General features: G+C 49.4%; 8 protein-coding genes across 21 annotated transcripts in view; 3 read left to right on the top strand and 5 right to left on the bottom strand.

Annotated features, from left to right (window-relative positions):
• Positions 1 to 6,497, bottom strand: part of EMC10 (ER membrane protein complex subunit 10) — a 7,971-nt gene extending 1,474 nt beyond the window's left edge. Inside the window, exons 1-7 of one of the 3 annotated variants that reach the window (XM_064294073.1) lie at positions 6,298 to 6,497; positions 5,137 to 5,209; positions 3,744 to 3,853; positions 2,094 to 2,198; positions 1,561 to 1,742; positions 1,340 to 1,433; positions 120 to 222 (exon numbers count right to left, since the gene is read on the bottom strand). In XM_064294073.1, coding sequence (XP_064150143.1) covers positions 136 to 222; positions 1,340 to 1,433; positions 1,561 to 1,742; positions 2,094 to 2,198; positions 3,744 to 3,853; positions 5,137 to 5,209; positions 6,298 to 6,411 — 765 coding nt within the window. In that variant the 5' untranslated portion in view covers positions 6,412 to 6,497 and the 3' untranslated portion in view covers positions 120 to 135. Of the gene's footprint in view, positions 1 to 119; positions 223 to 1,339; positions 1,434 to 1,560; positions 1,743 to 2,093; positions 2,199 to 3,743; positions 3,854 to 5,136; positions 6,269 to 6,297 lie in introns of those variants that run through there. The other 2 variants (XM_003406837.4, XM_064294072.1) reach the window with 2 other exon arrangements.
• Positions 6,498 to 6,615: 118 nt separating this feature from the next.
• GARIN5A (golgi associated RAB2 interactor 5A) lies at positions 6,616 to 13,592 on the top strand. The gene is made up of 5 exons (XM_064294074.1): positions 6,616 to 6,792; positions 6,978 to 7,074; positions 7,411 to 7,593; positions 12,309 to 12,612; positions 13,278 to 13,592. The coding sequence occupies exons 1-5, from the start codon at positions 6,726 to 6,728 to the stop codon at positions 13,332 to 13,334; spliced, it is 708 nt and encodes a 235-aa protein (XP_064150144.1). The 5' UTR covers positions 6,616 to 6,725; the 3' UTR covers positions 13,335 to 13,592.
• Positions 13,433 to 50,265, bottom strand: SPIB (Spi-B transcription factor). 3 transcript variants are annotated; one of them, XM_064294062.1, is made up of 32 exons: positions 50,233 to 50,265; positions 49,246 to 49,273; positions 47,130 to 47,202; positions 46,668 to 46,882; positions 45,160 to 45,316; positions 38,196 to 38,285; positions 37,574 to 37,660; positions 37,240 to 37,388; positions 36,666 to 36,783; positions 36,142 to 36,190; positions 35,900 to 35,956; positions 33,294 to 33,493; positions 32,907 to 33,039; positions 31,716 to 31,840; positions 31,518 to 31,623; positions 30,333 to 30,505; positions 27,947 to 28,112; positions 26,694 to 26,800; positions 26,306 to 26,335; positions 25,710 to 25,849; positions 24,515 to 24,674; positions 24,324 to 24,428; positions 23,730 to 23,918; positions 23,161 to 23,295; positions 21,219 to 21,386; positions 20,965 to 21,053; positions 20,651 to 20,846; positions 19,741 to 19,880; positions 18,132 to 18,291; positions 17,820 to 17,956; positions 15,019 to 15,205; positions 13,433 to 13,982 (listed from the first exon to the last, which is right to left on the bottom strand). In XM_064294062.1, exons 1-32 carry the CDS (start codon positions 50,253 to 50,255, stop codon positions 13,972 to 13,974), a joined length of 3,903 nt encoding a protein of 1,300 aa, XP_064150132.1. In that variant the 5' UTR covers positions 50,256 to 50,265; the 3' UTR covers positions 13,433 to 13,971. The 3 variants fall into 3 exon arrangements, with proteins under 3 accessions (XP_064150132.1, XP_064150133.1, XP_064150134.1); XM_064294063.1 differs by lacking the exons at positions 13,433 to 13,982; positions 15,019 to 15,205; positions 17,820 to 17,956; ... (22 more) ...; positions 37,574 to 37,660; positions 38,196 to 38,285 and adding an exon at positions 41,403 to 43,559; XM_064294064.1 differs by lacking the exons at positions 13,433 to 13,982; positions 15,019 to 15,205; positions 17,820 to 17,956; ... (23 more) ...; positions 38,196 to 38,285; positions 46,668 to 46,882 and adding an exon at positions 41,403 to 43,559 and having other exon boundaries at positions 49,246 to 49,344; positions 50,233 to 50,262.
• A 950-nt stretch (positions 50,266 to 51,215) lies between these two features.
• On the bottom strand, positions 51,216 to 78,206 carry POLD1 (DNA polymerase delta 1, catalytic subunit). The gene is made up of 27 exons (XM_064294065.1): positions 78,095 to 78,206; positions 66,403 to 66,602; positions 65,910 to 66,023; positions 64,705 to 64,857; positions 64,488 to 64,613; positions 64,244 to 64,412; positions 64,066 to 64,147; positions 63,851 to 63,980; positions 62,989 to 63,155; positions 62,598 to 62,702; positions 60,896 to 61,036; positions 60,636 to 60,746; positions 59,788 to 59,979; positions 59,586 to 59,674; positions 59,395 to 59,511; positions 59,036 to 59,149; positions 58,631 to 58,778; positions 57,547 to 57,642; positions 57,204 to 57,341; positions 55,008 to 55,183; positions 54,028 to 54,180; positions 53,786 to 53,888; positions 52,632 to 52,764; positions 52,429 to 52,542; positions 52,133 to 52,185; positions 51,944 to 52,041; positions 51,216 to 51,392 (listed from the first exon to the last, which is right to left on the bottom strand). The coding sequence occupies exons 2-27, from the start codon at positions 66,599 to 66,601 to the stop codon at positions 51,287 to 51,289; spliced, it is 3,327 nt and encodes a 1,108-aa protein (XP_064150135.1). The 5' UTR covers position 66,602; positions 78,095 to 78,206; the 3' UTR covers positions 51,216 to 51,286.
• A 372-nt stretch (positions 78,207 to 78,578) lies between these two features.
• NR1H2 (nuclear receptor subfamily 1 group H member 2) lies at positions 78,579 to 89,170 on the bottom strand. Of its 7 annotated transcripts, none has more exons than XM_064294066.1 (10): positions 89,037 to 89,170; positions 88,795 to 88,902; positions 87,617 to 87,678; positions 87,385 to 87,516; positions 86,782 to 87,123; positions 86,435 to 86,694; positions 86,077 to 86,256; positions 84,897 to 85,023; positions 80,768 to 80,976; positions 78,582 to 80,411 (listed from the first exon to the last, which is right to left on the bottom strand). In XM_064294066.1, exons 3-10 carry the CDS (start codon positions 87,657 to 87,659, stop codon positions 80,265 to 80,267), a joined length of 1,440 nt encoding a protein of 479 aa, XP_064150136.1. In that variant the 5' UTR covers positions 87,660 to 87,678; positions 88,795 to 88,902; positions 89,037 to 89,170; the 3' UTR covers positions 78,582 to 80,264. The 7 variants fall into 7 exon arrangements, with proteins under 7 accessions (XP_064150141.1, XP_064150140.1, XP_064150137.1 ...); XM_064294068.1 differs by having other exon boundaries at positions 78,586 to 80,411; positions 84,897 to 84,996; XM_064294069.1 differs by having other exon boundaries at positions 78,586 to 80,411; positions 86,782 to 87,072.
• Positions 89,171 to 120,382: 31,212 nt separating this feature from the next.
• On the top strand, positions 120,383 to 133,378 carry NAPSA (napsin A aspartic peptidase). The gene is made up of 9 exons (XM_064294061.1): positions 120,383 to 120,729; positions 127,315 to 127,456; positions 127,541 to 127,664; positions 127,834 to 127,952; positions 128,368 to 128,567; positions 129,774 to 129,896; positions 130,040 to 130,184; positions 132,764 to 132,862; positions 133,074 to 133,378. The coding sequence occupies exons 1-9, from the start codon at positions 120,647 to 120,649 to the stop codon at positions 133,299 to 133,301; spliced, it is 1,263 nt and encodes a 420-aa protein (XP_064150131.1). The 5' UTR covers positions 120,383 to 120,646; the 3' UTR covers positions 133,302 to 133,378.
• Positions 133,379 to 137,951: 4,573 nt separating this feature from the next.
• KCNC3 (potassium voltage-gated channel subfamily C member 3) lies at positions 137,952 to 151,383 on the top strand. Of its 4 annotated transcripts, XR_010323360.1 has the most exons (6): positions 137,952 to 138,815; positions 143,146 to 144,253; positions 146,135 to 146,326; positions 146,563 to 146,689; positions 150,067 to 150,126; positions 151,191 to 151,240. XR_010323360.1 is itself a non-coding variant. In XM_064294059.1 (5 exons), the coding sequence occupies exons 1-4, from the start codon at positions 137,952 to 137,954 to the stop codon at positions 150,081 to 150,083; spliced, it is 2,181 nt and encodes a 726-aa protein (XP_064150129.1). In that variant the 3' UTR covers positions 150,084 to 150,126; positions 151,191 to 151,299. The 4 variants fall into 4 exon arrangements, 3 of the variants coding, with proteins under 3 accessions (XP_064150129.1, XP_064150128.1, XP_064150130.1); XM_064294059.1 differs by lacking the exon at positions 146,563 to 146,689 and having other exon boundaries at positions 151,191 to 151,299; XM_064294058.1 differs by lacking the exon at positions 150,067 to 150,126 and having other exon boundaries at positions 151,191 to 151,269.
• A 3,547-nt stretch (positions 151,384 to 154,930) lies between these two features.
• On the bottom strand, positions 154,931 to 241,732 carry MYH14 (myosin heavy chain 14). The gene is given in 42 exon segments (XM_064294057.1): positions 154,931 to 156,599; positions 157,335 to 157,507; positions 159,204 to 159,312; positions 160,562 to 160,770; positions 162,287 to 162,410; positions 162,496 to 162,584; positions 163,374 to 163,502; positions 165,740 to 165,901; positions 167,641 to 167,853; positions 168,897 to 169,109; positions 171,124 to 171,372; positions 173,170 to 173,322; positions 173,418 to 173,522; positions 174,419 to 174,625; positions 175,438 to 175,582; positions 177,434 to 177,646; positions 180,535 to 180,706; positions 181,332 to 181,455; positions 183,387 to 183,524; positions 186,020 to 186,226; positions 186,501 to 186,632; positions 189,628 to 189,736; positions 190,829 to 190,983; positions 191,106 to 191,181; positions 193,810 to 193,931; positions 195,561 to 195,775; positions 197,786 to 197,857; positions 200,676 to 200,790; positions 202,625 to 202,798; positions 203,599 to 203,772; positions 204,410 to 204,562; positions 206,231 to 206,349; positions 210,396 to 210,491; positions 221,490 to 221,630; positions 222,808 to 222,906; positions 223,688 to 223,751; positions 224,089 to 224,181; positions 226,009 to 226,032; positions 227,428 to 227,530; positions 227,661 to 227,688; positions 233,277 to 233,433; positions 241,313 to 241,732. Coding segments are annotated over 42 exon segments (6,129 nt in total). The 3' UTR covers positions 154,931 to 156,445.
• Between the last annotated feature and the right edge of the window lie 42,340 nt (positions 241,733 to 284,072).

Below are 284,072 nucleotides of genomic sequence, written 5' to 3'. Positions count from 1 at the left end.
TTCTGCCCAGACCCCAGGCCCCGGGGTAAGAGGTAGGTGTGGGGACCGGCATGGGGGAGGCCACGTGAGGGGGGCCCAGGTCCCCTACATCACTACAGGCAGGGTAGGGTGTGGGAGGGTGGGGGGGGTCCTCACTCAGGCCTCCTGCGGTGGCGGTGCGGGCCCCGGGGCAGCAGGACGCAGGGCTGTGAGCAACACGGCCCCCCCCAGGATGAGGTGCCACTGAGAAGGGAGGGGGTGACACGTCAGGGCAGCCTCAGGGCCTGCGGCCATCGGGTGGGTGGGGGACCCTTGGATGGGGGACCCTCAGACAAGGCCGCAGCCTCCCCTGGGTCTCAGTTTCCCCACAGTGTGGTTATTCCTGTTGTCCTGACCTCAGGCTGGCAGTCAGCACCCAGCACGCACAGGACAGTGGGGCTCAGTGTCCTGGGCTCAGCAACCTGCCACCCACCCTTGCCCACTCTGCCTCCTAGCTGGTCCTTGCCCACAGCCTGGCCCTGGTCTCCATTCTCAGGTGACCAGCACCTCAGACAAGACCGGCCACTCCCAACTTGCCCACCCTCCATCCCCCCAGCCCTCTGCCCACTAGGCCTCCTGGGCCTTTGAGCTGCTTCTGGAAGCACAGTCCCTACCCCCCAGCTCAAGGTGGCCTCCTGGGCCCCAGCACTCCCAAGTGCCCCACACTCGGCCACAGTCTCCCAGGCTCCCCCAGTCCTGGCCCTTTTCTGCTCTCCAGCTGCCCAACTTTCCTGACCCCCTTTCCCAACCCCCCCTTCCTCCTGCCAAACCCCCCACCTGCCTTTCAAATCTCTCAGCCCATCCCATCCCTTACAGCCTCACGTGCCCCCAGCTCAGGCTTCCTTCGCCCCCACCAGGCCCTCATCCCAGCCTCCCCATGGTCTCCTGTCAGCGCCTAGAGCCTACCTATGCCTCCCCTCCTCACAGCCATCACACAGCCCTTCCTCCAAACAAGTCCCCACTTGAGAGACTGGGATGCTTGTGCCTCCCCTTACACTCCCCCCCAGTGTCCACACCTCCCCCCTCAAGCCTCTCTTGTTCCTAGCACCATCCAGCTCCCCAGCTGGCAGGCTGCTGAACTGGGACATTCCAGAGCTTTTTTTGTGGGGGGGGCGCTGACAGGGGCTGGGGACCACAGCCCTCCCCCCAGCTCCATGCGGGCCTAGATCAGGAAGGGGCCAGAAGGGACACGATGAGCCCTGCACTCAGGAGATCTGGAGGGTAAGAGACAGGACCCCAAGGGCCACGGGGGAGGAAAGGGCAAAGGGCCCAGCCACCTGGGCCTGCAGAAGGGGCAGAGGGGCGGGGGAACCACACTCACATATTTAGCAAAAAAAGACTTCTGCTCCTGAGGGTTCTTGGCCTTCTGGGCCTGCTCCATCTCCAGGCGCTCGATGAAGGCTGCTGTCTCAGGGCTGGACAGAAGGACAGAAGGGCTGGTGAGGGGCCAGCAGGGCAGGCGGAAGGAAGAGGTGCACGGGTGGTGAGATCCTGCGGTAGCAGGAGGAGTCATGGGAGGAAGCCAGTCCTCTGGGCGCTCACCCTGGAGCAGTGGTGGGCGGCTGCAGCTGCACTGTGGTGTTGAACAGCTCCAGGTCCACGTCTTCCACCTCGTAGCCGCGGCAGCCCCCGGGCAGTGTCACCACCGACACACCCACCACATTGCCAACCACGTCCACATGCAGGGTCAGCTGGTCTGAGAGGTGTGACTCCACCAGGGAGCACTGCGGGGGAGGGGTGCGGGACGTCAGGGAGGCTAAGGGGCTGCTGCCCAGGCCACATCCCCTCCCCCAGGGCCCCCAAAGCACCTTAAGCACCTCTCAAACCCTTCCATGGCTCCTGCCACCCTCAGGCACAAGCCCACGCTTGCTAGCCTTGCCTGGGCCCCCACTATGCCCATGCTGCCTCCACTGAGGCCCCAGGCACCCTGGTTGCCCGCCCCCCCGCCCCGCCGGGAGGTCCTCAGTGGTGGGGCCAGCTCCCTGTCCTCTGCCCAGTGGAGGCAGGAACAGTGGGACTGGATGGAGGCAGACAGGAGGAACGAGGAGGGGTCTTGGTCCTCGTCACTGACTCACCGCAGGGACAAAGGAGGAGACATAGCCGCCAGCTTCTGGGCCCTCAGGGGCCCCGGGTCGCCGTGGGACCCGGACCCGGTAGAGGCCATTCAGGGCTGCCACATCCTACAGGGAGCGCAGAGGGAGGGTGGTGAGAGGGACGGTGCCCAGCCCCCACAGGCCTTGGTGACCACTGGGCCCCCTGCAGGAAGACTGTCCCAGGCTCAACCAACTAGCATCCCTCACCCCTGGCCCAGCAACCTGAGTCTGCCCAGGACTCTTCCTGCTGGCGTGGCCCAGCCAGTGAGGGAGGTTGGAGCAGCAGAGGCCACCCCACCTGATGACAGCCATAAGAGGAGAACAAAGCCCAGCAATGGAGTGAGGCAAGGTCTAAGGACGCCATTCACGTACCTGGATCCAGCCGCACCTGACACTAACCCCATTCCTGAACTCTACAATTACATGGGCCAATAAATTTTCCTTGAAGCTTAAGCCAGTTTAAAAAACTCCCAGTACGAAGGCCAAAGCCAAAGGTACTTTCCCACACAAGGCAGGATCCTCTCGCCCTCTGCTGGGTGCCCACAGTCTCCAAGGCCCCTGAGACTCCACCCTCGTCAGGCACTGGGCCAGGGCTTATACATCCAACTTCCATAGCAAGCCAGGGGCCCTCCAATAAGCCATCCCCGGGCCTGGGTTGGCCAGGACCTCCTTGGACTCCAGTGCTCTGGGATGCCTGTCACAGGGCAGATCTGGCTGTGGTGTGTGTGTCTGGGGCTATCTGTCCCACCAGGCTGGGAGCTCTCGGGGCACAGCCCTGGGCTGACTCATCTCCACTCGCCATCCCCACCCAGGGCCAGGCACATGGGGTCCTGCCATCACCTGACAGTTCAACCAGAGCACTGGCCCGAGATGGGTCGACCCCCCCACACAGCTCCCAGGCTGGAGGACAGAGACACAGACGACCACGCAATGATGGCTGTGAGCTGTGCCAAAGAAAGAGTCAGTAGGTACCAGGTGGGACAGGTGGGTTGAGGCAGACCACCCCCAACATCCTCCACAGCGAAGGCACCACTGAACAGGGGCTACCAGGACGAAACCCATGTCTCCCAGCCTTCCTTCCGGCTGCCTCTGGCCCACGGCAAAGTGGATGGGAACGAAGCAGCTTTGGCACACTCACTAAAAGATGGCTGTTCCCCTCTGTTCCCCTTCGTCCCCTCCTCTAGCCTGCTGCCTTGAGAACTGGCTGGAGCCCCCACCTCCTTGCACCACCACTAGTGGGGCCAGGCAAGGCCTGGGAGGGGGTGGTGGAGCCTTTGCTTATCTAATCATGGCTGTTAGGGGAACCTCTTCCTCCTTACAACCAAACTTCATCCTAACTGACTACAGGCAGAGGAGAGAGAGGAAGCCATGGTGTGGGGACTGTCGGGGAGGAGAGCGCAGGCAGAAGGAGCAGCACACTCAGAGGCCCTGAGGCACGCAGGCCGCAGGCTGCCCGCACTCCGGGCAGAGCATGTGGCTGCCCGGGTACTACTTGGCCCTGGGAGGATGGCTGGGGCAGAGGGTGAGGGCGTAGGTGGCATAGACAGGGAGGGAGAGGTACAGGGAGGCCGGAGGGGGCTGCTGAGAGAAACGAACGGCTAGATGTCCCCCCCATCCCAGGCCCCACCTCACCCGGAGACGGCCCCGCTCCTCCTCACTGAGCTGCCGCTGGGACAGGGACAAGGTGCCATCCTGCTGGTTCCATAGCAGCGAGCCCCGCTTCCTGAAGTGCATGGCATCATCTGTGGGGAGCCCAGGTTCAGCAGCCACCCTCCCACAGCACCCGCTGACTCCCACAGGGGCCAGGAGGCCTGGACTCCACCTTCTGCCTCACCTCTGCTCAGCAGGGACCGAGTCCCTTCCCTATCTGGAGCCTTTATTTTCCCATTTGCGGTTCAGGGACATCCCACCCTGGCCTGCCCTCCTGCCCCACAGTGCAGCCTACAGCAGGTACCTGAACTCCAAAGCTCCTAAGCCCTGCCTCTGCCTTACCAGGTGACCCAGGGAATGGTCACATAACCTCTCTGAGCCTCAAGCTTCCCTAGCTGCAAAATACGGGGTTGTGGAGCTCAGAAACTCCAACTGTTTGGCTGTCAAAATTCACAGACTTGTTCTAGGTATATGCCAGGCTCTGAGTCAGTGGGTCTGGGGAGGGCAGAGCTTTGGTGTTTGTAACAAGCGCCCAGGGGTCTGGGGCCTGAGACTCTGTTATTAGCTCTGTCAGCACTGACGCTGGGGCTCTGGGAACCTGGACACCTGAATCTTGGCTGTTTAAGTTGGGCTTTGGAGTTGGTCCCACCTCCTATTCACTTGACAAGGGACCTTGTGTGGTGTGCTTCCCCATCTGAGTCTCAGCTTCCTTTTCTGGAAAATAGGGACAACACCAACACTTACTACCTCGAATAGCTGCTGTGAGGATGCTTGAGTTTATCCGTGACAAGCAGCTAACCAGTGCAGGGCACACGGCCATTGTTGCAAAAAGCCTGCTCTGAAATGATGACTGCTGCACCGACGAGTACTCTGAAAACTTTCTGACAGCGATGCTATAGGACAGGGAAGAACTAGCCCATAAAATTTCCAAGGCTGTGATCTTTTCGGGAGCAGACTACCACATCTTTCTCCTTTGGAGCAGCTGGTGGGTTTTAACTGCCAACCCTTTGTCAGCAACAGCGCAACCAGGGCTCCCCTAACAAGGCAAAAAACCAAAACCAAACCCGTTGCCACGTTAACCTTTGCACCACCCAGGGACTCTACAACCCGTTGCCATAGAGTCGCTTCCAACTCATAGGGACCCTATAGGACAGGGTAGAACTACCCCAGAGGGTTTCCAAGGAGTGCCTGGTGGACAAGACAAAAAAAAAATTTTTTTTTTTTTCTAAAGGAGCATTTAAATGCAATGTTTGTCTTCTCCCATGCCCTCCGCTCCAGAGGAAATCTGTTAGTAAATGGACAGGCACGGAATGGCACCTGGACCGGAGTCCTGACTCCGGAGCCGGAGCCTTTTGGCGTGTGGGCGGGGACTCACCAATCTCAAATGAGTGCTCCAGCAGCAGCCCCACCGTGCCGCAGCCCTCGTTTTCTCGGCCTTCTGCCCCGGCCTGCAGGAGAAACAGGCCCAGATAAGGACCACTGAGCCCTTGGTAGGGCAGAATCCACAGACCCCAGGAACGATGTGTTAAGAACCAAAAAAACCCAGAGCCCTCGCGTCGATTCTGACTCATAGCAACCCTATAGGACAGAGTAGAACTGCCCCATAGAGTTTCCAAGGAGCGCCTGGTGGATTCGAACTGCCGACCCTTTGGCTAGCAGCTGTAGCACTTAACCACTATGCCACCAGGTTTCCGATGTGTTAAGAGAGGCCTTATTTTCATATTAACACCAACAACTGACTCTGGCCCAGGATTCCACAGGAAACTACCGTCATAAATATTCATTATCTGGGTTCCCACCCCCTCTAAACCAGACCTTCAATTTGCAGGTCATGAGTTAAAGGGCACCTTCCAGGCGGCCTCGTTTTCACCTTAACAACCCCAACAGCCTGGACCCCATCCGCTCATATAAATTAAAGACCAACACCTTCCCTTTCTCCAACTTTCAAATTTCGCCTACTTCTGTATCCTCCACAGACCTACACCCTAGTACCTGTGCAGCTTTACTTCCACAGTATAAGAATCCCGAGAGCTCAAGACTCCGCCCCAGCCACGCCCCTCATGCATATTCACGAGGCACATCTCCAATCCCTCAAGAGCGCTCCGCCTTTCTTGCATTAACCGCCCCAAAGTCTGATTGGCCAAGATACCACTGGGGCCACACTTTCTCATGTATATTCAAAAGCTGCGAATTCCCAACGTTCTTTCCCCTCGCCCCCAACCTTTCGCTTAGGAGGAGCCTCGTTTTCACCCCACCAAACGCGCAGGCACCAGGGTCCATCCGAGCCCCGCCCCTCATGCATATTCATAAGTTAAAGCCTTCCTAACGTTCCTCTCGCTTTCTCTCCCAGCCGGTGCGGTCTCGTTCCTGGCCCGGGCACTTCATCGTATGCAGAACTGCAGCCTCGCTTTCCACCATTTTTTCACTTTTTCACTCTCGGGCCTGCGCAACTTTGTTTCCACCTTAGCCGATCTCAAGGCCCAAGACCTGGATTTCGGTCGGCCCCGCCTCCTATGCACAGCCAATAAGAACTCACCCCCCGTGTCGCGGCCCCGGCCCGACAGCTGCTGCCCCGAGCCCGGCTGGGCGCTGCTGCCGCCATCAGCAAGAGCAGGAGCAGCCGAGTTGCGCCAGCGCCGGCCGCCGCCATCTCGGTGCTCTCCCACCTGTCAAAAGGCCGGTGTGAGCAGAGCGCCGCGGAGCACTGCGGGATGAACGTGCCGCATCCCCCGCCCCCGTGCGCCTGCGCGGGCTCCTGACGCCTGCGCACTGACACCGCCAGGCGAGCGAGACGTGACGTCAGCGGCGCGGTAGCCTCTTCACCGTTGTCTCCGGGCACCGCCCCTCCAGTGACGTCACCAACCCTGTCCTCCGCCTTGTGACGTCACAGAGCCCGCGTCTCCGCCCTCCGGTTTCCTCCTGGGGCTTTTCCTTCCCGTCCCCGCAGGGGGCGGGGGCGTCGCGATGAAGCGGGGCAAATCTAAGTCGGACCTCTGTGGAGCAGGTGAGGCTAGACTAGGTGGGATGGCAGGTGAGGAGCTGAACTGGGCCGAAGGGAAGGGAGTGGAGCATGGGCAGGCTCCGGGGTGGAACCAGGCCGATGAAGCGGCGGCAGAGAGCCGGGATACCACCACCCTTATCGTGGGGCGTCCCCAAGCTCAGCCTATTGCTATAGACCCCGGAACTTTGCCCTTCCAGAAAGCTCCCTGGCTCCAGCCTGTCCCACGGGCCGGCCTGGCCGGCTCCAACGCCACCTTCTGAGCGGCGAATTCGACCAGCTGCGGGACTTCCCTATCTTTGAGAGCAACTTCGTGCAGGTGTGGAGCCCCGGGGACCCGTCACATACCTCAGAGCCTTGCCCTGACCCTTCACCTCATGACTTGGGAAACCCCTGCTCTCCGTGCTTCTGACCTCGCCCATAACCTCCATCTCATGGGATTCCCCATCTCCAGCTCTTGATAATATATGACCTTATGCCCTCCATACTTCCAAACCCTTTGTTTCTCTATGAATCCTGACACCTGGCTCCCTTGCTTCCCTTTATGACTCTTGACGTTTGATCCCAGGATATCTGATCCCTGCCCTGATTTTTAACTCGCCTGGTTCATGACCCTTAACCCTACCAACATTTCCAACCTTTCATCCATTCTCAATTCTGCTGCTCATCTATCCCACCTCTAACCTCTGACCCCCGGCCCCAGGTGACCCGGTTAGGAGAAGTCGCCAACAAGGTCACCATGGGAGTGGCAGCCTCCAGTCCAGCCCTGGAACTCCCAGACCTGTTGCTGCTAGCAGGCCCTGCCAAGGAGAATGGACACCTACAGCTCTTTGGGTGACTGCCCCCACCCCAGCCTCCTTCCTCAACTCTGGGCATCCTCCTCCCCTCCAACACCTCTCTTCACCCAGGCAACCCCCAGGGCCAGGAGCCTTGAATGGCTGCCAGCCTTCTCTGGGCTGCCATCCACTCCCAGGAGAACCAGCCTGAGCCATCCCCAGGGACCAAAAAACAGGGGCTAAATAGACATGAGAGGGCAGTGGTGGTTCAGTGGTGGGATTCTCGCCTTCCTTGGGGAGACCTGGTTCGATTCCTGGCCAATACCCCTCTTGCACAGCCATCACCCATCTGTCAGTGGAGGCTTGCCTGTTGTGATGCTGCACAGATTACAACGGATCCTCCAGACTAAGACTGGGAAGAAAGGCCTGGTGATTGACTTCTGAAAATCAGCCAGTGGAAACTCTATGAATCCCAATCCACAACAGATGATGGGGATGGTGCAGGACCAGGGAGTGTCTTGTTCTGCTGTGCAAGGGGTCACCATGAGTTGGGGGCTGACTGGATGGCAGTTAACAATAACAACAGATAGACACAAGGGAAACAGTCCTCAGCTATATGCTGGGAGGGGTTAGGAGAACCGGCATTTATGCTGCTCCTACTGCATCCCAAGTACCCCCTGGGCCCATGCACACAATCTCATCTCTGATCTCATACAAGGAGCCCCACACTCCAAAGAGAGAAATTGAGGCTTAGAGAGGGGAGCCACTTGCCCAGGGTCCCACAGGGGTTAGGGCTGGGCTGGGATTCAAACCTGAGGCTCCTTGTGATTGCTAATAATTGCCAACTTCCAATTTTTGAGTTCCTGTGCCACACAGACACTGCCCTTTCAGACTTTATTTTTTATCGAAAAAGTAATATACTGCAAACACTCAAAAGTACAAAACACACAGCATAAAATCATCCTTGGCACCTGCCCACCTCCATGCCCTCTCCAGCTGCAAATAATGAAACATTTAAATAATTGAAACGTTCTGCCTGCCAGTGGTTCTCACTATACTGACCACATTTCAAAGTTAATAAGAGAGAAAAAAGAACAACAAAAAAAGATAAATACAGAAAAACAAAGACAAAAATGAAGAAAAAAGATAAAAAAAGAAAAGGAAGGAAGGAAGAAATTTGCATTGTGACACACACAAGTCAACCACCCTTTGTCTGCAATTTTGAAATCCAAAAGATTTCTTAGTAACTCACTCGGAGGCAGAATCTGATTCTGACCAGAACTAATTCACTCAAGGCTATTTACAGCCCTGGTGGTGTAGTGTTTAAGTGTTTGGCTGCTAACCAAAAGGTCAGCAGTTCGAATCCACCAGTTGCTCCTTGGAAGCCCTATGGGGCTATAGGGTTGCTGTGAGTCGGAATCGACTCTATGGCAGTGGGTTGGGTTTGGCTTTTACAAGTTAAAAGGAGTCCCTGGTGGTGCAAATGTTTAAGTGCTCAGCTGCTAATCTAAAGGTTAGATGTTCGAGTCTACCCAGGGAAGTCTCCAGAGAAAGGCCTGGAGATGTACTTGTGAAAAATCAGCCACTGAGAACCATGTGGGGCACAGTTCTGTGCTGACACACAGGGTCGCCATGAGTTGGAGTCAGCTGACTACAACTGGTTTGTAAGTTTCACAAAGCAGTACTCTATTCTGTATTCTACTGTCTAGCATTCCTTTTGTTTGAAATACTAGTGCCCCATCAATTGACCTCCCCACTCACAAGAGTACAGCTGGAAGAACACTTATGGTGGTGCTGAGGAGTGGGTGGCTTTGACCCTCTCATGAGCTCCTTAAGCACCCTGCCCTACCCTGCAAATACCAAACTGATTGCCATCAAGGTGATTCCAACTCATAGCAACCCCGTAGGACACAGAACTGCCCTGTAGGGTTTCCAAGTCTTTACAGACGCAGACTACCACATCTTTCTCCCGCGGAGCGGCTGGTGGGTTCAAACTGCCAGCCTTCTGGTTAGCAGCCAAGTGCCTAACCACTGTACCACCAGGGCTTCTTCCCTTCAAGTAAACACCTCATCAAATAAAAATGGTGCCCTTGCTCTGCAAACGCAGCCTCAAGATGCTCCCCCCGGCCCCCCAAATCTAACCAGCTTGTGGCCCCCGAGCTATTCTGATGCAGTTAAACCAGTTCCTGTTGAGTCAACTCCAACTCATCGAGATCCCCGAGTGTGCATGTGTCCAAGAGTAGAGCTGTGCTTCCTAGGGTTTTTAATGGCTGGTTTTTGGAAAGTTGTCTGCCAGGCTTTTCTTCTGAGGTACCTCTGGGTAGACTTGAACCTCCAACCTTTTGGTTAGCAGCTATGTGTGTTAACCGTTTGCACCCGAGGACTCCTCTGGAGCAGTTACTGATGTTGTTAGGTGCCATTAAGTCAATTCCAACCCATAGTAATCCCATGTGACAGAGTAGAACTGCCCCCATAGGGTTTCCAAGGCTGTAATTTTGATGGAAGCAAGACTGTCAGATCTTTCTCCCTGGGAGCAACTGGAGGATTTGAACCGCCAACTTTTTGCTTAGCAGCCAAGTTCGTAATCACTGAGCGACCGGGGCTCCTGTAATTACTGATGGGCGTATATATATGTGTGTTAGACACCTACTGTATGCTACTTCCTACTCCTATTGCCTTCATAAGCACTATATGCGTACTCATATCAGCATGAGTACTGCCACCGGCACCTTTTTTCGGACATACAAGATTAATAAGCCACACCTCTTCAGGCACCATGTCCACTTTCTGCTGTTACAATGTGCCAGTGACTGGCTTGGAACAAATATTTACCTTCAAACAGCCTAGGTTCAAAACTTGGCTTCACTTCTTGTTCACTGACTTTGGCCAAGTTCCATACCTGTTTGTGCCTCGGGTTTTCTCATCTGGAAAATGGGCATAAGGGAAGAGCCCATCTCCTGAGTTAGTATTCGTAAGCACTTAGAACAGTGCCTGCCACAGAGTAAAGCACTCCGTAAATGCCACCTGTTATTCTTCCAGCAGTTGATTGAGTTGCTGGCTATCTGGTGTCACCTGGGATTATAGCCAATGGAACCCCTCCTCATTGTGGCCATCCATGTGCAGAAGTCTGCGCAGGTGTGAGAGAATCTTAAGGTCATTCCTAGAGGTGGTATTGCTGGCCCACAGGGTGTGTGTTTAAGACCATTAACTGGCCTGGGTTCACATCGCAGCTGGGTGACCTCAGGCAAGTCACCCACCCTCTCTTCAGTTACGTCATCTGCCTTGTTGGACCTTAAATCAAGCTCAGTGCCACACTGGGGGCCTGAGTGGTTCATTCATTCAGATATCCAACAAGTATTCATTAAGCAGAAGCCCCGGTGGCACAGTGGTTAAGCATTCAGCTGCTAACCAAAAGGTTGGCCGTTCAAACCCACCAGCTACCTGCGGGAGAAAGACGTGGCAGTCTGCTTCCGCAAAGATGACAGCCTTGGAAACCCTATGGGGCAGTTCTGCCCTGTCCTACAGGGTGGCTATGAATCAGAATCAACTCAAAGACAATGGGTTTATTTGTTGAGCACCTACTAATGTGTAGGGAACAAACTGGGCCCAGATCCCTGCCCTCAGCGAGCTTGCAGTCTACTGGGAAGGCAGACAAAATACTGAACCATTTGTTAGGCGCGGTAAGGTCCGTGGAGACATATAAGACAGGGAGGGCATGAAGGTGCCCCTTGAGGAAGACCTGAAAGAAAAGAAGGGGAAGAGCAATTCGGACAGAAGGAACAACTGGTACAAAGGTCCTGAGGCAGGTTGAGTCTGGTGTGTTTACCACTGCTTGGTGTTGTGGAGGAATGGCAAGTAATCGAGGGGAAGGCATGGGACGTGAGGTCAGAGGGGGAACCATACCTCTTGCAGGGCCATGTGGGCCACAGTGAGGACTTCGCATTTTTTCTGAGGAAGACGGAAGCCACAGAGGAGTATGAGCAGAGAAGGGGGTAGCTGACTCAGGTTTTCACAGGCGTCCTCTGGTGGCCGTGTGGGGAACAGACTGGGGGTAGGAGCAGAGTCAGGGAGCCCAGTGAGGGAGCGACTGGGCGGGGCGGTGGAGGGAGCGAGAAGTGGTTGTAGTGTGGGTACATCTTGAAGATGGAGCTACCAGGGTTTGCGGAGAATTGGATCGGGCAGGATGGAGCTGGAATGGGGACACAGGAGCCCATTGGGGGTAGGGGTCAGGCACTTGGATTTGGGACGTTATGTAGCCAATGTCGATCCAACACGCAAATGGAGATTGCACGTGTGCAGTTGTATATTCTGGAGTAGAGGAGAGAGGGCCAGCAGGAGCCACAAAGGGGAGAAATCTTTGTTGTTGTTGGGTGCCGTCGAGTAAGGGACCCCGTGTGACAGTAGAACTGCCCCCATTGAGTTTCCTAGGCTGTAGTCTTTATGGGAGCAGATCGCCAAGTCTTTCTCCTGAGTAGCCTCTGGGTGGGTTTCAGCTACCAACTTTCGGTGAGCAGCCAAGCGCTTAACCATTGCGTCACCAGGGCTCCTTAGAGAAATCTTTATATATATATATATATATATCTCCACTGCCTTCCAGTCGATTCCGACTCATAGAGAAATCTTATAGGTGAATTTAAATCCATGCCTTTGGAATAAAGCTGGAGATGGATTGAAATTCAGGAGACAACGGAATTTCTTCCAGACAGAGGAGGGGCGGGCGAGTTGGGGCGGGGGGAGGCTGGGACCCTAAGGCCACCCCTCCTGCCCGCCCAGGCTGTTCCCCTTAGAGTTTGTCCAGCTCTTCGTCCACAACGAGTGCCGCAGGCAGCTCAAGGTCAAGTTCCGCACTGGCCGTGCCTTCTACCTGCAGCTGCGGGCCCCACCTGAGACCCGCGACAGAGAGTTTGGCCAGTGGGTGCGGCTGCTCTACCGCCTTCGCTTCCACTCAGCACAGGGAGCCGTGCCCTTCACGCAGGAGGACTCGGGGCTCGAGGATGGGGAGGATGAAGAGGAAGAGGAGGACGAAGAGGAGGAGGAGGACCAGGAGGCAGCTGCAGCCCGAGAGGAGGGGAATGAGGTGAAGGGGCGGGACCATAGGAAGCTAGAAGGCTGGAAGATGGTGGGGGTGGGGTAGTGGGTGGTTCCAGGTCGGTGGAGGGGAGAGGAGAAGGGAGCTGGGGGCCTGGACTCCTGGGTCTGGGGGAGGAGAGGACCGTGGCCTAGGTTCCAGTGTCTGAGGATAGAGGGGGCTGGAGGCCTGGACTCCTGAGTCTGAGGGGGACCTGGACTCCTGAGTCTGAGGGAGGAGGGGCTGGGGGCCCGGATGCCTGGGTCCTTGAAGTTTATAAAGCCTGAGAGTAAAGACAGCAAGATCATAAAGCAGGGCAAGGCCTACAGGGCCTTGGTGCCTCTAGCCAAAGTGGCTTTATTTTCCTACTTGGGGACACTTGGTAGCCTCTCTCCCCCGAGCTACCACAGTGGAATATAGGCAGTGACTGCCTGGGCCCTGAAGGTGTGGAGTCCACCAGGCCAGATGTCCCAGTTCCCTGTAAGGCCTGGGGGAGGGAAGAGGTAGGGCAAGAGTCCATGAAGGTGGGGGGCACTGGAACCTGTGTAGCCTCTTCCTCTCGATATACCCCTCTCCCTGCCTTTCCAGTAAATACAGAGCTCACCTCCCCACCCCCAAACTGCAGAAATATCCGCAGATCCAGGCCTCTGAGATAAGCTCTCTCTCATACCCAGACTCCAGCTATGGAAACTAGACTTGACCCACAGATCTCGGAACTCTGGGGACTCTGACTCTTCCAACATCCTTTGAGAGTATGAAAGACTAAGAATGCCTTCCCTCGGGGCTGGACAGATAAATTATTAAAGTTAATAAAGATCAGCCAATTAAGAACCAACATCCAGGTCAGTGAGCAGTTTCATCATTGTCGTCGTCAGTTCAACATGGCTACCTCACTGAAGTAGCTTTTCCAGTGTGGCTGTCTCAACCTGGTCTTCACTTCACCGTGTCTTAATTCCTTGGGGCCGTCCCTATGAGGTAGTGCCCACCATTGCAGCATAGCTTCTTCACTAGAATACCTTTCCAGTCTAGCTGCCTCAGCATGGCCTTGGGTCATCTTTGACTTGTAGTTGCCAGTACCACATGGTTGCCTCACTAAAGTAGCTGTTCCGAGATGGGTGGATCAATTTGATCAGTTTCATCATGGCTGCCTTATTGTGGTTGCCATTCCAACATGACGGCCCTCATCACCAACCCAGACATGACCACCCTCAACTGCAAATTGAAGAACACACACGTGAGAGTCCGAGACAAGACTCATCAACTCATGTTCTTAATGCTAACTCCAGAAAGGGAAACACAGACCCGGGAGGTCAGGGATTGGGATGACGATTCAGCAGGCAGTCATCTTGATGCATAGAAGAGAAGGCTTCACTGTGGCACTGTGGGGGAAATGAGGAAGGGGTGAGTAAGAAGCCCTGGTGGCACAATGGTTAAAGGCTCACCTGCTAACTGCAAGGTCGACAGTTGGAACTCACTGAGTAGCTCTGTGGAAATAAGGACCTGGCAGTCTGCTCCCAGAAAGATTACAGCCTAGGAAACCCTATGGGGCAGTTCTCCTTGGACATACAGGGTTACCATGAGTCGGAGTGGACTCAACGGCACCCAGCAACAACAAGGTGGGTTCAGGGACAGGTCCTAAATTCATGTGCCCCCACCACACCCCCTTCGTGTGCTGTATTCATTGGCCAGCAAGGGGAGCAAGCTTACACTGTCCCACCCAGTTCCTTGGGTGGTGCTAACGGTTAACGCTCGACCACTAGCCAAAAGGTTGTTGGTTCAAACCCACCCAGAGGTGCCTTCAAGGACAGGCCTGGCGATCTGCTTCTGAAAGGTCACAGCCATTCAAAACCCTGTGGAGCAGTTCTACTCTGTACACATGGGGTCGCCCTAAGTCAGAATCGACTCGATGGCAACTAAAACTAAAAACCCAAACCTGTTGCTGTGGAGTTGATTCCGACTCATAGGGACCCTATAGGACACAGTAGAATTGCCTCATAGGGTTTCCAAGGAGCAGCTGATAGATTTGAACTGCCGACCATTTGGTTAGCAGCCAAGCTCTTAAATACTGCGCCACCAGGGCTCCCGACGGCAGTTAGCAACAAATTTCTCCTCTTTCACCTCACTTTTATTTGTTCTTCAACTCCTTTGGAAAACCTTCACTGACTCCCTCTCCTGCCCAGGCTGGGTCAGGTGCTGCCTCCACCCCAGCTCCCATAATGCCCTGGGGCTACCTTCTTTAATAGCACCAGTCACCCTGCATTGTTCCTGTATGTGTCTGAGTTCGGCTTCCTAATTAGCCCAGGGCTGAGTCCTCTCTGGATCCTAACATTGCTTTCCCTGGGGCCCCCTGTTCTGTTTGTAAAGGACAGGAGTAAGGGTCAGCCAGGCAATATGTAGGGGACCCCGCATCCTCACCTCGGACGTCCAGCCGGCACTCAGCCAGCGCCTCCCCCAGCTCATTGACGGCCCGACAGGAGTAAGTCCCAGCGTCAAAGGGGGAAGGGCGGCGGATGTTCAGTGTCAGGACTCCCTGGTGATTGGTCATCAGGAACTTGGGGTCTTCACCAATCTCCATCTTGTTCTTCATCCAGACCACCTTCGGCTGTTGAGGGGAACAGGAGAAGAAGCAAAATTAGAGAGGATCATATGGGTGATGGCCCAAGGGGGCTCTGGAAGTAGATTTGGATTCTAGTCTTGGCTGTGCCACCTCCTTGCTGAATGATCTAGAATTAGTCACTTATTCTCTCTGACCCTCAGTCTCCTCTTCTATAATAGTAGGCTGATATTGTCTACTTTGCAGGGTAGTGGTTAAAGGCACCCTATTGCTGTCAGAATAGGAGCCCTGGTGACACAATGGTTAAGTGCCCCACTGGTAACCAAAAGATTGGTGGTTTGAACCCACCCAGCAGCTCCACAGGAGAAAAGACCTGGCAATCTATTCCCATCAAGATTATAGCCAAGAAAACCCTATGGGGCAGTTCTACTCTGTCACATGGTGTTGCTATGAGTCGGAATCAACTCAATGGCATCCAACAACGTCAACATTGCTTTCAGAATAAAGAGCTTACTTGTGTGGCTCACAGGGCCCTACATAACTTGGCCCCCATTACTTCTCTGTGCTCACCTCTTGTCTTAGTTATCTAGTGCTGCTGTAACAGAAAAACCACAAGTGGATGGATTTAACAAACAGAAATTTATTCTGTTTAGGAGACTAGAAGTCCAAATTCAGGACGCCAGCTCCAGAGGAAGGCTTCCTGTCTCTGTTGGCTCTGGGGAAAAGCCCTTGTCATTAATCTTCCCCTGGTCTAGGAGCTTCTCAGTGCAAGGACCCCAGGCCCAAAGGATGTGCTCAGCTTCTGGCTCTTTTTACTTGGTGGGAATGAGGTCTCTCTCCTCTCTACTCCATTCTCTCTTTTATATCTCAAAGAGATTGGACTCAAAATACAACCTAATCCTGTAGATTGAGTCCTGTGTCATTAGCATAACTGCCTCTAATCCTGCCTCATTAACATCATAGAGGTTAGAATTTGTGTCACAGAGGATAATCACATCAGATCACAAAGTGGAGAAAACCACACAATACTGAGAATCATGGCCTAACCAAGTTACACACATTGTATGTGTGGGGGGGGGGAACACAATTCAATCCATAACATTACACCCTTTGACCCCCAGAAATTTATGTCCTTGCAACACGTAAAACACATTGACCTGTCACTCCTCTCCCTCCCTCCCTCTACTGCAACCACACCTCAAACAGACCAGTCTAGACTCCCATCTCAAGTCCTTGGCACTGACTGTTTCCTCTTTGGACACTGCCCTTCCCTCCTCATTTTACTTAATTCGCATCTTCCTATCCTTCAGGTCTCAGCCCACATGCCATTTCTTGGCCCCCAGACTGGGACTAGTAACCCGTTGCCATTGAGTCAATTCCAAATCATGCTGGCCCCATGTGTGTCAGAGTAGAACTCTGCTCCGTAGGGTTTTCAATGGCTTATTTTTCGGAAGTAGATTGCCAGGCCTTTCTTCTAAGTCATCTCTGTGTGAACTCAAACCTCCAGCCTTTCATTTAGCAGCCAAGCACATTAACTGTTTGCACCACCCCAGGGACTCCTCGGACTGGGATGGGAACACCTGTTTTATACTCTCATAACTGCCTGCACTTCTCTACCAAAGTTACCACCATTTATAAGCTTTACTTGTGTGACTTTTGATTAATGTCAGTCTCCCTCAACATACAGAAACTTCTTGTCTGGTTCTTCCAGCACATAGAAAGCCTCTGAAAATGTTTGTTGAAAGAATAAATGAAAACGAGTGAATGAATGAATGAGGTAAATGAGTAAATGGAGTGAATGATGAAGTGAACAAATGAATGGATTGGTAAGTGAACGAATGACTGGAGTTAGTAAATAACATGAGTAGTAGGAGAACTAATGAATCCATGGTGCGTCTAAGGGGGCTGAAGCTAAAAAAGCCTGAGGTCTAGATCACAGGTTGGCAAACTTTTTTTGTAAAGGCCCAGATAGTAAAATAGTTTTGGCTTTGTGGGCCTTATGGTCTCTGTTGTAACTACTGAGCTTTCCTGTTCGTAGTGCAAAAGCAGCGCAGACAGTATGTAAACAAATGGTCATAGCTGTGTTTCAGTGTAACTTAGAAAAACAAGTGGTGGGCTGGATCTGGCGCACTGTAGTTTGCCAACCACTAATCTAGCCAGGTCACTGGAGCTCGAGGTTGCAAGTGTTCACATTCACAAACATCAGTCTGGAAATTGAGGGAGCAGGAACACCCTAGAAAGCCATGGAATTTTAAACCTGCCAGTGATTTCTGTTTCAGAGCAGTTGACGTTTATCCTTGAGTAAAACAAAAGAGACTAAATGGCCATTTCCTCAGGCTGCCAAGACGAGCTGTACCTGGCAGTCATGGGGCAGAGAAAAAGGCAAGAAGCCAGAGTGATTTGTGAGACCCAGGCTCTGGCCAGGGGAGGAGAGAAACAGGAAGCTAGAAAGTTCAGTTTGAGCCAGAGAAAGGAGGCAGTGTGCTTTTGGTGTTGGAAGTGGGCTTTTGGTGTTGGAAATGGGTTTAAAATGAGGAGATCCCATGAATCTCAGGGATGAAGAGCAGGCATGGCAGGGAGTGAGGTTTTATCTTATTGAAGATTTCCTTCCAAGATTCTGTACACATATATACCCACAGATCTCAGAGCCCCATCCTGGCACCTTAGGGTGGCCTCTGACAGCGCAGTTGAGAGCAGCAGAATACCCAGCAATGACAACCCGGTCTATTAGAGGTGTCAGGAACTTGGGAGCTGTTCGGAAGTCATGCTCCTGGTACTCAAACGGTTTGAGGGTGAGTCCTGGATGAGAGGAGATATACCTGTAAGGTGACTGAGTTCCCAGAATGTCCCCCAATCCACGGAACAAACCCAACCCCTCTTTTTTGTCACCAGGTACCATCTACATTGAGTCCTGGGGAGAAGGAGAGGGTCAGAGGAGTCAAGGGTGGACCTCTGTGGAGGGCGGCAGAAATACCTTTCTTGAGGATACGGGCCGTGTTCTTGGAGACACCAGGTAAGTCACTGAGTCCACAGATGTTCTCACTGTATACACGGAAATAGTATTCGTTGCCCACGATGAGGTCAGACACAGTGCAGGAGGTATGGCGATTGTGCTCGTAAACGGTGAACCACTCCTAGTGCAGGGACAGGGAGGGTCAGGCCCACAGGGACACACACAAGTGGACGGAGACACAAGAAGGGACGGGGGTGAGAGAAGTACACCCAAGTGCACCCCACTTAAAAGAAACCCATCAATTTTGATCAAAGATTTATAGAAGAATTCTGATCAAAAGGGGGGAAATGTTGAACAAGATTTCAAATACTCATGGAACCCAGACTTTCTGGAGCCACTGAAGCTGAATGAACCACTGAAACTATTGCCCTGAGATAATTGTTACACCTTACACCAAAAATATCCCCTGAAGTCCTCTTAAAACCAAACAGTAGCTTCAATTTAACTAGTAAAAAGAATGTCTGCCTTACTCCTGTTTGGTGGCGAGCTGAGAAGAGGGGGACAGGAGCTGGTTGAATGGACATGGGGAGTACAGGGTGGAGAGGAGGAATGTTCTGTCTCATTAGGAGGATAGCAGCTAGGTGTGCATAACTTTTTGTATGAGAGACTGACTTGATTTGTAAACTTTCACCTAAAGCACAATAAATAAATAAATAAATAAATTAGAATGTGTGCCTTGAGCATTGTGCTCTTTTAAAATCTATAAGGGAACAAATGGACAACAGCAACTTGAAAGATTAGGTAGGAAATTTAGGGGGCAGTGAATTTATGTTAATGAAGGAGGAACAACTTGGAAAAGGAGGGTGAGAATGGTTGCACAACTTGAAGAATGTGATCAATGCCACTGAATTGTACAGGTCGAAGTTGTGGCATTAGTGTAGATTCTGCTGTGTATATTCTCAAGAAGAACAAAAATAAAATAAAACAAAAAACCATCATTCTTAGTAACACCATTCCCAATAGTCAAAGATGGAAACAACCAAAGTGTCCATCAACTGATGAACAGAGACATAAAATGAGGGACATTCATAGAGTGAAATGAAGTTCCTATACACGCTATGACATGGATGAACCTTGAAAAAATTATGCTGAACGAAAGAAGCCAAACACAAAAGGACAAACATCGTATGCTTCCATTTATGTGAAAAACTCACAATAGGCAAATCCGTAGAGACACAAAGGAGATTAGTGGTTGCCAGGGGCTTGAGGGAGGGGACTATGGAGACACTGCTTAATGGGTACTGAGTTCCTTTTGGGGGTGATGGAAATGCTTTGCAACTAGGCATTGGTGATGGCTGCACAACACCGTGCATGTGCTAAATGCCACTGAATGGTACACTCACTTTAAAATGGTTCATTGTTAATTTTGTATTGTGAATTTTACACATGACAACCTATCAGGCACCAAATCTCAGCCAAAAGGCTTCCCTCGCAGCCACACCCTGTCCTCCTAATCTCTCAGAGCCTCAGTGTCCCCAGCTGTGAAATGGGAACAGCAACACCTGCTCTGGCAACCTCACCAGCTCTACTCCCCTACTGCCCACCCCATCCCTTCCCTCTTATCTCTCACCATGGTTTTCTTGTCAGCTTTCTGGATGAGATAGCCTGTGACCTCGCTGTTCCCATCATCTCTGGGGGGCTGCCACTGCACCAGGGCGTTGGTGCCCCACACCTCCTTCACCATCACGTTCTCTGCTGGCCCTGCCTTTTCTGAAGAGGGAGGGTCACATGCCAGCCCCAGTCCCTCACCTGTCCAGCTCCTTACCTCCTGTCCCTCCTCACCTCCTCCCCCTACACCCACCCTCCTCACCTCCTGTCCCCACACCGACTCTCCTCACCTCTTCCCTCCACACCCACCCCTCCTCAACTCCTCCCCCCACTTACTCTCCTCACCTGTCCCCACACCCACTCTCCTCACCTCTTCCCTCCACACCCACTCCTCCTTACCTCCTCCCCATACCTACTCTCTTCACTCCTCTCACCACACCTGCTCTCGTCACCTCTTCCCTCTATACCCACCCTCCTCACCTCCTGTCCCCAAACCTGCCCCTCCTCACCTCCTCTCCCCAAGCCCACCTTCTTCACCTTGTCTCCCCATGACCACCCTCTTTACCTCCTCTTCTCATGCCAATCTTTTTTCATTTCCTCGTTTCCTCTTCCCATCTCCAGCTCTTCTCAGCAACTCTCCCCTTTCTAATATTTCTTATGCCTTTTCCCCACTCTCATACCCTCACCTTACCGTATTCCCACCTTACCTCCTCCCTCATTTCAGTCTCTTTCACTTCCTCACCTTTGTGCTATCCTCATCTTGTCTCACCTCCTTCCCTACCGCCATGTATTTTCACTTGTGCTCTCCATCCCATTCTCTCTTCCTCACCTGTTCTCCTTCCTCCCTCCTCTCATCAATTCCTGGTCCATTCCTCTCCCAGCCCACGGTTCCTCTCTCCCTGCCCACCCCCCACCCTGTCCCAGAGGCGCACCCACGACCCGGATGCTGATGGTGGCTGTGTCTGTCATGTTCTCAATCTTCACACTCAGCTCATACTCCCCGGAGTCAGAGCGGGCCACCTGGCGCACGAATAGCACTGTGTCCATGTCGCTAGTCCGCACGTGCACCCGGGACGAGTCCAGCGGCGCCCCACCCTTTGTCCACACCACCTGGGGCCGTGGCTTTCCCTGGGGGGGCACCCACAGACAGGGAGAGAGGTCAGACCAGGCTCTGCACACACAGAAGTGTCCCACCTGGAGGAGCTCACACTTCAACCCTGGTCCCAGCTCCCCCAGCTCCCTGTACCTGGAAGGGGATGACGAGGTTGAGCTGCTCCCCCACTTTACGGATATAAGTCTGGCGAAGATGGCGGGGGAGACGGATCTTGGGTTGCTCTGTGGGCATAAACAGGGAAGGGGCTCAGCGCTGGGTCGAGGGGATATTTCAAGGATGGCGAGACCAGTGGTGATGAGGTTGACTGGGGAGACCCTAATGATGACTACTGAAAAGGCAGGTTGAATGACACCAACTTGGTATTTAGGACATCAGGGGTCACTCACCTACAATCTCCCGGATGGTGACTGGCTGGGTCAGGGTAGCCGGCTGGCTTCGTCCTGCAATGTTGACCGCAACAACCCGGAAGGTAATTTTTGCTCCTGTTGGGAGATTCTTGACAGTGAAGCCACATCGCTCTGTGGGCTCCGTGTTAGCAGGGATCCATTCATTAGCTACGAAGACAGGAGCATGGCTGGTGGAACTCAAGACCTCCATCTGAGCCTTTCTGCACACCCTCAACTCAATGGCCTTCTGGTCACTTGGGCCCCACCAAAATAAAATTGCACCAACAGCAGCAGCAGCTTACATTTATTAGCACTTACTATGACCAGGATTCTAAGGGTGCCACATGTATTAGCTCATCAGTTCTCACCTCAGTACTATGTTATTCTCATTTTAGAGATCAGTAAATTGAGGCCCAGAGCGGTTAAGGAACTTGCCAAAGTCACATAGCTAGGATGTGTTGGATTACGAAGGAAACCCAGGCCTGTCTGATTCTAGGAAGCTCTTAGGCTCTGCTGTCCTGCCAAAATTGGGATAGAAGAACAGGGAGCATGGCTCTGTCTGAGGGCTCGAGAGGAGGGGGCCAGGGGAGCAAGCATACAAGTGTATCTGGGAGGGAAAACTGGGAGTAGTGGTTAGAGACAGCTCAACAAATTTCCTGCTTTTTTTGTGATATGCCGTTTAGCCTTGATCCCATGGGTTGGTGAACCAGTGTGGGTCAGACCAACAATCAACAGACTAAACTCTAGCAAGCTTGGTTCTGAAACATCAGAGTGGCTGTAGCACAGATGGGGCGTGGGGCAACATGGAAAGAACAAGGTAAAGTGTTCCGGGAAGAGAAAGAGGGAAGAAGCTGACAAGAGTTCAACCATCCATTCATGTACATGCATTACCGAATGCAGTCATCACTGTACCCTGGCAAGATAGGAATTGTCTTCGCCATTTTGAGATGAAGAAATTGAGGCTCAGAGACTTGCCCAAGGTCACACAATTAGAAAGTTCAGGGGCAGGATTGGAACCCACATCTGTCTGACTTTGAAGCCTGGGATACGGTGTCGAGATGATCTGTATTCGGGTCTGTCTTTCCAGAGAGATGACCATGTTGGAGATATCTCTGTAGCCGTGGCACTGGGTCTGGCATGGAGTTAGTGCTCAATAAATGTTTGTTCAGTGGATGATGGAGAGATGGATGGATGGATGGATGGATGGATGGATGGATGGATGGATGGATGGATGGATGGATGGATGGATGGATGAAGAGGTTGTTAATAGATGATTAGATAGTCATGGGTAGATAGATGGAAGAAAGGGAAGAGTGAGGGAAGGAAGGAAGGAATGAAAGAAGAAAGAAAATGTGGTAAGTAGGTACATGGGAGAAAAAAAATATTACTAGATAGATGGTTGGATGATCCAAAAGATTTTCAGATGGACAGAAGAATGAGTGGATGGATGGATGAATGACTGGATAGGCAAATGATTAGGAGGGAACAAGGAAGGAAGAAAATAAGGAAATGGATGGGTGGATGAATGGGTGGAGGGATTAATGGGTGGGAGGAAGAAGAGGAAATATGGCTGGATGGATGGACGGACGGATGGATGGATGGATGGACAAATGGATAAAAGAAAGGAAAGAGGAAAGGAGGAGGGAAGGGAGGGATATAGGCATTAGATAAACAGATGTACTGAAGGATAGATGGATGGAAGAAAAGGTATTGCTGGATGGAGAATGGATTGAGGGAAGGAAGGGAGAGGGGGCAAGCTGGTCATTGGGGGCCTGGCTTCACCCATCCATCGTAGAACTTCAGGCAATTACAAACAAAACAAGAGCAGCCCACTACACCGGTTATCTCTCCCTGCACTTCCCCAGTTTCAGTTCCCTGGACTGGATACGACAAGGCTCTGGGTGAGCCACTGCCCCCAACCAGGCCCAACAGGGTCACTCACATCCCTCCAGGCAGTACTCCACCAGGTACCCATCGATGCCACCTCCCCCAATCCTTTCTGGAGGCCTCCACTTGAGTGTAGCAGTAGTGTCTGTCACATCCTCCACCATCAGGTGCTGGGGTTCACTCGTGGGTGCTATAAAGATCCAGAGAAAGGGGTTGTTGGGGTAAATGAGAGATCAAAGGTCAGAGCTGGAGTCATTGGTCAGGAAAGGGATCAAATGGTGGAACAAAGGTCAATGAGCAACGAAGTATCAAGGATCATTAAAACAACAAAATATCAAGGGACAGTGAGGTCTCCAAGGTCATGAATAGGTGTTAATCTGATAGGTCAGAAGTCAGTGGGGAATGTCAGCACAGAGTCTGGGGTCACAATGGTAAGTGTGTTGGATCAGGCAGGGATCAAGAGGATGGGTAAGGTTGGGAGTCAGTATGTTGGGTTGTTGGATGAGAGGAAACAGAAATCAACAGACTGTTTGGTCTAAGATCAATGGGTCAGAGATCAATGGCAGGGCAGGATGTGGGTCAGAAGTTGATAGAGGGTCAGTGAGGGGGCTAGGAAGGCCTTACCAACGGGCATAAAAGGTTTGGTGTTCATGCTGGGCTGGGAGGCTCCAATGGCGTTGACAGCAAAGACTCGCATCTCATAGAAAATGCCCTCGATCATATTGGTGGACTCGTAGGTTGTGTCCGTAAAGACCTCAAAGTTCAGCTTCATCCAGCGCTGAGAGCCCTTCTTTTTCCGCTCCAGGAGGTACCCTGGAGGATCCCCAAGCAGAAAGAAGCAGGTGGTCAAGAGGAGGTTGTGGGGGTCACAAGTCAGTTGGGGCAGTGAGACTCACATCAGAGAGGTCACATGGCCCAGAGTTGATCTCAGAAGTCACAGAGCAGTTAGAGGCCACCAGTCATGGGGTTAGGAATCAAGAGGGGGTCATGGGTCACACAAAAAAAATTCCAGGCCATTGGCCAAAGTGAGGATTCTCAGGTCACTGGGGAGAAAAGACTCATGGGGGGAAGACCAAAGGAATTGTGGGGCATCAAAGATGAAAAACAATGACCTTCGCGGGAGGTCATTGAGGATCCTGAGGAATCTGGGAGGCAAAGGAGGAGTTATGGGGTAGGGGAGATAAGAGGCTATGGGGACACTGGCATATGGGCACTCACCGGTGACTGGCTGACCTCCGTCATACTTGGGTGGGTCCCAGACAAGGATGGCCCAATCCTCTCCAACTGAGGTGACACGCACAGCCTCTGGGGGGTCTGGGACATCTGCGGGGAGGCAGGGGAATTAGGGGCCTCCTCATAGTCTCTGGGAACCACCCCCTGGCCCAGTGCTCCCAGCTGTCTCTGCTCACCCACAATTCTCACGAAGATGGAGGTCGAGCATTCGCCAGTGGGGCTGGTGACCTTGACAGTGTAGCGACCTTCATCTGATCGCTCAGTACTCTCGAACACGAAGCTGCTGCAGTCGACCCACTGCTCAATGCGGGTCCTGCCCTCTGTGGCCGAGAATACCTAGACACAGCCAAGAGATGGCCTTGCTCTACATCTTCTTCCCAAACCCAGATCTGACTGTGCTTCCTCTACTGCTCAAAGTTCATCAGTAGTTTCTTATCACCACACAAGGTACAAGGCTCTGAACTTGGCCTTTGAGGCTTTTTTGGATCTAGACCCAGCCTTTTCATTCCTCCCAACTGTATTCCTCACCCTTCAAGCACCATCCTTAATTTCAAACAATAGACTGTTTTGTCCCCAGCCTTTGCAAGGTTGTCCTCTATACATGCAATGCCCTGTCCCACTTCTTTATCTGCAATACTCTTACTCATCCTTTAGGACCCATTTAGGAGTCACCTCTTCCAGGAAGCATCCTTGGATGCCTCCAGCTGAAAGTGGTGGCTCCATATCTTGGATTCTCATAGCTTCTGGTATCTCCCTTTCTCTCAGCCCTGACCTCCCTGGACTGTGACTATCTTTTCCCAAGCCTGAAGGCTCTTGGAAGGCAGGGGCTGGGTCTGATTCATGGTTGTATCCTGAATGTCTGGCATAGAGGAAAACTAAGGGGATGTATGCTGAGTGAATGAATGATTGAAGACTGAGGCAAGTCTATCCGTTTTATAGAAGAGGAAACTGAACTCCAGAGGAGAGAAGAAAAATTGAACTGCCCCAGGGTTTGAAACATGCAGGATTAAAATATTCGCCAGATGGATGGGTGGGTGGGGTGAATGAATGAACTGATGGATCAATGGATTGATGGATGGACAGATATATGAGTATATAGAGAGATGAATGAAGGAATTGATGGTTGGATGGATGGCTGTATTGATGCATGGATGGATAAGTGGATTGAATGTCCACCATGTGCTAGGCCCTATATTAGATGATAGACAAATGTAACCTCTAATTTTCAAAACAATTCTCTGAAGAAGGAATCATCATCCTCGTTTTACAGACAATGAAACTGAGGCTTAGGGATGGAAAGCAACTTGTCTAAGCTCATCCAGCAGAGCTGAGAGGGAAGAGAACCCAGGGCACCCAGAAGTCCCCCCATACCTCATCTTCCTTTAGCCAAGTGGTGATGGGACGGGGCTCCCCTGCGATAGCCACATTCAGCCTCAGCTTGTTTCCAGCCACAACCACAATTGAATTATCTGCGGCCTTGCCTGTGCAGTCCAGGTGGATTGTTGGTGGCTCTGGTGGCAGAGAAGAGATACTGGGGGCTTGGGGTTGGGCATCTGGGCCCTCCCAATCTCCCACCAGAGGATACCCCAGAAGCTGCGTTCCAACAACCATAAAGATCCAGGAGTCCGACGCCCTAACTCTCTCATCTCCTGAGACCCAGGAGTCTAGCCTCCAGCTTCCTCCTCCCCTCAGACTCAGGAGTCTGGGCCCCCAGCCCCTTCTTCCCCCAGACCCAGGAGTCCGAGCCCCCAGCCCCCTGCTCTCTCACACATAGGATTCCAGGCCCCCTGCCCCTCCTCCCTGAGACCCAGGAGTTGGAGCCCCCATCCCCCTCCTCCCTGAGACCCAGGAATCTGGGTCCCCAGCCTCCTCCTCTCTTAGTCCCAGGAATCTGGGCCCCCAGCCCACTTCTCCCTTAAACCCAGGAGTCCAGCCACCTAGCTTACCAGAGTAGCTGTTGTCCTTACCTTGCTTGGGTACATACTCCACCTTAATTTCTGGAGGACAAAGAAGACTGGAGGGTTAGGTCTAAATCCAGCAAGACCCTCACCCCACCTTCACCACCCAGAGGCTGAGATGAAGGCTTGGCAGTCACCCAGGGAACTGGGGTGTTGGGGTGAGGTTCAGGTCCACAAACTATTCCTAATCCTGCTTTTCCTCCCACATGGACACCCTTCAGTGTATACAATGCTCTCTCCCACCATTTCTGACCTAACTCCATCACAGGAGAAGGACAGACGCTTGCCCTCAGCCCCACTGTACGGGGAGAAAATCATGAAAGGAGGTGGCCAGGGGCCCCAGGGCCTGGGAGGGTGGATCCTGAGACCCTTAGGGAAAAAGAAGGGGTGTTTTCACCCAGGAAGTGGAGCTTGGCCGAGAGGGACAGGGCATAGCCATCAGGCACAAACGTGTAGTCTCCCTCATCCTCGGGATGGACGTCATCAATCACCAATTTGTGGACTCTAAATTAGAGTTTGGGGAACAGGGTAGGAGTTAAGCCAGGCCACCCTGGAGAACACCACACAGCCAGGCTTCCCCCATCTCTTTCCCTCAGTGCCACCTAGAAAAACACCCACCTCAATCCCATCTACATGCCTGCCATTTTCATTCTGGGCTCTGAAATGCTGTTACCTGGGTTTAAATCCCACTCTGCCACATACTAGTTGTGTGACGTTGGGCAAAGCTACTTAACGTCTCTGTGCCTCAAGTTTCCTTATCTGTAAGCTGGGGATGCTAGAAGCTATTCATAGTATGATGAGGAATAAATGTACGTAAAGCATTTGAACCAGTGTCTGGCATACAGTAGCAACAAATGTTAGCTTTTCTCATTACTAATATTATCTTCTGTGTCTCCCCAAAAGATATGTCAAAATCCTGACCCCTGCATCGATGACTGTGACCTTGTTTGGGGAAATGGAATTTATCTTTGCAGATGTTATCAGTTAACAAATCATGCCAGAGTAGAGTGAGTCCTAACCCTAATCCCCTCCGAGTAGCATCTTATAAAAGAGAGGAACAGACATGGAAACAGTCACAAGCACAGGGGGAAAAAGTCGCCATGTGATGACAGAGGCAGATGCATCTATAAGCAGCAAACAAAGGCCAAGGGTCGCCAGCAGCCACTAGAAGTTAGGAGGGAGGCATGGAACAGTTCCTCTCTCAAAGCCCTCAGAAGGAATCAACATGGTTGATACCCTGATTTGGACTTCTGGTCTCCAGGACTGAGACAATAAATTTCTGTTCTTTAAAGCCACCCACTGTGGAGCCCTGGTGGCACTAACAGTTAAGTGCTTGGCTGCTAACCAAAAGGTTGACAGTTCGAAGCCACCCAGCAACTCTGTAGGAGAAAGAACTGGCGATGCACTTCCATAAAGATTACAGCTTGGAAAACTCTATGGGCAGTTCTGTGCTGTCACATGGGGTCACTATGAGTCAAAATTGACTCAACGGCACCTAACAACAAAATATATGTCTATAGACACACACATACAGCCACCCACTTTGTGGTATTTTGTTATGGCCGCCCTAGGAAATTATGACATGCAGCTATAGCTAGGGATACACACACCCCACCCCTACCCCAGCCATTTCCGCGGCCTCCTCCTTACCTCCCTGTGTGGGAGATGGTGATCCTCTTGCTGGGCCGCACCTCAACCCTATTCCTGTACCACTTTCCCGTCACCTTCTCATCAGATACCTCGCAGGTGAACTCAGCCCGTTCTGCAGCCTTCACTGTCAGATCTGCGACATCCTGCAGGACTTCCAACTGCTTCGCTGAAAGGGGAGGGAAGGAGTGGGACCATCACAATCCCCAAATACTTGTGAGAACTCACTATGTGTCAGGCACTGCTCTAGGCACTGGGGATACAGCTGTGAACAAAATGGGAAAAGAAAAAACCTTCCTTCTTTCCTACCACCCTGCTTCCCTCCCTCCCTCCCTTCCTCCTTCTCTCCTTTCCTTCCTCCCTCATTCCCTCCCTCCCTTCCTTTCTTCCCTCTTTCCTTCCTTCCTCTCTTCCTCCCTATACAAATGGTAGCATATTTGCTCTTTTCGCCTAACACTGTATCTTAGAAATCCTTCCATATGAATAAATTTTTAAACGTTCCTTTTTTATGGCTGCATATAGATATACAGAAACCCTGGTAGTGCAGAGGTTAAGAGCTACGGCTGCTAACCAAGAGGTTGGCAGTTCAAATCCACCATGTGCTCCTTGAAAACTCTATAGGGCAGTTCTCTGTCCTATAGAGTCGCTATGAGTTGGAATTGACTCGATGGCAATGGGGTTTGGGTTTTTTTGGGTTTTTTATGGATATACAGTTGATTCTCATTATTTGCGGTAATTATGCTCTACAAAGTCACTGCGAACACTGAATTAGCGAATACTGAACCACTCTCCAGGGGAAATGCAGGATTAGGTTCCTGTGAGCCTCTGGTCACAACAGTTTCATCAACTGATCAATACGTGAGTTTATTTTACTTGTATTTCTGTTTAAAGATGCCTTACTTAATATATATTATTGATTCATGAATAATGAACTAATGGCCAATGGCACTGTAACTCATGCCTGAATGAAGCTTACCTCACACATGTTATTTTCTCCATAAGGCACATCACAGCCTTCTTGCACTTAGGAACACTAGACAGCACTTCAGCACTACTCTTGGGGGCCATTTGAAACAGTGAAATCACCAACATAAGGCACAAAAATGTGAAACACATGGCACTAAATAGATCGTGAAAAGGATGCTTGTTACAGTTCAAGAGCTGAAACAAGAGGGTAGAGTGTCACTGTGCTCCACCTTGGCTGGGAACGTGCACGTGGGGTAACTCAGATTTTTCACTGCTTCGTGCGAGTCTGTGAATGACCATGGAGGCACAACGCACACTGATTTTGGGGTTATGACTAAATGTTAGTGAGTGGGCAAATTTGCAAATACAGAATCCGCAGAGAAAGAGAATCAACTGTACCAGAATTTATTTGGCTATAAATGACTTGGCTTTTCTTAACTTTTTATTTTGAAATGAGTATAGGTTCATAGGAGTTTGCGGAAAAAAAAAAAAAAAAAAAGTTCATAGAGTCCCATGTACCTTTCGCCCAGCTTCCCTTAACGGGGTCATCTTATAAAACTGTAGTACTATATCCAAACTGCTTAAGCACTCGGTGGCTAACCTAAAGGTTGGTTGTTCGAAACCACCCAGCTGCTCCAAGGGGGAAAGGCCTGGCCATCTGCTTCCATAAAGATTATAACCAAGAAAACTCTGTTGAGCAGCTCTACTCTGTCACGTGGGGTCACTATGAGTCAAAAAATCGACTCAGCAGCACCCAAAAACAACATATTCAAACTAGAAGATTGACGATACAAGAATGTTGGAGTCCCTGGGTGGCACAAATGGTTAAGCATTTGGTTAAGGAAAAGATTAGTGGTTCAAACCCACCAGTAGGCACCTTGGAAGACAGACCTGATGATCTGCTTCCGAAAGGTCACAACCTTGAAAACCCTCTGAAGCACAGTTCTACTCTGCACACACAGGGCCGCCATGAGTCAGAATCGACTGAGTGGCAACTAGCAACAGCAACAAAAATACTGTTAACTAGATAGTAGACCTCATTTAGTTTTCACCATCTGGCTTATATTTTACAAAGATCATTCTGACTTGTGTGTGTGTGTGCGTGTGCGTGTGTGTGTGTGTGTGTGTGTGTGTGTGTGTGAGGGTGAAGGGTGGGGATCAGCTATAAGGGGGAGAGGGAGCAGTAGAAACAGGGTAACCAGTGACATGATGGGACCAGATGGGAGCAGCAGAGATGGGGAGAAGTGGTCAGATTCAAGTTATGCTTTGAAGGTGGAACCAATAGGACTTGCCGGTGGATTGATTGCAGGGAGTGAGGGAAAGGGAGGAGTCAGGGACAGAGCCGAGATTTGGGGTCTGAGCAACTTGGAGCTATGAGAGGCATGCACAGCCAAGGCCTCCTCCCCATTTGGAGTCCCCTTACCTGCCACAATGAGCTCAGCCTCACACTGGCCACCGTTGGTTTTGACCTGATAACGACCCTCGTCATCCTGGGTCACGTCTGAGTAGATAAGAATATGGCGCTTCCCGTCCTTCTTGAAGCGATATGGGGCCTGGTGGGAATCCCCCCGAGTCATTTCCACACCATCTTTCATCCTGAGAGGAGGGGACGAGAAAGGGAGAAGTGAGAGGCCAGCACAGCTTTGAGTCTGGATATCAGGGGAGCCCTGGTGGTGCAATGATTAAGTGCTCAGCTCCTAACCGAAAGGTTGGCAGTTCAAACCCACCAGCCACTCCACAGGAGAAAGATGTGGCAGTCTGCTTTCATAGACTTACAGCCTCAGAAACCCTATGGGGCAGTTCTACTCTGTCCTACAGGGTCGCTATGAATCGGAATCCACTTGCCCGTAGTGGGTTTGGTTTATTGTTGTTGTTTTGTTTTTTGTCAGGAGCCAGGGAGTCCCTGGGTGGTACAAACAGTTAATGTGCTTGGCTGCTAACCAAAAAGGTTGGAGGTTTGAGTCCACCCAGAGGCACCTTGGAAGAAGGGCCTGGTGATCTACTTCTGAAAAATTAGCCATTGAAAACCCTATGGAGCACAGTTCTACTCTGACATACATGGGCTGCCATGAGTCTGAATCAACTCGATGGCAACTGACTGGATGAATGGAGGGGTGGATGGTTAAGTGGATGGATGATTGACTGGCTGCCTGAATGGATGATGGATGGATGGATGGATGGATGGATGGATGGATGGATGGATGGATGGATGGATGGATGGATGAGTAGATGAATGACTGGACAGATTCATGAGCGGATACATGAGTAGATACGTGGCTGGATGAACCAAAGGATGGATGATTGATTAAATGAAAGAATAAGTATATGAACGGTAGATGAATAAATGATTTAATGAGTCTGTGAAACAGTAGAGATCAGAAAAAGGACCCCAAAGAGAAGTCATAGGTCATAATGCTGAGTAGATGCCAGAAATTCTAGAAAGAGTTCATGGGTGAAGGTCATGATATATAAAGGCTGAGGTCTCGTGGTAACTACCAAGTAAAGGTCAGAAATCCCTGAGACAGGTCATAGGGTGTCCCATAAAGATCAGAGCAGATTCAAAGAAGCTATGGGTACTTGCGAGGTTATCAGAGATCAAGTCACTTACCATGTGACCTCAGCACCTTCTTGTGACACCTCCACCATCATTTCCACACGGTCACCCACAAACACCTGCTGGTCCTCAAGGGGTTTGATGATCAGGACTGGAGGTACTATGAGGCAGGGGGGACAGGAGGTCAGTAGTTTCAGGACCCCTCCGGAGTTCCACACCCCAAGCAAGCTCAGGCCCAAATTCTGACCTCACCTCTGACGAAGAGCTCAGTGAAACACTTCTCATCATTGATGACTGCCTCATAAGCAGCATCGTCTGCCAATGTGCACTTGTTGATGGTGAGAATTCGCTTCTTACCAACATTCTCAAACATGTACCTGGTACAAAAGTCTCACCTCAACCCAGGGCATGGAGTACCACCCTAGCTCTGGGGTAGGTCCTCGCACCAGTTCTCAGGATGAGTCACCTCCCATCAGAGCCAAATTATGTGGAAGGGGCTATATTGTTCAATTCGTGTTTCTTCTCAGCTAAATCCGTGCTCTTTATCACCTTTACGTATTTTTTAGTAGGTATTTGCATTTTTCCTGTATGTTTGTGAGTGTCCTTTCTGTGTTGAGTGGCCAAGGAAAAAGACTAAACCCGTTGCCATCGCGTCAATTTCGACTCATAGTGACCCTATAGGACAGAGTAGAACTGTCCTATAGAGTTTCCAAGGAGCACCTGGTCGATTCAAACTGCTGACCTTTCGGTTAGCAGCCCTAGCACTTAACCACTACACCGCCAGGGTTTCCTAAGAGTGGCCAGCCTTCCTTAAAAAGTTAAACATAGGATTACAATTAAAAAAAAAAAAATGTTGCCAACGAGTCAATTCTGACTCATAGCAACCCCATTTGTTTCAGAGTGGAACTGATCTTTTGGAAGTAGGTAGCCAAGGTTTTCTTCTGAGGTGCCTCTGAGTGGATTCAAACCACCAACATTTTTGTTGGTAGCAGAGCACTTAACTGTTGGTGCCACCCAGGGGCTCCTGGAATTACTATATGACCCAGCAATTTCACTCCTAGGTATATACCCAAAATACTTGAAAGGAAGGACTCAATAGACGAATGGATAAACAAAATGTGGTAATCCATACAATGGAATATTACTCAGTCATAAAGAGAAAAGAAGTCCTGAGACATGCTACAACATGGGTTAACCCTGAAAACATTAGGCTGAGTGAAAGAAGTCAGACACAAAAGGACAAATATTATATGATCCCACTTATATGAAATAGCTAGAATAGGCAAAAGCATAGAGACAAAAATAGATTAATGGTTACCAGGGGATGGGGAGAGGAGGGAATGGACAGCTATTGATTTAAAAAGAAAAGGATAGTCAGTCCAATTTCTCGGCTCTGTCTCCAGGCCTAGGATCTCGCCCACCCAGGGACTGCTCCATACATACTTGCCACTTGGTTTGATCTCCTGGCCATTCTTGAACCACTTGAGGGGAAGGTCTGGGTCACTGATCTCCAACACCAACTTGATCTTGTTGCCCTGGTCCACATGGTAGGCTGGATCCAGTTTCTTTGTGAAGGCTGGAGATTGGGGGAATGCAGAGCAGATGGAGGCGAGAAGTTCTCACTGCCTTTACTGTACCCAGAAGTGCCAAATCTCCCTCCATAGACCATGAACTCTCCAAGGTCAAGGTCAGGAAGCCTTCTATAAATTTGGAAGTCCCTGAGAACAGGGCTCTGTTAACCCTCATACGGGGCCTTCAAAAGTCAGGTCCAGGATCCAAACATCAGATACCCATGATGCAGGGCCCATCTCCTCTAAGACCAAGACTGACCTGAACTCTTCTTGACTTCGACCTTGACCTTCTTGAGCCGCTTTAGCATGCCTCGGAGGTCAGTGATGCCATACTGGAAGGCGATCCTCTCATACTCACTCTTCTTTGCCCCTTTCAGGAGCTCCCAAACCTCAGGTGGGATTCCTAGGTCATCATCATCACTCTTCTTCTTCTTCTTCTCTTGCTCTTCAGCCACCTCCCTGGGGGGTGGGGAGAGCAGGCCAGGGCCACCAGGGGTGAGAAGGTATGGGTCCTCCTTTACCTTCTCCCCTTGCTTGCTGTATGACTTGACCAAGTCGCTTTCTCTCTCTAGACCTGTTATATCTTATTCTGTCCTTCCTGGACCATTGTCCCAGCCTCCTCCCTGCCTTCTGGCCTCTGGTCTTTTCTCCTCCAGTCTGTTCCCCAAGTGGCCCCAGAGGGATATTTCTGACACCCACATCAGATGCCATCCTTTCTCTCTTCAAAACTGTCCGTGGCTCACTATTGCCTTGAAGAAGCCCCATCTCCTCAGCCTGACATTCACAACCCCACCTACCTTCCAGACTCCTCTCCTATCACCACTCCCACAACCATCCAAACCAAGCTACCTTTTTTTTTTTTTTTTTCTGAACACACTAGGATCTTTCCTGCCTCCAAGTCTTTGCATAAAATGTTTCTCTTTCTGGATGACGCTTCCCCACCTTCCCTTCCCAATGACCTCCTCTTCATCCTACAAGATCCATTGCCAATGTTCCCGTCTCCCTCCCAGGAAGTAAGTTGCCCTCACTCTGGCTCTCACAGGTCCCTGTGGTTCCCTCTCTCTAATCACACAGGATAGTCTCAATCTGTGTATGTGTCTACTGGACCAGATCCATCTACCCACAGCAGCAATGTCAGAGACCCAGTCAAACTTCTCTCTGTCCCCTGATTTCAGCCCAGGGGTTGATTGACAGGAGCCTTCAGATGTCTGATGAGTGTTTGAGTGCATAATAAATGGATAGACCTTTGGAAGGAAGGGAAGGGAACAAAGAAAGGATGGATGAGTGGGTGAATATGGGGTCAATGAGTATTTGGATTGAAGTACAGAGTAATGAATGGATAGACTGATAAATAGATGGGGGGTGGAAGGGACAAGAGAGGAGATGGATGGATAGGTCAATGGATGGCTAGATGGATGACCAGGTGGCTTGCTGAGGGATGGGTGAGTAGACAGATGAATGAGTTGGTGGGAGATGAGTGGGTATGTGGATGGATGGATGAGTTGTGGGGGGGGTGGTTGGGTGAATGAGTGGATTGATAGATTGGGACATGGTTAAGTGGGCTGCTGGATGAATATATTGATGGGAAATGGTTGGATAGGTGGTTGCCTGAGTGGAGACAAATAGATGAATCTATTACACCCTCTCCCTACTTATCAATATAGTTAAATTCAAAGACCAAGTCATTATGTGAAATTGGTGTTAATGTGAAAATGGAGAATGACCACATCAGCTCATAAAATGGAGGGTGACTACATCATTACAAAACTTCCGAATTACATCATTACTTAACTGCCAAACCACTGATAATCATGGCCCAGCCAAGGTGACCCCTAACCTTAACCGTCAAAGCCAGTGTTACTCTTACCTCGCACCTCAGCATTCATTACTGCCAGACATACATCATTAATGTGCAAAATAGTCAGATAGTAGAATTTTTACCATTGTTGTAAATGAGAAATATTGGATAATGAGATAGTCGATAAGTGAGGAGAAGCTGCAGTAAGTGAGGTTGTCATGGATTTGGTTATGGAGATATATGGGAGAGTAGAAGAATTGATAAGTAGACCAGTAGATAATGAATATATGAGTGAGTGGGCAAATATTTCATTGAACCATATGAAATTGCCAATATTCAGCCATTTTTGACCTATAGAACAGCAATCTCATATAGCTCAATCTAACAGAGAGCTGTCTGGGTGGATGAATGTGTCAATGGAGGGGTGAACAGTTGATAGAGGAATGTATGGCTAGGTGGATGTGTGGAATGCTGGGTTCAATTGCAAGCAAATGGAGAGACAGATGGGAAGGTGGATGTATTGTAGACAGGTAGTGAAGAGGTGGGTAGGTGGGTGACTAGAGAGGTGGGAAAGTGTATGGGCAAATGAATGGACAGAATGGGTGGATGGAGGATGAATAGAAGGGTTAATAAATGGGTGACTGGATATATGGGCAAATGGGTGGATGGATAGGTGGGAAGATATGTGGGTAGGTGGATGGATGGATAAATGGATGGATTAGTGGGTGGGTTGATGGACAAGTGGATGGATGAATAAAGAAGAGTGAATGTGAGGAGAATAGGTTAAAGTGTGGGTAGGTAGGTGAATTGGTGGGCAGTTGATTGAATGGATGGGGGTGTGGATGAATGGGTAGATGGGTGAATAGACAGGGGGACGGATGGGTTGATAGGTTGAATATTGGGTGGGCCCAGGGGAGTGGATGGATGGAGGAGGGGTTGAATGGTGGGCAGCAAGTCTAGGGATAATAGATGGGAAGCAACAGAGGCCCTACCTCAACCTTACCCACCATCCTCCTCCTCCCTGTGCCCCCACTTCCCCCTCCCTATGCCGGGTGGAGTTGACTCACCTCTTCTTCAACAGGCTGCTGAAATCCAGCTCACCTGCGTCTGACTTCGCATCACCCCTATGGTCATTGAGATGAGTGTGAACCCCACTGTGGTCCTGTCCCCCAGACTCATCCCAGGGTTCCCATTCCTTGCCTTCCCCAGTCCTCTCTTCTCCCACATCTCCCAAACCCAAGGGAGACCCTCCCACGGTCCTTGGCATCAGGAGACAGGAATCCTCTCCCCAGGGTCCAGGGTTACTTACGTACGCTTGAAGCTTTCTAGACTCTGCCCAGAGGCATCCTGACGAGGTGCTGGGGGGAGGGGATGAGGGGGTGGGAGAATGATAAGCTGGAGGCAAAGTTTGCTCCAAGACCAGAGTGCCCCTCCAGGCCTGCACAGCCTTTCCAGGACCCCCCCTTACTCTCTAAAGGTGGACACCTTCGCTCCCCAAGCCCTTCCTGATACATTCTCAAGCCTGTACACCATGACCTTGGAGTCCGCATAACTCACCACCTAAACCTTCGTATGTGCATTCCAAAACCCTGGACGCTTTCACCCCCAAATCTATACCTTCTTGCTCCTAAGCCTGATGCACACCCTCACATTCTAAGCCTATAGACTGTCACTCCCAATTTTGAATTCCCTGACAAAAGTCCACCTATCCATATTTCTACCCAAAGCCTGTGTCCCCTCACTCCACTCCTGCACACTCTGGTTACACATGGCTGGTACAACTGTCTGCCACCCTAGACCCACAGCCCTTCACGTCCACCCCCGCCAGCGCACCCTCCACATCGATGCTGAAGCCACAGCTGTCGCAGGTGTCCTTGGATTTGACCTCGAGCCGGTAATCCCCACGGTCCCCCAGTACCACCTTTCCAATGTGCAGCTCCACGGTGTACACCTGGGGGCAGGACCAGGGGTGTGGGTGCACATGACCACCCCCCATCACCACCCCCATCATCCCCAGAACCTGCTTCATAACCCTCTCCCTGAGTCCTCCCACCCCCACCCCACACCGGGGCTGAGAGAGACAGAGAGTAGGGAAGCCTTGGCCAGCACCCAGTGGGGCTGGCTCAGTCTCTTGCTTATACCTGAACAATCTTGACCCCTGTGGGCCCCTAGTCCCTGACTCCCTGAAACCTTTCTGGGATCACACAGCCACAGCCAAGTGCACCCTGCCCTAACCCAACCATTCTCCCCTCCTGCCCAGCACAATCTAATGAACAGCCTGCGCAACCTCTGTTCTGAGAATCTCATTCTCCATCTACAAGGCTCCAGGCTTATAGTTTGGTCTCAGGCAACAGGCCTTCTGGGAAATGGGGCCTCCACAACCTCCAGCCCCAGCTGGCATGCTCACATTACTGGCAGAGTCGTGATGCTCTTTGAAGGAGAACCGGGTGCCACTCTTGATGCCCAGCTCCAGCCACTTCCCCTTGAACCACTTGATGATTGGCGTGCCGGAGAGCTCCTTCCCATTCAGCTTGGCCACGATCAGCGTGTCCTTTCCTGGGTGGGAGGTGAAGATGGGGATGGGGCAAGTCAGGAATCATAAGACCTTCCAGAATAGGCTAAGGAGTCCAGGCCCCAGCTCCTCCACCCTCAGACCTGGGAATCTGGGCCCCCAGCTCCCTCCTGCCTCAGACCCAGGAGTCCTGGCCTAAGCCACATCCTCCCCAGGCCCCCTCTCTCACCAGCCTCCACTGACACCGAGTTCGGCTTCTTCAGGAACACCCCAGTGGGCTCCTCGCTGAGGGGGGACTGATCCTCAGCTGGGGCTTCTGCTCAGGAGACAGGATTCTGGGGTCAGAGACAAGCTGGGCAGGGGGCTTAGAGCCAGTGACAACCCTCTGCTCAGAAGCCAAAGGTCAGAGGGGGAGAAGTGGCTTCCCCTGACCTGGGAAAGATCCACTGTCACCCAGGTGGCTGTGTGACCTTGGCAAGGCTCCCTGCTCCCTTTGGGCCTCAGTTACCCATCTGTGAACTGAAGGGTGGTGGTCTGGATGGTCTCAAATGGGCCTTTGGGGTAGGAGAACCTTAAAGATGGCCTGGAGGTGTTTGGAGCTGGGCAGGACTTGATCAGCCAGCATGTTGGTGAGACTGAGAGGCTGGGCTCTGTCCTGGGGTACTGGGGAGCAATGGGAAGGGTGGAAGCAGGGGAGGGGCATGGTCAGCTCTGGGGCCTTGTAGGGGCTGGACTGGGAAGGGGAGACTAGAGGCTGGGAGGAGGCTGGGCCAAGGGTACACAGGAGTGAGGGGAACAGGGGGAAAATGAGATGCCAAGTTTGGCTGAGCCCAAGGGAATCCCAGTCTCACCTTTGGGGGGCTCTGCAGGAGCACCCTTAGGGAGAGTTTCTTTGGGGGCTTGTTTAGGGGCATCTTTGCCTTTGGGGGCCTTTTTGTCCTCTGTGAAGTGGAAGAAAGAGATATTCACAGTTGACCACGTTCTTCCGCCTTCCTCTTCCAGGACCCAGGAGTGGAGGCCACCAGCCCCCTCCACCCTCAGACCCAGGAGTCCAGGCCCTCAGCCCCCTCCTCCCTTAGACCTAGGAGTCCAGACCCCCAGGCCCCTCCTCCCTCAGGCCCAGGAATCTGGTCCCTAGCTCTCTCCTCCTTCAGACCCAGGAGGCCAGGCCCCCAGCCTCCTCCTCCTCAGACCCAGGAGTCCAGGCCCCCATTCAAAGTGTAAATTTATCTCTAATCTTAAGTATCTGTGGAATCAGGTTTCCCTTTACCCCAAGCAGGCTCTGCCTCATCTACCCAGGCCACCAGGCCTTGACCTTTTGGGATCTTGGGGTATAATTAGCTCTTTCCTTGAGCTGGAAACTGGACACCCTGTGCTGACCACAGCACCCTCCACCTGCCCTGCTTCTGGCTCCAGGCCTGCCAGGGCCCCAGCTTCAGTGAGGGCTGGACCCTCGCCCCACAGCCTGGTTAGCCTAGGGCCAGTGAACTGGACACCCCAGGGAAGGTGACTTCTGGGGGCTGTGTCTGCTGTGTTCATCTCAATCTAGAGAGAAAGACCCTGTTCCTGTATAAAGCAATGCCTCCTAGTTGCATTCAAATAGGGTCTCCAAACTCCACTTAAAGAAAGGACCCCCAGCCCTTATATGGAGAAGGCCCCCTAATTCCTACACAGGGAAGCTCCCAATCCCCGTATAAAAAGGGTCTCTCATCCTTATACAGGAAGAGCATACCTCACCACGCAGAGAGGAACCCTTGTCTTCTTACACTTGAGGATCTCAACCCTCTACAGAGAAAGACCCCCCATCTTCACGCAGTGGCATGGCCCTAATTCCTACCTAAAGAATGCCAACCCCAGATGTAGAAGAACCCCCAAGTGCCATGCAAGAGAGACTCCCTTATCTGCACACACAGGTTCTCCTGCCCCAATAAGAAATGACTCCTTTCACAATCAGAGAATCCCCATTTATACCCAGAGATGGCTCCCTAAACCCCAACAGAGAAGGGATCCCTTCCCCATGCAGAGAAAAGACACTCCCCTAAACAGATAGGGGCTCCCCTACCCCCCCACACAAGGAAGAGAATCTCCTCCCCACACAGAGAAGGAACCCCATTCTCCCAACCCTACAAAGAGAGAAATCCTCAATTCCCATTCAAAAAAGAGGGTCCCCGTCCCCATATAGAGAAGGGGTCCTGGCAGCCACCTGGCTTTGCCTCAGGCATGTCGGCGGCGGCGGAACTCCTTCTGCTCCTCCGACTGCAACCGCTTCCCGCTGGGCCCTGGGGAGGATGCGTGGGCCCCCAGGGAGAGCCCTTTAAGGAGTCCAGAGACTCCCAAGAGGCCCCGGGAGGCATCGGGCTGCAGCCCTCCCCGCCCCCTGCCGCCCCACATTCCGCCCGCGTGCTCTAAAGAGCGACAAATAACAGCTGGACCTAGAGAGACGCCAAGTCCTCGGGGAGGAGGGGCTGGGGGCTCGGACACCTGGTCTGAAGGAGGGGGCTAGAGGATCCGACTCCCAGGTCTGAGGGAGTAAGAGCTCAGGGTCCAGAGTCCCAGACCAGAGGGAGGAGGAGGCTAGGACCCCGGACTTCAGAGTCTGAGGGAGGAGTGAAGGGGCAGGGGTCTCAAGTAGGTAAGGGCTGGGAGCCAGCTCTGGCCTAGGGGTGTGGGGCCGGCGAGGGGGGGAGGGGTGGGGGGAAGGGGTGCGGAGGAAGGCCAGGTCTAGAAAACCATTCTTAGTATCTGCAAGTCAGGAGTTTTCGGGAAACTGGAGCCGAGAGGGAGGGTCCTGTTTCCCAGCGGAGGCAGGACGGCCGGGGCGGGGGAGTCTCTGTGCCTGTGGGGACGGCGCTGGGGCACTGGGACTTCAGTCCCCTCCCCAGGCTTAAGCAGGTCCCTCCTGGGACCACCCCCGGCCACCTCCCCAGACTGTTCCAGGTGCTGGTGCGGCGGGCACCGGACGCGGGAGACGAGGCGGGTGTCCCCGGCGGGGGCAGGGGGCTGGGGGAGCCGGGAAGGCCCTGGAGGGCTGCCCGGACGCTGGCGCCCTTCCCGGCAGGGGGACCTGTGGCTTTCTGAATGGGGGTGGTGGCTGGACTCCAGGCGGGGGGGGGGGGAGGTTTCTGGGGCGGTAAGGGGCGGGGCTTGAGGAGACCAGGTGTTCTGGGGAGAAGAGCCAGGTGGGTGTGAAAGGGAGGGCAAGGATGTGAGAGGGAAAGGAAGAGTCTGGGGACTTGGCGTTAAGGATTTGGGGACGGGACGGGAAGTAACGCAGGGTGAGGGACACAAGTGTGACGGAAGACCAGCCTCTAGTCTCTTTCTGCCTGCCCATCTCCCTCCTCCCCCTTTTTCCAAAACCCCCTATGAGCCGGAAAGTTCCCCGCCTCCCGGGCGCGCCAAGCCAACCCGGCGGCGGCCGCTAGATGACGTCATGGGTTGCCAGGCAGACCGCCACGCCACTTCGGCCAGCCCAGAGAAGTCCCGACCCATATTAGGAGTGGCAGAGCTGCCACCAGGAGCCCTGCACCCCGCCTTGCCACCCCAAGGTCTCAATCTAGTGACAGGAGGACGGAGACCCAGAGAAAGAGGATCCCATAGATCCGGGAGGGTAGAGACCTAAAGAAAGGGCAGTGACCCAGAGAGAGAGGGAGATACAGACCCAGAGAAAGAGAGGGAGATGGAGACCCAAAAACAGGGGGTACAGAGACCCAGAGAGAGAGAGGGACAGAGACCCTGAAAGAGAGGTGAAGAGACCCTGAGGGGAGAGGAGACAGGGAAGGGGTGGGGAAGCACAGATTGGCAGGAAGAGAGGAAGACGCAAACATTAAATGCAACCCCTCAGGCCCACATCTCAAGCGCCTTGCCGGGACATTCAAGGCGCAGCCTGCCTGGCTCTCTTGCTTCTCTGCTCTTTCTCTTCTTCCCCTTGCCGTCTAGTGTCTCTGAGAGTCAGCAACTCCGGTGGTGGAAGGGGCAGGGTTGCAGTTCCAGGCACTGACAAAGGGTCCCACAGGCCTAACCTTGTTTTTTTTTTTTAAGTTTATTTCACATTTGGGTGATGGTGATTTTTTTTTTTTTTTTGCAACATGTACATCATTTGTAGGAGGAAGCCCTATGGAGGACATGTTGGGCCCCACATGCCCCTCCCAGCTGCCTCCTGCCCCTGGGGCAGTTCCTCTCTTGAGGGCAGGTCCCCGGCTGGGCTCTGCCACCAGCAGCTGTGTGCCCCCTAGTGGACCCCTCCTCGCCCCTCTGGGTCCTTGATGCTTCCTCCTCATCCTCTTCCTGGTTACCAGTTGAGGGTGGGGTGCACCACAAAGGCTTAACTGGGCTGCAAGAGATTTTGCTCCTCTTCCCCTTTCACAGACGGGGCAAACTGAGGCCCAGATGCAGCAAGTCATGTGTCTTCAGTCTCCCAGGCACCCAGGCTCAAGGATCTCTGGGCCACAGCCTCTGACCCCTTAGCAGTTCCAATCAGATCTCCCGTGGTTCATCTCAGCTTCAGTTCCAGCTTGGTGTGCACCAGGGGTTGAAATGCAAACAGTGTGGGCTGAACAGGCAACTGAGTGAAGTAGATGGTGTAAGACAGCCAGGAGTGGTGGGGACTCAGGCAAACTGCAGAGCAAATGCCCCATCAGGAGGGGGCCACTGGCTGGCTCCACACAGTGGAGCTGGCCCATTGCCATCACTGGATCACCCAGAGTTTTAAGTGAAGCCAGAAATCGGGATTTTGTAAACTTTCCCCATTTTTGGAACGTTGGATAATTCGGATTTTCCCCCACCCCCCCCCACCACCAAAATGCTGCAGTGAACCAAAGAAAACACCACCAGGGGCCTGGTTTGCCCTTGGGGTCTACCAGCATGAGACATCTGGTTAGAAATGAAATGGGAGAGGGGTGCCAAGGTCACCCAGAAATCAGGCAAGCAGCTAGAATGATCCCCAGTGTGGCCACAACAAGGGCACCCCAGAAGGGCACAGGCCCCACAAGAACTCAGGGTTGCTGGTAAGGTCCCCGAACAGACATATCTGATGGGGATCTCATGGGTGGGCCTCATATATTGATTGGAGGATTCCAGACATGACAAAGTTCACCAAGGTCCCCCTGACAGGCCTGACAAGGGTGATTTCAGACATGATCAGACCATCCCAGCGGGACCCTATATGTGATTGGAGAGTTCCAGACACGAAAAAATGATTGCATGGTGGTTCCAGGCCATCTCAAAGATGACAGGGGAATTTCGGGGGACACATATGACGACGGGGTCCCAGATGGGCTCCAAACGTGACACAGAGATCTGAGACGTAATAAGGGGTTCCCAGACATAACTGAAAGATCTCAGACCTGACAAGAGGGGCCCAGACACGACAAGGGGGTCCCGGAGGGGCCCTGTACAGGGCTTAGGGTTGCTGGAGTGGCCCCCTTTGGATGGAGGAGTTTGTGGGTTCCTCCTCAAATGTAACTGAGGGGCTGCAGACACACACACGATCTCAGAGAGGTCCCAGGTCTGTTTGAGGGACCTCAGACATCACAGAGGAATCCCAGAGAAGCTCTGGAGGGCCCAGGGATTCTGGAAGCACTGCCCCCCAGCATCCACCACCCCACAGTGGTCTATGGGTCCTGTGACCCAAGACATAGGATCCTAGACATGAAAAGGGATTCCCAAAGGGGCCCCAAACACGAGTGGGGGATCCCAGGGGGGCCCTGGGTAAGGTTTAGGGATTACAGGAACCCCCCTCCCCCCAGTGCGGGGTCCATGGGCCCCAGGACCCAGGGTGTGGGGACACCAACGTGATGCAGGAATCCCAGAGAGGTTCTGGCTGGGGCATGAGGTCCCCAGGTGGCTCCACAAGCGGCGTGGGACTCCTGGCGCTCCCCAGGCAGGGCGCGGAGCCCCCAAGAACCCCCAAGTAGGGGTTCAGGCCCGGCGGGCGGCGGGCAGCAACGCGCTGTCGAATTGGTAGGTGAGCTTGCGCTTGACCTTGCGGATCTCGCCGGTCTTGGCGTAGTTGCGCAGGGCGCGCGCCAGCTTCTGGTAGGTCATGCGCTTGCGGTTGCCCTTCTGCTGGCCCCAGCGGCGCGCCAGCAGCTCCTTGTGCTTGGAGGAGAACTGGAAGACCCCGGCGCCCGGCTCCACCCACCACACGCACTCGCGCATGTCGCCGCGGGTCAGCAGCCCCAGCAGGAACTGGTACAAGCGCAGCTTCTTGCGGGCTCCTTGGGGCGTGGTGGGGGCGGTGCGTCAGGGTGAGTATTCCTCAGACCCTACCCCCCACGCCCAACCCTCTTCCACCCAACTGGGGCCCTTGCCAAGCCTCAGCCTCCGCATCTAGAGAGTGAGGTGAAGCAGGTGGCTGTGTGGGGGTCTGCGCCCCTGCCGCCAGCAAGTGGCTCCACTATCTGAGCCCAATACCCCCAGAACCCCATCCCCCGCTTCCCATTCCCAGTGGGATCCTGCGGGAGACCAGAGGGTCTGATTCCTGCACTCCTAGGAGCGGCAAGGGCCCCACAGAGCTGGGTAGCTCACTGGATACAAGAACCTCACCTCTGCCATTTCCCAGCTGTGTGATCTTGGGGTGGTGACTTAACCTCTCTGAGTTTTTCATCTCCTCAGCTATAAAATGAGGCTAATGTGTGTGTGGAGTCCCTGGGTGATGCAAACGGTTAATGAGCTCGGCTGTTAACAGAAAGGTTGGTGGTTCGAGTCCACACAGAGATGCCTCGGAAGAAAGGTCTGGCGATCTGCTTCTGAAAAATCAGCCAATGAAAATCCCATGGAGCACAGTTCTACTCTGACACACATGAGGTCGTCACCATGAGTCAGAGTCGGCTCAGTAGCAACTGGATTAATGTGTGTGTGTGTTTTAATTTTACAGACATTTTACATTTTGCAAAGTTGTTGAGAATTTAGTGCCAGGCAGAGTGCCAGATGCTTTACTGTTATTTAGCTCATTTAATCTTCATCATGGGTGGCGCAAACAGTAAAGCACTCAGCTACTAGAAGAAAGGTTGGCAGTTTAAACCCACCCAGAGGCACCTCGGAAGAAAGGCCTGGTGATCTGCTTCTGAAAGGTGACAGCCATTGAAAACCCTATGGAGCACAGTTCTACTCTGTACACATGGGGTCGCCATGAGTCAGAACCTTCATCATAATCCCGAAAGGTGGAGATGATGATGATGGCATTCATTTTACAGGGGTGAAACTGAAGCCCAGATAGGTGAAGTAACTAATAACCGCAACTCCCCGGGGGTTCAGCCTAATGGATGCCAGGCACATGGCTGAAAGCAGGGGTTGACTAGATGGGGGTGGACATTGTTATTTGTTGCTATTTTGTTGCTAATGCTGATGAAGACAGCTGATTTTTTGTGCACTGGCTCTATCCCATTTCCTTGGAGTCCCTCGGTGGGGCAAACGGCTAACTTGCTGGTAACCCAAAAGCTGGCAGTTCACACCCACCCAGCAGCTCCATGGGAGCAAGACCCGGCGATCTGCTCTTGTGAAATTTACAGCTGAGAAAACCCTATGGGGAAGTTCTGCTTTTGCCGGCACCTAACAACAACGGCAGCATTCCATGTAATCCTCCCACTGACCTTATGAGGGTAGACACTGTGACTGTCATCCCCATTGTACAGATAGGAAACTGAGGCACAGAGAGGTAGAGGAACTTGCCCAAGGTCACACAGCCAGCAAGTGGCAGATCATTGCTCCCAGGGCTGACATATACAGTAGGTCCTTTTTGAGAAGCCATGGTCCCTTCCACTCCCTCCCCCAATCCCCAGCCGGAGCATCACCCCCACCTCACTGGCTCACACGTACCTGCATCAGATCCTCTCCCCTCAGTGGCACCAGTCAGGAGGGCCTCATCGGACTCGCTATCCGACACTTCCAGGGCAGGACTGTTTAGCACAAAGTCTTCCTCCTCGGATAATGCAGGGCTGGGGTATGGGGCGTATGCTGCTGGCGGGCTCAGGGTCTGCAGAAGGTCAGGGTCACCCGCACATTCAGGGGGGCCCTTCTCTCCCTCCCTCACCCCTCAGGTGTCCCTCCCCCTCCATCTTGGTTATGAGTATGGACTCTGGCCTCGGTTCCCATCCGCATGCTGTGGCCAGGGGACGCCCGAGCTACATCCAGGAACACAGGTCTAATACAAGTACTGCTATTCCATAGTCTCGTCTGGGCCTCAGTGGGCTCATTTGTGCAATGGGATAATGTTGCTATTGTTAGTTGCCTTCGAGTCAGATCTGACTCACGGCGACCCCATGTGTGCAGAGTAGAACTGTGCTCCACAGGGTTTTTTGGCTGTGATCGTTCAGAAGCAGATCGCCAGGCCTTTCTTTTGAGGCACCTAAGGGTGAGTTCAAACTGCCAACCTTTTAGCTAGTAGTTGAATGCTTAACCGTTTGCGATACCCAGGGACTCCAATGGGGTAACAGTGGTATGGAAGCTCAGAGGGTTGTTAAAAGGATGCCAGTCAATTGAAAAAACAAAAAAACAAACCCACTGCCATCAAGTCAATTCCAACTCACAGTGACCCTATAGGACAGAGTAGAACTGCCCCCATAGGGTTCCAAGGCTGTAAATCTTTACAGAAGCAGACCGCTGCATCTGTCTCCCTCGGAGTAGCCAATGGGTTTGAACAGCCCAGCACTTAACCACTGTGCCACCAGGGCTTCTGGCCAGGCAATAGTTTAGCTTCACTAGTGAAAAAGAAATGTCAGCCTTGAGCATTATGCTCTTTTAAAACCATTTATAGGGGATCAGATTGACAACAGCAAATTGAAAGGTTAGCTAGGAACCTTAGAAGGTGGTGAATTCATGTGAATGGGGGAAGAACAACTCAGAAAAGGAGGGTGAGAATGGTTGTCCAACTCAAAGAATGTCATCAGCGTCAATGAACTGTACATGTAGAAACTGTTGAATTGATGTACATTCTGTTGTGCATATTCTTAGCCACAACAAAATAAAATAAATTATTTAAACAAAAAACACAAGGATACCAGTTGTCGTCGAGTGGATTCTGACTCACGGCAACCCCACGTGTGTCAGAGTAGGACTGCTCCACAGGGTTTTCAATGGCTGTAAACTTTCAAAGTAGATCGCTAGGACTGTCTTTGAGGCATCTCTGAATGGGTTCGAGCCATCAACCTTTTAGTTAGTAGCCAAGCACTTAACCCTTCGACTCACCCCTGGACTCCATCAAAAAGGTGAAAGGGGTTAAATATGGATAGGTTTTAATGCAGTGCCTGGTATCTTTTTTTTTTTGGTATCTAGTAAACACACTCATTCAAATGATGGGGGGTTTTCAGGTTCTCCAAGCCCCTCACCTGGCTAGTAAAGTCCTCCGTGGGGTACATTGAGAGGCTGGGCCCCAGGGCCTCCAGGCTGGGCACTGGGTCAAGGCCCCCTGCAGGGCTGTAGGTCGAGGGTCCATAGCAGAGAGGGACACCCTGGGAGTGGCCGAAAGTGGCCGATGTGGGGTCGAAGGCCTCGTAGAGGGCAGGTGGGGCAGGCGGGGCCTCGGTCCAGCCCCATGGCGAGTCTAGGGGGAGGATGCTGAGTCAGACGCCAGGAGGCCTGGCCATGCCCTTCCCCCTACACCTACAGTCCCCAGCACAGAGGGGCCATTGTGGGCCGTGCAAATCTCTGAACCCAGGATTTGCATGGGGTGGGGGGAGGAAACTGATCTACCCTTATCTTGCCAAGTCAGGTGACAGCCTCCCCTGGGCCTCAGCTTCCCTGTCTGTGAAATGGGCCAGGGAGGGAGGAGATGGGCCAGGGTGACTCACCAGGAGCTCCCTCTGCATCAGGGTAGCTGGGGTGTTTGCAGCTGTCCAGGTCATAGAAGACACCATCCGAGTACTGAGGAGGGTAGAGGTGGGAGAGGGGTCATCCCAGGCTGCAGGGAACCCCTACCCCCACCCTGGACAAGTGGGGAGACTTCGACACAGACAGTGGAGCAGAGGGGAGAGACTAGGAGAGAGACAGAAAGTAAGAGATAGAAACGCGGAAACAGAGAGACGCCTGGTGAGAGAGGTACGGAGAGACACACAGAGACAGAGAGACAGCGGTATACAGAGATACGGGACAATGCAGGAGAAACACACACACACACAGAATGGAAAAGAGAGAGAGATACAGGGAAAGACATACAGATACAGAAACTCAGAGACTCAGAAAGAGACAGAGCAAGCCAGCTCCTGCTGAGACATGGACTCCCGAGGACCTTGACTGGGCAGTCCTGTCACCACTGGGTCCCCAGTACCGCGGTACACAGTCAGCGCTCCATAGAGCCCAGGGAAGGTGTGGAAGAATTCACCCCGGTCTTGCCTCCAGGGTGTGGGACAGATTGGGGGTGGTGAGAGGCTGAGGGGGAGGAGGTATTTTTGCAAAGCTGAGTCTCAGCGTTTCTTTGATGCCCCTACAAATTCCTTTGATTCGTCCCAGGAATCACGTGTGGCTTTAGTATTTAACATCTAGTAAAGATGAAGGAAAAAAAAAAATTTTTTTTTTTTTTTTTTTAAAAGATGAAAGCAAGGAGCCCTGGTGACCCAGTGGTTAAATGCTCGGCTGCTAACCAAAAGGATGGCAGTTTGAACTCACCGGCCACTCAGCAGAAGAAAGACCTGGCAATCTGCGGCCTAGAAAGGTTACAGCCTAGAAAACGCCATGGGGCAGCTCTGCTCTGTCCTGTAGGGTCCCTATGAGTCAGAATCGATGCAGCTGCACACAACAACAGCACCGTATTCATACCATGGAGTACTATACAGCAAGCAAAAAAATCAATTGCTGACACACATTCAATGCTGAGTGAACGAAGCCAGATACCAACGGGGACACACTGTAAGATTTACTTTATAGAAAATTCAGAAACAGGCAGAACAAACCCATGGAGGGAAATGTGAGAGGGGGTGGGTATCAGGGGAAGGAACACAAGGGAAACTTCTGGAGGGGTGGGGAGATGTTCTGTCTAGATCTCGATCTGGTGAGTGGTTACGCAGGTGCATTCATATGTAAAAACTCAGCGAGGTGTGCACAGGGGATTTGCCACTTTGCTGATTGTAAATTATACCTTAATTAAAAAAAAAAAAAAAAACCTCATCAAGTTGGAGGGGGACGGGATGTGATGGAGAGGGGCACACATACATCCAAAATCCACTGCCGTTGAGTTGATTCTGACTCACAGCAACCCTGTAGGACAGAGTAGAACTGCCCCACAGGGTTTCCAAGGCTATCATCTTTATGGAGGCAGACTGCTACATATTTCTCCCAAGGAGCGGCTGGTGGGTTTGAACCACCAACCTTTTGGTTAGCAGCCGAGTGCTTGACCACTATGGCACCAAGGCTACTTATTACACATACATCAGTAAGGTTTTATTTCTCAGACTGGGTGGTGGGTTACTGGGGGGTGGGTATGTATATCTGAAACATTACAGAATTAATTTTTTAAAAATACAAAGAAAAGGAAAGAGGGAATAAATAAATCTCTTGAATGTGGTATGAACAGAGACACAAACGCCAGAGAAACACAAACACACAGCACACACACAACACATATACACAGCTCACATTTCATACACACGTAACATTACAGCATACAGACATCACATACCCACAACACATATACACTGCACACACGCAAGACATACACAGCACACACTATGCACACACGTACACATCCAAGGAAGTGGACCCAACACCGGAGAGAGGGAGACATCAGAAACATGTTAATGATACAGACAGAAAAGGGGGACATACTTGAGGGAGAGACACCCAGGGAGAGATTCAGAAAGACAGACAGGAAGAAGAAACTGAGGCAGGGAGCCAGCGACCCCTCTGAGGGAGGTTGTGGTGGGCCACATGAGTCCCCCCACCCTTCCCTGGTCCTCAGGGGCCCCAACTCACCAGACAGCTGAAGTGTGGCCCATCAAGCCTAGCGAGGGAGAGACACAAGGGCATGTCAGGGCACCTCCAGCCACCTGAGCCTCCGAGTGATTGGGGAAGCTGGTGGGGGGCAGAGGTGGCAACAGCTGTGGCCACAGCTCATCTGCTGTGTGGGACCAGCCGCAGCACTTTCTCCCCACTCCGCAAGGGGACAGGAAGTGGGAGGTGGGGGCTAGGCAAATGCCCCCCCACCCAGATTTGCATAGACACAACTTGGGGGGGGCAGGAAAAGTAAGGGAGAGAAAGTCCCCAGAGAGGAGGTGTAGGCACCAAGGGCAGGTGGGGGTTGGAAGGGGCCCTCTGGGTCATCGGCTATCCAGTCTGCTAAATGGGGAGAGCGGAGTCCCTGGGACAGGAGAGAGATGGACGAGAGATACCTGGATAGAGAAGGAAAGACACAGAAGAGGCTCAGACAAGGGCGGAGGGGAGAGGTGGGAAGAGAACAGTGTGGGGAGAGTTAGATATGGGTACAGGAAATATTTACTGAGTCCCAGAGGAAGAAAGATGAAGTGGGGGAGAGAGAGGGAGGCAGGAGAGACCAGTAATTGGACAGAGAAGAGAGACACACAGAATTGGAAAGACAGAAGGACAGAGAGAGCAACAGGCAGTCAGAGGAACAAGGAAAGAAATGGCCAGATACAGAGTGACCCAGTGAGAGACAGAGAGAGGACTGAGTGGGGTGCTGGGAGGGACAGAGATGGAGAGAGACCAACAGAGATGAAGACCCACCTGGAAGAGGCCAGCGGCAGGAGGGGAGAGAAGCAAGTGTTCCAGGGCAATGAGATCTCTGGGGACTAAGAAAGACAAGGATGGGAAAGGAGGATGTAGAAGAGTCAGGGGTGGGAAAAGAAACAAAGATCCAGAAGGGGCAAGAGAGTATAGCCCCTCTCCCTGCCCACCTCCCCCTCTGTGAGGGTCCCAAGTACAAAATCAGGGGCTCCCACTTACTGTGCAGCCTCCAAGGCGAGCATGGTGGCACTGGGCTAGGCTGGTCGCCGGCTGCAGCCACCACCCCTATTTATACCATGGCCCAGCCCCCAGGGAAGGGGGGGGTGCTGGGGCTGTCAGCTCAGCCCTCCTCGAAAATCCCCTCGGGGAGGGGGCCAGGTTGCGCAACCCCTTGGTCACGTGGTAGGGAGAACGGGTCTGGATTTGGGGATCCCCAAGGTTGGGGGTGGGGATAGGGAGTTGACCCTGAGGGGTAGAGATGGGAGGAGCTGGGTTTGGGGGGGACCCTGGAAAAGTAAAGGAAGGGCTGGGCAAGAGGTGGGTCTCTGGGACCAGAGGGGGTGGAAACGGGTGTGGGGAACACTGGACCCAGGAGCCAAACTTCAACCCCAAAAGGGGAGTACTGGGGTGCTGGGGTCTGGGGGGGTGACAGGAGGACCTGTGTCCCTGGGGATGTATAAGCTCGAAGGTGACCAGCCCTAGGGGACAGATATAGGGACCACCAGGAAGTCTCAGAAGAGGACATGAGGAAGACCCAGGCCCAAAGGTGATCACCAGGACCCCAAGGTGGAAACATTTGTGGGTGTGATATGGGGGGGTCCCCTAGGTCAGGCCAGGGAGCGGAAACCCGCAGTCCTTGGGGCTGCCCCAGGGCCTGGTGGAAATGGGCCAGCACCTGGTGGGCGGGGCAACTGCGGGGCACCCCAGGGGCCATGTGGGGGAGATAGATGGCCCCCAGAGAGGGCAGGTGTTTGTGCTGGACACCAGGGTTCCCTGAGCAGAGCAGAGAGGAACTGGCAAAAATGTTCACTCAGGGGCGCACGGGGAGAGGGAACTGAGGTAGCCTCGGCAGCAGAGGCCACAGCCCCAGAGTTTGCACTGAAATCCAGGGGGGCCCCACTGGAGTCAAGGGGTCCTGATGAGTAGAGATAAGCCACGCCTTCCGGGCCAGGCAAGGGCTTAGGAGACTGAACTCGCCCCTCAGAGACCACAAAGACCGTAACAAAAGGACGAACTTTATTAATCCCCCTGCCCTGGTGGGAGGCCCGAGAGGTCACCAGGCCTCAGGGCCTGGGGGTCCAAAGCGCCGCAGCAGCTGCTCCTGGTCCTCCAAGTCCTTCCGCACCTTCTTGCGCATGTAGAAGATGGGGCAGTCCCGGCTGTGGGTGGGGGCAGGTCAGGGTCAGGGCCAGTGGGCCCAGGTGGCCCCAGGAGTCCCGATGAAGCCCAGCAATGGGGCAGGGGCCTTGAGCACAGGTCCCCAGGGACAGGAGCTGCTCCCAGGACTTTGGCCCCGCCTGCTGCCCCCCCACCTGACTCCTCCCGCCAACGGGCTGTTTGCTCAGCGGGCACAGGGAGACGATAACAGTGGGTACCTGCCGAGGCGCCGGCCACCAGCCGTATATCACCTGTCACCTGGCGTGGGAACCTGCCCCGCCCACGTGTTCCCTGGGGAAAGCAGCCCCGCCCCAGGGGGTGGGGGACCGTGGGGGTGGGGGTGTGTGTCCAGAAGGGCTGCCACCCCCCAGCAGATCCTGGGGGCCCAGCCCTGCCCCCAGGCACCCACACCCTCCCAGAAGACTGGACACGGGCCCACCCATCAGGCAAGAACACTGAGGCCCCACCAGGAGGGATATAGGAGAAGACCCTGGTGTCCAGGCAGCTGGGGACCACCAGCCACAGGCCCAGGAGCCTGGTGAGGGGGTGGCACCTGGTACAGATGACATCCTCGTGCAGGCTGCCCTGGCAGCGCTGGCACTGGGTCCACAGTCGTGAGAAGCGCTCCTCCAGGGCGTTTAGGTGGGACACCTGGGTGGGCAGCGGGGGTGCTGAGCAGGGTGGACCCCCACTCCCCTGCCCGGCCTCCCCGGCCCCCCTGCCAGGCCTCCCTGGCCCTCACCTCCTTCTGATAGAGCTCTGACTCCCGTGGCCGGCAGAACTTGCACACGGCTCCTGGGGGCAGGGGGGTCAGCACAGGGCTCGGCTGCCCATCCCTGCCCCTTTCCCGCCCGCCGCCCATCCGGCTCCTGAAAGTCCCCAGAGGCTCAAGAACAAGGGAGCAAGTGTGTGTGGGGAAAACTCCCCTGGGGAAGTCCCAGGGTGGGGGATGTGGACCCTCCTGGGTGGGCGCAGGCCAAGGAGAGCCCCCTACCCGCAACCCTGGAGGCAGCGCTGGCTGGTGGGGAGGGGGCTCACCCTGGTGGTTTAGCACAGTGCGGCAGCCGATGCAGCAGGTGCGGCGCTTGGCAAAGGCCAGGAGGCCGCCCACCTTGCCCGTAAGCACGGTCTTGCAGCGGGTATGCTCCCCCCCTACAGCGCAAGGGCAGGTGGTGGGCTGGGGTCCCCAACTCCTGGTGTCTCCCCACTCCCATGTCCCCCACCCACTGGCTTGCCCTTACGCAGCAGCACAGCCTCGGCGCGGCCCTCGCCCAGGATCGGCTCAAAGATACGCAGGAGGGGCTTGGCCAGCTGCTGCTCCAGGTAGTACTGCGTGTCAATGGGCAGACTGTGCTCCAGCACGAAGAGAGGGTCCTGCAAGCAGGGCTGCGGTCACCATGTGGGGGATGGGTGGTGGTCACCCACGGGGACAGGGGGCAGTGGTCATCCACGGTGGGGACAGAGGGGCCATGGTCATCCACGGTGGGGAGAGAGGGGCCATGGTCATCCACGGGATGACAACAGAGGGGCCACGGTCACATACTGGATGGCCTAGGAGAATGCAGGGGGGACTCAGTCACACAAAGTGTGGATAAGGGAATTGGGGACATAGTCACACAGAAGTGGGCAGGGCACTGAAGGGTACAGCCACACCCCAGGAGCGGGGAGGGGAAGCTGCAATCACACATTAGGCAGCTGAGTGAGGGGCACCTGGAGCCCAAGGGTCCTCCAGTCACAAACTGGTGGTGGTGGTGGGGGTGCTGCCCTTGGGTCTGGAGTGGGTCAGAGGTCATGGGGAGTCTCTGAGCCACAGACTCTGTGATTCATGCTGGGGGACACAGGTGGGGGCCCTCTCATCACCAAATAAGGGTCAGAGTTCTAGGTGGGGGGGGCAAGGGTGACGGTGGGCAGGAGCTGGAGCTGGAAGCCATGAAGTGAGGAGGCAGCACAAGAAAGGAGGTGGGTGGCTGAGGGAGGGTCATGAGGGTCAGAGATCACAGGAGCTGAGAAGCAGGTCACTGCTTGGAGGTCTGGGTAGGAGGCAGTGGAATGTGGATCTAAGGGGATCAAGGGCTGCAGCACAGGAACCAGAGAGAGACAGAAAGAGACAGAGATGGAGAGAGACAGACAGACGGGGTGGGTATGCAGGATGAGGACCTGGGGGCCCCTTTTTCTATGGGGGGAATCTGACACTGCAGAGGATGCTGGGAGCCTGGGAGCACAGTGTCACAGAGCATCCCCAGGCTGCCGGGGACCCCGGGTGTGTCTTGGGGGGCGGTTCCCAGGGTCCCGTGGGGCTGTGGAAGGAGCCGCCCTGCCCTCCCCCTGCCCCTGCAGGAAAGCAGAAGTGAGAGTGGGGGGGAACTGGGGAGGGGCCTGGCCAGGTGGGGCCGACCTCAGACTTCATGTAGGCAGCCACGCCTTTGGTGGCCCCGATGATCACGTAGGGGACACGGTCGCCCAGGCTGGGCGCACTCCCGGGGTCCCGCTTCCTCATCCTGTGGGGGGACAGGGTGGCAGGCGGGTGAGGGCAGGTGGGGTGGCCAGGCTCACAGGAAGTGGTGGCCCAGCTGGCACAAGGGAGGCTATTTCTGTCCCGCCTCCCCATGTCTCCTGGCCCGTGTCCCTCAGGCGGACCTCTCAGCCAGCTCCACGTGGGCCTGCTTGCCGGCGTAGTCGGCGGCTGCACGGGTCAGCTCCTTGGTGATGACCAGCTGCGAGATGTCAATGCGGTTGCACAGCAGGTCTGAGATGACGTCCTGTGCATGGGCCACTGCACCATCAGGGTCTCTGTAGAAGGTGGGGCCGGGGGTGTCACTGATGCCACCGAAGGCCAGGCTAGACCCCCACTGCCTGCATAAATCACCCCAGGGCCAAGGGGTGGGGCAGGTGCTGAGTGGAGGTTCAGAACAGGGTAAGGGCTGCAGGCCCCAGGGCAGCAGGATGGTGGAGGTGGGGCTGAGTCCACAGCTGCCCACTCAGACTCTTTCCACTGCTCCACCACAGGGGGAGAGTGAGCCTGACACCTGTGTCCCCAGGGAAGGGCTGAACCCTGGGTCTGAGGGAGGAGGGGCTGGGGGCCCAGACTCCTGGGTTTGAGGGAGGAGGGGCCAGGAGCCTGGGCTCCTGGGTCTGAGGCAGGAGGGAGCTAGGGGCCTGGGCTCCTGGGTCTGAAGGAGGAGGGGGCCGGGGGCCTAGACTCTTGGGTCTGAAGGAGGCGGCTGCGGCCTTGGCTCCTGGGTCTGAAGGAGGAGGGGGTGGGGACCTGGGTTCCTGGGTCTGAAGGAGGAGGGGGCTGGGGGCCTAGACTCTTGGGTCTGAAGGAGGATGGGGCTGGGGGCTTAGACTCTTGGGTCTGAGGGAGAAGGGGGCAGGGGGCCTGGGCTCCTGGGTTTGAAGGAAGAGGGGGCTGGGGGCCTGGATTCTTGGGTCTGAGGGAGGAGGGGGCTGGGGGCCTGGGCTCCCGGGTTTGAAGGAGGAAGGTGCCGGGAGCCTAGATTCTTGTGTCTGAGGGAAGAGGGGCTGGGGGCCTGGGCTCTTGGGTCTGAGGGAGAAGCGGGTGGTGGGCCTGGGCTCCTGGGTCTGATGGAGGAGGGCCTAGGTGCAGTGCCTCTCACCGGTCGATGAGCAGGCGACGCAGCGAGGCGGTGACGAGGTTGGCCACGAGGGGGCAGTTGTCCCTCCGCACGGCCTCCAGGCCCTTGCAGTCCATGCGGTCGTGGACATCAGGGCAGGAGGAGAAGAGCAGACCAGCGTAGCGCTTCTTGCTGATGAGCAGGTAGGGGAAGTAGACCTGGGGGAACCCGTTCCCAAACTTGGGATTCAGACACTTGGGGAGACGGGCCTAAACCTGAGGTAAGTACACCCTACGAGTGAGATGGGCCTAAGACCCTGGCATGTTGTCAGAACACAGCTCCTGAGCCCAGGAGCATGCTCACACCAGGGACCCAAATCTGAAACAGAGCCTGGGGTGAACCAGAGATAGCCCCAAATCTGCATGTGGGACAGACCTCTGAGGCAGACAGGGGGACAAAGTGAGGCCCCCTCAAAGAGAAAGGGACTGAAATCAGGGTGGGCCCTGACACAGGAGCTCCTCCACACCAAGGGGCCCCAAGCCCAAGAGTGGCTGTGCCCTGAGGCCTCACCCCACATTTGAATCTTGGGGGAAAGAATGTCAGTCTGAGATTGCCCAGGACCCAGGACTGATACCTGCTGGGGTCTGGGGGGCCTGGATGATGGTGCCCAAGCCAAGACATGCCCACATCACAGTCCCACTGCCCAGGGCAGCCCTCAAACTTGCAGCAGGAATTGGTAAACCCAAATGCGGGAGAGACTCCAAGCCTGTGACATGGTGTCACAAGGCAGACATCATCTTGTCTCGTAAAGCCCAAAATTCTAGACATTTCTAAAACTAAGGCCTGTGTCATGGGTTGAATCATGTCGCCTAAAAAGAAATGTTGTTTACCAATGTTCACTGCAGTACTTTTCATAATAGCAAAAAAGTACAAATAACTGAAATGTCCATCAACGAATGAATGGATAATGGAATATTACTCAGCCATAAAGAGGGATGAAGTCCCTCTGTGTGCCACAACATGGATGAAATGAGAACACTATGCTGAGAGAAATAAGTCAGACACACAAGGACAAATACTGCATGACATCACTTACAGGATATCAGCAATTATATAGAAGCCATAAGTAGTTAACGGTTACCAAAGGCAGGAGGGAGAGGAAAGTGGAGGTTTTTGCTTAGAATGGATTGAATGCATGTTAATGGAGGTGGGATCATTTGGAAAAAGATACCAAGAATGGTTGTACAACTTGAAGAATGTAATCAATGTCACTGAAGCATATATGTAGAAACTAACAAAATATTGTATGTCGGTTGTATGCATAGTGCTATAATAAAAAAGTATATATTAAACCCATAACCCATTGCTGTCAAGTCAATTCTGACTCATAGCGACCCTATATGCCAGAGTACAACTGCCCCATAGAGTTTCCAAGCCTGGTAGATTCAAACTGCTGACCTTTTGGTCTGCAGCCATAGCTCTTAACCACACACACCACCAGGGTGTGTATATATGTATATACACACATATATATACCTATACACATACATACACATACATCTACATGCATACATATATAAAGATATGTGGAAATCCTAACCCCTGTTCCTGTGAATGTAACTCTGCTTGGAAACAGGGGCTTTCTTTTGTTATATTAATGAGGGCATATGGAGTAGGGTGGGGCCTAAACCCAATCCCTTCTGAGCAGTGTAGAATATAGAGCAGAAGAGATACAGAGACACACAGACAGGAGGAAGACAGACACCATGTGAAGAAGGAGACAGATGCATCTACAACACCAAGGGAACGTCAAGGATTACCAGCAGTCACCAGAAACTAGGAGAGACATCCCCAGAAAGAATTGACACAGCTGAGACCCTGATTTGGACTTCAGCTTCCAGAACTGTGAGAAAATAAATTCCTATTCTTTGAAGCCATCGCTGTGGTTTTTGTTATAGCAGAACTAGGTAATAAGACAGCCCCAAACTAAGGAGATCTAGGTAGCAAAACACCTTGTAACTGGGGCTTATGAACCTGAAGAGTACCCCAGTTAAAGTACCCCAAAATGAAGAGACCCTGAGCAACATCAAGGTTCCCCCAGATCCTGACATGTAAGAGGGTCCCCAAACTAAAACATTCTTAAGCTTTGAAGGTGCCCTGAATATCAGAGACCCCTCAAAACTGGCAAGACCCACACATAGCCCACTCCAAGCCCTGGGTTGAGGGGTCCTCACTTACCTTCTCAAACTCAAGCCGAATGGGCGGGGGGAAGTGGCCTGACACCCAGTCGGCAGCCTCCCGCCCTAGGGCCATGGCTTCAGCCACCGAGGAGACGCCAAATCGGCACATGACGGAGTCAGTGTCACCATATACCACCTGGAAGATGGGGCACAGGGAAGGGTGAGTACCCCAGGGACGTGTACCCTTCTGCCACCACCAAGTGCTCAAGGGACCCCAAGGGCACAGTGGTAGAGCAGGTAGGTGTGACCAGGAAGCCTGGCCCCCAGCAGTCACCCACACCAGCCCAGGTGCATCTCCAGACCCATCGCAGGGTGGTGGAGCTGGTGGGGCAGCCCCTAACCTTGGCATCAGCGCTGTAACCATTCTCCACTGTGTACTTGGACTCCACCAGTTGCTTCGTTTTCTCAATCATCTGGCGCCCGAACCCAGTGACACTCTGCAGGGTGGGAAATCATGCTGAGTGAAATGCCAGTGCCTTCTGCAGTGGATGTGAGCTCAGGGCCCCATCTCAGTTTCCAAATGTGCAAAAGGGGTCTCTAGGCTGCTCTTCAAAGGTCTGTTGGGTTCCCCGGCCTAGAGCTCTGGGCACAGAGAAAGTGGCTGGGGCATGGACAAGGAATTGGTTGCATCAAAGTGTTGGAAGGATCTGAGCCAGAAAAAGCCATCAGTTCAGTGTTTCTCCAGAGGTGCTGTGACATCATGGGAGGGGGCAGCTCTCCTCACTGTAGGACCCCTGACATTCCTGCCTCCTCACTGAATGCCAGTAGCACCACACACGCCCATCCCTGGGCAACAGAAATGATCCCACACACTGTCAAATGTCCCCCAGGGGGTAATATCATGTCAACTGAAACACAATATTTCTTCCCAACTGAGAAAACTGAGTCTGGTGAGGGGGTGGGGACACCAAGGAGAGACAAATATAATTCTTTTGCTTTTTTTTGTTTGGATTTAGTCAGAAAATCTTTGTCTTTTAACTAGAACATTTAGTCCACTTATATTTAGTGTAGTAACAGACGTACTTAGGCTTAAATCTACCATCTTATTATTTGCTTTGTTATATGCCACCTGTTCTTTGTTGCTGTTGTTCTTGTTTTTTTTTTCAATCCTTTATTCTCTTCTTCTGGAATAACTCAGTACTTTAAAAAAATTATTCTATCCCCCTATCCCCGTAAGCTTCAGACATAAATACAAAAAGAGGCCAAGAGAAAGAGACAGAACAGAGAGACAGAAGGAAGGGATCAAGAGAGAAAAGACAAAAGAGGGTCTAGAAGGAGCAGCCCTTGTGAGGAAGCATGAGGGGAAGGCAAAGCCCTAGCTGGCAATACTCGTGTGTGTTGTCTCACACTGTTGTTGGGAGAATTAAGTGTACAACTCCAGTGGGAGAGGACAGTGGGAAGCTCACGCTGGGTCCCAGAGCTCACCTGTGAGATCTCCAGGCATGGCAGCTTGCCCACCTGGGCGCCAGTGAACCCATACACGGAGTTAGCGCTTATCTTTAGTGCCAGCTGCCGCCCGTCCAAGACCTGCCGGCGCAGGGGGTCCTTTTCCTTGGCTAGTTCGGCCTTTGCCCTGTTGGGGGGTGGGGGGGACGGGGAAACAAATCTCACTCAGATGGCACCCCAGAGGAGACAGAGGTCTGGGTACTGGAAAGAGGTGCCCTATACAGCACCCATGGGACCTGGGCCACTTAGAAGGGGGTGTCTTTCTCTAAGTCAAGAAAAGACACGGATGAGTTGCTGCCAGGCGGCCCTGGGGTAACCCAGAGGGGTATGGGGACTGCCAAGAAGCCTCAGCAAGTTTAAGCGGGGGCAGGGGACTCAGACCACCTTTTCCGGGCGCTGAGTAGGTTCTCCAGGATCTGCGGTAGCAGCCCCTTGCGCACCGACGTCTTCACAAACTCATCCCCTGTGGGTGTCTTGATGAATTGCTCTGAAGTCAGGCTGGGTCAAAGGTGGGTGGGGCATAACTGCCTGGCCTCTCCCTTCTTCTCCCTTCAGCCCCACCTCTGCCCTTGCCTTGGTGTGAGCGGGCTCAGGCCCTGCAAACTTCCCCACCTCGCCTGTCTCTCCCTTCCTCACTGTCTGTACCCGCCAGACTGGAAGTTCCCAGGGGGCAGGGCCCTGGCCGGCCTGTCTCTAGCCCCCAGAGGCCTCAGAAGACACGTGTGGGGTAGGGGTGTCCATACCCCAGCTTCTGGGCAGTGCCAGGCCGCAGCAGAGTGGTATAGCACAGGTTGTGAGCCATCATGATGGACGGGTACAGTGAGGAGAAGTCCAGGGTGGCGATGGGCACGTCATAGTACCTGGGGGCACGGATGCGAGAAGTCAAGCTGGGGCCCCCACCACCCCTGCCCGGCTGCAGGGTCCGGGGCCTTACCCTTTGAGTGGCTCGATGACCGTGGCCCCTGTGTAGTCTTCACCTCCCTCTGTCTTCACCACAGGCATCACCAGCCCCTGGCTCATGGCCTGGGAGGAAGAGGGGGACAAGCAGGTGGAAGGAAGCAAAAGGGGAAGGAGAATCTCATATGCCGGGGTCGTGGGGGAATTCAGTGGGTGTCGGGGGACAGGGGCCCACTGACCTGCCGAAGCAGTTGGGACACGACCTTGACCTGCTGGCCGCGGGTGAGCAGGTAGCTGAGGGGCACACCAGTGACACGTGCCATCTCCACAGAGTTGACGAGCACCATGAGCCGCTCAAGCAGCCGCAGTGGCAGGAAGGCGTCCTTGAGGCAGTACACAGCCAGGCGGCGACGCGTCTGCTCATTCCCGTTCTGGTGGTGGGGGCAGGGGGAGAGGGATTGGCTTCTGAGTGGCCAAGAGAGGGCGAGAGTCTGACTGTGTGAGTGGAGGGAGGTCAGGGGTCAGGGTCAGTGTGAAAGGACCAGTGTGGACTAGAGGTCAGCAGTGGGGGAGGAAAACAAAGTTCATAGGGCTGGAGGTCATGGGAGCAGGCAGAAAATCAAAGTCAGAAGTCAGAAGAGCAAACAAGAGGGTGAGGTGAGAGGGTAGGAGGTGGGGGTTTAAGGTGAGAGTCTAGGAGAACATGTGGGACTCTGAGGTCAGGGGAGCAGATGAACGGGTGAAGTCGGGGGTAAGGCTGGGAAAACAGGTGGGAGGTTGAAGTCAAAGGTCAGGAAGGTGGGCAGGAGTTGAGGTCAGAAGAGTAGACAAAAAGGTCATGTCAGAGGTTAGGAGCTAGGACATTAAAATAAGAGGTCGAGAAAGCAGGTGGGAATTTGAGGTCCGAGGACAGGGGTGTAGACAAAAGCATGAGGTCAGAGGTCAGGAGGCTAAGGTGAGAGATTGGGAGAACAGGTTGGCGGTTGAGGTCAAAGGTCAGGGAACTGAGTGGGTAGTTGAGGTCAGGAGGGTGGGTGTGAGGGTGAGGCTGGGGCAGGGTATGAGGTCAGAGGGTGAGGCCGGGCACCTGCAGGTCGGTGATGATGCTGTGCTGCACATCTTCCTTCTGCTCACCCAGGAAGTGGAAGCTCACGGCATTGAGCGTGTAGGAGCGCAGCTTGTACTCCCGCAGCAGCACCTGGGTGGGCGGGGGAGGCACGGTGGGCATGGGCCCGGGAGTGGCCACCTGGGCAGACAGGCAACCCCAGGAGCGAGCACCTGGGTGGGTAGGGGAAGCACGGTGGGTGCGGGGCTGGGAGTGACTTGCCTGCCCGCTGGCTGCCATACCTGCAGCATGTCCATCTGCACTCGCCCCACCATGCTGACCACTTTGCTGTCCCGTCGGCCCATCTGCTTTGACTGGAAAGACGAGTCGCGGATGGTGGAGGGGAGCCCAGAGACACGGCCCAAGAAGGGGAACCTCTGTACCTGGAGGGACAGCCCAGCGGGTATGGGTCGGCTACTTAGAAACCAACCACGACACCCCCACAACAGCACATCACCCCTGGTGGGAGCCATGGGAGGGTGGGTGGCTTTGGAGGTGAGACTCCTCCGGGGCTGTGTGGGGGATAGGCTGGGGGTGGCAGAATGGAGGCTGGGGAGGGTCCAGGGGGAGACGGTGAAGGAGGGGCCAGAGGGGTGGGCTGTGGGGCACCAAGGACCACTGGCCGCCACCAGAAGCTAGAGAGAGGCCTGGAACAGATTCTCCCTCAGAGCCTCAGAAGGGATCAACACAGCCAATACCCTGACTTCTGACTTGTAGACTGCAGAACTGTGAGACAAAAAATTCCTACTCTTTTAAGCCACCTAGTTTGTGGTGACTTGTTATAACAGCCCTAGGAAACTCGTAAGGAGCTGTCTTAGTCACCTAGTGCTGTTATAATAGAAATACTGTTTAAGTGGATAGCTTTAACTGAAGTTTATTCTCTCACAGTCTAGGAGGCTAGAAGTCCGAACTCAGTGTGCCAGCTCCAGCTTTCTCTCTGTTGGCTCTGGGGGAAAGTCTTTGTCATCAATCTTTCCTGGTGGAGGAGCTTCTCAGTGCAGGGACCCAGGGTTCAAAGGACGCGCTATTCTCCTGGCTCTTGTTTCTTGGTGGTAAGAGGTCCCCCTGTCTCTATGCTCGCTTCTCTCTTTCACATCCCAAAAGAGATTGACTTAAGACAACCTAATCTTGTATATTAAGTCCTGCCTCATTAACACAACTGTCTCTAATCTTGCCTCCTCATAGAGGCAGGATTTACAGCACATAGTAAAAATCACATCAGGTGACAAAATGGTGGACAATCACACAATACTGGGAATCGTGGCCTAGCCAAGTTTACACACGTTTTTTGGGGGACACAATTCAATCCATAACAGGAGCCCTGTGGGACAATGGTTAAGCGCCCAGCTGCTAACCAAAGGTTGGTGGTTTGAACCCACCCTGCAACTCCTCAGAAGAAAGACCTAATGATCTGTTCTCGTAAAGATTACAGCCTAGAAAACCTCATGGGGCAGTTCTACTCTAAACACACGGGGTCTCTATGAGTCAGAATCGACTTGGCGGCATCCAACAACAGGAGGCTCACACAGGGGCCATGAGAGATTTTTTTTCATTATGAAATTGGCCAGATGAACAGTAGGAAAAGAATACAACATACTCTACATACCCATACCCACATTCAACAAGTATTAAGACATTGCCATACTCCAAGGAACCCCCCCTTTTTCCTTACTGTATCTTAAAGTAAAGCCTAAAAAAGGGGTCACCGCACCCTGACATGCTACAGTCCGCACCCTAGAATACACAGGCCTTTTCTTACTCAGCCATCACACATTGCCTTGGACAAAAGCTGTGGTAACTTTTTGGACTTTGGGTAGGGCAGGGGCAGCAGTGGGGCAGAGCTGGGTTTTTGAGGATCTCTCTCGAGCTACTGGGAATAAGGACTGCAGGGGCTGGTGGCGGACAGAGCCCCGAGGAGCCCCCTTCCCAATACTTTGCCCTTACCTTGAGGGTCTGGGCCCGGGAGATGAGGTATGGAAGGTCAAAGTTCTGAATGTTATAGCCCGTGATCACATCAGGGTCCATGAGGTGGACAAAGGTGCACCAGGCCTAGGCGATGAGAGCGCATAGGGTCACCTAGGGCATGCCCCTGCGGTGGATTCCCCACTCCCAGAATGTTCTGGAAGCTGCTGAGAGGAGCCCTAGTGCCCTCCTGTCTGCAGTGGAAAGATGCGGCTGGCATTTCTGGAAATGCTAATGCGACTTAAGGGGAAAATGTTTGTCCCCTCAACCCACAGGGTTCCAGAACCACCCACATGGGTGTCAATATCCAGGGACCACCCCCAGGTTGGCTGATTGGCTGGGATGTGGGCTGGAGGGAGCAGAAGACAGTCACCTGGAGCAACTCATCCTCACGCTCGTAGCTCTGCACCTTGGCACCCAAGATGGGGGCGCAAGGCCTCAGGGTGAGTGCCAGGCGCAGGAAGGGCTCTGGTTCGCCCCAGCGCAAGCCCAGTGAGCAGATTTGGATCACGGGGTCCCGATCTGGCTCAGGGAAGATGCCTGTGGAGGGAAGGAGAGGGTGCTGCTGAGACACTGACTCCTCCCCCCACCACAACACACAGTTCGGCTGCACCCCTAAATGTGGCTGGCTGGGCCCTGGCTGCAGTAGCTCCTCCCTGCCCCCACTCTGCCTTCCCTATGTGCTCTGCTCTGATCTCCACGCAGAAGCCCGATGGGTCCCAAACACATCCCTAAACAACTATGGGGACTCCCCAAAACCCTTAGACTCTGAACAGTTCACCTCCATTTCCTCTCTGCCTTCACCTCCTGCCCTCTTGCCCTCACTCATTCTGTTTCAGCCACACGGGCCTTCTGGACATTCCTCATACACCCCAGGACAGTCCCGCCTCAGGGCCTTTGCACCTGCTGTTCCTGCCACTGGGGATGCTCTCCTTGCCCCCACCCCACTCCCACCTCTTCATATGGCTGTCTCCTTCCCTTCAGGCCTTCCCTGCCTACCTTGTCCAAAGCAGCCCTCCTACTCCCCATCACTGTCCCCCATGGGATTTCCAGGCTTAGTATAACAAACAAAGGTGACATGTCTCTGTCCTCCCCAGCAGGAGCTCAAGAAACCCAGGGACACAGGGACTCGGCTGCTTTTGTTCCCAGTACACCCCGTCCCGTGCCCAGCACAGGGTCTGGCCCATAACTGATGTCCAAGTGAGGGGCAGGGAGCAGCCCTGGGCCTCACTGACCTTTGCGGCCGGCGCACTCGATGTCGAAGCTGAGCACGCGCAGAGGTGCAATCCGCTGCCAAGGCCCCTCTGGGGGGTGACTGACCACGTCGGACCACAGCACATCTGCCTCCAGCTGACACAGTGTGGTCTGGGGGTGGGGGATGGAGCGTCAGTAGCGTGTCCCAGCTCCCCAACCCCCAGGAGCTCTGCCCACTCCCAGCCTCAAGCTGCACCTTCCCCTCGGGCCTCAGGACGTATTTTCCAGCCGGGAGTTCCAGCCAGTTGCAGCCGACAATGTCCATGTCCACCATGAACCTACAGGGGGCTGGGGGTGAGTGGGTAGGGGCCGGCAGAGGGGGTGGGGGAGACAGAGGTGGAGAAGAAAGAGGGGCATAGGAAGAGAGACTGTACCGGATCTCAAAGTCCACGTTGGCCTCATAGGGCTTAAAGCTGGGGGTGCCCAGGCCAGACACGCGGATGCCCTGCTCCAGGAGGCGGCGAGCGGGCGCCACGAGGCGGGGCAACGCCAGCGTGATGCGCAGGAACGGGGAGGGGCCGTGTCCGTGGTACCCGAACATGCCTGTGGACACATGAGGCTGGGACCTGGCCCCGTAGTCCTGAGACCCCACCCTCTGTGGCCAAAGCTGGCACCTACTCTCACGGGTACAGAGCTCCACGGCTAGCACCGTGGGCTCTGTGAGCTCCTTCCCCCCACGCTGGTCCCGGCTGATGGCTGCGCTCAGCTCCTGCTGCAGGTCGGCCAGGTGCTCGGGCCCGAAACCTGGGGGTGGGAGGGTAGGTTAGACATCCAGGGGCCTCCAGATGGCTAAGGGAAGGGATGGGGTGCCGAGAGGCCTTCCAGAGCTGCTCACCGGGGACCGCTGGAGTGTAGAAGTAGGGCACGAAGCCATGGATGTGGCAGCAGACGGAGAAGCCGGCGTCGGTGACCCCGAAGGCGCGGAGCACAGGCACAGAGCCGCGGGATGGCGGGGGCGTCCCAGGCAGAGGGAGGGGCCGGGCCGGGCCTGCAGGTCACAGGGGAAGACTGTCACATAAATGGAACCAGTGTGCTGCCTTTTGAGTCTGGCTTCTTTCTCTCAGCATGACGCCTGTCATGGGTTGAACACTGTTGGTAGATGCCACCAAGTCAGCCCCAACTCATGGCAACTCCATGCACCATGGAGCGAAATGCTGTCCAGTCCTGTGCCATCCCCACGGTCGGCTGTGGATCTGATGACGTCCCGTTGTGCTCCACAGGGTTCCCGATGGCTGATTTTTGGGAGCAGATCGTCAGGTCTTTCTTCCTAGTCTGTCTTAGTCTGGAAGCTCCCCTGAGGTCTGCTCAGCATCATAGCCACACCCAAGCCTCCAGTGACAGACAGGTGGTGGCTACGCATGAGCTGCACTGGCTGGGAACTGAACCCGGGTTTCCTGCATGGAAGGGAAGAATTCTGCCACTGAACCACCACTACCTTGATGGACTGAATGGTATCCCCCCAAAAGATATGTTGGAAACCTACCCCTGGTACCTGTGAATGTGACCTGGTATGGAAGTAGGGTTTTGGAGACGTTATCAGTTAAGTTCAGGTGACACCATAATGGAGGAGGGTGGGTCGTAATCCATTGTGAGTGGTGTCCTTATGACAGAGGACAGGAGAGACAGACGTAGAGAGAAGAACTACATGAAGAGGGAATTATGCTGCACTGCAGGCCAAGGAACACCTGGGGCTCCCAGAACCCAGAAAAGCAATCAAACCCGTTGCCCTCGAACTGATCCCAACTCATAGCCACCCTGCAGAACAGAGAAGTGCCTCATAGAGTTTCCAAAGCTACAATCTCTATGGAAACAGATTGCCACATCTTCCTCCCATGGAGTAGCTGGTAGGTTTGAACAACCAACCTTCTGGTTAGCAGGTGAGCGCTTAACCACTGCACCACCAGGGTTCTTTAACCACAGGTATGGGGGTTAGGATTTATAACATATTATTTTCAGGGGACACAATTCAATCCATAACACTACCCAAGAGACAGCAACGCCAGAGCGGCCCCTCCTCCTGCCTCTATTCCCCAAACTCACCCACATAATGGTCAATCTCCAACTGCTGAAAGATGAGGGGCTCCATCTGGGGGTCCAGGGGAGGTGGGGAAGGTCGACCCCAGCGGGGATCTAAAGTTGACGGGAAGAACTGCCCTGGGGGGGGCGGGAGATGGGGGTACGTGGAGTCACGGTCCCCCTTAGAAATGAGTTAACCCTCCCATCCCAACCATGGTCCCACAAACAGCATCCAGTTTGAAAAAGGAAAGTCAGGTGAAGATAGTCTGGGTCGGGCAGGCAAACTCAGGAGGCTGTAGGGTCAAGCATCGGGGCTCAGGACAGAAGCTGCAGGCAACAGAGGGTTGCACGCTGCCAAAGGGGTCATAAGTCAGCTTCTCTTGGGACTTAAAGTGGACCAGAGGTCAGGGATCAGGGTGGGGGTCATGGGTGACAGGTTACAGGTCAGCTTTGTGGTTGACTCCTAGCTCAGAGGCAAGATGAGAGGAGTGCAAGGGGTTCCCACTCCCGGTCTCACCATCCGCAGTCCCCTCTGGGGCCGACTGCAGCTCCTCCTCCTGCTCCTGCAGCCTGCGCTCTGCCTCCATCTCCTCCAACAGTGCCAGCTCCTCCTCAAACTGGGATGGCCGAGGCGTGTCATCCTCATCCCAGAAGCCCCCACGGGCCCGTTTCGGGGGCACCCCGGGTCCCGGAGTTGGTGGCCGCTTGCCATCCATCCTGCTGGGCAAGTTGGGCCGGGTGAGAGTTCCGACCAGAGATACATTGTGGTGCGATGGATCACTTTTACATAGCCTTTCTTGTTAAGGTCTTGCAACTTCTACCACATGACTGGGTGGGACTATGCAAATGAGGTTCTTGTGGCCCACCAAGGGGACTGGACAGCTTGCTAATAATGCAAATAAGGTACATGGCACCCTTTTGGGAGTGGGACCATGCAAACAGGGTGCATGGAATCCTAATGAGGGGTTTGGTCAGTTTTGCCATCATAGTAGACTTAAAATGAGCCATCCAGAGGTGAGACCTCACTACCACCTAGAAAGAACCAGGAGTGCAGTCCGTCCTTTGGGCCTGGGGTCCTTGTGCTGGGAACCTCCTAGACCCAGGAGACAGAAAGAGAGAAAGAATTGTAACACAAGAGACAGCACAAGATGGTGAGAAGTTGAGGCAGAGAAATGGTGGCAGCAGAACCAGGAGACTGGCGTGGTGGGCTCCCAGCCCATGGAGCGAGGAGGTTACAGTAGGGTATCTCTGGGTACTTGGTGGAGCTAGGCTTGCTGACCCACAGAGAGAGATAAGCAGGAGGCTGGTTGGCAGAGTGGGATGCCTATGGACACTTATCAGTGGAGCTAAGGAGTTTTGTCTAACACTTGCTTAAGCAGGGCAGATGCCAGGCCCGACCAAGAGGCCCAAGAGGTGGAGGACCAGGGAGAGGCCTGCCCCTGGGCATGGCCAAGAAGCTGTTCTGATGGAAGAACTGTATCCTGAGTCATTCCTGATCCTGAATTGTAACCTGTTACTTCCCTAATAAACCACATAATCATGAATAAGGTCTGTGGGTTCTTTGTGGCCATTGTAACAAATTATCAAACCCAGCAGAGAAGTAGAAAGTGCCACGGGAAGGATAACTGGTGTCAGAATTGGTAAAAAGGTTGGAGGATGGAGGTACATCTGACCTCCACCTCATAGGAATCTGCTTTGGGCTGTTGATGCTAATAATGATTCTCCACCTTGTGAAGTTAGGCCAGGAGATCTGAGGACACTGCTGCCAAGCCATTTTTACAGACTCTTTCTCCTGTCTGTTCCATGGTCTCCCATGCACCTACCATGACCAAGAGCCTTTTAAGTCTCTGAAGTGGCTGAAGATTAACACAAGTCTATAGGCTTACAGGAAACCGTGGTGGCATAGTGGTTAAGTGCTACTGCTGCTAACCAAAGGGTCAGCAGTTCGAATCCACCAGGTGCTCCTTGGAAACTCTATGGGGCAGTTCTACTCTGTCCTATAGGGTTGCTATGAGTCGGAATCAACTCGACAGCACTGGGTTTGGTTGTTTTTTTGGTTTATAGGCTTACAGGGTGCCTGGCACATTCCAGATGCTCAATAATTGTGAGCTAATGTAATTATGTCCCATTCCCCACTTCAATTTAACCCTTTCCTCATATGCTCAAGCCCCCCCCCACATCTGAATCCCCGTTTGCCTCCCCCTTGCAAGCACCCTCATCCCCACATATTCTGGCCCGCATATTCTCTACCCTCTTACCATCACAAACTTAGTGTTGTTGTTGTGTGCTGTCAGGTATATTCCAACTCCTAGCGACCCCATGTAACACAGAACTGCCCCATAAGTTTTCCTAGGCTGTAATCTTTATTGGAGCAGGTTGCCAGCTCTTTCTCCCACAGAACCACTGGGTGGGTTTGACCATCAACCTTTTGGTTAGCAGCTGAGCACTTAACCATTGCATCACCAGGACTCCCCATTGCTTAATGGGTACTGGTTTCTTTTGGGGTGGTGGAAATGTTTCGGAACTAGACATTAGTGATGGTTGCATAAGATCATGAATGTACTAAACGCCACTGGGTCATACACTTTAAAACTGTTAACGTTATACTAACCTTTCCTCCCAAAAAAAAAAGAGGATGTATCGTCTAGTGTCGTTTATACAAAACTCCAGAATAGGCAAAACCAATCTATGGGAACAGCAATCAGATTAGTGGCTGCATCTGCAGTGGGAGAGGTTGGCTGGGAAGGGGCTTAAGGGAGTTTTCAGGGGTGATAAAATGTACTGAAAATCGAACTGCACCCTCAGATCTGTGCAAGCGACTAAGACTGCATGGAAATTACACCTCAGTTAAAAGCATAACCGTTTGGTGTCCCTAATTCCACATCTAGGAATTTATGCTAGAGATAATGCCATCCTGTATGAAAAATACATCTTTACAAGGTAATTTCCGGTAGCATTGTTTAAAATCACAAAAGACTGGAAACCACCTAAATGTCCTCCCCTAGGAGACTGTTTAAATAAATTATGGTTGGTCCATTCAAAGGACTACTATGCACCTGTATAAGGGAATGAGGAAGCTTCTATGAACTGATATGGAAGGATCTCAAAGATGCATTGTGAAGGAGAGAAAGCAAGGTACAGAATGGTATATTTAAAATGGTGTTTTAAAAAAAACACAGTGTTGAAAATGTTTACCCTGATTTTAGTTATTTGGAAACAGTTGAACAAATCCAAACTGAAGGACAGCTTGCAAAATGACTGGTCTTTAAAAAAAAAAAACAGGCTACAAAGAAATTTTTCTACATTCAGGGGGACTAAGGTGACATGAAGGAACCCTGGTGATGCAGCGGTTAAGTGCTCAGCTGGTAATCTAAAGTTCAGCAGTTTGAACTCACCCAGCGGCTCTCTGGAAGAAAAGACCTGGCAATATGCTCCTGGAAAAGATCACAGCTTTGGAAACCCTATGGGGGAGTTCTACTCTGTCTTAGGGTCACTATGAGTCGGAATCAACTCAATGGCACACAACAACAAAGGAAACATGACAACTAAACGCAACGCGTGATTAAAGAACAAAAAGGAGCTCTGAAGGATGTTACAGGGACAACTGGGGAAAAGGACATAAGGAAGGACAGCCCATTAGATAATAGCACTGTCTCAGTGTTAAATGTCCTCAGTGTGATAAATTATACTCTAGTTATGTTGGTGGACATCCTTGATCTTGGGAGACACCTGCTGGAGTTCCTGGAGGTGAAGTATCATGTCTGCAATTAACTTTCAAATGTTGTTAGCTGCTGTCAAGTTGGCCCCTGTCATGGTGACCCTATGCACAATGGGATTGCACCACTCTGCTCTATAAGGTTTTCACTGGCTGATTTTCAGAAGTAGATCACCTGGCTTTTCTTCCTAGTCCATCTTAGTCTGGAAACTCCGCTGAAACCTGTTCAGCACCATAGGAACATGCAAGTCTCCACTGACAGATAGGTGGTGGCCGCACATGAGGGGCATTGGCCAGGAGTTGAATCCAAGTCTCCCATGTGCAAGAGAACACAAAAAACCAATTGACGGCGAATCAATTCTGTAATGCGATGAATCGTTTTTACACGGCCTTTCTTGCCATGGTCTTATGACTCCTACAAAACAATTGGATGGGGCTATGAAAATAAGGTGCTTGTGGCCCACCGAGGGGATTAGAGAGCTTGCTAATAATGCAAATAGGGTGCATGCAACGCTTATGGGGGTGGGACCATGCAAAAAAGGTGTATGGAACCCTAATGAGGGGATTGGTCAGTTTTGCCACCCTGCTAGGGTTAGAAGACAGCCAATTTCAGCAGAGAGGGGACCTCACTTCCACCAAGAAAGAAAAGCCAGGAGTGGAGTGCATCCTTTGGGCCTGGAATCCCTGAACTGAGAACTTCCTAGACCCAGGAGACAGACAGAGAGAGTTGTAACGCTGGAGACATCATGAGACAGAGAGAGGTAGCAGCAGAGAAATGGTGGCAGCAGAACTAGGAGACAGGCGCAAGACAGTGCAGTGGGCTTCCAAGCCCACAGAGCACGGCAGTTTATAGTGGGGTACCACTGGGCACTTGGAGGAGCGGAACTTGGTGAAGCTAAGCTCACCAATCCATGGAGTGAAAGAGTTGAGTGCCTTTGGGCCGAGGCTTGCTGGCAGAGGGGAGTGCCTCTGGGCACTTATCAGTGGAGCTTAAGAGCTTTATAATACTTGCCCAATCAGGGCAGAGGCCAGGCCAGCCCAAGAGGCCCAAGGGGCCAAGGGCCAGGGAGAAGCCTGCCTACGGGCATGACTGAGAAGCCATCCTGACCGAAGAACTATATCCTGAGTCGTTCCTGATCCTGAATTGTAACCTATTACTTCCCTAATAAACCCCATAATCGTAAGTATTGTCTGTGAGTTCTATATGGCCGTTGCAAAGGAGTAGAGAGTACCATGGGAGGGACGGGTGGCGTAGGAATTGGTGAAAGGTCTGTAGAGGGGAGGTATGTCTGAGCTCCATTCATAGGAGCCAGCCTTGGGCTGTTGCAGCTGATAATGATTCTCTCTCCTTCTCCTCTTGAAGTTAGAGTTCTGACGCTGCCGCGACGCCATGTGGACAAATTCCAACTCGTGGCAACCCTGTGTGTGTCAGAGTGGAATTGTGCTCCGTACAGTTTTCGGTGGCTGATTTCTCAGAAGTAGATTGCCAGGCCTTTCTTCCAGAGCATCTGTGGGTGGATTTGAACCTCCAGCCTTTTGGTTAGCAGTTGAGTACATTAACCATGTGCACCACCCAGGGACTTCAAAGAGAATGTGACAATCATGAATAACAAGAATTGCCTGTTCTTCTTTATTTTGTGGACTGCTGTTTTTCTGCCTCCTCCGGCTGGACTATGAGCTACGCGCAGGGAGGGATTCTGTCAGCTTTGATCCCTGAAGTATCCTGAGAGTCTACAACAGTGCCTGGCACATGGAAGACACTTAAGAGATGTTTGTTGCCCTGAGACCAGAAAAACTAGATGGTGCCCAGCTACCACTACCAGCCGTTCTAATCAAGGTCACAATAAGTGGATTCTGACAGAATGGGAGAAAAAAGGTGGAATAGAACCTCAAATTCCTAAACAAAACAAAACAAACAGACTTCCTGGACCGATTGAGACTGAAGGATTCCCAGAGACTACTGCCCTGAAATACTCTTTAAACTTTGAACTGAAACTAGCCTGACGTCACCTTTTAGCTAAATTACGGATAGGCTCACAAAGTAAAGAACATCACCCATGAGTACTGTGCTCCTTTAAAAAATCATTTATATGAGACCAAATGGTCAAAAATTACTTTAAAACAAAGATGAGAAGGTAAGGGGTCAGGGAAACTAGACTAAAGGAAACAGAACAACTAGAATGGAAATGAGAATGTCCATGCATTGTGAAGAATGTAACAAATGTCACTGGAACTTGTGTAGAAACTGTTAAGCAGGAGCCTAAACTGCTGTGTAAACTTTAACTGAAAACACGATAAAAAACCCAAAACCAAAGCCACTGCTGTTAAGTCTATTCCAACTCACACTAACCCGACGGGACAGAATAGAACTGTCCCACAGGGTTTCCAAGGCTGTAAATGTTTATGGAAGCAGACTGCCACATCTTTCTCCTACGCAGTGGCTGGTGGGTTCAAACCAATAACCTTTCAGTTACCAGCCAAGTGCCCACCCACTGTGCCAAGACTCCTTAAAAGTGCAATATTATTAAAAAAAAAAAAAAAGAAATATTTGTTGAATGAAGAGCCTCCTCCTTGGTCTCCCGCAATCTACCCTGCCCCATTTCAAATACTCTCCACAGGCAGCGAGGGATCCTGTACAAGTACGTCAGACCACCCCATCTCTCCTCTCACTGCCCCAGCTCCTATCTACCTCAGAATTGAAGCAAAGTGCTCATCGTGGCCCACAAGGCGCGCTGCACCCCCCTCCCCCGCTTCTTCTCTCTCTGCCCTCACCCCTAGCCCTCTCCCCCTAGATCACTTGGCTCCAGCAACACTGGTGTCTTCGCTGTTCCTTAAACACACCAGGCTGGCTCCTACCTCAGGACTTTTGCACAGGCTGTTCCTTATGTCTGAATACTCTTTCCCCAGAAGTCCCCATGGCTCACTCCCTCCCTTCACGTCTTTGCTCAGATGTCACCTCAGTGAGGCCTTCCATGACCACCCAGTTTAAAACTGCAGCACTGCCTAGCCCTGCCCCTACCACCCCAGCCCCACCATCCTGGTGCTCTCCAACCCCTTTCCCTGCTTTATTTTTCTTGCTAGCACTCGTATCTGTCTGATGCACTGTATCAGTGTTTCTCAAAGTGTGGTCCCCAGACGTGGGAACCTGTTGGAAATGCAAATTCTCAGCCCTGCCCCCCCAAACAAAAACCTGTTGCCATGGAGTTGGTTCTGATTCATAGCGACTCTATAGGACAGAGCAGACCTGCCCCACAGGGTTTCCCAGGAGCAGTTGGTAGATTCAAACTGTCAACCTTTTGGTTAGCAGCTGAGCTCTTAACCACTGCGCCACCAGACCTAAAGAACCAGGAACTCTGGAGGTGGGGCCTGGCAATCTCGGATTTAGTAAGCCTTCCAGGTGATTCTGACTCTGCTTAAGTCTGAGAACCACTGCTTGTGTTACCTTGTTTACTGTCTGTCCCCACTACTAGAATGGGAGCTCCGCGACAGCAGGGATTTTGACTTTTGTTTCCTGCTATATCTCATCCAAAGAGCCCCAGTGGCACAATGGTTAAGCATTTGGCTGCTAACTAAAAGAATGGCATTTCAAATCCACCCAGCAGCTCCATGGGAGAAGGACCTGGTGATCTGCTTCCGTAAAGATTACAGCCTAGGAAACCCTATGGGGCAGTTCTATTCTGTCACATGGGGTTGATACAAGTCAGAAACAACTTGATGGCACCTAACAATGTATCTGGAGCCCTGGTGCTACAGTCGTTAAGAATTCAGCTGCTAACCAAAAGGTCAGCAGTTCGAATCCACCAGCTGCTCCTTGAAAACCATATGGGGCAGTTCTACTCTGTCCTGTAGGGTTGCTCTGAGTCAGAATCGACTCGATGGCAATGAATCAGGTTAACAATATATCTCATCCACCTAAATGTATCTTGTGCCTGGGACAGAGTAGGTGCTCAATAAACATTTGCTTAAATGACAAATGAAGGAGCTCACAGAATCCTCCCAAAACCCTCTGAGGTCGGTGCTGCTATCACCACCCTTTACCATGGCTGGAACTGAGGTCTAGAGAGGTAAAGCAACCTGCTGATGGTTACACAGCCAGCCAGGGGGGCCAGAGCCAGGGCTCAAACCCAGGCAGCCTGGCTCCAGAGCCCTAGTGTTAACCACCACTCCATTCTACTCTCCTCTCTGAGTGCCAGGAGAGAGACAGAGAAAGACAGGCAAGAGCAAGAACTGCCCTTCAGACTCATAGCCCAGTGGGGAAGACAGCCTTTGAAGATGACAGATTTGTCTGCTTGTTTACCACTGTATCCCCCGGCCATACTGAGTGTTTGTGGGATGAAATCCTTCTCCCTGTCCACCATCTAACTGCTGTGCATCCCTGGGGACAGCTTTAGCTCCACCCCCCCATGCTGACAGGTGCCTCTCAGGGCTCCCACACCTACTTGCCTTATTGCACGTGCACACCCTAGACTGGGGTCTCATTCAAGCCAGAGTCCCTAGGATTGCCCAGCACAGTGCCTGGAACACAGGTCAGTTCAAATCATGTGAGTTTTGAGTTCCCTCAAGTGTCACCAGAGTTCCTGGGTGGCCCAAACGGTTAATAGTCTGGCTGGAACAGAAATGCTGGAGGTTTGATTCCATCCACAGGCATCCTGGAAGAAAGGTCTAGCTAGTATTTTTGAAAAATCAGCCATTGAAAACCCTATAGATATCCCTGATACCAAAACCAGGTAAAGATACCACAAGAAAAGAAAATTATAGACCTATATCCCTCATGAATGTAGATACAAAAATCCTCAACAAAATTCTAGCCAATATAATTCAACAACATATCAAAAAAATAATTCACCATGACCAAGTGGGATTCATACGAGGTATGCAGGGATGGTTCAACATTAGAAAAACAATTAATGTAATCCACCACATGAATAAAACAAAAGACAAGAATCACGTGATTTTATCAATTGATGCAGAAAAGGCATTTCACAAAGTTCAATGCTCATTCATGATAAAAACTCTCAGCAAAATAGGAATAGAAGGAAAATTCCTCAACATAATCAAGGGCATTTATACAAAGCCAACAGCCAACATCACCCTAAATGGAGAGAGCCTGAAAACATTCCCATCGAGATCAGGAACCAGACGAGGATGCCCTTTATCACACTCTTATTCAACATTGTGCTGGAAGTCCTAGCCAGAGCAATTAGGCTAGATAAAGAAATAAAGGGCATCCACATTGGCAAGGAAGAAGTCAAAGTATCTCTATTTGCAGATGACACGATCTTATACACAGGAAACCCTGAAGAATACTCCAGAAAACTACTGAAACTAATAGAAGAGTTCACCAGAGTATCGGGATACAAGATAAACATATAAAACTCAGTTGGATTCTTCTACAACAACAAAAAGAACATTGAGGAAATCACCAAATCAATGCCATTTACAGTAGCCCCCAAGAAGATAAAATGCTTAGGAATAAATCTTACCAGAGATGTAAAAGACTTATACAAAGAAAATTACAGTACGCTTCTGCAAGAAACCAAAAGAGACTTACATAAGTAGAAGAACATACCTTGCTCGCGGATAGGAAGACTTAACATTATAAAAATGTCTATTCTACCCAAAGCGATCCATACATTTAATTCCGATCCAAATCCCAATTCCGATCCAAATCCCAACAACATTCTTTAATGAGATGGAGAAACAAATGACCAACTTCATATGGAAGGGAAAGAGGCCCCGGATAAAATAAGGCATTACAGAAAAAGAAGAACAAAGTGGGAGGCCTTATTTTACCTGATTTTAGAACCTATTATACCGCCACAGTAGTCAAAACAGCCTGGTGCTGGTACAACAACAGATACATGGACCAATGGAACAGAATTGAGAATCCAGACATAAATCCATCCACATATGAGCAGTTGATATTTGACAAAGGCCCCAAAACAGTTAAATGGGGAAAAGACAGTCTTTTTAGCAAATGGTGCTGGCATAACTGGATATCCATCTGCAAAAAAATGAAACAAGACCCATATCTCACTCCATGCACAAAAACTAACTCAAAATGGATCAAAGACCTAAATATAAAATCTAAAACAAAAAAGATCATGGAAGAAAAAATAAGGACAACATTAGGAGCCCTAATACATGGCATAAACAGTATACAAAACATTATTAAGAATCTAGAAGAAAAACTAGATAACTGGGAGCTCCTAAAAATCAAACACCTATGCTCATCCAAAGACTTTACCAAAAGAGTAAAAAGACTACCTACAGACTGGGAAAAAGTTTTTAGCTATGACATTTCTGATCAGCACCTGATCTCTAAAATCTACATGATACTAGAAAAACTCAACTGCAAAAAGACAAATAACCCAATTAAAAAATGGGCAAAAGATATGAATAGACACTTCGCTAAAGAAGACATTCAGGTAACTAACAGATATATGAGGCAATGTTCATGATCATTAGCCATTAGAGAAATGCAGATCAAAACTACAATGAGATTTCATCTCACTCCAACAAGGCTGGCATTAATCCAAAAAACAAAATAATAAATGTTGGAGAGGCTGTGGAGAGAATGGAACACTTATACACTGCTGGTGGGAATGTAAAATGGTACAACCACTTTGGAAATCGATTTGGCGCTTCCTTAAAAAGCTAGAAATAGAACTACCATACAATCCAGCAATCCCACTCCTTGGAATATATCCTAGAGAAATAAGAGCCTTTACACAAACAGATATATGCACACCCATGTTTATTGCAGCACTGTTTACAATACAGTAAAAAGATGGAAGCAACCAAAATGCCCATCAACAGATGAATGGATAAATAAATTATGGTATATTCACACAATGGAATACTACACATCGATAAAGAACAGTGAGGAATCTGTGAAACATTTCATAACAGGCAGGAACCTGGAAGGCATTATGCTGAGTGAAATTAGTCAGTTGCAAAAGGACAAATACTGTATAAGACCACAATTATAAGAACTTCAGAAATAGTTTAAACTGAGAAGAAAACATTCTTTTGTGGTTACGAGGAGGGGAGGAAGGAAGGGTGGGAGAGGGGCATTCAGTAACTAGATAGATAAGAACTACTTTAGGTGAAGGGAAAGACAGCACACAATACAGGGGAGGTTAGCACAATTGGACTAAACCAAAAGCAAAGCAGTTTCCTGAATAAACTGAATGCTTCCAAGGCCAGTGCAGCAGGGGCAGGTGTCTGGGGACCATGGTTTCAGGGGACTTCTTAGTCAACTGGCATAATAGAATGTTTTAAGAAAACATTCTGCATCCCACTTTGAAGAGTGGCATCTGGGGTCTTAAATGGTAGCAAGCAGCCATCTAAGATGCATCTATTGGTCTCAACCCACCTGGATCAAAGGAGAATGAAGAACACCAAGGACACAAGGCGATTACGAGCTCAAGAGACAGAAAGGGCCACATGAACCAGAGACTACATCATCCTGAGACCAGAAGAACTAGATGGTGCCCGGCTACAACCGATGACTGCCCTGATAGGGAACACAACAGAGAACCCCTGAGGGAGCAGGAGAGCAGTGGGATGCAGACCCCAAATTCTTGTAAAAAGATCAGACTTAATGGTCTGAGAGAGACTAGAAGGACCCTGGTGGTCATGGCCCCCAGACCTTCTGTTGGCCCAGGATAGGAACCATTCCCAAAGTCAACTCTTCAGGCATGGATTAGACTGGACAATGGGTTGGAGAGGGATGCTGGTGAGGAGTGAGCTTCTTGGATCAGGTGGACACTTGAGACTACGTTGGCATCTCCTGCCTGGAGGGGAGATGCAAGGGTGGAGGGGGTTAGAAGCTGGCGAAAGGGACACAAAAACAGAGAGTGGAGGGAGAGAGCGGGCTGTCTCATTAGGGGGAGAGTAATTGGGAGTGTGTAGCAAGGTGTATATGGGCTTTTGTGAGAGACTGACTTGATTTGTAAACTTCCCCTTAAAGCACAATAAAAATTACATTAAAAAAAAAAAACCCTATAGAGCACAGTTCTACTCTGGCACACGTGGGGTTGCCCTGAGTCTGAATCGACTCAAGGGCAAGTGGTTTCAAGTGTCATCAATTCCAGCAGGTGTTGCAAAGAGAGGATTATAAACATTTAGTTTATAAGTAAACAACAAAGAATGCCACCATGCCCCACGGACACTATCCAGTTCCCCCATCCCGTCGCTCCAAAGACCCTCCCAGCACGTCACCCCGAGGCCCGGAGCCCGGCGAACCCCGCGCATGCACCCCTAGAGCCGAGAAGCACCCCATGTCATCTTCCCGCGCTCCCCGGCGCACGCGCCAGAGGATCCCTGGCCCCTGTCCCTATGCCGCATGGCCCCGGAGCAAAGGGTCTCTCTCACGCCGCCAGTTTCCACGTGACCCCTCACAACCCTCTCTCTTGCCCCTGTGCCGCACTCCTCGAGCCGCTTACCCTGCCAGGCCGAAGCCCCCAACTCCCTTTCTTCCTCTACTTACCCGCTTCAAACAGCGTTTCCCGCCACAGCCGACGCCGCCGTAACCCCTGACTCCGGCGCGAGCAGGCGCACAGCGGTCGCACTCCGGGACGTGCCACGCCCCTTCTATCCATATACGGATAAGGCCACGCCCCATTCCCCAACTTGACTTCCCAGGCCTCGCCCTGTTCTTCCCGCAAGGGAACAGGCCACGCCCCTTCACCCAACTTGGGTTGTGGCCTCGCCCCCTACAAACAGGTCCCCGCCAAACCCCGCCTCCTCATGGCTGGTGCGGCCAAGGCCACGCCCCTCCGTGTTGCTGGTGAGTAGGCCACGCCCCGCCGCGAGTTCGCGCTTGGCACTGCCTGCGCGCGCAGCGACCCTGGCTGGCGCCGGACTCTTCCCCGCCCTCCCCCTCCTCGTCCCATCCTTGAGTGCTGCGCGCGCATCCTCCGGCTTCATGCCAGAGCGCTGAGTCTTGGTCAGTCCAGCTCGCTCGGGTCTTTATTCACTCTCCCTGTAGATCCTGGCGATACGCGCTCGGGTCGTGGCCTAGCTACTTCGCCCGTCTCACGGCCTCAAAGTTTCCCCTCTGTAAACTAGACCCAGCGCAGGGCGGGGAGACTGCCAGGCTAGGGCGATCGCATATAACCATACTCTTCCGAAATAAACATACCTTTTCGGTACCCAGCCCATCCCTGAAAACAGGCCGCTATTCACCCTGGACCGGTACTGCCAGTCCAGCTCACCTCGGTGTCCCCTGAGGGCCTGGCTCAGAAGGAGGAATTGTGGGAACTCAATGGCCTGCCCTTGTTCTAAACTAAATCATCAGGTTTCTTACTTTCCAGTCTGTGCCCATGGATTCCCTCAACTTGGACTCCAGCCACCTCATCTTTTAGGTCCCTGTGAAGCCTCGCCTGGCCACCTCCTTTGGACCCCCACACTACCACGGGCCGCTGCTATTAAAGCTCCTATTCCCAAATATTCTGTCCCAACCATCTGCCCGCTGCCACCCCTGACTGGTTGCAACTTCAGTGTCCGTTGATTTTTTTCAGCACCTTCAACTGCGTTTGGCATGTACAGTGAAATCTGTGAGAGCCAGAACTTGACGGGCCTGCCTCTCCTGGGTCTGGCAAGTTTTCCACCTTTAGCAGAATGCAGTCTTACCACTTTTCTATTGCTATTATTCAAGTTTTCTTTTTCTGAAAGGTTTCTGCCTTACACAGATTTTACTGTAGTAAACAATAAATGTTTGTTGAATGGAAGCCTGGTCCCCAGCAAACCAAATGTGCTGGGGTCAACTCTGACTCCCGGCAGCCCCATGTGTGTCAGGGTAGAACTGTGTGCCGCAAGGTTTTCAGCAGCTGATTTTTCAGAAGCTGATTGCCTGACCTTCTGAGGCGCCTCTGGGTGGACTCCAACCACCAAATTTTCAGTAAGCAGCCTGTTTGCACCTCTCAGGGACTCCACGCCCACAGGTTGCCGTTCTCAGTTGCAAGGACCTCGGCAAATACTGAGCAAAAAGTCCTGTCCCCCTCATCCACTTATGCCCCATTTGTCCTTCGCAAGGTTCTGATTCATCTTGTACAGGAAGGTGGCCCCAGGCCGGCAGGCCTCTCCTCTGGAGTCCCTGGGGCCTGGCACACAAGACCTGTGCTGTGCTTATCTGAGTCTGGCCCCAGCAGCCTGGTCGATGAGAACTCCGCTGGAGCTGGTCCAGGGGCTGGCGTGAATGGAGACCCTGGCAGCCCACCCCTTCTCCACCTCTTGACCACACTCCAGCTCAGAGCAGGTTTGTATTCCTATTTTGTTTTTTTTTTAATTTTATTAAATAAAAGGAGTAGAGAAAGGCGGGGGGACCCTCTGGTCTCTCGGGCTGTTGGGAGAGATGTGGTCCCTCCCCTCCCTCTGTTCAAGGTGCACTGCGCGGTGGGCTGGAGGTGTAAGCTGGGTGGGGAAGGCAACCGGGAGCACTGGGAGAGGTCAGAGGTTGGGAACTATGACCCCTCTGCCCTCCCAGGAAGACTTGCTGGGCAGGAAGGGAGCCTGCCTGGACGCTGACCCGGGTCACCCCAAAGGCTGAGGCCTGGCAGAGCCACAAGGCAGGCCCTCAGGCCCGGCAGGCCCCCTTCCAGCTCAGAAGGAGGAAGGGGCAGCAGTGTCCATCTGCTGACGGCCGTGGGGCGGGCCCCTCACTCGTGCACGTCCCAGATCTCCGACAGCAGGGGCGGCAGCTTCTTGTCCTGGAGCCGAAGGGCAAAGACCTGCTCCGAGTGCACGGAGCTCAGCGTGCGCAGGCTCACCAGCTTCATCAGCATGCGAGGGAAGCGCAGCTGGTCCTGCGGGCGGGTGGCACTGATGAGGGGCACTGCTGGCCTCCCTCAGACAGCCAGCTTAGGCAGAGCATGGACTTGAAGGCTACCCCACCGCACCCGGCCTACCCACCCTCCACCACCAGACCTGGACCAGGCCTGGCTCCTCAGTGGGAGGACAGGGGTCTGAGGACAGACCTTGCGAGGGAACAGCGACCGGAGCTCAGGGAGCTGCTGTGGGGCAGACGGAGTCTGGGCTTTGACGAGGACGTAGGACTCCAGCCCCAGGCACAGACCCTGAGGACTCCCTGAGGACTGACCCACATGAGCCTGGTCCCTCGCCAGGGCCTCGGGGCTGGGTCTCTGCTCTGGGTAGCCCGTACCTGTGGTCTCTTGATGCGCGTGTAGGAGAGCAGCGCGTCCACGTAGGGCTGCTGCAGTGCCTCCACACGGCTGGGCTCCTGCACGTTGGGCCGGTCAGCCGAGAAGATGTTGATGGCGATGAGGAGGGCATACTCAGCATCGTCCAGGCCCAGCCGCCGCATGGCCCGTGAGAACTCGAAGATGGGGTTGATGAACTCTACCTGCAGGCCTGTAGCAGGGCAGGGGCCAGAGGAGGAAGGGCGTGGGAAGACTGCCTGCTTCCCAAATTTCCCTGGCCTGAAACTGGCCCCTGTGCCCAGGGCCCTGACCTGCCCACCACCAATGGTGGTGATTACAAGGTCTTTGTCATTTTTGTTCCCTTCTGTGTCCCCGTGCCTATACAACTGCCTGACATGTTGTTGTCGCTGGGTGCTATGAGTCAATTCTGATTCATAGCAACCCCATGTGACAGAGCAGAACTGCCCCATAGGGCTCCTAGGCTGTAATCTTTATGGCCTAAGAAACCCTATGGAGCAGTTCTATTTTGTCACATGGGGTCACTGTGAATAATCTTTATGAAAGGAACCCTGGTGGCACAGTGATTAAGCGCTCTGCTGCTAACTGAGAGATCAGCAGTTAGAACCCACCAGCCGCGCCACAGAAGAAAGGTGGCAGTCTGCTTCTGTAAAGATTACAGCCTTGGAAACTCTATGGGGCAGTTCTACTCTGTCTTACAGGGTCGCGGTGAGTTAGAATGGACTCAACAGCAATGGGTTTTTTTTTTTCTTTTTTGGTTTAATCTTTATGGAAGCAGATCACCAGGTCTTTCTCCCACGGAGCCACTGGTGGGCTTGAACCGCCAACCTTTCAGTTAGCAGCTGAGCACTTAACCACTGCACCACCAGGGCTCCTAGCAGATGTAATACCTCTTCCCTAGATGATGGCATGCATCAGGAGAGAGAGCATTTACTCAGTGTCTCTAACTCACTCTCGCTGCACAAACGCAGCTACTCCTCCCTGGCTGCCCTACAGCTGTCCTTGTGCCAGAGGAAAGTCTTTTTAATCCTAGGTCAGGTCACGTTACCCCTGCGGTGGTCCCCCTGCTCTCCGGGTAAAGGCCATACTCAGTCCCGAGACTGCCTCGTGCGTTCACTCCACTTTAGTAAGCACCTGCTGTGCACCATCACCACCCATCTGTCAGTTTGTCCCACTGTGGTGGCTTGCATGTATCAATGATGCTGGAAGCTACGTCACCGGTATTTCAAATAGCAGCAGGGCCACCCATGGTGGACAAGTTTCAGCGGAGCTTCCAGACTAAGACAGACTAGGAAGAAAGGCCTGGTGATCTACTTCTGAAAATGAGCCAACACACACCCTATGGATCACAACATAATACTGTCTGACAGCGTGCTGGAAGATGAGCCCCCTAGGTTCCTAGACACTCAAAACACACAGTGGCCACAACAATGGACTCCAGCATGCCAATGACGGTGGAAGTGGAGCAAGATTGTGCAGTGGGTGGGGTCACCATGAGGTGCCGCCAACTTGATGGCCGCTAACACCACCACTATACACCAGGCCCTGAGACAGAGCCGTTGCCAGGACAAAGTCACCGCCCTTGTGGAACTTACATTTGAAGGTTGAAGGGACAAACACTAGAAATACCTGGAAGTAAAATATCTAGCTTGTCAGACGGTGATAAGTTCTATGGAAGAAAATGAGGCAGGGAGGGAAGAGTATTCAGGATTGTTGAGGGTCACAATTATGTTTTAGACAAGGTGGTCAGGGAAGGTCTCACTGTAGGGGAACATGTGACTCAAATGTGTCATTTGAGCAATGAGCTGAAGAAGGGCTGGCTAGGGCTGCCCCATCCAGCTGTGTAGGTTGTGCACTGCACAATGCACTGAGATTCAGTCTGCTCTCCCTTGGCCAAGATCAGGGTAGGGGCTAGTGCCTTTTCCTAAGATGCCCTGTGTGACCACAGAGACGCTCTGTGTCATCCTCGATGACACTTGACCTGAAGGTGTCATTTCAGCAGTCACCCTAAGAGAAGAAGTAACAAGGGCATGTGACTGTGCCAGGCAGGGTGACCAAGTGCCTGGTTTGCCTGAGACTGGGGTTTTCTGGCCCACAGGACTTTCAGTGTTAAAACCAGAACAAGTTGGTCAGCTTGGTTCCATGCAGAGGGAACAGCAAATGCAAAGGCCCTTAGGCAGGAGCACACTTAGTGCATTCAAATCAGGGCAAGAGGCTTGTGTGGCTGGAGCTGAGGGAGCAACAGGGAGAGGGTGGGAGGTGAGGCTGATCCTGTGGGGCTGTGAGGGCTGCGGTGAGTGGCTTTCGCTTTTCTCTGCTTGAGAGCAGTGAAGGGTTCTACGCAGAGGAGGGGCATGAGGTGTCCTCTGGCGGCCATGTGAGAGAACAGACTGGATCAGGCAGCAGTGGAGGCAGGGAGCCCCATGCTGAGGTACCCTGCAATGTTCCAGGAAGTCTGGCCTGGGGTGGTGGCAGACAGGGGGTATGAAGTGACTGGATGCCCTGCCCCCTCTGCAGCCCCATCTCTGTGTTTTGGCTGCCTTGGCCTTCTATAGTTCCTCAAACCTGGCAGCTCTTCCCTGCCTCAGGGCCTTTGCACATGCTGATGCCCTTGCCAGAAACACTCGCCCCTCCCTGTGCTGCCCTGCTAAACTCACACTCAAAGGGTTCCTGGGACTGTCTTGGGTGATGGAGAGGCCGGAGGCTAGAAGAAGAAGATGAGGGAGCTGGGCCTTTATGCACGCTGCAACCTGGCCTCAATGCTATCCCCACCCCTGTCCCTTAGGTGGTGCTTCTTACCCCTCAGGCCTCAGCTCAACTGCACTTCCTCCAGGAAGCCCACCTGCCTGCCCACATCCCCCAGGTAAATGCTCTTGGAGAGCAGGGACCAGGGTTGCTCCCTCCAGCTGCACAGGCTGTACGTTGTACACTGCACAGTGTTCTGCACACAATCCAGCCTGCTCTCCCTTGGCTGAGAGATCAGGGTGGAGGCCAGTGCCTTTGCCTAATTCCCACCAAGATGCCCCCCATGACAGCCGACAAACTCTGTGGCATCCTCCGTTGTGTCCCACCGTACAGAGCACCTCTTGTCTCGCTGAAGGCTTGTTATGAGGCGGGCTCACCCCTCACCACCACTTTGGACATAATGAAATGCAGGATCAGCCAGAAGTGTGACAGCCCGAGGTATGCCAGCCAGCAGGGGCCGAGAAGGGTACCAGGTGGCTCCCAAGCCTGCCCGTCATGGATGGACTGTATTCCCTAAAAAGTTATAAGGACGTCCTAATCCCTGTACCTATCAATAGAACCCTGTTTGGAGATAAGGGTTTTTTTGTTATGGTAATGATGTCACATCAGAGTAGGGTGGGCCCTAAAACTAATCCCTTCGCAGTGGTGGTATAAAAATCAGAACAGGCACATACAAGGTCAAGAGAGACACCTGTTAGGACCCGTCTACAAGCAAAGGAATGGCAAGGATTGCAGTAGCCACTGGAAACTAGAGGAGAGGCGCCCAGAAGTAACCAACATGGACAACATCCTGCTTTAGACTTTGTTGTTGTTGAGTGCTGCTGAATCATTTTTCACTCGTACTGATCTCATGTGACAGAGCAGAGCTGCCCCCAGTAGAACTGCCCCCTAGGGTTTACTAGGCTGTCATCTTTACAGAGGAGCCCTGGTGGAGCAGTGGTTAAGTGCTTGGCTACTAACTGAAAGGTCGGCGGTTCAAACCCACCAGCCTGCTCCGCAGGAGAAAGATGTGACAGTTTATTTCCATAAAGATTAGAGCTTTGGAAACCCCATGGGGCACTTCGACTCTGTCCTAGAGTCACCATGAGTCAGAATCGACTTGATAGCATCTGGTTTGATTTGGTTTTGGGTTAATCTTTACAGGAGCAGGTTACCAGGTCTTTTCCCCGGAGAGACCCTGGGTGAGCTTGAACCACTAAGCTTTATGGTAGCAGCTGAGCAGTTAACCTTTGTGCCACCAGGACCTCCCATCTCTGAGACAATAAATGTCTTCCTGAAAGGCCTCGCTACCCCCACACCTCCCCACCCTGCCGTGGTGTTTTTCTGTCACAGCAGCTCTAGGTAACTATGATGCTGCGCTTGGCCTACCCGCACGGTGGAAGTCGTCCTTGCTGTAGGTGAAGTCCTTCAGAAAGGTGATGCACTCCGTCTCATGGTTGTAGCGCCTGGCCGTCTCCAGCAGCATGATCTGAGGGTGGTGGGGACCAGGGGGAGGCTGGGGGCACGAGGGGGCCCTGTGTAACCCTTTAGGCCTCCCCTTTCGGCCCAAGTCAGGGGCTGGTCTCATCAGGATCACTGCTCAACCCTGACCCCTGCTCTCAGCTACATCACCGCTGGTCCACACGTGGAGCTCTCCAGGCTCCTTCCCTCCCCCAGGCTTCAGCACGCACTGCATCCTCCACGTAGCTCATGCTTTTCCCAGATCTGTACCAGGAAGGTAGCAGAAGTGTTCGTCTATCTTTGTCTGTCTGGTTCATTGCTCTATCCCCAATACCTAGGACAGAGCCTGGCACACAGTAGGCTATTGTTGTTCTTAGGTGCCCTGGAGTTGATTCCGACTTGTAACAACCCCATGTGACACAGTAAAACCGCCCCATAGGGTTTTCTAGGCTGTAATCTTTTACGGAAGCAGATCGCCAGGTCTTTCTCTTGAAGAGCCACTGGGTGAGTTCCAAAGCCAACCTTTTGGTTAGCAGCCAAGCACTTAACTGTTGTGCCACCAAGGCTCCTATACAGCAGACAATCAATACTTATTTGTTATCCTGGAGAAAGCCTTTTTGGCACACTCTTCCTAAAGCAGGCCCCTCTAGCCCAGTCCTCAAACTCAACCCCTTGTTCCTTTCTGTCCTGGGATCAGCAAAACTCTGATGGTCCTGTGAATGCATCTGATATCCACTACCTTCCTCTGTAACGAGTCCTTGGGTGGCATTAACAGTTAAGCACTCGACTACTAACTAAAAGGTTGGTGATTTGAACCCACCCAGAGGCGCCTCGAAGACAGGCCTCACAATCTGCTTCCAAAAGGTCACAGCCTTGAAAACCCTATGAAGCAGTTCTACTCTGCACACGTGGAGTCACGAGTCAGAACCGACTCAATGGCAGCTAAGAACAAGAACAACATCTTCCTCCATGGAATGTCTCCTCCAAGAGAGCAGGGACTGGTAAGTCCTGCTTGCCGCTACCCAGCATCTACCCTAGGGCTCCTCTCCAGGGTCCCTCGGAGGCAGGAGGGCAGCGCCTGCCTGGGGATGGGCGGGCCAGCCATTACCTCGATGGTGGATGCCTTGAGGAGAGCGATCTGGTCTTCTCGGCCCAGCTGTAGGAAGCCGGGTACCTGCTTGGCGAAGTCCACAATCTCCTGCACGGAGATGATGGCCAGCTCTGTGAAGTGGGCGAAGCGCTGCTGACGGGCATCACGGGACTGAGGGTCTGCACCCAGAGGCCAGGGCTGAGGACACAGGTGGCCAGAGTCACACAAGACTCTTCCCTGGAACCAGGGCCACGGGGGCACCTGGAGGCCAAGCCTCATCCTCTAGAGCTCCTGCCCTCCCTTGCTTTAGGCCACAGCCCTGCCGGCTCGACCCTGGTGTGCCTGGCCCTCCTCGAGGCTGCACGAGGGCCCATACCGTGACTTTGGGCTGGTCAGAGAAGGAGCGCTTGTTGCACTGCAGCTGGGCCGCCACCAACTGCTGGATCATAAGTTCCTGAGCCGCCGTTAGTTGGACGCCCTCTCCTTCCCCAGAGCCCTGGCTGCCCCCTTCAGGCTCCCCAGGGGAGGCCCCAGGCCCAGAGGATAAGCTGCTGCCACCTCCTGACCCCACGGGTGACTGCTGCTGCTGTTGCTTCTGTATCTTCTTCTTCCGAATCTGTTCTTCGGAGAGGACACCTGTGTGGGCACACGGACCTCAGCAGAGGCTCTAAGGAGAGCGGGCGCCGGGCTGGCACGGCCCCGCATCCCACTGCCCACACTTACACTGCTCCCTCATCCCCGCCTCTTTGCACTTCCGTAGTCGGCACTGCTGGCACTTGCGCCGCATAAAGGCGTCCATCTGACACGTTCCACCGCCCCGGCAGGCATAGCGCCCAGCCCCACCACGGACCACACTGCGCCGGAAGAAGCCCTTGCAGCCCTCGCAGCTGAGTACGTTGTAGTGGAAGCCAGAGGCCTTGTCCCCGCACACGCGGCACAGCTCATGGCCCAGCATCTTGGGAGCTGGGCCCTTCTTCCGCTTGCGCTCTGGCTCCTCCATTGGGTCTGGGATGACTAGGGCGGTCAGATGAAGATCATGAGAGAAGGAGCCACAGGGAGACAGGCCTAAGAGAGGTCCCAGGGTGGAAGCCCGAGCAGGGAGATGTGAACACCCAAGGAGATGGAGACCAGAGAGAAAGATGTGTCAGTGCACCCCAAAGAATGAATCAAAGCAAGAGATGACAAGGGGGAACGAGAGAGGAAAAAAATCAACAAGAGGCAGGGGCTTGCCATCTCCCCATCCTGGTTCTAATCTTTCTACCTTCCCAGATCCCACCTTGAGCCCCCACACCTACTTCCACATCCCATCCTGGGGCCCCATCTCACCCACGCTGCAGGCAGAGCCTGCCCCATCTGTGCCTGGGACATCGGGGTCTGGACCCCCAGGCCAAGGCTCAGGGCCCTCCTCCTTTATAGCAGGTGAAGAAGAGGGGGCTCCAGGCTGAGGGGGGCCATTTCCTGGGAGAGAGGCAACAGGGAGGCACAGTGAGTGCCTCCTTCCTGACCGATGTGTGTGTGTTGCGGGGGGGTGGGCTGGGTGTGGGTGCGGGACACTCACCAGGCAGGGGGCTGTCCAGGGAACTGGTGGTGGGGGTGGACATGGTGGGGTCACGGAGCAGCCTGCAATACAGGGGGATTATGAGCCTCAAAAGGAGTCCTGGTGGCGCAGTAGTTATGTACTTAGCTACTAACTGAAAGGTTGCTCGTTTGAACCCACCAGCTGCTCTGCGGGAGAAAGATGTGGCAGTCTGCTTTGGAACTCTATGGGTAAGGTCTACTCTCCTACAGGGCCACTATGAGTCACAATCGACTCGATGGCAACACATTTTAAGAGACTTGAGGAGTCAGGATGGGTCTCCTCTGAGCTAGTTACATGTGCTAATGAGGTCCCCTCTCCTCCTTCCATCTCTCCCAGACTCCTCCCCAACTCCATAAAGACGCCACCAGGAGCTCCTACCTTCAAACCCTCCCATCCTATTCTAAAAGGCTCTGCCCTTTTTCTGCTCCAGGCTCCTCCCCTCCCCATGTCCCCAGGTCTGGCCCCTTCTGCTCCAAGGCACACCCTACTAAGGTTTTTCCCTCCTACCTGCTACTTCCAGGTCCCACCCTCCTCCTTCAATCCTAAGCATTCACTCCTCCCTCCCATCAAATTCCACCCCACCTGTTCTTATGCGGGTGGCCTGATGGTTAAGACCTACAGCTGCTAACCAAAAGGTCGGCAGTTCGAATCCACCAGGTACTCCTTGGAAACTCTATGGGGCCATTCTACTCTTGGCCTACACAGTCGCTGTGGTTCACAATAGACTCTTAGGCAACAGGTGGGGTCTTTTTGGTTTTACTTATTCAGGAACCCTGGTGGTGCAGTGGTTAAGAGCTACAGCTGCTAACCCAAAGTTCAGCAGTTTGACTCCACCAGCCCCTACTAGATATCCCATGGGGCAGTTCTACTCTGTCCTACAGGGTCACTATAAGGCAGAATCCACCACACGACTACTGGCTTGGGTACTCAGACTCCACGTCACTTCTTCTGAGCAAACTTTAGTTCTGTCCTCATCTTTTCCTTTCAGATCCTCACCCCCTTCCTTCCAAGTTCGGTTCTCATCTCCACCGCTCACGGCCGCCCCCAACATCGTGCTCCAAGCCCCGCCCCATCCGTACCCCCTCTCTCTACAAGCCCCGCCCCCTCCCCTCCCGTCAGGCTTTTCCCCCTCGCCCCATCATGCTCCGCCCCCACACCTCGCTCCAGGTCCCGCCCCTCTCCAAACACCAGCGGGGGGCGGGGCTCATGGCTGCGCGTGGGGGTCTTCGGGGCGGCCTCTCGCGGGGTCTCCTGGTTCCGTTACCCTGGAAACAGCCGGGGGGCGGTACGAGTTATGAAGGGGCGGGGGAAGAACGAAAGAAGGGGGCTGAATGGAGCGGCGCGGGAAGGGCTGAGATGCCATAGCCCCGGACTCCTCCCACGCCCCCCTCGGGTGCACCTGACTCTGTCCGCTTTCTCTGCTCCGCTTCCTCCTTCTCTGTATCCCCTTGAACGCCGCCACTGTTTCGGTCCCCTCAAAAGTAACTTCGCCACTTCTTCCGGCAACCCCGTCGTGCGTCACCTCCGGAAAAGGGCGGGGAGTGACAGATGACGGAATTCCGGTGCGCGTTACAACAGCTGAATCGGCTGCCCCGCACGAAAGTGGCACACCCACCGGAAGTTTGCCCCCTCCGGGTTGCTCCACTAGGGTGTGGCTGAGGAGTTCCGCGCCAAAGCAATCAAATGTCCTTGAGGGGCCGTTGCCAGTCCCCAACCTTCCCGTCCCGAGCTGTGTGACCTTAGCGCTTCTGTGGCCTCTCTGGGCCCGCAGCCAAAGATTCGTTATTGTTAGGTGCCCTGGAGTTTAATCCGACTCATAGAGACTGTACGCATAACAGAACTAAACAATGTCCGGTCCTGTGCCATCCTCACAAGCGTTTCTATGCTTAAGCCCATCATTGCAGCCAGTGTGTTAATCCGTCTTGTGGTGGTCTTCCTGTTTTTCACTGAGCCTCTACTTTTCCAAGCATGATGTCCTTCTCCACGGACTGGTCTCTCCTAATAACATGTCTGAAGTACATGACACAAGTCTCATCATCCTCTTTACTAATCAGCATTCTGTCTGTCCTAGATTCATACTTCGAGCATTCCATAATCCGATTGTTAGTGGATGTTACAGCTGTTTCTTCTCATTTTGAGTAGTGCCACGACAGCAAATGAGGTTCCGAAAGCTTTACCCCATCCACATCACTAAGGTCAACTCTATTTGAGGAGGCAGCTCTTCCCCAGTCGCCTTTTGAGTGCCTTCCACCATGAGGGGCTTATCATCCTGCACTATATCCGATAATGTTCTGAGACAGGTCTGGGGTCCTGAGGTAAAATTAACCCTCTTGCGAGCAGAAGCTGTAAAAATTCGAAAGCAAACAACATATGGCGTAGGCCGGACACAAGAGAACCAGTATCTTAACCTGAGGCTAAATTTTGAACAATAAGCAACCAGATTTCCCTTAATGCTTCCTCTTAGGATTGTTTTTTAGGCAAACCAACTAAAACTAGAATCCTGCATAGACACAGAAACGATTTGATTGCCCCATGTCATAATTAGTCCTGCCTAGGAACCAAGGAAACCCTGGCGCTTAGTCGTTAAGTGCTACGGCTGCTAACCAAAGGGTGGACAGTTCAAATCCGCCAGGCGCTCCTTGTAAACTCTTTAGGGCAGCTCTACTCTGTCCTATAGGGTCGCTATGAGTTAGAATTGACTCGACGGCACTGGGTTTGGTCTTTTGGTTTGAGGAACCAAGAAACTCATGTCAAGGAACTAAAAACACTGGACATATGTCACCAGATAAAAGCCAGGACCAATTTAGAAGCAAAAGGTCTGAGACCCACTTCTGTGCTAAGTCTTAGCTCAGCTGTTCTTTTAAATATGCTGCTACCCTTCCCCCCCCCCCGAATGAGCTCTTTCTATATAATGTTGTCGTTAGGTGCCTTCCAGTCAATTCCGACTCACAGCAACCCTATGCATAACAGAACAAAACAATTCCCAACCCTGTACAAGCCTCACAGTCATTGCTATGCTTGAACACATTGTTGCAACCACTATGTCAGTCCATCTCGTTGAGGGTCTTCCTCTTTTTTGCTGACCCTCTATTTTACCAAGCACGATGTCCTTTTCCAGGGACTGATACCTCCTGATAATATGTCCAAAGTACGTAAGACGTAGTCTGGCCAACCTTTCTTCTAAGGAACATTTTGGTTGTACTTCCAAGACAGGCGAATTGTGGAATGACATCATACATGGAGAAAGCAAGAGGTCATTAAAAAAGACAGGAGAGAAAGAAAAGACCTAAATGGATGTCAGAAGAGACTCAGAAACTTACTTTTGAACATCGAGTAGCTAAAGCAAAAGGAAAAAATAATGAAGTAAAAGAGCTGAACAGAATATTTGGAAGGGCAGTCCGAGAAGACAAAGTATTGTGAGGATGTGTACGAAAACCTGGAGATAGAAAACCAAAAGGGAACAACATACTCAGCATTTCTCAGACTGAAAGAACTGAAGAAAACTTCAAGCCTTGAGTTGCAATACTAAAGGATTCTACGGGGAAAATATTAAACAGCAGAAATCATCAAAAGAAGATGGAAGGAATACACAGAGTCACTATACCAAAAAAAACTTGGTTGACATTCACCCACGTTAAAAGGTAACATATGATCAGGAACCAATGCTACTGAAGGAAGAAGTCCAAGCTGCTCTGAAGGCATTGGCGAAAAACAAGGCTCTGGGAATTGACAGAATACCAGTTGAGATGTTTCAACAAATGGATGCAGCACTGTAAGTACTCACTCATCCATGCCAAGAAATTTGGAAGACAGCTACCTGGCCAGCTGGACTGGAAAAGATCCATATTTATGCCTATTCCCAAGAAAGGTGATCCAGCCAAATGTGGAAATTATCAAACAGTATCATTAATATCACATGCCAGCAAAATTTTGCTGATTCAAAAGCAGGTGCAGCAGTGTATCAACAGGGAAGGGCCAGAAATTCAAGCCAGACTTGGAAGAAGACGTGGAACCAGGGATATCATTGCTGATGTCAGATGGATCCTGGCTGAAAGCAGACAACACCAGAGGGATGTTTTGTTGTTGTTGTTAGGTGCCGTTGAGTCGGTTCCGACTCATAGAGACCCTATGCACAACAGAAAGAAACACTGCCCGGTCCTGCACCATCCTTACAATCGTTGTCATGCTTGAGCTCATTGTTGCAGCCACTGTGTCAATCCACCTTGTGAGGGTCTTCCTCTTTTCCGCTGGCCCTCTACTCTGCCAAGCATGATGTCCTTCTCCAGGGACTCATCCCTCCTGGCAACATGTCCAAAGTATGTAAGATGCAGTCTCGCCATCCGTGCCTCTAAGGAGCATTCTGGCCACACTTCTTTCAGGACGGATTTGTTCGTTCTTTTGGCAGTCCATGGTATATTCAATATTCCTAGCCAACACCACAGTTCAAAGGCGTCAGCTCTTCTTTGGTCTTCCTTATTCATTGTCCAGCTTTCACACGCATATGATGCGATTGAAAATACCATGGCTTGGGTCAGGCGCACCTTAGTCCTCGGGGTGACATCTTTGCTCTTCAACACTTTGAAGAGGTCCTTTGCAGCAGATTTGCCGAATGCAATGCGTCTTTTGATTTCTTGACTGCTGCTTCGGTGACTGTTGATTGCGGATCCAAGTAAAATGAAATCCTTGACAACTTCAATCTTTTCTCCGTTTATCATGATGTTGCTCATTGGTCCAGTTGTGAGGATTTTTGTTTTCTTTATGTTGAGGTGTAATCCATACTGAAGGCTGCGGTCTTTGATCTTCATTACTAAGTGCTTCGAGTCCTCTTCACTTTTGGCAAGCAAGGTTGTATCATCTGCATAACGCAGGTTGTTAATGAGTCTTCCTCCAATCCTGATGCCCCGTTCTTCTTCATATTGTCCAGCTTCTCGTATTATTTGTTCAGCATACAGATTAAATAGGTATGGTGGAAGAATACAACCCTGACGCACACCTTTCCTGACTTTAAACCAATCAGTATCCCCTTGTTCTGTCCGAACAACTGCCTCTTGATCCTTGTAAAGGTTCCTCATGAGCACAATTAATAGTTCTGGAATTCCCATTCTTCGCAGTGTTATCCATAGTTTGTTATGATCCACAGTCAAATGCCTTTGCATAGTCAATAAAACACAGGTAAACTTCCTTCTGGTATTCTCTGCTCTCCGCCAGGATCCATCTGACATCAGCAATGATATCCCTGGTTTCACATCCTCTTCTGAAACCAGCCTGAATTTCTGGCAGTTCCCTGTCGATATACTGCTGGAGCCGTTTTTGAATGATCTTCAGCAAAATTTTGCTTGCGTGTGATATTAACAATATTGTTCTATAATTTCCACATTCGGTTGGATCACCTTTCTTGGGAATAGGCATAAATATAGATCTCTTCCAGTCAGTTGGCCAGGAAGCTGTCTTCCATACTTCTTGGCATAGATGAGTGAGCACCTCTAGCGCTGCATCTGTTTGTTGAAACACCTCAACTGGTATTCTGTCAATTCCCAGAGCCTTGTTTTTCGCCAATGCCTTCAGAGCAGCTTGGACTTCTTCCTTCAGTACCATCGGTTCCTGATCATATGCCACCTCTTGAAATGTTTGAATATCGACTAATTCTTTTTGGTATAATGACTCTGTGTATTCCTTCTATCTTCTTTTGATGCTTCCTGCATCATTTAATATTTTCCCCGTGGAATCCTTCACTATTGCAACTCTAGGCTTGAATTTTTTCTTCAGTTCTTTCAGCTTGAGAAACGCTGAGCGTGTTCTTCCCTTTTGGTTTTCCATCTCCAGCTCTTTGCACATGTCATTATAATACTTTATTTTGTCTTCTCAAGAGGCCATTTGTAATCTTCTGTTCAGTTCTTTTACTTCATCAATTCTTCCTTTTGCTTTAGCTGCTCGACGCTCAAGAGGAAGTTTCAGAGTCTCCTCTGACATCCATCTTGGTCTTTTCTTTCTTTCCTGTCTTTTCAGTGACCTCTTGCTTTCTTCATAGATGATGTCCTTGATGTCATTCCACAACTCGTCTGGTCTCTGGTCACTAGTGTTCAATGCGTCAAATCTACTCTTCAGATGGTCTCTAAATTCAGGTGGGATATACTCAAGGTCATATTTTGGCTCTCATGGACTTGGTCTGATTTTCATCAGTTTCAGCTTGAACTTGCATATGAGCAATTGATGGTCTCTTCCACAGTCAGCCCCTGGCCTTGTTCTGACTGATGATATTGAGCTTTTCCATCGTCTCTCTCCATAGATGTAGTCAATTTGATTTCTGTGTGTTCCATCTGGTGAGGTCCATGCGTATAAAAATAGTCACTGTTTATGCTGGTGAAAGAAGGTATTTGCAATGAAGAAGTCGTTGGTCTTGCAAAATTCTATCATTCCATCTCCAGCATTGTTTCTATTACCAAGGCCATATTGTCCAAATACTGATCCTTCTTCTTTGTTTCCAACTTTTGCATTCCAATCACCAGTAATTATCAGTGCATCTTGATTGCATGTTCGATCAATTTCAGACTGTAGCAGCTGATAAAAATCTTCTATTTCTTCGTCTTTGGCCCTAGTGGTTGGTGTGTAAATTTGAATAGTCGTATTAACTGGTCTTCCTTGTAGGCGTATGGATATTATCCTATCACTGACAGCATTGTACTTCAGGATAGATCTTGAAATGTTCTTTTTGACGATGAATGCAACATCATTCCTCTTCAAGTTGTCATTCGCAGCATAGTAGACTATATGATTGTCTGACTCAAAATGGCCAATACCAGTCCATTTCAGCTCACTAATGCCTAGGATATTGATGTTTATGAGTTCCATTTCATTTTTGGTGATTTCCAATTTTCCTAGATTCATATTTCATACATTCCAGGTTCTGATTATTAATGGAAGTTTGCAGCTCTTTCTTCTCATTTTGAATTGCGCCACATCAGCATATGAAGGTCCCGGAAGCTTTACTCTATCCACTCATTAAGGTTGACTCTACTTTGAGGAGGCAGCTCTTCCCTAGTCATCTTTTGAGTGCCTTCCAACCTGGGGGGCTCATCTTCCAGGACTATATTAGACAATGTTCCACTGCTATTCGTAAGGTTTTCACTGGCTCATACTTTTCAGAAGTAGACTGCCGGGTCCTTCTTCCTAGTCTGTCTTAGTCTGGAAGCTCAGCTGAAACCTGTCCTCCATGGGTGACCCTGCTGGTATCTGAATACCGGTTGCATAGCTTCCAGCATCACAGCAACACACAAGCCCCCACAGTACGACAAACTGACAGACACGTGGGGGAGAGATGTTTACCTGTGTTTTATTGACAATGCAAAAGGCATTTGGCTGTGTAGCTCATAACAAATTATCAAAAACACTGCAGAGAACGGGAATTCTGGAACACTTAATTGTCGTTGTGAGGGATCTGTACTTGGATCAAGAGTCAGCCGTTTGAAAAGAACAAGGGGATACTACATGGTTTAAAGTCAGGAAAGGTGTGGGATAGGGTTGTATCCTTTCACCATATAGGTAGTAATCAGATAATATATATACATATACGAGAATATATGATGCGTACGTTTTTGTAACTTGTGCTGTCCACTAAACAGTACAATACAAAGATCCTTTTATGCTCAGCAAATGCACTACCCATTCCTGGCCTTTGAGGCCGTGGAATTTTCCACCCAAGCATGTTAGCAGTAAAGCAAATAGTTAATGTGGGTGTCCTGGTCTGGCAGAACTGGGTGTCTGACACTTCCTCGTTGTGTAATGTTGAGGCAAATTACTCAACGTCCCTGTGCCTCGGTTCTCATCTGTAAACAAGGGACAAAAGAAAGAATTGACTTCAGTGCATTGTTGTTATGATTAAATGAGGTAAACAGCATGAACTGGGCCAGGCTCAAATAAGGAACTTGATACTTTGGAACTGTGTTTATTTTTATAGACATCAAAATTATTTCTAACTTCTTACTATTATTGTTTTTACTGTTGAATGCCATTGAGTCGATTTTGACTCATAGCATATGGCACAGTAGAACTTCCTCTGGTTTCCTAGGCTGTACAGGAGTAGATCACCAAGTCTTTCTCCCTTGGAGCTGCCTGGTGGGGTCAAACTGCCAGCCTTCCAGTTAGCAGCGGAGTACTTAACTTTGCACACCAGGGCTCTTTTTTTCACATAAACCAAAGCACACTGCCGTTGAGTTGATTCCAACTCATATTAGAACCAGGCAAGCTAAAGATGAATTACCACATTTGGGAGTAAGTTATATCACTTTCTTGGCCTATCCGTAAAGTAAGAATAAAAAACCAAAAAACAAAAACCAAACCTGTTGCCATAGAATTGATTCCAACTCATAGCAACCCTATAGGATGGAGTAGAACTGCCCCACAGGATTTCCAAAGAGCCACTGGTGGATTTGAACTGCCAAGCTCTTAAACACTGCACCACCAGAGCTCCAAAATGGGAATGGCTCATTGTATTTCTCATAAAGGTCATGAGAACTCAGGGAGTGAACTGCCTGGCATATATAAGCATTTAGTCAGTGGCAGTTTTGTTATCTGAACTGGATTGAAGATCAATATTCTCATCTGTAAACAGTTCATTGTCCCTTAAATTTTTTGTAACATCTTTATTGAGATACTACAAAAAAAAAAAAGAAATTTTTTTTTTTTTTTACCCATATATCATACAGCTCACCTGTCTACGGGTCAATGGTTTTTGGTATATTCACAGAGTTGTGCAACTCTCACCACAATCAACTTTAGGACATTTTCATCACCCCAAAAGAAACCTGGTAGCCTCTTAGTTGTCACCTCCTAATCTAATCCTCCTACCTCCAAGCCTTCCTGCCCTTTTGTTGTTTTCATGTGCCACCAAGTGCATTCTGATTCATGGTGACCCCATGTGATACAGTAGAAGTACCCCATAGGGTTTTCTATGTTGTAATCTTTGTGGAAGCAGATCGATAGGTTTTTCTCCCATGGTGCCACTGGGTGATTCGAACTACCAACCTTTAGGTTAGCAGCTGAGCACTTAACCATTTGTACCACCCGGGGTCCTTCTCCTATTCCTAGATGACCATTAATCTACTTTTCTATAGATTAGCTTATTCTGAACATTTCATGTAAATGTAATTATACAATATGTGGCCCTTTGTGACTGGCTACTTCAATTTAGCATAATGTTTTCAAGGTCCATCCATGTTATAGCATGTATCAGTGCTTCATTTCTGCTTATGGCTAAATAATATTTCGTTGTATAGATAAACTACATTTTATTTACCCATTCATCAGTTGACAAACATTTGAGTTGTTTCCACTGTTGGGCTATTATGAATAACACTGCTGTGAATATTTACATACAAGTTTTTGTGTAGACCTATGTCTTCATTTCTCTTGGGTGTATACCTAGGGTTATCAGGAGGCACCAGACCCTGGAGAAGGACATCATGCTTGGTAAAGTAGAAGGTTGGCAAAAAGGAGGAGGACTCTCAGTGAGATGGATTGACATGGTGGCAGTAACAATGGGATCGAATACAGCAACGATTGTGAGGACAGCGCAGAACCAGGCGACATTCCATTCTGTTGTGCGTAAGGTCACTGTGAGTTGGAACTGACTAGATGGCACCTAACAACAACAGCATACACCTAGGAGTGAAATTGCTGGGTCATATGGTAATTCTATGTTTAACAATTTAAATAACTACCAGGCTTAAAGCAGCTACACTATTTTACCTTCCCATCAGTGGTGTACGAAGGTTCTGATTCTCCACATCTTCACCAACACATATTATTATCTGTTTTTCTGATTGTAGCCATTTTAGTGAACGTGAAGTTTCATTGTGATTTTTATTTGTATTTCCCTGATGGCTAACTATTTTTTTAAATCACAAATAATTTGTTTTGTGTAACTTTGCCTTTGAATTATGGTGTTGGTGAAGAATATTGAATATACCATAGATTGCCAGAAGAATGAACAAATCTGTCTTGGAGGAAGTACAGCCAGGATGCTCTTTAGAAGTAAGGATGGCAAGACTTCATCTCACTTACTTTGGACATGTTATCAGAAGGGACCAATCCCTGGAGAAGGGCATCATGTTTGGTAAAGTAGAGGGTCAGTGAAAAATAGGAAGACCCTCAATGATAGATTGAAACAGTGGCTGCAACAATGGGCTCAAACATAGCAATGATTGTGAGGATGGTGTAGGACCCAGCAGTCTTTGTTCTGTTGTACATGGAGTTACTATGAGTTGGAACCGGCTGGACAGCATCTAACAACAACAATAACAATTTTTATGTTGACTATTCTGAAATGAAATTCATATATAATATAACCTAAAAAAAATTTTTTTAAAGGTGGTGCAAATGGTTAAATGCTCAACTACTAACTGAAAGGTTAGCAGTTCAAACCCACCCAGAGGTGCCTTGGAAGAAAGGCCTGGCCAGCTGCTTCCAAAAAGTCATGGCCATTAAAAATTCTCTGGAACACAGTTCTACTCTACACACATGGGGGTCACAATGAGTTGGAATCAACTTGATGGCGAGATGAGTTTGTTTTTTCTTTATAACCTACCTATGTCCACAACAACAAAAACACTCCTTCACCAGCTGTAATACAAATGACGAAAAAAGAAAAATTAAGTTGTAATAAAGTGATATGTACCTCAACATACATAAAACAAAAGACACTGTCATGGATTGAGTTGTGCCCCCCAAAATATGTGTCTACTTGGTTAGGCCATGACTTCCGGTACTGCATGGTTGTTCTCCATTTTGTGATTTTCGTATGTATTATAAATCATAATCTCTGCCTGTGGCTAAAGAGGATTAGGGTGGGATGTAACACCCTTGCTCAGGTCACATCCCTGATCCAATGTAAAGGGAGTTTCCCAGGGGTGGGGCCTGCACCACCTTTTATCTTACAAGGGGTAAAAGGAAAGGGAAGCAAGCAAAGAGTTGAGGACCTCATACCACCAAGAAAGCAGTGCTGGGAGCAGAACGTGTCCTTTGGACCTGGAGAAGCTCCTTGTCCAGGGAAGATTGATGAGAAGGACCTTCCTCCAGAGCCAACAGTGAGAGAAAGACTTCCCCTGCAGCAAACCAAAAAACACCAAACCCAGTGCCATCAAGTCGATTCCGACTCAGCAACCCTACAGGACAGAGTAGAAATGCCCCATAGAGTTTCCAAGGAGCGCCTGGCGGATTCAAACTGCCAACCCTTTGGTTAGCAGCCATAGCACGTAACCACTATGCCACCAGGGTTTCCTCCCGTGAGCAGACGCCCTGAATTTGGACTTTTAGCCTACTAGACTGTGAGAAAATAAATTTCTCTTTGTTAGAGCCATCCACTTGTGGTATTTCTGTTATAGCAGCACTAGGTAACTAAGACAGACACCATATGGCAGCGAAATATTACTTCAAAATGTAAAATCATTGTGAATTTCACAGCTATGATGCAGTGTGCCTCAGGCAGCATTGCCATGAATGTGATTTTTTTTTTCCCCAAAATGATGGCTAAGTGTTAATAAAGTTATCCACCAATCAAACAATCATTTTTCTTTGGTATATATAATAGCAACACTCCTGGAAAAATTCAGGGTATGTTGAAATCACACCCAAAATTACACTTGCGTTTATATATAAAAGAGAGTAGATTGCAAGTCAGATAATTATACAGTACGGTTTTGATGGAATGTCCAGTGGGACATTCTGGCTTTCCATATGCCCACCATTCTCAACCCCTGGCAACTAAATGCCAGCCCCAGTTATTGTGGAAATAAAATAATGTCCCCCTCAACACAGAATAAATTATTGTGGAGCCATTATACTGAATCAAAATCTATGTTTTAGCAAGATCCCCAGGTGATTCTCATCCCTGGTCACAAACCACTTTGCAAGACAGGAGGTGACACAGGTCCCCTTTGCTTGCTGGAAGCACATTTTCCAGCTAGCTTGGGCAGAGGACAGTCAGGGAGGGCTTCCCGGGGAAGGTAGTATTTGCTCTGCACCTTTTACCATCAAGGGGGGAGAGTGAGAGAGTCAACATTCCAGGCAGTGGGAACCTCAGGGGCCAAGGCAGGAAGGCTTAAAACTGCTTATTGTGTTGAGGGAAAAGTAGACCTACAACACCACCGTGTGGCCATGTAGGAATTAGCAGGCCTCTCCAAAAAAAATCCAAACCTGTTGCCATTGAGTCCATTACGACTTATAGTGACCCTGTAGGACAGAGTAGAACTGCACCATAGGGTTTCCAAGGAGTACCTGGTGAGTTCGAACTGCGGACCTTTTGGTTAGCAGCGGTAGGTCTTAACCACTAGGCCACCAGAGCTTAGCAGGCCTCTCAGAAACCCCTTAACTTCTTAAGTGCCAAGGCGTTGATTCCAACTTATTAAAAAAAACAAAAAACAAACCAAACCTGTTGCCTTGGAGTTGATTCGGACTCATAGCAACTCTATAGGACAGAGTAGAATTACCTCATAGGATTTCCAAGGAATGCCTCGTGGAATCGAACTGCTGACCTTTTGGTTAACAGCTGTAGCTCTTAACCACTACACCAACAGGATTTCCTGCCAATTCATATCGACTCTATATGACAGGGAACAACTGCCGCATAAGGATTTCTAGGCTGTGATCTTCACAGGGGCAGGTCATTAGGTCTTCTCTCCCACGGAGTGGCTGGTGGGTTTGGTTAGCAGCCAAATGCTTAACCACTGTGCCAAGAGGTCTCCTTGTCCCTTAGCTTGAGTGGGAAGGAAATGACTTGTGGTAGGAATTTGGTGTTGCAGAATCAGGGGTGGGCAGGAAGGATTCTTAGAGAGCTGGAACTGAGTTCCTCTGCTGCTGAGACAGAAGGGGGATGTGGTGAGAGTTATTATAGAAGCACTGATGGTCTGCCACCTCAGGGAAGTACCCTAACGCAAGGGGTGCTCAAAATAGGTCTTTAAAAACATTTCTGAAGCCCTTAAAAAAAAAAAAAAAACCAAACCCATTGCCGTTGAGTGAATTCTGACTCATAGCGATCCTATAGGACAGAGTAGAACTGCCCTGTAGAGTTTCCTAGGAGCATCTGGTGGATTCGAACTGCCAACCTTTTGGTTAGCAGCTGTAGCATTTAACCACTACGGCACCGCTTTTTTGCATGAAACCCTTACTATGTACCAAAGGAGCCCTGGTGGTGCAGTGGTTAAAGCCTTGGCTGCCAACCAAAATGTCAGCAGTTCAAAACCACCAGCCGTGTTGCAGGAAAAAGACCTGGCTGTTTTTGTAAATACCACAATCTTGGAAACCCTATGGGGGTGTTCGGCTTTGTCCTACAGCTTTGCTATGAGTTGGAAATGACTCAATGGCAATGTGCTTGATTTGGTACTATGTACCAGGACCAGGCACAGTTCCTAGGTACTGGGGACACAGTGGCAAATGAAACAGATTAAGATCCCTGCTCTCATGGGAGTTAGATTCTAATGGAGAAAGAGACAATAAAGGTAATAAGTAAATTACCAGTGTGGGAGACTGATTTATAACCTAACAAAAATATCCATGTCATGATCTCCAGAGCCTGTGAATATGTTACTTTATATTGCAAAAGGAGCCATGATGGCAAAAAAGTTAAGTGCTCATCTGCTAACTGAAAGGTTGGCAGTCTGAACCCACCCAGTGGCTCTGTGAGATGTCTGTTCTCATAAAGATTACAGCCTTGGGAACTATGGGGCAGTTCTATGTGTCACATGAGGTCCTTACGAGTAGTAATCAATTCGATGGCAACAACAAAAACAACATGGTAAAAGGGACTTGTAGATGTATCTTTCTTCCCCGTGTGTGTTTCTGTGTCTATTCTGCTCTTTTTATAAGACATCACTCAGAAGGGATTAGGTTTAGGACCCACCCTACTATGGTAAAAAATTACAGCAAGACCACAGGAGCCAAAATACGACCTTGATTATATCCCACCTGAATTTAGAAGCCAGGTTTTATGCGCAAAACAGATTTTATGCATTAAACACTAATGACTGTAGACCAGACCAGTTGTGGAATGACATCAAGGACATCATGCATGAAGAAAGCAAAAGGTCACTAAAAAGACAGGAAAGAAAGAAAAGACCAAAATGGATGTCAGAAGAGACTCTGAAACTTGCTCTTAATCATTGACTAGATAAAGTGAATGCAAGAAACGATGAAGCAAAAGAGCTGAGAAGAAAATTTCAAGGAGGAGCTCGAGAAGACAAAGTAAAGTATTATAACGAAATGCCCAAAGACGTGGAGTTAGAAAACCAAAAATAAAAAAACACTCTCAGCACTTCTCAAGCTGAAAGAACAGAAGAAAAACTTCAAGCCTTGGGTTGCAATATTGAAGGATTCTACAGGGAAGCTTCAAAAGAAGATGGAAGGAATACACAGTCACTGTACCAAGAATAATTGATTGACGTTCAACCATTTCAGGACGTAGCATACGATCAAGAACCAATGGTACTGAAGGAAGCAGTCCAAGCTGCGGAGAAGTGAATGGTGAAAAACAAGGCTCCAGAAATTGACGGAATACCAATTGAGATGTTTCAATAAATGGATATAGCACTGGAGGTGCTCACTCGTCCATGTCAAGAAATTTGGAAGACAGCTTCCTGGCCAACCAATCAGAAGCAATTCATATTTGTGCCCATTCCAAAGAAAGATGTTCACCGAATGTGGAAATTATTGAACAATATTATTAATATCACACACAAGAAAGATTTTGCTAAAGATCATTCAAAAGTGGTTGCAGCAGTACATTGACAGGGAACTTCCAGAAGTTCAAGCCAGATTCAGAAGAGGACGTGGAACCAGGGATATCGTTGTTAATGTCAGATGGATCCTGGCTGAAAGCTACGAATACCAGAAAGATGTTTACCTGTGTTTCATTGACTATGCAAAGGCAATCAACTGTGTGAATCATAACAAATTATGGATAGCATTGCAAAGAATGGGAATTCCAGAACACTTAATTGTGTTCATGAGAAACTTGTACATAGTCCAAGAGGCAGTTGTTCGAACAGGAGAAGAGGATACTGTATGGTTTAAAGTCAGGAAAGGTGAGCGTCTGGGTTGTATCCTTTCACTGTACATATTCAATCTGTATGCTGAAAAATAATTCAAGAAGCTGGACTGTATTAAGAAGAACACAGCACCAAGATTGCAAGACTCGTTAACTATCTGTGTTATGCAGATGATACAGCTTTGCTTGCTCAAAGAAAAGAGGGCTTGAAGCATTTACTGATAAAGATCAAAGACTTCAGCCTTCAGTATGGATTCCACCTCAACATAAAGGAAACAAAAATCCTCACAACTGGACAAACAAGCAACATAACAATAAATGGTGTGTGATGGTTAAGATTGTGTGTCAACTTGGTTGGGCCATGATTCTCAGTGTTTATATGTGATCCCCCCATGATGAGACCTGCTGTGAATAGCCAGTCAGTTGAAAGGGAGTTTCCTTGGGTGTGTGGTCTGCATCCGAATATAAACGGACATTCTGGTTTTTGCCTGTGCTGGATCCTGCAGTTGCCTCCTGTCCATCTAACCTCCAGTTCTTGGGACTTGAGCTATCTGCTGATCTTGAGATTCATGGATCTTCACAGCCTGTGAGCAAGAGCCCTGTTCTCCGACCTGCCAATCTTGGGTTCACCAGCCCTGTGGCTACATGAATCAGGAGAAGCCTCTATCCTGGTCCAAGGACTTGGGACGTTCCAGCCTCTACAATTGCATGGACCATTTCCTTGATAAAAATCTCTCTCTATATATATCTATACGCTTTACTGGTTTTGCTTCTCTAGAGAATCCAGCCTAAGGTGTTTGGTACTGAGAGTGGTTCTAGAGAAACAAAATTGTAAGGATGAATTTTCTAAATTGGTTCTTAAGTCTAGCTAGTCTTAAAGATGTTGATGACTCTGCTTCCAGCAGTAAAGAGGGCACTGCTAATCCATGGCATGAGGTGGCGATACAAATATGCAAAATATCACCACCAATAGATCCAGTATCAGTGAAAGGTGAGGAATCTGGGTAAACACGTGTGTGATATCATTCTACAGTTTTGTCCTAATGAGAAGTGTAAGGAAGCTGGTTGGTCGGTCCTACTTTCACTAGACAAACCAGTGAAAGAAAGAGGTGCGCTCAGAGCTTCAGAGTCAAAGCTCAAGTGCCGCATAAACAACCTCAAAGTTTCCACTGTGCTTTGAAAGAAAGCCTATTTCTTGTAGTAACACAGCTGATATTGCCAAAAACCAAACGCAGAGTCTTATCGTAAGAGTGGTTGAGTTACAATGCCAGCTCAATTGCCAACCTCAAGACGTGTCCAAAGTTAAAGTGAGGGCATGGATTGGGAAGGCATGGGATCCTGAAACTTGGAATGGGGGCATATGGCCAGATAATCAGGAACCTGGAGACACTGAACCCCTAAATTCTGTTGAATCACTGCTGCCAACAGAACCACTCCCACCTGAAGAGATTACTTCATGTTTGTCTACTGCACCACCCTGCCCAGAAAAACCATTAGCCCCTCCACTCCTGGCTGCCTGTAAAGAGATTAACCCTACCCCAGCTGCCTGTAAAGAACCCTTGCCTGAGTCATTGCCTGGGGCATTGCCTGAGGCAGGTGCTTTACAAGACAATGCTGAATGTTCTCAAAACAATTCCACACTACCGATTCTGGCTTCTAGACTATAACTAGGCTTAAGTTCCGGTGAACCGTGAAAGATGAAATACAAAGTGTGACCCAGAAGGAAGTACACTATACTCCAAAAGAACTGCTTGATTTTTCTAACATGTACAAACAGAAACCTGGGGAATATGTGTGGGAATGGCTATTAAGGGTGTGGAATAATGGTGCAAGGAACATAAAGATGGATCAGTCTGCACTTATTGATATGGGTCCACCAAGCACAGATTCTTCATTCAATGTTCCAGCTCAAGAAGTTGGGAAAGGATCTAAGAGTTTATTTGGTTGGGTCACTGAAGCACGGATTACACGGTGGCCTACACTAACTCAGGTTGAAGTACCAGACCTACCTTGGTGTACTGTAGAAGAAGGTATCCAAAGGTTTAGGGAGATTGGTGTGCTAGAGTGGATTTATCAGGTTAGACCCACAAACCCACACAAGGAGTGCCCTGAGGACACACCTTTTACCACAACTGTGAGGAACAAAGTTGTGAAGGGAGCTCCAGCATCCTTGAAGACCGCTGTGTTTGCTATTTTATGTAAATCATATTTGACAGTGGGAACTGCCCTAACTGAATTAAGACACCTAACTACAACAGGTTGATTGGACCCCGTGGTAGTAGGGCCCAAGTGGCACCACTCGATCGACAAAGATAAAGTGGGAGTGGTTACAGTAAAGGACAGCAGAGTCAAAGCAGTAATCAGAATAGCCTCACTCATATAAACCTATGTCATTGGCTACTCAGTCATGGTGTCCCTAGGAGTGAAATAGATAGGAAATGTGCTAAATATTTACTTGGTCTGTACAAACACATGAATTTCAGGTCAGATGAACAGCAACCTAACTCGAATCACCAGAATAGAGAGTCATGGTCCCTCAGTCAATTCCCAGATTTGAGCGAGTTTAAAGACCCACAACCCCTTGAATGAAGGGGAGGCTGGGTCCCCTTGAGGAAGGAATCCAATACGCTGCCAAAAATTTGTATTGGTAATCTCTCTCCCAGCCTTCCCTAAAGCCATCGATGATCTTTTATGAGAGTGACTTGTTCATTAGCGGAAAGGAAATAATCAGATTTTTCAGGGGATTACTTGATACGGGCTCTGAACTGGAACTAATTCCAAGAGACCCAAAACATCACTGTGGCCAACCAGTCAGAGTGGAGGCGTATGGAGGTCAGGTTATTAATGGAGCCTTGGCTCATGTCCATCTCACAGTAGGCCCAGTGGGTCCCTGAACCCGTCTTGTAGTGATTCCCCCGGTTCCAGAATGCATGATTAGAATAGATAAACTCAGCAACTGACAGAACCCCCACATTGGATCCCTGACAAATAGAGTAAGGGCTATTATGGTAGGATAGGCCAAGAGGGAGCCATTAGAACTGCCCCTACCTAGGAAAATAATAAACCAAAAGCAATACCACATTCCCGGAGGGACCGCAGAGATTACTGCCACCATCAAGGACTTGAAGCATGCAAAGGTGGTGATTCCCACCACATCACCATTCAACTCGCCTATTTGGCCTGTGGAAAAAAAAAAAAAAAAGTGGATCTTGGAGAATGACAGTAGACTATCGAAAACTTAACCAGGCTATGACTCCAATTGCAGCTGCTGTTCCAGATGTAATTTCATTGCTTTAGCAAATTAATACTTCTCCGGGTACCTGGTATGCAGCTATTGATCTGGCTAATGCCTTTTCTTCATATCTGTTTTGAAGGATCATCAGATGAAGTTTGCCTTCAGCTGGCAAGGCCAGCAATACACCTTCAGTTGCCTACCTCGAGGCTAAATCAATTCTCCAGCCCTATGTCATAATTTCCCCCATGAGTCTGTCAGTTTGTCATACTGTGGGGGCTTGCGTGTTGCTGTGATGCAGGAAGCTATGCAAACAGTATTCAGATACCAGCAGGCTCACCCATGCAGGACAGGTTTCCTCTGAGCTTCCAGACTAAGACAGGCTAGGAAGAAGGACCCGGCAGTCTACTTCTGAAAAGTATGAGCCAGTGAAAACCCTATGAATAGCGGTGGAACATTGTCTGATATACTCCTGGAAGATGAGCCCCCCAGGTTGGAAGGCACTCAAAAGATGACTGGGGAAGAGCTACCTCCTCAAAGTAGAGTCTACCTTAATGACGTGGGTAGAGTAAAACTTTCAGGGCCTTCATTTGCTGATGTGGCACGATTCAAAATGAGAAGAAACAGCTGCAAACATCCATTAATAATCAGAACCTGGAATGTATGAAGTATGAATTTAGGAAAATTAGAAATCGTCAAAAATGAAATGGAACACATAAACATCAATATCCTAGGCATTAGTGAGCTGAAATGGACTGGTGTTGGCCATTTTGAATTGGACAATCATATAGTCTACTATGCTGGGAATGACAACTTGAAGAGGAATGGTGTTGTATTCATCATCAAAAAGAACATTTCAAGACCTATGCTGAAGTACAATGCTGTCAGTGATAGGATAACATCCACGCACCTACAAGGAAGACCAGTTAATACGACTATTTTTCAAATTTATGCACCAACCACTAGGGCCAAAGATGAAGAAATAGAAGATTTTTATCAGTTGCTGCAGTCTGAAATTGATTGAACATGCAATCAAGATGCACTGATAATTACTGGTGATTTTAATGTGAAAGTTAGAGAAACGAAGAAGGATCAGTAATTGGACAATATGGCTTTGGTGATAGAAAAAATGCTGCAGATAGAATGATAGAATTGTGCAAGACCAACGGCTTCTTCATTGCAAATACCTTCTTTCACCAACATAAATGGCAACTATACACATGGACCTCGCCAGATGGAACACACAGAAATCAAATTGACCACACCTGTGGAAAGAGACAATGGACAAGCTCAATATCATCAGTCAGAACAAGGCCAGGGGCCGACTGTGGAACAGACCATCAATTGCTCATATACAAGTTCAAGCTGAAACTGATGAAAATCAGACCAAGTCCATGAGAGCCAAAATATGACCTTGAGTATATCCCACCTGAATTTAGAGACCATCTGAAGAATAGATTTGAGGTATTTAACAATGGTGACGGAAGATGAGATGAGTTGTGGAATGACATGAAGGACATCATCCATGAAGAAAGCAAGAGGTCATTGAAAAGACAGGAAAGAAAGAAAAGACCAAGATGGATGTCAGAGGAGACTCTGAAACTTGCTATCAAACGTCGAGCAGCTAAAGCAAAAGGAAGAATTGATGAAGTAAAAGAACTAAACAGAAGATTTCAAAGGGCGACTCAAGAAGACAAAGTAAAGAATTATAATGACATGTGCAAAGAGCTGGAAATTGAAAATCAAAAGGGAAGAACACACTCGGTGTTTCTCAAGCTGAAAGAACTGAAGAAAAAATTCAAGCCTCGAGTTGCAATAGTGAAGGATTCTATGCGGAAAATGTTAAATGATGCAGGAAGCATCAAAAGAAGATGGAAGAAATACAGAGTCATTATACCAAAAAGAATTAGTTGATGTTCATCCATTTCAAGAGATGGCATATGATCAGGAACCGATGGTACTGAAGGAAGAGGTCCAAGCTGCTCTGAAGGCATTGGCAAAAAAACAAGGCTCCAGGAATTGATGGAATATCAATTGAGATGTTTCAACAAACAGATGCAGCGCTGGAGGTGCTCACTCGTTTATGCCAAGAAATATGGAAGACAGCTTCCTGGCCAACTGACTGGAAGAGAACCATATTTATGCCTATTCCCAAGAAAGGTGATCCAACCGAATGTGGAAATTATAGAACAATATTGTTAATATCACACGCAAGCAAAATTTTGCTGAAGATCATTCAAAAATGGCTGCAGCAGTATATCGACAGGGAACTGCCAGAAATTCAGGCCACTTTCAGAAGAGGTCATGGAACCAGGGATATCATCGCTGATGTCAGATGGATCCTGGCTGGAAGCAGAGAATACCAGAAGGATGTTTACCTGTGTTTTATTGACTATGCAAAGTCATTCGACTGTGTGGATCATAACATTACGGATAACGTTGTGAAGAATGGGAATTCCAGAACACTTAATTGTGCTCATGAGGAAACTTTACATAGATCAAGAGGCAGTTGTTCGGACAGAACAAGGGGATACTGATTGGTATAAAGTCAGGAAAGGTGTGCATCAGTGTTGTATTCTTTCACCATACCTATTTAATCTGTATGCTGAGCAAATAATCTGAGAAGCTGGGGTATATGAAGAAGAACGGGGCATCAGGATTGGAGGAAGACTCATTAACAACTTGCATTATGTAGACAACCTTGCTTGCTGAAAGTGAAGAGGACTTGAAGCACTTACTAATGAAGATCAAAGACCACAGGCTTCAGTATGGATTGCACCTCAACATAAAGAAAACAAAAATCCTCACAACTGGACCAATGAGCAACATCATGATAAACGGAGAAAAGATTGAAGTTGTCAAGGATTTCATTTGACTTGGATCCACAATCAATAGCCATGGAAGCAACAGTCAAGAAATCAAAAGACGCGTTGCTTTCAGCAAACCTGCTGCAAAGGGCCTCTTTAAAGTGTTGAAGAGCAAAGATATCACCTTGAAGACTAAGGTGCGCCTGACCCAAGCCATGGTATTTTCAACCGCATCATATGCATGTGAAAGCTGGACAATGAACAAGGAAGACCGAAGAAGAGTTGACGCCTTTGAACTGTGGTGTTGGTGAAGAATATTGAATATACCATGGACTGCCAAAAGAACGAATAAGTCTGTCTTGGAAGCAGTACAACCAGAATGCTTCTTAGAAGCAAGGATGGAGAGACTGCGTCTTACATACTTTGGACATGTTGTCAGGAGGGATCAGTCTCTGGAGAATGACATCATGCTTGGCAAAGTACAGGGTCAGCGGAAAAGAGGAACACCCTCAGCGAGGTGGATTGACACAGTGGCTGCAACAATGACCTCAAGCATAACAATGATTGTAAGGATGGCGCAGGACCGGGCAGTGTTTTGTTCTGTTGTGCATAGGGTCGCTATGGGTCGGAACCGACTCGACGGCACCTAACAACAACAACATGTCATAATTTAGTCTGCAGGGACCTTGATTGCCTTTCCCTTCCATGAGACTTCACACTGGTCCGTTACATCGACAACATTATGCTGATTGGACCTAGTAAGGGAGAAGCGTCAGTGACTCTGGACTTATTGGCAAAACATTTGCGTGCTAGAAGGCAGGAAATTAATTTCACAAAAATTCAGGCAACTTCCACCTCAGTGAAATATCTAGGGGTCCAGTGATGTGGGGCATGTTGAGATATTCCTTCTAAAGTGAGGGATAAGGTATTGCATCTGGCTCCTCCCACAACTAAAAAAGAGGCACAATGCCTAGTGGACCTCTTTGGTTTTGGAGGCAACATATTCATCATTTGGGTGTGCTACTCCGGCCTATTTATCAAGTGACTCGAAAAGTTGCTAGCTTTGAGTGGGGCCCAGAACAAGAGAAGGATCTGCAACAGGTTCAGGCTGCTGTGCATGCAACTCTGTCACTTGGTGCCTATGATCCAGCTGATTCAATGGTGCTTGAAGTGTCTGCGGCAGATAGAGATGCTGTTTGGAGTCCTTGGCAGGCCCCTATTAGTGAATTACAGAGCAGAACCTTAGGATTTTGGAGCAAAGCCCTGCCATCTTCTGCATATAACTGCTCTCCTGCTGAGAAACAGTTTTTGGCTTGTTACTGGGCCTTAGTAGAGACTGAACACTTAACCATGGGATAGCAAGTCACCATGCAGCCTGAGCTGCCCAACATGAGCTGAATGTTGTCTCACCCACAGAGTCATAAAGGTGGACATGCATGGTAGCACTCCATCATTAAATGGAAATGATATATACAAGATTGAATCCGAGCAGGACCTGAAGGCACAAGTTGCATGAGGAGGTGGCCCAAATGCCCATGGTCTCCACTCCTGTCACATTACCTTCCATCTCCCAGTCAGCACCTATGGCCTCATGGGGAGTTCCTTATGATCAGCTGACTGAAGAAGAGAAAACTCGTGCCTGGTTTACAGACGGTTCTGTGCGACATGCAGGCACCATTTGAAAGTGGGCAGCGGCACCACTACAGTCCCTTTCTGGGACCTCCCTGAAGGACAGTGGTGAAGGGATATCCTCCCAATGGGCAGAAATTTGAGCACTGTGCCTGGCTGTTCACTTTGCTTGGAAGGAGAAATGGCCAGATGTATGACTGTATACTCATTCATGGGCTGTAGCTAATGGTCTGGCTGAATGGTCAGAGACTTGGAAGGAATACGATTGGAAATTCGGAGATAAGGATTTATGGGGAAGAGGTATGTGGATAGACCTCTCTGAATGAGTCAAAGAAGTGAAGATATTTGTGTCTCATGTGAGTGCTCACCAAAGGGTTACCTCAGCAGAGGATGATTTTAACAACCAAGTGGATAGGATGACATGTTCTGTAGAAACTAGTCATCCTCTTTCCCCAGGTACTCCCATCATTGCTTAATGGGCTCATGAACAAAGTGGCCATGGTGGCAGGGATGGAGATTATGCTTGGGCCCAGCAACATGGACTTCCACTCACCAAGGCTGACTTGGCTACAGCCACTGCTGAGAGTCCAATCTGCAGCAACAGAGACCAGCACTGAGTCCCTAATATGGCACCATTCCTTGAGGTGATCAGCCAGCAACCTGGTGGCAAGTTGATTACATTGGACCATTTTCATCATGGAAAGGGCAGCATTTTGTCCTTACCGGACTAGGTACTTACTCTGGACATGGATGTGCCTTCCCTGCATGCCATGCTTCTGCCAAAACTACCATCTGCAGACTTACAGAACGCCTTATCCACCATCATGGTATCCCACACAGCATCGCCTCAGATCAAGGGAATCACTCCACAGCCAATGAAGTACCGCAGTGGGCCCACGTTCACGAAATTCACTGTTCTTACCATGTTCCTCATCATCCTGAAGCAGCTGGCTTGATAGAACGATGGAATGGCCTCCTAAAGACACAATTACAGCACCAGCTAGATGGCAATACCCTGTAAGGTTAGGGCAATGTTCTCCAGGTGGCTGTGTATGCTCTAAACCAGCATCCACTATATGGTGCTGTTTTTCCCATAGCCAGGATTCATGGGTCCAGGAATCAAGTGGTGGAAATGGGAGTGGCACCACTCACTATTACACCTAGTGACCCAATCGCAAGATTTTTCTTCCTGTCCCCATGACCTTATGCTCTGCAGGTCTAGAGGTCTTAGTTCCAAAGGGAGGAATGCTCTCACCTGGAGACACATCACTGATTCCATTGAATTAGAAGCTAAGAATGCCACCCAGCCACTTTGGGCTCCTTATGCCTCTGAGTCAACAGGCAAAGAAGGGAGTTACCATACTGGCTGGTGTGAGTGATCCTGATCACCAAGAAGAAATTGGATCAATATTATGTAATGGAGGTACAGTATGTCTGGAACGCAGGAGGGCCCTTAGGGCGTCTCTTAGTACTACCATGCTCTGTGATTAAAGTCAGTGGAAAACTACAGTAACCCAATTCTAACATGACTACTAATGGCTCAGACTCTTCAGGAATGTCTTAGTCATCTAGTGCTGCTGTAACAGAGTTACCACAAGGGGATGGCTTTAACAAACAGAAGTTTATTCTCTCATAGTCTAGTAGGCTAGAAGTCCAAATTCGGGCATCAGCTCCAGCGGAAGGCTTTCTGTGTCAGCTCTGGAGGAAGGTTCTTGTCATTGATCTTTCCCTGGACTACGAGCTTCTCCACGCGTGAACCCAAGGTCCAAAGGATGCACTCTGCTTCCGGTGCTGCTTTCTTGGTGGTATGAGGTCCCCAACTCTCCGCTTGCTTCCCTTAAAAGGTGGTGCAGGGTACACCCCAGGGAAACTCCCTTCACATTGGATAAGGGATATGACCTGAGCAAGGGTGTTACATCTCACCCTAAACCTCTTTAACCACAGCCAGAGATTATGATTTATAACATACAGGAAAATCACAAATGGAGGACAACCAACAATACTGGGAATCATGGCCCAACCAAGTTGATACATTTTTGGGAGACACATTCAATCCATTCTACTCTTTAGCCCCCCAAAATTCACATCCTTGCTACATGTAAGACACGTTCACCCCATCATATCATAGCAAAAGTCTTAAATCAACTCCAAGTCCAAAATCCAAAAATTCCTCTTCATCTGTGAAATCTAGAATACAAGTTATCTGCTTCCAAAGTACAACGGCAGAACAGGTACAAGCTAGACATTTCCATTACAAATGGGAGAAATTGAAGGGAAAGAAGGCATAACGGGCATCAAGCAAGTCAGCAGAACTCACTACACCGGCCCTCAAGGTTTTGCAAATAATCCTCTCTTTTCAGATTGTTTACACAATGGCCCTGCCCTCCAGACTCTAGGTATTGGCCACACTCTCCGGATTCTGAGTGGAGGCCCCTCAGCCCTGGGCTTCAGCTCCGACCTCCAGGCCCATTGGGATGGCAACTCTGCTCCCTCAGCTTTAGGTGCACATTCTCCTAGTCCATCTGAGTGGCGGCTGCACCTTTAGAAACACCAGAGACCATGGCTCTACCCTTTGAAGCCCGAGAGGTCATGGCCCCATACCTTTTGAGACTGAGGCAGCTCAGCTTCCTGTGTTCCCTGTCTCTTCAGCTTCTGCTTTCTGGTTTCATGGCCTCTCCACCCTCAGGCCTCACTGCCCACATCTGCCCTGCTGAGCCAAGTGTTCCAAAGCTCAGTAGCTCCACTGAGAAGTGCCTAGAGATTCCCACTCCACCCAGGAAGCCTCCTGCGCACAGACACTCATCTTTCTTGCTCCGTGGGTCACTTCCAGTGCTGTCTGGCACTGGTCTCCTGGTTCTGCTGCTGCCAGTTTACTGCTGCTGCCCGTCTCCTGCTGCTGTTTCTCACCATCTGTGCCTTCTTCAGTGTTAACAGTTCTCCTCACTTTCTTCTGAGTCTTGTATCCATTCACAGTTCCAATACTGCTTCCACATTTTAGGTTCCTGTTAGAGCAGCACCCCATCCCTTGTATCAAATTCTGGATTAATCCTCTAGTACTGCTGTAACACAAATACCACAAGTGGATTGCTTTAACAGTTTATTCTCTCACTGTCTAGTAAGCTAGAAGTCCAAATTCAGTGCATCAGCTCCAGGGAAAGGCTTTCTCTGTCAGCTCTGGAGGAAGGTTCTTGTCATTAATCTCCACCTGGACTAGGAGCTTCTCCATGTAGGAACCCCGGTCCAAAGGACACACTCTGCTCTCAGCGCTGCTTTCTTTTGCTATGGGGTCCCCAACTCTGCTTACTTCCCTTTCATCTCTTGTAAGATAAAATGTGGTGCAGGCCACACCCAGGGAAACTCCCTTTGCATTGGATCAGGGATGTGACCTGAGCAAGGGTGTTACATCCTACCTTAATCCTCTTTAACCACAGGCAGAGATTATGAAGTATAACACACAGGAAAATCACAAAATGGAGGACAACCACACACTACTGGGAATCGTGGCCTAAGCAAGTTGACACATATTTTTGGGGGACACAATACAATGCATGACAAGGAATGAAGGTTTGGGTCACCCCACCAGGTAAAGAACCATGACTAGCTGAGGTGCTTGCTGAGGGCAAAGGCAATATGGAATGTGTGGTGGAAGAAGGTAGTTCTAAATACTAGTTACATCCATGTGACTAGTCGCAAAAATGAGGACTATAATTTTTTATGAGTATCTCTGCTTTGTATGTGTGCATCAAATATTTTTGTTTCCTTCTCTTATAAACTATAAGATGTAAACAGGGCTAGTGCACTTTTGGCTGTACACATGTTAGTTGTATCATGTTAGGTGGAAGTATGACTTTGTAATTGTCTTTATTCAGAGATTATATACGGTTTGGGGAGATGTGTACAGGTGCCACGTTGACAAGGGGTGGAATGTGATGGTTAAGGCTGTGAGTCAACTTGGGTGAGCCATGATTCTCAGTGTTTATATGTGATCACCCTCATGATGGGATCTGCTGTGAGTAGCCAATCAGTTGAAAGGGGGTTTTCTTGGGCATGTGGCCTGCATCTGAATACAAGTGGACGTTCTGGCTTTTGCCTGGGCTGGGTCCTGCAGCTGCCTCCTGTTTGTCTAACCTCCAGTTCTTGGGACTTGAGTTAGCAGCTCATCTGCTGATCTTGGGATTCATAGATCTTCACAGCTTGTGAGCAAGAGCCCTGCTCTCCAACCTGATGATCTTGGGTTCATCAGCCCCTGTGGGTACGTGAATTAGGAGAAGCTTTTATCCTGACCCATGGACTTGGGACGTTCCAGCCTCTACAATTGCATGACTCATTTCCTTGATATAAATCTCTGTCTCTATATATTCATACGCTTTACTGGTTTTGCTTCTCAAGAGAAGCCAGCCTAAGACACGGAGAAAATATTGAAGATGTCAAGGATTTCATTTTACTTGGATTCACAATCAATGCCCATGGTAGCAGCAGTCAAGAAATCAAATGATGTATTTCACTGGGCAAATCTGTTGCAGAAGACCTCTTTAAAGTGTTAAAAAGCAAAGATGTCACTTGGAAGACTAAGATAGGCCTGACCCAACTCATGGTATTGTCACCCGCCTCATATGCATGCAAATGCTGGACAATGAATAAGACCAAAGAAAAATTGATGCCTTTGAGGGAATTACGGTGTTGGCGGAGAATATTGAATAGACTACAGACTGCTGGAAGAATGAATCTGTCTTAGAAGTACAACCAGAATGCTCCTTAGAAGTGAGGATGGTTAGACTTCGTCTCACATACTTTGGATATGTTATCATGAGGGACCCATCCCTGGAGAAGGACATCATGCTTGGTAAAGTAGAGGGCCAGCAAAAAAGGGGAAGACCCTCAACGAGATGGATTGACACTATGGCTGCAACAATGGGCTCAAACACAGCAATGATTGTGAGGATGGTGCAGGACAAGGCAGTGTTTTGTTTTGTTGCACATAGGGTCACTATGAGTTGGAGCCAGCTCAACAGCACCTAATAATAACTACTACTGTGGTATGACCTCAGTAACTTAACAAAAGAAAGCCCCTATTTCCAAACAAGGTCACTGTCTTGAAACGAGCTCCTTAATGTGGTCTTTTGCCTGGGTTCTTTGGAAAAGTAGTTTGAGGGATTTGTCCCCTAAGCCCTGAGGAGTTACCTTTGCCCTAGTTTTCTACCACAGAGGGTTTGTTACTTTAGTCCAGGTTGATTGACATTTCCTGGGTAAACTGTAAACAACTAACTTGGTTTGATATTTTCTGTATGGTCCTGGGCTGCAGCCTGCCATGTGATTGTTATGCATTTTGCTGGGACTGGTCAATAGACTAAGCAAATTAGGTGAATTGTAGTCCAGCCATGCCTACTATGCAAATGAAGTGCCTGTTGCCTCTCAGGTGATTGGTTAGTTTGTGGCCCCTGGGTGGGAGGGGCCATGTCTCGAAATTGAGAAGGAGTTATGTAGGTATAAGACAGACCCTTAGAAGTTTTAGCAGAGTGTAAGAAGCAAGAGAAACAGCAGGAAGAAGCAGAAAGAAAAAAATGGAAAGACAAAGCCCAGAGAGAGAGGACGCAAGGAATCTCCAAAAAGAGCTGTAACATGGGTCAAGAGCGGTAACTCTGAAGATAGTGGGAGGCCCGGAAGGGGCCCAGTGGCAGAGCCACTGGTGACAGGCAGCAGGGCCTAAAGGAGCCCTGTCCTGAAGGGGCTGGGGGGAGCTGAGAGAGCTGTCCTGCACTAAAGAGGGGGGACTCTGCCTACATGCTTCCTGATTCTGACCCTGATTCTGAGTTGCAGCCTGTTGATCCTAATTCCAAGATGTACTCTGTTCCTTAATAAACCACTGAACAGTAAGTATGGCCTGTGAGTTCTGTGTGGCCATTGCAACGGGTTATCAAACCAGAAGAGAAGTAGAGAGTGCTGTGGAGGGATGGCTGGTGTCAGAAATGGTAAAAAGGTTGGCTAGTGGAGGTATCTGACCACTGCCTCATAGGGCTCAGCTTTGGGCTGATCTTAATTTTCATCATTTCCCCTCATGAAGCTAGACAGGTTCGGATACTGCTTCTATGGCTAGTCCCACTTTACAGTCACATTCACAGGTACAGAGATTAGGACTCCAACGTAATTTTGGGGGGACGCAATTCTATGCAATGATTATTTCTGTCTTAAGCCAATCAATTTCAGGGTGACTTGTTACACAGCATTAAATATCTGATACACCCTCCCAGGTCTGCTTTTCTCCAGGTCTTTCCAGTCTTTGTAATGGGAATAGTATCTCCATAGTTAAAATAATGTAAATACTGAATTTCGTTCCTGGCATTTATTTCTATATTTCTTTTATTTATTTATTTATTTATTTTATAAGACAACATGGGGTCACCGTGAGCCAGGATCACCTTGATGACAACAGGTTTGATTTTAGGTCCCTGGGTGCTGCAAAAAGTTAAGCACTTGACTACTAGCTGAAAGGTTGGCAGCTCAACCCCACCCAGAGGTGCCTCAGGAGACAGGCCTGATGCTCTGCTTCCAAAAGGTCACAGCCTTGAAAACCCTATGGAGCAGGTCTACTCTGCACACATGGAGTCACCACAAGTCGGAATTGACTCAATGGCAACTAACACCACCACCACCACTAACCGAAAGGCTGACAGTTCAAACCCACTCAGTGGCACCTCCAAACAAGGCCTGGCAATCTGCTTTTGTAAAGATTAGTGAAAAAAACCCTGTGGAGCGCGGTTCTACTCTGTCACACATGGGATCGCTGTGAGTCGGAACCGACTCAATAGCAATGGGCTTATGCTTTTTTTTTTTCGATATGAAGGAAAACTTAAAGTAAAATGCAAATCTTAAATGTTCAGCTTGATGAACTTTTACTTACATCTATATTTATGTCACCTCCACTCAGATAAGGTATAGAACAATTCCAGCATGCCTGAAGGCTCCATTGTGTTTCCTCCCATCCTGGCCTATTCCCTTCCCAGAAGGTTACCACTATTGTGACTTCTGTAACTATAGTCCAGTTTTGGCTGTGTGTGAACTTAACATACACGGAGTCATCATGTCTGGGAGAGTCATTCGTGCTATTGTGTGGATCAGTAAGTCATTTTTTTTCCATTTTCTTGTTGTTGAAAAAGTACGCAGCAAAACATACACCAATTCAACAATTTCTAAATGTGCAATTCAGTGTCACTGATTACATTCTTCAAGTTGCGAAACCATTCCTGCTATATTTTTCCAAGTCATTTCACCACCATTAACATAACCTTAATGCCCCCTAAGCAAAAACTCCTCATTTCCCCACCACCCCTGGTAACCCGTTAAGCCATTGCTTTCGAGTCGATTCTGACTCATAATGACCCACCCCTGCTACCCCGCCTAAAAAACAAACCCATTGCCCTCAAGTCGATTCCAACTCATAGGGACCCTATAGGACAGAGTAGAACTTCCCCCATAGGGTTTCCAAGGCTGCAGTCTTTATAGAAGCAGACTGCCACATCTTGCTTCTACCGAGTAGCTGGTGGGTTCAAACCGCCGACCTTTTGGTTAGCAGCCGAGTGCTTAACCACTGTGCCACCAGGGCTCCTTCCCATAGTAACCACTAATAATCTTTGGTTTCTATATATTTGCTTATTTCACATAAGTGAGATCATGCATGTTTGTCCTTTTGTGACTGACAGATTTCCTCAGCATGATGGTTTCTAGGTCCACCCATGCTGTGGCACAGATCACTTCTTTTTGTTGACGAGTAGTATTCCATTGACCACACGCCACACTCTGTTCATCTAGCCCCATGCTGATGGACATATGGGTTCTGCTCAGAAGCAGAGGGGCTCAGGGAGCAACAAAAGGGAAAGAGAATGGATGGCAGTGCCTGGGGACCAAGGGAGACATCTCCAGAGAGGGTGGTCCTGCCCTTGGCCCCTCTCCCTCCACTGTACTCTTCAGTTCTTATGTGTTGGAGTCCTAACTCCTATACATGTGGAAAGGAGCCTTGGTGGTGCAGTGATTAAAGCACTAGGATAGTAACCGAAAGGTCAGTGGTTCAAACCCACTAGCGGAAGAAAGATGTGGCAGTCTGCTTCCATAAAGATTACAGCCTTGGAAACACTACGGGGCAGTTCTACTCTGTCCTATAGGGTCACTATGAGTTGGAATTGACTCAATGGCAATAGGCTTATTTTGGTTTGGGGTTAAACTTTACTGAAGCAGATCACCAGCTCCTTCTCCCGTGGAGCTGCTGGGTGATTTAGCATCAGAGCACTTATGAGTTGGAATCGACTCAACAGCACACAACAACAAGGTTGTGAGTACACTGGGTGCACTACTAATTCTTTCAAGTTTTCTATATATCTGAGAATGTTCACAGTAAAATGTTGGGAAAAAATAAAGTCATGATTGTTGTTTTTCTTATGTGCCATCGAGTTGGTTCCGACTCATAGCGAACCTATAAGACAAGAGTAGAACTGCCCCATAGAGTTTTCAAGGAATGGCTGGTGGATTTGAACTGCTGACTTTTTGGTTAGCAGCTGAGCTCTTAACCACTATGCCACCAGGGCTCCAAACCCATAATGCTGTCCACTTAAGACCTGTGCATTTTACTCTATGCAAACAAAGAAAAACCCTGCCATCGTGGATTCCAACTCATCACGACCCCATGTGTTACAGAGTAGAAATGTCCCATAGGGTTTTCTTGGCTGTATTCTTTATGGATCACCAGGCCCTTCTTCCAAGGGCCACTGGGTGGGTTCAAGCAGCTAACCTTTTGGTTAGTAGTCAGTGGGGCGAAAACCATTTGTGCCACTCAGGGACCTACTACCATGCTCAACTTATGTTGTTAGGTGCTGTTAAGTTGATTTTCGACTCATACGGACTCCATGTCACAGAGTAGAACTGCCCCATTGGGTTTCCTAGGCTGTAATCTTTAGGGGACCGGTTGGCCAGGTCTTTCTTCCTTGAAGCAAATGGGTGGATCTGAACCTTTCAGTAAGCAGCAGAGCTTTTAAACACTGCACCATCAGGGCTCCTTATGCAAGTTATAGTGAAATATAAAAAGTCCAAGGTTTGTAGTTAAGTGTGTGTGGGGGAAATAATTTGCATATCAGGAAGTAAAACCCGCTTTTCTTTACAAAAGGTGGAAATGCATGCTGAAGTTGGTCTGCAAACCTAAGCTAGAGAACCAAAGAAGCTCTAATCGAGTTTCTCAACAATGTTTGTGGTACCAGGATCCCCTGGTTTAAAAATGCAGGTTCCTGGGGCCTCTCCCAGGCCTCCAGAATCAGAATCTGTGAGTATGGGGACCAGAAATCTGCATCTTCAATGAGCTTTTCTGATGCTCCTTAAAAAAAAAAAAAAATTATAATAAAATTATAAAGTATTAAAAGATTCATTTATAATAAAAACATTATTTGTTGTTGTTGTCGTTGAGGACACACACAGAACATACATCAAGCTTCTACCTGTACAATTTAGTGATGTGGGGTCCTTCCAGTTGTGTAACCATTCTCACCCTCCTTTTCCGAGTTGTTCCTCCCGGGTCAACATAAACGCACCGCCCCCTAAGCTTCCTATCTAACCTTTCCGATGCTGGTTAAAATTTGAGACACTGACTCATGGAGAAGAGGGGCAGGCAGAAAGAGACAAAAAGACATCGCGAATTATTTTTACAGTTTTCCAATGCCGTGGGTGACTCCGGGTGATTTTTTTTTTTTTTAACTTTTGTGTGTGTGTGTGTGTGTGTGTGTGTGTGTGTTGCAGTATTTTCCAAATAAGACAATGTAAGAATCGCGGGTCCCGGCACTTGGGCAGTCCACTTAATACTGAGTGTGTGTGTGTGTGGGGGGGCGGTGGCATCTAGTCTGACCCTCTCTCCCTTCTGCACAAATTCAAGACGCTCTACAAACACCCTGCCCATCCCTCGCACTTACCCAGAGACACACTTGTGGTTAATAAATTTCAGAAAAGTAAAGTGAAAGTAAGAACTAAAAGTAGAAGTAAAGAGCGGGAAGTGGGGGAGGGTTGGGGGAAGCTCAGCGGAAAAACCCCGCCAAAGTTGAGAAGGGCGCCTGAGGCACAGGATAATACTTGTGAGGACCCTACAAAAATACTCGACAAAACAAAAATACTCCAGACATCCCTCCCCAAATCTCATTCTCCTACCTCCATGTAACCTGCCGAAAGGTTACTCATCTTGGTCACTTCCAAGCCCGGAGGTGGGCGGTGAACAGGGAGGAGTCTGGGGAAAGAAAACGCGGCCCCAAGACGCCTGGTCCACTCCTGGGAACCCAGAGATGTCTCCGTCACCGCTGCTGCTGCTGCTGCTGCTGCCGCCGCCGCTCTTACTCATGGATCCCACCACAGCCACGCTGATCCGGTACTGGGGACTCCACCTGTGACCCTCTAACCTGGGACTCTCCACCTCTTGCCCTTCAAATCTGGGGGCTCCCAGATCTATGACTCCCAAACCTGGGACCCCAGGATCCATAAGTCCTCATTCTTGGGTCCCCAGATCCACAACCACCAAATGGGGTTGGTATCCCCAGGATCCCGCCCTGATATGCTTCCAAGGCCCCACCCTAAAAGTCCAACCTTGACCCAGGACCCCTCTCTGACCTCTCCGGACATGGTTTTGGGAGTCTCCTGGTGTTCCTATCCTGAGCTCTGATGACTGGAGGGAGGGAGGAGATGGCTTGCATGCAATTGAAAGGTTGTCTGTTCAAACTTGCTCAGTGCACTGTGGAAGAAAGGCCTGGCAACTGGCTTCCGTAAAGATCACAGCGTAGAAAACCCTATGGAGGAGCTCAGTTCTACTCTTTAACACATGGGGCACCCATGAGTTGGAATCAACTCCACAGCGATAGGTTTTGTTATTTCTAACCTACAGGGGTTGTTAAGATTCAGAGTTTTGAGTTTCTGATTAAGTGGGCTGGGAACCCCTGGGTGGTGCATATGGTTAGCACTTAGCTGCTAACCAAAAGGCTAGCAGCTTGAGACCACCCAGAGGTGCCTTTCAAGAAAGGACTGGCAATCTACTTCCGAAAATCGGCCATTGAAAACCCTATGGAACTCAGTTCTGCTGACACACATGGGGTCGCCATGAGTTGGAGTCTGCTCAATGGCAAGGGGGGGAGGGGGTCTCCAGACATGTGACCCCTGGTATCTTGGAGACTCAAATCTGTGGCAATCCAAGGAGACACCTCCCACACCCCCAGATTCACATCCTCCAGACTGTCTAGGTTTCAAAAAGTCCAATTGTAGGGGCCCCAAGGACTTTCCTCTGGTTGCCTTTGGCACCTTCTCCACCCTGATCTCCTGTAACTCTTGATGGGGGAGGGGCCACTCTTCCAGGAAGTGCTTTCCCCACTTCACATTCTTGCGCCTCTTAAGACTGTGTGGGGGGCAGGGGCAGGGCAGAGGTGTGAGCGAGGGGGCAGGGCTCCAAGAAGTGACCACCCATAAACCTGTTGCTGTCCAGTCGATTCCAACTCATGACAACCCTATAAGACAGAGTAGAACCGCCTCATAGGGTTTCCAAGTCTGTAATATTTACAGAAGCAGACTGCCATATCTTTCTTCTGTGGAACAGCTGGTGGGTTTGCAACACCAACCTTTCAGTTAGCAGCTGAGCTCTTAATCATAGTGCCACCAGGGATCCTCAGAAGTGACTACCCAAAAACCATTGCCGTCAAGTTGATTCTGACTCATAGTGAAGCGACTACAGGCAGGTACAAAAATATTACTGCACAGGTGTGTTGTTAACCTGCTATTTGAACCTAAGATATCGTGGACAGCTTCCACATCAATGGAAAGAACATTGATTCTCAGAATGCTGTCCTGGAACCAGGGCATCATCATGACCTGGAACCTCATTAGAAATGCAAATTCTCAGGCCCCATCCAGGACTTAGCTTTACCATTTCCCATCAAGTTGATTCTGACTCATGGAGATCTCACAAAGTTAGAGTAGAGCTCTACAGAGTTTTCAGTGGCTGATTTTTGGAAGTAGACACCTCTGGGTGCACTTGAGCCTCCATGTTTTCAGTTAGCAGCTGAGTGTTGTTTGAGCCACTCAGGGACTCCCATCCGGGCCTACTTAATTAGAAGCTCAAGAAATATGAATTTTAACAAGTCCTTTAAATCAGGGGTTGGCAAATTACAGCTCGAGGGCCAAATCCAGTCTGTCACCTTGGGGGTGTGTGTGTGTTTTATGGTAAGAGTATATTTGGTCCCTGGAATGGCACCAATGGTTTGTGCTCAACTATTAACCTAAAGGTTGGCAGTTGGAACCCACCCTGCAGTGCTGTGGAAGAAAGTCCTGGCATTCTGCTTCCATGAACATTGTTGTTGTTAGGTGCTGTTGAGTCGATTTCAACTCATGGAGACCCCATGTGACAGAACAGAACCGCCCCATAGGGTTTTCTAGCTGTGAACTTTACAGGAGCAGATCACCAGGTCTTTCTCCCTTGGAGTCACAGGGTGGGCTCGAACTGCCAACCATTCAGTTAGCAGCCGAGAGCTTAACCATTGCAACACCAGGCCTCCATCTCTGTAAAAATTACAGGCAAGAAAACCCCACAGGACTGTTCTATTCTGTCAAGCGGGATTACCATGAGTTGGAATTGACTTGACAGCAGTTGGTTTAGGTTTAGTTATATAAAGGATAAAACATTTGCCATTTCAACATTTTTTATATGTATAAATCAATGGTATTAATTATGCTGATTATATTGTGCCACCATCGCCCCTATCCATTTCCAAATTTCCCCACCACCCCTAACAGAAGCTCAGTGCCACCTAAGCAATGACTCCCCCTTCCCTCTCCCTCCTGGCCCTGCTAGCCACTAATGAGCTTTGGTCTCTATATATATGCCTATTGTAGTTATTTCTGCCACCTGTTTCTGCAAATAGTTTAATGGAACACAAGCAAGCTCATTCATTTGCATATTGTCTATGGCTGTTTTGGGGCTATAATGGCAGAGTTGAGTGGTTGCAACAGAGACCCTACGGCTCCCAAAGCCTTTACAAAAAACTTGGCCCATCATCCCTGTTCTAGATAATTCTGCTTCGTGCTGAAGTTTGGGAGCCACTGACATAGAGATCTACTTCACCCTTTTTAGTGGCTGAATGGGATTTAGTTGTTATGCCTGTTCTGTAACAGAGCCAAAAGTCCCCCACTGTTGCACGTTTGGGTGGCCTCCAGGTTTCCTAATCAGACATCCTCATTTATGTACTTGTCCAGTGATCACCTGTAGGTGAAATGCCCAGGACTTGAATTGCTGAGTTAAAAGATGTGTACAATTCCCATGCCTTTGATACATATTGCCAAATCATCCTCTGGAAACTTTGTATCATTCTGTACCCTCTAGCCAGCAGGGGGTATTCCTAGTTCTCTGCTAATCTGCAGGGTGTAAAAAGACTTCTCATTCTTGTTGTTTGTATTTCTTTGATGTCTATTGGGGTTTAAACATCTTTCCAGGTGTTTAGAAGCTATCTGTACTTCTTTTGCAAATTACCTGTTTATATCCTTCATCCATTTTCCTCCTGGATGTTAAGAACTGTGGATTTAGCTATGTGGTTGCTTGGGGAAGACGCAAGACTCCCAGATCAAAGACAAAGGGCAGTTTATTGTTGTTGTTGCTCTTAGGTGCTAGAGTCGATTTTGAATCATAGCATCCCCATTTGAGAAAGAACTGCCACATAGGGTTTTCTAGGCTGTACTCTTCAGGGGAGCTGATCACAAGGTCTTCCTTCGCTGGAGCTGCTGGGTGGGTTTGAACTGCCAACCTTTCAGTTAGCAGCTGAGTGTTTAACTGTTGTGCCACCAGGGCTCTATGGTAGTTCATTACTCATAGCAATAGTAGTAGCCAGAGTATCAGCATTTGTGGCAGTTTTCTGCATCCTGGTTCCCACAGGGTAATATGAAGAGGGCCAGGTGACAACTGCATACGCATTGAGGTGTGTTACAGGAGAGGAACCGGGAGCTTAGGGAGCCTGAATCTTTTATAACGGATAGTAAACCTGCCTGCCTTTTGCTCCAGAGGGAGACACTATCACCATCTCCAGGGCTGTTTAATATTAAGCAAACATCCCTGAAAAGCCAGTCTGGACAAAGGTAGTCAGTGCCCTTACTCACAAGACATGTAGAAACACTAGAGACCCATGGAGAATTATCTCTCAGGCCTGGGTTACCTTATTCTTATTTATTTGTAGAAGCTCTTTGCATATTAAGAATATTAACTCTTTGACATACAACTTGTAAACATTTTTCCCAGATTTTTCTATTAATTTTATTGTGTATGTGTTTGCGTAGGGGAGATACAGAGGTTTAAAATTTGAAAGTCACATTCATCAATGTTTTCATCTATGATTTCTGATCTTGGTATTATGGGTAGAAAAGCCCTCCTCTTCTCAAAATTTTTTACTATGTTCTAGTGCTCTTACAATTGTATATTTCACATTAAGTCTCTGATCTATTTGGAAATTATTTTAGTGTAAACAACGAAATTGAGATTTGGGTGCTGTCTTAGTTATCTAGTGCTGCTGTAACTCTGCTCCCTTGCATTTGGGTGGTCCCATTCTCCTAGTCCATCTTCTGCCCCTAGGGTATGGCACCCCACTGTCTCACTATTGGGCAGCAGATCTGGCTCCATCCCACTGGCACTCGTGAAAGGCAGCCCCACACTCCAGAACTGAGTTGGTGAAAATCTGACTCTGAAATTTAGGAAGCTGTGGCCTCACGCTTTGAAACCCCAGAGGCCACGGCTCCACCCTTTGAGACCCCCACAGGTCCTAGGTTTACCTTTTGAGACTGAAGCAGCTGTTTCCTGTGTGTCTTGTCTCTTTAGCTTCTGGTTCCTAGTTCCTTGGCCTCTTGGGCCCTTGGGCCCTTGGGCCAGCACAGTGTCTGCCCTGCTTGGGCAAGTGTTCCAAAGATCTTTACCTCTACCGACATGTGCCTGGAGGCACTACGCTCCACCAGTAAACCTCGGCTGGAAGGCACTCAGCTCTCTTGCTCCATGTCGGCAAGCCTAGCTCCACGGATAAGTGCGCAGAAGCACCCCACTCTGCCAGGAAGCCTCCTGTGCAAAGGCACTCAACTCTCACTCTGTGGGAGGGTCCTGTGCTGTCTTGTGCTGGGCTCCTGGTTCTGCCGCCGCTTCTCACCATCTGTGCTGTCTCCAGTGTTGCAGCTTTCCTCGCTTCCTTCTGAGCCCTCAGAGCAATTGCTTTGGACATCCATAATTCCACCAACAGTCTCTTCAAGGCAACCTAGGCTCTTCACGATTAGGCACCTTAAAACTCTTTCAGCATCTTCCCATTCATGGTTTCAAAACCGCTTCCACATTTTAGGTATCTGTTAGAGCAGCACCCAACTCCCGGTACCAAATTCTTAGTTATCTAGTGCTGCTATAACAGAAGTACCACAAGTAGACGGCTTTAATAAACAAATTTATTCTCCCACAGTCTAGGAGGCTAGAACTCCGAATTCAGGGTGCCAGCTCCAGGGGAAGGCTTTCTTTCTCTTTTGGCTTTGGGCGAGTTCCTTGTCATCAATCTTCCCCTGGTCTAGGAGCTTCTCAGTGCAGGGACCAGGGGTCCAAAGGACACCCTTGCTCCTGGATCTTCTTTCTTGGTGGTAGAGGGTCCCTCTCCTCTGCTCACTTCTGTCTAACTCAAAGAGATTGACTCAAGATACAATCTAATCCTGTAGATTGAGTCCTGCCTCATTAACATAACTGCTTCTAATCCTGCCTCATTAACATCATAGAAGTTAGGATTTATAACACACAGGATAATCACATCAGATCACAAAATGAAAGACAACCACACAATACTGGGAATCATGGCCTAACCAAGTTGGCACATATTTTTGGAGGATACAATTCAATCCATAACAGATGCTTTTAATTTTTTCCCCCAATAGTAGGGACGGTTGTCTCAACATCATGAATTAAAGCATGCACAGGTTCATCATCCTAGAATTTTTGTAATTTTAAGGTCTTCAGAATGTCTACTGAGGTCCCTGCATGGCACAAACACTTTATGCTCTACTAGTAATCTAAAGATTGGCAGTTCAAACCCACCAGAGGTGCCATGGAAGAAAAGGCCTGGTGATCTACTTCCATAAAGATTAGAGCCCAAAAAACCCTATGGAGCTATTCTAATCTGCAACACATGGGGCTGCCATGAGTCAGAATCAGCTTGATGGCAACAGGTTTGGTTTTTGGAATGTACTGCATCGGATAAATCTGCTGCAAAGACCTTTTGAAAGTGTTAAAAAGCAAAGATGTCACTTTGAGGACTAAGGTGTGCCTCCCCAAGCCAGAGTGTTTTCAATTGCCTCATATGCATGTGAAAGCTGAGCAAGGAATAAGGTAGACCAAAGAAGAATTAACACCTTTGAATTATGATGTTGGTGAAGAATATTGAATATACCATGGGCTTCCAGAAGAACGAACAAATCTGTCTTGGAAGAAGTACAGCCAGAATGCTCCTTAAAGTGACAATGGTGAGACTTTGTCTCATGTCCTTTGGACATGTTATCAGAAGGGACCAGTCCCTGGAGAAGGACATCATGCTCGGTAAGGTAGAGGGTCAGAGAAAAGAGGAAGACCCTCAATGAGATGGATTGATGCAGTGGCCCGCATCAATGGGCTCAAACATAGCAACGATTGTGAGGATGGAGCAGGACCTAGCACTGTTTCGTACTGTTGCACATGTGGTCGCTATGAGTTAGAACCAACTCCATAGCATCTAACAACACCAAATTATTATAAGGTTTTGGAGATGATCTGTTGGAGTGTTTTGGTCTTGTAGAGTCTGGAGTTTTCTGGAAGGTTGTTATTATAGGGGTTCTGATCATGACTGAAATTGTAGGGCCTTGGAGAAGTCTGATTTGTCATTATATCCCATCTGGGATAGTTTCACTCCCTAACTGTCATTACCCTCCTCCCCCACAGGATCCCTCTTCACCGAGTCCACCCTGATCCCAGAACCCTGAACTCACCGAGGGCATGGAGGAAGGCAGCAGAACACATGAGTTTGGTGGCCTCCTCTCCTGGGGACAAGTCTACTTTTGTGCCTCTTTCTAACTACATGAATGTGAGTCACAGCCCCACACAGCTCCACACCCTGGTGCCCTCAAACCAAGGTCTTCACTCACCCTCTCTCTTCTACTGCCATCAGGTCCAGTATTTTGGGGAAATTGGGCTGGGAACGCCCCCACAAAACTTCTCTGTCGTCTTCGACACTGGCTCCTCCAACCTCTGGGTCCCGTCCAAAAGATGCCACTTCTTAAGTCTGCCCTGCTGTGAGCTTTCATGGGGGAGGATAAGGCAGGATGGGGGTGGAGGGAGGAAGTAGGGAATGTGCCTCAGCTTCCCAAAGGTTTCTGAGTCACTGTCTCCTATGAGATACCCTCACAGGGCATTGGGGAGATTCCCCTCCCCCAGTGACATGTCCCTGACCTTCTGACCTAGGGGTCCACCACCGCTTCAACCCCAATGCTTCCAGCTCCTTCCAGCCCAATGGGACCAAGTTTGCTATTCAATATGGAACCGGGCGGCTTACTGGCATCCTGAGTGAGGACAAGCTGACTGTACGTGACCATAGATCCCAAGAAGGCTTGAGCCTGGGAAAGCCCCAATGTCTGCCACCATGTGGTCTAGGAGGGGGGTTGAGGAGGCAGACCCTACTGGTGAAGGGGAAGGGCTTCTCAGAGAGGCAGGGCTTCCTGGGTGAAGAGACAGGACTTGTCAAGTGGAGAGGCAGCACTTCCTAGTCCAGGGGCAGGACTTGTCAAGTGGATAGGCAGGGCTTTGTGAGTGAAGGGGTTGGGGGTTACTGGGTACAGGGATGGGGCTTCCCAAGTGGGGAGGCAAAGCTTCTCAGGCAATTGGGACTTTTTCCCGGATGCCCCCAGATGTGGGATTCATGCCTTGGTTTGTGGGATCTTAGGATAAGTGGGTAATGTCACCCCAGAATTAACTGGCCCCATCTGAATCTACCCCTAGATTGGAGGAATCGAGGGCACATCAGTGGTTTTTGGGGAGGCCCTGTGGGAGCCTAGCCTGGTCTTTACTTTTGCCCCCTTCGATGGGATATTGGGCCTTGGTTTTCCTATTTTGGCCGTGGATGGAGTTCGGCCCCCGCTGGATATACTTGTGGAGCAAGGACTGGTGGACAAGCCTGTCTTCTCCTTCTACCTCAACAGGTATTGGGGGAGGGATCTACCCTCCTATGAGTGCTACCCCCAAGAAGAAAGTTCTGCCCTCTTTCTGAAAGTCCTTTACCCAATAAAGTGCTACCCTCCATTAGTCAACGACCCAACATGGGAAGTTCCACTCCCCATTCAGGAAAGTACCTACCCAATACAGGAAGTCCCACCCCCCACCTAGGAAGGCACTGACTAATACAGGAGGTCCCACTCTCCATTCAGGAAGGCACTGACATATAAGGAGTCTCATTCTCCACCCAGGAAGTCACTGACCCAATATAGGAAGTTCCACCCACTCTCCATTCAGGAGATCATCTACCCAACACAGGAAGTCCTATCCTCCATTCAGGAAGTCACCAAGTCAATTTAAGAAACACCTGACTCCCACTCAGAAGTCCCACCCACTAAGAGACAGTTTAAGATAAACTCAAGAACTTCACTACCAGCTCAAAATGTTTCATATTTCACACTGAAATCCAAAAAATTTCTATCCAACCACATACAATTTCGGAACCCTCTCTTTACCATTAAAAGGAAGAAAAAAAAATCCATTTGCGAACACCCAGTAGAAGTCAAGTTGCCAATTTTAATCCAGGAAGTCCCATCTACTTCTTATGAAGGTCAACTTTGTGTTCAAAAATCACTGTCAGAAAATTCTACACCTACTCAGTTACCCTGGCCTCCCACTCAGGAAGCCCCCCAACCCCGCCACCTCTTAGTAGATCCTTAGGAGATCCTGCTCTACTTTTTTAAGTCTATCCTACATCTTCCAGTAAGTCTCCACCCCCTCTTCCCATCACTCACAAGTAATCCAGGAAGTCTCATCCCTCTCAAGATACCAAGATATGTAGTTCGGAAAGCCTTGTCCCCACACAAGTCACCTCTCAGGGCCAATTCAGAAGCCCCATGACCCAATTGATTGCCATGACATTCAGCTCAGGAAAATTCTCCCCTAAAGTTCCATACCATCCCCATTTCAGAAAGCCCCCAACACCCTAAAGCCCATCCTCCACCATGAAAATCCCCATTCCCCTCACTTTTTGCCCACCTTGCTTCCTATCCCAATAGCTAGGCCCTGCCTGCATCAAACTACCCCTCCTAGATCCCAGAAACCACCTTCACTAGCAGGAAGTCCCATCCCTGGTCACTCCTGGGGCTGGCTGGGGGAATGCCAGTGGTGCTGACAGAGCTCTGCCTTTGCAGGGACCCTGAAGCACCTGATGGAGGAGAGCTGGTCCTGGGGGGCTCAGACCCGGCACACTATATCCCACCCCTCAACTTCATGCCAGTCACTATCCCAGCCTACTGGCAGATCCACATGGAGCGGTGAGGGACCAGGACTCCTGAGTCTGAGGGAAGAGGGGGCTGAAGGATGGGACTCTGGGCCTGAGGGAGAAGTGGGGTGGGAGCCTGGACTCCAGGGCCTGAGGGAGGAGGGGCCTCCAATGACTGCCCGTTCTCTGTCACAGTGTGAAGGTGGGCACAGGGCTGAATCTCTGTGCCCAGGGCTGTGCTGCCATCCTGGACACAGGCACATCCCTCATCACAGGACCCGCTGAGGAGATACAAGCGCTTAACTCAGCCATTGGAGGTGTTGCCCTCCTGACTGGACAGGTGAGGACTTTGTCTCTGGTGGGCGTGGGTTAGGGAGGCTGGTAGGGGTTTGATGGAAGGCCCCACTACCTAGCAAAATTCCACTACTGAGGGGGTAACATGAGGCAGAATGGTAGGGCCCTAAAGTGGAAAGCAGGTGGTTAGGAGGTATCCTAGATCTGAAGGGACGGGACCTGCAAGTGACACCACCGCCCAAGTGTCTGCCCTGAGTGACTCAATGGATAGAGGAATAAGAGGAAGATGTTGGGTGGATGGAGGGGGAGGGGGGATGAAGCAAGTTTATTCAGGATGGGATGTGACTAGAGACTTAGGGGGCCTGGGGGTGTCTGGAGGAGGTGTAGAAGAAGCTCAGAGCCATATTTAGAGGCCCCCAGCCCTTAGATGGAGTCCCTGGGTGGTACAAAGGGCTAATGCACTCAGCTGCTAACTGAAAGGCCAGAGGTTCAAGTCCACCCAGAGGCACTGCAGAATGGCCTGGTGATATGCTTCTAAAACATCAGCCATTGAAAACCCCATGGAGCACAGTTCTGCTCTGATACACACGGGGTTGCTATGAGTCGGAGTCGACTTAATGGCAACTGGTTGGCCCTTAGAGAGTAATGACAGCCACGGAGGTGGGGGAGCCCTTCCAGGGAGAGAGAAAAGGCCCCAGGAGCAAGCCCTTGGGAATATCTACGTGGAGCAGAAGAGGAGTCAGGGCAAGGGCAGCCAGGGGCGCAGGGGGAGAGGCTAGAGAGTGGGGTTCCCTCCATGAAAAGAGTGTTTCAAGAAGCACGGAGGGGGTCAAGATTAAAATAAAGGATGTAAGATAAAGCTGGCACTGTGGTGCCCGGGAGGGGCGGGGCCTTTCCAGGTACCAATTTTCAGTGGCACAGTGATAGAATTCTTGCCTTCCACGCGGGAGTCAGAATCGATGGCAACAGGATGCTGGAGTCTGGGGTTCCATTTCCATCCCATGCATCTCATGTGCAGCACCACCTCTCTGTCAGGGGAGGCTTGTGTATTGTTCTGATGTTGAACAGGTTTCAGTGGAGCTTCCAGACTAAAGATAGACTATGAAGAAAAGCCTGGCAATCTACTTCTGAAAATCAGCCAGTGAAAACCCTATGGGTCACGATAGTCTTATCTACAACAGATCACGGGGATGGTGAAGGAGTGGGCAGCATTTCATCCTGTTGTGCACGGGGTCGCCGTTAGTTAGGGGCCAGCTCAACAGCTAATAACAGGACTGTGCTCTGTGGGGGCTTCCTGAGACCAGGAGGCCCTAAAAAATGCCTAGAGTCTAGGCTTGTAATGAGTGAAGGGAGCCAGGTAGATCCTTAGTGGTTATGGATGTGGGTTGCATGGATTGGGATTCAAGCTCTGCCATTTACCAGATGTATGGTCTTGAGCAAGTCACTTAACCTTCTTTGACTCAATGTCCTCGTCTCTAAATTGGGGCCACTAGTATTCACTTGGAGCCCTGGTGATGCAGTGGTTAAGAGCTGTGGCTGCTAACCAAAAGGCTGGCAGTTTGAATCCCCCAGCTGCTCCTTGGAAACCCTATGGAGCAGTTCTACTCTGTCCTATAGGGTCCCTATGAGTCAGAACTGACTCAAAGGCAACAGGTTTTTTTTTAAATATTCACTTCCTACATATATTGTGAGGATTGAATCAATTAATCCATGTCAGGTGATAGAACAATGCCTCCATGCCTGCCTGTGATGCTTTTATGATCTTTCAAGGGAGTTACGCCCTCTAATTCAACATAGTTCCTACCATTTCTTGTCTTTTCAAAAGGTAATTACTATTGGCTTTAAGGGAGATAAATTTCTTGGTAGTTGTTAATCATAGCCTAATATTGTATTGTTAGGCACTTTGGAGTGGTGGGAATTGAGTGAAATCGGGAGTTCATGGCCCATCTATCTAATATGGGCCGCTCTCAGCTACTCAGTTTTAGCCAAATATTGCCTGCCATGTGGGATAAGTCAGATCTTCTGATTTGTTAGAGAAACCCAAAACAGTATTTGAAAGCTCCTGATTTGTAAATAAAAATAATAGCACTTACTATGTATCAGGCATTTTTCCAAGATAACTCATTTGTTTCTCACAAAATCCCTATAAGGTGATTACAGTTATCACCTGCATTTTCAGAAAAGGAACTGAGGCACGGAGAAGTTAAGTAACTTGCCTAAGGTTGCACAGCAGGCAAGTGGGAGAACCAAAATTTGAACACAGGGCAGACTCCACAGGATATAGCCTGAATCACCATGGTGTACAACTGGTAACTTGTTTAAAAAAACAAAAAACTTTAGATACTATGTATCATAAATGAAATATACTTGTGGACCCAATGTTTTAGATCTACATTTAGATGAGAGGAAAAGAGGGTTTGGTCAAGTGAAGCCTGGAGCAAGTGGCAAAAATTATATACGGGTGAGAGATGGGCTGGTAAGAGGTGAGGCAGCGGCAGGGCCTGACCACCCAAGGCCCTGAATTCCCAGCTACACGGCATGGACTTACCCCAGGGCACTGGGGAGCCACAGCAGGTGTTTGTGCTGAGCAGGAATCCCCCATCTTCACTTGTTCTTATTTTCCAGTACCTCATCGATTGCTCGAAAATCCCAACGCTCCCCCCAGTCTCCCTCCTCCTTGGGGGTGTCTGGTTTAACCTCACTGCCCAAGACTACGTCGTTCAGGTAGGTTAACGTCACAGTGACGTCAGAGGGATGTTAATACAATTGGGTTTGAGAGGGTGATGCCGGGTCTGAGACATTACTAGGACAAGGTGAAGACCACAGGCAGACTTCTTGACCCCGGGGTAGTTGACAGGGCGAAGCTTTGGCTTCCAGGGACGAGGCAGGGCTCGGTGGGCGTGACACTCATTGGCCCCACCTTGTCCCCTTGCAGATTGCTCGGTTTGGTGTCCGCCTCTGCCTGTCTGGCTTCCAGGCTCTGGACGTGCCTCCGCCCATGGGGCCCTTCTGGATCTTGGGCGACGTCTTCTTGGGGAGCCACGTGGCCGTCTTCGACCGCGGGGAGAACGAAGGCAGCGCCCGAGTAGGGCTTGCCCGCGCTCGTCCTCGCGGGGCGGGGCGGCGAGGGGGCAGGCCCGCGCAGGCGCAGTTCTCCGGGTGACGCCCCGTTTAGGCGCATGCGTGCCCGGGTAGTAGCGCAAAGGCACGCAATCCAGTAAAAATCCTCTATTTCCATTGCACCTACCTTGGCCGCTATTTTTTTTTTTTAGGATTAGCTTCCTGGAGAGAAAAGTTATTGTAGGGACCTCCGGAGTGGAATAAGAGAAGGAGGGGAAGGAAGGGTATCACCCCTTTTCCCCAAGGGTCACACTGGTGAGGGGGTCTTGTACTACGAATCCCATGAAGCCTCTCGCCTACATTGCCTGTGTGTTAAAGGCGCCGGGCGCCGCAGAGCATCATGGAAGTTGTGGTCCAAGCCGTATTCACGTTTTGCCGGGGGCGGGAGCAGCCACAACATTCGTAGGAGGCGACAGGTCGCGACGGCAGCGACAGGTGGTATGGGGGGGTGGCTGAAATCTGTAAAGCGTTTCCCAACTCTCGTTCTAAGGTGAGGGAATACTATTTCCGTAGACTTCATCTCCTTGTTCCTCTTCTCTCCCCTGGGGACCCCAGGGTTCCTAGGTCCGCCATCAAGGCTGGGCTTGAAGCCCCCGGGTTGGGGGGAGCGGTGCTGCCCCTCCTCCGGCGGTGATGTCACTCCCCGCGGCCCCCCCCCCCCCGGCAGCTTCTCGCTGCCCAGAGCTGCCGGGGCTGGGTCACCCCTCCCCCCATTGCCAGCCCCGGATCCCCCATCCCCATCTCGCCACGACTTGGGGTGAGTACGGGGGAGGGGCGAAGGCTCAAGGACTGGGGGCGGTGAGAGCCCAAATCCCAGTTTCAGAGGCGGGGGACTCGGGAGACGGGGACCCAAAGATTACAGCGGAGAGATCCCCCCAATTCCTAGCTTTGGGGGTCAAGGTAATTGGAGGGTCTCGGGAAACCAAGGACCGTAGGCAGGGAGTCCCCCATATTTTCAGTTTTTAGTGTCCGGGAGGCCCCCTTTCCTGGATTTGAAACTAATGGGAATGGGGGCGGAGAAAAGAGGAAGGGGGTCTTAGAAATTCCAGTGCCTTGGGAAATGGGGCAGGGAACGTTGGGAGGGAGCGCCAAGGATAACGGAGGTGGGAGTTTGGAGCTCTCGGGAATTTTGTGCCTCGAGGGCCTGGAAAAAGATAGATTGGGAAGGGGTGGGGGAAGGTTCTGGAGAAAGGGACAGAAACTGGCCTCCCCTTCCTGGTGTCCATTGCTGAAAATCGAGTCCACTTTCCCTGGGCTGACAGGGCTGGGTGTCCCGTGAAGCCTCCTCCTCTCTAATGGATGGGTGGAGAGTCCAGGCTCCCAAATTCCCCTCATACCCTGGTGAGATCTGGGGCGGGCCATGAGGATGTGGCGGAATCCAAATTCCCTGGGGCTCGATGGGGTCTGGGACATCCTCTTTAACACTGGGCCCTCCCCTGCTATCGTCCCTAATTCCGTGTCCCTTCCCTTATTCTCTCCATTCCAGCCCCCTCCAGCCCCCCACCTTCTCCCACACTTTCTGACCTCTGTGAAAACGCTTGAGCCCTTGCTTGTCTGCTGTCATAAGCAGAAAAGTGGAATGGAGAGGAGGGGAGCGGAGAGATTTAAGGGAGGATGGCAGATTTAGGTACTTACCCTAGCCCTTTATACTTATACCCAAGCCCCTGGTGCCTACCCAGCCCCTACGCCAGCCTCTGCCCCCACTTCCAATCTGCCCAGGAGCCTCACTCAATCTGGGCCCCAGTCCCTCACCTCAGCACTCACTGCTCCTGCCTGGGGGTACATCCAGAACTCGGGACAGAGAGGAGTAGGAAGCTCCGATGTCTTTTTCTCTGCCCTCCTGGATCCCATCAGAGATTTGAGGGATGCCTGAGGGTCCTGGATACTGGATCAGGGGGTGGTGGGGGAGCCCAGGGTCTGGGGGAAGGGAGTGAAGGAAATCACATCCCTGGTCCGCAGGACTGGCCCAATTTCTGCAACTCTGCAGTGAAGCAGCCCGAGTCCTGGCCAGGATGGGGGTTAGAGGGGTGATGGTGGGGGGGAGGAAACTGAGATGTTAGAGCTGCAGAGAGACACGGTGGAGGGGGGAGCACATGAGAGAGAGAGAGAGACAGAGGCTCAGGGAGAGGGGGATAGAGGCCAAGAGAAGGGACATAGAGAGTAGGGGCAGAGACACTGAAGGCAGTGAATAGAGACCTGGGAAGGGGACAGAGACTCAGAAAGAGAAAGGACAGAGACCCAGAGAGAGGGCCGCTGAGATCCAATGAGAGCGGGACACAGATCCAGAGAGAGGGGGACAAAGACCCAGAGAGGGGAGAGATAGGCAGAGACCCAGAGAGAGAGGGGGCTGGGGGGAAGGCAAACAGGGACAGAGAGGGTTAACGCACAGGGGGGTGTCCAAGAATTAAGGGGAAGGGAAGAGAGACCCAGAGAAAAGAGTACACAGACCCAGAGAGAGGGAGACAGAGACCTGGAAAGGGAAAGGGCAGAGACCCGGGGGAGGCTGGGGAACAGACGGAGGAGGGCCAATTCGGGGGTGTGTGGGTGTCAGAGACCAAGAAGAAAGGGACAAAAACCCAGAGGAAGGGGTACAGAGACCCAGAAATAGAAATGACAGATACCTAGAGAGAAGGGGTGGCAGAGAAGTACAGAAAGGTGGCGGGGACAGAGCCTCAAGGAGAGAGACCGCTAACAGAAAGGCACTGACCGAGAGAGACTCAGAGACGGGAGAGGGGGAACTGAGGCCCAGAAAGAAGAGGGGCAAAGACTCATAAGGAGGGGGAGAGTCAGACAACAAGGGGACAGAGACCCAGAAAAGAGGGGCCAGAATTTCAGAAATGGGGAGACAGGGAACACGGAGGACAAACATTCAGAAAGAGGGGTGAAAAACAGACTCCGAGAGACACAGGAACGGGAGCAGGGGTGGGATGGGGAGGCGATACGAACCAGCCGCCGCACCTGCAGAGGGAGGCGGCGGGCCAGGGAAGGTGCAGCGCGAGGACACCCGCAGCCCCTGACCCACCCACTTCGCTCCCACAGGCTCCACCTTCTGTCGCCGCAACCGCTGGCCCCGCCCCAGCCCCCTGCGCCTGCGTCCTGCAGCCCGCCGGCTGAGCCACCCGAGGGGGCGGGGCCTGACCCGCTTCAGAGCGGTCCGTCTTGCTCTGGCCCCGCCCCTTCATTAATCACACCCCGGCTCTCCGTCTCTTCCCGCTACCGGTCCTCTTTGACACAACTCCGCCCCATTTACCATTGGTCGCACTGATTGCCTAGGCAATGCTTCCTGGGACATTGGCTACTTTCTCTGCAGAACTGGGCCCCCTTGTTGCTCCCTTAGCATTCCCTCCTCTCCAGTCCTTATCCATCTGTTGCTTCTTCCGTCGGCAGTCTTCCGTTCTCTAGGCTTCGAGCCCTTTCTCCACCAATTGGAAGATCTCGATTTGCCCTGTAAGGCCCCACTGACCCTTACAGGTCTCTCTCTAAGCAGTCTGACCCCCAGATTCCAGACCCCACCCGTTTTCCGTCCAGCCCGGTTGCTTTGTATTCTCTGCCAGTTTCCGCTTTCCCATAGCATCATCTCTCAGTCCAACCAGGACCCTTATTCTTGATCTCCATTCTCACTTATCCCTGCTCTGCCTCCATCCAGCCTGGCTGCTTTCAAGCCCCTTAAAGCTCCTTCCCTCCCTTAGTCTCTCCTTCCCACAGTCCACTCAAGGCGTTTTATGCTATTTGTAGAACCCACCCACCTTCCGCAGTCCCTCCCCATCCACCCTGACATTCATTCTCCCGGCCCTGTCCTGTCTAACCAGGCCGAGCATGCAGCCTCAGCTCCGCCGCTCATTTAGCCCCGCCCTTTCCATAGTGCTAGCCATACCCCCCAGGTTTCTAGGCCTCGTTCATATTTCCCCCTTTTCATCGAGTCTCATTCTCTGTTCCTTCTCCCTAGCTCTTTCAGTTCAGCTTGGTCTCCTTCAGCCCTCTCCACTCTCAACTCTATTTCCCACCCCCTTTTGAGTCCCACCCCATCACTCACCTAATCCAATGAGGACTGTTTCTACCTTCTTCAGCCCCGCCCCTTTGTAAGCTCCGCCTCTCCCAGTCCCTTCCCTGTTAGGGATCCAACCCGGCCTTCTCTATCGGCCCCTCCCCACGGAGTGTTGCCTGCAGTCCCCGCCCCCAACTCAGTCCAATCAGGACAGCTTCTCCCACTGTGGCCCCGCTCCCCGCTCCACCCACCATGGCCAGTCAGGCGTTTTAAATAGCTTTGGCTTGTCCCCTCCCTCTACCCTGCCGCCCTTTTTTTTGAGTTCCAGCAGGTCTCTTTCTCATATCTAGCCCTCCACCTTCTTTCTCCCTGCGCCGCCAAGCCAGGCGAAATTAGAGGCCCGCTCTTTTACACCTCGCTCCGCCCCTTCTCTCAAGACTATCCAATCCCTGTTTCTCATCTGCGGCCCCCCCCGCGTCCAGCCAGGCAACGTTCTAGCCCCTCCCCGTTCCCTGCCTCAACCCCGCCCCACCTCCCCCGAGGCCCCACCCTCTCCATCCCACCTCGTCTTCTCGCCCATTCACGTCTGCTTCTCCCCCTGAGGCTCCGCCCCCGACACCTGTCACTTCCTCCCACCCAATCAAGGTTACCTCTCTCCGTACGGCCCCGCCCCCGAGTCCCCGCCCCTCCCGCCCCGCCCCCCGTCCAATGCTGAGCTCAGTCTGCGTCTCGTCCTTCCGCGGGCGCCAGGGGGCCTGCAAGCAGCAGTCGGCTACGCCGCCGCCCGAGTCCCCGCCGCCGCTGCCCCCGCCGCCGCCGCCGCAGCAGCAGCCTGCGCAGCCCGGACCCGCCGCGTCCCCGGCGGGTCCCCCGGCACCCCGCGGGCCCGGGGGCCGGCGCGCCAAGCCATGCCCCGGGCTGCCGGCGGCGGCCATGGGGCGGCACGGCGGCGGCGGTGGCGACAGCGGCAAGATCGTGATCAACGTGGGCGGTGTGCGCCATGAGACGTACCGCTCGACGCTGCGCACCCTGCCGGGGACGCGGCTGGCCGGCCTGACAGAGCCCGAGGCGGCGGCGCGCTTCGACTACGACCCGGGCTCAGACGAGTTCTTCTTCGACCGGCACCCGGGTGTCTTCGCCTACGTGCTCAACTACTATCGCACTGGCAAGCTGCACTGCCCGGCCGACGTGTGCGGGCCGCTCTTTGAGGAGGAGCTCGGCTTCTGGGGCATCGACGAGACCGACGTGGAGGCCTGCTGTTGGATGACCTACCGCCAGCACCGCGACGCCGAGGAGGCGCTCGACTCCTTCGAAGCGCCGGACCCGGCGGGCGCTGCCAACGCCGCCAACGCCGCGGGCGCGCACGACGGCGGCCTGGACGACGAGGCGGGCGCCGGAGGCGGTGGCCTGGACGGCGCGGGCGGCGAGCTCAAGCGCTTGTGCTTCCAGGACGCAGGCGGCGCCGGGGGGCCGCCAGGGGGCGCGGGCGGCGCGGGAGGAACGTGGTGGCGTCGCTGGCAGCCCCGTGTGTGGGCGCTCTTCGAGGACCCCTACTCGTCGCGGGCAGCCAGGGTGAGCGTGCTCTTGGAGCCCCCTACTCCCACCCCACCTCTCCAGGCGCCCCCAGACCCTCATTGGCGCCCCATCCCCACCCTCAGAATCTCATGGGCTCATTCGAACCCCTCTTCGCCTCTCTCCCCCCAACCCCTAGTCTTCCTGACTCCTGAACACACCCCCCTCTCCCCTGCACCCCACAGATCCTCAGGAAACCTTCCCCAACCTTCAGAATCTCCTAGACCTGTCCAAACCCCACACTGTTTCTCCCGGCCAATCGAAAACCTTCTCCCCAATCCTTGATCTCCTGGGCTTCTCTAAATGACACCTTTCCCTCCCCTCCCCCCCTTCCGCCTTTCCCAGCCACCTCTAAGACCCTCAGAAGACCTTTTCGAATCCTCAGAGTCTTCTGAGCTCCTGTATACCCCTCCTGGGCCACCTCCCAGACCCACAGAAGATGCCACTTCCCAGCCCTCGAAGTGTCCCGGACCCTGCGGAACCCCCTTCCCACTTCCCCTGCGGAACCCCCTTCCCACTTCCCCTAAGTTCCTCAGACCCTCCGAAGCACCCCTCTTCAACCCACAATCTCTCAGGTTCTGCAAACGATTCCTCGGTTTCCCCTTTAGCACTCTCAAGCCCAGAAGACTCCTCTCTCAGAGTCTGAATCTCCTGGTGATTTTTTACCTGCCTCCCCTCCCCTTCTACCCTCTACCTTTTAGAGGACACTCCATTCCAACTCACTTTCCTGGCCCCATCTGGACCCCTAAAATGCTTACTCCTGCCAGGACACTTCTCTGCCTGGGTTATCTTCTGTATGGGCCCCCTCTGTGTTCATGTGTCTTCTCACATTCACCTCTCTAACTCCCATCCTAAAGACTTTTCCCCTAAAGCTCCAGACTTCTCTCAAGCCCTTCATACTCCTCTTTGGTGTCTCCAGAAGACCCCTGGGCCCTATAATATGCCTTTCCCCTACAGAAACCCCCATCCATCCTCCAGAATCGATTCTTCCTCATCCACAGATTCTCCCAGTTTCTCTCTTCCATCGTTTAAACTGCACAACTCACTTTCTGTCTCTCGGGTCCCCCCAGAGCCCCTCAGTCCCTTTCCTGGTCAATCAAGTGTCCTCCTCTTTTCACTTCCCCTTCTACCCTAGAACTTTTTCTAACTACAATCCTTGGGACCCCCTTCATCAGCACAAAAACTTCTCCCTCAAAATAACTTCCAGAACTTCTCCCCCCTCCCCCCCCAGCGCTGTTTTCCCATCCTCCCTCAAACCCCTCCAGTCGAAAGCCCAGGACTGAGGCCCTCGGCCTCTTCCCCCCTAAAAAAAAACGAATCAAAGAGCACCCACCCCAGCTAAGACCCTTTGCTCCTCCATTCTTTCCTACAGTCTTATCTCCCTCAAATTTCCAGATTTTTCCCAAAGCTCCCTCCGTCTTCCCAAAAAACTTTCCTCTAACAGCTGCAACTTCCCAGACTAAATAGCTACACTCTCCCCTAAACTTCCTCCTCCCCATAACTGTGGCCCTCAGGCTCCGGAGACAGAAATTGTTGGAGAGGGACAGTTTTAAAATGGGAGGAATTGGAAAGAGGGGCGATTCAGCCTCGCCCCGCTTCCCGGTTTCCTGGGGTCCCAAACACTCAGAGGAGCAGGCCCCGGTCCCCTCCCCCCACCGTGCCGTGTCCTGGGCCGGAAAGGACGCAGAGCCGCAGTGCTGCATTCGCGCCGAAGGAGGGAGCGAGGGGGAGGGGTGCCCCCCCCCCCCCGGAGGCACTGCATAAAGTTTGGTTCCCGGGAAGCGCTGAGTTGGCGAGATTTGGGGTTGGGTGGGGGGAGGTGGGGAGGAGGAGGTGCGGAAGGGACATGGCCCCAGATGGCCCCTCAGGCCTCTGAGCGTCCCCCTCGCCCATGGCCTGGGGCGCCCTTCCCTCCTGTGACCCCATTGAAGGGTGCTGAGGTGAGGAGGAGGCTGGAGGTAGAGGCCTGCTGTGATGATCAGACTAGGGGTCTGGGACAGCTACGGAGGTCACCCATTTACTTTGAAAATGTATTTTGAGTGTCCACAGAGTGTCAGGTGCCTCCTAGCCTTTAAGTGAGGTTGCTTGAGAGAGTTGGGAGCTGAGGCCAGTGCAAAGTGGAGGGTCCGGCCCTACCTCCCCCTTGCTCCCTTCCCCATAATCTTTCCTTTCCTTCTTACAGGGACTCCATGCCCTCCAACTCCTTTTGCTTTTGAACTGTCTCGGGGAGAAAAGGGTTAAACCAAACCTACGCTGTCTAGCATCTGCAGCTGCGCACTGCGGCGAGTGGCCACCTTCCCTTTCTTGTTCTGGGAGGAAAGGAGTTAAACAAACACCTGGCCTGCGGCCTCCCACTGCGAAGCTGGGCACTGCGGCTGCGCAGTGCCTGCTCCGCTCCGGCCCGGAAAGAGTTAAGCCGACCTCCAGCCGTTGCGCCTGCGCACTGCATTGGGGAGCTGTCCGTGGTGCTGGCCGCCGCGCCCCGCCCCCCGGCCCGGCTGCCCGCCCCCACTGCAGTGCCGCAGCCTGCGCCGTGCGCCCGGCTTGGAGGGGGCGGGGGAGCACCGGGCATGCGCTCTGCGGAGGCCTCCGGCCTCTTAAACTACTGCGGAGAAATGGGGAGGGAAGCAAAGAGGGCCAGCGCAGACCCCTGGTCCACCCCGAGGTCCAGGGTTTCCTGCGTGATCTGACACTGGCCCCCTCTCTGCTCTGCAAACTCTCCCCAAGAACAGACCCCGCCCCCTCACCTCTATGGAGAAAGGGGGGTGTGGAGAGGGACAGTGGTGACCCTGTCCGGTCCCAAGGTCCACTCTGCAGCCCGACTCTGGAGCCTCTCTCTGCTCTGTACCCCAGATTGAAGTCAAGCCCCTTCTCCCCAGCCTCTTCCTCTTCTGTACCTATCTGATTAAAGCCCCCTTCTTGCCCCGATGCCAACCCCTTCCCCTCCCCTCCATGTATCTGATAAAGCCCATTCTCCTCTCTAGGTCCTGACCCATCCCCTTCCTTCTCCAAGACCTTGACCCCACGCTGTCTTCAAGGCTTTAATCAGAACCCACACCATTATTTTGCAGGATTCCTGTCTGCCCCCCAATCCTGAAATAGCCCAGACATCTCACCCCCTTTCTATTTCCTGCAACTCTGACCAAAGCCCCCTCTCATATTTGTTTCTGACTCTGTTGTCTTTCTTAGCTCAAACTCTGCCCGTTTTGCTCCAGAACCTGAAACCCTGGGCCCGCTCCCCATTCTATGTCTTCTTCGCTCTTTGCAGTCTTAACTATTCACCCTTTCCCTTCTTTAGGGCTCTGACCCCCCCCCCCCCCCACCGGTGGCTTCATTCTGGGCTGTCTTTTCTAGGTGAAGTTCTCAACCAGCCTTTTGCTTTTCTGGGTCCTGAAACTTGGCACTGTCTCCTCTCCAAGGGCCTTAAACCCTGGCCCTTTCCCTTCTCTGAGATCTCCACCTTGCCCACCCCCACCGACTCATGCCCCATACCCTAATAATACCTGAAATCTTCTTTCTGTGTTCTGAGCACTGTATTTGGAGCCAAGCCCTTTGTACATCCATGTAATACAATCCCCTGAAAAACCTGAGGTTCAGAAGCTTAAGTTGTGTGCCTTCGAGTCAGTTTTAACTCATAGCAACCCCATGTGACAGAATAAAACTGCCTCGTAGGGTTTCCTAGGTTATAATCTTTATGGAAACAGATCACCAGTTTTTTTCCTGTGGAGCGGCTACTGGGTTCGAACTGCCAACATTTCTTTTAGCAGCCATTGCCCAAGCTAGGCAGAGGAAAAGCCATATTCACACCCAGGCTGAGCCTTAACCACATCATGGTTCTGTCTCCCTGCCCTCCCTCTCCCCTTCTTCCCTCAGCTCCAAGCTGACACCCAAAGACTCTGAGACACAGAAGGTATGTGATCTTAGTCTCCCTCTCTCCCAGATCCCATAGCAGAACCCCCGAGCCCTGCCTGGGAGCCCTGAAGTAGAACATAGGGAACAAGAGGAGTAGGGAGGTGGTCTGGGAGGCAAAGAGCCAGGATTTGCCATTTCCAGGGAAGAATTTGCCCATGTACTGCTTCTGCAGGGACCAACTCCTTTCCCATGTTGCAGTGGGGAGGGTTGTCTTTGTTCCTTTCCTTTGGCCAGCTATGGAGGGGAGAACAGGATGGAGGAAGTGATGGAGCAAGGGGGTTGGGACACCTGGATTCCCTTTGAGTTTGGGGCTAGGAGGCTGGGAGAAGGGTCCCTGGAAGGCTCTTGCCAAGATGCTGGTAGACCAGATGCCCAGGTCAGTCACCTCTTGCCCTCTCTCTCCCACCCTGTCCTACAGTATGTGGCCTTTGCCTCACTGTTCTTCATCCTCATCTCCATCACCACCTTCTGCCTGGAGACTCACGAGGGCTTCATTCACATCAGCAACAAGACCGTGACGCAGGCTTCCCCAATCCCCGGGGCACCGCCAGAGAACATCACCAATGTGGAGGTGGAAACGGAGCCCTTCCTGACCTACGTGGAGGGCGTGTGTGTGATCTGGTTCACCTTTGAATTCCTCATGCGCATCACCTTCTGTCCTGACAAGGTGGAGTTCCTCAAGAGTAGCCTCAACATCATTGACTGCGTGGCCATCCTGCCTTTCTACTTAGAGGTGGGCCTCTCGGGCCTCAGCTCCAAGGCCGCCAAGGATGTGCTGGGCTTCCTGCGGGTTGTTCGCTTCGTGCGCATTCTGCGCATCTTCAAGCTGACCCGCCACTTTGTGGGGCTGCGCGTGCTGGGCCACACGCTTCGTGCCAGCACCAATGAGTTCCTGCTCCTCATCATCTTTCTGGCGCTGGGTGTTCTCATCTTTGCCACCATGATCTACTACGCTGAGCGCATTGGCGCTGACCCCGATGACATCCTGGGTTCCAACCACACCTATTTCAAGAACATCCCCATCGGCTTCTGGTGGGCCGTCGTCACCATGACCACGCTGGGCTATGGAGACATGTACCCCAAGACGTGGTCAGGGATGCTGGTCGGGGCACTGTGTGCTCTGGCGGGGGTGCTCACCATCGCCATGCCCGTGCCTGTCATTGTCAACAACTTTGGCATGTACTATTCGCTGGCTATGGCCAAGCAGAAGCTGCCCAAGAAGAAGAACAAACATATCCCTCGGCCCCCGCAGCCTGGCTCTCCTAACTACTGCAAGCCTGACCCGCCCCCACCACCCCCACCCCACCCTCACCATGGCAGTGGCGGCATCAGCCCCCCACCTCCCATCACCCCACCCTCCATGGGGGTGACTGTTGCTGGGACCTACCCACCGGGCCCCCATACGCACCCCGGGCTGCTCAGGGGGGGAGCGGGTGGGCTCGGGATCATGGGGCTGCCTCCTCTACCGGCCCCTGGGGAGCCTTGCCCATTGGCTCAGGAGGAGGTGATTGAGATCAACCGGGCAGGTGAGCTTGGGGGGTGAGGGGTGGAGGTGTGGGGTCAGGATGGAGACCAATGGGAAAATGTGGAGAGGTCTTAAGGGGAGCACAAGATGGTTGCTGAGGTTCAGAGACACTGGAGTGGTCAGCAACAGAGAGCGAATAGAGACCAAGAAACAGCAGGAGCTAAGGGCATGGAGGAAGCACTGAAAGAGACAAGTCACAGAGAAGCACAGATTTTGCATGAAAGAGACAGTTTTGAAGAGAGACAGGCTCGCAGCCAAGGTACCCAGAGGGTTCAGAGAGACAAAGGCAGTGGGAGGCCGGATAATCAGCAAACAGTGAGAAAGACTCAGAGAAAGAGAGAGGGATTCCCACATGAACTTGAATGAATACATGAGTCGGGGCAGGCCAGAGGCAGAAGCCAGGGCACAGTTACAGAATGTGAGGGTGTCCCAGAGACAAGGCTAAGCAAAGAAAGTCTGAGGCAGGGAAGCCAGACACCAAGAGATTGTCACTGTAAACACAGAGAAACGGGACTTGAGCGAGAGGAGTGAGAAAGGACGGAGAGATTGAGACAGGTAGAAAGTTCGGATTTTAATGACAGTGAAACCAAGAGAGGGAGACCGAATTCAGAACCAAAAGTCAGAGGCCAAGGCATAGAGACTCAGAGGGTCAGGGTCAGGGTTAGATGGATGGTCACATGACCTACACGGCATCTTGGAGAGCAGGGTCCAGTGGGCTCTGCCTACCTGCCTGTCCTCTAGCTAAGAGGCAGTCTGAGAAGGGTCTGAGAGAGCAGTCCAGAGAGCTGTTGCTGGGAGGAAGGGAGATGAGGGGAGAAGAAAGTGAACTGTGTATGCGTGTGCGCCCCTCCCCCCCGGGGAGTCTGGGCCTCTGAGAGGCCAGAATTTGGGTGTCCGGGAGGAGGGAGAGAATGGTGGGCCCCACCTCCCACCTTAAGTAGGTCAAGGAAGGAAGCTGGGCTGCCTGGCCCCCATCTTGCTCCCTCAGCTGCTGACCCAGTTTCACACCAATTAAAAATAGCTCGAGTCAGAGCCTAGGGGACCCCCAACCCCCCTTCCCTCATCTGTCACCTTTCCAACCCTTCTCCACTATGCCCTCTTCAGCACCCAACACCCTTCCCTGAACAACCACTTCCCAGCCCCCAGCACTGCCAACAATCTGCTCCCAACACCCTACCCCAGGCCTGTCCTTTCCAGAACCTTATACTCTCAGTTCACTGGAGCCAACCACCTCCACCCAACACCCTACCACAGCTGCCTTCCTGGCACCCAACTGGTTTCCCCCAACCACCTCTTCCCGACACCTGAACCCAGTCCTGGCTTGCTCAGCACCCAAGACCTGACCCAACCACCACTTCCTAGCACTCAATGCCTGCCCCTCAACCCAATGCTATCCAATACTCCAATACCCTTCCCAACACTCAACACTTTCCCCCCAACTAGCTCTACCCGGTATTCCAATACCATGCCCCATCACTCTTCCCTACTCCAATTGCTCTTTCCAGCAATCAATACCATGCCCTCAATCAACTCTATCCAATACTTCAATATTCTCAACACTCAATACGCTCCCCTTGATCAACTCCATTTAATACCCTATCACCCTTTCCTACCCCAGTTACTCTTCCCAACACTCAACACCCTTCCCCAGTGATCCCCTCCCCAAACCCACCAGCTACACCCTCTTAATATCCTCCCAACTGTGCCCCTCACACTACTCTTTCCACCACCCCTTCCCAATACCTTGCTCTACTTCCAATCACCTATTTCCAAAACCCAATGTCTTTGTAGTCCAACACCCTTTCCTTGCTGACAGCTACGGTAGAGTCCCCATGCCTGACTCTCTCCTTTGTGTCTCTGTCTGACCCCCCTTGGGATGAAGATCCCCGCCCCAATGGGGATCCAGCAGCAGCTGCACTTGCCCACGAGGACTGCCCAGCCATCGACCAGCCCGCCATGTCCCCGGAAGACAAAAGCCCCATCACCCCGGGAAGTCGAGGCCGCTACAGCCGCGACCGAGCCTGTTTCCTTCTCACGGACTATGCCCCGTCCCCTGATGGCTCCATCCGAAAAGGTGAGGCACCCTCCACTGGTCCCCTGAGACCCTCCCTCTCTCCCCCGCTAGGGGAGGAAGGAGAGGGCAATGGGGGAGGAGGTGCTGGACTTCTCCTGTCCCCTGGCCCCAAACCACCTCCCTCCCAGACCTGTCCCCCCAAAGTGTCCTCACCACTGACCCTTCACCTGTCTTTATTCCATCTTCATCTCCCCCCGCCCCACCCTGGACCCTCTGGCCTCTTCCCCCAACCCCAGCCACCGGTGCTCCCCCACTGGCTCCCCCAGACTGGCGTAAGCCAGGGCCCCCCAGCTTCTTGCCCGACCTCAACGCCAACGCCGCGGCCTGGATATCCCCCTAGTGGACGAACCCCTTCCCCCCGGGGTAAGTAGCCCCCCCTCTGATCTCCTTCCTCAGACTACCCCCACCCTCCTGACTAACCCCTCTGAGAACAGGCAGACCCAACTGACCGAGATCCCCTCCCACTCACGCTGAAAAGCTGCCCCCAATTAACCCCACCCCTGACACCTCCCGCCTTCCCCAGGACTTGCAATGCCCTTCACTAACTCCCATGAACTAACCCCAACCTCCCACACCTCATGCCTGACCCCTCTACCCCTCCCTCATGACAGACCTCATTCTCACCCCATTCACATCTCTCTCCCTGCCTCCATCCTTGAGTTTTTAATTTAATCAGGAAAACAGGGTGCACACCCTGGCTGCAGGATGGAGTGAGGAAGACTCAGTCATCCATCCAATCCTTTGCTAGTCCAGCCAGCACTTAGAAAGCACCCCTGTGTCCCAGGTGCGGTACTCAGTTTACAATGCGGAACAAAAGCCACCCGCCCCCTGCCCCCAGGAGCTCCCAGGTTGGTGGCGAGGAAGACAGAGACCTAACCTGTTGCCATCGAGTTGATTCCAACTCATAGCAACCCTATAGGACAGAGTAGAACTGCTCTGTAGAGTTTCCAAGGCTGTACTCTTTATGGAAGCAGACTGCCACATCTTTCTCCTATGGAGTGGCTGGTGGGTTCAAACTGCCAGCCTTTCCATTAGCAGCCAGGTGTTTAAACATGGTATCACCAAGGTTCCTTGACAGACCTAGACAGTCTGGGAACCAGCTGCCCTGGAGTCAACTCTGATTCACGGCAACCCCATGTGTTTCAGAGTAGAACTGTGCACCATAGAAAGATTTTCAATGGCTGATTTTTTTGGAAATAGATGGCCAGGTCTTTCTTCCGAGGTGCCTCTGGGTGGACTCAAACTGCCAGTCTTTTTGTTAGCAGCCGAACATGTGTTAGTTATTTGTATCACCCAGGGACTCCAGACAGTCCCTATTTGGGTGATAGATGCTGAAGTCAAGGTAGCACAGAGCGCTGTGAGAGAAGGTCACAGATCTCCCGGGATGGGGGTGAGGGAGCATCAGGAAAGGATGCAGGAGCTGGTATCCACTGTGAAATTTGAAGGATGCATAAGAGGAGGAAGTAATTCCATTAGACGGTAGTGATTAGAGGGAACAGTAGAAGCAAAGGCTGGGAGACTGGACCACAGGTGGAGAGGGACTAGTAGATGGGAACTAGGCAGGAGAGCAGAGGTTAGGCAAGGGCTAGGACCTTGTCCAGGGGACCTGGGCGGGGGGGGGGTGGTTAAGTGAGGGGGGAGGGGCAGATCAGCTCTGGGTGTAGAAATACCCCTCTGGGGCCCTATGGGGCTGGACTGGTGGGAGACTGGAGGCCAGGATGGAGACTGGGATGAAGCTGGGGTGAAGCTCCATGGGAAGAGGGCAAGGCCAAGCTCAGGACCAGAGCTATGATGACAGGATGGAGGGGACAGGGCAGAGAGAGTCATGGGGTGAGGCAGGAGGGTTGGGTCTGGGGGCTGATGACTGGTGAAGAGAGAAATAGAGTGAAGAGACATTTACTAGATGAATCATTTGGCAAACATATCCAAGCACTTACCAGGTGCTAGGCATTAACATATATTCTGTGAGCCTCAAACAACTCTAGATGATCCCTAGCTCCTTTCGTTCATCCACCCATCCACCCATCCACCCATCCACCCATCCACCCATCCACCCATCCACCCATCCATCCATCCATCCATCCATCCGCCAGCCAGCCAGCCAGCCAGCCAGCCAGCCAGCCAGCCAGCCAGCCAACCAGCCAACCAGCAACTAATTATTGAGGACACGGTTCCACTGGAGTTAAGGTAGCGAACAAAGCAAAAACCCCTTCAGTCATAGAGTTTATCATCTAAAGCAGGGGTTGGCCAACTACAGCTCCTGTTGTAAATAAAGCTTTATTGGAACATAGACACTGTCGCACTACAATGGCAGAGTGGAGTACTTGCCACAGCAACTGTGTGGCAAATAGTTACCATCTGGGCCTTTACTGAAAAAGTCTGCCAACCCTCAAGTGGACGAAGTAGAAATCAGCAAGTAAGGAAAAAAAATAAATAAATAGTAATTACTCTGGCCACTTTAGGTAAGGAGGTCAAGGAAGGTCTCTTTGAAAAGGTGCCATGAAACCTGAAGAGTGAAAATGGCCAGCCAGGCAGAAGGAACAGTGCGTGCAAAGGCCCTGAGGTGGGATGAGCTTGATTCAGAAAACAGCAGGGAGGCTGGATTGTGGCTGGAGCTGAGTGGGCAAGGGGAGAGGGCTGCCAGAGGGGGTATGAGGAGAAAGATCATGAGGGCTTTTGGGCTATGATGAGGAGGCCATATTTGATTTTAAATGTGATAGGAAACTACCATCAACAAACGTGTGTGCAGTCTTCCTTAGAAGGAGACTCATCCTAAAGGATCCTTGTTCTCAGCCTCAGGAGATGTTTTAGTGGAATTTGAGGAGCCTCCAGGGCCAGCCTCATCTAAATCCCCTCGTTTCCTAGAAATTCAGGGAGGGTCATGACCAACCTGAGGCCACCCAGCAGACAGGGACGGGAACCTAGGCTTCCAGAGGGACTACCTAGCCCCTCGTGTTCCATCCCTCCCTGTTACAGCCCCCCACCCCACATCCTCCTCCATCTTCATCTCCATTGCCTCTTCCCTCCCCCTGCTCCCCCCTCCCCCCTGCTTGGACCCAATTATGTTATCCTTTGTTCCCCAACCCAGGTCTGGATGGGCCCCTGTGGGGTGGAGGGGGAATGGGGATGGGAAGGAGCTTGGGAATCTGGGGGAGGGATGATTTATGATGGGTGGGTGGGTTGTGAAGTCCCTGCTTCTCTTGCCTATGATGCCAAAATCCATTCATTGAACTCAAATAATGGCGGGAGCTGATGGGGCTGACTGAGTCCTCTGTCCCATTATATGTCCTGATTCCTTTCTGCTGCCCCTCACCTCCATCTGCCTCCCCCATCTCCTCCTGTTTCTTCCTTCCCCACTATCCTTCTTCCCCCAGACCCTTCCACCACTCTCCCTCCCTCCTGACCTGTCCTCCCCCTCTCCCTGACCCTCCCTTCTCAGTCTTCCTCCACCTCTTTCCTTCCCCACCCTCTAAGCCTAACCCTTGATATTCATTCCACTTCCTCCCCAGCCCTTTCCCTCATCCCTCCCCCCACCCCCACCAGCCATCCCGGAAGCTCCTTCCATATTTGATGTCTCTGGCCGCCCCCCCACCCCATTTCACTGCTCCCCTCTACCGGGAAAACACCAGAGAGGAGGAAGAGGTCCCAGCGTTTCTCCATCCCCCCAACAGTAAGGCTGTGTTGGGGGGTCCCCTAGCCCTCTTCCCTCCCAGCGTGACTCTGTGTATTTCTGTCCCCAGCTCTTGTCACCGCCTGAGACCTCGCGAGACCCTCGGTCCCCCCCTGCCCCTTCCCCCCAGGTTAGCAATTGGGAATGGCTGGGAGGGGGTGTCCCCAAGATACTGGGCTTTGAATTCCCCGAGGCCCTCTCCGGAGGGCCAAGACACCCTTCACACTCACTGCCCAGAAAAGCCATAGAACTCCCCCAGACACTTACTGAACGCTGAAGACACTGAAATTTTCAAGAAACCACACAATCTATCAAGACACTGTTGCAGCCTTCAGGAACACTTGTTAGAATCCTAAAGGCTTCTTGGACTCTAAGATATCCCCTTAGAACCTTCTGGATAAGCCTTGCCTGCTCTTACCCTCGGAATGTTCATAATGACCCCCAAAGCCACTGCCAACTTCTCCATTTAGACCCCCCATGGACCGCACCACCCATCTTCCCTTTCTTCCCTACAACTAAGCTAGACCTTCCAGACCACACCCCAGTTCCCCCAAGCACTTTCCATCGGCTGCATCCCCTACATGCATCCCCCCCAAGCCCCTCCCCAGTGCCCAGAGCTTCCTGCCCATGTACCCACCATTCCGCCTTGCTGCCCCCCACCTTTCTGCCTCAGATGAGGGAGCCAACGGGGCGGGGGATAGGGGGACGGGCTGCGGTGGGGCGGGGGTGGGGGGAGGCTCGGTGGACACCACCCTGCCTCCTAACCTGAAGTCTCTCCCCTTCCCCGATGTCTTAACCTTTCTCGTGGATGCTGACTGACTCTCGAATTTGTCCACTTCTCTCTCTCTCCATCTCCTGTCTGTCCATCTGCCTCTGATTTTTGCTATCTCTTTTTGTCTCTACCTCTCTGTGTCTCTATCTCCGTTATCTTTTCTCTCTGTGTGTCTCTTATCCCCTCTCGCTTTCTTTTTCTGTCTCTCACCTTCTCTCTCTGGGTATCTCTTGTCCTGTCCTCCATTTCTTTCTCTCGCCTTTTTCGGTCCCTGTCTCCTTTTCCATCTCCTATGCTGTCTCTCTGTCTCTCCTCTGTCTTTGGTTCTCTCCCTGTCTGTCGGACCCTCTCCCTGCACCCCCTCCCTCACGCGTCCTCCCGTGTGTTTCTGCCCCCTTCCTCGCTTCCCCCTCCCTCCCCAGGTTACGAGAAATCCCGCAGCCTGAGCAGCATCGCGGGCCTGAGCGGGGTGTCCTTGCGCCTTGCGCCCCTTGCCACGCCCCCCGGCTCTCCCCGGGCCGCCCGCCGCGCTCCCCCAACCCTGCCCTCCATCCTCTAGCGCTCCCCTCCCCCCTGTGGGGGGACTCGGGGGTGACCGGGAAGAAGATCAAAGGAGCTGGGGGTGGGGGGTGGGGAAAAGGGTTTTTCTAAAAAAATATATCAAAATGTCATTAATAATATGCAACCGAGACGACGACGCCAGCAGACACCCCCGGGCCCCTCGCCACCTGGGCCCCCAGGATGGAGGGGGAGGGGCCAGTGCCCGTCCCCTCGGCTCTTTCCCACCCCCAAAATAAAGCCTTCTCAGGTCTCCATGAGCCATAGGACACCCACCCTCCCTCCCATCAACTCGTGTAAATGATGCCAACTACATCTTGGGGCACCTCTCCTACCCACACTCTGCATGCCTCCCTTAGCCCGGGCCCTCCCCTCCACCACAGCAATAAGCCGCCAGGGGCTGCATGCTACGCATTCGAGGGGAGGGGCACTCTGGGAAGGGGGCTGGGACCTCCCACCCTTCACCCCAAGAGGACATCCCAACCGATGTTGATTATATGAAAAAAACAAATCTGGAAACAATGTGGGGGAAAGAGGGACAGTCCCCCCAAGCCAAATAGGGGCTGAGCAGAGATGAGAGGTGCGGGGTGGGCTTCAGACAGCTGTTCCCTCGGCCTTTTGGAGGTCCCTCGGGTGAATGTCACCTCCCTCATCCCCCGCCCAGGGATCTGCTCGCCTCTCTTTTTGCTGCATGAACTCAGACCCCGCACCCCAGAATTTCTGGGGGGATTTGGCCCTAGCACACAAGATCCTCCAATCCCCCAGATTCCTAGGACATGAGACCTGTACCTCGGAATTCCTGAGACTCGGCCCTGGCACCCCTCACCCCCACTGAAGTTCCCCCACACTTCTGGGACTTAACCTCTGCACACAAGATAAACCCGTTTTTTTTCCTACCCAGCGTCTCTCGGACATCCCAGACTTGACCTAGCTCTTAGGTTCATTTTCAGCTTTTGGGATGCCCGAAATCTTTCCCCCAACTCTGACATTTTCTTGACACCCCCAAACCCTCAGGCCTGCCCCCCATCACAGACACTCTCAAACCCCTAACAGGCTCATCCGCCTCAGGTTCCTTTAATTCTAGAATTCCCAAGATAGACGCAACCTGTCTGCAATTCCAGGGAACCAGACTCTCAACGGTACTCCCTTTCTGGTGTCCCCCTGGGCCCCCAAGATTCCCTCTCCTGAGGTGCCCAAGTGGTATTGTATTTGTGGACACCAGTGTTTCCCAGGGAGTAGTATTTGTATCCTTGTTAAGGTTTTAGGCAGTACAAGGCGAATATTTAAAAGTGCACACTTCGCACGTAAACCTGGGAGTCCAGACATTGCTGCTGGGCTATGTCACCATTTAGGTTTGAAGTGTTTTCCATTTAAAGCGGTCGGCCGATGGTCTTCGAGGATGTACCGGAATGTAAGGACACGCACATCAGAAGCTTGGGAAACGGTGACAGACCCCCACCAGGTTGATAACCCAGCCCGCCCTTCCCCTCACCGCCACCCTCGCGGGTGGAAAACCATTTCTCATCTCCCATCCAGGCTCAAGGATGTGCTACCTCCCCGAAGCCCAGAGACCATATCGGTCCCAGAATCCTTAGCGGTCCCCCTTTTGGAGCTGGGGGGCCACAGAATTAGCAGCCTCTCTCCCTCTGCTCCCCTGGCCTCAGGAAACCCCGCCCCGGAGGGTTGGGGGTATCGCTGAGCACGATTCTTGACGCAACGATTCCTATGCAAGGGGCATTTTGAGCCCCCCCATCCTTCCCTCGGACCCTAAGCCCTGGCGAATCAGGGGTGAGGGGTGGGGCGGGTTCTGGTGGGAGCGGGGTGGGGCGGGGCAAAGGGCTCGGGGCACCAGGGTAGGGGGGTTGGGGACTGATTCTATTGCCAAAGGGTTCAACTTTTTCAAAAGCCCCCAGATAACCCCAGACCCTCACGAAAGCCGAACGGGATGGGGAAAGGGGGGATGAGAGTCTTTTCCAAAGGGTACTGACCTCTTCCCAAAGTCTCGCCCCTGCTCGCCAACCCACCACACGTACCCAGCTTTTTAGTTCAGCTTTTTAAAAATGACCACCGTCATTATAAACCTCTCCAAAAGGTGATTCTAACCCCCTCTCCCATTCTCCAAGCCAACAGTGTGGGATTCGGGGAGGGAGAGAGAGCGAGCTAAAGGGACAATCTCTATGCCCCGCTCCCCTTTTCCACCTCGGCCGCCAGGGTGCCCGCAACTACACGCATGCGCTGCATGACGCGCCCCCACACTCATGTCGCTCCCCTCCTGCGCTCCGAGAACGCACGGACACGGGGCAGGGGGCGGGGCGATTGGGGAGGAATGAATGGGAGGGGGTCTTCCTGAGCTCAGCGGCTCTCCCTTCCCAACACACACAGCAATAAGTCTCTCACTCAAATGTGGGCGGGGCGGGCCTGGCCTGTCGTTGTGGGGGAAATGACAAGGGGGCGCTCTCAGGGATGGGGGCGGGGGTCCGGAGTCAGTGTGGGGAGGGGAGGTCTGCAAATCGTCCAACTCTGGTGCTAACGGCGGGTCTTCTCAGCCCACCCCCAGGGCAGGGAGGGAGGGGCTGTGCTGGGCCTTCCTCCAAGCCTCCCCCACGCCCACCCTGGGTGCATGAACCGCCCAACGCAGAAGCTACCGCATGTCACCCCCCACCCCAAAGAAAAAGTGTCATGCCCCTTACCCACCCGCCCTGTCACTCCCCACCAAAATAAAAGTTTCCTTTTCATTTAAAAGTGGCTGCCAGGCTGTCTGTCTGCAGGGAAGGGCTCCAGATTGGGGCTGCAAGCTTGGCAGCAGAGAGTGGGTGTGTGTGTGTGCACGCGCGTGCGTGTGTGTGTGTGCGCGCGCCTCAGTTGCCCTGTTGGTAAAAACGTGGATAGCCCTACCCGGGATGTCTCATGGGACCTGAGATGACAACTCCTCCAGGAAAGGGTGGCTAGTCCCTAGGGGAGGGGTGGACCTGGGTTCCCAATGCAAGCTCAGGACCCTAGAGGGCTGCAGTTTTAACCCTGGCTCCACCGTTGTGTGCTGTCAATCTATTTTCACCTCATAGCAACCCCATGTGACAGAACCGCCCACAGTGTTTCCTAGGTCTGGAGCCTTTGTGGCGCAGTGGTTAAGAGCTTGGCTACATACCAAAATGTCGGTATTTCGAATCCACCAGCTCCTCCTTGGAAACCCTATGGGATAGTTCTACTCTGTTGTATAGGGTGGCTATTGGGTTTTTTTTTTTTCATTTGTTTTTTTAGTCCTTACAGAAGCAGATCTCCAGGTCTTTCCTCAGCGGAGCCACAGGGTGGGTTTGAATCTCCAACCTATGAGTTAGCAGCTGAGCACTTAACCATTGTGCCAGCAGGTTACTAGCGAAGTAATTTTGAGCAAGTTACTTCACCCCTCTGTACCTCAGTCTCCTTACCTGATTAAGTCTGTATTGCCAACTCTGAAGCCTGAGTTCAAACCCTGGCTCAACTTCTTAGGAACTGTGTGTCCTCGGGCAGGTCCTGCAACTTCTCTGGGCCTGTTTCTACCATTCTAAAATGGTGGGGTGGAAGTTGGTCTATCCATGTAGCAAATATTACTTAATGCCAACTACATGCCAGGCACTGTTCTAAGCACTGTACTGGAAAGCAATGGAATTTCAACCTCAAGGGGCTGTGGTGAGGACTGAGATAATGCCACATCATGGGCACTACTGTTATTATGTTGCAAAGGTACAGCACAGTGCTGCCTCAGCCACTCACTGATTAGGAAGTTTGAAGCCAGGGACCTGGCAGCTTTGAGACTTAGTTTCTCATCTGTAAAATGCAGGGAATTCCTTGGAGGCTGAGGTCAAGAGTGAATGTGTTACTTCACAAGACCCCCTATACCACACACACCTACAGAAGCCTATCCTCCCCCCACCAGAAGCTCCCCTTTGAGAAGAATCACAGCCAGACCAAAGGGGCCAGCTGGGGATGGCATTTATTTCTGCTAGAGCCTGGAGGGTGGGAGGGCAAGGGAGACTTCTCCAGTGACTCCACACCTTGATCATACAGGAACAACCAAAACCGGAAAGGCAGAGGGCATGAAGGATGGGGGAGCCCTTCTCCTGCCTCTTTGCAAGCACCAGAGGATGGTGAAGTCTGGGGCTCAGCTTTTGTCACCTGGAAGATTAGGGATGGGGGAGTGGTTAAGTACAGAGAAAGGAGAGAGGGACTAGGGGAGACAGAGACACCCAGAAAGAAAGATCCAGAGACTGAGATAAAACACAGAAAGAAGAACCGAGAGAGAGGCAGAGACCCAAAATGAAAGGCGTATAGAGACTCCAGGAAGGGTACAGAGAGAGAGAAATGGAGAGGTCCTTGTTGTCAGGTTGGTTCCAACTCATAGCAGAAATGACAAAGTAAAACCGCCCCATGGGGTTTTCTAGGCTGCAATCTTATGGAAGCAGATCGCCAGGTCTTTATACCTTGGAGCTGCTCGAGGGGTTCGAACCACTAATCTTTCAGTTAGCAGCGCTTAACCACTGTACCACTAGATAGATAGATATTTGCCATTGAGTTGACTCCAACTCATAGCTACCCTATAGGACAGAGTAGAACTGCCCTATAGGTTTTTCTAGGATGTAAATCTTTACGGGAACAGATTGCCAGGTCTTTTCTCCCATGGAGCTGCTAGTGGGTTCGAACTAATGACCTTTTGGTTAGCAGCTGAGCACTTAACCATTGTGCCACCAGGGAGATAGATAAGTAGATATAGATGGATGCGGAGGCCAGGGAAACAGGAATGCATGGTGCCGGCTGAGGTGAGGAGGGAAGCTTGTGGCATCCTCCCTAATATCCATCATGAACAACTGAAGAAAGGATAGGCCCATCCTTGCCAATTACATCCACGTTTTCCCTGAAGCACAGAGCCCCCGTCCTTGCCTCCCCATCCTTCCCCACTCCCCTGGGTTTGGGGGTCGGTTGATGGGGATCTCATGGGGTCCGGCGTGGGGGCAATAAGTGCTGCAGTGCCAGAGAGTGGCACCAACTCCAAAGTGCAAGAAGCCAGAGGGCTGGGTTTGGGGACAGGCATCTATGGAGCCAGGAGGGAGGGAGGGGCCCTGACCCATCCAGTTAGCATGAGGGGTCACTGGGGTGGGGCCTGCACGGGCCCATCCGACTCTGGGTGTGGGGCCCCAGCCCCTGGCTCTGCCTCCTCAGCCTCTTCATCCGATGCCACACCTTCCTCCAGGTGGAAGACCTGTCTAACAGTGCGGGTGGTGAAGGTGAGGGGGCCGCGTCTGTGGGGAGGAGAGACCAGGAGATAGAGATTAAATGTGGGATACAGAAAGAGAGTGAGTGATAGATGTGGAGAAAAGGGGAGAAAGAGTAAATGAAATGGGGAGAATGGGGCAGAGGGAAATGGGGCAGGGCACAGAAAGATGGGAAGAAAGAGATGGGAGGACAGGGGGACAAAGACGGCGGACAGAGAGATGGAGGAACAAAGGTCACAGAGATGGGGACAAAGAGAGAGACGGAGGGACAGTGGAGCACAAGATGGGGACAGAGAGAGATAGGGGGCCAAAGAGGTATATAAGGATGGGGCAGAGAGATGGAGGGGTGAAGAAATGGGGTCAGAGAGAGATGGAGGTACAGAGATAGCAAGGGACAGAGAAAGAGATTTAAGGACAGAGAGATATATAAGGACAGGGGAACAGAGAGATGGAGGGACAGAGGTGAGGATGGAGAGAGATGGGATAACACAGACCTGGGGACAGAGAAATATGGAGGGACAGAGAGAGATTGGAGGGCACAGAATCAAAGGGATGGAAAGGGAGACGGGGCACAAAGGGAAAGAAGGAGTACAGAGAGGAGACAGAGAAGTGAGACTGGGAAGAAAGAAATGACCTCGGCTCTGGCTCTCCCCCAAGATACCCCCTGCCCTTCCACCCCCATGGGCTCTATTCCCCCCTTGCCACCCCTACATTTATGGAGGGTGCCACCCGCTTGTCAGGGTTCGTGTGGGGCAGCCATACCGGAGCCGATTCCTCAGCGTGGTCACCTCGCGGTTCATGGATTCAGCCGACTCAGTGACATCCTCCAGCTCCCGCTGCAGCCTCCGGCGGCCTGCCTGGGCCCGGGAGGCCTCATCCTCAGCCTCCTCCAGCTGTCGCTTCAGCTGCTTCAACCGGAGGTTTCCCTTCTCCAGCTTGGGTGGAGGAGGGGAGAGGTTTGGTCATGGAGCCCAGGTCATATCTTGCCCTATCCTCCTTTGCCCTGACTCTGTCCCATTCTCTGCTCTCTGCTCAGACCTTAGTCATCAAAGTGATAAACTGTTAAAGGATGATGTGGCTTAATCAACCTGATCCATGTCTTTGGCTGTTCCTGACCCCATCCCCTGTGTGGGGCAATAGAAAAAGCAGGGTCTCTGACTCTCCCCAGCCTTTTCCCTGTCTCTAGTTCCAATCCACATGGCCCCTGAGGGTCTCTCTAAACCCAGAGCTGACCCTGCCCCTCCCCCACTCACAGCACTCCCTTGGCTCCCAAGAACAAGGTCCCAGGCACTGCAAGGTCTCACTCTTGACCGTTTCTCTTCTCCCCATAAAGCCACTGACCTGTACAAGTTCCAAAAGACTGTCCTCAGACTGTACCATCTCTCTCTCCAGGGAAGGGACACACATGATCCAGCTCCTGCCAACCCCTCTGACCTCATTTCTTACAACCCGATACCCCACCCCATTCTCTTCAGTCATACTGGTCTACTTTTTGCTCCAAACTCACTCACCAAGCTTATTTCCACACCCTAGGGCCTTTTCACTTGCTGTTCCTTCTGCCTGGCTTTTTCTCATCCTTCAGGTCTCATCTCAAATATCATCTCAGAGAGGTCTTCCTGACCCCCCAATCTAAAGAGGGTCCCTCAATCCTCTGCATCTCCTTCTCCCTTCATTCTCTTTCTTATTTTTTTCACATTCCTTGTCACAATCTGCAATTATTATTTTTTAAAAAACAGGCTTATTGTGTCTTTTCCTGTGCTTAAAACATGAGCTCTGTTAAGGCAGAAGGCTCTCCTGTCTCATTCTCAGCTGTATCCCCAGTCGTAGGACAGTCCTGGCATGTCATGGGCGCTCAATAAATGGAATGAATAGCATTTAAAACATGGCTGAACTTCTAAGGGCGCAGGTGATCTGCCTAGTATAAGACAGACCTGGGATACTATCCAGGCTGTGTCACCTACTAACTGTGAAAAAATTACATCCCCTCCTAAAGTTTTTGTTTCCTCACCTGTTAAATGGTGCTGGTGAGAGAAGTGACCCAGACAATGCATACACATACATTTAAAAAAGCAGTTACCACAATGCTTAATAAACAATTAAGAGCACAGGCTCTGGAGCCAAACTGCTGGAGTTTGAACCCTGGCTCAACCCCTTACTAGCTAAATAATTTTGGGCAAGTTATTTCACCTCTCTGTGCCTCAGTTTCCTCACCTGAATAAGAGGAAAAATAAAAGTATCTACCTTATAGGGTACTGATAAGGATTAAATGTACTACATGTTATGTCCTCAGAACAGTGCCTGGCATATCAAAAAAAAAAAAAGCACTAAATACATACTATGTTGTTATTGTAGCCCTGGTCTATCCTCTGGGTGGGGTTTAACGTCTTCCCTCATGCTGGCTGCCTCAGCTCTAAACCAGGCCTCTTTCTAGATTTCAGAACGGGAAAGTTATTTCTCACCTGCTGATTATGATCCAAGCCCTATGATAATATTTGTACTTAGTTTCAGTCCAGCATTTGCTTGTTGCCTCTTATGATGGGGAGGGAGCTCACCACCTCCAGAGATAGGCCATGTCATTTTTGGGTCAGTGATCCCACTTTCCACAGCTCCCCAGTGATGTCAGCTGCTTACCTGGTCCCGGAGCTGGTCAGCCACCCTCCGCTCCTCCTCCACCTGGAGCACCACCTCTTTGAGCCGCTTCTCAGCTCTGCGTACCAGCTTGCCTGAGAGGATGCGCTCCCTGAAGAGAGGGGTGAAGGGCCAGATCAGGAGAGATGCTCCCCTGGGGTTCCATTTCCATGGCCTTGTCCAGTGGCTATCCTGCACACAGGCTGGCCTTAGCCCTCTTTCCCGTCCCTGACCGACGCCCACAGTTTATTCAGGGCCGAACTGGCACCCCAGCTCCCTTCTCCAGGGTGTCTACATACTTAGCTTTATGCCTGATGGTTCCTAAAAATGTTTTCTGAGGGTCGGACCCACGTTTCCACTAGTTTTTGGATATGGATGTGTGTGAGTGTTATGCTTGGAGCAAGTGATCATTTTGTGACCAGGAGGGAAAGACCAAGGGAACTGCACAGACTATGATCCAGAGCCCTGCCATCTTTCAGCTGCCCAGCTCTGGACTTCTTATCATGTGAGAAAAAAAAAATTCCTTTTTGCGATAGATTGATGGCAAAAAAAGGCCCTCTATTCTCACCCCTTCCTATATCCATGTTCTTTGCAATGTGACTTTGTGGCTGCTCCCATCATGAGGTGGGAGCTATTTCTTCACTCCCTTGAATCTGGGCAGCCACATGACTTGCTTTGGTCAACAGAACGCAGCAGCAGTGACCTATACCAGTTCCGAGGTTAGGCCTCATGAAGCCTCTAACGCTATCGCTCACTCTTGGAACTCTAACTCCACCATGTGAACAATCCTGGGCTAGCCTGCTGCAAGATGAGTGGCCACATGGAGCACAGACAAGTTGGCCTAGTTGTTCCAGGCAACGCCTTAGATATATGACAGCCCAGCTAAGATCAGTAAACCCATCTAGGTTACCCTAAGCTGACCAAAGACACATAAGTGAGCCTCACCAAGCTCAGATCAGCAGAACCTACTAGCCAGCCCAGAGAATAATGAGTAATAATAAACAAACAAAAAAAAAAACCCAGTAATAATAGTTGTTGTTTAAGCCACTAAGTTTTAGGATGGTTTGTTAAGCAGCTATAGCTTAACTGATACATTTGTTTAAATCATATTCTTATTGGTGGTATAGTTACCTGCAGCCCAAAGGTACTAAAATTGTATAAAGGATGATGTGACTTAACCAACCCCACCCATGTCTTTGGCTGATCCTGACCTCATCCCTTGTGTAGGACAATGGGTCTCTGCAAAATGGTATGTAGTACCCTACGTTCCTAAACAATAGGGGAAATCAGCAAACGTTAATAACATGTCTTTTAGATGTTTTTAAACCAGGTGCTTAAAACACAGTTCCTCTCCTTCTTACCTGCTCTCATGCTCTAGCTGCTCCTCAGCCTGGGCCAGCTTAGACTCAAGGGCAGCGATGACCATCTTCTGGCGGGCCCGGGCCCCAGCGTCCTCCTCACCCAGGCGCCCCCGTAGTTCCTGGATCTGCCGCTCCAGCTGCTGCCTCCCACTTTCTGCCTTGGCTGAGAAACTGCGCTCAGCTGACAACTCTGTGGTCATTGTCTCCACCTGTCACAGGTAGGAAAGGCAGGATGTATGGTGGAGTCCAGAGTGAAGGTGGTCGTTAAATCCAGGCACCTCCCAAGATTAAGTGCATTGATGATTGTTAAATGCAGAGGACAGAGACCGATGATAAATAAAAAATTATTATTATTATTATTTTAATTTATTGATGATTGTTAAATGCAGAAGACAGAGACTGATACATACTAAATATTCAGCAACTGTTAACTTTTCTTTGTAGTGATGGACTTATCTGCCAACACCACTGCCAGCCCTGGGTTTTAACCTTCTGGATATGTTTTTTGCTATTTTAATAAATTCACAAGACTATCACAAACTTGTTTAAAGACTATAAATTCTACCTCTGACTGTGAATGAGTCTATTCCAAGGGTTATCACACTTTTGTTTGCACCAGGATTATCTGGGGAGCTTGTGACAAAAATGCAGGCTCCTGGACCCCACCCTCCAGAGATTCTGAATCAGCGGGTCTGGAATGGGGCCCGTGAATCTGCATTTTTAAGGAGCATCTCAGGTGGGTCTGATATGAGTGATATGTAGATGATTTTGAGAAACTTCGGCTCCATAAACAGCAGCTACTACACTGAGAATGTGTAAACACACCCCTAATAATAGCTCCTGTTTATTTATCAGCTCATACTCTGAGCAAGGCCTTGTGCTGGGGACACGGAAATGAGTCAGACCCAGTCTGATTCATACTTTATTTCCTTTTATCCTCACAGGAACACATCAAAAGAATGATTAGCATATCCTTCTATCTTTTTAACTTTTTATTGTAAAATAAAATAGTGGCATGGAAAGTCAAACTAATTAAATGTACGGCTTAATGAGTGAATGAAAGGGAAACACACTGTCCACTCCTACCCAGGTCAGGAAGTAGAACATTGCCAGAAGTGCAGGTGAAAAAAAGATGGAGGTCAAATTGCATACAAGGTTATTGTAAGGAAAAAAGGAAATAAGGTGCAAAATAACATCCCTGTAGACAATGAAATGGAGTCTCTGGGTGGTGCAAACAGTTAGGCGCTTGACTACTAGCAGAAGGTTGGCGGTTTGAACCCACCTAAGGACGTCTCGGAAGAAGGGCCTGGGGATCTGCTTCTGAAAGGTCACAGCCCTGAAAACCCTATGGAGCAGTTCTACTCTGCATATGTGGGGTTGCCATGAGTTGGAATCAACTTGATGGCAGCTAACAACAAAATGTGACAATATAGCCCCATGTCTGTGTCCCCCAGGAAACTCCATATGGGGAGGGGGAAGAAAACAATTCTGCGTAGAGATCCCACATAATTCATCCCTGAATCCAGCCCTTGAGAAGTTTCAGAAAGACGAATGAATGCATCATGCCTTTTTTTTCCCCCCTTTTGCAAACTCCTGTTCAACCTTCAAAACCCAACTCAAATATCTCCTTTTCTATGTTTGTTGAGTAAGAGGACTGAGGGTTATGGTCCCAGCTTAGTGGGAAACTGGGCTCATAGGGGCAAAGGGTGGCCAGGCTGTGCTCACCTGTAGGAGGAGCTTTCGGTAGCGGTCATTGACGAGCTCTGCGTTGCTCTGCTCCTCCTCCAGTTCCTCTTCCATCTGCCCTAGGCGCCCCTCCAGCTGACGCTTCTCCTCCAGAATGGCTGCCCTAGGGAGAGAGGGAAAAGGTAGGAGTGAGAAGGCAGGAGAGCCAGAGGAGAGTGCCCTGCCCCGCATTACCATGGGCCACTCACTTGCCAAGGTTGCCACTGGCCACCTCATCCGCCATCTCATCCCGCTCCTGCTGGGCTTGACGCCGGGCGCGGTCCGAGGCAGCGAGTTCCTGCAACAGCGGGGAGAATGGGTGGTCAACGGCAGGGGATATTCAGGCACCATTCTCACTTCCTCCATGCCCCTTATGCCCCAATTCTCTTGGCCTTTTCCACTGCACGCTCACATGCTGTCCCTGGGTAACCTTGGACTTAACTTCGATCTACAGGCAGATGTCTTCAAAATCTGTCTCCTGAGCCCCTGACCCGTGTCCACCTCCTGCTGCCTGCCCCCTAGGCCCCTCGCCCTCATCATAACCCTAATGAGGTCAGCAATTCCTCCAAACCTGCTCCTCCAACAGGCTCTCCTTCTCAGGGATGATACTGCTGTTCACCCCAGTCACTGAGCCAGATCCCTGAGTGCCATCGTCACCCCCTCCTGCCCCCTTACCATCCACAGTCCTGCCCCTCCTGTTTCTCTGACCTTCTCTGCCTTGTCCTCTCCCCCAGACTCTCACCTCAACTTCCTCTCCATATCCAGTAACCCACTTCAGTCTAATCCCCATGTATTCTCAGAGCTGACTCTGCTCTTTCCTTGCTCATGAGCCTCCCATGGCTCCCAGCACTCCCAGGACAGAGTCCTACCCCTCAGGTTGGCATTGGAGGAAGCCCGTGGTTGGCTCTGCCCACCTCCCTATTCCTTGGCTCTTATTAGAGGCAGCCTGTGGTTGGTCCCGCCCACATTCCCGCTCCTTGGGCTGGCATTGGAGGCAGTGTGTGGTCGGCCCCGCCTCTTGGCTGGCATTGGAGGCAGCATGTGATTGGCCCCACCCACTCCCATGGCCCCACCTACCCTGCCTTACCTCCTGCAGTCGCAGCACCTCGGCCTCCAGCCCCTTCAGACGCTTCTCGCTTTCGCGGTTCTGGACAAAAATCTCCTCCCGGGAGGTGCGTGACTCCTCCACCTCCCGCCATAGCTCCTTCATCTGGGTCTGGGTGGAATGGATTGGGGATGAGGGGGCAGGTTCAGCTTGGGCTGCCATACAGGGAGCCCCCCACCCTCACATCAACCCAGCAGGGGCTCCTCACTCCCCATGAACAAGGAGGGTGTACTCTGAGTCCTACAGACCTGGGTGCTAGCCCCCAATCCACTTGCTGTGTGACCCTGGGCAAGTCCTTACTGAGCCCTATTCTAAGAGATATACCAGTATCCCTTAATACTCACAACTCCAGTTAGTAAGGATTTTGATCATCCATAGCTTACAGATGAGGAAACTGAGGCAGAGGCTAATTGATGTGCCTGAGCCACCCGGCTGGGAAGTGGCAGAACCAAGAATTGAATCCATGCTGTCTAGCCTCAGAGTCCACAGGCTTAACCACTATGTGACTTGGTGATGTTATTTGTTTGATGTAACTTTGAAATGCAGGGGTTTTCTCTTAGTGGGGAGAGGACTGGCAATTTTTACTGTTTGGAGGGGATGTTTCTAAACCAGTGCAGCCCAATAGAAATATAATGTGAGCCATGTGTGTTGCTTTAAATTTTCTAGTGGCCACACTAAAAAGGAGCCCTGGTGGTACAAATGGTTAAGCACTCAGCTGCTAACCAACCAAAAGGTTAGCGGTTTGAACCCACCCAGTGGCTCCGTAGGGGAAAGGCCTGGCAATCTGCTCCCGTAAAGATTACAGCCAAGAAAACCCTATGGGGCAGTTCTACTTTGTCAAATGGGGTTGCTATGAGTTGGAACAGACTTGATGGCACCTAACAACAACAATGTTAAAATAGTAAAACAAAAAAACAGGCAAAACTAATTTGAAATCTATATTGAGTGTAATATATCTAAAATATTCTTATTTCAATTTATAATCAACATAAAAATTAACGAGATATTCTACATTCTTTTGTTTGTACTAAGGTCTTTGAAATCCAGTATGTATATTTTACTTATAAAAAGCAGTTGCCAAATCAACTATAGGAGACCAAATGGTAAAAAATTACTCTAATGTAAAAATGAGAAGGTAAGGGGGCAGGGAAACTACAGTACTGGGAATTGTACAGCCAGAATGGAATGAATGAGAATAACAACACATTGTGAAAAATGTAACCAATATCACCGAATAATTTGTGTAGAAATTGTTAAATGGGAACCTAATTTGTCGTGTAAACTTTTACCTTAATAACAATAAAATATTAAAAGAACTAAAAACCGTTTGCTGTGGATTTGACTCCAACTCATGGTGACCCTATGTAGCTCAGAGTAGAGCTGTGCTCCATAGGGTTTTTAATGGCTGATTTTTCGGAAGCAGATCTCCAGGCCTTTCTTCCGAGTTGCCTCTGGGTGGATTCAGACCACCAACCTTTTGGTTAGTAGCCAAGCACTTAACTGTTAGCACCACCCAGGGACTCCATATTTCACACACAGGCCATCTCAATTTGGACCAGCTAGATTTCAGATAGTCAATAGCCACATGTGATTGGTGGCCAGCAAATTTCTATACTTTCAAAAAAAAAAAAAAACTGGGTATAACTTTCATAATCAGGAAAACAACAGCTAAAGTACTTCCATTTCAAAAATAAAATAAAGTGAGGAAATTGGACTTAAAAATTAAACACTTTAAATAAGGTAAATAAAACAGAAAAGAACCGAATAAGTATTTGCAACATGGATGTTTATAAACGAAAACCACACCCGATGCCGTCGAGTTGATTCTGACTCATGGTGACATCACGTGCCAGAGTAGAACTGCTTCATAGGGTTTTCTTGTCTGTAATCTTCGAGGAGTGCACCTCGGTGGCGCAAATCATTAAGTGCTGGACGACTAACTGAAAGGTTGGTGGTTCAAACTCACCCAGAGATGCCTCAGAAGTAAGGCCTGTCGATCTGCTTCAGAAAGGTCACAACCTTGAAAACCTTATGGAGGAGTTCTACTCTACACACACAGGGTCACCGTGAGTCAGAACTGACTCAACAGCAACTAACAACTATCAACAACAACAATCTTTGAGGAAGCAGGTTGTTAGGACTTTCTTAGATTATTAGTCCAGTGCAAACCATTTGCACCACCCAGGGATCATGGATATTTATAAAGGTGTTGACTAATTTGGATGCTCCTCATGGGGTCGAGGAGACAGGGTCTAAGTTGGTCTCAGGCCCTGAAGTGATGCTGGGGGCTCCAGCAATACTCGAAGCCTCCCCTCCCCAGCCTGGCCCAAGCCCCATCCCGTCCTCACCTGCATCTTGCGAAGCTGCTTCACGGCCTCCTCCTTGCCCTGCCCAGCGGTCTCCATCTGAGCCTTCAACTCCTCCAGCTCTGCTTCCAGCTTCTTGCGGGTGGCCACAGCCAGGGCCCTCTGCTTCCGCTCCTCATCCCGCTCCACCTCAGCGTCCCTCAGCTGGGGCAGGAGGCCGAGAGGGACCAGGTCAGGGGATAGGATGCCCACGCCACCTCTACATGCTCCCGTCCCCTCCTATCAGTCCCCATAGCCCCAGCTCAAGCCTCCTCCTCTCCCCTTGCTCCAGCCTTCTCTCCAGCCCATTCTCACACAGCTCGAGAGGGGTCTTTTGGCACGCAGAGTTGACACTGACCCTTTAATGGCTCCCCAGGACCCCCACGACAAAGTCTAGGACACTCAGCTATGGCTGTATCAATGGGACCAGGGGAGATGAAAAACACCCAGGGACCCCTGGCCATGGATCACCTGTTTCTCTCTACTTCCCCGCCTCCCAGCTTTCAGTCTCACCCCCTTCAGTCTGTTGCCTGTGTTGCCCCAGGGGGGTCTTTCTGACACTCACAGCCCCTTCCATGTTCAGTACTCATCACCCAGTAGAGGGCCCTGCCCACTGAAGACCACCGAACATCCACTCCTTGTTGAGTAAACAATGAGTGAATAGTATAGAAAGGGAGGGAGTGATGGAACACAGAAGGAAGCAGATGAACGACTGAGTAAATCAGAGAGTAGGATGCGGGTGAAGGGGAGTGGAGATGAGCAGTACAGGGGTTATCTGGGGGCTGGTAACCAAAGGGTCAGCAGTTGGAATCTGCCAGGCGCTACTTGGAAACTCTATGGGGCAGTTCTACTCTGTCCTATAGGGTTGCTATGAGTCGGAATCGACTCGATGGCACTGGGTTGGGTTTTTTATGGAGGGGCTGGGTACACTGGGGAGTAGTTGGGTTGTGGAGAGGAGGATGGATGGAGAGGGGTATGGAGAGGCTGTATACACAGAGAAGTAGTTGGCTTGGGGAGAGGAAGTTGACTGGAAGGGGCTGGCTAGTGGATGGAAGAGTTGTTGATTCAGGGTTGAATGTACTGTGGGTTTGGGGAGAGGCTGTGTGGTGGGTGGATGAGTGATTGGAGTGGTTAGGGTGGTTGGGGTGGTTGAGGAGATGGTGGAGGTAGATGGGTGGTTGGGTAGATGGAGGGGCAGTTGCATGCAGGGTTGGTGGGTGGGTAGCTGGGTGTAAGGGTGAGTTGGTGCAGAAGCTGTGTAGTGGGTGGTTGAGTGGATGAGGTGGTTGAGTAGATGGGGAGGTAGGTAGTTGAATAGTTGGGTGATGGAGGAGTGGTTGGATGCAAGGTTTGATGCAAGTGGGTTGAGGGAGAGGCTGTGGTAGATAAGATTGCTGAATAGATGGAGAAGTAGTTGGATAGATGGAGGAGTAGTTGGATTCAGGGTTGGTTGTATGGGTATAAATATCAGTTGGTGTAGAGGCTGCGTATGGGTGGCTGGATGAGGTGGTTAATGAGACAGCGTAGGTAGATGAGTGGGTGGATGGAGGAGTGAGTGGTTGACTGCAGAGTTAGCTGGCAGATGGATGGGTATAAAGTGAGTTGGAAGCAAACTTTAAAGGTGGTAGAAAGGCGGTTCGGTAGATGAAGGAGGTAGACGCGTGGATGAATGGTTTGGTGGATGGATGATGTATGATTGGGTAGGTCAACAGGTAGATGGCTGGGTCGGGGAGAGGATATGTGTGTGGGTGCATGGAAGGAGGATGGCTGGCTAGCAGGAGGGCCTTTTGTAGAAACACTGAGTAGCAGCTGGGTGGATGAGACCTCAGGCCCCTCTTGCTGCTGTCTGCACCAGACCACACCCGACCTGAATTGGGACTCCGTGGCCTCCCGCCTGCCTGTACCTGCTTGGCCAATTGCCGGCGCCTCTCTTCACCAGCCTCATCGTGGCCCTGCAGGTCCCGCTCGTGCTGTGCCTTGAGAGCCTGCATTGTCACCTCTAGGCGCAGCTTGGCGTCCTCAGCTGCTGTCAGCTCATCCTCCAGCTCTGTCACCTGTGTTCGCAGGTCGCTGGCTGCCTGTTCTGCCACCCGGCGGGCTCGTTCCAGCTCATGTACCTGGTGGAGAGGGAGATTGAGCACTGGGCACCTGGGTCACTGAGGGAGGGGGCAGGCTAGGATCCTCCATTGATGGAGGAGGGGAAGACATCAAGTAGATATGCCCATCTAGTTTGTTCATTCACTCATTTGTTTGTTCATTCATTCATTCAACATCTACCAAGCACCTACTTACTATGTATCTTATTCTCAGTCATCCTAAAACATTTTATTAATAATCCCGTGTATTTTAGTTCTATTTTCTGAAGCTGTTGAGAGTCCAATTCAAGTGTTTGTTAGGTCACCCGACTCTCACTCATGGTGGATTATTTCCTCATGGGTTTTGTAATTTTGGATTGTCAACTCACTTCACTGGGGCTTCATCTTCAGGAATCCTGTGTGAAATGGGTTGAAGGCATGTACTTCCAGAGCTGACTGTTGTTGGTTTATGCCAAACTCTATAGGATATTACCAATTCACAACTATTTACTTCTACTTTTTTCTCAGCTTAGGGGTTCCCAGACCTTTCATGGAGGTATAAATTCAAATCCCAAATACTCTATGTGCATGAAAACATGTATCTGATAGAAAATTTTCTTCATGTTCTGTGTACATGTACATGAATGTGTATGTTTGGTGAGCAGTTCTCATGGCCTGTGTTTGTATGAACATATGTGTTTGATGGAAGATTCTCCTCACACTCTATGCACGTGTACATGAACTCCTATGTTTGGTGAGCAGCCCTCCTCGTCATCTGTGTTTGTATGTGAACACATGACTTTGATGGGCGGTAATCTTCATGCTATGTGTGAGAGCACACACGTATGTATACCTCTCTCAACATTCTGTGTGTGCACATGGGTGCCCAAATGTGTGTCTTGGGGAGCAGGAGCCCCCCACTCAGATACTTGTTGTTTTGATTCTGACTCATGTCAACCCCAATGTGTGCAGAGTAGAACTGCTCCAGAGGCATTTGAAGGCTGTGTGACCTTTGAGGTGCCAGTAGGTGGATTCGCACCACCAACTTTTGAGCTAGTATTCGAGCCCTTAACCTTCCCACTCACACTCTTGCCGACGTCATCCTTGCTGCTCAGCAGTGCCTCCATTTCGGCCCGCAGTGCCCGGTTCTGCCGTTCCAGCTCCTCACGTGCCTCCTGTTCCTCCTCCAGGGCCCGTGTCAGTGCCAGGGCCCGAGCCTCACGTTCCCGGCCCTCTGCCTCGACCCGTTCACGTTCCTCCACCACTCGCAGTACAGCTGCCTTCTCCTCTGCCAGGAGCTTCCAAGTTCAGGGAGATGGGGTAGAGGGAAATAGATTAGCTGAAAGGTGTATACAAGGGGATGGGAACAGGGAGCAGCCAGAGACAGAGACAAAGAAACAGAGGCAGGGACACAAGAGGAAGGTAGAGGGATTAAAGTTGTAACCCTGTCCCAAACCAGCTCAACTCCTGATTGGATCAAACTTATGAGTCTCTTACCCTGTTGTTGCTGTCAGATGCCACTGAGTCTATTCCAACTCATGGCAACCCCATGTGATGGATATAACTGCTCCATAGGGTTTTCTTGGCTGTAATATTTACAGAAGCAGATCACCAGGTCTTTCTCCCGTGGAGTCACCGGGTGGATTCAAACCGTCAACCTTTTGGTTGGCAGTTGAGCATTTCACTGTTATGCCACCATGGCTCCTTATACCTCTCACTCTAGATATCTAATAGAGGAAAGGGTGTTTCCTCCTCTTGGGGTGGTGGTGGTGGTAGAAAAAAATTATATATATATTTAATATACTTCAACCTTTACTTTTTTTTTTTTTTTTAGATACAATGACTGGTACCGATAAAAATTACAAGATGTGAAAAAGGAAGAGAACAGGACTCATAATTAAGAGAAAAATCAGTCAATAGAAACAGACCTTAGATGATCTAGATATTGGAATTACGACACAAGGACTTTATGATAAATATGCTTTAGGACAAGACAGATATGAGTGAAGAGACAGGATTATTTCAGGAGAGATTTGAAAACTGTAAATATTATCCCCGTTTTTTAGATGGGTGAACTAAGACTGAGACGGGAAAAGCAGCTTGCCTGAGGTACACAGTGAGTCAGCAGAAGTGAAATGTGTTATTTCATTTAATTCTTGTAAGTACTCTCAGGGGTACTCAGAGAGTGTCCTTATTATATTTTATCATCCAAACCAGGACACTTTTTTTTTTATACTGTTGTTGAAAATATACACAGCAGATACACCAATTCAACAATTTACACATGTATAATTCAATGACACTGATCACATTCTTCCAGTCGTGCATCTATTCCCACCTTCCTTTTCTGAATTATTCCTCCCCCAGTGATATAAATTCACTTTCCCCTAAGCTTTCCTATCTGACCTTTTGAGTTGCTGTTGTCATTTGATCCCATGTAGTTCTTTAAAAGAACACAGTGCTCAAAGCGGACACTCTTTATTAATTAAGCTAAACTGCTATTTGGTTAAAAGAAGACTGCAGGGATATTCCTGGTTTAAAGTTTAAAGATGATCTCAAGGCAATAATTTTGGGGGTTCATCCAGCCTCCCTGGCTTCAGAAAGTCTGAATTCCATGAGAATTTCATTCTGTTCTACATTTTCCCCACTTTTGAATGGGATTCTTCTAGAGCATCTTTTTTTTTTTTTTAATTTCATTAATTTTGTTGTTGTTGCTAAGAATATTCACAGCAAAATATACACCAATTCAACAGTTTCTACATGTACCACTTAGTGACACTGATTACATTCTTTGAGTTGTATAATCATTCTCACCTTTTTTCTGAGTTGTTCTCCCCCATTAATATAAACTCACTGCCCCTAAGGTCCCTATCTAATCTTTCAAGTTGCTGTTGCCAATTTTATTCCATACAGATAGTTCTTAAAAGAGCATGATGCACAAGGCAGACATTCCTGACAAGTTATGCTAAACTACTGTTTGGTTTTAAGAAGATTTCAGGGGATATTTTTGGCTTAAGGTTTAAAGATTATCTCAGGGCAATAATTTCAGCGGTTCATCCATCTTCTGGAGAATCTCTGATCAAAATGTTCAGTCACCAAATCAGGACACTTTTGAGAGTAAAAGGGAATGCTACTAATAATTATGCTGGAACAACAGGCAGAAATCAGGCTGGATGGCTATCCTCTCATTATCCCACTTTACAGAGGATCAGAGGGAAGAAGCATCTTGCATATTACCAACTTCTCACAATGACCATGGGAAGCATAGATTAGCACCCTGATTTCTCAGCTGGGTAAACCAAGGTGCCCTACCTGGTCGAATTTGCGCTGCTTCTTCTCCAGTGTGCTCACGAGCTGCCGTTGTTGCTCTAGATCCATGGTGGCATCGTCCAGTTCCTGTTGCAGCCGGCGGCGGCCCCGATCCAGCCGCTCCACTGCCTCTGTCTTTTCTGCCAGGCGCTGGGTCAGAGCCTCAGCCTCACGGGCTACACGGCGCCGTGCCTCCTCCCCTGCCTCCAGTGCCCCTGCTTCCTCCTCCTGGCGCCGCCGCCACTCTGAGAGCTGGGAGGAGGGAGGAAAGTGTCAGTGGCAGTCATGGTCATGACCAAGGTGTGGGCTGGTGGCGTCCCCATTTCCAAGGTGAGGAGACTGAGGCCTGAAGAGAGAAAGGAATCATTCCACAGGGCCCGTTGCCTCAAAGGCGGGCTGAGGTTATGAGTACTGTGAGTCTTGGCTCCTCTAGGGGGTTAGAGTTACTTCTGCCAGGACCCAGAGATGAATCAGACCCAGACTCTACCTGGGGAATCCCCAGTCTGATGGAGGAGACTGAGAGTCACAGCCAGGGTGATGGAGGCTAAGGTAGAGGAAGTAGGAGAGCCATGGGAGTTCAAAACAGGGGTAGGATTCTGTTTAGAACATTTAGAAGAGGCTTCCTGGAGAAGAGGACATTTGAGATGGGTCTTGAGGTGTGTGTAGGAGTCTGCCAGCTGGAGAGGGGATATTTTCAGGCATGCATTCATCACTCATTCATTCAACAGGCATTTTTTTCAAGGCTTACTGTATTCCAGGCTTTATGCTGGGTGATGGTGGGGACTTAGATCTAACTCTGATAGGGTACCACCTTCAAAGAGCTCTGAGTTTAGTGAGAAGACTCTCGACCACAAAAAGTCCTTGCCCAGGGTGATTGGCGTAGGACAAAAAGAGAACGAAGGGTTGTGGAAGCTCAGGAGGCTTCCAGTGTAGAGGAGGCTGATGTTGATTTTTCTAAGTGAAGTGGAAGAGAGATGAGACATGAATACAGCTGAAGACAAAAGAAGGACTGGAGAATGCATGGCCTCGAATGCCTGGCTGAGGGGTACAGGTTCTGTCCAGGGAGGGGCCTGGGGAACCCTGAGAGAACTGTGAGCAGGGGAGAGGCAGGGCCAGCTCTGGGTGTAGAAAGATCCTTTTGAGTCTGGGGGGGGAGAAACTGGAGGTTGGGAGGCTTGAGAAGAGGCTGCAATGAGGTTCCTCAGCCTCATCTCAGATGAGGCCTGAACCACAGCGGGGGCTGTGGGAACAGAGAGGAGGGGCGACAGGGCTGTGCCAGGGCAGGAGGGCTGTGGGGAGTGACCAGAGGGAGGGGGTGAGAATAGCACTCAGGGGTTTGACCGGATGACTTGGTGGACAATGAGGCTGTTATAAATTGTATTGTGTCTCCCACAAAGTTATACTGAAGTCCTAACCCCCATATCTGTGGACATGACCCTGTTTGAAAATAGTGGTTTTTACGTTTTTTTTTTTTTTTTGGGGTTATGTGAATGAGGTCATAGTGGAGTAGGGTGGGTCCTAAACCTAATCCCTTCTGAGTGGTGTCTTATAAAAAGGGCAGAATAGACACAGAGACCTACAGGGGAAGAAAGATGACAGAGGCAAATGCATCTACAAGACCAGGAATAGCAAGGATTTCCAGCAGCTACTAGAAGCTGAAAGAGACAAAGAAGGACCTTCCCCTAGAGCTAATGCCCTGAATTTAGACTTCTAGTGTTCCCAAAACCAAAACCATTGCTATCAAGTTAACCCATGAGTCACAGAGAACTGAGTTCCAGAGGGTTTTCCTGGCTGTCATCTTTACAGAAGCAGATTGCCAGGCCTTTCTTCCATGGCACCACTGGGTGGGTTCAAACCACCAACCTTCCAGTTAGTAGTTGAGCCTCCTTAACTATGAGGAAATAAATTCCTGTTCTTCAAAACCACTCACTCGTAATTTTTGTTATGGCAGCACTAGCAAACTAAGACACTGTCCCTGAACTGGGGGACCCAGGGAGAGCAGGGTAGGAGATGGTGTCTCCTGTACAGGTGTCCCCCTGGACTGCTCACCTGGGCCTGGGCTGCCTGTAGCTCCCGCCCCGCCCGTTCCCTGGCAGCTGCCTCCTCCTCCAGCTGCTCCCGCAGGCCAGTGGCTTCAGACTCCAGGGCTCGCACCCGGGACCCCAAGGCCAGCTTCGCCCTGGTTTCCTCCTGTAGCAGTTCCTGTAGACAGAGGGAAAACAGATGTCAGTTGGGGTCAGGAGAAGGGTGGGGGCTGGTGTGGGGGGTGGGGGATCAAAGGTCAGGCCTGGGGTCACCTGGGCATCGTGCAGCTGGACCTCGGTGCTGCTCAGCTCCTTGCTCAGCCTGATGGCTCTGGACTCGGCCTCGCTCAGTGCCCCAGATACATTCTCCAGCTCAGCCTGCAGGTGGAGCATTGGGGTGAAGCCCTCCACCGGGGCTTCAACCCAGCCAACCCATCCTCTCTTTCCATCTCAAATCCCCACCACACCCTGCTGGCAGGAATGCACGCTGGAGCAACCGCTATGCTGGCAGCGTCTCAGAATGTTAAATGTTGTTAGCTGCCACAGAGCCGGCCCCTGCCTCATGGCGATCCCATGCACAATGGTCCTCAGCCATCCCTATGATCAGTTGCCGATCAGATTGTTGCGATCCATGGGTTTTCATTGGTTGATTTTTTGGAAGTTAATTATGAGAACTTTCTTTCTAGTCTGTCTTAGTCTGGAAGTCTTGGTGAAACTTGTTCGGCACCATGGTAACACGCAAGCCTCCACTGATGGGTGGTGGAGGTGCAATGAGGTGAACTGGCCAGGAATCGAACCTAGGTCTCCCGCAGGTAAGGCAAGAATTCTACCACTGAAACCCTAATGCCTTAGGTTAAACACAGAGTTATCCTGTTGTTATTGTTAAACGCTGTCAAGTAGATTTTTGATTCATAGTGACCCCATGTGACATAGTAGATCCGCCTCATAGGGTTTCCTAGGCTGTAATCTTTATGGGAGAAGATTACTAGGTCTTTTCTCCCCTGGGGCCGCCCGATAGGTTCAAATTGCGGACTTTTCAGTTAGCAGCTGAGCACTTAACCATTGCCCCACCAGGGCTCCTTAGAGTCACCCTATGACCCAGCAATTCTGCTCCTAGGTATATATCCACGAGAAGTGAAAACGTAAGTATATATAAGAACTTAATCACAAATGTTTTCAGTAGTATTACTCTTACTAGCCAACAAGTGGCCACACAAGTGGCCACGCAGCAGAGACCACCCTCCTCCCCAACCAGCCCTTGCCGCTCCACTCACCTGGGCTCGCTGCAGCTTCTCGGCAGCCTCCACCCGTGCCCGCTCCCCGTCACCGGCCCGGCCCTGGACCTCCTGCAGCTGGGACTCCAGGCGGCGCCTCCGCTGCTCACTCTCCTGCCTTGTGCTCTGCAGGCTGCTCAGCTCTGCCCGTAGCTCGGACACCTCGGCTTCCAGGGACATCCGGGTCTTCTCCCACACACTTTTGCCCTGGTGGGGCAGGGAGATGAGCAAAAGTTTGTAAGTGTCCCCTCACCTATCCACCAGGCCAGGGACCCCAGGGTGCAGCGTGGGCCTCTTTTGGGCTTGTAGAATGCCTTGTCTACTTCCACTGGGCACACGTCTCATAGCACCAGGAGTGTTTGTGTCCTTATCTACCTCCCCCACCAGGACAAGAACCCCTTGTGGGGAGTTATTTCTGGGTCCTGAGATCACATTCCTCTCTCCCCTGCCACCATGCACTCTGGTCCAGCCGCACTGGCCTTCTCGCTGTCCCTTAAACACCCAGGCACCCTCCTACCTCAGGGCCTTTGCACTGGCTGTTCCCTCTGTCTGGCACACACTTCCCTCTGATGCCCACATGGCTCCCCCTTACCTCCCTCAGTTTTTTACTCAGGTGTCACCTTCTCTCAGAGTTCTTTTGTGGTCACTCTATTCAAAATTACAACCCACATCCCCTTAGTGCTCGGACCCACCTTTCCCTGTTCCTTGTTTTCCCACAGAGCTTATCACCCCAACATTGTAATATGTGTGGGTTTATTCTATTTACTCTCTCACTTGCCCACTAGAACGTTAGTGCCACAAGAATAGGGAGTTTTGATTGTTCGGTTCGCTGCCTGTCCCCAGTACCATGCCTGGAACACAGTGCGCATTCAATTAATGCTTGTTGAGTGAAAGATGAAATGACATGAACGCGTGAGGAAAGAATCCCAGAGAGATGGGCTGGCTTAGAACTCGACAGAGGTACCTCCTCCAACCAGTGTCCCACCGGCCCCCTCCCTACGGACCCTGCCCTCACGCACCCTCCGGGCCTGCTCCAGCTGCTCTGCCAGCTCCCCCAGGGCCTGGCCATGGCGCTGCCTCAGCTCCTGCACCGCCACCTCGTGAGTTCTTGTCTCCTCCTCCAGAGCCTTCTTCAACTCTGTCACTTCCTGTTCCCTTTTGGATCTTTTATTTGGGGGAGGAAGAAAACAAAATTTCAGAATTGAGGGAAGGCAGACACTTTGGGGGAGCGCCTGAGAGATGGTTGTGCCTTTTTTTCTTGGTTCACTCCAAGGACGGGGCGCTCACCCCACACTCCCCAACGGATCTGAGTAGTGATGTTGTGGGAGGAGTGTGGCTTTAAGGGTGAACTCCTACGCATCTTTCAAAACCTCTTCCAGGGAAGTCTTCCTGGATACCCCTCCCATAGACTTGATTTAGGGCCCTCTCTCTTCATCCCCAATGCCCTGTTACACCATTACAGCAAACTCTGGTCTGGATTGAGTCTATGCCTGAGGCTACCTTCCTGCCGACCAGGAGCTCCTGAGGGCCACACCATGTCTGACCCATCTCTGCCCCCGGTAAGGCCCAGGCCGAGCCCAGAGCAGAGAAGCCCTGGTGGGGCCATGCTTAAGCGCTTGGCTGCTAACCAAAAGGTTGGCAGTTCAAACCCACCAGCTGCTCTGTAGGAGAAAGATGTGGTAGTCTGCTTTCATAAAGATTTACAGCCTTGGAAATCCTGTGGCGCAGTTCTACCCTGTCCTATAGAGTAGAGTTGATGGCAACAGGTCTGGGTCCAGAGCTGGTGTTCAATAAACAAATGCTGGATGAATGGATGAACAAAATGTGGCCCATCCACACAATGGAATATTACTCAGCCATAAAGAGAAGTGAAATCCTGATGCATGCCACAACACAGATCAACCTTAAAAACATCGTGCCGAGCGAAATAAGTCGGCTGCAAAAGGACAAATATTGCATGATCCCACTTACAGGAAATATCTAGAATTTGGCAAATGCATAGACACCAAAATTTATTAGTGGCTAGTGGTTAAGAGCTACGACTGCCAACCAAAAGGTCAGCAATTGAATCCACCAGCTGCTCCTTGGAAACCCTTTGGGGCAGTTCTACTCTGTCCTACAGGGTTGCTCTGAGTTGGAATGGACTTGACAGCAATAGTTTTTTTTTTTTTTTTTTTAATTTCTTTTATCGGGGTGGGGAGTGGGGAAAAAGCAGGAGTCATTAATTGGGGGGCACCGAATTTGTTTGGGGTGATGGAAAAATTTGGAAACGGATAGTGGTGACGGCTGAGCAATACACTGACTGTAATTAATGTTACTCAATTGTACATGTAAAAAGTGTTGAAATGGTAAATGTTTTGTTATGTATATGTATATATATATATTTTTTTTTTCAAGTGGATCCTAACTCATGGTGACCCTGTGTGTTTCAGAGTAGAACTGCACCCCATAGAGTACCTTTTTTTGTAGTACATATGTAGGTAACAAAACATTTGCCTTTTCAACAACCTTCACGTGTACAGTTAGTTCAGTGACATTAATTGGGTCCGACATGTTGTTCAGCCACCACCGTGAACACTTTCTTGTTATACACATTTCTATCACAATAAAAAAAAGAAATGATTTAAAAAAACAAAAACTAAATTAAGAATGTTCGCCTTTTAAAGAACTATCTATATGGTATCAAAGTGACAAGAGTAACTCGAAAGATTAGATAGGAAGCTTAGGGGGCAGTGAGTTTATGTTAATGGAGGAGGAACAACTCGGAAAAGGAGGGTGAGGATGGTTGTATAACTTGAAGACTGTAGTCAATATCACTGAATTGTACATGTAGAAATTGCTGAATTGGTGTATATTCTGCTGTGTATGTTCACAACAATAACAACATCAGAAAAAAAAAAAAAAACGAAAATAACACAGTTGTTGGATGACTAAACCATGGTGTAAATGGAGACCCTTGTGTTCAAGGCCCTCTGCCACCCCAGCCCTCCTCCTGCCTGGGCAGCCTGGCCTCACCGGAGCTCCTGTTGTGCGTTGGTGGAGTCTAGCGTGTCCTCCAGTTCACTCCGCAGTGCCTCCAATTCCTCACCCAGGTCCCGGCGCTGCTTCTCTGCCTTGGCCCTGGCTGCGCGCTCCGCCTCCAGGTCCTCCTGGGACTCGGCCAGTCCTGCCTGAGCCTCCCGTAGGGATTTCAGCAGCTGGGCTCGCGCCCCACCTTCCTCCACCGCTCTGGGGGTTGACAAGAACATGAAGTTGGTACAGGGGCAGGCAGGGGTGAGGGATGGGACTCCTGGGGAGCTCCAGGGGTAACCAGTCCAGGGTTCAAATCTTGGCTCTGCTCTTGGGCAAGTGACACCACTACTCAGACTCTCGTTTTTCTCAGCTGTAAAATGGGAATGGCACCAACAATAACCCCAGCTGACACTTCCTGGGTTCCTGCCACATGCAAGCCCTCTACCTCTATCGGCTCACTTAATCCTTATACCAAATGAGGAAACTGAGGCATCAAACCAAAAAAACCAAACCCGTCTGTTGTTGAGTCAGTTCTGACTCATATTAACCCTATAGGACAGAGTAGAGCTGTCCCATAGGGTTTCTAAGGCTATAAATCTTTAGGGAAGCAGACTGCCACATCTTTCTCCTGTGGAGCAGCTCGTGGGTTTGAACTGCTGACTTTTCAGTTAGCAGCTGAGAGCTTAACCACTGCACCACCAAGGCTCCAACTCAGGCACAGAGAGGGGAAATCACTTGCCCAGGTTGCATGGCCAAGGAGTGGCAGAGCTGACCCCAGAGTCCCTGCTGGTGACCACTATGGGACCCAGTCTCTCGTCCTTCTGTGCAGGGTCACTGCAAAAAGAAGCTCAATCAAAGGGTGGTATTGACTGGAGGTTAAATCACCCCAGGAGCCATGCAGACCTGGGTTTGTATCCCATACTCTGCTGCTTATGGTGTGACCCTGGAAAGTGACTTTGCCTCTTTCAAAGTCAGGTTCCTGGTCTGTGAAGAGGAGATGAATACCTCACTTCACAGAGTGACTGTGCGGATGGTAATAAAAATAATAACAAGAGCACAAAAGGCCATGTATCTTATAATCCCATTTATATGAAATGCCCAGATTAGATAAATTCACAGAGACAGAAAGTAGATTAGTGGTTGCCTAGAGGATGGGGAGGTCCTGGGGTGGCGTGTACAATTTGTGCTCAGCTATTAACCCAAAAGTTGGCAGTTCGAACCCACACAGGAGCACTGCGGAGAAAAGGCCTGGTGATCCGCTGCTGTAAAGATTATAGCCAAGAAAACCCTATGGAGCACAGTTCTATTCTGTAACACATGGAGTCACTGTGAGTCAAAACGGACTCAACAGCATTGGAGGGGATGGGAGGGGAGTGGAGAATGACTGCTAATGGGTATGAGGTTTTATTTTGGGGGGATGAAAATATTTTAAAACTACACAATGGTGATGGTTGCACAACACTGTGAATGTACTAAATGACACTGAACCGTTCAATTTAAAATGGTTAATTTTATCTCAATTAAAAAAAAAAAAAAACAAGAACAATAATGTAAAGTGGTAATGAAAACACCCTGCATTTATTGTGGGCTTAGGGTGTGCCAAGCATTTTTTTTTTAAATAATTTTTATTGTGCTTTAAGTGAAAGTTTACAAATCAAGTCAGTCTCTCACACAAAAACCCATATATACCTTGCTACACACTCCCAATTACTCTCCCCCCAATGAGACAGTCTGCTCTCTCCCTCCACTCTCTCTTTTCGTGTCCTTTTCGCCAGCTTCTAATCCCCTCCACCCTCTCAGCTCCCCTCCAGGCAGGAGATGCCAACATAGTCTCAAGTGTCCACCTGATCCAAGAAGCTCACTCTTCACCAATATCCCTCTCCAACCCATTGTCCAGTCCAATCCATGTCTGAAGAGTTGTGTGCCAAGCATTTTATGAGCACTTTCTTATTCAATCCTCACACTAACCCAAGGGGCAACTTTTAAATTCACTCCCATTTTATAGTTAAGGAAACTGAGGCTAGAGAAGTTACATCAGTTGGGTAAGGTCACACAGCCAGGAAGGGGAGAAGACAGGATTCGAACCCCGAAGCCAAGCTCAAGGGTGCATGTTCTTAACATTGTGTGCACACATACACACGTTCCATGACTTCCAAGACGTGTATCTTTCCCTATTTTAACTTCTCTGAAATTGATTTATTATCACTGACATCTAAGATGGGTTGAAGCACAGTGCATAAAAAGCTTGTGAAATACTGAACGCCACACCTGGCACACAGTACCAGTCCTGTTGCCACAGAGTCGACTCCAACTAACGGTGACCTCGCGTGTGTCAGAGTAGACCTGTGCTCCATAGGGCTTTCAGTGGCTGATTTTTTTGGAAGTGGCTCACTAGGCCTTTCTCCTGAGGTGCCTTGGGTGGACTTGAACCTCCAGCCTTTCTGTTAGCAGTTGAGTTCATTAACCACCCAGTCTCCTCTGGCACACAGCAGGTGCCCAGTGATGGTGAATTACTGTCATTATAATTATTCCTAACATAGCCAGGCCACTTGTCAACTCACAGCTGCTATTGGGCTCTTTAGAGGGGGGAGGCTGAGCAGGGAGAATAGGAGAAAGAGTACTTTCTTGCCCCTCTTATGCGCTGGGCACTGTGCAAACTATTGCACACACAGGACCTTGCTGCACTTTTCCATCAGCCTGGTAGGCTCAGAATGTTTGTTATCTGCATTTGACAGAAGGGGACACTGAGGCTCAGAGGAGGCGTGGCTTAGCCAAAGTCAGGCTGGTGAGCAGCTGGGGTTTGTGCCCAGGAGGGTGTGACTGGGGCACCCCCAACAGCAGCAGGCCGTGTGCCCGCACTGCTCACCTTACTGAGCCGTGCACCCCCCAGGCCGTGCACCCATACTACTCACCCTGGGCAGGCTGTGTGCCTGCACTGTTTGCTGCAGGGGTTGTGCACCCATACTGTTAATCCCGGCAAGCTGTGCACCCATACTGCTCGCCTCACTAGGCCATGCACCTGCCAGACCGTGCACCCGCACTGCTCGCCCTGGCAGGCTGTGTACCTGTCCTGCTTGCCTCGCCAGGCCCACTCCCTCCTGCACCTGGCCAGGGCTGCCTGCAGCTCCTCCTCCTTGCGGTCCAGCTGGACCCGCAGCTCCTCTGCCCGCTGCTTATGCTCCACCATCTGCTCCTGCAGCTCCGAGCTCTCGCCGTCCATCCGCCGCTTCAGCTTCTCCAGTTCCTGGCGGCCCTTCTCCTCCTTCCGTAGGCGGTCTGCAGCAGGGAATGGAGGCCACACATGAAGGCTCCAGACCCACACACTCAATAGCTTCTGTGAAGACCCCAGGACTCACCATGGATAAGGCGGAGCTCGGCAAGTTCTACAAAACCTGCTTCCCCTCCTGGCTTCCCCATCTCTGGAACAGCCCCACCGTTGCCTTAAACCCTGGGCCAGCCCCCAGGTACTGTCTTCTCCCCTCACCCCAACCACCCCCATGCTGACTGCTGCCTGACTCTCTCTGCCCCATCTTTTCCTCTCTGTCAGCTCTGCCTCCTCCCCAGCCTCCTCCTTGCTCCCCTTCCCTGTTTCATTCTGATTCTGCATCAACAGCAAAGGACAGAGAAAAAAAAATGTATCTGAAACAGAGTTAGCAGAAAGCGACAGTCAGAGAGAAAGAGGGCTAGAGAAACACAAGACACCAAAGGAAAGAGAACTGGATTTAGAGACAGAAGGCACCTAAAGGCTGAAAGGACACACAATCCACCCCAAGCTTTCCTTCCTGTCCCCAATTAACAGGCAGGGCCACTGAGGCCCCATGGCACATGAGGCCTGCCCGAGGTTCCCCACCAGAATGTGCACAGATCCCCACAGGTCCCCCCCAGGCAGGTGTGTACTCACCTTCCATGTCTGCAATCGTGGCCTCGTATTTGAGCCGTAGTTTATTGAGGCTCTTCACCTTCTCCTCCTCTTCAGTCGCCTGGGATGAGAACTCAGCCAGACGTTCCTCCAGCAGCTTCCGTTCCTGTGAGGTGGCAGAAAAGTGAGGGCCAGGGGCTGGGTCAGGAGCTTTTATTTGCCACTGATCCTTCGCAGATTCCCTGCTCATCTTCTTTGCCCATTTTCCTTCTGGCTATTTAGCTTTTGCTTATTGATTTCTAGGAGCTCTTTCTATAGAGTGGACACCAATTCTTTACCATTAGGCTTGTTACCACCACACAGACACACAACATAGAAAAGGACTCAGAAAACAGAAAGAAAGCAACACAAAGTCAAGTTCCTAAGATCCACTAGATTCCAACTGCCTCAGGGCCTTTGCACATACTGAAAGCTTTCCTGGGAAAACTCTCTACTACCCTCTTCACCAGGCTAATGTCTCCTGCCTCACCTCATCCCATTCTCTCTCTGGCATTCCCTACTCAGCCATCTTGGCCTTCTTTCAGTTCCCCCCCCAATTCTCCTGCTCTCCTGTTCCTGGCTGTTGCACCAAAGGAATATTCTAGAAAACTCCTATGTTTCCTTGAGCTCTCGACTCAGGCATCACTGCCTTAAAGTAGCCTTTCCTGACCACCCCGAAACAGGTCAGGGATCCCTTCCCATATTTCCCTGTTCTTTTCTGATACAGTTTACAGTTAAGTCACAATACATAATCATAGTTATTTCCTGTGGTGACTTGTTTAGAATCTCTTTCCCCCACTCCACTTTGATGGCATAAACACTTTTCTAGTTAGTTCAGTGCCATAATCCCATTGTCTAGTCCAGTCCTCTCTACAGGGGATTAAAGATGCTGGTGAATACTTTGCTGCGCCCCCATCCAAAGACTAATTCTCCACTCACTGAACCTGTGCTAGGTCTGTGACTGCTTCAAAATCAGTGGCCGACCCATTGGTGAATGTCTAAAAGTAAAGAAAAATCTGATCAAAGAATCCTATAGAAGAGTCCTGACCAAAAGGAGATAAAATGTGGAATAGAATTTCATATTCTCAGGGAATTCAGACTTTCCAGAGCCATGGAGGCTGGACAAACCCCCAAAACTACTGCCTTGAGATAATCTTGAAACCTTACACCTTAAGCCAAAAATCTCCCCTGAAGTCTTCTTAAAACCAAACAAAAAAAAAACAATAGTTTAGCTTAATTACTAAAGAATACCCTCCTGGAGCATTGTGTTCTTTTAAAGAACTATCTATATGGGATCAAGTTGACAACAGCAACTGGGAAGATCAGAGAGAAAACTTTGGGGCCGTGAGTTTATGTCAGTGGAGGAGGAACGATTCAGAAAAGGAGGGTGAGAATGGTTGTACAACTTGAAGGATATAACCCATGTCACTGAATTATACACGTAGAAATAATTGGTATATGCTGTGCTGTGTATATTCTCAACAACAACAAAAATCTGCAAACCACAGCCTGCAACAACATAAATGTCCATCTGCTACAGAATGGATAAACAAAATGTGGTTTATCCGGACAATGGAGCATCACTTAGCCATAAAGAGGAATGAAGTACTGATATATGCTACGAAACAGATGAACCTCAAAAACATGTTGAGTGAAAGAAGCCAGTCACAAAAGACTACATATATGATCCCACTTATATGAAATGTCCCGGACAGGGAGATCTATAAATTCAGAAAGCGATTAGTAGTTTCTAGGAGTGGGGGAGGAGGAACCTAGGGAGACAGATAGATGATAGCCAAAGAGTACATGATTTCTTTTTGAGGTGATGGAAATGTTCTACAACAGACTATGGTGATGGTTGCACACATCTGTGAATATACTAAAAACCACTGAATTGCACACTTTAAACAGGTGAACTGTATGGTATGTGAACCATATCTAAATAAGGCAGTTAGGAAAAAGGCCAACAGCCTGGACACTAAATCTAGAGCACCCTAATACACCCACACACCCACCAAAGCACCGACTACCCTGCCTGGTAGCCCACAACCCACCGACCTTGCCGAGCTTGGCATTCTGATCTTCCAAGTGCAGCAGGTCCTCCTGGAACTTCTTCAGCTTTGCCTCTGTTGTCACCTTCTCCAGCTGCAGCTTCTGCCGTGCTCCCTCCTCAGCCTCCAGGTGGGTCTCCAGCTCCTGGAATGGGGAAGAGGCAGGGGTGAGGACCCAGAAGCTGGGAGCCAGAGGGACTGTGTGGTGGGGAGGTGGGACTGCGGGCTGGGGTGTCTGCACTTTACAGAGAAGAAAACTGAGGCTCAGTGAGGTGACATAACCTGTTTATAACTGCTTCAGGGAGGAGAAGAGATTCCCACCCAGGACTGGATTTTCCTCTCCAGACTTCAGTCTGGGTTGGCTGCACTCGTGGGACAAACAGGTTCTCTCTCAGGCCTGGGCATGGGGTTGGGGGAGAAGATCTCAACAGGAGACTTCCTGATCTTTACACACTGTTCCTTCTACCTTGGATAACTTTCTCTTCCTTTGCTGTCTGACAAAACTCCTATGCTTCCTACAATGCCCCAACATTCACCTCCTTTAGGAAGCCCTCCAGCCCCTCAAGCAGAGAAAGTCCTTCCCACCCCTGGGATCCTGCACTGTGTCTGGGCTTCCTCCATTAAGGCACATACCACTGAGGACCCTGAATTTCTCTCCCACCAGACTGAGAACCCTGGAAGGCAGACCGACCTCCTTCTAGGTGATCTTGTATTCTTGGTTTCACCAGCATATGGTCTGGCTCCGGGGAAAGGGGGATATGGGAGACATTTTAAAATGTTTGTTTGGCAAACATTTGACAATATGATTTTCTTTTTGGGAATGCCTCCTCCAGGAGGTAGCTTTGGTGGGGTTGGCCCTATGCCCTGCCTCCAGTGTGGGCATGACTCAGGCTTGGCCAATCGGACAAGGCGAGGGTCTGAGATAGGCCTATCATTCGCCGTCTATCCCTTCCACTAAACATAAGCTCTACTGGGGCTGGGCTTTGCTGGTTTTATAGGCTGCTGTGTCCCCAGTGCCTAGAACACCGCCTGGCACCTGGTAGAGGCTCAGTGAACATTTGTGAGATTTGAAGCCCAGAATATGGAACCCGGAGTGCCTGGGTTCAAATCCTGGCTCTGCCACTTACTAGCTGGGTGACTGTGGGCAAGTCAGTTCACCTCTCTGTGCCTCAGTTTCCTTTTTTGAAAAATGGAGATGATAGCAGTATATCTACCCCACATAGTTGTTGGAAGGATTCCATGAGTGTATACATGCTCAGTGCTTAAAACAGTGCCTGGCACACACAGAAGACATTAGATGAAAGTTATCTGCTATTACTATTGTTATTACTAAAGTTATCTACTATTATTGTTATTATTACTGATTATTATTATCATTATATTATTATTAGTTATCTACTATTATTAACGTTATCTTCTCTTATTATTACCAAAGCTGTGTTATTATTAATCTATTATTTTTAAAGTTATCTAGTATTATTATTTATTGCAACCCCACATGTTACAGAGTAGAACTGCTCCATAGGGTTTTCTTGACTGTAATTTTTATGGAAGCAGATTGTCAGGTCTTTCTCCTGTGGTGCTGCTGGGTGGGTTCGAACAGCCAACCTTTAGGTTAGTAGTCAAGTGCAGTTTATGCCACTGTGAGTCGTAATCGACTCAACGGCAACAATTTTTACTATTATTATTAGGTTGTGTTACTATTATTAAAGTTACCTGTTATCGTTATTATTAAACTTATGTTATTGTTGTTACCATAATGAAAGTTATCTGTTATTATTAAAGTTATCTACTGTAATTAATGGAAACCCTGCTGGTGTAGTGGTTAAGTGCTACAGCTGCTAACCAAAGGGTGGGCAGTTTGAATCCACCAGGTGCTCCTTGGAAACTCTATGGGGCGGCTCTACTCTGTCCTATAGGGTCGCTATGAGTCCGAATCGACTTGACGGCACTGGGTTTGATTTTTTGGTTTTTATTGTAATTAATATTACTTTTTTTTTTTTTTTTTGGTTCAATGATTAACCAATGAGTTTTCAAGAAATTCCTGAAATGAACAATAAATTGCAACTTTTCCTGGGCAAGAATTTTCTAAGATTAGGAGAGTTATACTGATGAAGACCATGGAACAGTAAAGTCATGTTTACGTAGACATGTTAAAGTCATGTAATGGAAATAATCGCATCACCGAGGAGTTGTTTGGAGGGTGAATGAATAAATGAATTTATCCAAGCCCAGCCAGAGAGTCGGCCCCAGAACTCTGTTTGGGACTTTTGATACAAACACCCTCTCCAGTGGGGGAGTCAAGCTGGTAAGACACAAGCTCAGAGCAGTTGCTTGGGGGATAGGGAACCACGGGAAGGCAGACTGCCTGGGAATGTAGCAGTATGGAGGCAAATGGAGGTGGGAGATGGAGATGGCAGTAGAGTGCTGAGGACACCACTTGAACACCTTGATCCAACCATGCCTGAAGCTTGCCCATTCAGGACTTTCCCATTATCTGAACACAAAAACTATTCCTTGGGCTGGTTTCTGCAAATTCATAACTAAATGGGACCTGGCTGTGCAGAAGTGAAGGTGGGTGAGGACACAGAGGGGGTAAAGGGTGGGGGAGGATGCCTGGTGGGCAGAGGTAGGGCAGACCTGTATGTGCTGCTGCAGCCTCTTCTTCTCCGTCTGGAGCTGGCGGCTACACTCCTCCTCCTCCCCCACGCGGGTCTCCAGCTCGGTCACCACCAGTTCCAGCTCCTGCTTGCGGGCCGCCAGCCGCCCCCGCATCTCCTCAGCCTCACTGCAGAGCTCCGCCTCTGCCCGCAGCTGCTCCGCCAGGCGGGTGCGCTCCTCCTCCAGCTGGGGACAAGGATCGGGGGTCAGAGGGCAGTGCTCGCAGGATGGCCCTCAACTGCAGCACCAGGTCTCTCCTGTCCCTTCAGGCCTCTGGGGCGGGGAGGTGGGAGATGCAGCCCTGCCCGCTACCCAGATTCTGTGCACCTTGGCTCCGCCCCCACCCTCTCGCTCCTTCCCCCAAAGCCTCAGCACATTCGGGCTCAGCCTGTAGCCCCTCCCCACTCACACATTGGCTCCACCCAGGCCACACCCCCAGAAGCACGGCCCGGCCCCTCACCTGCGCCAACCGGTCCTGGAGCTCGCCCACCTGGCGGGCGCTCTGCTGCTGCAGCTCCTGCACTTTCTGCAGCTCTTGGGCCCGCGCCTGCAGCACCTCGTCCTGCCGGGTCACCTGCAGCAGCGGCTTCACCTAGGGGGAGAGGAGGGGTTTTGAATGGCCGGGGTTCTCCCGCTAACCTCCACTGGCCAAGGTGAATGGCTGCCTAGCGCAAGGGCTAAGAACTCACACCTGGGGTGGGGCCTGAGTGCCAGGGTTCAAATCCCAACTCCTCCACCTACTGGCTTCATGGCCTTGGGCAAGCACATTAATGTTCTCATCTGTAAAATGGGGGTGATCTCAGACCTCACCAAGTGTTCACTAAACGAAACTTCCACATGCAAGGGACACCGGCCGCTGCTATTCTTAGATGGAAGTCTGTAGTAAGAGAGGCATTTTACATTGTGGGGTTCAGGCTGGGCTAACAGGCGCACACACACAATGTTGTGGATTGAATTGAGTCCTCCCGAAATATGTGATGTAAATCCTAACCTCTATTCCTGTGGAAAGGAGCCCTGGTGACGCAATGATTAATCACTTGTGTGCTACCTGAAAGGTCTGTGGTTTGAACCCACCAGCCGCTCCATGGAAGAAAGACCTGGCAGTCTGCTCCTGTAATGATTACAGCCTAAAAAACCCTATGCGGCAGTTCTACTCTGTCACATGGGGTCGCTATGATTTAGAATCGACTTGACAGTACCTAATAATAACAGTAAGTATGTGTGGCTTTGCCACAGTCTCTTATCATGACTACCCCACTCTGCTGTTATAGTGTGAAAGCAAACACAGATAATACATAAACAAATGGATGTTTACGGAAACAGGCGGCCACCTGAGGTGTGCAATTTGCTCACCCCTAAACTGTGGGCTCCATGAGGGACACAGCTTTATCTGTTTTTATTCACCATTTTATCGCCAGCCACTATAGCAATGCCTGGCACTCAGTTGTTGTTGCTGCTGGGTGCCATCCGGTTGATTCTGACCCGCAGCGAACCCATGTGACAGGGTAGAACAGCTTCATGGGGTTTTCTAGGCTGTAATCTTTATGGGGGAAGATTGCCAGGTCTTTCTTCTGAGGAGCAGCTGGGTGGATTCTCACTGCCAATATTTCAGTTAGCAGCCAAGCGCTTAACCACTGCATCACCAGGGCCTCTTTGGCACATACTAGGTGTTCAATGGAGCCCTAGTGGTGCAGTGGTTAAGAGTTCAGGCTGCTAACCAAAAGGTCGGCAGTTTGAATCCACCAGGTGCTTCTTGGAAACCATATGGGGAAGTTCTACTCTGTCCTATAGGGTTGCTATGAGTCAGAATCGACTCAACGGCAATGGGTTTGGTTTTTGGTTTAGGTGTTCAATAAACACTGGCTGAGGGAACACAAGCTGACCTATCAAATACTGTTATGGATTGAATTGTGTCCCCCTAAAATACGTGTTGTAAATCCTAACCTGCATACCTGTGGTTATAATCCCATTTGGAAATGGGCTCTCTTTGTTATGTTAATGAGACACGGTTAGTGTAGGGTGTGTCTTAAATCAATCTCCTTTGAGATGTAAGAGATTCACCTACCAAGAGCAATCAATCAAGAAGCAGAGATGGGGGAAAACAGATGCCGTGCCACATGAAGATCACCAAGGAGCCAAAGAACAGACACTGAAGAGACAAGGACCTTCCCCCAGAGCCAAAAGAGAAAGCCTTCCCCTAGAGCCAGCACCCTGAATTCAGGCTTCTAGCCTCCTAAACTGTGAGGAACTAAATTTCTGCTTGTTAAAGCCACCCACTTGTGGTATTTCTGTTATAGCAGCACTGGATAACTAAGACAGATACTGTACTGGAAATTACACTGAACAGTTGTGTTTTTGCCTCTATGCCTTCTCCCCTTCTCCCTCTCCAATACCCCATGGGATATCGGAGACTTCAGAGATGGTCACATGACTCCAGCTGGACCAATGGGAGTGAGAGCTGGGGCTCTGGCTGGACTTCTAAAGGAAGATCAAGCTGGCCAAGCTGCTTGTGGGGGACAGAGGACGAGTCTTGATTTGCTAGTGGCCCCTGTCTGGAAGAGTCTGCCAGTGACCATCGTGGAGGAAAGCCAAATGGAAGATGCAGAAAGTCTGATCACTGACTCACTGTGTGGGCCACTGTGCAGTAAAGGGTTAATTCAGCCGGCCTGGGTTGTCCATACCCCCACACAGAAAGGACTGGCCCTTGTCTGGCTCTGGGGAGCTGACCTCTAAGCACTTGAAATATTCTGACTGATAAAAGTGTCACTGTTTACCTGGGGTATTGGGCCACTTACTACTAACCAAAAGGTTGGTTGTTCCAGGCCACATAGAGGTACCTTGGAAGAAAGGCTTGGAGATCTACTTCTAAAAAATCAGCCATTGAAAACCCTATAGAGCACAGTTCCACTGTGACACACATGCAGTTGCCATGAGCGAGAAATGACTTGACAGCAACTGTTTTTTGTTTTGGGGCCATGCTAGATGGCCTACCCCAACAACGTAATTTACGGTGGGGGCCTTGGGCCACAGGATACCAGTTTGACCTCTGGAGGAGCTACAGGTTTGCGATGTCTATATGACTGACCCCCCAGTAAACACTCTGGTCACCAAGGCTTAGGTGAGCTTCCGCAGTTGGCAATCCTCCAAACATGTTGTCTCCACTGGGAGAGGACAACTGGAAGCTTGCACCTCTTCTCTCCTGGACTCTCACTGTGCACCTTCTACCCTTTGATTTTAATATGCATCTTTTGCTGTAATAAACCAGCTTTTCTGAGTTCTGTGAATCCCTCTAGCAAGTCACTGAACCTAAGGGTGGTTTTGGGGACCAGCCCTGGATCCAGCTGCACCTGAAGCTGTCCTGTATCTTTTATCCACGTTGCTTCAATTCAGGTTTTCTGTCATTTGTTGCCTAAATGATGCTGGCTAACAAAGTTTGGGCTGATTGGCCCCATTTTTTCAAATCCACCTTTGGGCCCCATTTTACAGATGTAGGAAACTGACACAGAGGAAGTCACTTGCCCAAGCAGGCCTGGCTCCCAAGGCCCTGTCCCCTCACTGCCTGAGCCAGCTCCCCCGGCTGCCCCTACCTTGGTGAAGAGCCGCCACCATTGCCAGTGTCTCAGCTTCAGGTAGGCTGCGCAGTTCCGCTGCATCACCCTCAGGGCACTCTGCTGCTGCTGCCGCTTCTGGAAGGCTCTGGGTGGGGAGACAATATTAGCTAGGGAGTCGTGCTCCCTTCACCTAGTCAACCACTAATAAGTGCCTACTGTGCGTAGACACCATTGTATCATTGAGAGATCTTATGCACAGCCTGTCAGTCCCTAGCTCTGTCTTTCAACTCTCCCTGCCTTGTCCCCTCCTCTCCATCCTCACGGCCCCAGCCCGGCTCAGGCCACTCCTTTCCCACTTGGACCGTCACCCAGGCTCCTCCCCAGCCTCCAGTCTCTCCCCTCTAGCCCTCCCCACACCACCTCAGAGGTGTGGATCCCATCTCTCCTCTGCTCACAGCCCTCCTGTGATTCCCCGGGCCCCCCAGCAGAGGCCCAGCCCCTCCGACTGGCAATGGGGCACCCTTTTCCACCACTTTCTTTATTCTCTCCAGCCAAGTCCAAGGGGGAAGGAGATGCTACCACAAACTTCCTGTGTTCCTGAAACACACCAGGCTCTCACATTATCTCTCTCTCCTGCCTAGAACACCTCTCCCATTCCCCTTTGTCTCTCTGGTCTTCCAGTGGGACCTGGGGGAGCCCTGGTCTGCAGGAAGGGCTCCTGACTATGCTTCTCTGACCCCCATTAAGGCACATCTCACCCCAATTATGACTGTTTGCACCCATGTATGTCTCCCCTCTAGACTAGGAACTTCTTGAAGGATTAGCTAGGTAGGTGCACTGACTCATCCTAGTTTGCCCAGAACTTTCCCCATTTTAGCACTTAAGTCTGTATTATGGGAAACCAGTCAGTCCCAGCAAATGAGGATGGCTGCCGCCCATCTCATGCCTGGCTCTAGCCCTTCTCTGTGTACCCGGCATTGTCCAGCATCAGGCCTGGCCCACAGGGGCCCTCAGATCCAAGAAACCTGGGCATTGGTGACTCCACCAGCTTGTTTTCCAACCCTTCCACCATCTCAGAGGCCCTGACACCTGGGGCCATCTGGTCAACTCCTCCCTGCCCCAGCCTCTGGGGCCATCTAGTCAACCTCTCCCTGCTCCAGCCTCTGGGACCAACTGGTCAACTCATCCCTGGCCCGGCCTCAGCTGGTAGGATTCTGGGAGTGAGCACAGGCCCCACCTGCGGGCCAGGTATCCCCGGGCAGCTGCCTGGAAGGACACAATGATGTCTGTGACCTTCAGGTCCCGCTCCTCTTCCAGCTGGGCCAGGACCCCAGCCCGGAAGAAGATCTTGCTCTGCCCCACACGGTAGAGGTTGGGGTCCAGTTCCAGGGCCTGGATCTGTGAGGGTGTGGAGGGGCGATGAGAAGGGAGGGATGATGGAGGCAGGGCCCAAACCCTCTCCACCATCCCCTGGGCCCCTGCCCTGCCTGTACCCACCCCAGGCTCGACCCCACGCTCACCATCTTCTCACAGGCCTGCTTCCCATCCATAAAGCCCTTGGGGATGGCATTGGGTGTCAGGATCTCATACCTGGGTGGGTGGGGAAGGGTGTGGACAGAGAGTTACAACAGTCACTGAGCACCTGCCACAGCTGGACACTGGGCTCCGAGTGACAAATAGCAATAACAACCACAACCACAAAAGTAGTAACAAAAACTAATGTTAGACCATGTGCCGAGAATCCCACACCCAGCTAAGGACATTAAATACCACCACCAATCTCAACGTTAAATGCAATATCTTCCTAAAATTTATTTTGCCTGTTTCTTCTTACTTTTTAAAATGTGGCTGCTGGAAAAAGTTTAATTACATACACAGTTCGTATTTCTAAAGAACAGAACTACTATGTACAGCTTGTGTTACAATATTGACCAGATTACTTGCAATAAACCAAAGAAACCAAACCAGATACCATCAAGTCGATTCTGACTAATGGCGACTCCATGTGTGCTCCATGGGGTTTTCCATGGCTGATATTTTTCCAAAGTAGTTGCCAGGCCTTTCTTCCAAGGTACCTCTGGGTGGACTTGAACCACCCACCTTTTGGTTAGCAACGAGTACCTTAACTGTGTGCACCACCCAGGGATACTTTCTGTTCTATTCCACTTCATTTTCTAAGAACTACATACTGAAGCACGCTGAAGTGATTTCACAAGCCACTGATGATCATGGTCTGGAGATGAACACTCTAAGTAACGGCGGCAGCCAACAGGTCCGAGGCTCTGTCCTCAGTGCTCGGTGCCCCTTCTTTTAGGGAACATGTTGAGTGGTGTACTGTTCTCCCCATAGGTTATAGGTTGAATTGTGTCCCTCCCTCCAAAAAAGATATGATGAGGTCCTAACGCCCTGTACCTGTGGATGTGACCTTGTTTGGAAATAGAGCCTTTGAAGGTGTCATCAGTTAGGCTAACGTGAGGTCATACTGGAGTAGTTGCTATTAGGTGCCGTCGAGTCGATTCGACTCAAAGCGACCCCATGTGACAGAGTAGAAGTGCCCCATGGGGTTTTCTAGGCTGTAATCTTTACGGGAGCAGATCACCAGGTCCTTCTCCTGACGAGCCACTTGGGTGCGTTCGAACAACTGACCTTTCAGTTAGCAGCCGACCGTAAACCACTTGTGCCACCCAGAGACTTTAGATGACTAAAACCTGTTAAACCAAACCCATTGCCATTGAGTCGATTCTGACGCACAGCGACCGCATGTGACAGAGCACAACTGCCCTGCAGAGTTTCCGAGGCTGTGACATTTACAGGGGTAGATCACCCGGTCTTTCTTTCGGGGAGCCACAAGCCAGGTTCAAACCACCAACCTTTTAGTTAGCAGCTGAGCACTTAACCATTGTGCCACCAGGGCTCCTTACTAGAGTAGGTTGGGTCCTTCATTCAGTATGAGTGGTGTCCTTATAAAACAGCAAAAGAGATGCAGAGACAGACAGAGGGAAGACGGCTATGTGACCAGGGAGTTATCCTGCAGCTGCAAGCCAGGGAACACCTGGGGCTACGAGAAGCTAGGAGAGAGGAGGAAGGATCTTTCCCCAGGGCCTTCAGAGGGAACATGGCCCTTCCAACACCTTGATTTTGGACTTCTGGCTTCTGAACCCACCCAATGGCTCTGAACCCACTCAAAGGCTCTGTGTGAGAAAGACCTGCTATCTGCTCCCATAAAGATTACACCCTAAAAAACCCTATGGGGCAGTTCTATGGGGTCGCTATGAATCAGAATCGACTTGACAATGGCCTCTAGAAGTAAGAATAAATTTCTGTCATTTTAAGCTACCCAGTGTGTGTACTTTGTTACAGCAGCCCTAGGAAGTTCATACACCATATCACAGAGGAGAAGCTGTGGCTCAGAGATATGAATTAACTTGCCCAAAGCCTCCCAGCATGGTTGTAGCCTTGGTGGGTGTGATGGTTAAGACTGTGTGTCAACGGGGCTGAGCCATGATTCTCAGTGTTTTGGCAGTTGTATAATGCAATCACTTTCCTGTTGAGATTTGATATGTGATCACCCCCATGATGGAATCTGCGGAGTGGTACCTGTGGGGGTGGGGCCTGTGGCGGCTCACCACCCCCTCAGCCTTCATCTCTCCACCTCCCACCATCTACTTCCTTCCTGCTTGCCTTGCAAAGGTTGTTGGCTTGTTCTGGATCCAACAGCTGTCTCTGGTCTGACCTCTGGTTCTTGTGACTTGAGCTAACAGCTTACCTGTCCACCTTGGGATTCACCGATCTTAACAGCCTGCGAACAAGAGTCCTGCTCCCTGACCTGCCTATCTTGGGTTCGCCAGCTCCTGCAGCTACGTGACTCAGGAGGAACCCTGCAGTCTTGCTTGCCGATCTTGGGGCTTCCTCGACCGTCACAACCTGTGAGTGGGATCCCTGTTCTCCAACCTGCTCATCTTGGGTTCACCAGCTTCTGTGGCTCCGTGAGGTGGGAAAGGGCCCTATCCTGGTCCCAGGACTTGGGACGTTCCAACCTCTACAATTGTATGAGATATTTGCTAAATATAAATCTCTCTCTATATATTTATATGCATTACTGGCTTTGCTTCTCTGGAGAACCCAGCCTAAGACAGTGGGATTTGAACGTGGTGTGGGTGGTAGCTTCTAAACCCAGGCCCCATCCCACATCTCCACCAGGGCCTTGGGGCCACTCACCGCTGCCGGAACTCCTGGAAGAGGATGCGGTTGGGAAAGCCCTGCCGACAAATGCGAATGCCTTCCAGGACGCCGTTACAACGGAGCTGGTCCAGCACTAGCCGGGGCTCCAGCTTTCCAGCCTGCAGAGAGTGGGGCAGGGACATGCAGAATCAACGACGGCCACACGGGGGCGCCACTCACACAACCACAACCTTCAGGAGGAACCACTGGAATGGCCATTTACGCAGATCAAAAATGGTTGAAAGGTGGTGATTTCCTGTAGCTCAACCTACTGTTTACTGAGCACTGACTCCATGCCTGGCACTGTTCCAGGCACTGAGGAGACAGCCTTGAGCAAGCCGGGCAGAAATGAAGTCTAGTGGGAGAAACTGATAATAAACCAAACCAAACCAAACCCAGTGCCATCAAGTCAATTCCAACTCGTAGCGACCCTATAGGACAGAGTAGAACTGCCCCATAGAGTTTCCAAGGAGTGCCTGGTAGATTCGAACTGCCGATCTTTTGATTAGCAGCTGTAGCACTTAACCTCTATGCCACTAGGGTTTCCACTAATAATAAGCGGCGTAAAAAAAAAAAAAAAATACAGTTGCCGTCAGCTCTATTCTGATTTGCAGTAACCCCATGTGTATCAGAGTGGAACTGTGACCCATAGGGTTTTCAATGGCTGGTTTTTTGGCTGTAGATTGCCAGGCCTTTCTTCCAAGGCACCTCTGGGTAGACTCGAACCTTCAACCTTTTGGTTAGCAGCCAAGCCAATTAACTGTTTGTACCATCTAGGGACTTCAAATGAGGGAGAAGCAAAACAACAAAACCACTGCCACCAAGTTGTTTCCAGCTCATGGTGACCCCAGGAGTTACAGAGTAGAACTGCTCCATGGGTTTTCTTGGGCTGTAATCTTTGCAGAAGCAGATTACCAGGCCTTTCTTCCACAGTGCCATTGGGTGGGTTTGAACTGCCAACCTTTAGGTTAGAAGCTGAGTACAAACCATTTGTACTACTAAGAAGTCACTAATAAAAATATCAGATAAATAATAAGAGCTCAGGCAAAAAGCTAAAAGATCACTTGGCTGCTAAGCGAAAGGTTGGCGGTTTGAACCCACCCACAGGCTCCTCAGGAGAAAGATCCAGTGGTCTGCTCCCATAAAGATTACAGCCAAGAAAACCCTAAGGGGCAGTTTTACTCTGTCATACAGGGTTGCTATGAGTTGTAATTGACTTGACAGCACCTAACAACACAAGGCAAAATGTTAAGGAGCCCTCGTTGCGCAGTGTTTAAGCTCTTGGTTGCTAACTGAAAGGTGGGTGGCTAAAACCCACCAGCTGCTCTGCAGGAGAAAGATGTGACCATCTGCTTCCATAAAGATTTACAGCCTTGGAAACCCTATGGGGCAGTTCTACTCTGTCCTATGGGTTTGCTGTGAGTTGGAATCAACTCAACTGGCAATGTTTTTTTTTTTGGTTTGTTTGTTTTAAGGCAAAAAGAGCAACAAGGAAGGGCAGCTGGGAAGGGCTGAATTTGAACATAGGACAGTCAGGGAAAGGACTCACTGGGAAGGTGACATGTGAACAAATAAATGTAAGTCAGATGAATGAAGGAATTTTCCCAACAGGGGAGCCTGGGAGGGAAGTAACATGCTCATGGTCACATGGGTGGATCCAGAACCAGAAGTGGCTTCAGGCAAGTCCAGCAACTGGGCCCTTCCTCACTGCCAGAGACACACCCTCTGCCCCCAGCCAGATCACTCACCCTCTTCTCGTGGTTGGGGATGATGCAGCGGACGAAGCTGGGGTTGGTGTTGCTGAGCGTGGCCATGAGGCGGCTCAGGGACTCCTTGTAGAGCTGTCCCACTGTCCGGAACATGCCTCGGCGGGGACGGCCACCGGGTGGGCCATCTCCAAGGCTGTTCACCTGCTCCAGTCCCACAATCCCCTCCACTGTAGGGGGAAGGATTAGGAGTCAGTCTTAGGGGGCTAGGTTGACCAAACATCAAGGGTCTTATCATTTATAGGGCCTGGCACTTTATATATGAAAGACCTCACACAGCATGGTAAGGTAGGTATTATTAGCTCCACTGGAATGATAGGTAAACTGAGGCTCCGAAAGGCAAAGGTGTGTGCTTCAAGGTCATATAGCTTAGAAACTTAAGATCCAGAATTTGAACCCAGGCAGTCTGACTTCTCTCCAACTCTGGTCTCTGACCACATCTTCTCCTCTAAGACATGATTTCCGTTTTCCTTATCAATAAATGGTGATGATGACAATATAAATAAATACTTACCTAGCACTTATTCTGTGCCAGGTATGGCTCAAAGCACTTTACATACATCAGCTTATTCAATCCCCTCTCCAAACTTCTAAGAATCATTCTCATTTTACATATGAGGAAGCCAGGCATAGAGAAGGAAAAAGGATGAGAAAAAGCACAGCTGGATCTAGGAACCTTGTCTGAAATAAGGCAAACCACCTCCATATTAAACCAGGCTTTCCAGAATCACGTGATGTCTGTTTTTTTAGCAGTCCTCAAGTTGATTCCGACTCATGGTGACCCCATGAGTGTAGAGTAGAACTGTGCTCCACAGGGCTTTCAAGGCTAGGACCTTTCAAAAGCAGATTGTCAGGCCTGTCCTCCAAGGTGCCTCTGGATGGATTTGAACTGCCAACATTTCCGCTAGGAGTCAAGCACTTAACCATTTGCACCACTGGAATCGTGTTTTCTTCCAGGCCACTTGGTGGCGCCATTTCAGCTGGTGAAAAATACCCATTCCTTCCTTCCACCTAGGTCTCCAATTCTGTGTGTCGGGTCATGCCAGATTTTTTCAGAAACCCACAGCAGGGACAGAATCTGATGTCTGGCAATTTTGACCCAACCCAAGGGTCATCAGGGTTCAACAATATAATCCATGCTTAGGGCCTGGTACATGGTGAGGACTCAAATATGGCATTTTTCCTTCCCAGGTTAATGTTTCCTGTATTCCTAGTTATTATCAACATGGTAATTGTCATTTATTACGTTCTCATAACACAGGTAAGAGCCAGGGCTTGGAGATCCAATATCCTGGGTTCAAATTCCAGCTCTGCCACTTTATCAGCTGTGTGACCTTGTGTGAGTTACTTAACCTCTCTGTGTCTCAGCTTCTTTATATGTATAATGGGGATAATACATTGAACCTTGGAAAAGCCAGAACCTGTGTAAGGCAGAAACCTGTCAGAGAAGGAAAACTCAATTATTTTTCACTAAAAGGAGCAACAGAAAGCTGGTGAGACTCTACCCTGTCAAAGGCGGAAAAACTTGCAAGATCTGGAAAACAAGGTAGTCCCATTGAGTTCTGGCTTTCACAGGTTTCACTGTAGTACTAATACCTACCTCATCGGCTTGTTTAGAGGAGTCTGTGTGTCAATAACTATAAAAGGGCTTCATACAGTGAATCAAAACCCATTGCCGTCAAGTCAATTCTGACCCATAGCAACCCTATATGACAGAGTAGAACTGCTCCAAAGGGTTTCCAAGGCTGTAATCTTTACAGAAGCAGACTGCCACATCTTTCTCCAGCGGAGTGGCTGGTAGATTCAAACCGCTGACCTTGCGATTGGCAGCCAAGCACTTAACCACTGGGCCACCAGGGTTCTTTCACAGTGAATAAAAAAAATAACGAAACCCACTGCCATTGAGTTGATTCTGACTCAGAGCTGTAAGTCACAGTGAATGGCACGCGGTAAATGCTCAATATGATCACAGTGGTTTGTACTTCCACATGAGATTTAGTTATTAGAAAGGGTTCTGCTGTTACAAAGAGTCTAGAAAATTGCTCATGGAGCCGACAAGGAGGGAGCAGAGGGGTGAGAGACTTTGGTATAGAGGAGAAAAGGCAGATGTTCAAAAGCAGGTTCCCAGTCCAACAGGCCCACCCTCCGTGTCCAGCAAACCTCACCCTTCGAAGCACAGAGACACCCGCCCCCTGACGGGGAGCCGCGCCTCTCTGCAGATCCTGGGGGCGATGGTGAGAAGGAGCCAAGGAAAGAGAACTGCTGGAAGCCCCCGTGTTCTGGGGGTGAGGACAGATTGGGAGCGAGATGGCAGAGAGATGAGCGGGGGAGATGTGGAGGGGACAGCATGAGAAGACAGGATGGGGAGAAGGTGGCAGGAAGAAAAAAAGAGGAAAGCGTTGTTAGTCAACAGCACAGGGCAAAGCATGAGGGAAAACCTAACACTTGGCCGTGAACGTTTTTTAAAAATACTATTTTATCGTGTTTTCGGTGAAGGTTTACACTGCAGATTAGGTTCCCGTTCAACAATTTCTACACAAATCGTTCAGTGACACTGGTTACATTCTTCACAATGCACGAACATTTCATTATTTTCAGCCTGCGCCGTGAACTTTTAAAGCCAGGGACCCTGTCCTGTTCACCTTTTTATCTATTTACTGCCTGGCATTGTGTTTTGGCTGGGGGGATAAATGTCCTCTGTGAAAACTTAGTGTAATAAAAAAAAAAAAATCTTTCCCCCCAGAAGCTGGGTCTATAATTCTTATACTAAAAAAACTGTTGCCGTTGAGCTGATTCTGGCTCATTGCAAAACCCTATAAGAGAGTAGAACTGCCCCATGGGGTTTTCAAGACTGTAAACCTTTATGGAAGCAGATTGCCACACTGTTCTCCTGCAGAGCGGCTGGTGGGTTCGAACCACTGACCGTTTGGTTAGCAGCCCAGAGCTTAACCACTGTGCCACTAGGGCTCTATTTTTTCTTATACTAGGTATTTCTTCTTGCCCTGGCTGCCAGGAAGCTCAATCCTTGATACTCCCAACCAGCTTGTTCCTTTGCCTCTCTTAGGGACTTATCTCTTTTGACTTTTCTCTCCTGGGCTTTCAGGATACTGAGTGTCCAACCCCAGGCTTAGGGCAGCTGTAGTAGAGACTCATGCAAAAATGGCCCCAGTTCTCCACTCTTCCATGCCCTTTGCCTATAACTTGCAGCGCCCTGAATCTGGGCTGGCCTTGGGACTTGTTTTGCTCAAGTAAATGGTGGAGTAAGTGCTAGTTCTGAGCCTAGGGCTCAAGAAACTTTGCAGCTTCCACTTGCTTTCTTGGAATCCTCCAAGAAGCAGGCGTACATGGGATGGGGCATGTGAGGGATCGCTGAGGAGCATCATGGAAGTCCAGAGTGAGGCACAGATTTTAAAGAAGCAGGAGCAGATTATCAGTTTGGAGGAGATGTTTCTGGTTCTGTTACCGAACATCAAGCACTGCTTTTCAATCCCTCTTGTGACAACTATATGAGATAGTACAGGTAGTCCCCGACTTATGACGGGGTTCCATTCTAATGACTCTGTCCTAAGTTGGTTCTGATGTAAGATGATACCTCTCTCTATATATATATTTTTAGCTTTCATTATTATTGGCTTTTATTATCAGTATCTTTATAAATCCAACCTTTGTCTTTGAGGGTTGGAAATATTACATATAAAATCAGCAAATTATGGACTGTGACACTGTATGTAGTATATATTACTAATGACAAGATGGACAAAAAAAAAAAACAAAACAAATGGTCGTAAGTGCTGTTCATTGTAACTTGAATATGTTGTAAGTCAGGGACTACCTGTACTATGTTCCTTTAAAAAATCATCTGTGTGAGACCAAATGGTCAACAATGACTTTAAAACAAAGATGAGAAGGTAAGGGGGAAGGGAAACTAGATTAATGGAAATGGAACAACCAAATGGAAATCATGAGAATGTTCACACATTGTGAAGAGTGTAACCAATGTCACTAAACAATCTGTGTAGAAATTGTTGAACAGGAATCTAAACTGCTATGCAAACCTTCACCGAAAACACAATAAAATATAATTAAAAAACAAAAAACAAACTCTATGAGGCACAAAAATAAAATTTCTCTTTCTAAAATCAGCTTACCAAATCAAGGAACCCCATACTTTTACTCTGTAAGCTAATTTTAAGAACCACTCATCTTGCTTATTTTGTTCTCTTGTCTAATTCCATTGGCTAGTACTTCTTTCTACAACTATACCATCCACTTCAATAAAAGATTACAGCAAACTGACAGGTGCCAGGAACCTAGAATCAGGAAAAACCAAGATGTGGATTCTGCCAGCTTTATAATCTATCTCTCAAACCTTCTCTAAGGGTAGGGGGCAGCAGACAAGGCTTGGAAAGGCTCAGGGTCCAACCACGAAGACATTCGGCTTTTCTGCCCATGCCTCCTAGAAGTATCAGTCCAAAAAGACTGATGGCCAAACTCACACGATCCTTGTTGAAATCGGAAAACTTTCCAAAACTATATCTCTTTTCCTGGGGGCTTGAAGGGCAGTTTTGGGGAGAGCAAAGAAAGTAAAGCATAAAGGTTGATTCATCTGTAAAACACCACATTTCTGAATTCTTGCTGTTACTAATGGTTTTTCAGTTGGACCTTTTAACTTTTTTTAGGTAACATATGCCATCTACAAATTAATGATAAGCTTGCCTCTTCCTTTACAACATTCATATGCCTATTTCTTTTTCCTGTCTGATTGCATAGCTTAGTATCTCCAAAACAGTGTTTAACAGCAGTGTTGACAGTGGGCATCTTTGTCTTGTTTGTAATTAATGGGGAATGTTTTATCATTCAGTATGATCCTGGCTTCAGAATACGGACATACATACACCCAAACCCACACATATACGTATATATTTCACCAATGTGAAATTCTATTTATGAGTGTCTGGCCCACCATCATCAGTGCTGAGTCTGAGCAAAGAACTCTGGTTTAGAACTCGGCCTCTGAAAGGAAGACACTCACACTGTGAGTTGGGAGAAGGGGTGTACAGGCTAACAGGGACAGGGCCTGGGGAAGGTGGTCCTCACCATCTTTCCAGATCTCCGCTGTCAGCCGGTCTGTGCTTTGGTGAAGCAGGGCTGCGACGTTGTCGTTCAGAGGGTCCATGTTTTTCATCAGCCACTCATTGGCCTTGTAGTCAACCTGAGTGAAGTCAGGAAGAGGATGGTGGTGAGCACATCCACGCTTACCTCTCTCCTGATTCCCCAAGGGGCTCACCAAGGGCAGCGTGTGTTGGTGCCACCTTGTGTCCATATCCTGAACTACACCCTCTACCAGCATTGCTCCTCTCCCTTTTCTTTCCCTTTCTGGCCTCTGGCCTCTGTTCCCTTCTATGACCTTGTCTGCCACCACTCTCCACCTTATTCATTCTGTTCCAGTCATACTGGCCTCCTCACTGTCCCTCAAACATGCAAGCTCATTCCCACACCTCAGGGTTTTTACTACTGCTGTTTCCATAGATCCATCATTGTCACTACCACAATTCTCTGTACAAGCTTCCCCACCAGACAAGGGCTCCCCTGAGGGCAGGGCCCAGGTCTGACTCATTGCCCAGCTTAGTGGGGCACATGGGAGGTCTTAGATGCTACTTGGGAAATGAACTGACTGCTAGAGACAGAACATACGAGCTCTCCTGCCTCCAGGCCTTTGCATGCACTGTTTCCTCTGCCTGGAACACCCTCACCACACTTACCCACATTTTAATTTTTATTGTGCTTTAAGTGAAAGTTTACAAATCAAGTCAGTCTCTCGTACAAAAACTTATATACACCTTGCTATATAATCCTAGTTGCTCTCCCCCTAATGAGACAGCACACTCCTTCCCTCCACTATCTCTTTTCTTGTCCATTCGACCAGCTTCTGACCTCCTCTGCCCTCTGATCTCCCCTCCAGACAGGAGCTGCCCACATAGTCTCATGTGTCTACATGATCCAAGAAGCTTGCTCTTCACCAGTATCATTTTCTATCCCATAGTCCAGTCCAATCCCTGTCTGAAGAGTTGGCTTTGGGAATGGCTCCAGTCTTGGTCTAACAGAAGGTCTGGGGACCATGAGCTCTGGGGTCCTTCTAGTCTCAGTCGGACCATTAAGTCTGGTCTTTTTACGAGGATTTGAGGTCTGCATCCCACTGTTCTCCTGCTCCCTCAGGGGTTCTCTGCTGTGTTCCCTGTCAGGGCAGTCATCGGTTGTAGCCGGGTACCATCTAGTTCTTCTGCAATCAGGCTGATGTAGTCTCAGATTTATGTGGCCCTTTCTGTCTCTTGGGCCCATAATTACCTTGGGTCTTTGGACTGCCACCTCTTTTTATAAATAAAGTTTTACTGAAACACACAGCCTGGCCCATGCATTTATATATTATTTGCGGCTCCTTTTGTGCTTCAATGGCAGAACTGAGTAGTCAAGACAGAGACCCTACGGCCCACAGAGCTGAAAATATTTACCACCTGGCCCTTTACAGAAATAAGTTTCCTGACCCCTGATTTACTGTCTTCTGTGAAACCTTCCCTGGCATTCCAACTCTGGGCTCTGACATTGCCCTTAGCTGCCCCCATTAAAGCACCTATCAGCTTTACAGCCTAATGGTCTGCATTTGTCTCCCTCTCAGATAAGGAACTTCGTGAGGGCAGAAACCATTTCTGACTTGGGCTCCCAGGTTTGCTCAGCACAGGGCTGGGTACACAGGAGGCCTTTGCACGTGGTTACCAAATGCGTGAGTAAAATACATGCATGGCTTCTCCTAATGAACTCGTATCCATCTCTCAAAAGCCACCACAAATAACTCCACCTTAAGGAACCCTTTGCTGTTTTCATCAAACAAAGTCCTCACTCTTCCTTGGGATCTCCTGGCCCCTGACTTGTTAGTGTCTGAACCCAGTGGATGCCAGGTGGCCTTGTTTTCCCTCTATGCCCTCCTCACATCAAGACCCCTTGATCCCTACTTCCACCCACATGCCCCAAGGTTGGCTCCAGTCCCCTACCTTGCCCGCATAGTGCAGGACACTGAAGTCAGCCTGGTCCCGCAGTTGCCGCGGCCGCTGGAACTTGGGGTGGCCACCTTGCTCCTGGGCCACCTTCTCCACAAAGGACTTGTCAGTGGCCTTTGGGAACCAGCATTCCTCATCCAGCAGGGCCAGGAGTCCAGGCGGGTTGGCCTGACCATTGATAGGAAGGGGAACGTAAGCCAGATTACCAAATACTGGACACTTATGTTGCTACTAAAGTTTGTTGTTGTTGTTGTTGTTGGATGCTGTTGAGTCGATTCTAACTCATAGTGACCCCCTCTGACAGAGCAGAACTGCCCCACAGGGTTTCTTAGGCTATGATCTTTACAGGAGCAAATTGTCAGGCCTTTCTCCCGTGTAGCCTTGGGCTAAGCTTGAACCGCCAACCTTTCAGTTAGCAGCTGAGAACTTAACTGTTGTGCCATCAGGGCTCCTTTTCTGCTAAGACTTAGCTCTTATGAACAATGCTTAAACGTACATCTAAACATCAGAACAATGACTACAGGTAGAGTCATTGATAACGAGCCTTGGTGGCACAAACAGATAAGTAAGCGCTCAGTGGCTAACCAAAACTTGGTAGTTCAAACCTACCAGCTGCTCCACAGGAGCAAGATCTGGTGATCTGCTCCTGTAAAGATTACAGCCAAGAAATTCCCTGTGGGGCAATTCTACTCCGTCACATGGGGTCACCATAAGGTGGAATCAACAGGAGGCAATGATTAACCCTTTGAATCCAGCCAGGCCCTGTGGCAGGCACTCTCTGTGTCCTGTTCATTGAGCGCTCACAGCGGATCTAAGGCGTGGGTACTGTCATTTTCCTCGCTGAATTGAAGAGATACCTGAGGTCCAGGTGGGGCAAGGAGCTATGCCGGGGCCATGTGGAGGGTGGTGGAGATGGGATTTGAAGCTGGGCTGGGGGCGTGCGGGTGGTGGAGGGGCCACGGGCTCACCGGACGCTCGATGAGGTCGATGCAGGGCTGCAGGTCAAGGCCAAAGTCGAGGAAGGTCCAGGGGATGCCCTCGCGCTGGTACTCCTCCTGCTCCAGCACGAACATGGTGTGGTTGAAGAGCTGCTGCAGCTTCTCGTTAGTGTAGTTGATGCAGAGCTGCTCGAAGGAGTTCAGCTGCAGGGGTGCAAGGGCACATGAGAGGGACAGAGACCTGTGGGGGGGCAGAGATCCAGAGAGAGGGGGACAGGGACACAGAGAGAGGGGGACAGAGATTCAGGGAGAGGGGGGCAGAGGCCTAGGGAGAGGGGGACAGAGACCTGGGGGGGCAGAAATCCAGAGAATGGGAGACAGGGACCCAGAGAGAAGAGGACAGAGACCCGGGGAGGCAGAGATCCAGAGAGTGGGGGACAGGGACTCAAGGAGAGAGGGACAGAAATCTGGGCGGCGGGGGGGATAGAGACCTAGAGAAAGAGAGACGAGACCCAGAGAGAGAGGACAGGGACCCAGGTAGAGGGAGACAGAGGCCCAGGGAGAGGGGGGCTGAGACTAGGGGGAGGGGGACAGAGACCAAGGAAGAGAGGGACAGGGACCTGCGGGGGGGGACAGAGACCCAGGGAGAAGGGAGTACAGAGACCCAGAGAGAAGGGGCAAAGACCCAGAGAGAGAGGGGAACAGAGACCCAGGGTAGGTGGGAGGGCAAAGTATTAACAGGAAGATCACGAGGGATGGGATCAGCTGTGGTCTCCCAAGGTGGGCAGGGCGAGAGTGATGCAGCCCCCAGTCCTTGCCCCAGCTCAAGGCAGGCACAGACCTGGAAGATCTCGAAGCCAGCGATGTCTAGGATGCCGAGAAAGGAGGCACCCTGGCGGGGGCTGCGGTCCAGGGCACGGTTGAGACGCAGCACCAGCCAGCGGAAGAGACGCTCGTAGGTGGCCTTGGCCAGGGCCTCCAGTGCAAAGTCAGCCTGCAGGGTGGGGCAAGCATGCATCAGAGCGTGTGGCTCATGGATTACCTCCTAGCCTCAGCACCACCCAGAAGCACCATCAAGAATGAGAATGCTAACAACAATCCACCATGACTGAAACCATGTGGTTGGTGCCACAAAGAAGCTCTTGGCTGCTAACCCAAAGGTTGGCAGTTCAAACTCACCCAACCTCTCTGCAGGAAAAAACACTTGGTGGCCTGCTTCCATAAAGATCACAGCCTAGGAAACCCTAGGGGGTTGTTCTGCTCTGTCAGATGGGGTGGCCATGAGTCTAAATCAACTCCGTGGCACCTAACAACAACTGTGTACCAAGTACCATGTGAAGTGCTCCTGACATATTAGCTCATTAATCCCTACCCCTTGAGCTAATTTCTATAAAACCAAACCAAACCAAACCCATTACTGTTGAGTCAATTCCGGCTCATAGCAACCCTATGGGTTTTAGTAGAACCCTATAGGTTATAGTAGAATTGCCCCGTTGGGTTTCCAAGGAGTGATTGGTGGATTCAAACTGCCAACCTTTTGGTTAGCAGCCTGAGCTCTTAACCACTGCACTACTAGGGCTCCCTAGTTTCTACAGCACAGTGGATAAGAGTGTGGACTCTGGAGCATGATAGCCTGGGTTCAAATCCCTGCCCTGCTGCTTAGAGGCTGTGCAACCTAGGGAAAAAAAAAGACCACACCTGTTGCCATTGAATCAATTCCAGCTCATAGTGATCCTTTAAGACAATTTAGAACTGCCCCATAAGGTTTCCAAGGCTGTAATCTTTACAGGGCAACCCTGGCAGTGTAGTTACGAGCTACAGCTGTTAAACAAAAGGTCAGCAGTTTGAATCCACCATGCGCTCCTTGGAAACGTATGGGGGAAGTTCTACTGTGTCCTGTAGGGTGACTATGACTTGGAATTGACTTGAAGGCAACTGGCTTGGGGTTTTTTTGGAATCTTTACGGAAGCAGACTGCCACATCTTTCTCCTGCGGCGTGGCTGGTGGGTTTGAACCACCAGCCTCTCAGTTAGCAGCTGAGTGCTTAACTACTGTGCCACTAGGGCTTCTCCAATAAAGACTACAGCCTAGAAAACCCTACGGGGCAGTTCTACTCTATCATATAGGATCTCTATGAGTCAGAATCGACTTCATAACAACCTGCCTATGGATGTAATCCCATTTGGAAATAGGGTTTTCTTTATTATGCTAATGAGGACGTATCATGTAGGGTGTGTCTTAAACCTAAGGACTTGAGATATAAACAGTGCGATTAGACAGGGCGAGATGCAAGAACAAGTGGGGGAAACACAGATGCCACGTGAAACACATGGAGATTGCCAGGAACCAAGGAACACTGGGGCTAAGAAGCTGAGGCAAGGGTCTTTCCCCGGGGTAGAGAAAGAGCCTTCCCCTAGAGCTGGTGCCCTGAATTCAGACTTTTAGCCTTAACTGAGAAAATAAATTTCTGTTTGTTAAAGTCTCCCACTTGCCGTGTTTCTGTTACAGCAGCGTTAGCAAGCTAAGACAGTCTAGAATAGAGCCGGTAACTTAGCAGGCACTCAGCAAATTTGTTACGTGAATGAGAAAAACAGCATAGACTGTTTAAAGCCCAGGACCTTGGTGCCCAGCCCCTCCTGTGTCCACTGCCAGCCCCGCTTACCTGCTCCTTGGTCTGGGCTTTCTGCACATAGTCTCGGCCAACTTTGATGCGGGGGGCGAGCAGGGCGCGGGAGAAATCCGTCACTCCCAGTCCCAGGAGGCGGCAGAGTTTCTGCGCAGCTGAGGGCGAGAGGCACAAGGATCCAGTCAGCACTGGAAAGTGGCGTTGGCTGCGAGTGGGAGAAAAGGCGCTGTCCCCTCAACATCATGGGTCCAGCCTTTCCTGCTCAAGTCATCAAAAGTCCTAAAAGTGTGTGTGTCCTCTGGCTCAACAGTCCTGCTTCTAGGAACCAGGGTCGGCAAAAAACAATCCCAGATAAAAGACTGCGTTACAAAGATGTTCACCTGAATGCCCAACAACTGGGGACTGGCTAGAAGAATCAGGGACCACCCATTTGACAGGGGTTCTGCAGTCATTCAAAATTATGTTGGAAGCTCACTTAAGATGCGTGCTTTTTACTACACACACATATATATCTTTCACCACACACACACATACAAACAAAAAACAAAAAAACTGAACAACTACTGAATGCCAGTTAATGGCTACAAACTGAAGCGTGTGTGTGTGAACTGCATTTTGAAATGCAGTACGAAATAAGATGGGTGGATGGATGAACGGATGGATGGATGTGCAACAAAACAAGTACAGTAAAAATATTAATGGTAAAATCTTGGTGGTAGGTCTCTGGGTGTTTAATGTAAAATTCTTTCAATTCTTCTGTATGTTTGAAAACGTCATTCATAAAATGCTGGGGGAAAAGCTACTGTAGTAAGAGTCAACTGAGGTGCCCAAACACAAAACAAATATTTAAAAGTTAACTGCTCATTCTGTCGAGGGTGATGACAAACACCAGGAAATGAAGAGCAAAGATGGTTGCTCAATGTGAAAGTGATCGATGACACTGAACCGTCCACGGAAAAATGGTTAAAAAGGCAAATGTTTTGTTATATGCATTTTATCACACACAATAACATTTTTGAAAAATTGCTTTTCTACATTATTTAGAAAAAGAAAAAAAATTAAAAAACCAACGGCAAATAAAAAGACATCATTTACAATGACAACAGAAGCAAAAAGTATAAAGTGAACCTGGGAGGTGTGGAAAAACCCTTCATGAAATGCAAAACCGTAACATATTTTGAAATAAATCCTTTTGACTTTTCTGTACGTTTGAAAATCTTTATAGTAAAATCTTTATAATAAAATATGTTGGGAAATATTAATGAAATGGAACAAAGTATTTAACGCATAAAAAGGAAAACACTCAGTTTACAAAACATTATGTAACATATGTTCTATTTTTATAGAGAAAAAAATTGCATGGAAAAACGCCTGGATGTAAAAATACTCGTAGATGTTTTTGTAGAAAAAGAGGGCCTGGGGTGGAACTAACTGTGTGGGTGGGTATGTTTCTTCTTTCTTCTCTGAATTAAAATGATAATAAAGAAATGTTTTCAAGCATCTCTCACTTCCATAATAGAAAAACAGTTATTACAGACACTCAGCTCCAACAGAAAAGAAAAACATCTGGAAGGAAATGCACCAGATGGCAACAGTGCTAATTTCTGGGCGGCGAGGCTACGAGGATTTAAACTTCTCCTTTTTTTCAGGTGCAACTGCAGTTTATAACCCTTCCGTGGTAACTTCGCATTATCTGGAAAGCATTTGAGAACTAAAAAACTTGATTTGTAAAAAACAGCATGTTCGGTTTAATGGAGTGCTACATTGCCATCAATGGGATGATGTTTACGGGGCTCTAAGGCTTTGAGTCCCTGGGTGGTTCAAACAGTTAAGTGCTCAGCTACTAACTGAAAGATTGGCAGTTTGAATCCACCCAGTGGTGCCTCGGAAGAAAGGCCTGGCGATCTGCTTCTGAAAGGTCAGAGCCATTGAAAACCCTATGGAGCACAGAATCAACTCGATGGGAACTGGTGGCGGTGGAGGAAGCCTTTTTTTTTTTGTTGTTCTTTGGCATCTGCTGTAGCCCCTGAACTGATTCTCCAATGAATGCTTGCAAATACAGAAAATAAAATCCACGGGATTTCAAAGGAGATCAATGATACTGACATGCAGTTCCATCTAGGGGCAGGGGTGGTTCAGTGGTAGAACCCTTGCCTTCCACGTGGGAGACACACGTACGATTCCCAGCCCGTCAGTGCACCTCACGCGTGGCCACCACCACCCCTGGCTTGTAGCAGCTTCCCTCCAATCTCTGCCTCTGTCTTCACACGGCCCTCTTCCCTCTCTGTGTCTCTCTTCCTCCTCTTATAAAGATACCAGCCGTATTGGATTACGGCCCATCTTAATGGCCTCATCTTAACTGATAACACCTTCAAAGACCTTATTTCCAAACAAGGTCACCTTCACAGGTACAGAGGTCAGGACTTCCACAGAGCTTGCTGGGGGACACAATTCAGCACGTAACAATGTACCTCCTCTTGCCTTCTCTGCTCTGCTTTTATATATATATATATATATATATATATACATAATTTTTTGTTTTTGGGAAACAGAATTACAGCCAACGTTCCTTTTTTTTTTTTTTTTCTTTAATCCAACTGAAAATAGCTTTGCTTCTGTTTTATTATAAAATAATACAGGCTGGATGGGGAAAAAAAAATCCTATAAACCAAAAGAGTATAAAAGAAGGAAAATTACCCAACAGTATATGCCCCAGAGATAATTACTGTGAAAGCTTTTGGGTATTTTCCTCTGGGCTTTGTTCTATGCCTGTATAAACGTGGATATACATTGTCACGGAAATGCAGTCATGTTCCACACCCCTTCCCTTCGAGATGGGAGAAGCTTTCTGTCCTGAAGATAAAATTATTAGGACTCATTTTCAAAAGCCGTACAACAGAAAATATGAAGAAAGGGGTTATTACCCAAGATGCTGTCGTTCAGTGAGATCACCTGCTAAGTTCCAGGTTCTGTTCACACCCACAGCAGGTATGTTGTACCCACTCATTTATTCATTTGTTTTACAAAACTGGAGTGAGAACTGCTTTGAAACCTGCTTTTTTTCCCTTAATGCACTGGGGTTATTTCCAGGTTACTAACTAGAACTCTAAGGCGCTCTGGTGGTACAGTTGTTAAGCATTCGGCTGCTAACTGAAAGGTGGGCAGTTTGAACCCACCAGCTACTCTGCAGGAGAAAGATGTAGCAGTCTGCTTCCATAAAGATTACAGCCTTGGAAACCCTATGGGGTAGTTCTACTCCGTCCTATAGGTCACTGTGAGTCGGAATCAACCTGATAGCAACGTTTTTTGTTTGTTTGTTTAACTGGAACTCTACTGGGGCGTCTTAATCTCAGGACTGTGGATAGAACTGCATTGTTGTTGTTATTGGGGTTGAGTCAGCACCCCCACTCGTGGTGACTCCATGTATGACAGAACAAAATGCTGCCTGGTCCTCAATCAGCCCCCCATGACTGGTTGCAGATCAGACTGCTGTAATCCATAGGGTTTTCACTGGCCGATTTTTGGAAACAGATCACCACACCTTTCCTCCTAGTCCATCTTAGTCTGGAAGCTCCGTTGAAACCTGTTCAGCATCATAACAACACGTAAGCCTCCGCTGACAGACCAGCAGCGGCTGCGCATGAGGCGCACTGGCCGGGAATCGAACCAGGGTCTGCTGCATGGAAGGCAAGAATCCTACCACTGAACTACCACTGCCTCCTGTTAAAGTGGTTATCTTGGAAGGCTTGGGATAACAGGGGAGCCTTCTGTTCCTCCTTGGCCATACTAGTGTCGTTCAAACTTTCAGCAGAGTTAATGGTTATTATAATCAGAAAACCCTGGCAGTGCAGTGGTTAAGTGCTATGGCTGCTAACCAAAGGGTTGGCAGCTCGAATCCACCAGGAGCTCCTTGGAAACTCTATGGGGCAGTTCTACTCTGTCCTATAGGGTCGCTATGAGTTGGAATCGACTCGACGGCACTGGGTTTGGTTTTTGGTTTTGGTATAATCAGGAAAAGAGCACTAGATGTTATTTTGATAAAGACTCAGCAAAGGGCAGGGACTCTGAGTGGTCCTGGGGTGCAGGCAGGCCTGGCTGGGGTTGGGGATGACCTCTGCATGGGGGCAGGGAATGTAGGGGGGGTGAGGCCTCATCTCATCTCGGGGGATCAGGCAGGTGGCAGCAGGCCTGGAGGCAGTACCTGTGTTGTCGGGCATGGTGGCTTGATCGGTGTTCCGTTCTTTCTTTAGGACGATGTTGCCAAACTGGAGAACGGCTGAGACAACCCGCAGCATGGCTAAGGGTGAACAAAGAGAGGGTCACATAGGTGGAGGCAGAGAGGGAGGAACAGGGGGAGCACTGGGCATTTTTGGGGCAGTGAAACCATTCGGCATGATACTGTAATGGCAGACACATGACATCCTGCATTTGACTGTACAACACAAAGAGTGAACCCCATTGTGACCTATGGACTTTAGTTAATAATGTATCAGACACAGAACGACCATATGACCCAGCAATCGCAATCCTAGGTATACACCCAGAAGTGAAACCAGGAATGTAAACAGAAATCTGTATAGCAATGTTTACTGCAGCACTTTTCACAATAGCCAAAAGGTAGAAACAACTCAAGCGTCCATCAGCTGATGAATGGATAAACAAAATATGGTCCACACATACAATGGAATACAGTGAATTAAGTCCTGATGGATGCCACAACACGGACAAACCCTGAAAACGTTATGCTAAGTGAAGTAAGTCAGTTGCCAGAGGGCAAATACTGTATGATCTCACTTATGTGAGATCTGGCTGTTAACCAAAAAAGTCAGCAGTTCAAATCCACCAGCTGTTCCTTGGAAACCCTATCAGGCAGTTCTACTCTGTCCTATAGGGTTGCTATGAGTTGGAATTGACTCGATGGCAATGCTTTTTTTTTTTTTTTTAATGTGAAATAAGCAAATATATAGATGCCAAAGACCAAGAGTGAAAGGGAGGGAGGGGAAAATGGAGACTTTTTGCTTAGGGGGTACAGAGTCTATGTTAATGGTTATAGTGCACTGAATTACTGAATATGTCCCTTCTAGCCATTCACAGTCTTGTGACTCCCATAAAATGGCTGAGTGGGACTATGCAAATAAGGCGTCTGTGGCCCACCAAGGGGATTCAACAGCCTGCTAATAATGAAAATAAAGTGCACGGAGCCCTTGCAGGGGTGGGATCATGAAAATAAGGTGTATGGAACTCTAATGCGGGCTTTGGTCAGTTTTGCCATCCCACTAGGCTTAAAAAGAATCATCCCAGAGGCAGAGAGGGAAGGACTTCTGTATCACGAAAAAAAAAAAGAAAGCCTGGAGCGAAGCATGTCCTTTGGACCCAGGGTTCCTGTGCCGAGTACCTCCTAGGTCCAGAAGACAGATCTGTTAACACTGGAGATGGTGTAAGACAGCAAGAAGCAGAGGCAGAGAAATGATGGCAGCAGCACCAGGAGACTGGTAAGAGATGGTGGTGGATTTACTGGCCCATAGAGAGAGGCGGCTACAGTGGGCGTGCCAACCCAGGGAGCAAGAGAGCCCAGGGCCTCTGAGCAGGAAGCTTCCTGGAGGAACGAGGTGCCTCTGGGCACTTATTGGCAGAGCTAAAGAAAGAGCCGTCTAACACTTGCCCAAGCAGGTCAGAGGCCAGGGTGAGAATGAGGTTCCAGGCCCGAGCTGAGCCCAGAAGTAGAGGCTTCCCTTTGGGCATGGCTGGAGAAGAAGCTATCTTGATCAAAGAGCTGTATCCTGAGCATTTCTGAGCCTGAACTACAACCCATTACTTCCCTAATAGACCCCATAATCGTGAGTATTATCTGTGAGCTCTGTGTAGCCACTGCAATGAATTATTGCACTCAGCAGAGAAGTAGAGAGTACCGTGGGAAGGACGGCTGGTGTCAGGACTGGTAAAAAGATGTGTCTGACCTCTACCTCATAACAATCAGCCTTGGGCTGATGATCTTGATTCTCTCTCCTCCTCCTGAAGTTAGATGAGGTCTGACGCCACCACGCCATTTTTACAATGGTGGTGGAGTCATTTGGAAAAGGGTAGCGAGAAAGGTCGCACAACTTGAAGAATGTAATCAATGTCACTGAATTGTACACGCAGAAATTGTTGAGTCGGCATATGTTTTGTTATGTATATCTTCACCACAATAATACAAAAATAATGTCTCAGTATTGGTTGATCAGTTGTAACACATGTACCACACCAGTAAAAAAATGCAGGATGTTAATAATAGGAGAAAAGCCTGCAGTGGAAAAGAGGCTATATGGGAACTCTCTATACTTTCTGCAAACCTAAAACTCCTAGAAAATAGTTTATTTAAAAAAGAAATCAGATTCCCAAGTCATGATCTTAACTCGTTTCTTAAAAATTTAATTTAAAAACGCTAAATCAAATCAATCCACCACCCCTCAGCTTAAAATCTCCTCACTTAAAATCCGTCAGTAACACTGGGCTGGCCCTAAGATATGTGACCAGATCACTGAATTCTGGTTCCATGCCATTCCCATTATCAGCTGCAAATAGGACTGCTGGGAACCTAGGGTTTTTATTGACTGATTTTTGGAAACAGATCAAAATAATTCTGGGCTATTTTGTATGTGAGATTTGCTTTATCACCACACGATCGATGTCTGCTCATGTTGTCTAGTTTACAACGTGATGTATACAAGATTAAAGGGAATTTAAGGAAATTAAGGAGAAAGGTATGGAGCCCTGATGGTGCGATGGTTAAGACTCAGCTGCTAACCAAAAGGTCTGCAGTTTGATCGACCAGTGGCTCCACAGGAGGAAGACCCAGTGACCTGCCTCCGTAAAGATTACAGCCTAGGAAACCCTATGGGGCAGTTCTAGTCTATCACATAGGGTTGCTATGAGTCAGAACTGACTTGACAACACACAACAACAAGGGAATGGTGACTTGTAGTGATAGCGAAGATTTCTAAGATCTCGAGTGAAAAACGTGAGGTGCAGAAGGGTGTGTATGACATGTCGTTACCTGTATTAAAAGGGAGGAAATTTATATTTTGTAAGTTGTTCCGGGTTAAGTGGTTAGTGCTGCCCCCTAGAGCCTGACTTGGAAACTTGTAGGAGGCGAGACTGGTTGTCACAACGTAAGTGGACAATGCTGCCGCCTTGAGCCCGTTTGTACAAGTTTGGTTGCCCTGGTGGGGCAGTGGTTGTGTTTGGCTGCTAACTGAAAGGTCAGAGGTTCCAACCCACCAGCTCCTCTGTGGGAGAAAGATGCGGCAGTCCGATTCCGTAAGGACCACAGCCTTGGAAACCCTATGCTGCAGTTCTACTCTGCTTTATACGGTTGCTATGAGTAGGAATCGCCTCAACAACAGGTTTGGTTTGGCTTTGAGACTAATTCCCATCTGTTTTACATATAAACACAGAGCGTTTTGTGCTTGGTTTCATACACAGTGAATTTTCCAGGAAGGCAACCGCCATGTAATCTGAGGGAAGGGTGTTCTTGGTTTTGTTCTGAACTTTACCGAGATTTGGTCACCATTTCGGAACAATCTCGTCTTTGACAACAAAGCTGTGTGTGGGATTTGAGTCAAGGTATATAAAAAAAAAAAAATTTTTTTTTTTTATAGCACGCTTTGTTCAGGCTGTGTTTGTATCTGTTGCCTTCGTGATGATGTTATGCACCAGCGAACGGACACAAGCTACCTCATCAGCTGTTCATTCTAGAACAGTTTTCACTATTTATGGAGTGAGACGTACCTTGGTTTATTTGCACTTAACTCTGGCCAGGCCTTGTTCCAAACGGTTTACAAAAATGAAGTCATTTCATCTTCATAATGACTCAATGAGGCCGGTCTTGCTCTTAACCCCCATTTTACAGATGAGGAGACTGAGGCACATACAGGTCATCAACTTACCCAAGGTCACCCAGCTGGTAAGCAGCAGAGCTGGGATTCAAACCCAGACAAAGTGACTCCAGAGTCTGTGCTCTTAACTTGTCTTCTCTCCCTTTCCTCCCTTTTTAGTATATGTTTTTAATGTAAATATGTACGAATAAAACACATACTGAAAACTGTACAAATCGTATACATCCAGCTCAATGAATTTTTACAGTGAATGCACTCGTGGAATCAGGGTTTCAAAAGGCCCCTTCCGGCCACCCCATTGAACGTGGGTGAATTTCACAAACCTAACATTCAGTGGAAGAAGCTGGCACAAAAACGCACACACTGGATGATTCTATTTATACAAAACTCAAGAACAGGCAAAACAATGCCAGGCTGTTAGAAGGCAGGCGAATGTTTACATTTGGGGGTGCTGGTGATGGGAAGGGGCACGAGGGGGGTCTAGGTGCTGATTACATGGGGTTCATTTGCAAACATCCCCTAAGTTGATGCTTAGGAGCTGTGTGCACTTTTGGGGTGTGTTTTCTGCACTATAATAGCAGGTTTGCTTCACAAAAGGCAGTGGGGAGAGGCCCGACATCACTTCGGGGATACTCCTGCCAAAATCATGTAACCTGAATCCAGTCAGGAGAAAACAAGCCCAAATTGAGACAAAACAACTGGTCTGTAATCTTCAAAGGTTCAAGGTCACAGACGATAAAGACAGACTGAGGAACTGTTCCAGACTGAAGGAGACGTGATGACTGAATGAAACAGGTGATCCTGGATGAGGGAAGAGTGTGTGAGAGTGAGTGCGTATGGGTACGGGTGATTGCGAAAGTGTTGTGTGTATGTGTGAGTGTGCTGTGTGTCTGTGTACCAGTATATGTGACTGAGTGTGTGTGAGTGAATTATGTGTTTGTATGCGAGCTTGTGTGTGTGACTGTGTGGGTGTGTTACTGTGACTGCGTGTGTGAGTTGTGAGCTTGTGAGTGTGACTGTGTATGTGAGTTGTGAGAGCATGTGTGAGCGTGTGCTTGTGTGTGAGTGAGTGTGTGTGTGTAATTTAAAAGCTTTTTTGCTATAAAGAACACTTATTGGAAAAACTGTCCTAAAGTCTGTAGGTAATACAGTAAAACCTGCAAAAGCCAGAACCTGTGTAGGGCAGAAACCTGTCACAGAAGGAAAACTGAAATATTTTCCTAATAGAGAGTGATAGAAAAGTGGTAAGATTGCACTCCGTCAAAAGGGGAAAATGTGAGACACAGAAAAACAGGGCAGTCCCATCGAGTTCCGGCTCTCACAGGTTTCCCTGCAGAACTGTGCCAACATTAATTGTTTAAGAGAATGTTCTTAGGAAAATGATATTTTCAGGGGTGTGTGTGTGAGAATGTGTGGGTGAAATTATAATTTTTTTTGTTATCAAGGACATTATTCGAACAACTGTCCTAAAGTCTGGGGAGCTTGGGGTAGGGACTGACAAAGCCAGAGGCGGGGCCTTGAGAGTGCAGGGGTGTGGCCTGGTGAGCCAGGGGTGGCGCCTTGAGAGTGCAGGGGCCATGCTTAGCAGAGCCCTGGGTGGCCCAGGTGGACGGGTACAGTCAAGAGCCTAAGAATGCTGGGAGGTTTTAGGGGGAGTAGGCCACCTCCCCACCAGTCCTGGGCCTTGAGGCCTCTTCCTGGGCCGAGGTGCTTGGAGAACTCAGAGCTGGTATGCAGAGTAGCCTCTCCAGGCCGGACATTCCAATGAGCGGCTGAACAGGGGTGGGGGATGGGAGGAGAGCCAGGGGACTCCCAGTGGTGGTTTCCCACAATGCCTTGGGCCAACCCCCATTACAGCACAGAGCCCCACAGACTGCAACTCTTATCTCTACACCTGATCTCTACCTCTGTCTCCTCCATCAGGCTGGGCATTCCTTTAAGGCAAGGCTTGTGCCTGACTGATATACATCCCCAGCATTTCCTAGGACAGGAGGCAACCTTGGGGAAATGTTTCTCAAAGTATGTTCCAAGGAACCCCAGCCTTGAGAAAAGGGTTCCACAGCCACACACTCTGGCAACTGCTGTATATTCTAGCTTCCTCCCTCTGCCTGGGGTAGTATTCTAAAGGTTCTTGCGAGGTCCTTTGGGAAGCTGTGGAACCCAGAATTTCCCAAAATGTAGGTGAACAGGGAAAGCTTTCTATGCCCCCAGGGTAACGCCTGTTAACATGCTTACTTTGGGAACCACGGATCTGGGGCCATTACAACTGCTACCCCACTACTTGTCTGTCGGTTTGTCATACTGTGGTGGCTTAGGTTGCTGTGATGCTGGAAGCTATGCCACCAGTAATTTCAAATACCACCAGGTCACCCATGGTAGACAGGTTTTAGCAGAGCTTCCAGACTAAGACAGACTGGGAAGAAAGGTCTAGAGACCTACTGCAGAAAATCAGCCAATGAAAACTCTCTGAATCACAACAGAATTGTGTCCGCTACAGTGCTGGAAGGTCAGCCTGAATACATCGGAAATCATGAAGACCGTACAACGTTTTGCTCTGTTATACGTGAGGTCTCCGTGAGTTGGAGCTGACTCGACAGCAACTAACAGCTAGTACCACAGCATTCCTTGGTAGGCCAATGTCACCAGAAACAAGACTTACAGAGCCACACCCCAGCCTAGTGCCCCAGATGCTCTGGGGATGAGGGCCCCGGGGCTGCACCGGGTGTGCATGTGGGTATTTTGTTTTTTAATTTTATTATGATAAAATATAGATAAGGAGGTCCCTGGATGGCGCAAAGGGTTAAACACTTGATCACTACCTGAAAGATTGGCGGTTCGAATCCACCTAGGGGTACCTCAGAAGAAAGGCTTGGTGATCTGCTTCTGAAAGGTCAAGGCCTTAAAAACCCTGTGGAGCCCCCTTCTAGTCTGTACACATGGTATCGAAAGGAGTCTGAATCGACTCAATAGCAGCTGACAACAACAAGAAAATATATATTACATGACATTTGCCATTTTACCCATTTTTTGTACCATTCCGTGACATTAATTACACTCACAATGTTATGCCATCATTACCACTATTTACAAAACTTTTTCACTTCCCCCAACAGAACCTCAGCAGACCTTAAGCATTCACTCCCTAGCGTCTCCTCTCCCCAGCCCGACAGCCTCTAACGTTTCTGTCTCTATGCATTTGCCTGTTCTAGACCGCTCATGTCAGTGGTGTTACGGATTGAATTGTGTCTCCCCAAACTTTTTTTTTTTTTTAAACATAGGGGTTGTCAATCCTAACCCTTACACTTGTAGATGCAATGCCATTTGGGAACAGCGGTTTCTTTGTGATTTTAATGAAGTCATCTCAGTGTAGGGTGTGTTTTAAACCAGTCACTTTGAGATAAAAAAGGAACAGATTAGGCACAGAAGTAAGTGCAAATGGAGGGGTGGAGGGGAGATGGCTGGAACCCTGAGAACTCTAGAGAAGCTGGGACAAGGACTTGCCCCCAGAGCAGACAGAGAGCCTTCCCCTAGAGCCGGGGCCCTGAGTTTGGACATCTAGCCTTCCGAACTGTGAGAAAAGCAACGTTCTGTTCTTTAAAGCCACCCATGTGTGGTATTTCTATTACAGCAGTGCTAGCAAACTAAATCGGCATCTAACTTCTTTCTACGAGAACTTCCAAACGAAGAAGGGTGTACTGTAAAACCCTCATGCACTTATTCCCAGCTTCAACAATCTTTGGCTACACTCACTCTCCCTTTTCCACCCCACCCCACTTGTTTATCTTCTTAAGTTTTTGCTAGAATATTGCAAAGCAAACCCTAGCTATGATGTCATTTCGCCCCGAAAACCATCACTCAGTTTGCATCTCAGAAGATAAATAAATAAGAGCATGTTCTTATACCACCACACGGCCATCATAACCCCTAACAAACCTGACAATAATTTCTAAACGTCAGCTGAGATCCGGTCCAGACTCAAGTTCCTCCAATGGTCTTTCAAATGTCCTTTGGAATCTGCATTTGTGCCAACCACCTGGGCGAATGTTGGCAGAGCCCTGGTGGTGCAGTGGTTAAGTGCTATGGCTGCTAACCAAAAGGTCAGCAGTTCAAATCCGCCACCTGCTTCTTGGAAACCCTATGGGGCAGTTCTACTCTGTCCTATAGTGTTGCTATAGGGTCACTACGAGTTGGAATCGACTCAACAATAACAGGTTTGGTTTTTTTGGTTTAAGGAGTAGGCTGGTATCTCTCATTGCTGACTTCAGACCAGATGATCACAAGCCAGTCCCCACCTATGGAGGTGCAAGGCTGGCCATGCTGGGTCCTACCTCACCTGAGAGGCTGGCGCCCCTCCCTGCTTCCCAGGCTACCTGCTCAACCTCTCAGTGGGGCACTTATGGTGCCAACAGTGGGCGGGCAAAGACAGGGAGTGGGAAGTGGATGGAGGTTCACCCTCAACTGGTCCCAAATGCTCTCTCTGCCCTGGTTTACCTGTGCGTGACCCAGACACGCCCATCTGCCTCTCTGGGAATGGACTGGGGGCCGAGTTTGGAATCAGGCCCGGTTCAACCACATCTCTGCCTTCTTCTAAGTGGGGTGAGTCCTGGGGCAAGACAACCCATCTCCCTGAGCCTCTGTCTCCTCTTTCTGAAAAAAGAGAATGCATGGAAAAAGGACTAATTCCACTCCTTGTAGGAGCCCTGGTGGCACAACAGTTAAGTGCTTGGCTGCTAACTGAAAGGCTCCTGATTCAAACCCACTCAGCGGCTCAGCAGAGAAAGGCCTGGCGATCTGCTCTCATAAAGATGACAGCCTAGAAAACCCGATGGGGCAGTTCTACTCTGTCACACGGGGTCACTATGAGTAGGAATCGACTTGACAGCACCCAACAACCACCACCATCGCTCTGTGTTAAGCAACACACACAAAACTACCATGAAATCCCATCTACCTACCACGCAAGCAAATGGATAAAACCACAGTTGCCGGATGGATGTGGAGAAATGGGCATCAGGTACTTGGGTGGCAGAACTGGAAATCAGTATCACCCTATAGAGTGCCTGGGTGGTGCAAAGGTTAACATGCTCAGCTGCTAACCTAAAGGTTGGAGGTTTGAGTCTACCCAGAGATGCCTCAGAAGAAAGGCCTGGCAATCTACTTCTGAAACATGAGCCATTGAAAACCCCATGGAGCTCAGTTCTACTCTGAGACACATGGGGTCACCACAGGTAGGAACCTGCTGTCTGTGCCTCTGGAAGGGTTAAGTGAGGTTGCTATGAGTCGGAATCAACTCGGTGGCAGCTGGCTTGGTTTTTTCTGGTTAAGCGTGTGTAGAAGAGCCAGGAGCAACCTGAGGCCGGGTTGTGAGGTCCAGTCCTCTGGGGCTGCTGCAATCTGAATTTGTTTGCAAATTTGAATCAGGCTGTCTGGTAAGGTGAGGAGAGTGGAGAGGCACAGCCTGGGGAGTTGCACAACCATGTGGTTGGGAAATCTGGCCAGGACAGTGGAGAGAGGAGGCCTGAGACCCTGTGTCAATACACCCAAAGTAGTGGGCCGTGTGCAGCATGGTAGACCGCCAAGCTGGCCTTCTCTGGACCATCTCCAGCCCTCCCAATTCACCCTGGGAGCTGACTCCTACAATGCTAGGGATCAGAGAACAAGGCCCACCCGGCTCCAGCTCAGCCCTACAAACTACCTAAGGGTCTGTCTTTTAAAAAAAATCAGAATTCACCCCTAAAAAAGAAATGTTATGTAGCTACAAACAAAACAAAACATGGAGGTCCATTTGTGGTTGCTGTTAGCTGCCATCGAGTTATCCCCCATGCATGGCAACCCCGTGGTTACAGAGTAGAACTGCTCCACAGTGTTTTCTTGGCTGTAAATCTTGCAGAAGCAGATCGCCAGGCCTTTCTTCCACAGTGCCGCTGGGTGGGTTCGAACTGCCAACCTTTCAATTGGTAGCTGAGAGTAAACCATTTGTGCCACCCAGGGACCCTGAGGTATACACAGAAAGTGGTGTCCATCTGCACATATGGAGACACAACTATTGTCAAAATACATTTTTTGGTAGAAAAGATGAAAGATGGCAAGGGGATCGGGAGATGACCTGAGTATTTAACCTCAGTGTGGCCCAATCCAGAGCAACCTGGGCACCCAGGCTGGGGTCCTGTGTCTTCTCTGGGCCCTCGGCCCAGCGTCCTCCCTGGCCTCCAGGCCTCCTATCTTCCACTCCAGTCTGCACCCAACAAGGCCCCATGGGGTCTTGCTGCTCCCAGCGCTGGCCCTACTCTCCTCTGTTCACAGTCCTTCCATAGCTCCCCAGTACTTCCAGAAGAAAATCTTGGCGCTCTATCTGCAACTCAAGCCTTGCTCCTGAGTCCCAGGCCTCTGCCTACCTTATGTATTGACTGAGCTCAGCGTCTTCCTCCAAACCCACTCTCCCCCTGGGCTCCTCGTCTCAGCAACCATCCCACCTTCCACCAGGCACCAAACTCCCTTCCATTCCCCCTCACAGCCCATCCTCAGCCTCAGCCTTTCCTGCCTGCACCCTCGCCTCAGCCTCCTCCTGGCCTCCAATCTATCAGCCACACCGTCCAAGAGCTGGCCCTGCCCCTCCCTTGCTCTCAGCCCTCCATGACTCCCCAGCGTTCCCAGGACAAAGTCACAACCCCTCAGCCTAATGTTCCAGGTCTGAGTGGTCTGGCCCCCCTACCTCTGCAGCCCTATCTCCTTAATTCCCTTAGCCACATATGAGACTGAATCCACTTAAGAAGTTTCAGCTCCTCAGATATGCCATGTCCTCTCCTGGTTACCAGCCCTTACACAGGCTGTTCCCTCTGCCTGGAACACTGTTCCCTCTATATCTCCAGTGCTCACTCCCTCGCTTCCTCCAGGCCCTTACACAGGCTAGTCCCTCTGCCTAGAACACTGTTCCCTGTTTATCTCCAGTGCTCACTCACTTTCTCCAGGACCCTGACGAGGCTGTTCCCTCTGCCTGGAATGCTGTTCCTTCTATGTCTCCAAAGCTCACTCCCCCATCCCCACTTCCCTCAGGTCTTTGCTCAAATGTCACCATCTCAGTGCGCCCTTTCTTTATACCCTAACTTAAAATTGTACCCCCCTCCTTCCTCCACTCTTTTTTTTCTCCATGGCACTCATCACCTTCAATATACTCTATAATTTCCTTGTATATCTCATTGCTGTTTATCATTCGTGTTAGTCTCCCCAAGGCAGGGATGTTTGTTGGCCTTGTTTCCCACTCTGTCTCCTGTGACTTGTTCACAGTAGATCAGGTCCTCAATAAACACATGAGCAAATACACCGAGGAACAAATGACCTACGCCGGGTCCCCAGCCTGCCCGTGTGGTGCTGCACCCCCTCCCCTCCACAGGGGCACTCTGGGCCTGGGGCTCACTCACAGGTGATTTCTTCATGGGTGAATCCCAGGACCCGCAGGGACTCCAGCGTCTCCTGCAAGAGCTCCCGCTCCTGCCCAGGAGAGGACGATGGGCCGTTGGTCAGGAAGCGGTAGTGGGAAAATGGCTCCAGGAGAAGGTCGGCTGCAGGATGCAAGGAGTGGGGGCAAGGTCAAGCAGAGGAATTAGACTCATTTCTCAGCTTTATCAATTATGAGTGGGTGATCTTAGGATGAGCCACTTGCCCCCTGAGACCCTTGGACTCTTCCTCAGTCAAATGGATGAGGATCCTTATTTCACACGCTGGGTGGGAAGGGCTGGGCATGGAGTGGGTAAACTTAGCACATATTACATCATTTCTCCTTCCTCCTTCCCTAGAGGGTCTTGATCATGGAATTGCCCAGAGCAGGCAGGAGCCCCCAGTTGGCAGGGGCAGTGAGGCCACAGGAGCCCAAGTCAGCAGAAACCTTGGGGTAGCAAGGGCCACGGTCAGAGCCACAGGGGGTAGGAACTGGGGTAATGAGGAACCATTGGCCACAGGACCCACGAGGCCATGAGACCTAAGACAAAGCAGCTGCAAGGCCACAGGGCCACAGTGTGGCACAAGCTATGGGCTGGAAAGAGCCAGAATAATAAGCCAGCGGGCAGTGGGGACCCATATGAGCAAGAGCCTAGGGCGTTTCTACAGCCAGAGGGCAGAAGGAACATGAGATAGGGAGACAGGAGGAACCTCAGGCAAAAGCAATGGCTCGTAGGGGTCAGAAGAGGCAGGAGTCAGGGAACTCTAAGGCAGCAGGCGCTGAGAAGCAACACAAACCAGAATAGGAGCCTCGAGGCAGCGGGAGCCACGGCAAAGCTGGAGTCAGGGTGCGGCACCAGTTGGAGGAGGTGGAAGCCACAGGGTGGAGGAGCCATAGCAGATGGGAGTCCCAGAGCTTCAGAAGCCAGTGCAAGCAGGAGCCACAGGGCCATGTGGGCAGAAGCAGGAGCCAGGAGGTGGCAGGAGCCACGTGGCCACCACAGTTAGTGTGAGTGAGAGGCAGGCGAGAGCTGGAGCCAGAGGGCAATAGTCTCTATTGAACAGCACGGGCTGGGGGTGGCAGAAACCACCACGTGGACGTAGTAGAACGCAGCACACGCACGCGGCAGAACCCACCACGTGACAGGACTTAGCATGTGCAAGCAGCAGGACTCACTACAGAGGAAGAGCTAAATGAGTGCCTCCCACTGTCTTCCTGTTCCAGGGAGCCAGCGACACAGGGGGCTCCCACGTAACTCCCACCCACTCCCCTGCGAGCAGGGAAGGACGTGAGACACTGACCCTGGAGCTGCTCTCCGGCGCCCCCTAGCAGCTGGTAGAAGATATGGAAGCTGCATTCATCCTTGGCCTGGCGAATAGCCCGAGACTTCTCCAGCAAATCTGGGTGGAGGCGAGTCAAGGTGCCAAAGGGGAGGAGAGAAAGCCCCCCAACCAGCCCCCGATCCTACCCATGTCATCCCCCCTTCTCTCCGAAGAAGTAGCACCCCTTCTCTCCCAAGAAGCAGTGGAATTGTTTGGAGCCTAGGCCAGTGGTTTTGCCACTAACTGGATGAGTGGCTTTGGGCATGTCATACAAGTACTTGTGCCTCAGTTTCATCATCTGTAAAATGAGATTGATAACAACACCCCTCATAAGGGGCTGGAGTCCTTGGGTGGTGCACACGGTTGACATGCTTGGCTGCTAATCCAAAGGTTGGAGGTTTGAGTCCACTCAGGTGCCTTGGAAGAAAGACCTGGCAATCCACGTCCAAAAACCCAGCCCCCGAAACCCTATGGAGCACAGTTCTACTCTGACACACATGAGATCGCCGTGAATTGGAGTTGACTCGATGGCAAATAGTTTGGTTTTCAGGTGAGTATGACTATAAGCTGAGTCCTGTGAGTCCTCCTAGTGAATCATCGAAACTGGGGGTGGTCTTGGGTACCCTCAGTTCACCACCCCATAGTGAGGCCTTTTTATAAAAACAGAGGAAGCCCTCGCTCTCCTCCCCCATGTGGAAAAGCTGCATCTGTGCTGTCCTGAGCTCCTGGGCGGTAGGACAATGTGACCCCATCTAAGGAGTTGGGTGACGTCAGGGGTCTTTGCGAACGGGATTCCCAGAGCACCTCCTTGGCTCCCGCCCTGCTCCTCCCAGCTACCCTCAGGGTTGTGAGAGGATACAGGTCTCGATGTTGGCGCCCACAATGTACCCAGCAACATCAAAGTTGATGCGAATGAATTTTCCCTGAGAGAATGGGGGTGGGGAGGCCGTGGCTCAGAATCCTCTTCCCCCCACAGACATGAAGACCATCCCCAACCCCACACCCAACCCTCCCAGAGCCAGGATCTGCCTCTGGACTTTCTCTCTCAAATAGACACTTAAACCCCACTCCAATGGTGAGGTCCCCAGTGAGGCGATCCCTGGGGAATCCAAGGTCCCCCTTCGACTTCTCTCCTCAGGACTCTGGCCTCCAGTCCCCTCCTTCCTCAACAGACTCACATATCTTGGCCCCTCATGCCCCCTACATGCCCAGCCCATTTCTGGGACACACAGCCAGGCCCTGCCCTGCCCCAGCACTCACGAATCGAGAAGAGTTGTCATTCTTCACTGTCTTGGCGTTACCAAAGGCCTCCAGGATGGGATTGGCTTGAAGGAGCTGCCGCTCCAGCTCACCCTGCCAGGGTGTGGGATATGATGCATCAGTGCGAATCAGGGCAGGGGGGCTAGTCCAGCTTGGGGGTGGGGGAAGCCCGTGTTTATAGCTGCCTGAGTGTCTGCATATAAGAGGCCATTGTGTGTTCTGGCTGTGCCCATTTTCGCACATCCAAGTCTTGCCCACCCACCTATTGTGAAGTGTACGGGAAAACATCTCCAAACATACTATTCAGTGGAAAAACAAAACAAGTTACAGACAATCTTACAACAATGCTGGGATCCCATTATTAAAAAAAAATTAAGAAAAACACCACAGAACAAGATTCTTAATTCTACAGATATATACGTGTTTGTAAATGTACAGAAAAAGGTTTGCAAGGATATGCACCAAACTGTTAACAGTGTAAACTGCTCTAAGGTAGAGGGGACTGAGAGGAGGAAGAGGAATTTCACTGCATTTGACTTTTTGTTGTTAGTACCATGAGTATATACTCATGTAATACCTTAGAATGTTTGACTGGGAGTAAGGCAGGAGCCACAGGTGGGTTCTGAGCAGAGGAGGGATGAGATCTACTTTCCTGTTAACAGGAAACGCTCTTCCTTTCCCAACTAAGCCAGGAGCCCCAAAAGTGTATTACAGGTAGACCCCAATTTATGACAGTGTTCCGTTGCAGTGACTACTCAGTCATAAGTTGGCTCTGACATAAGTCGAATACCTCATTTTTTTTTTTTTGTTTTCATTATTGTTACCTTTTATTATTTGTATCTTTATAAATTCAGTCTTTGGGGGTTGGAAACATTACATCTGAGAATGATAACATCAGCAAAGTATGAGCTGCAGCATTGTATATAGCACATATTACTAACGATATGATGTACAAAAAAAAAAGTCAGTCGCAAGTGTGGTTTGTTGTAACTCAAATACGTCATAAATCAAGGACTACCTGTATTCAGTTGCTCAACTCATTCATTCAATACATACATCTTTATCCTCTCAGTGCTCGGCAAAGGGGCCTAACTCTTAGTAGGTGCATAAACAGCAATCCCCTTGCTTCCTTCATAAGCAGGTTCTCAAGGGCATTGAGCATTCCTTTCAATTCCCTGTGAGCTGTCAGAGCCTAGCCTGGGCCAGCATGCAGTAGGTCTGCAATAAATGGCTCTGTGGGTCTCTGGGTTGTGTAAACGCACAGGATCTGTGACCCCTGTCTATGTGCACTTAGTAGGTTAGCAATAAATGGTAGTTTGTGGTCTCTGGGTTGTTTAAGCTGTTATCTGTGGGCCAATCTACATACACGCAGCAGGGCTTCCATAAATGACAGTGTGGACACAGTTTGCTCATACACAGTAAACTGCAATAAATGGCAATGTGGGTCCAGGCTACATGCACAAAGTAGGACTAACATAAATGTCAGCAAGGATCAAGGCTGTGCACGCACCATAGAACCACCACACATGGCAATGTGGGCCCAAGCTGTGCACATAGTAAGACCATCATAAATGGTAGTGTGAGTCCAGGCTGCATGCACACAGTAGGGCTGCCAGAAATGGCAGTGTGGGTCCAGGCTGCATGCAATAATAGGGCCACCATAAATGGTGGTGTGGCTCCAAGCTGTACACATACACTAGGGCTGTCATAAATGGCAGTGTAGGTCTAGGCTGCATGCACACAGTAGGGCTTCCATAAATGGCAGTGTCACTCCAGATCGCATGCACACAGTAGGACCACCATAAGCAGCACTATGGGTCCCTGCCCAGTGTGACTGTTGCTGCCTTGAGCCTATCAGGAAGACACTGGGCAACGGTGGGTATGGAAGGGCAATACTCCAGGTGATTCCCTGCTACTCACATAAGATATGGTGCTGGCGGAGGCCTGAGGAAGTCACAGGACACGCGACACGGACCAGGACACAGCACATGGAACGTGGACAGACACACAGGTGAACTGGAAGGTCTGGGGTGTTAAGGGGGTAGGAGGGAGAGAGGGTGGGGAAACGGGGAGTGTAGAGTGGGGTAGAAGGCTGGACTGCCTGGGTTTGACTCCCCCTCCACCTCTGACAACAGACTCAATCCACCAGAGCCTCAGTTTCTCAGCTTAACACAGGAAAACACCACCATCCACCTGCCATGAGTGTTAGTTAAACAAGTTAATACAAGCGAAGGATCTACAACATTGGGGAGTGCACTACATCAGCAGTTTGCTTATAAAACAAACCTAGGCATTGCAGGTGCCTGAAATCGGGCCTGATACAGAGTAAGTGCTCAGGAAACTAAGCACCTACTGTGTGCCAGGTGAGGAGCACTGGTGGTGCAGTGGTTATGCGCTCGGCTGCTAGCTGAAAAGTTGGCGGTTTGAAACCACCAGCTGCTCTGTGGGAGAAAAGACCTGGAGATTTGCTCCCATAAAGATTACTCTATGGGGCAATTCTACTCTGTCCTGTGGTGCCACTATGAGTTGGAATTAACTTGACAGCAATGAGTGTGTTTTTTAATCAGTAAATACGTGCTCAGCTGCTAACCAAAGGGTTGGCAGTTCGAACCCATCCAGTGGCTCAGAGGGAGAAATGACCTGGCAATCTGCTCCTGTAAAGATTCAAACCAAAACCAAATCCATTGCCATCGAGTTGATTCTAACTCACAGTGACCCTATAGTAGACTTCCCCATAGGGTTTTCAAGGCTGTAATCTTTATGGAAGCAGACTGCCACATCTTTCTCCTGAGGAGCGGCTGGTGGGTTTGAACCAGCGACCTCTCGGTTAGCAGTTGAGTGCTTAACCATGGAACCACCAGGGTTCCTTCTGTAAAGATTACAACCTTGGAAACCCTATGGGGCAGTTCTACTTTGTCCTCTGGGGTCGCAACGAGTCGGAATTGACTCAACGACATACAACATGTATCAGGCACTGTGCCAAGTGCCAGTGTAGCCAAGAACTGGCCCTTACTTCTCTGTATCCACCTGCCCCTGCTCCTTGGGCTATGCCAGGCACGGAGTAGATGCTCGAATGGGCAGCCAGGAGGAGGACCCACACCAGCTGCAGCCCTCTGAGAGGGAGGCAGGAAATTATTGGTGGTGGGGGGCAGTGCAGGGCTTGAGGGTGTCCCAAAGCCACACACACATACTAGGACCACCATAAGCGGCAGTGTGGGTCCCTGGCAGGTGTGACCATTGGTGCTTTAGGCTCTGTCTATCAGGAAGACAGAGGGCTGGGGGTAAGGGATGGGATGGGGGGTAGAGGATGGCATGGGGTTAGGGGAAGACTCCACTTACAGGGACACCTGGCTCCTTCCGGCCCTTTGGGGATGACGCCACATGGGCAAGGTACTGAATGACCTTCTTGGTGTTTTCTGTCTTCCCAGCTCCAGACTCCCCACTATGGGGGCACAAAGGGAAGCAGAGGGGGTCAGCAATGAAGCCAGGTAAGTCCCCCCACAACTTACCCATACCAGGGCCATGCCCAGCCGGCCCCCTCTTTCTCCAGGAAGTCCACCTGGATTACTCACGTGCACAGAATGGACTGATCCTCACGATCTGTAAGGGACAGAAGGGGAGGGGGCATGTCACCTCAAGTGGAGAGGGTCTCTCCAGCAGGACTGGGCCCTTCATACTGGCCACCCTCTTTTCAAAACCATTCCCGAGGGATAAGGAAAAGCGTTTGGGTGCACAGCACTCCTGGAGTCTAAGGCCCCGTCCCGGCTCAGCCTCTTTTTTGCTGTGTGGTCTTAGGAAAGCAGCTGTGTCTCTCTGAGCCTTAGCTGCCTCTCAGCCTCGCTGTATGACCTTGGGCCAGTCTGTGAGTTACTCTGTGCCTAGTTTCCCCATCTGGAAAATGGGGCTCAAAACAGCCCCTCCCTCACAGGGCTGTTGTCAGAACTCAGAGAGAATGTTCTAGAAAATGGGGCAACAAACCCCAAAGGAATTAAATATAGTAGTCCTGCCTTATTTTCGGTTTTGTTTTCCTGCGGTTTCACTTACCTGCAGTTAACCGTGGTCCACAGTGCTTATATTCACAGTGCTTATGTGCACGTAACCCTTATTTTACTTAGTAATCATCCCAAAGTGCAAGAGTAGTGATGATGGCAATTCGGACATGTCAAAGAGAAGCCATAAAGTGCTTCTATTTTATTATTAGTTATGGTTGTTAATCTCTTACTGTGCCTAATTTATAAATTAAACTTTATCATAGGTATGTACATACAGGAAAAACATAGCATATATGGGGTTCGGTACTATCTGTGGTTTTAGGCATCCACTGGGGGTCTTGGAACATATCCTTCGTGGATAAGGGGTGACTACTGTAATCCATTCAATAAACCTCAATCTGAGCCCGTATTGTGAGTCATTCTGTGCTGGGCATATGAGATTCAAAGACATGAGGTGGGTTCCGGGCCCAAGGTTCAGTCCCTGGTACAAAACAAGCTCATGAAATAGGAGTGGCAGTGACTGGCGGCCTGTTGGTGGGTCATCTGCCCAACTTGAGGGCAAAGAGCATGGCTCGGTCCCCAACATCTCCCTGGCATCCAGCCCTGGGCCTGATGCAACCATTCAACAAATGCATACTGACCACCCAGTGGTACTAGCAAGGTCCCTGCCCTCGTGGAGCTTCCACTTACATGGGGAGCAAAACACCCATCAATTAATGCTGAAGATGATTTCTAGTAACCATTAGCACTGGGAAGAAAACTCAGCAGGTAACAGGATAAAGTAGCGGTTCTCAACCAGGGGTGATTTTTGCCCCCAGCTTCCCCAGGGGCCGCCATCCAACTGTCATAATGTGGTGGCTTGTTATGTTGCTATGATGCTAGAACCTATGCCGCCGGTATTTCAAAAACCAGCAATGTCACCCACAGTGGACAGGTTTCAGCAGAACTTCCAGACTAAGACAGACTAGGAAGAAAGGCCTGGTGATCTACTTGTAAAAATTAGCCATTGAAAACCCAGTAGGTCACAACGGAATATTGCTTAACATGTGCTGGAAGATGAGCCCCCTAAACTGGAAAAAAGGCACTCAAAATACACAGTGCCCACAACCATGGACTCGAGTATACCAGTGATGGTGAAGAGGGTACAGGACCAGGCAAAGTTTAGTTTTGCTGAACACGGGGTCATGGCAACTAACAACAGCCCCCTCCCCCGTGGATATCTGGCAAAGTCTGGAGACTTTGGGTGGGGGTGTTACTGGCATCTAGTGGGTAGAGACCAGGGATGGTGCTCAACACCCTACAAGGCACAGGATGGCTCCCCACAGCCAAGAATAATCCAGCAGCAATGTCAACAGTGCTTCAACTGAGAAACCTCAGTATATGGTAAAAGAAAGTGACTGTGGAGTTGGGGTGGGGAGCTGGGAAGGCTTCTAGGAAGGGGTGACATTTCAGCTTAGTCAGGAGGACAAACACTCAAGGCAGAGGGCAAAGGCCCTGAGGTAGGAACGAGCTGGAAATTTTTGAGTGGCAGCAAAAAAGGCCAGTGATGCTGTGGTGTGGTACAGTTGGAGAGGGGTGCAGATGAGTTTGGGGTAGGATGAACGGAGCTAGGTGTGCTTGAAGTCAGGGAGTGAGCTGCATTCAATAGGATCTCAGAGTTAAAAACCTGGTCTTGGGGCCACATGGACATGGATTCAAGGTTCAGCCGCCTCTCAGCCTCGTTGTGTGATCTTGGCCCAGTCTCGGTTTCCCCATCAGAAAAATGGGGCTCAAAACAGCCCCTCCCTCACAGGGCTGTTGTCAGAGAGAACATTCTGAAAGCACTCGGCACAGTGCCTGGTGTAGGGCAAGGGTACACAGCATGATACACAGTCAGGGGACACTGGGCTCCAATCCCCCCTTGGCCACTGTTACGCATTGAATCATGTCCCTTCACAGTCTGTGTTGCAGATCCTAACCTCTATGCTTGTGGTTGTAATCCCATTTGGGAATGGGTTGAATTATGTCCCCCCAAAATATGTGTTATAAATCCTAACCTCTGTTCCTGTGGTTATAATCCCATTTGGGAATGGTCTGTCTTTGCTACGTTAACGAGGCAGGGTTAGTACAGGGTATGTCTTGAATCAATCTCTTTTGAGACATAAAAGAGATTAAACAAGTGAGCAGAGCAGCGATGGGGTAAAACCGATGCCAAACACATGGAGGTATCCAAGGAGCCAGGAAGCAGAAGCTGAAGAGACAAGGACCTTCCTCCAGAGCCAACAGAGAGAAAAAGCCTTCCCCTAGAGTCGGTGCTCTGAATTTGGACTCCTAGCCTCCTACTGTGAGAGAATAAATTTCTGTTTGTTAAAGCCATCCACTTGTGTTATTTCTGTTAAAACAGCACTAAATAACTAAGACAGCCGCCCACCAACCCGTGTGACCATGGGCAGTGACTGCACTGCTCTGTGCCTTGGTTTCCCCATCTGGAAAAAAAAGCTGATCATGAGAGAACCTATTTCATGGGGTCGCTGTGAGGTTCAATGAGTTAATCCACAAAAAGTGCTTGGCACCAAGTAGGCACCACCAGTTATGTGGAGCTAACCCTAACTCACAGAGACCCCACATGTGTCAGAATAGAACTGTGCTCTAGAGGGTTTTCAGTAGCTGATATTTTTATGCCATTGATTGCTAGGCCTTTCTTCTGAGGTGCCTCTGGGTGGACTCGAACCGCCAACCTTTCGGTTAGTAGTGTGTTCACTGTTTGTACCACTCAGGGACTCTGAATAGGCACTAACCCTTACTTTACTATAGAATTTATGCGTAAGATATAATAATAGCCAACATATAATTAGCTAAAAATTACTATAAAAATAAATACACATAAAAAATTATGTTATAAAACCAAATAAAACAAGTGTTAATTATATTATATATTATGTATAAATTTACAATGTAAATATAAACACATGTAAATGTGTACTATCCATTCTATTACCTAATACAGATGTATTACACATTGTATATTATACCACTGATGTCCTGGTGGCACAGTGGCTGAGAGCTTGGCTGCTTACCAAAAGGTCAGGAGTTCGAATCCACCAGCTGCTTCTCAGAAACGCTATGGGGCAGTCCTACTCTGTCCTATAGGGTCGCTATGAGTCGGAATTGACTTGATAGCAGTGGGCTTTATTATATCACTGGTTCCCAACCTGCTACAGATGTATTATATATTGTATATTATACCACTGGTCCTCAAAGTTGGACTGTCTCAGAAGCACTTGGGGATCTTGTGAAAACGTAGATTGCTGGGCCCCACACCCAGAGCTTCCGACTCAGCAGGTTCTGTGGTAGGACCCAAGTTTGTATTTCTAGCAAGTTCCGTGGTGATCCTGATGTTGCTGGTATGGGGATCACACTTGGAGAGCCATTGTGTTATACACTATAAACATATCATTATAATATACAATCAAAAATAGAGTATAAAGTAAGTGCTATAAATATAATCCATACAATGTAAATATGTGTTGTATATTATTATAAGCCATATAAGATAAATATATATTACATATATCATTGTAATATACAATCAAAATACAGGATATATTAAATAATATAAATAATCTATACATGTGTTACCGTATACTATTAGGTATCATATGCTATAAATATTAAATATATCACTATAATTCACAAAGTATTAAAAAACTGTCTTAGTTATCTAGTGCCGCTATAACAGAAATACTACAAGTGGATGGCTTTAACAAAGAGAAATTTATTCTCTCACAGTCTAGTAGGCTATAGTCCAACTGCAGGGCGTCAGCTCCAAGGGAAGGCTTTCCTCTCTCTGTCAGCTCTGGAGGAGGGTCCTTGTCATCAGTCTTCCCTTGGTCTGGGAGCATCTCAGCGCAGGAACCTCAGGCCCAAAGGATGCGTTCTGCTCCTAGCGCTGATTTCTTGGTATGAGGTGTCCCCCTAGCTCTCTGCTTGCTTCTCTCTTTTATATCTCAAAAAAGATTGGCTTAAGACACTATCTAATCTTGTAGATCTTATTAACATAAAATAATATTAACATAACTGCCGCTAATTCATCTTATTAACATCACAGAGACAGGATTTACAACACTTAGTAAAATCTCATCAAATGACAAATGGTGGACAATCACACAATACTGGGAATCACGGCCTAACCAAGTTGACAAATATTTTGGGGGGACACAATTTAATCCATGACAAAAACCAAATCAAACCCATTGCCGTCAAGTCAATTCTGACTCATAGCAACTCTCTCTATAGGACAGAGTAGAACTGCCCCACAGGGTTTTCAAGGCTGAGGAGCAGCTGATAGATTTGAAACACTGATCTTTCGGTTAGCATTCGAGTACTTAACCACTGCACCACAGGGCTCCTAATCGAAGTATATCCAAAAAACATAGGATATAGTAAATGATACAAATATAAAAAAAACAAAAAACCAAACCAACGGTCGTTGAGTCAATTCTGACTCAGTGACCCTATAGATGATATATAAACTGTATAACATAAATGTGTTCCTATATACTATTAAATGCCATATGATATAATAAATACTTTTATACTAAATATTTATTGAGCCCTGGTAGTGCAGTGGTTAAGCACTCAGCTGCTAACTGAAAGGTTGGCGTCTTGAACCCATCAGTCACCCCGTGGGAGAAAGATGTGGCAGTCGGCTTCATTAAAGGTTACAGCCTGGGAAACCCTATGGCGCATTTCTACTCTGTCCTATAGGGTCATTATGAGTCGGAATCAACAGCAGCGGGCTTGATTTATTAAAACAGATGATATATAATAAATATATAATGAGTGCATTATGCATGTTATATATGTTAATTGTGTAGTTTTATATACCAAAAATATTTAAATGACTGAATGGTCTAGAAATCACTGCCTTGAGAAATTTTATGCAGAAGCCTGGCACTCACTGGCTCCCAAATGATACTCGTTGAGAGATGGCATGAACATATAGGTAGATGAAAAGGGGCCTGAGTCAGGCAGGACCCAGAGCCATATCTATTCAGTCTTCCATTAGTGTTCCCCTAGCCCCCCAAGAAACCAGCAGAGTCTGAAATCCCCAATTTGTCATTTGACCCTAACCTTGGCTCCTGGCAGCCCCCTACACCTTGTCCCAGCCCCACAGAAGAGTCTCCTGCTGTCCCGCAGCCGCAGCCCCACACTTACCCTGGAGCATGCTTCGGTAGGCCCCCTCAGTCACTGCGTACACGTGGGGTGGCACTTCGTGGCGTTTCTTGCCCCGGTACATCTCTATGATGGCCTCCGTATAGATGGGAAGCTGCTTGTATGGGTTGATGACCACACAGAAAAGGCCAGAGTATGTCTGTGGTGGGCGAGAGGGGAAAGGGCCTCAGCTGTATAAAGGATCGCTGTGTACAGCTGGACAGGTTGTGCATTGTGCAAGGGCATCCATCTAAGGGGCTGCCATTCATGTCATGACGACTGCAGATTTGAATATTTGTTATGAACATTTTCAGACTGATGGTAGAAAGGAATCTTGAGAGAGGGGTGCCTTTCCCAAATTGTACAAGGAACTGTAAAATGGACAAGGATTCGCCCTGAGAGAGAATGTGGCCTTGGCAGCTGGCCAGACACGGGTCAAACAAAGCCTGTCACTGCCCAAACATACATATGCATGAATGACCAAGTACAAGGCTGTCCGCTGCAGCATTCTTTGTAATGGCAGTACTGGAAACAACCTGAATGCCCATCACCTCGGGATGGTTAAATGAATTACAGTTTGTCCATACAAGGAATTTCTACGAAGTTCCTGGTATACAGATAAGGAACTATCTCTAAAATATCATCAAGTGAAAGGAAACAAGATGAGAACTATGTACGATAAGATACCATTTGTGTTGATAGTGGTGGTGGTTGTGTGCTCACAGTGACCCTATAGGACAGAGTAGAACTGCCCCAAAGGATTTCCTAGGTTGCAATTTTTATGTAAGCAGACTGCCACATCTTTCTCCTAAGGAGCAGCTGGCGGGTTCAAACTGCTGATCTTTCACTTAGCAGCCAAGTGCTTAACCAGTGCCCCAGGGCTCCTTGTTGAAAGTGGAGGGGGGTATATTTTTATGTATTTGCTTCAACATACATAGACTGTCTCCAGAAGGATGCTACAGATACCTGCGACAACTGAAACATGATAGAAACATCTGAGATTTCCACAGATAACAGGTTCCCAAGTCCTGCTTATACTTCTGGGTTTTGTAATACACTCTTGAAGGAAGAAATGCTAAATTTCAGGTTAGAGGGTCATGAAAATAAAGATGTATGTTTTTCCAAGTTCAGAGACTCCCTGAATTCTATCCAGGCATCCCTTGGGCCCAGGTTAAGGACCCTACAAAGGTTTAAGAACCGCTCTAGCTCACAAGGGACGTACTTAGCACACACAGAGGCAAGACAGATAGCTAGAGAGCTAGCTGGCCACTTAGATGAGCTAGCCAGAGAGCTAACTAGCTAAACTAACTCAAGGGTTAGCTAGCTAAACTAGCAAGAGTTAGCTGCTTAGCTGGTTAGCAGTTTAGTTAACTGCTTAACTAGTCAGCTACTTAGCTAGCCAGTTACTTAGCTAGTTATCCACTTAGTTAACCATTTAATTAGCTACTTAGCCAGCTAATCAGCTACATAGCTAGTTGCTTAGCTAACCAGTTGCTTAGCTGGTTATAGCATTATTTAGGTGACCGTTTAACTAGTTAGCTACTTAGCCAGCTAGTCAGCTACTTAGCTAGCTGCTTGGCTAGCCAGTTGCTTAGCTGGTTAGCAGCTTAGTTAGTAACTATTTAACTATTTAGTGACTTAGCCAGCTAGTCAGCAACTTAGCTACTTGGCTAGCTGGCCGCTTAGCTGGTTAGCAGTCAGTTAACCATGTAACTAGTTAGCAACTTAGACAGCTAGTCAGCGACTTAGCTACTCGGCTGACCGATCGCTTAGCTGGTGTGCAACAGGATGGCTTTAAGCGTCAGACAGCTCAGACCCGCCAGGCAGAGCAGGGTGTGGCTACCACAAGTTGCGCAGCTCCCAGGTGCAAAGCTTTTAACGGAGCGAAAGGTGGGTGGCCAGCCAGGAGCAGAACAACCGGTTTGCTGGGTGTCTGCCCGGAGGGGCGCCCCGGGAGCTCTTAGAGCCTCTTACTCTCGGAGGGTAGGCGGGGCAGCCTGACCACATTCCCTGCGAGGGTATCTCATGGCTACTGGCGCCCTGGCCCCCACTCCTGGCTGGCGCAGGAACCCACTCCCCAGTCCACCTGCCCGGCCAGCCCCTTCCTGTCGGCCACACCTTGTTCCCAGGGCGACACCCTGAGACTGGGAACCCGAGCAAGCTGCCAAGGCCAGGGGGCAAAGGGTGGAAGCTGATGCCCTGAGAGGGTCGGGGACACGGCAGATCTCCATGGTGGGGCTGGGGAGGTCTGTTGGAAGGGTCTGGAATGACTGCCCCATCCTGCAGGGCTCTGCAGACAGATCTGGGTCTGAATGCCGTCCCCACTTCTTCTCAGGACAGTGACTCTCCCTTTAGTCTCAGTTCCTCCTTGGGAAAGCGGGGCGACACTCCCCACCTCATTACAGCTGCTGTGGGGATTAAGGAAGATAATACATAAAACCAGCCAGCAAGGCAGGGCCCATAAAAGGCACTCCACATGTGGGTCCTGACACTCCCATTACCTGCCCCACCTGGGAGTGAAGAGCTCATTCTGACACTGAAGCCACATTACTATGGGTTCAAATCCTGACTTGGTGTTTTCCAGCTGTGTGGGACCTTGCATAAGTGGCCTGAGCTCTCTGAGCCTCAGTTTCCAACCCTGGAAAATGGGGCTTTTAACCACTGCCTCTTAGGAGGGGTTTGGGAGTGAATACGCAATAATACGTCATCCACTGCATCACAAGTGCTCAATAAATGGGTCCCCAAGAGTCCAGGGAAGGGACAGAGCCCTGAGTGACTCAAAGCCAAAATGACTATTTGTGGCAGCAACTGGTTAGGGTTAGTTAACAACTTGACTATTTATCTACTTAATCAGCTAGTCAGCTACTTAGCTAGCTATTTGGCTAGCTGGTTGCTTGGTCTGTTAACAACTTAGTTAACCATTTGAGTAGTTAGCTACTTAGTCAGCTAGTCAATTACTTAGCCAGCTACTTGGCTAGCTGCTTGCTTGGCTGGTTGACGACTTAGTTGATCATTTGAGTAGCTAGCTGCTTAGTCAAATAGTCAGTTACTTAGCTAGCTACTTGGCTAGCCAGTTACTTGGCTGGTTAGCAGCTTAGTTAACCTCTTAACTAGTTAGCTACTTAGCCAACTAGCCCAGCTCACTTTCCACTGGGCTACACTGCCCACCCTAGCACCAGCTGGTCAGCCAACAAATATTTGTTCAGCACAGGGCAACCAGGGTGGAGCTTGATCACACCTCCAACATTTTCTAGCTGGGTCACTTGAATAAGCATCTTAATCTTTTTGGGTCATCCTCATCTGTTAGACAGGGACAGGAACAGCACGTCTTACAGAGGGTACTGCAAGCCATAGACAAGCTCATGTTGCATCTGTAGGTCTTAGCATGGACCCTAGAACACTGTGTGTGCCCCATACATGTCTACCAGTGTTGGGTCCCCAGTTTTCCCTTTTCAAGCTGTAGGAAAAGGAGTGGTGATAACCCCTACCTCACAGCCTTATGGAGAGGCAGGTTCAACAACATCATATTGGAAAGAAGTTTAGAACAGCGCCCAGCAGAGAATGAGGCATTCATTAAGTGCTAACAATTATTATTAAGGCCCAATTCTCCTCCTGGCCGGGCTCCTGGAATCTTCTACCTCGCCTCCATGTCTCAGGCCCCAATTCTCTGGCTACCCAGCCACAGCCTTAGCTTATACCTCATATATATATATATATATATATATATTTTTTTTTTTTCCCTGAGCTTTCTCAACAATCTTCCTAGTACAGTGGATAGGACGGGGGCGGGGGCATGGGGGCCTGGAGTCAGACTTACTTGGGTTCAAATCCCAGCTTCTCAAGTTCCTAGCTGTAGGGCTTTGTCCAAGTCATGTCCCCTCTCTGAGGCTCAGTTTACCCACCTGCAGAATGGGGATGACCACAGAGACCTCACGAGGTTGCTGCAATGGTTCATGAGCCCACAGTGAATATTTATTAAAAGGCTAAGGAGGGCTCAATGTTTAGGGTGTCACTATGATCTCCCTGGCTGTAAGGGGATTGAATGATGACTCCCAAGAGATATATCCACACCTAAGCCCTGGAACCTGTGAACGTTACCTATCTGGGATGTGCAGATGTAATTAAGTTAAAGATCTCACAATGAGGTCATCCTGGCTACTCAGGTGGGCCCTAAATTCAATGACTAGTGTCATTATAAGGAGCCCCAGTGGTGCAATGGTTAAGTGCTCAGCTGCTAACCGAAAGGTTGGCGGTTCAAACCTACACAGCGGCTCTGTGAGAGAAAGATCAGGAGCTCTACTCCCATAAAGATCACAGGTTAGAAAACACTATGGGGCAGTTCTACTCTATCACATGGGGTTGCTGTGAGTCAGAATTAACTCTCTGGCACCCAACAACAACAACAGTGTCATTACAAGAGATATACAAAGGAGAAGACACAGACATAGGGGAGAAGGCAATGTAAGGATGGAGGTAGAGACTGGAGTGACGCAGCCACGGGCAAGGAACATCTGAGCTAAGGCCATGGCCAGGGAGTCAAAGAACTGGGGCTTGAGAAATGAAATGGAGATAGAAGATTCTGGAAGCCCAAAAAGGACGTGAACTGGGCCTTAATAATAATCTTTAGCCTTTAGTGAGTGCCTGCTCTCTCTACCGGACACTGTTGTAAACTTTTTTCCAGTTCCCAGAAGCTGGAAGAGACGAGGAAGACTCTTCCCCTAGAGCCTTCAGGGAGAAAGAGCATGGCCCTGCCAACACCTTGATTCCTGACTTCTGGACTCCAAAACTGTGAAAGACGAAAGTTCTGTTGTTTTAACACCCCCAGCTTGTATTCATTTGTTATACCAGCAATAGGAAACTAATATATTGGCGGTTGGTGAGATCACCTCCAAGAAAGTGGATTGACCAAAGGCCTCTTACCCAGGACTTGTAAGGTTCCCTGGGTGCAGCAAATGGTTTGTGCTTGACTTCTAACCTAAAAAGTTTGATGGTTTGAACCCACCCAGTGGCTCTGCAGAAGAAAGGCCTGGAGATCTACTTGAATAAAGACTACAGCCAAGAAAACCCTATGAGCAGTTTTACTCTGTAACACATGGGATCTCTGTGAATTGGATGGGACTCAACGGCAATGGGATTTCTGGTTTTTGTAAAGGTGTGTGAGGCAGTGGAAAAGGCCAGGGCAGCCTGAAGAAGAAGACAGTCCTGTCCAGGGCCTTCGATTCAAATCCCACCTCTGCCGCCACAAACTGAGGGGCTGCGAGCCAGCCACTGCCCCTCTTAAAGCCTTGGTCTTCTCCTTTGCCAAATGGGAGTTGAACTTCGTAGCAATATTCTAAACTTGTCGTTTGGGACCCTCAACAGGGTGGGTGGATGTAGGGGCCAGTTCAAATGAGCAAGGCTGCGAGACCTCACCTGTTGAAGGTGGTATTGTGGGCACGACTCTGGGGCCAGCTGCCTGGGTTCAAATCCCAGCAGGAGTCTTCCATTGCTGTGTGACCTGGGCCCAAGTCACTTAACATTCCTGGGCGTCAGGCAATAACAACAGTCCCTGGCCCAGAGGTGAGGTGATAACCCACAGCACTTAGAACAGTGCTTGGCACATCATTAAGTGCTCAATAAATATTTGCTAAACCATCCATTACTATTATTTTTTATATTATTCTTGACATTCCTTGTCAGTCTCTCTAATTCTGTTTGTTTTTATGTTAAATGGAATTAATAACCCCTTGGGTACCCATTATAAAACCAGCTTATAAAAAATACCAATGCCCACGTCATACCCCCAGAGAACCTGATTTAAATGTTCTGGTAGTAGAGCTTATTGTGTGCCATCAGAGTTGATTCCAACTCATAGTGACCCCATATGACAGAGGAGAATTGCCCCATAGGGTTTCCTAGGCTATAACACTTACAGGAGCAGATCACCAAGTCTCTTCTTCTGAGGAGCCGCTGGTGGGTTTGAACCGCCGACCTTTCGGTTAGCAGCCAAGTACTTAATCAGTATGCCACCAGGGTTCCTGAGGTGGGGGTTAGGCATCGGTATTTTGTAAAAATTCCCCCAGATGATTCTAACGTGAAGTCAGGGTTTAGAACTGCTGCCCTACCCCATCTGTTTGCTGTCAAGATGAAATAAGATGACATGTATCAAGCGCTTAGCACAGAGCTTAGTAGACGATAGTCAACCTCACTATGATCAACGCCATCTTAATCTGAACAAGCAGCACGGCAAAGTGGTAAGGTTTGGAGTTTGGCTACCCAGGTCTGCCGTGTCCAGCTGGGGTGACCTTGGGCAGGGGACTTGACCGCTCTGTGTCTCAGTTTCTTTGTTTGTAAAATGAGGACAAAATGCTTTCTAGTTGGAAAATTATGCTTAGAAGAGTGCTCACAAAAACCAAACTCATTGCCATCAAGTCAATTCCAACTCATGGTGGTCTCATGTGTTGCAGAGAAGAACTGCCTCATAGGATTTACTTGGCTGTAATCTTTATGGAGGTAGATTGCCAGGCCTTTCTTCTGCAGTACTGCTGAGTGGGTTCGAACTGCCAATCTTTATGTTAGGAGCCTATCACAAATAGCTCATGCCAAATGGGGACCTTTAGAAGAGTATTTAGTAAATGCTTAATAAAGGTTAGTTATCGTTGGTATTAAATCACTCTGGGCCTCAGTTTCCTATTATATAAAATGGGGATAGTAATAGACTCTACCTTGTGTATAAAAAAGGTGAGATTAAATTAGCACAGAGCCTGGCATGCAGTTTTCCAATGCATTATTACAGATCTATTACCCCTTTCTTAAAATCTTCGGGATGGGTTATAGCTGAGAATTCAGAATTTCAAAAAATAATATGGTGCATCTACCCAATAGGGTCTGATGCAACCCGTGTAATCCAAACCTCTTGTGTACACAACCTTGTATAATTTGGCAACGGAGCACAGGAATATTCACACAACACAGGATAAAGATTATCAATAGCTTCCCATTAGTTTAGGTTGGATTTCAGAGCCGGATCTTGGGAATATATTTCTGGTTTCCATAGCACTAGGGTCACTATGAGTCAGAATTGACTCGCCAGCAAGGGGTTTGGTTTTGGTTTTTATAGCACCTGGGGTCTTGAAATTGTGGATCTAGGACTGTGTGTTAGGTGGGTGGAATATCGCCTTCTTACTCTCTCCCAACAGAGTCCTTCGGTAGTGCAAACCGCCAAGCACTCAGCTACTAGCCAAACGTTGATAATTCAAACCCACCCCACCCAGAGATGTCTTGAAAGAAATCTCTGGCGATCTGCTATCACGGCCTTGAAAACCCTATGGAGCTTATTGAGCATTTTCATCAAAGATTCTATAGAAGAATCCTGATCAAAAGTGAGAAAATGCCAAAGAGAATTTCCAATTCTCGTGGGATTCAGACTTTCTGGAGCCACGGAGGCTGGAAGAACCCCTGAAACTATTGCCCTAAGATAATCTTTAAATTTTAAACCAAAAATATCCCCTGAAGTCTTCTTAAAGGCAAATAATAGTATACCTTAACTTGTAAAGAATGTCTGCCTTGAGCATTGCGCCTTTTTAAGGTCTACCTGTATGGGATCAAACTGACATCCGCCAACTTGAAAGATTAGACAGGAACCTTAGGGGGCAGTGAGGTCATGTTAACGGTGGGAGGAACAACTCGGAAAAGGAGGGTGAGAACGTTTGCACAACTTGAAGAATGCAACCAATGTCACTGAATTGCACATATAGAAATTGTTGAGTTGATGTATGTTCCGCTGTGCATATTCTCAACAACAAAAATAAATTATATTAAATCAAAAACACGAAAAAACCCTGTAGAGTAGTTTTACTCTGCACCCTCCGCGTGGCCATGAGTCGGTATCACTCTGTTGCAACTAATAGCAACAAATCTCTCCCAGTTTCAGAAAAATGGGTACAGTATCAACCCTGGAGGTTTCCTGGAGGTTTCTATACCCAGGCAGGGGTACTGACACCAGGCTCCCCACCCCGGACAACGCCTCCTCCCCGCTGCGGGGGACACCGGTCACTCACATAGATGAGGCCTGAATAGTATCGCTCGCGGAGGTTGTGCAGAACCGAGGCCTCGTTGAGGCAGGTCAGTTCCGCCATGTCTTCGGCCTTGCTGAACTTCGGCGGGTTCATGCGCTGGATCTGGTCCCTCGGAAGCCGCAGCCGCCGCCCGCTCTCCGCCAGCTCCACCTCCGCCTCCTCCTCTCCCTCATCCCTCAGCGCTGCTGCCTCGAACCCATGGAGCTCCGAAGGCACCCACACCATGCGCCGGGCCGTCCACTCTACCTGCGGCGAGGTACCCGAGCCCCCTGGCCAACTGCCAGGCCCGCTACCCCCGCCCGGCCCTTGGGGCGTGAACAGGAACGGCTGGGCAGCCTCGGGCACTGGGCCCGGCCTGGGGGGCGCCTTCCGGCCTGGCACAGACATCGTCACTGCTGCCATGGTCTGCAGGGGGTAAGAGAGAGAGAGAGAGAAAGGGTGGAGGTCAGGTGGGGTGCCCTCCACATTCCCAATCCCCCAGGCAGTCCCTACTGCCTGCCTTCCCCAGACCTCGTTCTATACTTCTGCAAAATGGGTCTAAGCGTGCTTAAGTGCTGGACTACTAGCCAAAAGGTTGACAGTTCAAATCTATCCAGAGGTGCCTCAGAAGAAAGGCCTGGCTATCTGTTTCCAAACGGTTACAGCCTTGAAAACCCTATGGAGCAGTTCTGCCCTGCACGCACGGGGTCACCATGAGCAGGAATCAACTTCACAGCAACTACAAACAGTAATCCCTGTACTCGTTCCATTTATTCACCTCTTTATCCATTCATTCATTATTTACATTAATAAGCACCTACTGTGAGTCAGGTGGGTCCCCAGGTAGCGCAAATCTAAAGGTTGGTGGTTCAATCCCACCCAGTGGTACCATGGAAGAAAGGCCTGGCAATCTGTTTCCGTAAAGATTGTTGTCATTGTTATGGGCCATCGTGTCAATTTCTGACTCAGGGTGACCTCATGTGACTGAGTAGAACTGCCCCATAGGGTTTCTTGGCTGCAATCTCTATAGAAGCAGATCACCAGGTCTTTCTTCCACTGGGTAGGTTCAGACCACCACCTTTCGGTTAGCAGCTGAGCACCACCAGGGCTCCTTCTGTAAAGACTACAGCCCAGAGAGCCCTAGGGAATAGCTCTGTCCTTCAACACATCTGTGGGGGCAATTCTGCTCTGTAAGACATGGGGCTGCCGTGCATCGGAATTGACTCAATGGCAATGGTTTTTTTTTTTTTTTTTTTTGTGGGCCAGCCACTGTTCTAGGCACTGGGGACAGAGTGATGAACAAATCAGAAGAAGATCCCAGCCCACATGAGGAGCTTAAGTTCTAGCTGTGCACAGTCCACCTGCAGGCCACTCCCATAGGTGCCTGCTGACACCTTGAAGTGTTGCGAGTGCAAACGAGGAAATGAATTTTTAACTTATTTCGTTTTAGTTAAATTTAAATGTAAATAGCCGCATAAGGCTGGTGGGCACTTGAAATGTGGCAAGTCTGAACTAAGACGGGTTGTTAGCGTAACATACACGCCAGATTTCAAACACTGAGTATGACGAAAAGAATGTATGCTCTCTTATTAAGAAGGTTTTCTATGGGTTGCAGGTTGAAACGATATTTTGGATATGTGGCGTTAAAGAAAAATATATAATTAGCATGAATGCCACCTGTTCCTTTTTACTTTTTTTTTAATGTGACTACTAGAAAATTTTAAATTACACCTTTGGCTAGCATTTATATTTCTACTGGACAGCACTGCTCTAATCCCAGGAGACAGATAAAAAGATAAAGGAGTAAATTATATAGTATGTTAAATTGTGAGAAATGCCAAGGAGAAAAATAAGAGAATGGGAGATCTTAGGGTTGAGGGGAGTGTTGAAATTTTAATTAGAGTGGACAGAGAAAGCCTTTCTGATATGGTATTTGAATGAAAACCTGAAGGAGGTGAGGAAAGGAGCCATGGAGATGTCTGGAGGAAAAGCATTCCAGGCAGAGGGAACAGTGTGTGCAAAGGCCCTAAGGCAGGGTGTTTAAGGAGCAGTGAGGAGTTCCAGGCAGAGGGAACAGCCTATGCAAAGGCCCTGAGGTGGGAGGGTGCCTGGTGTTTAAGGAATAGTGAGGAGTTCCAGGTACTGGGAACAGCCAGTGTGAAAGCCCTGAAGCAGGATTCCCCCTGAACATCTGTGACACAGCAACAAGGCCAGTGTGGCTGGAAAAGAGTGAGCAAGGGGGAAAAGGTGGGAGGTAAGCTTAGAGAGGAGACAAAGGGGGCCAGATCATGTAGGGCCTTGCGGGCCACAGCAAGAACTTTGCTTTTACTCCGTGTGAGATGGAACCCAGGGGAGGGTGTTCATCTGACCTATGTCACTCAAGTTTGTGGACTACCTCAGGTGTGCCCCATGATTGCAGAGCAGTCTCCAAGCTCACTGCCTCAGTTTCTGTCTCTGTAAAATGGGTACACTGGCCTCATTCATTCACTCCCCGAGGCCTCTCAAGTACCAGGCCTGGCTCAGAGCATACCTGGGGACCCAGAGCAGGGCCCTGCCTGCCTCTGGGAACTCCTGGTCTGGGAGTGGGCCAGCCCAAGCCAATGTTCTATGAGCCTATAATGGAGGCAACCCAGGGCACTGGGTGAATGTACTAGACCTTTCCCTGCCCTTAAGGGAGCCAGAGACAAAGGTACCAATAGCAATTCCAGGGTAATCCAAGTGTTGTCCCCACCCCTCACAGCTCCTGCTCCTAAAAAAGTCTGCCCCTCTTCTCTTCCGCTGCCTCAGATGCCCCCATTGATGCCCATCACACCTGGCCATTTCTCTCTCCCCAACTTCAGGGCCTCTAGCTCTGCCCACAAGGCCTAGAGGCAACCTACCACCCCCCACCTCCAATACCCTCTCCCTGAGAAGTCCCTCCAAACACACAGCTCCCCTTGAGACACCCCGTGACCTGGACCCAGCAGGCCCTGATCTTTCCCTCAGAGGGGAAACAGTTCTGGCTCGCAAGGTCTCCCTTCCTGCTAGACCCTCTCCTCACATTCCCCAGCACTGGCTCCCAGCGCCTCTTGCCCCTGAGCCTCTGGGGGCTTCAAAGCTGGGCCCCAGCTGCCTGTAAACTACAGGGTTCCAACACCAGCTGTTGGGGTTCCTCCACTTTCCAGGCCCCAAATTTCCAAGGCTTGTCCCAGGCCTCTTGTGTGGCCTGGATCCACCCAGAGCCAAGCTCCATCCCTGGGACTTTACCCCCCACCCTCACCCCACCCCATCCACTTCCTCTCCAGCCCTGTGGCTTTTGACCAGGAAGAGTTTTGGAGTTTTTGCAATCACCCAACCCTAAACTTCCCTTCCCTGGAGCCAGGAGTCCAGGGCCCTGGCCCCCTCCTCCCTCAGACCCAGGAGTCCTGGTTCCCGGCCCCTCCTTGCTCAGACCCAGGAGTCCAGGCCCCCAGCCCCTGCTCCCCCAGATCTGGAATCCAGAATCTCAGCCCCCTCCTCCCTCAGACCCAGGAGTCTGAACCCTCAGCCTCCTCCTCCCTCAGATACAGGAGTGTGAACCCGAAGCCTCCTCCTCCCTTAAACGCTGAGTTCGGGCCTCCTTACCTCAGGAAGCTGGCCCCAGAGATGAGGATGCCTGGGCTGGGAGGAAGGCCAACAGCCCTGATGGGGGCAGACCTGCAGGCCCCAGCTCCAAACTTACCTCTGCCAGAGCTCATTACCATCACCTGGGCAGGTGAAAGCACCTGCCCTGGGAGGGGCAGAGACTGCTGGGCTTGAAAAGGAAAAGATGCCAGGGATCCGCCCCTGGGGCAGGGGATGGGGCCCTTGGCACACGGTTCTCTGACCTTAACTTAGTGCTAGTATTCAGAAGTCCTGCCCCCCAGCCCCTCCTTCAAACTCAGGAGTACAGGTCCTCAGACCCAGGAGTCCAGACACCCAGCCCCTCTCTCTCTCAGACCCGGGAGTCCGGCTCCCGGCCCTCTCCTCCCTCAGACCTGGAAGTCCGGGCCCCCAGCCCCCTCCTCTCTCAGACACGGGAGTCCGGGCCCCCAGCCCCATCCTCAAGAATCCAGGCGCCAGCCCCCTCCTCACTCGGACATGGAGCTCGGGCCCCAGCCCCCTCCTTTCCCAGGACCCAGGAGTCCAGGCCCGCGGCCCCTCCTCCCCCAGACTCAGAAGTCCGGGCCCCCAGCCCCCTCCTGCCTCAGTCCCAGGAGTCCGGGCCCCCCAGCCCCTCCTCGCTCGAATCCAGGAGTCCGGGCCCTCGGCCCCTTCTCCCCCAGACTCAGGAGTCCAGGCCCCGAGCCCCCTCCTTCCCCAGACCCGGGATCCCTGGCCCCAGTCCCCCTCCCTCCCGGATCTAGGAGTCCGAGAGCCCAACCCCCATCTCCCCCCGACCTGAGCGCCCGTGTCACCGCCCCCTCAACTCGCGGATCCTCGAAGATACCTGGGGGCCCCGGCTAGTGCCAGGATCAGGGAGATGGGAAGGGCACACGGGAATCCCCCGGGTCCGCTTCAGCGCGCTCAGGTGCAGCTACCTCCTCGGTCCAGAGCAGGGCAGGGCCCCGGCTCTGACGTCACCCAGCACCTGCCCGGCTGGGGAGGGGCGGGGCCTGGAGCCGCAGGGCCTTAGACAGGGTGAGGGGGGCGGGGTAAACCTGTTGCCAGGTGGGCGGTGGCAGGGCCAGGAGCCCCTCCCCGTGGCGGACAAAGGTCAAGGCGCCGTGGCGAGGAGGTCTGAGGATTCCAGGGTTGAACCCACTCAAGCTTTCCGCGCCTCAGCATTCCTCCTTGTGAATTGGGGCCAATGAAATAAATCACACGACGTGAGGGAAAGAGCTCAGCCTAGCGCCTCAGAAAGCATTGCTCAAGACATCATTTCATCTCTCTGAACCTCAGTTTCCCCAGCCCTGGAATACAACCCACAAAGAGTACAGCGAGTACCAGAGGCCTCTTGGGCTTCAGTTACCTCATCGGTGAAGCAAGGACTAAATTTGATAAGAATACCTACTACGTGCCGTGTGTTTTTCTGCTCTTAGAACACCCCTTTGGGTTTTAACTCAATGAATGAGCTCAATACCCTATGAGCTAGAGGTTCCTCAAAACGTTGAACATAGAACTACCACATGACCCAGTAAACCCAATCCTAGGTATATATAATCAAAAAGAACTGAAAGCAAGAATGCAAACAGAAAGCTGTACACTAACTTTGATGAACGGTAAGACAGTACACAATGCTGGGAAAATCAGCAAAAAAAAAAAACCAAAAAAACAACTGTACGCCAATGTTCACTGCAGCAAGATTCATAACAGCCAAAAGGTGGAAACAACCGAAATGTCCATCCATAAAGGGACAAAGAAAATGTTTATATAATATCCATATAATGGAGTGGATAAAGAAAATGAAATACTCCATATAATGGAGTATTACCAGCCATAAAGAGAAATGAAGTCCTAATGCATGCTACAACATGGTTGAACCCTGAAAAACACGCTGAGTGAAATAAGCCAGTTACAGAAGGACAAATGCTGTATGACCTCACTTATATGAAATAAGCAAATGTATACAAACCAAAACTTATTAGTGGTCACCAGGGTGGAAGAAGGGGGAAAAGGGGAGTTATGGCTTAGGGGTCGTTGAATTTATGTTAATAAGGTAGAATATTTGGAAATGGATAGTGAAAGAATGTAATCAATGTCATTGAATTATACATATGAAAACTATTGAATTGCCAAAGGTTTTGTTATGTATACTTTTACCGTAAGTTAAAAAAAATTCTATGTGCTAGGGACGGTCAGCATCTCCATTTCTCTGATGGGGAAACTGAGGTACTGGGAGATGAAGTAACGTGCTCAAGGTTACAGTGTCAGTAAGAGGGAGAGTTAGGATTCAAACCTAGGCCATTGTCTGCCATTCTAAAGAAGGGGATTTGGGGAGAATGTGTAGTGGATCCTCAAAGAGTCAAATCTCTACTTCTCCCAGTTAATACGATCTCAGAACCTGCTTCCTAGTCTACACCATAGGGACCATCGCCTTCCTTAGGGATTACCGTGGAGATTTAAAAGGTTAAAGGACCCAGTACATAGTTTGCCTTTTTAAGTGTTGTTCTTCACCCCTTCCCCCTGCAGTCACTGCTTCTGTCCAGCCTGTTTTTTCCTCTCTGTAAAATGGGTACAGAGTTTCTTAGGTGGTGCCACCTAAAGGTTGACGGTTCAAACCCATCCAGCCATGCTGTGGAAGAAAGGCCTGGCGATCTGCTTCCTTGAAGATTACAGCCAAGAAAACTCAATGGAGCAGTTCTACTCTGTAACGCATGGAGTCTCCATGACTCTGAATTGAGGGCAACGAGTTTTTTGGATTTTGGAAAATAGTTATCCCATGAGCCGAATCGAGTTATTAATAAAGGAGATTTTTTTTATTTAGTTAGGAAAATAAAAGCTCCAAAGCACAATGTAGGTGTTCAAATATGTCTTTCCGCTCCCCTCTGCCTCTACTGTCACGACCCCTTACTGTGGGCCTCAAGTCCACATGTGAAAATGGGGACAGTGTCATGCCCGGGAACCGGCCACTGAAGGCGATGATTCAAGGTATTAGATTGTCCAAGGTCCCAAAGTGAGCCTCAGTTTCCCCATCTGTGGAATGCGCCCCAGGGCCGCCAGCGAGGACCCAGCCCTGGCTGCGCACCTAGTAGGAATTCGAGTTGGGGGAGTGTAGACGCCCCGCCCCCTCCCCCGCAGCTGTCCCGCGGTGCTATCAAGGTAAGTGTCCGCGTCCTCACTCCCGCCCCCACCCCCCAGTCGCCCGCTCCGGCCTCCCTCGGCCCTGCTTGCAACCCCCGGGCTCCAGCCTCCCCGGGCCCAGTCCGGCTCCGCCGTCCCCGGCGCGCGGCCGCCCTTTGGCACTCACCGGTTTCCAAGGCCGTCCCGAGGCTCCGGCCTGGGGAGAAAGAGGGGCGGGTCCTCCCGGCAGCCCCGCCCCCACAAGCGCTGCAGAGACCAATCGGCGCCCGCTGCGGCAACGGACGGCCCCGCCCACGAGGGGGGACTCGCCCGCCAATCAAGAAGAGCCGCTGGTGGGCCACGCCAATCAGAAGTTGTCGAAGGGTGCCAGCCGTGGGAAAAGAGCTGCCCGAGGGGAGAGCTAGGCGGTGCGGGCGTGGGCGGGACCCGAGGCTTGACGGGCAGGGGCATGACCAATGGCGAGGCGCGGGGGGCGACTGCGGGCGGGAGGCACAGGGGGCCCTTCTGAATGCGACGCTTTGTAAGCAGGGCATGAATGGGTGCCTTTGTGAGAGCCAGCATAGGGGGGCGGCTGGAGGCCGGAATGCTTGGGTCCTTGGGGAGCCGGCGAGCAGGAGAGATGGGGGAGAGAATTCACTTTTGTCGAACGTTGACTTCGTACCAGGCACTCTCCCAGGCTGTCACCCACCGAGGAGGTGTGGGCCATGATAGCATCGGTAATCATTCTTCAGTAATAATAACGATCATTTATTTATTGTGTGCCTGCTGGATGCCAGGCGCTGTGCTAAGCGCTTTACCTGCGTGTTCTCATTTAATCCTTAGAACAATCCCCTTGAAATTGAGGCTATTAAGATCTTCATCTCCCAGGTGAGGTAAACCAAAGCTTAGAGAGAGGGCGTTGACTGCCAAAAGTCGTAGAGTTGACAATGGGCAGAACAAACAGAACGCCAAACCTGACTCCAGAACTTTTGCTCTTAACCACCAGGCTACACCAAAAAGTGGGGTGTTATTATTAGTTGCATGGAGTCAGAGGGGACTCATGGCGACCTTATGTATAACAGAAGGAAATGTTGCCTAGTCCTGCACCATTTTCACAATGGAGTGGTTATGTTTGACTCCCTTGTTGCAGCCATTGTGTTAATTCACCTCATGGAGGGTTTCCCTTGCCTTCTCTGGCCATTCACTTTACAGAACATAGTATCTTTCTCCAGGGATCAGTCCTTCCTGATGTGTCCAAAGTAAGCTAGTGCAAGTCTTGGACAATATTCTGTGATCCATAGGATTTTCATTGGCTAGTTTTCAGAAGTAGGTTGCCAAGCCTTTCTTCCTTGTCTGTCTTAGTCTGAAAGCTCTACTGAAACCTGTCCACTGTGAGTGACCCTGCTGGTATTTGAAATACTGATGGCACAGCTTCCCGCATCACAGCAACACAAAAGCCACCACAGTACCACAAACTGATGGACCAGTGGTGGGAAAGTGGGGTAATGATTCTCAATTTACTGGTGGGAAAACCTCAGAAGAGGCAGGTGACTCCCAGAGTCATAAAGCAAAGGCTCTGCTAAACCTGAAGTTGATGGCTACATCTGAAGCGTGCTTGGTGCTGGTGAGCACCATTGTTCATTGATCTGTGTCCCTATCTTAAAGATGCACACTGAGGCTCCAGGCGGGGTCTGGGAGGGGGCTTTATGTGGAATCAGACCCCAACCATACTGCCATCCTGTTCAGCAGCTGTGTGAACTTGGGCCAGTTGCTGGGCTTGTAAGAGATTCCATTTATTTCTGCATCTGTAAACTGGGACGAGGGTCTCTGCCTCTATCCTTGCCCTCCTACGGTCTACTGCCAACAAGGTGCTGTGAAACTCTATTCAGATCATGCCTCTCCCCTGCTCAGAACCCTCCAGGGCTCCCATCTCACTCAAATCCTTATGAGGGCCGACAAGGCCCTGAACGACAGGGATCCCATTCCCTCTCTGACCTCATCTCCACCCCTCTCCTCTTCAGCTGCACTGACCTCCTGGTTGTTCTTCAATTCCTCAGACACCTCCCAGGCATGGTCCTGCCTCAGGGCCTTTGCACATGCTGCTCCTTCTACTAGGAAAGCACTTCCTCCAGGCTTTGCATGGCTGCATGCCTCTCAGGTGATCAGTTCTGCTCCAATATCATCTCTTTTGAGAGTCCCTTTCCAACCATCCTTTATAAAATAGTTCCGCTCCTCACTCTCTCTCCACTTAGCGTTGCTTTCTTTTTCCTCATAGCACTGATTCTTCTTTGTTGTTAACTGCTGTTGCCAAGTTTGCCTCTGACTCATGGCGACCCCATGCACAGCAATGGAAAGAAATGCTGCCCAGTCCAGTGCTATTCGCATGATCTGTTGTGAATCAGACTGCTGTGATCCATTGTTATCATTGGCTGATTTTCAAAAATAGATTGCCAGGTCTTTCCTTCTAGCCTGTCTTAGTCTGGAAGCTCTGCTAAAACCTGTTCAGCATCGTAGCAACATGCAAGCCTCCACTGATGGACAAGTGGGGGCTATGCATGAGCTGCACTGGCCAGGAATCAAACCAGGGTCTCCCTCACAGAAAGCAAGGATTCTACCACGGAGCCACCACTGCCCTGATAGTAATTGTCTAATTGTTGATCTGTTTACCATCTGTCTCCCACTAGAATGGAAGTCCCATGAGGGACTGGATCCCCAGGGCCTGACACACAATAGGTGCTCAATAAGGGTTTGTTGAATAAATAATAACAAGTCCTTATATTGTGCGGATTAAGCAAGTTAATACACGCAAAGTTCTTAGTACAGTCCTAGCATTGGGAAAAGACAAAATAAGCAAATAATGATAATTATTACTGTCGTTATTTATTGCCCTTCTGATAGCATGTGGGTGAGAAATGAGATGGAGAGAAAGAAAGTGTAGAGCAGGGAAAAGAAGCCAGAGAAAAGGAAAGGGAATGGTTGGGAGGTAAGACAAGGAGACAAAGAGACAGGAGGAGAGAAGCTGGAGGAGGCATGGGGAGCAGACACACATGAAAACATCTGACTCCCAATGCATTTGTTCCCAAAGCTGACTGAGATCAACGTGGCCACCATCCGCTAACCTGCAGATGGGGAAACTGAGGCACAGGAGGGGAGGGCCTTTCCGAGAGCCTCCACAGTATTTATGAGGCCTGACTCTGTTGGGAACTATGTGATGGTCATTACCTCAATGCATTCACCCGCCAGCCCTCAGAAGTTGGCACTGTCATTACCCTATTTTACAGACCAGCAACGTGCCCAGGGTCTCCTGATGGTGGAAGACTTGGGCTCAGACCACAGTGGGTCAGACCCTTGAGTCTGTGTTCTTAACCAAGATAAAGTGGAGAGCCCCTGTCACTCTGGCAAGTGACATCCTGCAGTGAGGATAACAAGAGCTTTGTATATTGAGTGTTGATTGTGTGCTAGGCATTGTGCCCTTTGTATGTACTAACTCATTGGATTCTCTCAGCAACCCTATGAGATTGGTGCTTTTATTGTCCCCACTTGATTTATAAGAAAACCGAGGCTCCAAGACATGGCAATCTGCTGCCTGATGGCATGAGTGAAGAGTGTGGACTGGGACACAACAGAAATCCCAACAGGAAAGAAGGCTCTGGCACACATATTCTAACCATAATCTGCCTGGTAACTAGTGGTGTCATCAATTCTCCCCCAAAAGAAAACCCAAACCCAGAGCCTTCAATTCTGACTCACAGTGACTCTACAGGACAGAGTAGAACAGCTGCATAGGGTTTCCAAGAATGTAATCTTTACGGAAGTAGGCTGCCACATCCTTCTTCCACTGGGAGGCTGGTGGGTTCCAACCGCCGACCTTTTGGTTAGCAGCCAAGTGCTTAACCACTGTACCACCAGAACTCTTTTCATCAATCTCCAAAAAAAAAAACAAACCAAACCTATTGCTGTCGAGTCGATTCTGACTCATATAAGAGTAGAACTGCCCCATAAGGTTTCCAAGGAGCTCCTGGTGGATTTGAACTGCCAACCTTTTGGTTAGTAGCTGTAGCTCTTAGCCGCTAAACCACCAGGGTTTCCCTGGTGACTAGAGATGTCATTAATTCTGCTCAAACTATGGGGTAATTGATGACAACCCTGAGTGATAATAACGAGCTTCTTTTTTGCTGAGGGCATTCTATGAGTGCTTACTGTGAGTCAAGCACAGTCCTAAGCACTTCATTTGTATTGATCTTACAATCTTCCCAATAACTCTGAAGTGGTAGGTACTAGTGTCATACCTCCTTTACAGATGAGGAAACTGAGGTACAGCAGCCCAAGGTTGCATAGCTAGACAACGGCAGAGCCTGGATTTGAACACAGGCAGTCTGACTGTGGTGCTTGGACTATGGGTCACTACAAGAAACCACCAGAGAAAGGATGAGACCCAGAAAATCAAGTCTGAATGTGGAAGCTGCATCACCTCAGAGCCTTCCATCTATCCCCATCCAAGCCTGCTGGGGGAATCCTCAGGATAAAGACCAAACTCATTCCTTTGGCGTTGTCCCCCACTGGACTGTGAACTCCTGGCTGTCAGGGGCTGGTTCTCATTCCTCTGTGGGGTCTTTCTGAGTCTCCGGCAGTGGAGGAAGATTCTAGCCAACTGGAATAGCCCTGAGGCTCTGCCTTGTTATGCAGAATCTCAGAAATGGGCAGTGCCAGTGTAGGAAAAAAGTAATCCTGGTGAGCCACAACATGATACCACTTCATCCCCACTAGGATGGCTACTATTTAGAGAAAGAGAGAAAGTAACAAGTGTCGGTGAGGATGTAGAGAAATCGGAACCCTTATGTACTGCCGGTGGGAATGTGGTGCAGCTGCTGTGGAAAACGTTTTAGTGGTTCCTCAAAAAGTTAAACATAGAGCTACCATTAAAAAAAAAAAAAAACCCGTTGCCATCAAGTCAATTCCGACTCATAGCAACCCTATAGGACACAGTAGAACTTCCCCATAGGGTTTCCAAGGAGTGGCTTGGTGGATTTGAACTGCTGACCTTTTGGTTAGCAGCTGAGCTCTTAACCACTGTGCCACCAGAACCACTATGTGACCCAGCAATTCCACTCCTACGTATGTACCCAAAAGGCTTCAAAGCAGGAACGCAAACAGACACATGTACACCAGTGTTCACAGCAGCATTATTTACAGTAGCCAAAAGGTGGAAACAACCCAAGTGTCTATCGACAGACAAATGGACAAGCAAAACATGGTACATACATATAGTGGAATATGACTCAGCTATAAAGAGAAATGAAATTCCGATACATGTGATGACATAGATGAACCTTGAACACATTATGCCAAGTAAAATAAGCCAGACACAAATAGACAAATATTGTATGATTACACTTACATGAAATATTCAGAATAGGCAGATTCATAGAGACAGCAAGTAGGTCAAGGGTTAACAGGTGCGAGGGAGAGAGAGGAAGGGGGTGGTATGGCTTAATGGGCATAGAACTTCTGTTTGGGGTGATGAAAAAGTTTTGGAAATAATAGTGGTGATAGTTGCAAATGATTTTTGTTCGACTACTAACCCAAAGTTTGGTGGTTTGAACCCACCCAGAGCTACCATGGAAGACAAGACCTGGCAACCTGCTTCTGTAACGATGAGAGCCTAGAAAACCCTATGGAGCAGTTCTAACCTGTAGCACCTGGGGTCGTCATGAGTAGGAAGCCACTTCAAGGCAACTAAGGACAACAACAGAAGTAAATAAATAAGTTGGAGCTGAAAAGGGAGGGGAGACAGGAGAGCCAGGAAGGGGGACGACTTTGTGGAAGAGAGCTTAGCGGATTTTTTGAGCAAGGAAAGAAATTTGGGGAGCAGTTTGCACGCCTGGGGGGGAGAGTGACGGTAGCTCCTGTCAGAGAGAAAGAGATGAAGAAAGCGGATGCTAAACTTTGCCCTGGGTCCTGTCCCCAATCCTGCCTGGGCCTCTTCTCTGCAGGGAAGATCTGAATGGCTTCCAGTGTTTTATTTTTGGTTGCTGGGCTGTTGTTTGCTTGCATGTGACACAGAGCTGGAACTGGCTCAGAGACAAGGGCGAGCTGGCGGCCGCGTATGGGTCACGGATGAGTGATGGGCTCAGTTGTGCAGCAACAAATATTTAATGAGTGCCTACTACGTGCCAGGCATTGTTCTAGAACAGGGGTCAGCCAATTTTTTTTCAGGAAAGTGCCAGGGCAGGAGTTTCTTTCCGTTCTACAGGCCAGAGGGTCTTGGTTGTGACTACCTCTCTCTGCTGTTATATTAGAAAAGCAGCCGTAAACCCCAATACCAAGCCTGTTATAATCTAGTTGATTCTGACTTATGGCACCACCACGTGTATCACAGTAGAACTTCGCTCTGTGAGTTTTCAATGGCTGAGATCTTTTGGAAGCGTATTACCAGGCCTTTCTTCTGAGATACCTCTGGGTGGATTCAAACCGTCAACCTTTCAGTTAGAGGCCAAGTGCTTAACCATTTGCACCACCCGGTCATAGACAATACATAAGTGAATGGGTGCAGTGGCTGCGTCCCTATAATATTTTATTTACACAAACAAGAGGTGGAGGATGTGGTTGTAGCTTGCCAACCCCTGTTCTAGACCCTGGGTGGCACAAATGGTTTGTGCTCAGCTACTAACTTAAAGTTTGGTGGTTCGAACTCACCCAGGAGTACTGTGGAAGAAAGGCCTGGCAATCTGCTTCCGTAAAGATTACAGCCATTAAAAGCCCTATGGAGCAATTCTATTCTGTAACACATAGGGGCATCATGAGTCAGAACTGACTCTATGGCAACAGGTTTGTTTTGGGGTTTTTTTTGTTCTAGACCCTGGCAGGAACAAAGACAGTCTGGCCCTCATGGAACTCCCATATTAATCTCCCTACACGGCAGGCAGAGGTTGGATTGCACTTAAGTCAGATCCTGTTCCTCTGCTGGTCAGAACCCACCCTTGGCTCCCATCTCATTCAGAAGTAAAGCAAAGGGCTTACCACGGCCCCCAAGAAGCCCTGGTGGTGCAGCCGTTAAGCGCTTTGCTGCTAACTGAAAGGCCGGCGGTTTGAACCTATCAGCGGCTCCTTCTCAGGAAGAAGACCTGGCAATCTGCCCCGTAAAGATTACAGCCTAGAATACCCTACGGGGCAGTTCTGTTCTGTTACATGGAGTTGCTATAAGTTGAAATTGACTCGACGGCACCCAATGGCAAACACTGTGACCCACACGGTCCTGTGCCACCTGGCCCTTTTTGTCCCCTCTCTGCTCTCCCCTCCCGCTCTCTCCCTGCTTCACTCTGTGCCAGCCACACTGGCCACCTCGCAGCTTCTCAAACACATGAGGTAGCCTTGCTATGTGTATACTTTGTTGTTGTTCTGTTGGTAAGCTGAGCACTTAACCATTGTGCCACCAGGCTTCCTTAAACAACCAAAAACCCACTGCCGTCGAGTCGATTCCGACTCATAGCGACCCTATAGGACAGAGTAGAACTGCCCCATAGGGTTTTCAAGGAGCGCCTGGAGGATTTGAACTGCTGACCTGTTTGTTAGCAGCTGTAGCACTTAACCACTACACTACCAGGGTTTCCCAGGCTTCCTTATGTACACTTTAAATGGGTGAAATGCCTGGTATGTGAATTATATCTCAATAAAGTTGTTACTCTCACTTAAAAAAAAAAAAAAGCAGAAAAAAAAAAAAGAATGAGTAAAAAGGGCTGAAAAAGATTCCGATCTGAATTTCCTCCTCTGTGGTGAGGCTGGGATTCTACATGGTAATCAGTTTGGTCCTTCACTGACTATTTATCCTCTTTGGAAGAGGAGGCTAATTATAGCTGCCCTTTATCGGGAGGTTGTATTTGCTGGCACCATTTTAAATATTTTATACACATTAACTCATTCAAGAAATCAAACGACATATTGCACTGGGCGAATCTGCTGCAAAACTCATTCAAAACTCAAGAAATCTCATTTGAACCATACATCAAGAAATCAAATGAAGTACTGCATGGACAAATCTGCTGTAAAAGACCTCTTTAAACTGTTGAGAAGCAAAGATGTCACTTTGAGGACTAAGGTGCGCCTGACTGAAGCCTTGATATTTTCCATTGCCTCATATGCATGGATCCTCCTGAGCACAACGAAGTCTTCCGGAATTCCCATTCTTCTTAATGTTATCCATAATTTGTTATGATCCACAGAGTCAATAAAACACAGGTAAACATCTCTCTGGTATTCTCTGGTTTCAGCCAGGATTCATTTGACATTAGCAATGATAGCCCTGGTTCTACAACCTCTTCTGAATCTGGCCTGAATTTCTGGCAGTTCCCTGTCAATATACTGCTGCAGCCGCTTTTGAATGATCTTCAGTTCAGCAAAATTTTACTTGTGTGTGATATTAATGGTATTGTTCTATAATTTCCCCGTTTGGTTGGGAATAGGCACAAATATGGATCTCTTCCAGTCAGTTAGCCAGGTAGCTGTCTTCCAAATTTCTTGGCATGGATGGGTGAGCGCTTCCAGCACTGCATCCGTTTGTTGAAACATCTCAGTTGGTATTCCTTCAATTTTTGGATCCTCGTTTTTCGTCAATGCCTTCAGTGAAGCTTGGACTTCTTCCTTCAGTACATACCATTGGTTCCTGATCATATGCCACTTCTTGAAATGGTTGAACGTCGACCAATTCTTTTTGGTGTAATGACTGTGTATTCCTTCCATCTTCTTTTGATGCTTCCTGCATCGTTTAATATTTTCGTCATGGAGTCCTTCACTTTTGCAACTTGAGGCTTGAATTTTTTCTTCAGTTCTTTCAGCATGAGAAATGCTGAGCGTGCTCTTCATTTTTTGGTTTTCTATCTCCAGGTCTTTGCACATGTCATTATAATACTTTGTCTTCTCAAGCCACGCTTTGAAACCTTCTGTTCAGTTCTTTTACTTCATCATTTCTTCCTTTTGCTTTAGCTACTTGATGTTCAAGAGCAAGTTTCAGAGTTTCTTCTGACATCCATTTTGGTCTTTTCTTTCTTTCCTATCTTTTTAATGACCTCTTGCTTTCTTCATAGATGATGTCCTTGTTGTCATTCCACAACAGAACAAGGGGATACTGCATGGTTTAAATTCAAGAAATGTATGCGCCAGGTTTGTATATTTCACCATATCTATCTAATCTGTACGCTGAGCAAATAACCTGAGAAGCTGGACCATATGAAGAAGATGGGCCATCGGGATTGGAGAAAGACTCATTAACCTGCGATACACAGATGGCACACCCTTGCTTGCTGAAAGTGAAGAGGACTTGAAGTACTTACTAATGAAGATCAAAGATCACAGCTTTTGGTATGGATTACACCTCAACATAAAGAAAACAAAAATCCTCACAACTGGACCAGTAATTAACATCATGATAAACAGAGAAAAGATTGAAGTTGCCAAGGATTTCATTTTACTTGGATCCACAATCAACGCCCAGGAAAGCAGCAGTCAGGAAATCAAAAGACACATTGAGTTAAGAAAATCTGCTGCAAAAAGACCTCTTTAAAGTGTTGAAAAGCAAAGATGTCACCTCAAAGACTAAGGTGTGCCTGACCTAAGCCATGGCATTTTCAGTCGATTCATATGCGTGCAAAAACTGTACAATGAGTAAGGAAGACCAGAGAAGAATTGTGTCTTTGAATTGTGGTGTTGGCAAAGAATACTGAATATACCATGGACTGCCAAAAGAATGAACAAATCTGTCTTGGAAGAAGTACAACTGAATGCTTCTTAGAAGCAAGGATGGCGAGACTACGTCTTACATACTTTGGACATGTTGTCAGGAGGGATCAGTCCCTGGAGAAGAGCATCATGCTTGGTAAAGTACAGGGTCAGTGAAAAAGAAGAAGACCCTCAATGGATGGGTTGACACAGTGGCTGCAAAAACATGCTCAAGCATAACGATTGTGAGCCTGGCGCAGGACTGGGCAGTGTTCCATCTGTAGTAAGTAGGGTCACTATGAGTCAGAACCTATTCGACGGCACCTAACAACAATGACAACATGAGAAAGCTGGACAATTAATAAGGAAGACCAAAGAAGAATTGATTCATTTGAATCGTGGTGTTGGCGAAAAATATTGAATATACCATGGACTGCCAGAAGAATGAACAAGTCTGTCTTGGAAGAAGTACAACCAGAGTGTTCCTTGGAAGTGAGCATGGCAACCCATCTCATGTACTTTGGACGTGTTATCACAAGGGACCAGCTCCTGGAGAAGAACATCATGCTTGGTAAAGTAGAAGGTCATCAAAAAAGGGGAAGACCCTTAATGAGATGGATTGATACGGTGGCTGCAACAATGGGCTCAAACATAGCAACAATTGTGAGGATGGTGCAGCACCAGGCAGTGTTTCATTTTGTTGTACATAGGGTTGCTATGAGTTGGAACCAACTCAACAGCACCTAACAACAACAACAACTTGTGATAGTTCTGTTGTAGCAGCATTGGGAAACTAAAACACCTACAGATGAAACCATTAGTGGTTTTCCGTTTTCACCTTTACAAATGGCAATACAGCGAACATCACTCTTCCTACTTCCTTATGCCTGTGTAGGGCTATTGCTGGTTCAAAGGGTAGGTGCGGTTAAAATTTTAATAGGTGTTGCCAAACTGCCATCCACAACATTATTCTCCTTATTTGGAAAAAAAAAAAAGAGAGAGAAATGAAAAAGAAACCAGCACAGTCAAGTATTTATTACACGGCTGTTCTAGGACAAGATCCACTCCTTGGGGAGGTTAACTTATTATTTCTCGACCTTGGAACACACTGTGGACTTTCTTGGCCCTTTGCACCAGCTGCTCCCTTCTCCTCCCTGCTCTGCCTGGTGGTATACTGCTTGTGCTTCAAAATCTATCTAGATGACTGGTCGGAATTTTGTGAAATTAACTATGCATTTACTCTGTAACCCAGAAATTCCAATTGTGAGACGAGCACAGAGAGGTGACAAAGGAGGATGTGTCTAAGGTAGCATGATTGGTGGGAATATGGAAATGGAGACAACCACGAGGTCAGCCCTTTGGGGAGCAGATAAATAAAAGGTACTAGAGACTCCCCATGGTATTCTAGAAGCAATAAAGCAGAGTTACACATGGCAGCATGGAGAGATCTTGAAGACATAATATTGAGTGGGAGAAGTAAGAAATAAAACAGGGTCTATCATTGTTGTTGTCACTGGGTGTTGTCGAGTTGATTCGACTCATGGCGACCCCATGTGTGCAGATTGGAACTGCTCCAAAGGCTGTGACCTTTCGGAAGCAGATCACCAGGCCTGTCTTCCGAGGAGCCTTGAGTGAGTTCAAACCATCAACCTTTTGGCTAGTGGTCAAGGGTTTAATCATTTGTGCCACCCAGGGACTCTTCATTAGTCGTTGTTGTTGTTAGGTGCTGTTGAGTCAGCTCCAACTCATAGCCACCCTATGTACAACAGAAGGAAACACTGCTTGGTCCTGTGCCATCCTCACAATTGTTGCTATGTTTGAGCCCATTGTTGCAACCACTGTGTCAATCAATCCATCTCGTCAAGGGTCTTCCTCTTTTTAGCTGGCCTTCTGCTCTACCAAGCATGATGTCCTTCTCCAGGGACTGGTCTCTCCTGATAGCATGTCCAAAGTATGTGAGACGAAGTCTTGCCATCCTCGCTGCCAATGAGCGTTCTGGCTGTACTTCTTCCAAAACAGACTTGTTAGTTCTTTTGGCAGTCCCTGGTATATTCAACATTCTTCATCAACACCATAATTCAAAGGCATCCATTCTTCTTTGGTCTTCCTTTTTCATTGTCCAGCTTTCGCATGCAAATAAGCTGATGGTAAAATACCACAGCTTGGGCCAGGTGCACCTTAGTCCTTAAAGTGACATCTTTGCTTTTTAACCCTTTAATGAGGTCTTTTGTGGCCCATTTTCCCAATGTAATGCGTCTTTTCATTTTTTGACTGCTGCTTCCATGGGCATTGATTGTGGATCCGAGTAAAATGAAATCCTTGACAACTTCAGTCTTTTCTCCGTTTATTATGATGTTGCTTATTGGTCCTTAGTTATGAGGACTTATATTTTCTTTATGTTGAGGTGTAAGCCATAGTGAAGTCTGTGGTCTTTGATCTTCATTAATAGGTGCTTCAAGTCCTCTTCACTTTTAGCAAGCAAGGTTGTGTAACTTGCATATCACAGGTTGTTAACGAGTCTTCCTCCAATCCTGATGCTGTGTTCTTGTTCATATAGTCCAGTTTCTTGGATTATTTGCTCAGCATACAGATTGAATAAATTGGTGAAAGGATACAATTCTGACACATACCTTTCCTGACTTTAAACCACACAGTATCCCATTGTTCTGTTCAATATGACTGCCCTTTGGTCTATGTGCTCTTGTGCTCTTCCTCATGAGCACAACTAAGTGTTCTGAATTCCCATTCTTTGCAATGTTGTCCATAATTTGTTATGATTCACAAGTTAGTCATTTAAAAAAAAAAAAAAACCCAAACCTATTGCCGTCAAGTCGATTCTGACTCACAGTGACCCTATAGGACAGAGTAAAACTGCCCCGTAGTGTTTCCAAAGAGTACCTGGTGGATTCAAACTGCCAATCTTTATGGTTAGCAGCCATAGGACTTAACCACTACACCATCAGGGTTTCCAAATTAGTCATTAGGGTAATGCAAATCAAAACCACTAGGATGGCTATTATTTTTTTTAAAAAAAAGAAAACAACTAGTGTTCGTAAAGACGTGAAGAAATTGGAACCCTCTTTCATTGCTGGTAGGAATGTAAAATGGTGCAGCTGCTTTGGGAAACAGTTTGGTGGTGCCTCAAAAAGTTAAACATACAATCACCATACGACCCAGCAATCCCACTCATAGGTATATATCCCAAAGAATTGAAAGCAGGGACTCAAACAGATACATGTGCACCAATGTTCATTGCAGCACTATTTGCAATAGCCAAAGGGTGGAAAGAACCCAAATGTCCATCAACAGATGAATTGACAAACAAAATGTGGTCCATACATACAATGAAGTATATTACTCAGCCATAAAGAGAAATGAGCTTCTGACATTTGCTATGATATGGACGAACCTCATAAACATTATGCTGAGTAAAAAGCCAGATACAAAAGAACAAACACTGGAAGAATATCTAGCTTACATGAATATCTAGCATGGGTAAATCCACTGAGACAAAAGAAGGTTAACTAGGGGATGGGGAAGGAGCCTGGTGGAGCAGTGGTTAAGCGGTCAGCTGCAAACTGAAAGGCTATTGGTTGAAACCCACCAGTGGCTCCTTGGAAGAAAAGACCTGGCAATCTGCTTGTGTAAAGATTACAGCCTAGAAAACCCTATGGGGCAGTTCTACTCTGTCACATGGGATCCCTATGAGTCAGAATTGACTCAATGGCACACAACAACAATGGGGGATGAGGGGAGAAAGGAATGGGGAGATTTAAAAAAAATACAAAAACACAAGGCCCTCTGTATACATTTAAAAGATTTTAATTAAACAAAGCAACACTGTGTGTTCTACAGGTGTTTATGCGTACCCAAAGATGCATTGGTGTTAGATGTGTTGGCATTTGTCTTAGGGGTACTGGGGAGGAAACAGGAGTAGGGCCAGAGGATTAAAGGGAAAATAAAAGTGAAAGCAAATTAGGGACAAAGATAAATGATACAGAGACAAGAACTGAAAATACGAGTCAACATTATGTACCTAACACCACTCCCTGCAAAAGGTTCCATCTTAAAGAATCATTTCTTCTCGGAAGACTTCCCCAAATCACCTCTCCAAGCCTCCATTGCTTCCCCAGCTAGAATCAGTCATTCCCTCCTCTCAGTCCCCACCAATGCCTCTGCAACCACCATTAAAGCACAGTCTCTCACTAGATCACAACTAACTGTGCCCACAACTGTCTCTCCAACCACAGCAGGGAACCAGGTCTGTTCCTCTTTTGTGTGCCTCAGTTTTCCTGATCTTCAGAAAAAAAAAATCCATCGTTGTTGAGTCAATTTTGACTCACATTGACCCTATAGGACAGAGTAGCACTGCCCCATAGGGTTTCCAAGGCTGTCACATTTACTGAAGCAGACTGCCACATCTTTCTCCTGTGGGGTGGCTGGTGGGTTCAAACTGCCAATCTTCCAGTTAGTAGCCAAGAATCAACTTGACTGTAATGGTTTTTTTTTTTAAAAACCATTGTACCACCAGGGTTTCTTGATCTTTAGAAGGTGGATAGCAATCACAGTATCTACCCTCTCGAATTGTTGGGGGTTAAGTTAATCAATTCATGTCCTCTGCTTGGCACAGTGGTTTTGGCATACTGTAAACATTCCCTGGGTGGTGCTAACAGTTAACCACTTGACTACTAACTGAAAGGTTGGCAGTTCAAACCCACCCAGAGGCACCTCGGAAGACAGGCCTGGCGATTTGCCTTGGAAAGGTCACAGCCTTGATAACCCTATGGAGCAGTCCACTCTGCACACATGGGGTCGCCGTGAGTCGAAACTGACTCAACAGCAACTAATAACAACAACGATTTGTGAATGGAGTCCCTGGGTGATGCAAATGCTTAAAACATTTGGCTGCTAATCAAAAGGTTGGAGGTTCGAGTCCACCCAAATATACCTTGGAAGAAAGGCCTGATGATCTACTTCTAAAAAAATCAGCCATTGAAAACCCTGTGGAGCTAGCTCTACTCTGACACACCTGGGGTTGCCGTGAGTCAGAACGGACTCCATGGCAACTAAGAACAACAAAAACGAGCACTCAATACATGTTGGCTGCTATTATTATCATCATTAATATCATTGTCATTATTGAGATTGGCCTTAGGAAATGTCTAAGACCTTACCCCAATGCCCCCTCCTCCCAGAAGACTTCCCTGACTTCTAGAACAGAGCTCTGCCTGCACCTGTGGCACCTTCCTCATAGCCTCTTCCCCCAGTGTGGACACTGCCTGCTCACCTGTGGTTTTCCCCCACTGGACCGGGAACTTGTCAAGGACCGGGACCAGGGTTTGTTTGCCTCGGGTTCCTCGGAGCCCGGCATAGTGGCTGGTGTCCCTTGAGCCTCCAGAACAGTCTGCCTACCTGAATGAAATGTAGAAGCTGAAAGGGTAGATAAGGCAGGTATATAATTAACGAATATATGGCGGGCAGTATATGATAACACTCTGATGAAAGGGTAGAAACTGTACATGGCAAGTGAGAGCCCCAATCTGGTTTCAACCCACCTCCTGCCTGCAGGCTCCCTGCATTCCTGATTGTCACACCTGTTCTTAGACTCACCTCTGAACCTTTGCCCTTGCAGGGCCCTCTCCTTGAACATCCTTCCTTCCCATTCTTCCTTTTGACGTGATTTTTGATACTAGAGAACAAGGATTCTTTTTAAAAAATAATAATTTATTTTATTTTTTGTTGTGGTTGAAAATATACACAGCAGAACATACAACAATTCAACAATTTCTACATGTACAATTTAACAGCACTGATTACCTTCTTCGAGTTGTGCAGTCATTCTCATCCTCATTTTCCAAATTGTTCCTCCCCCATTAATGTAAACTTGCTGCCTCTCAAGCTTCCTATTTAACTTCCGAATTGCTGTTGTCAGTTTGATCCCATTTAGATAGTTCTTTACAAGGGCATAATGCTCAAGGCAAACACTCTCTACTAAATAAGCTAAACTTTCGTTTTGGTTTAAAGACTTTGAGGGATATTTTTGCTTGAAGGTTTAAGGTTTAAAGATGATTTCAGGGCAGTAGTTTTGGAGTTTCACCCAGCCTCCACAGCTTCAGAAAGCCTGGATTCCATGAAAATTTGAAATTCTGTTTTACGTTTTCCCCCTTTTGATCAGGATTCTGCTACAGAATCTTTGATAAAAACAAAACAAGGGTTCTTAACTTCTATATATATGCCATGGATTCCTTTGGCATCTGGTACATCCTACAGAGGCCTCCTCAGAATAACAATTTGTTTTAAAGTCAGGTTTATTGAGGTATAATTTATATACTGTAAAATTTACCTTTTCTGTGTTCGGTTTTATCATTTGACAAATGTTTACAGCCGTGTAATCCCCCCCACAAGAGCCCTGGTGGCACAAATGGTTAAACACTCAGCTAGTAACTGAAAGGTTAGCAGTTCAAACCCACCCTGTGGCTCCATGGGAGAAAGACCTGGCAATATGCTTCCATAAAGATTACAGCCAAGAAAACCCTATGGAGCAGTTCTGCTCTGTCAGATGGGGTGGCTATGAGTCGTAAATGACCCAACAGCACCTAATAACAGCCACCACCATCACCACAATCAAAGCACAGAATGTTCCTATCACCCCTGACAATTCCCTCTTGCCACTTTGTAGTCAAGCCCTCCCCTACTTCTAGTCCTCGCAATCACTGCTCTGTTTTCTGTTCCTATAGTTTAACCTTTTCCGGAATGTCATAGAAATGGAATCATACAGTATAGAGCCTTCTGAGGCTGACTTCTTTCATTTAGCCTAATGCATTCGAGATTCATCCGTGTTGTTGTATGTATCAGTACTTTTTCATTGTATGGATGTCCCACAATTTATTTGTCCATTCCCCAACTGAAGGACATTTGGCTTGTATCCAGTCTTTGGAGGGGAAGGCTTTCTCACTCTGTTGGCTCTGGGGGAAGGTCTTTGTCAGCAATCTTCCTCTGGTCTAGGAACATCTCAGCATAGGGAACCCAAGTTCAAAGGATGTACTCCACTCCTTGCTCCCTTCTGGCTCTTCTTGATTGGTGGTAATGAGATCCCTCTCCTCTCTGCTCTATTCTTTTATATCTTAAAAGAGATTGACTTAAGGTACAACCTAATCCTTTAGATTGAGTCGTGCCTCGTTAACATAACTGTCTCTAATCCTGTCTCGTTAACATCATTGAGGTTAGAATTTACAACATATAGGAGGATTGCATCAGATCACAAAATGGTGGACAACCACACAATATTGGAAACCATGGCCTAGCCAAATTGACACACATTTTGGGGGGACACAGTTCAATCCATAACATTCCACTCTTTAGCCCCCAAAATTCATGTTCTTGCCACTTGTAAAACACATTTACCCCATCATATTATCCAAAAGTCTTAAATCAGCTCCAAGTGCAAGTACCATCCTGGGGCAAAATTTCTCTTTATCTGTGAAATCTACAAGTTATCTGGTTCTAAACTAGAATGGTGAAACAGGTACAAGGTAGACATTTTCATTACAAATGGGAGAAATTGGAGTGAAAAAAGGGATAACAGGCAGCAAGCAAGTCCAAAACCCAGCAGAACACATTACATTAGTTCTCAAGGCTTGAAAATAATACTCTGTTCTCTGAGACCATTTAGACAATGGCCCTGTCCCCCAGACTCTGGGTGTTGGCCATGCTTTCTGGATTCTGGGTGGAGGTTTCTCAGCCCTGGACTTCAGCTCTGCCTTCCAGGCTCACTGGGAGCTCTGCTCCCTCAGATTTAGGCGGACCCATTCTCCTAGTCTATCTTTGTGGCAACTCTATTCCCTCAGCTCCGGCAGGTCCTGTTCTTTTGCCCCCTTGGTCATGGTAACTCTGTCCCCTCAGCATTGGGCAGCAGATCCTTCCCCATCCCCCTGGAACTTGTGAAAAGCCGCCCAACCCTCAGGAACCGAATTGGTGAAGATCTGACTTTTTGAAACCTAGAAGGCTGTGGCCCCACCCTTTGAAACCCAGTAGGCTGTGGTTCCACCCTTTGAATCCCCGAGGTCATGGCCCTGCCCTTTGAGAACAAGGCAGCTCTGCTTCCTGTGATCCTTGTCACTTCAGCTTTTGCTTCCTGGTTCCTTGGCTTCTCTGCCCCTTGAGCCCTCAGTCCTTCAGGCCTCTTGGGCCAGCCCGGCATCTGCCCTGCTTGGGCAAGTTTTCCAAAGCTCTTTAGCCCTGCCGGTAAGTGCCCAGAGGCACCCTACTCCACCAGGAAGCCTCCTGCCTGAAGGCGCTCAGCTGTCTCGCTCTGTGGGTCGGCTCCTGCACTGTCTCTAGCCAGACTCCTAGCTCTGCTGCTGACATTTCTATGCCACTGCTTCTCTCTGTGTGCTTGGTCTCTGTTGTTACAGCTCTCCTCACTTCTTTCTGAGCTCTCACCAGAACTATCTGATGTCTGTAATTCTACCAACAGCCTCTTCAAGGCAATCTAGCGTTTTACTACTAAGCACTTCAAAATTCTTCCAGCCTCCATTCATTACTCAATTCCAAAACTGCTTCTACATTGTAGGTGTCTGTTAGAGAGATTTACATCAAGGAAATAGCTCATGCAATTATGCAATTATGGCTGGCAAGTCCCAAATCTATGGGCCAGGCAGCAGGCTGGAGACCTCTGCTAGCTAATGTGGATGAAGAGGCTGATTAACCCCAAATCTGCAGGTCAGGCAGTAGGCTGGAGGCCTCTGCTAGCTCACAGGGTTGCAGGGACTGGTGAATCCAAAATCTGAAGGTCAGCTGGCAGGCTGAAGACTTCTGCAGGCTTACATCCCAAGAACTGGAGGCAACTAGAAGAGTGCAGGGTCAAGGGAGAGCAAGAGTTTTGCCAGAACATCCATTTATATACTGGAGGCAGGCCACATCCCCAAGGAAATACCCCTTTCAACTGATTAGCTGCCCACACAGATCACAAAATGGAATGTAATGACATACTGTCTGCCAAACCACTGAGAATCATAGCCTAGCCAAGTTGACATATAACATTAACCATCACACCCACCAAATGGGTAAAATAAAAAAAGACTGACAACATCAAGTGTTGGTGAGGATGTGAAGCTACTAGCACTCTCATACACTGCTGGTGGAAATGTAAAAGAATACCACCACTGCTCAAGGCAGAATAATGGCCCCTCAAAGATCTCCACATCCTCTGAATATATTACCTGGCATCCCCTCCCACAGTATTTTGAGGGGCTCCCGAAGGCCGCCCCTGCAGTCATACCATTGGAACCAGCTCCAAGTGGGTTCTGCAGCCCGGAACACTCCACTAGTGAATGGTATCAGTCACGTGAGTGAATGTTTAGTGTTTTGGATTGCGCTGTATCAGCTCTTAGCTCTAGATGTTGAATAACAAAGGTGCCCATGTGTCCTTTAATAAATTTATTTTGTGTGTGTTTGTGACAAAATACAGGCCTCTAAAACACAGGCCCCAGGACAAGGGTCACATTCGCCTAAGTCTCTGGACAGTACCGCACTCAGTACGATGTCTTAAAGGTTTCTCTGTATCAGTACATTCACATCTTTCTTATTAAAAACAAACAAAAAATAATAGTACACAGGGTTCCATAGCATGCATGTGTCATAGTTTATTTTAAACAATCCACAGTTGATTGGCTGATGGACATTTAGATTGTTTCTAGTATCTTGCTATTATAAAAAAAGGAATTGGAAAAGAAAAAAAAAAGGAATGTCCTCACATATGTCTTCTTGTGAACACAGGCCAATTTTTTTCCCCTTAGGGTAGACACTAAGGTTCATAGGTGGCTCAAACAGTTTGCGCTTGACTGTTAACCTAAAGGTTGGTGGTTCTAGCCCACCCAGCAGTACCTCAAAAAAAAAAAAAAAAAAAAAGGCCAGATAAACTGATTCCATAAAGATGATAGCCAAGAAAACCTTATGGAGCACAGTTCTACTCTGTAACACATGGGGTCACCATGGGATAGAATCGACTCAAGGGCAACCAAAAACAACAGCAGGGTAGACACTAGTAAGAAGTACTGCTGAATCTTAGTGTTAATTTTCCCTTAGTATTTTATTGTGAAATATTTCAAACATATAGAAAAGTATCCACTGGTGAGATTCTACACTTGTTAACTTTTTGCTGAAATTTTTTTATTGCATAACTATCTATTTATCCTTCCCTCTATCTCAGTGGTCCTGAACCAGGACAACATTGCCCACCAGGGGACATTTGGCAATGTCTGGAGACATTTTTGATAGTCACAACCTGGGTGGAGGTGGGGAATCCTACTGACATCTAGTGGGTAGAAATCAGAGATGATGCTCAGCTTCCTACTGCATAGGATAGCCACCCTCAACAAGAATTATCTGGCAGATATAATCAGTCACCTCAAGGGTGACTGATTATATCTTGATTTGAGGGTTTAGCATCGTGGTCTTGTAGGACAACCTAGTCAATTGGCATAATATAGTTCTTAAAGTTTATGTTCTACCTCCCAGTATGTTGAGTAGGGCCTGTGGTCTTAAAAGTTTACGAGCAACCATCTAAGACACAACTATTGTCCTCTGTTCATCTGGAACAAAAGAGAAAGAAAGAAACCCAAGAATCAGAGAAGGAACTACACTACAGGACTAATTGTCTCCATGAACCACTGCCTCTTCTACCTTGAGACCAGAACTAGATGGTGCCCGGCTACCACTACTGAACACTCTGATCAGGGACACAATAAATGGATCCTGACAGAAAGGGAGAAAAATATGGAACAGAACTTCAAAATCTTAAAGAATTCAGACTTATTGAACTTACTGAGGCTGGAAGAATCCCGAGACTATGGCCCTGAATTAACTCTTTGAAACTTGAATCAAACTATCCCCTAAAGTCACCTTTAAACTGAGGAATAGTTTGGCTCAAAAAGTAAAGATTGTCACCCTTTAGTATTGGATTCTTTTTAAAAACTATCTATATAAGACCAAATAAAAACTGTTGCCGTAAAGCTGATTCTGACTCATAGCGACAATTTAGGGCAGAGTAGAACTGTCCCATATGGTTTCTAAGTCTGTAATCTTTATGGAAGCAGGCTGATACATCTTTCTTCTGAGAAGCAGTTGGGTTTGAACCACCGACCTTTCAGTTAGTAGCCAAACACACGAACCACTGCTCCACCAGAGCTCCTTATAAGACCAAATAGACTACAGTTGTTTAAAAGCATAGATGAAAAGGTTGGGGAGGGGGCAGAGAGTATAAGTTAATGAGTGAAACAACTAGAACAGAATAAGAAGAATGTTGACACAATGCGAAGAAAGTAACCAATGTCACTGATTATGTCTAGAAACTGTTGAATGTGAGCAGGTTTTGCTGTGTATATTTTCACCAAAAATTAGACTATTACTAAGAAAAATTGCCTGACCCCAAATAGTGCCAGGACTGAGAAACCCTGCAGTCTATACATTCCATAAAGTAACTTGCACACAGCAGCACACTTCAGTCCTAAACATCTCATCACCCACATTATTAACTATATAGTTCAGTATTTGTTTACTGTTCCCTTTTAAAAATTCTATTTATTTTTTTTATTGTGGCAGAATACCTACAACATAAATTCTACCATTTTAACTGGTCTAAAGTGTGCTATTCAGGGACATTAAGTACAATCACAAGGTTGTGCAACCATCACCACTCCCTGGTTCCAGAAATTTCCATCACATTAAGAGGAAACTCATACCCATTAAGTGATCACTCCTTATTCCCCCCTCCCTCCACATCCCTAAAACCAAAAAACCAAACTGGTTGTCATCGAGTCCCTTCCAACTCATAGCAACCCTATAGGACAGAGTAGAACTGCCCCATAGAGTTTCCACGGAGCACCTGGTAGATTCAAACTGCCAACCTTTTGCTTAGCAGTGGTAGCACTTAACCACTATGCCACAAGGGTTTCCTCCACATCCCTAGGCAACCACTAATCTACTTTCTGTCTCTACGGATTTGCCTATTCCGGACACTTCATGTAAATGGAATCATACAATACGTGGCTTTTTGTGTCTGATTTCTTTCACTTAGAATAATATTTTCAAGGTTCATCCATGTAACATCTAACAGAAGAACTTCATTCCTTTTTTATGGGTGATAAGTATTCCATTTTCTTTATCCCTTAATCTGTTGATGGACAATTGGGTTGTTTCCACATTTTGGCTATTGTAAATAATGCTTCTATGAACAAGATTTTGTTTAAACACCTGTTTTTAATTCTTTCAGATATTTACCTAAGAGTGGAATTAGGGGGTTATATGCTAATTTCATGTTTAACTTGTCGATGAATCACAAACTGTTTTCCTAACAGGATAAATTTTTACACTTCTCAGGGAGTAAGCTTAGCTCTCCACCACCTGTCAGTCTGTTGTACTGTGGTAGCTTGTGTGATGCCTTGATGCTGGAAGTTATGTCACTAGCATTTCAAATACCAGCAGGGTCACCCATGGTGGACAGGATTCAGCAGAGCTTCTAGGCTAAGACAGACTAGGAAGAAAGATTTGGTGAACTATTTCCAAAAATCAGCCAATGCAAACTTACAGATCACCACAGACCATTGTCCGATTCACTTGCTTTGGATATGTCATCAGGAGGGATCAGCCGCTGGAGGAGGACATCATGTTTGATGAAGCAGAGGATCAGTGAGGGCGAGGGAGGCCCTCTGTGAGATGGATTGGCACAATAGCCGCAATGATGGACTTGAACATGTTGATGATCATCAGAATGATGCAGGACTGGGCAGCATTTCATTCTATCGTACATAAGGTCATCATGAGCTAGAGTCAACCCAACAGCAGCTGTTTCTGTCTATCTGTCTCTGTCAGTCTGTCTATCTATCTATCTATGTGTCTGTCTGTCTGCCTATCTATATATCTATCTAAGATTAACTCTAGAATCACACTGTCCAACATGGTAGCCAATTGCCATGTAGGGCCGTTTAAATTTATATTAATTAAAATTAAATAAAATTTAAAATCTAATTCTTCAGTCACAGCAGCCACATTTCAAGTGCTCACATGAGAGCCACATGAAGCTGGTGGCTACCACATTGGACGGTACAGATACAGAACATTTCTAACATTGCAGAAAGTTCTTTTGGACAGCATAGGGTAAGCAAGAAAGAAAGACACTCAAGCAAAGCTAGCTCTTTTCCAAATAGGAAAGAGGTTAGTTCTTTATGCTCCACACACCTCTTGGGATCCACCATCTTGGAAGGAAATTTCTCCGAAGTGTTTCATTCACTTATGCTAAAACAGGGCTCACTACCTTCCCTGACAAACCTGCTCTAATACTTGTCTTCTCTCTCTTGGTCAGTGTTCCCTCCATATACCCATTCATCTAAGTTAGGAGTTCCTGGGTGGCACATATGTTTAAGTGCTTGACTACTAGCGGAAAGGTTGGCAGCTTGAACCCACTCAGAGGCACCTCAGAAGAAAAGCCTGGTGATCTGCTTCCAAAAGGTCACAGCCTTGAAAACCTTATGGGGCAGTTCTACTCTGCACACACACGGGGTGGCCATGAGTCAGAATAGACTCCACGGCAACTAACAACGACAACAAAGATTCTATACTGGAGCACCATCCTTGCTGCCTCTCTCTCCTTTAGCCCCACAGACCAGCCCTCCTGCTCTCACCCCCCATCTCTGTCTCATATACCCTCTCAATTCCCACAGCCCCAGCCCAGCCAGTGAAAACCCTATGAATAGCAGTGGAACACTGTCTGATATAGTGCTGGAAGATGAGCACCCCAGGTTGGAAGGCACTCAAAAGATGACTGGGGAAGAGCTGCCTCCTCAGAGTAAAGTCGACCTTAATGATGTGGATGGAGTAAAGCTTTCGGGACCTTTCTTTGCTGATGTGGCACGACTCAAAATGAGGAGAAACAGCTGCAAACATCCATTAATAATTGGAACCTGGAATGTACAAAGTATGAATCTAGGAAAATTGGAAATCGTCAAAAATGAAATGGGATGCATAAACATCCATATCCTAGGCATAAGTGAGCTGAAATGGACTGGTGTTGGCCATTTTGAATTGGAAAATCATATAGTTTACTATGCTGGGAATGACAACTTGAAGAGGAATGGTGTTGCATTCATCGTCAAAAAAACGGTGTTGCATTCAACGCTGTCAGTGATAGGATAATATCCATACACCTACAAGGAAGACCAGTTAATACGACTATTATTCAAATTTATGCACCAACCACTAGGGCCAAAGATGAAGAAAGAGAAGATTTTTAACAGCTGCTGCAGTCTGAAATTGATCAAACATGCAATCAAGATGCATTGATAATTACTGGCGATTGGAACGGGAAAGTTGGAAACAAAGAAGAAGGATCAGTAGTTGGAAAATATGGCCTTGGTGATAGAAAAAATGCTGGAGATAGAATGATAGAATTTTGCAAGACCAACGACTTCTTCATTGCAAATACCTTCTTTCACCAACATAAACGGTGACTGTACACATGGACCTCACCAGATGGAACACACAGAAATCAAATTGACTGCACCTGTGGAAAGAGACGATGGAAAAGCTCAATATCATCAGTCAGAACAAGGCCAGGGGCTGACTGTGGAACAGACCATCAATTGCTCATATGCAAGTTCAAGCTGAAACTGAAGAAAATCAGAGCAAGTCCACGAGAGCCAAAATATGACTTTGAGTATATCCCACCTGAATTTAGAGACCATCTGAAGAATAGATTTGAGGCATTTAACAATGGTGACCACAGACCAGAGGAGTTGTGGAATGACATCAAGGACATCATCCATGAAGAAGGCAAGAGGTCACTGAAAAGAAAGGAAAGAAAGAAAAGACCAAGATGGATGTCAGAGGAGACTCTGAAACTCGCTCTTGAGCGTTGAGCAGCTAAAGCAAAAGGAAGAATTGATGAAGTAAAAGAACTGAACAGAAGATTTCAAAGGGCCTCTCGAGAAGACAACAAAGTATTATAATGACGTGCAAAGAGCTGGAGATGGAAAACCAAAAGGGAAGAACACGCTCAGTGTTTCTCAAGCTGAAAGAACTGAAGAAAAAATTCAAGCCTAGAGTTGCAATAGTGAAGGATTCCACGGGGAAAATATTAAATGATGCAGGAAGCATCAAAAGAAGATAGAAGGAATACACAGAGTCATTATACCAAAAAGAATTAGTAGAAATTCAACCATTTCAAGAGGTGGCATATGATCAGGAACCGACGGTACTGAAGGAAGAAGTCCAAGCTGCTCTGAAGGCATTGGCGAAAAACAAGGCTCCAGGAATTGATGGAATATCAATTGAGATGTTTCAACAAACAGATGCAGCGCTGGAGATGTTCTCTCGTCTATGCCAAAAAATATGGAAGACAGCTTCCTGGACAACTGACTGGAAGACATCCATATTTATCCCTATTCCCAAGAAAGGTGATCCCACCAAATGTGGAAATTATAGAACAATATCATGAATATCACACGCAAGCAAAATTTTGCTGAAGATCACTCAAAAGCGGCTGCAGCAGTATATCAACAGGGAACTGCCAGAAATTCAGGCCGGTTTCAGACGAGGATGTGGAACCAGAGATATCATTGCTGATGTCAGATGGATCCTAGCTGAAAGCAAAGAATACCAGAAGGATGTTTACCTGTGTTTTATTGACTATGCAAAGGCATTCGACTGTGTGGATCATAACAAATTATGGATAACACTGCGAAGAATGGGAATTCCAGAACACTTAATTGTGCCCATGAGGAACCTTTACATAGATCAAGAGGCAGCTGTTCAGACAGAACAAGGGGATACTGATTGGTTTAAAGTCAGGAAAGGTGTGCGTCAGGGTTGTATTCTTTCACCATACCTATTTAATCTGTATGCTGAACAAATAATACGAGAAGCTGGACTATATGAAGAAGAACGGGACATCAGGATTGGAGGAAGACTCATTAACAACCTGCGTTATGCAGATGACAGAACCTTGCTTGCTGAAACTGAAGAGGACCTGAAGCACTTACTAATGAAGATCAAAGACCACAGCCTTCAGTATGGATTACACCTCAACATAAAGAAGACAAAAATCCTCACAATTGGACCAATGAGCAACATCATGATAAATGGAGAAAAGATTGAAGTTGTCAAGGATTTCGTTTTACTTGGATCCACAATCAATAGCCATGGAAGCAGCAGTCAAGAAATCAAAAGATGCATTGCATTGGGCAACTCTGCTGCAAAGGACCTCTTTAAAGTATCGAAGAGCAAAGATGTCACCCTGAAGACTAAGGTGCGCCTCCAAGCCATGGTATTTTCAATCACATTAGCCATGGTATTTTCAATCACATTATATGCATATGAAAGCTGGACAATGAATAAGGAAGACTGAAGAAGAGTTGACGCCTTTGAATTGTGGTGTTGGTGAAGAATATTGAATCTACCATGGACTGCCAAAAGAACGAACAAATCTGTCTTGGAGGAAGTGCGGCCAGAATGCTCCTTAGAGGCAAGGATGGTGAGACCACGTCTTACAAACTTTGGTCATGTTGTCAGGAGGGATCAGTCCCTGGAGAAGGACATCACGCTTGGCAGAGTACAGAGTCAGTGGAAAAGAGGAAGACCCTCAACGAGGTAGATTGACACAGTGGCTGCAACAATGAGCTCAAGCATAACAACGATTGTAAGGATGGCACAGGACCGGGCAGTGTTTCGTTCTGTTGTGCATAGGGTCACTATGAGTTGGAACCGACTCGACGGCACCTAGCAACAACAACAACCCCACAGTCCCACCCCAGCTTAGGCCTCATTCTCTCCTGCCTGGACCTTCACTGCTGCTTTCTTCCTGGCATCCAGACTCTCCCCTCCAGTTCATCCCCAACAGTGCCCCAAAGGGGTCTTTATACACCCAGAGCTAACTCTGCCCTTCCCCTTCTCACAGGCCTCCCATGGCTCCCCAGTACCCCCAGGACAAAGTCCCAGCCTCCCAGCTTAGCACTGGAAATGCTCTCTTTTATCTCTGCACAAGCACTGTTTCCTTTACCCAGAATTCCCGTTCCCTCTTCTTTTCCTGGTGAACTCCTACTCAGCTCAGATATCCCCTCCTACAAGAAGCGTTCCCTGATCCCCTCAAACAGGCCAGTATATACCTTCATCTGAGCCTCCTCAGTGTCCTGTGAGACCTTAATCACCTATTTGCCTTTCTCTGTTGTGACTTTTGACCACCTATCAATCTTCTGTGTGAGAGAGTGATCTACGAGAGGGACAAGTCTTACTCATTTTGGTCACCACAACATCTTAGGCAGAACCTGGCACATAGTAGGTACTCAGTAAACGTGTGCTGTAAACTGATTAATAATAAACCCATTGCCCCTGAGCTGATTCTGACTCATAGCGACCCTATAAGACAGGGTAAAACTGCCCCATAGGGTTTCCAAGGCTGTCGTCTTTACAGAAGCAGATTGCCACATCTTTCTCCTGAGGAACAGTTGGTGGGTTTGAACCACTGACCCCTCGGTTAGCAGCCGAGCACTTAACCACAGTGCTACTATCAAGAAAATTGTCTATCTTAATAGAGTATTAATCCTTCTGATTAATAATAGTTAACATCAAATAAGCCCTGTGGGAAAAATAGGAACTTTGCGGTGGAGAAACCGGGCAGACAATATCTTAAGGAAGCGATCAAAGTTAATGTCACGAGTAATGGCACCTATGGACATCACGTAACGCCTAATATGATGCATCAAGAAGGATGCAGGATTACCTCCATGGCGCTCTTGCTGAAAATGCATAACCTGATTCTAATAAGAGAAACATCACACAAGCCCAAGTCGATGGACACCCTACAGAATAACTGGCCGGTCCTTTTCAAAAGAGTCAAGGTCATGAATCACAAAGAAGGACTGAGGAACTACCACAGACTGGAGGAGACTAAGGAGATTTGGGAGCACCGGTGGCACAATGGTTAAAGGCTCGGCTGCTAACCAAAAGGTGTGCGGTTTGAACTTACCCAGTGGCTCAGCAGGAGAAAGACTTGGCAGTCTGCTCCTGTAAAGATTACAGCCTAGAAAACCCTACGGGGCAGCTCTACTCTGTCACGTAGGGTCGTTAGGAGTCCAAAACCGACTCGGCAAGACCTAACAACGTGTAACGCGTTGGTGCAGATGGTTGATGTGCTTGGCTGCTAACCAAAAGGCTGGAGGTTCAAGTGCACCCAGAGATCCCTCGGAAGAAAGGCCTGGTGATCTAATTCTGAATAATCAGCCACTGAAAACACTCTGGGACACAGCCCTATTCTTCCACAGAATCGACTCCACGGCAACTGTTTGTTTTTTGTTTTGTTTTGTGTAAGGTGTTAACATTTGGAGAAGCTTGGGTGAAGGGCATGTGGGAATTCTTTGCACTGCATTTGCAACTCTTTTTGTGAAGTTTGAAATAATTTCAAAATGAAATTCTAGAAGGAAATGAACCATGTGTGGCAAGAACTTCACCTGGCATCAAACTTTTTTAACCTTCTCAGCATCATCAGTGTCTCAATTTCACCAACATAGAAACAGGCTCAGAGAGAAGCAACTAAGGGGTGGAGCTGGGACTTGAACCCACGTCAGTTGGGCTCCAGGGCTTGCATTTTTATTTTAACTCAAAAGAAATTTTCTGAGCATTATTGTGCACCTGGCACTGTACTAGGCAGTAGGGCCACCACCGTGGACAAGAAAACTCTCAGTGCTCCTGGATGTCACCTCCTAGTGGAAGAGACAGACAAAGAACAAGTAAACAATAAAATATAGAATACCAGATGGTGATAAGATTTTTAAAATGCTGAGCAATGGCTAATGGTCTTTACGCAACTAGAGCAAAAGAGAAAGCAGAAAACCAAAGATTCAAAGAAGAAACTAATCTACAAGACAAATAGCCTGCACAAACCACAGACTCATCTATCCTGAGACAAGAAGAACTAGATAGTGTCCAGCTACCTATACCAGCCACTCAGATCAGGGCCACAATAGATGGATCCTGATAGAATGGGAGAAAAATGCAGAAGATAACCTAAATTCTTAAAAAATCCAGACTTGTGAGTGGCCATTTAAGATACGGCTATTGGTCTCTTCCAGTTCAGAGCAAAGGAGAGTGAAGAAAACCAAAAACTCAAGGGAGCAATTAGTCCAAAGGATTAGTAGACCACATGAACAGCCTACATGACCCTGAGACCAGAAGAATTAGATGGCGCCTGGCTACCACCACTGACCGCTCTGACAGGGATCACAACAGAGGGTCCCAGACAGAGCGGGAGAAAAAAGTAGAACAAAAAATCATACTCACAGAAAAGACCAAATTTACTGGTCTGAGAGAGACTGGAGGAACCCTTCAGACTATGGCCCTAAGACACCCTTTTGACGTGGAACTGAAGACATTCCCAGAGACCACCTTCCAGGCAAACAATAGACCCAGTGCCGTTGAGTCGATTCCGACTCATAGCGACCCTATAGAATAGAGTAGAACTGCCCCCATAGAGTTTCCAAGGAGTGCCTGGTAGATTTGAACTGCCGACCCTTTGGTTAGCAGCCATAGCACTTTACGACTACGCCACCAGGGTTTCCAAACAATAGACAGGCCTATAAAACAAACCATAACACTGGAGAGGAATGTGCTCCTTAGAACAACCAATTATACAGGATCGAAAGGGCAATATTTACTCAAAAGCAAAGATGAGAAGGCAGGAAGGGGTAGAAAATCAGGATGAAAGGCAACAGGGAAACCAAGGTGGGAATGGGAGGGTGGGGACACATTGTGGGGAATGAAGCCAAGATGATGGAACACCTTGTATACAGACTATTGAATGGGAATCTAATTTGCTTTGTAAACTTTTATCTACTGCACAATAAAGAAAAAAAAAGATTGTAATTTATATAGCCAAGTATTCTTATCTATTCATTAAAGCAGTCCAAAAGGCAGTGGGTGGGGAAAATCCAGACTTACTGAACCGGTTGAGACTGGAGGACTTCCCGAGACTATTGCCCTGAGATGCACTTTAAACCTGGAACCCAAACTATCCCCTAAGGTCACCTTTTAGCTAAATAACTGACTGGCTCACAAAATAATGAATATCACCTGTGAGTACTGTGCTTTTTAAAAAATCATTTATATTAGACCAAATGGTCAACAATGACTTTAAAACAAAGATGGAGAGTGTAAGGGGGCAGGGAAACGAGATTAATGGAAATGGAACGACTGGAACGGAAATAATGAGAATGTTCATGCATTATGAAGAATGTAACCAACGTCACTGAACAATTTGTATAGAAATTGTTGAATGGGAACCTAAACTCCTGTGTAAACCTTCACTGACAGCACAATAAAATATTATTAAAAAAAGAAATGCTGGGCAAGGGAATAAAGAGGAAAGAGTAAGGAGATGAGACAAGAGAGCAGAAAACGGAAGATAATAGTGAAGGCTGAAGTTTCTAAGCTCTGAGGCTTGGCTACCTGCTTCCCTAATTTCATGCCCCCAAGCCCATACTCTTACCCATTAGGCTATATTGTCTCCCACAGGTGCTGTAATTGAAACTTTCCTTGACTCAGGGCCTTTATTACAAATACTGCTCATTAAACCTACAATTATTAAGCAATATCTTCTAGACCAGGGCTCTCACAGTTCAATGTGCTCAGTAAATGGTGCTTTGTTGTTGTTGGGTGCAAATTTTGACTCATAGCCACCCCATGTGACAGAGTAGAGCTGCCTTGTACGGTTTTCTAGGCTGTAATCTTTGTGGAAGCAGATTGCTGGGTCTTTCTCCTGCAGAGCTCCTGGGTGGGGTTTGAATCCCCAACCTTTCAGTTTGCAGCCAAGCACTTTAACCATTGTGCCATCAGGGCTCCTTCGGTTAATAACAGACCAAAAATCAAACCGGTTGCCGTCAAGTCGATTCCAACTCATATCAACCCCATAGGACAGAGTAGAGCTGCCCCACTGAGCTTCCAAGGCTGTAATCTTTACAGAAGCAGACCGCCACATCTTCCTCCTGTAGAGCAGCTGGTGAGTTCAAACCGCTGACCTTTCAGTTAGCAGCCGAGCATCTAACCACTGTGCTATCAGGGCTCCTTCTCAGTTAAAAATTGTTAATATCAAATGAGCCTTATATGCTGGTTAAACCTAGAACCAAAACTATTCCCTGAGGTCATCTTTTAGCAAGATAACGGATTGGTACACAAAACAAATGATGTTACCTGTGAGTACAATGCTCCATTAAAAAGCCTTCTATATGAGACCAAAAGGTCAACAATTACTCTGAAGAAAAGATGAGAAGATAAGGGGGCAGGGAAAGTAGAGCACTGGAAACACAACAAACTGAACACAACTAAAGAGAATATTGAAACGTTATGAAAACTGTTACTAATGTCGCTGAAAAATTACTGTAGAGATTGTCAAATGGGAACCTAATTTGCCGTGTAAACTTTCACCGAAAACACAATAAAACATTGTTTTAAAAAAATGAGACCTATGTGGAATAGCAACTTTACAGTGGAGAAACCATAGGGTCACTATGAGTCAATAACAAAACCTTAAGCAAGCCATTTAAGTTAGTATCACCAGTAATGGCGCCAAAGGCCATCATGTACCTCCTGATACGATGCACTGAGAAGGACACAGGATCACTTCCGCGGTGAATAGGAATGTTGTGAGGGATCTTGTTCAAATGTAGCTTCTGACTCAGCAGGCTGAGGTTCTGGATTTCTGAGAAGCTCTTGGGGGATGCTGATGCTGCTGGTCCACAGACCACATTTAAGTGCTTCTTAAACTTCTTGTTGTTGTTGGTTGCTGTCAGTCAATTCTGACTCATGGCAACCCCATGCGTGCAGAGTAGAACTGTGCTCCACAGGGCTTTCAAGGCTGTGACCTTTCCGAAGCAGATTGTCAGGCCTGTCTCCCGAGGTGCCTCTGGGTGAGTTTGAACTCCTTATCTGTGACTAGTAGTTGAGTGCTTATCCCCTTGTGTCACCCAGGGCCCATTTTTTTAAAAAAATAATATTTCATTGTGTTTTCGGTGAAGGTTTACATAGTAGTTCCCATTCCGCAATTTCTACACAAGTTGTTCAGTGACATTGGTTACATTCTTCACAACTTGTGAACGTTCTCATTATTTCCTTTCTGGTTGTTCCATTTCCCTTAATCTAGTTTCCCTGCCCCCTTACAGTCTCATAGAGGTGATTTTTTAAAGGTGTACAGTACTTATGGGTGACATTGATGATTTTGTGAGTCAATTTGTTATTTAGCTACAAAGTGACGTCAGGAGTTAGTTTCGGCTCAGGGTTTGAAGAATATTTTAGGGTAATAGTCTCCAGGAGTCCTCTAGTCTCAAGTAATCCAGTAAATCCAGTTTTTGTTTGGGAATCTGAGGTTCTGATTAAAATGGTGGGTAGTGGTAGTTCTACTTTCAGTGTAGATGAGCTCATGGTTTGTGTAGACTATTTGTCCTGTACAGTCTTTGGTTTCCTTCTTTCTCTTTTGTTCCAAACGAGTAGAGACCAATAGTTGTATGTTAGATGGCCGCTCACAAGCTTTTAAGACCCCAGACACTACATACCAAAATAGGATATAGAACATAACTTTATGAACTGTATTATGCCAGTTGACTGAGATGTCCCACAAGACTATGGCCAGGGACCATTCTTAAACCTGAGTAGACTAGAAAATCTCCTTAGTAAAATATAAATTACAGAGTTTCTCTAGGATGCCTCCCCATCCACAGTTTGGCTTCTCAGCTCTTGCATGCCCTATGTAACCAATCCCCTATTTTAAATTACCTCCAGTTGAAAGACTGTAATGAGTTTAAGGGAGTTTGGGGCTGATGAAGAAATACACAACAAGCTATTTATTGGAACTGACACGTTGAAAGCTCCCATGTAGGGAGCTATCCTCCATGGCAGGAGGCCCTCCAGAGGCTAAAGGTGTAAGAAGCCACCAGAAGGGGAAGAGGGCAAGGTGACCTCCAGGGAGGAGAGAAAAAATCGGGGTTATGTGTATCTAACAGGAGCCCTGGTGGCGTGGTGGTTAAGCACTCACTGCTAACTGAAAGGTCAACAGTTCAAATCTACTCAGGGACTTGGGGAGAGCAAGACCTGGCCATCTGCTCCTGTAAAGATTACAGTCTAGGAAACTCTACAGGGCAGTTGTACTCTGCCCTATAGGGTTGCTATGAGTCAATAACATGTGTAACAGCGTGTGTATCAAGGTGGGAAGTATCTGGTGTGGTCCAAAGGACATCACCAGCTTGGAGTCCTTATAATTACAAGGTTTTATCTTATCTCTGGCTAGCAGAAAGGAGGACAGCGAGACTTCCTCTTGCTTGCTTTGAACAAGACACGTCATCAGGAAAGACCAATTGCTAGAAAAGGATATCAAGTCTGGTAATGCAGAGGGTCAGCAAAAACAAGAAAAACCCTTAATGACATGGATTGACACAATAGTCACAACAGTGGACTCAAACATACCAACGACTGTGAAGCTGGCTCTGACTGGGTGAAGTTTCGTTCTGTTACGCATAAGATCACCATGAGTCAGTTAGCTGACGGCAACTGACAAAAACAACAGATGTCAGATGCTGGTGCAGTTTTGTGGGACACGTAAAGCAGGCAAGCTCTAAATGGCTAAAAATTTGCTTCTTTGGACTATTTAGAAAACAACTGGATGTGTAAAAATTTGAGTTTGGCACCATTGGGCTTTTTGGGCTAATGAGCCCAGCCTTTTATGAAGAAATAAAGAACGTTGGGCCAATACACAGATGCCATCTTTGATTCAAGGAGCCCTAGTGGCGTAACAGTTAAACGCTTGGCTGCTAACCAAAAGGTTAGTGGTAGAAGGACATGGTGATCTGCTCCCATAAATATTACCTCCTAGAAAACCATGTGGGGCAGTCCTACTCTGTCACAGGGGGTCGCTATGAGTCTGAATTGACTCCACGGCACCCAACAGCAAAAATATCTTTGGCTCATTTATATAACAAAGACCTAGAGTGACCCAGACAAATACACACGTCTCACACTGAGAAGGGAAAACCATTGATTCAGCGTCCTAAAGGCATTGCATTCCGCAATACTGTATGCCACAGTCTCATCAAATTTAACTGCATAGTCTTCTATACACACAGGCTCAATACTTTCATGCCTTCTTATTTTTGCCTAGGCTGTTCCCCCACCTTGAATGGCCACTCTCCCTTGTCCACATATCTAAATTTTACCCATCTATCAAGGCCCAACTCAAATTCTGATTCCTCCTTAAAGTGTCTTCCGATGCTCAGCCATCACTAATCCTTCTACCAGATCTCATAGCTTCTTCCTCCAGGCCTTGTTACACGAACACTTCTACTCTAGTTATTTTCGTCCATGTTTTGTAATCATTCTTTTAGGATATGAACTCGATGAGGCCCTCATCAAGGCCTTAGACACCCTCTCTGTCCCCACAGAGCATTGATACAAAGAAAATGCTCACTATATATTTTCAGAATATGTTCAACAATTATTTGTTGAGCACCTACTAATGGCAACCTTCTGCTAGTACCTGAGGACACAGCAATGTATAAGATAAAAATCCTTATCCTCACAGATTTTACATTCCTGCGGGGAGAGACAGACCATACCCGAGATAAATGTCAGATGGTAATACGTGCTAAGGTAAAGCACAAAGCTGAGACGGGAGATAGGAAGTGAGGGGCATGTACAGGTGACATGAGTCACAGCCTGGAGGAGACCAGTAAGCGTCTCTCCTGTGAGTAAAGAACATGAATTTCATTGCCGGGAATTTATGACTTTTCTTTTGGCGTCTCGAAGGTATTTAATTTGTTGTTTTTTTTTCCTCCTGCGCATTTCCTGGTTTGAAACTAGTGAGATTACGAGGGAGTACAGCCCAGTGGCAGTGAGGCGTGGTTCTTGTGTCTGGCTTTTTTCATTCAGTATAAGGCATTTGAGATTCATCCATTTTATTGTGTGCATTGGTAACATTGTCCTTTCTTCTGTGTATTGCAGTATGAAGTGTGTCCTTTACATTGGAGCCCACGGCTCAGTGGTTAAGAGCTCGGCTACCAACCAAAAGGTCAGCAGTTCGAATCCACTAGCTGCTCATTGGAAATCCAGTGGGGCAGTTCTACTCTGTCCTATAGGATGCTATGAGTTGGAATTGACTTGGTAGCACACAACAACAACAATAATCACTTGTTGGTGAATATTTGGGTTGTTTCCAGTTCTGGCTGTTTGAGTAAAGCTGCTCTGAACACAGTTGTACAGATCTTTTTGTGAACATAAGTATTCACTTCTCTTGGGTAAATTCCTAGGAATGAGATCGCTGGGTCATAGAGTAAGTGTATGTTTATCTTTATAAGAAACTGCCCAATTGTGTTCTAAAGTGACTGCACTATTTTGCGTTTCCCCCAGGAGTGCACGAGCGTTCCGGTTGCTCCACATCCTCACCAACACTTAAAATTATCAGTATTTTTCATTCTAGCAATTCTGGTGGGTGTGTAATAAGCCAAAATTTGCCGATTACATAAAAGTAATGGGAATGTTTAAGGAGCCCTGGTGGCACAGTGGTTAAACCAAAAGGTCGGCGGCTCGAACCCACCTGCCACTCCGTGGGAGAAAGATGTGGCAGTCAGCTTGCATAAAGATTACAGCCTTGGAAACCGTATGGGACAGTTCTACTCTGTCCAATGTAGTTGCTATGGTTTGGAATCGACTTGATGAGAGTGGATTAATGCGAGTGTTTAAAGTTTCAACCTACGCCCTTTTAACTCAGTACTGAACTCACTCCTGGGGTTCATCCTTCAGCCACAGATTAGACAGATCTATAGGGCAAACAATAACACATATGAGCAACATGCTTCATAGTTCAACCATGTATACGAGACCAAATGGGCACACCAGCCCCAAAGCAAAGACGAGAAGGCAGGAAGGGACAGGAAAACCGGACAAATGGACACAGGGAACTCAGGGTGGAGAGGGGAAAAGTGTTGACACATCATGGGGTTGGCAACCAATGTCAGAAAACAATCTGTGTATTAATTGTTTAATGAGAAACTAATTTGCTCTGTGAACTTTCACCTAAAGTGTAAGAAAATATATAAACAAAGTTATAACCCATTACCAATTGCTCCCCCACCATTTCCTGAGAGGACCTTTGTCATGTAGAACATGTGAATGTAACTTTTAACAACTTAACTCTACAACTAAAAACCACATTTACACACTGATTATGTCAAACATTTAATGTGAATTTTGTAACTTTTTTTTTGGCTGAGATTATGACTCATCTTAGAGGCATAGATAATAATTAACT

Source organism: Loxodonta africana, chromosome 11 (assembly GCF_030014295.1).
Source record: "Loxodonta africana isolate mLoxAfr1 chromosome 11, mLoxAfr1.hap2, whole genome shotgun sequence".
Classification (NCBI taxonomy): Eukaryota; Metazoa; Chordata; class Mammalia; order Proboscidea; family Elephantidae; genus Loxodonta; species Loxodonta africana.
The sequence above is the reverse complement of the archived record's forward strand: the minus strand, read 5'-3'. Positions and strand labels throughout refer to the sequence as shown.

Bases quoted from the DNA above. Each gene is read 5' to 3' on its own strand.
- POLD1 (XM_064294065.1), bottom strand. From the start codon at position 66,601: ATGGATGGCAAGCGGCCACCAACTCCGGGACCCGGGGTGCCCCCGAAA. The intron at 59,980-60,635 runs GTGCCCGGCCTC...CCCCACCACCAG, and splicing joins GCATCATCACCGACCTGCAG to AACGGGAATGAGCAGACGCG. The intron at 52,765-53,785 runs GTCGGCCCCACC...CCCTGCTTGCAG, and splicing joins CTGCCTACATGAAGTCTGAG to GACCCTCTCTTCGTGCTGGA.
- NAPSA (XM_064294061.1), top strand. From the start codon at position 120,647: ATGTCTCCGTCACCGCTGCTGCTGCTGCTGCTGCTGCCGCCGCCGCTC. The intron at 127,953-128,367 runs GTACGTGACCAT...ATCTACCCCTAG, and splicing joins TGAGTGAGGACAAGCTGACT to ATTGGAGGAATCGAGGGCAC. The intron at 128,568-129,773 runs GTATTGGGGGAG...CTGCCTTTGCAG, and splicing joins TTCTCCTTCTACCTCAACAG to GGACCCTGAAGCACCTGATG.
- SPIB (XM_064294062.1), bottom strand. From the start codon at position 50,255: ATGCTCGCCTTGGAGGCTGCACA. The intron at 47,203-49,245 runs GTGAGTTGGGGC...TACCCTCCTCAG, and splicing joins GGCCACACTTCAGCTGTCTG to TACTCGGATGGTGTCTTCTA. The intron at 38,286-45,159 runs GTACGTGTGAGC...TCCACTTCACAG, and splicing joins GGGGAGAGGATCTGATGCAG to AGGACAAAAAGGCCCCCAAA.
- NR1H2 (XM_064294066.1), bottom strand. From the start codon at position 87,659: ATGTCCACCCCCACCACCAGTTCCCTGGACAGCCCCCTGCCTG. The intron at 87,124-87,384 runs GTGAGATGGGGC...GACCTCTCTTAG, and splicing joins AGGCTCTGCCTGCAGCGTGG to GCCTGTCTCCCTGTGGCTCC. The intron at 85,024-86,076 runs GTAATGGCTGGC...TCGTGCCCCCAG, and splicing joins TCAAGGCATCCACCATCGAG to CCTCCCCCTGGTCCCCACCA.
- GARIN5A (XM_064294074.1), top strand. From the start codon at position 6,726: ATGAAGCGGGGCAAATCTAAGTCGGACCTCTGTGGAGCAGGTGAGGCT. The intron at 6,793-6,977 runs GTGAGGAGCTGA...CCCTGGCTCCAG, and splicing joins TAGACTAGGTGGGATGGCAG to CCTGTCCCACGGGCCGGCCT. The intron at 12,613-13,277 runs GTGAAGGGGCGG...TCTCATACCCAG, and splicing joins CCCGAGAGGAGGGGAATGAG to ACTCCAGCTATGGAAACTAG.
- KCNC3 (XM_064294060.1), top strand. From the start codon at position 137,952: ATGCTGAGCTCAGTCTGCGTCTCGTCCTTCCGCGGGCGCCAGGGGGCC. The intron at 144,254-146,134 runs GTGAGCTTGGGG...CTTGGGATGAAG, and splicing joins GATTGAGATCAACCGGGCAG to ATCCCCGCCCCAATGGGGAT. The intron at 146,327-151,190 runs GTGAGGCACCCT...CTCCCTCCCCAG, and splicing joins TGATGGCTCCATCCGAAAAG to GTTACGAGAAATCCCGCAGC.